The sequence below is a fragment of the Trachurus japonicus genome, chromosome 17 (assembly GCF_045865225.1).
Source record: "Trachurus japonicus isolate A0001 chromosome 17, Traja_1.0".
Classification (NCBI taxonomy): Eukaryota; Metazoa; Chordata; class Actinopteri; order Carangiformes; family Carangidae; genus Trachurus; species Trachurus japonicus.
The window spans coordinates 32,989,211-33,233,168 of NC_140923.1; the positions used below are offsets into that span (position 1 = coordinate 32,989,211).

General features: G+C 42.0%; 8 protein-coding genes across 13 annotated transcripts; 4 read left to right on the forward strand and 4 right to left on the reverse strand.

The window, feature by feature from the left end:
- Positions 1–25,499: 25,499 nt before the first annotated feature.
- On the forward strand, positions 25,500–86,605 carry kmt2cb (lysine (K)-specific methyltransferase 2Cb). Of its 2 annotated transcripts, XM_085803805.1 has the most exons (61): positions 25,500–26,540; positions 31,062–31,250; positions 35,905–35,993; positions 37,416–37,563; positions 38,329–38,535; positions 39,990–40,099; positions 40,267–40,376; positions 40,981–41,143; positions 41,292–41,463; positions 42,952–43,066; positions 46,105–46,280; positions 46,461–46,813; positions 50,165–50,242; positions 50,443–51,167; positions 52,689–52,811; positions 54,953–55,069; positions 55,387–55,491; positions 56,975–57,079; positions 57,200–57,381; positions 58,327–58,491; positions 58,612–58,718; positions 58,851–58,922; positions 59,052–59,264; positions 60,069–60,188; positions 60,436–60,561; positions 60,707–60,837; positions 61,945–62,149; positions 64,231–64,323; positions 64,591–64,638; positions 65,598–65,738; positions 65,861–65,893; positions 66,250–66,396; positions 66,496–66,637; positions 66,748–66,983; positions 67,178–67,251; positions 68,493–68,690; positions 68,920–70,896; positions 71,560–71,873; positions 72,008–73,593; positions 73,684–73,795; positions 73,977–74,046; positions 74,144–74,204; positions 74,335–74,567; positions 75,573–77,207; positions 77,468–77,659; positions 78,436–78,600; positions 78,710–78,839; positions 79,854–80,001; positions 80,153–80,337; positions 80,488–80,624; positions 80,812–81,094; positions 81,682–81,821; positions 82,322–82,435; positions 82,547–83,663; positions 83,768–83,904; positions 84,017–84,159; positions 84,310–84,484; positions 84,589–84,705; positions 84,800–84,873; positions 85,793–85,901; positions 85,997–86,605. In XM_085803805.1, exons 2-61 carry the CDS (start codon positions 31,063–31,065, stop codon positions 86,087–86,089), a joined length of 14,964 nt encoding a protein of 4,987 aa, XP_085659931.1. In that variant the 5' UTR covers positions 25,500–26,540; position 31,062; the 3' UTR covers positions 86,090–86,605. The 2 variants fall into 2 exon arrangements, with proteins under 2 accessions (XP_085659931.1, XP_085659932.1); XM_085803806.1 differs by lacking the exon at positions 52,689–52,811 and having other exon boundaries at positions 25,502–26,540.
- A 2,671-nt stretch (positions 86,606–89,276) lies between these two features.
- On the forward strand, positions 89,277–112,988 carry LOC146971152 (5'-AMP-activated protein kinase subunit gamma-1-like). Of its 4 annotated transcripts, none has more exons than XR_015037987.1 (16): positions 89,277–89,532; positions 91,086–91,151; positions 92,928–93,189; positions 101,154–101,380; positions 103,479–103,530; positions 104,660–104,766; positions 105,605–105,686; positions 107,491–107,549; positions 107,662–107,707; positions 107,831–107,885; positions 107,987–108,113; positions 108,367–108,532; positions 108,625–108,662; positions 108,763–108,909; positions 109,008–109,200; positions 111,438–112,988. XR_015037987.1 is itself a non-coding variant. In XM_085803809.1 (16 exons), the coding sequence occupies exons 1-16, from the start codon at positions 89,449–89,451 to the stop codon at positions 111,467–111,469; spliced, it is 1,644 nt and encodes a 547-aa protein (XP_085659935.1). In that variant the 5' UTR covers positions 89,277–89,448; the 3' UTR covers positions 111,470–112,988. The 4 variants fall into 4 exon arrangements, 2 of the variants coding, with proteins under 2 accessions (XP_085659935.1, XP_085659936.1); XM_085803809.1 differs by having other exon boundaries at positions 109,008–109,101; XR_015037988.1 differs by lacking the exons at positions 89,277–89,532; positions 91,086–91,151; positions 92,928–93,189 and adding an exon at positions 95,829–96,466.
- Positions 112,989–115,862: 2,874 nt separating this feature from the next.
- Positions 115,863–141,354, reverse strand: bcl2b (BCL2 apoptosis regulator b). The gene is made up of 2 exons (XM_085803813.1): positions 140,254–141,354; positions 115,863–118,129 (listed from the first exon to the last, which is right to left on the reverse strand). Exons 1-2 carry the CDS (start codon positions 140,806–140,808, stop codon positions 117,992–117,994), a joined length of 693 nt encoding a protein of 230 aa, XP_085659939.1. The 5' UTR covers positions 140,809–141,354; the 3' UTR covers positions 115,863–117,991.
- Positions 141,355–142,207: 853 nt separating this feature from the next.
- On the reverse strand, positions 142,208–148,829 carry kdsr (3-ketodihydrosphingosine reductase). Its single transcript, XM_085803811.1, has 10 exons — positions 148,374–148,829; positions 147,577–147,666; positions 147,210–147,266; positions 147,053–147,118; positions 146,866–146,961; positions 145,746–145,937; positions 145,447–145,530; positions 145,269–145,352; positions 145,042–145,143; positions 142,208–144,943 (listed from the first exon to the last, which is right to left on the reverse strand). The coding sequence occupies exons 1-10, from the start codon at positions 148,560–148,562 to the stop codon at positions 144,824–144,826; spliced, it is 1,080 nt and encodes a 359-aa protein (XP_085659937.1). The 5' UTR covers positions 148,563–148,829; the 3' UTR covers positions 142,208–144,823.
- Positions 148,830–149,155: 326 nt separating this feature from the next.
- On the reverse strand, positions 149,156–157,223 carry vps4b (vacuolar protein sorting 4 homolog B). Of its 2 annotated transcripts, XM_085803814.1 has the most exons (13): positions 157,115–157,223; positions 156,100–156,211; positions 155,790–155,890; positions 154,274–154,385; positions 153,886–154,036; positions 153,661–153,719; positions 153,422–153,541; positions 153,156–153,312; positions 152,923–153,071; positions 151,340–151,421; positions 151,033–151,252; positions 150,792–150,932; positions 149,156–150,703 (listed from the first exon to the last, which is right to left on the reverse strand). In XM_085803814.1, the coding sequence occupies exons 1-13, from the start codon at positions 157,133–157,135 to the stop codon at positions 150,602–150,604; spliced, it is 1,527 nt and encodes a 508-aa protein (XP_085659940.1). In that variant the 5' UTR covers positions 157,136–157,223; the 3' UTR covers positions 149,156–150,601. The 2 variants fall into 2 exon arrangements, with proteins under 2 accessions (XP_085659940.1, XP_085659941.1); XM_085803815.1 differs by lacking the exons at positions 155,790–155,890; positions 156,100–156,211; positions 157,115–157,223 and adding an exon at positions 155,244–155,457.
- Positions 157,224–158,290: 1,067 nt separating this feature from the next.
- LOC146971156 (laminin subunit alpha-3-like) lies at positions 158,291–211,068 on the forward strand. The gene is made up of 77 exons (XM_085803816.1): positions 158,291–158,857; positions 159,343–159,489; positions 168,780–168,897; positions 172,126–172,244; positions 172,339–172,509; positions 173,237–173,343; positions 174,244–174,359; positions 175,163–175,281; positions 175,771–175,861; positions 176,812–176,943; positions 178,945–178,995; positions 179,101–179,148; positions 180,323–180,457; positions 180,695–180,829; positions 181,235–181,369; positions 181,620–181,672; positions 182,205–182,304; positions 183,104–183,156; positions 183,310–183,415; positions 183,950–184,049; positions 184,154–184,310; positions 184,855–184,993; positions 185,187–185,329; positions 185,430–185,533; positions 185,818–185,977; positions 186,348–186,511; positions 186,627–186,735; positions 186,831–186,928; positions 188,056–188,254; positions 188,417–188,543; positions 188,787–188,935; positions 189,438–189,553; positions 189,807–190,018; positions 190,207–190,411; positions 191,712–191,856; positions 191,975–192,115; positions 192,482–192,643; positions 193,517–193,618; positions 193,711–193,794; positions 194,526–194,756; positions 197,444–197,557; positions 198,243–198,361; positions 198,468–198,548; positions 198,675–198,775; positions 198,886–198,939; positions 199,057–199,208; positions 199,727–199,837; positions 199,944–200,055; positions 200,175–200,342; positions 200,455–200,651; positions 200,856–200,972; positions 201,241–201,395; positions 201,626–201,767; positions 201,891–201,990; positions 202,072–202,188; positions 202,309–202,479; positions 202,575–202,726; positions 202,841–203,035; positions 203,126–203,271; positions 203,433–203,595; positions 203,703–203,830; positions 204,198–204,345; positions 204,450–204,545; positions 204,650–204,810; positions 204,900–205,017; positions 205,127–205,264; positions 205,370–205,500; positions 205,655–205,789; positions 205,949–206,069; positions 208,515–208,648; positions 208,824–209,004; positions 209,148–209,306; positions 209,404–209,569; positions 210,043–210,197; positions 210,429–210,522; positions 210,634–210,753; positions 210,897–211,068. Exons 1-77 carry the CDS (start codon positions 158,594–158,596, stop codon positions 211,040–211,042), a joined length of 10,245 nt encoding a protein of 3,414 aa, XP_085659942.1. The 5' UTR covers positions 158,291–158,593; the 3' UTR covers positions 211,043–211,068.
- Positions 211,069–213,543: 2,475 nt separating this feature from the next.
- Positions 213,544–223,514, forward strand: LOC146971157 (tetratricopeptide repeat protein 39C-like). The gene is made up of 14 exons (XM_085805228.1): positions 213,544–214,067; positions 215,204–215,252; positions 216,009–216,137; positions 217,594–217,708; positions 217,831–218,227; positions 218,774–218,942; positions 219,533–219,626; positions 219,709–219,816; positions 219,912–220,021; positions 220,100–220,223; positions 220,338–220,435; positions 220,571–220,675; positions 220,787–220,825; positions 222,131–223,514. The coding sequence occupies exons 1-14, from the start codon at positions 213,922–213,924 to the stop codon at positions 222,218–222,220; spliced, it is 1,773 nt and encodes a 590-aa protein (XP_085661354.1). The 5' UTR covers positions 213,544–213,921; the 3' UTR covers positions 222,221–223,514.
- Positions 223,515–223,831: 317 nt separating this feature from the next.
- LOC146971158 (oxysterol-binding protein-related protein 1-like) lies at positions 223,832–243,475 on the reverse strand. Its single transcript, XM_085805237.1, has 27 exons — positions 243,285–243,475; positions 243,080–243,165; positions 242,915–242,989; positions 242,662–242,773; positions 242,490–242,575; positions 241,902–242,046; positions 241,670–241,737; positions 240,836–240,880; positions 240,425–240,498; positions 240,111–240,174; positions 239,837–239,938; positions 239,609–239,728; positions 239,402–239,480; positions 238,405–238,511; positions 232,467–232,638; positions 230,617–230,809; positions 228,710–228,785; positions 227,846–227,980; positions 227,493–227,590; positions 227,202–227,384; positions 227,006–227,113; positions 226,617–226,706; positions 226,237–226,363; positions 226,025–226,141; positions 225,772–225,895; positions 225,591–225,681; positions 223,832–225,146 (listed from the first exon to the last, which is right to left on the reverse strand). Exons 1-27 carry the CDS (start codon positions 243,406–243,408, stop codon positions 225,044–225,046), a joined length of 2,904 nt encoding a protein of 967 aa, XP_085661363.1. The 5' UTR covers positions 243,409–243,475; the 3' UTR covers positions 223,832–225,043.
- Between the last annotated feature and the right edge of the window lie 483 nt (positions 243,476–243,958).

Consider the following 243,958-nt stretch of genomic DNA (forward strand, 5'->3'; position numbering starts at 1 on the left):
AAACCCTCAGATGTCTTTAGTGAAAGGTTGTGATAGGTAACAACATAAAGGACCGGTGGGGTTATAAGCATGAAACACAGTGACTGACGACCTGCAGCAGGTTTATTCCTGGCTGTGGCTATAATACTGATGATTGCTGCAATTACTCAACACATCCATTAAAGAACAAAACCAAAGGGAGTTGGAAAAAAATGTGGCACAAGAAGAAAAGAACAAGAAGAAAACTACGACTATGTATGTCTCTGTAAGTTAGTGCTCCCTCGTTCTCAGGGCAGGATCATAACAAGCACATCAGACGTAATGAGTTTTAGTGAAGACATGTCTGCATTTCCTCCAAATTTGTTCTGCCCTCAGAGAAGGGGGAGGGAGCTCGGATATCCACAGCCAGACTTAATGATTTCTTTTCTATGCAAATTGACCACAGATTATGGCAGAATTTAATAGGCTGTGCCTGGGAGTCCATAAAGAGTCAAAAAATTTGGTCACAGAAACTTAAGACTTCATGACTTTAGGGTGCAAGCTTTTATAACACTCAGCCGTACTGTATATGGTGTCAGCGGAAATGTGTCGCATACAGCGGTGGGGCTTCTCTTCCGAGTGGTGAAAATTTGTTTGAAAGAAACTGACTGGAGGCTTGTAAAGCCTGTAAAGCAATAAGGAAAAAAAGAAATCTGTCAAGATGCCGACAAATTGGAAAAGCTTGGGCATGGGAATTTGATTTTGAGTGAATGTGTGACTTTGTGCTTCCAGCAGAGGGCAAACTAACTCCAGCACGGCCTGACCTGAACACACCATACACCAGCCAATCTAAAAGTCCATAGGCAAACCAGCAGCACTTACAGACGAGTCCATGCCCACAAAAATCAGCCTGCAGACGGACTGACACACTATAATAACACAATGTAAAGCAAAATTTTCTTTACATTACAATCACATTAAATAAATACACTGATTTAGTATACTGTATGTGGACTGATATATGACGTGTTAGGGAAAGGTGTGTAAAGCTATAACAAAAAACTGCATCCTGAAACAAATTAAGCCTTATTTGTGGCACGTTAAGTCTGACTCATCTTTTAGAAATGTCTAAAAATAGCCTGCAATAGAAAACATTATGGGGGAGATGATATGCCCCCTAGAGGCAGACAGATTTGTCACAAATTTTAATATTTCACAGCTCCTCCTCAAAAGTCACACATAGGGAAAACCTGATTCACGCCTCAACATATTTTTGTCCCTTATTGACAACCACAATCGATAAACAGCCCCCTGTGTAATTCAAGTTAACTTTGGATCGTTTCTATGCATGAGTGCTGTTGGGAAATGGCATTATGGGAGTGCTATTGCTGGGGTATTACTGAGCAGACAAAAGATTCCCCCCCTCCGCCCCCCTAGTGTGTTGGTTGGTGTGATGTTTTCTTTGTGAGAACATAAAAAAAAGGAGCAATCTCTTCTGCTAAACAAAGTAGGCAGCACGATCTGGCAGATGTACACAGCAACCCAGAGCTGTGAGGGAATAGGAAATGATACGCAGACTCTAATCAGGACAACCTAATTTTGTTTGCACATGGAGAAACTGTGAACAGTCGCTCCATTTAGGCCACAAACTTTACAAACAAGTCTCTCATTGAATGATATCTAATATTGAAAACCAAATGGGAAATTACCAGTGAGGTCAGAGCAATATAAACCCCCAGTGTCTGTGCCTTGATTACAGCAGAGGGCTTTCTGTGTGTGTGTGTGTGTGTGTGTGTGTGTGTGTGTGTGTGTGTGTGTGTGTGTTTTTAACAGTAGTGACACGTATAGTTTCCAGAAAACTCGTTGTAGAAATTATCCTACCATGGAAATAAATGTGTGTCAAGTGTGACACTGAAATAACTCCAACATTTGCGCAGTTGAGTGAGACTTGATCACTTTGAAACATGGAAACTCTGACTCTGCTCTGAAAAGTTAATATCTAGATCAAGACAAGAGAGTAGGGTGAACTTCAACATCTCACACCGAGACTCTGATCATGGTGCCAACAGAGTCCGTGCGCCTTCAGAACTAGTCCTCCAACAACACTGTGCCGTTTTGCCCATTTTACGCCTGATGGCAAAGAAAAGAAGCGCACGTGAACAAGAAGTGCAAAGAGGAGGTTTAAAATATAGGTTATGTGAATTACCTTCTCTCCCTTGGCTGATCCCCTACGGTAGTTTCCGGCACCTGCTGATGAGTTCATGGTCCCATATAGCAATAGTCTGCAATACAAGAATATTCACCTGAAGACGCCCGAACAAACAACTTTGATCTCTCTCTCTCTCTCTCTCTCTCTCTCACGCATACACACACGTAAGCACACGCGCGCGCACACACAGCAGTCAGTAATCACCAGAATATCTGCATCTTACATTTCTCGCAACCTGCAAGTTGAAACGCGTCATGTGGCGACAGTCGCTGACTGAAAATTGCATGCAGTCGAGCTCCAGCTATTCCATCCAGATTAAACACCACCCACCTGTAGTAGGGCTATTTAAAAAAAAAAAGAAAAAGAAAAAAGGAAAAAAAAAAAAGAGTTGTCCGCTGGGTAATCAGAGCTGCTTTACAGGCGCAGCCCCACTGTACAGCGGCTACAAGGTGCAGCCGTCTGCCTGCAGCATGCAGCGAACACTGGGGCAGATGAGCAGAAAGTTTCCGCGCGATGACACTCGAGTCACTGCGATTTCAATTCGGCAACTGAAGTTTCCTTTGTAGTTTTCGTGCAGATGTGTTGCTCGAAATGAGCTGATCCACGGCCAGTTTTTTCCTTCTTCTTCCGTGCTCCAGATGCATTTACAGAGAAAAAAAAAGGGGGAGAAGATGAGAGGAGAGGCAGCCGCTTTATCGGCAAATTGCACATGCGTTTCTGTTCCAAAGAATGAAGGGATCCGCTGCGAACCTCAAAGTATCCACGTTTAAGTGTGGAGCGTGAATCCACTTAGCTGAATATAAGTCTTCGCCACCTTGCGTGAGACGTTCATGCTCCATCCAGGACTGTCAGAACATCTTCTCTGGGGCAAATGGTTTAATCAGTCCAGACAAGCATCTACAGCTGCTGCTTATCTGGAGAGGTCCTGACTCTGCTCTCACATCTAGTTTATGAATTGTTGGTCTCTCTGATCCGGTTATGAAGCTGAATAAACCCTGCTCATCTTCTGCACAGCCCTCCACAGGGGATTAGAAGCTTTTAGCAGTAGGTGGTGGTCAGAGGTGAAGATAGCATGGCACCCTTCTTTAGCCCCCTCAGCAGTTCTTTTTTTCTTTCTTTCTGCAAAGGCCTGGTGAGGAAAGGGGATGCGAAGGGGTTCATTATAGAGAGTAAAGTGTGAATTTAGAGAAACCACAGGGAGCTAAGCGACAGAGCACTCTGCAAATACTAATGATCTAGGGCTGGGGAATTTCCTCCAACTTCTGCTGCAGCTAATTAGCAAGAACAAAGGACAGAGTTTTCTTTTGTTAACAGGAAATATAAGATTGATATTTAGTTAAGGTGCCGGTGCAAATCCAGTAAAGGATGGTCCTGAATTTCCGTCTTCCTCCTCCCTCCACACAGGCCTGCCATCACATATATCCGAGCTGAAATCACACAGTGGCTCATGACTGATTAAAGCGAGTGGGCAGTAAAGACAACCTTCTGCTCTCTGTGGGGCTTTGAAGAAATGTGGGGAGAACAATAAAGTCTGTGCAGCAACCCTCAACTTTCTTTCTCTTTCTGTTTTTCTTTGCCGCATTGCACTGGTGTTGGACCATAAATAATTGAACAGTGAAATGTCGTATATAATACCCAAAGACACTGTGTGCAGTAGGTATGGCAATTCCCAACTGGGCTGCGTTGGCGAAATAGCATCAAAGCAACACAAAACGAACTCATGTGTCCTCATGTGGCCTAATGGAGAAACAAGAAACACACAATAAATGGTCTTGTTTGGATGGTCATAATTTAGAGGTAAAGTCCCAGTTGCAAATAGATGTAAAATTTAAAGCAGAAGTAAGCAGAATATTTGTGTTAAAGCAGATATCAGTGGAATGTTTTTGTTAATATAAGTCCTAAATAGTCCTATTTTCCGTCAGCAATCACTTACATGAAGTATTTCAGCCTAAACACGAGTCTCTCCGTCACTCTGCTCTGCTGTAACCCGAGGAGAAAATTTTCCTTGTGGGATACAAGTGTTATCCAATGAGGGGAGAGAACGGCATGAAGGGCTGTGTGTGCAGCCAAGGGATGCGCGTGAATGTGGTGACGTAGCACGAGGACCAATTGATGCCTGACAAGGGCGGGGGCTGCTAACTCATGGTGTGTTCAAGGAAACTCTTACTTTGTGTTTTTCCTTCCTGTGAAGTCATACCAGTGCGATCTGGTACGAGTTCACGGGTCGGAAGTTACGAGTGGCCGTTATAGGGAACTTTCACAGACAACAGGACGGTAAAAACACGAGCTACGGGTTACCTGGAACGCTACCAAGTCGTAGTTGTGACTTGAAGCTGTAACTTACGGTTTCAAAAGCCTGCCTTGAACACAGCATTAGCCGAAACGGCCGTGCCGCTGATATCTGCTTTAATTTAAGTCTTAAATAGTTCTATCTTCCGACAGCAATCACTAATATAGAGTGTTTGGTCTGAAACACGGGTCTGTCAGTCACTCTGCTCTGCTGCAAGCCGAGGAGAAAACTTTCCTTGTATCCTACAACCTTTACCCAATGAGGAGAGAGAACGGCATAAAGGGGCGGTCCTCTCTGTGTGTGCAGCCAAGGGATGCGCGTGAATGTGGTGACGTAGGGACGAGGGCGGGGACTGCTAACTCCATCGGCTGACAAGAAGTTAGCCAAAACAACCGGATCGCTTACTTCTGCTTTAATTTCATGTGAAATTAACTCAACATTTAAAGCGTTTTTCTATCCAAATATTGACATCATGCAACCACAGAACAGACAATGCCACATGAGACAGAAGAAAGTATGAAGAAGAAGTGTGTGTGTGACAGAGGGCTGAACAGCATGGCGGCATCCTCCATCGCAAAGCCATCATTTACAGATCACCACCATGGACAGCAGCCAGGCAGCTCTGTGGTGGTGTTAATGGAAGAACAGGCAAGGGGCTCTAAAGCCACAGGAGACCAATTACAGTTGTTATACTGTTGTGGAAATGTTCGAGTGAAGAGGATGTTTTCGACCAGGTAGTGAATTACAAGATGAACCCAGATAAACTGGAAATCGGCCAAATGAAATAGAATGGGGGGGAGTGGAGGGGCTGAATGAGGGAAATCTGCATGAGAAACACACCTCACAAATGCTCCTCTCTTTTTGGTTTCATCTGTGTTTACGGATGAGCTTTGTCGTTTTTATCACCAACAGACTGCCACCCAGCAGTATGAATGAAGCTCAGAGTATGTTCAACAGAGCTTTACCATGGTGATCTCGACCTGGGGTAAGTACTTTGGATGCTCATAAAAGGACTTTAGTAATCTACTGTAATATCTAAAAGGTTGGAGTAAAATGTGGTAGTTTATTACTCTCTTTCTACGAGATGAATTTGCTAAATTTGTAAATAACCCTCCATTCATAGATTCATTGTTCATTTCCATGCTTCCCCTGCAAAATGAACCAAATTATAGGTCAGCACTGTGGTGATAATGATTGAAATAATCACCACATCCACTTAGAAGACTTCATTAAAAAAATGGCTGTGGTCTCTGTTCCCTGCTCCAGCATGCTGTAAGATTATCTGTATTGAATTACATCTTTACATCAAGAAATAAGCTGACTATTACAAAGTATCAGTGTTCCCAAGATCCTGTTATCACTAAGACATTTCCTGTCAGAGTGCTGTGGATCCTGGGCTGCATTTTCAGATCTTGTTTCAGTCCCTCTGGTCTACGAGCACTTGATGAAGCTAAATATGCTTTGGACAAAAAAAAGACTTCTAGCGCAGCAAGATATAGGTCATCCGGAGGAATGAATTAAAAACAAACAAGATGAGCTCAGCTCAAAAAAGTTAATAAGATGAAAATCTTTGACATATAAACAATATTCTGGGATTTCATCTGGAAGACATATCCAAAGTTTATAACGTTTTTAATACTGGCAAGACAAGAAACCAAAATGTATGCTAGAGAGTTTATTTTAAAAATGGGCTTCACGGATTTGCATATGACTTATTTATTCCATCATCAGCTCTGAAACAGCAGTCTAGACACACAGTGAATCATAGACTTCTCGCTGGATATCCATTTTTCTCCCAGTTGGCCTTGCCCTGTCCTCATTAGAATATCAACAAGTTGGCCACATGAGCTGTGGGGCGATACATAAATCTCTGTTCTGAGCGCCACCGATTTAATGGACCTGAGGATCTCAGGGGTTAGAAGTGCAGGTTTTGGAGATCACTGGCGGCGTGTGGAAAACCAGGCCCTATAGTGATAATGACCTGAATGACCAGGGGAAGCAGCGCTATCAGCTTAAAAAGCTCCTCCACTTAATGATGTGTGGGCTGCTGAAGGGCTTACATGAGGCTGGATTGACAGGAGGCTGAACACAGGCACCAGTACATACAACCCTGCCCCTGACATTCATTTGCACTCCGCCACTCTGCCTGAAATTACTTAATACATTTGCCTGCAGGAACATGGGTCATATGACGACTCTAAAAATCCATTTGTAGCGCCTGACTTGGTGAAGAGCACTTACAGGGTGAGCCACTTTCCAAAAATCTTACTCATAACAGTGTGGCAGAACACCTAAAAAGACAAAAAAGGTCCATAATACTGTAAAAGTTCAAATGTTCTCTACAGTACTAGTAGAAAAGGCGTCTCTCACAGAAAGACTAATACCAAAAACACCCCATAAACACTCTCAGCAGAAGCCCATTTGTTCCTTCTGAAGACATTAATCTATTTTAAAAAAGAGGGTATATTTCTCCGCATAATTTCCTAAAACAGCTGGACACTCTAGTCATTAATGCTTTTCATGGCTTCTAGATTAAAATAGAGCTCAATATCACAAAGGAATTACATAGATTAAGTTTATCTTAGTTTAGCATAAAGTCTGGAAATGGCCTGGCTTTGTAGAACAGTATAAAACTCTAAAAGCTTGTTAATTCATATTCTACATCTTGTTTATTCAATTTTCACATCGACATTGAAAAACAGCAACTTGTGATTTTACAGCTGCGTGCTGCACTATTTTCTTGAAGGTATCAAACCTAAGTCACATTAAACTCTGCAGTACATTTTCACACTTGAACGTCTTTCAAGTCAAATTCTACTGACAGAGACAAAGGGGCATTTTGTAGCTGATTAACTCACATTTAAAAAACACACTAATTTAGGGTAAATGACAAATGACAAACCAACTCTTAACCTACACTAATTCTCAGCCTTGCAACTTTTGGCTTGTCTGTGCTTGTGGCCTGTGACTTCTGCCTGGGGTTCTTTAACTCCCGTGTTGGAGATCTATACTGGTGTTTGGCTGGTACGGGCAGAACTCGTGGGGCATAAGGTAGTAAGATGTAAAATTTTCCATAAATTGTGGTTTAGCATAAGAATGCTAAAAAGGGTGGAATGTAATGAAAAAATTTGATGTCAACCCATATTATGCTTTACAAGTGTTGAATAATCATGGTTTTATTTGTTAGGATCCCCATTAGCTGCGCTCTAGAACGCCGCTAGTCTTCCTGGGGTCCACAGTTAAAACCAGTACATTTAAACATAAATCTGCAATCACAACATAAAGACAAGTCAACAAAATCTTACATTAAATCTGTACCATCAGATTATCATCCACATCAAAGAACCTGTGTAAGACAACTCCAATGTACAGCAGTTATAAAATAAAATAAAATAAAATAAAAAGAATAAAATAAGAGGGTAAAACAAATGAAGATGACAACAAGAGACCCTATTACGCTACATAAAACCCTTTATGTGTATATGTGTGTGCATGTGTATGTGTGCGTATGTTATTTTACAGATATGAAATTCCAAGATATTTTTTTATTTGCTTTTTGAATGTTAGTTTGTGTGTGAGTTTAGTTATTGGCAGTGGTAAGGAGTTCCATGATTTCATTGATCTGTATTCTATTGTGTGCTTCAGAAAGTTGGTGTTTGGTTTAGGAAGCGTGAACCGGCCTTGTGTTGCCTGTCTGGTGGCATATGTATATGAATCATGATTGTGTTTTAACTGATTGTATTGATATAAAGGTGTTTTAAACTGTAATGTTTTCCATATTGAGAGAAGTAATGCAGCATTGACTCTGTCCTCTACTATTGTAGACAGGAATGCATGTTGTTGATACTGTTACTGTATGGGCATTGCAGAGCAAGGCGCGCTGCCTTGTTCTGCAGCAGCTGTAACTTATTCAAATCTTTTTTGTGTAGCTTTTGCCCATACTATCTGACAATAGTCCAGATATGAGAGTACAATGGTTGTAATTGAACTTCTTTTCACCTTGTGATATGTGGTACTTGGTTAATCCCTTTGATGACAGCAGTGTGAGATACACCAGAGAGTGCACTCAGGACAGGTTAGAGGTTAGACAGAGTGTCCTGTGGAAATTTACAAGGGGTTGTTGTGTCCTGGTGGTGAGACTGGGCAGAACCACCGGAGGTGCCATATTTTATCTATTGGTATGTGTTTAAGAACTATAAAGACAGTGAACCTGAGAATATCTTCAGTTCACTCACCTACTGACCGTGTGCTGTTCAGTTGTATGTGTGACTCCATCATGAATGCTGATTAAACCTCAAGAAAAGACAGCTGACGTGTGAAAAGTTTCTTTTAATTCTTTGTTGAACGAAAAGAACTCATTATTGCCACCACACCCTCAAACAGTCCTTTGGAGGACTCACGCACATAAACCCAGGCACAGCATTATAAAGACCCACAGCCTGCATCAGGTTTCAGGGCCAGGTCTCCGAATTCCAGCCACTTTATCTCAGGCTGTGGTCAAGAGTGACATGTAGCCTTCCTGGCGTATTTCCTTTCAGTCGTGCAGTACCACACAGCTCCCGTTTACCACTCTGCTGACATCCACATAGTAATTACAACTGACCCCAAAAGGGCAACATCCTTAGTATTTACACAGAAAGAAAGCATACAGACTGCATTACAGGCTGTACAGGAGCTGCTCCATATATCCTGCCTGTATATTAAATTCAAAATGTGCATCTTCATCTTTCTCTGGCGCCTGGTGTATAGTGAGACTTCTTCTCCTAAGCTGTTTGTTTCAGAGTAGATGAGAAGATTAGCCAATGGGAGGTACAAAGTGTGACTTTCTGTATTAAAATAAACACCCGGCGCCTATGCCACAAACACTCGACAGTGGGAAAAACTAGAGCTCATGTGGAAGCGTCTAAGTGCCACCGGGGGATATTTGCGATGCTCAATTGCATGCAGTGTGGCCATTTGTTCTGAGACACAGTCAAATTTGTTTATGGGATTTTGTCAGAGCTTTCATGGTTGTGCTGTATGGTAAACATTCATCAAATAATGTTTTAATGTGACATTCCTACATCAGTGTGAGGTATTCTCGACCCAGAGTTGGTGTTGGGGTTGTATTAGAGGGATAAATCACGCCATTAGTGGCTATGCTGTTTCACAACGCCACAAGGAATATGTTGGCCCAGATTAATCTTCAGAATGAGCCAACAATTCAATAATCTCCACGGCCTATGTACAAACTGTCATATTTTATTATAGAATTTGTCAACATGCGGATGAGAGGAGACAGATAGTACACAATATGAGCCTGCAAGAGATTTGATTTGGACACATTTGTGTGGGATCACAGCATTGTGTTCTGTACCGAAGAGCTAAGCAAACAACATTACGTGCCTGTGCGCGCACACACACACACACACACACACACACACACACACACACACACACACACACACACACACTGAGTAAGTGGCTGTCATGTAAGGTACATGCAGCATGGATAAATCTCTCCATTTTCTCATCCGAGCTCCATTCCCAGTCATCTGCCATTGCTACCATGCCTTTAAAATGCTCTCAATTACAGGCGTCAAGAGGTCAAGATGGCCGGTACACTCCAATCAGGTTCTCAATCAAAGAGAGCATCACTCTAAACTACTGCTCCATCACATTATTCCACAGACACCCACTTTCATGCATCACCTTGGCAGAACATTAAGCTTTTTGTGCGCTTTATAAGGAGGAATTATAGAAAAAGGCAAATGTAAGCCAAATATCTCACATCGACAGAAATATGCGGCACACACAAAGGTCATATACCGGCTCGCAAACAATTACTCATCATCAAAACCTTTTGTCTCTGTGTGCTTTGTTGTTTTGACAAAAAAGAGGGGGGCCATTCATCACTATGAATGGAGGGAGACACAGAATTTTTACCGTATTGTACTTCAGCATATTCAGCCACAGTCACTGCTGCCGGATCCTTGGCGTGACGACGACGGTGGTGATTTGTGGTTTATGATTTATGATTCTTTGGACTCAGAAAACAAGACCGCTGCATGTGTAAATATTTCATTCTTAAAAAGTTGGTAACTTGTATTCACTAAGTTAAGTTGAACAGATTGCAGGCACCACCCCAGGTCTACAGGTAGTTGGGTGCATTACTCCTGTTATAATACCATCATCATAATCAACTGCAAAGGTTGAACGATAAATCTGATGAGTTTTGAAATAATTAACAGGAACAAAAATTTTGAAAAATGTCTTTGCTTTGTTTTTATCTTCTTTCTTTCTTTTTCTTTTAGTCATAACTGTGTAATCTACATTCTAAGGACCTTGACATGAAAGAGCCCCCAGCCATGGGAGATTCTTATGGGCAAAAGCTAATATCTGGACATCATTAGCACAATGATAATGTTGGAGACTGTCCTTTCCAACCCCACATGTCGTCTGGGCAACTTATTACAACCCATATTAAAGTTTTATTGTTGGGTGACCTCTTATGACAGGAGCAGGGAGGAAGTTAGTCAAAGCTGTATGAAAAAGATCGAGTGAAACTAGTATAGCACTTTCTGCATTTGTGAGTCAATGAGGGTCCTTGGATTCTAGTATTCTGATGTTACGTGAATGTCTAGTTTAGCATGTCTTAGTTTAGCGTATCAGCAAACTTAACATTTACTAATTATCACTAAACACAAGTTAACAGCAGAAGCTCACAGGATTGTTATCGCTTTTGCAAGTATTGGTCAAAGTGAGTAATTAGCCTACATTTTGCCCTAAGAGGAACATGGACACCTGGACCAAATTTCATGGCGGTTCATTCAATAGTTGTCAAGACATTTTATCTACAATCATAAATGAAAACATTAGGGTTCATTGTTTGGAGACATCTCAACATTTCACGCCAGCCAGTCTATCAAATATTTCACAGAATAAGTGTAAACTTTGGAGGCATTAAAAGAAAGCTCAAGGATGACCATGATGTGCTTGCTTAACTTCACTGTATAGGGAGGAATGTCTGTACTAACCTTCATGGAAATTCCAGTCCGAAGCAAAAGACTGACCAGCTGATCAGCCAACAGACAGCATTATCAATCTGACTGAACCAGCAGCAAGAGGTCGAATGCTGATGTAGTTTTACTTTTGGCAGTCATGGGAGAAAAAAAGGTTTGAAACCATTGTTCTTCTGTGCAAAAACAAAATAATGGTTGGTTGGAGACAGTTTGGTTTGAATCAGTTGGGGTTTTGCATATACCTCAGCTGCAGACGGTGTGTTTCTTACACTGTTCATGCACTATTTTTGGCCTGATAACCACAATGTTTGTCTGAGGATTAGAGAAGACCATTACTGTTTTATGTCTGAGATTATATTTAACATTTCAAAGAGCCCGTGATCTGCCAAACTGCAGGGCCTTTTTTTTTGGCTGGCTCCAGACATCATGCAGAACCTTAGCAGGAGAATCTGAAAGTGTCTCTCCCTTTCTCTGTCTATCTCTTTCTGTCAGTGTGCTGCTGCTGCTGCACACAAAGGTCTCAAACTGTCTTTATCACCACCTTCTTTATTACATCTAACTCTAGCTATGTCAGTAAAGCAAAATGTGAATACCTGAAACTGAAAACAATCATTACACTTTGTACTTGCCATTTAAGATAACTTCAAAACAACTGAAAAAACCTTTTGTCGGGTTTGTGACGTCTGCAGTCTCATCGCCTGCCTCATCAAACTTTGAAGTGATCCCTTGGTAGCCGGCAAAGAGAATTCTGGCAATTCCCTAATGGACTTGGACACCATGACTTATTCAACAGTCTCACATTCAGCCCAGCACCTGAATTTGGGATAGTTTTCACCCATTTCATGTTGGTTCACTCCTGCATCTTTCCCTGGTCTAACAAAAAAAACCCTCCAGCTATTCTAAAATACATGAAAACATGTAGGTTTGTATGAACTTCTGACAGTTTTCTGGAGGGGTTGTGCAAACAACCCAAGTGACCTCATTTAGACAGCTTGTATACAATCCTAATTAGTCTCTTTGATAATTCCATTAACCTTCACAGACATACTTAGATATTAATTTTAAAACAAACACGGTCGGACACTGATTTATGATTTATATCTGGGAGCCAGCAGGAGCAATAAAGCAGTGTCTATCCCCTTTCATAAGGATTTTTGCAGTTGGGCTGCAAACCTTCCTTGCTCTTTTTCCCTACCACAGTTGGCTAGAAATAGAGTTAACTTGAATTGAATGGTGTTTGATTTTCTTACAGACAGATTATAGTAACAGCCAGGATGTTTTCAACCCTTGACTAACCAAAATATTACCTGCAAACTTCATATCTTGAATCCATGAGTAGGCTACGTGCTTCATTATTGACAGACGGACTCCTCACTCTCTTTCCAAGCTGGGATATCTAGGGCAGATGCAACTACTGGTTCAAGAAACTGGCCTATTTTGAAAGGTGGCTTTGTTCCCCTTGGAAATAATCCAATTGGACCCTTAGATCAGACAGTAAAGGGGAGGCAAATTAACAAGATGGAGATTGATGAAAACGTAATCTAACACTCATGACCCCAATGGTCGTACAACTGTCATCTTGTCATTGAAAGGTTAGATTAATTAGAGCGCTCTGACCCACAGCCAAACAGGAATAGGGATGTCAGTTACTAGCTGGCTCGACTGAGCGCTGATATCAAAACCTAATGAAATGCCCTCCAAATGTATGCCTTTTCTCGGTTTGCTGCCACAAACAGAAACATTTGATCAGGCACAAGCTGCACCAATAACTTGCAGAGAGGACAGGGAACCATGCTAAGGTTATGAGTGTCTCTGGTTGCTCTTGTTGTTGAAGGTGTGCCGGTTACACACAGATCCATTCACTGAACTTGTATTGAAGCCCCGACATGCGGAAGCTCCCAGCACTGCTCTTCCTGTGTCCGTGCAAATCTCGCGAGATTTTTCGGAACAATTTCTCATGTCGGGGCTTCAATACCAGAGGGACACTACAGACGAGCAGTATGGAGGTATTTGGATGGTTTTTGGTGTGTCTTTTTGGACGAAGAAAATTGAGCCCCGTTCGCAACCGTCATATGGACATGCAGTGCTGCACCGAGCCCCGCTGTAACTCAGAGAAGGCACGGAGGACTCTGAAACTTCTCCCAGCCCTTAGTCGACATGAGGGTGAGCAGATAATGAATGAAATTTGAATTTTGGCTGAACCATCCCTTAAGTACCAAACGTAAAGTACAAGTGAAGCAAATGGTGATGCGTTGCTTTTGCAGATAGTCTGTCTTTATAAAGAATGCTACTGGACAAATGGGTGCCGGGGGAAAAGTTTAAGCTTATATTTCATCCTGAGAGGAGCGTGAATGAAAAATCTGCAATCTGCAAAGTCAGTAGGATTCCTCTGGGCACCATGAATTGCAACTCCTTCAGTAGTCCTTGACATATTTCAATCTAAGTTGAAGTGGTGATCAACCAATGATGTTTGCATGCACATGTCCATAAATGCATTTCGGCCTCCCTGCAGCCTGTTAACATACAGGAGTCACATCATAGGTTTTGGTTTTATCTCTGCAATGTGAACCATTTTATAGCCCTATATTCTCTAATGAAGCTGAATGCTGTTAATGCATTTAGTTGGTGTCTGAAGTTTTATTACTTGGAACATTCAGAGTTTATTACAACCCATAATTCAAGAAAGCACTTCATCAACTAACTGAAGGAAACCAAAGCTGTGTGGACAATGCAGATTATTCAAATGCAAAAAGGCCATCATCTAATACTGTGGCTAGCTACTACTCTCAATGGAGATTTGGTGAACCACTGAAACACACAGCGTTTAATTGGCTCTGCTGAGGTCTGTGTTAGCCCTGTGGTAGACTGGCAACCTGCCCAGGATGAACCCCATCTCTCACCCAGTGTGTGCTGGGAAACGCTCCATAAACAGATGGCTGGACGAATGCTGAGATCTTCTCTTCTACGCTTCTTGTCCTCTCCACAAAATTTCAACTTTCGCTACACAACACAATAAAATGTATTGGACATAAGTCAGAGTAACCTATCAGTTATATCTGAACGACACAGAGATAATCAGTTCAGGGTACAGGAGAACAGCAAAGTGACAGTGTAAATTAAACCTCTCGGTTATCTCTGTCCTTTCCTGTTTTAACAGCTATTAATCTTTTCTCTGTGATTTCTGATGCCGTTCCCAGTCTAGACCAGTAATGAGGAGAAATACGAATGTCTGTGAATCACTTCCAAAACCATACCCACTCTTCATCATAGCTCATTGCTATGTAAACAAACATGACAGCTTGATAATACAAAGTGTAACCTGCTGTATTTCCTGTCAAGTATTCAGTATCACACTTGCAACAAACTGTCATAGATTTCTCCCTTCAGGACAAGCCTATTACCAGGATTCATATTTCTGGGGTGAGAGCAGGAAATAAAAATGAATGTAACAGAAGCAAATTGAGGGATGGTCTGACATTTTTTGGCACAGTTGATATTGGCGTAAATGTGATCAGTGCTGTAATGTTATAGCATTGTTCCAAACGGTCTGACAAGCATCTGTGCAGTGAATATTCAATGAATTTGGACTCCCATCATAGGGAAAAAAGAAAAGATACTGTAAACACAGATACATCCAATTTCCCTTTGATGTCTTTGGTTATTTATGAAAACACGTCAGGTGGCTGTCATGGCAGGCTACAAGGAGTGAAATGATCTAAAATTTCAACAGGCTGGGATGTTGTTTAGAACTTCAACTACATTTTTTAAAAGAAAGTCTGAAGCGCCGCGCCGCACAGACGTCCATCCTTGATCTTGTGAACACTAGTATGTGTGGGAAAGTCACATGCAGACATAGACCAACCCTTACGTCTAATAAGTATATAAAAATTGTAATAAAAATGTTGAATTCCAAAAATTGAAGAAATTCATCATCCAGGATCTTCAACGATGAAACATTCGGTCCGTAAACCTGCCATCACTATGTCAAATAAGGAGTCTAATAAAACAGACAGGGTGCGAATTCATTTTACCAGAGTAGGAATAATTTTGTAATCTCTTCCTTTCCTGCCCATTAAGAAAATATGCACAGGAGAAATTACTACTAAGAGCGAGGTTACAGTTCAAGTCATGTTTGATCATTATAATGAACAAATATGTTCTTATTGATCTTGACTCACCTCCTGATCTATAGTCCATTATTCACTTTCTTGCCACGCGTGAGATGAGAGGATTAATTTCACTCTCATGTTTTTGCATAACTAATATGGAGGCAATTAGCCTAGCTTAGCATAAAGACTGGAGGCAGGAGGAAACCCTGTTCTGTGCAGCACCTGTACAGCTCTTTCACTCCATTAATGCTGAAAATCAACACAAACTAAAACTGATTCTGCTTTCATATGCTGAAGCATGAACGTGCTCAGGATCTAACAGACCAACAAGGGTGAATAATGGGATACTATCTGATCTGGTGCCCCAGACAACAACCCCCTACCCTCACCCTCACCCCCCTCTACACTCCGCTGATGAGTGACTGAGAGCTCTGTACTGTCAACAGGCCTTGGATGTCAGAGCAAAGCTCACTTCAATATTCTCTGTCACATTCACTCGGCTTGAGGACAGAGCATCAGTTCTGGTGTCTCACGGCCCACTACCCTTTCTCTCGGGTTTATATGGGAGCTTGAGCCCTATGAATTCATCTCTGCTGGCTCGAGAAATTCCATAAGGCATTATCTGACTCAGACAACTGATTTATGCGGCACGGCGGCTGCTTTATGGAGCCATATGACCTAATGGAATTTTCTGAGATACAGTATATGAGATAACGGTAGGACACAGGAGTTTCACAGGAACATTTCTATTGCAGTTTTTCATGAACGAGCAAATCACTACAGAAAAGGTGACAATCTTGAAAGCTCGCCTGGGATGGTGAGAACATTGTTTTCCTCCATTCTTTAAAAACAGCTTCCAATAACACATAATTAGGTGAAATAATCTCTGGCCCAAGGCAATACAATCTTAAAATGGCCTATTGCTTTCCTTTCCTCTCAGTAAAAACAGAGAGGCATCCTACCTCAGCTCATTCTAACACCACCAGGACTACTGTATCATCCTGTACAGTGCCTTCTGTGTCTCTGAGGAGTTCAAGTGCAGCAGAGAATCCAGGATATTAGAGAACTCTTTGAGTGGGTATACTGGTATGAAGTGTAAGACAGCAGAGAGGGATTTAACCTTGGCTCTAATAAGGCCTCCTGGGTGTGCCTGCAAGGGAGCCCACTGCCTACCAACTCTCTGGTTCTTTTCCAAAAGAGAAAGTGGACAGCGGCTGAGTCTCTCCTCAGCGGAACAGAGGGACACTTCAAGTAAGAGAGAGAGAGAAGATGAAAAGATGGAGATGATGTGACAGGGTGGGATGGTGAAGAACCTTTGTTTGACAGACAAGAAAGTCATGTTTTATATGCTGGCAAGATATTTTCACTCTGTCACATCAATGAATCATGTCAGAAGTGGATCAAAGGCTATTGGAGTTTGTGCTATTTGTGTATCCTTACTGTTAAATAATCCATCCAAATAGACTTCAGTTCAATTTTGCTGACTTTTTTTCCCACGTATAACTTTTTCATCTTAGTTATGCACCTTTTAAACTGTCCTCACCCCACATGCAGGGCATCCAAATAAAACTTTTTCTGACTTTTTTGTTTGTAAATACATCAAAGTATAAAGCTCCCAGGAACTCAGTGTGCAAAAAATATGATACAGGTGTGAGTAAAATATTTAAAATGATATTTTGGCTTGTAAAAAAATGAATTGACTATTTATACACACAAGCAAGAAGTACAGAATAAATGAAACCATTTTATTTCAACTCATTTTTGTCTAATGCCTTAAGATAACTGTCTACAGATGAGTGACATACTATGTGAAAGACCCACATCAGCGATCAATATAATTATGATACATGGAGAGTTATGTTACTGTACACAACACATGCAGACATTTTTGATCTATGTTGATGAGACATAAACAACTCATATGACAGCAACTAAAGCAGTGTATTGACCTGTCTGCTGATGCTTCTGTTCCACTTTTTCCATGCACATGTGCCCCGGTGTTTTAGCGATTCACAAGTCCAGTCAGATTATTAATGCCTCCATGTAAGTGGTTGATGGGCGGGCCACATTGAACTCGCTGCTTTGCATCTGCTCTGGGTCATATCACTGCATAAACATAAGTGGCTGGCTGCAGACAGCCGACAGCACGCACGGTCATGTTTTTTGCACAAAGCAGTGAAGCTGAGTCGGTTCCTGCATGGCTCTTTGATGATGCAACTGCCGAGTGCGGATGAAGGTTAGACGGAGAGATGATGAGAATTACAAGATTTCTTTTTTCGATATGCATACATATCATAATATTATCTTGGTATATGAGTTGTGATAGTTGGTAAAGAGAGTCCACACATTTTGCTTTTTCCTCTACTTGTCCTCATGAGAAAGATCTAGGGTAAGTGTACCTATTAAGCCCACCAAATCTGCTTTTCAGCCATTTTTAATATATACCACCCCAATTTAAGTGAAAACATTTTAGTTCAAATGATAGTCTATTGTCTAATTTGAAGTGTCAATCGTTCATTTATAGCAATTTTTATTGTTTTTATTGTTTAATTTGTCAAAATATACCAAAAATCTGGCATGGGCTTAATGGGTACTTAATGTACCCTTTAAGCCCATGGGTGTTCCAAATAAGCCCACTTCATGATTTGTTGATAAATACATATATATATTTAAAAATCTTAAAAATCCAAACTTATTCTATTAAAATATGTAATCTCTTAGCTCTCAATAGCTATTTTCATTTTGTCTCCACTCCTCTCCTCGGCCCTGTAAACGGCATTTGAAATAGGCATGATCGGCCTATTTGCTGTGTTGTCAACACAGAAAAAGCTAAACTTACAACATGTCTTCTTTGGAATGTAGCCAAAAAACTATTCATGAACAAAATAAAAATTTGAATGGAAATTACTCTTCGGTACTTAAGCTTTCAATATCTGTTGTCATTTTGTCTGTATCTCTATCCTACATTATACAATTGGCAATTACATTTGGCCAAATTTTCTGGTCCAGCCAGCTGGTTGAAAGTGTTTTAATCTAGATTTCTGAAGACCCAATGACTGAGAGAAAGACAGTTTCCTGGTTCAATACTATTTTATGGATAATAAATTAATCAATTTCAGTATTTACAACTAAACAAATAACTTTTTAAACATAAAAACACAGCTTAAATAGAAACAATGAATAAAATGAATGAATTGGCCGATGCAATATCACTAATATTTAAATTTGGGTATTTAATTATCTGAATTATGAAGCTGATTGATTAGGTGAGGTCAAACTTAGGCAGGAAAGTGGTTCAAAGGTCAAAAGGAAGAAACTCTCCATTGAAACACAGCCAGTGGGCTTAATGGGAGCAGGTGGGCTTAAAGGGAACATCAGTGAATTACTGGTTAAAAATCAGAATATTTTTATTCTACACACATGGCATTTAAAAACAACTACATGACATGAATCTATATAAGCTGCACTAACATAACATGAAAAGTATTAATTGATCATGTATTTAAGTAATTAGCTATACTCATTTACATCTGCCCTAAATGGTGTGATTTTTTTGCTACTGTCCCCTTTAAGCCCACTTGGTAAAAATGTTAATTAAAAAATAAATAAAGATAAATATTCATATGTATTATCAATTTAACAATAAAATAGGATATTCTGCATACAAAAATGTAAACTATCCATGTTTATCATGCTTTATGTCATGGCAATGAACAATGCTATGCAGTGGCTGTGTGCAGTGGCATGTGGGCTGTTTGCTAGCATGCTAAAATGCATATTTTGAATTCAAAAGAAAAACTATTTCTAATTCTAGAAAAATTCTAACACATGTTTTATTTAAAGCACTAATCTCTTAAATTTTGGTAACAAATGAGTTCTTAGCTAAAGTCGGAGTAGAAATATGGAATAAATATTGTTTTTTCAGGGCATCAAAATCACTGAAGTTTTTTTGCAACTTCTTCGGGAGCAGCAGGCACATGTCACACATATGCTTCGATAACTCAAGATTGACAAATCTGATTTGCTTAGAATAAAAAGTATAATTTATGTAACAAGCTGCTTCATTGGAAGAACCATGAACCAGCAAAAATGGTGATGTAGTTTTTTTTTTATTTGACTCAGAAGTCACAAGTGGGCTTATATGGTACGTGGGCTTAATAGGTACACTTACCCTATGTAGTCTACTGTCCCCCATGAGAGCTTCAAGTTGACTAACTTTTCTGAAATTTGTAACTTTAAAGGTTTCCCTTCAACAATGCACTTGGTCCCCTTGTGCTACTGAAGAATGTCTGGTAAACTGTGGCCTCAGTCCCAGAAGAAGTAAAGAAACTCCGTCTTATCTGTAAGAACCTGTTAATTTGGTTTTGACTGGCTCCTTGAATATGAACTTCTTGGTTTCAGATATCACAGCATGCAGACTGATTTTATGACACCCACCCTCCCCTTTAGCCCCTTCTCTCTTTCTCTATCCTCTCTCTCACTGTTAGCTCTTTGGATATATTCCCCTATGATTATAAATAGATTCTAATTAGCTCCTCCAGCCATGGGCAATAGAATTGCTCATCAAGTAGGGACTGCACTCAGAAGCCTTTATACATTAAAGCTTGTGCAAAAGTCAGAAGAATAGCAAATCCCCCCCCTGCCTGAATTTAATTTTTTCCTGCAAAGTAGGGATTCATTTTCCTATATTTTATCAGTTCACAAATAATTCTGCAGTGCAATCAATTTCCCTTGTGGTTCAAAATGACTGGAAGGTCAACTTAACCATGTGACTAAGTCTCACAAAATCAGACGACCTTATTGTGCTACAAAGTAATGCATTCGTTACAGTTTTAAAAATAAAAGCAGTAAATTAAAATTAGCTGTGTAATACACCCTTACCCCACTGAAATGAGCAACAGTACATGACCATAACCCATCGAAGTTTCTCTTCAGTGACTGGCTGATGATTAACACGTTGCTTCTTGGTTCTGTCACATATCTTACCCGTGTCTGTACAGTAATGATTTCTGGTCTTAACATCTAAGCACATTTGATTTGTGTTGTAACTTCACTGAGACCTAAAACTTTCAATCCCACTTTACTCAAAGCTTGTCAAGACCAAAGACTTGTGATTTCTGAGATACAGCCAGAAGAAGAGACACTTCCTTCTTTCACTTTCTCTCTCATATCCACTCTCCCAATTTTGCCTGTTTAATGTAGCCCAATTAAACAAAGTCCCTCGGAAAGTTTTGTTCTTAAAAGTTTGCATTTTTGTTCTTTAATTAGACCGTGATGAAAACCCCTCTCTATTTAAAGGTAAGTAACAGCCATTTCACACTGACTTCAAACTCCCAGTTGACAGAAGAAATTATGATGCAGATTTGTTTCTGAAATATTTAAACATTTTATCTCTTTGAAATTAAAGATTAAAACAGATTCCCTATCCTGGAGCCTTTTGAAGTTTGTGTACTCTCTGTGGTTTTCGGGCACTCACACTGAGCCTAATTTTTACAACATACTACAGTTCTGAAGTGTGTTCTGCATGTTATTATAGGAAATAATTATCTGGATGCGCAGGGAATTCATATGAGCTGGATTCTACAATACCTGTTCTCTTCTGCAGACAAAGAGCCCAGCCAGCATCTGGTTTCATGTTTCTTGTCTCTTCTATTATGTTAATATGATCCATCTGCTCACCTGGTAGCTGTCTGTCCTGTTATTCTGCAACTGCCTCTGCAGCTGCCTTCTGCCCTACCTCCAGCAGCATCAGTGCTTTGTCTCTACGAGCCTCCTATGAGAAATATGCTGCAAACTGAAAAGTACGGTAGATGTTAACCTGAAACTCTGATGTTATCAGCTGTCTCATTCTTGCTGCAGGAGCAAGATAATGATGTATGATATTTCACCAGAATTTTTTTTTAAATCCATCTATCTAGTTCGTATCACTTCACTTGCAATGTATTCAGTAATGGTGCATCTTTTATACATGTTGCCTATGTTGCATTGTAGAATGCTTTGCAAATGTCACGGTTTGCATATAATGAATCAGGAAAATGTATGTATCACATCAACTCAGAATCACCGTAAGGAAAACAACCACCAAGCATAAACAGAAGGCAATTATTGAGAATGAGCGGCATAGCAGATCCCTTGCATTTCAAGGCTTCACACCCACATGATGACTTGCATGGCTAGTAAAGTGTAGGTCATTAGCCTGGAATACGCCTATTTTATCTCCCAGTCACATAGTGCCTCGGTATTCTCTTGAAAATTTGTCTTTAACGCTGATAGCCGAAGGGCATCAATTAAGCTCAACAACCAAAGAAGAGATCCTGCAGCATTTATCCATTCAGCATGTAATTATGTTTTATTTTTGCTGAAATGACTTACTGTATTACAGCACATTTGTCTTCTAATAATTGCATAAACCTACATTAAAGATCCATATATGTTTAGGTAGGCAAAATACGGTGCGGAGAGTCTTGTACAGAATTGTCCACCTAAGCAAAATGTATTTTTACCTTGTACTAAACAACTGAAAATCATCCCAGAAATCCTTGCAGAACATTGAAGAATATGATTAGTTTGGGTGAGATACCTCAGACACATAGCTTAATTCTGTCATCAGGCTGCTCATCTCATTTATATACATTTATAAAAAATAAAAAAAATTTAAACTCATATTTTACAGTAAAGAAATGTTTTTGACTTACTGGTAAGTGAGGGAAATAAAACCACCAGTCCGGTTTGAATATTGTTAAGCACCTGAAGTTTTACATAAAAAATAGTAAAAAGAGGGAAAGGAAGAAAAAGACAGATTGCATTTTTTATGCTGACCTGTACTTGGCAGTTTTATCATTCCCAGTGTTGTAAAACAGACTCATGCTGCCCTCTGTCTGTAATTTACCAAAATGCATCTCTACCCTAAACACATGAACATTTTTGATATTGTTTTGAGAGAAACATGTGCTCTAGCATCATATTAAATGCTGATAAATCCTACCTGTTTGTCCGACTACAACACACATCTGAAATAAATCTCTATCAATTGGTAAATTAAGTTCTAGTCAACACATAAAATAATTTATTGCGTGAGTAGTAAGTGTCAATCACCTCTGATAGTGACTACAAACTATAGTCTTGAGTCTAGGTCAGTAGGTCCAACCCAGCTCAGATTAGGCTGACGGGAGTAACACTGATACACCACTGAGCAGCAGCTTGGTGTGTTTCGAGGTAATTAGGTCAATGGTGGTTAGTGGTGTAAACACACACCAGACCAAAGGTCATAATTTGTGACTCCTTTCCGTGCTGTTCTCCTCACACTTCGCAGGCATTAGCCATTACTGGGGAATGAATGATTTATAACACATATAAGCAGCTTGAATTATTAGAGCAAGGACAATTGTCTTATCAATTTGACTGCAATTATTGACATAAATTAATCTAGTCTGAAGAGCTGTTGTAGTCAATATCTCCATGTTTTGATGAGGAATTAGATGATGAACAACAACCAAATCAAACTCGATCCACTCCATTAGGACTTGTGTGTGATTAATACATTCATTTTAAAGCAAAATAATAATATAATAATCCACTACTTAACTGAAATTTCCAAATGACCTATGCATGTACCAATGTACCAACTCTCGTCTGGACTAAAATATATTCCAATTACAGTATGAAGCTCATTTGTGCTTAGTGTTAAAAAATTGTTCTTAATGGTTATGTTTTACCGAAAAAAAATAATGTCTTACTTGCAAAGCTTGTTTTCTCTCTCGATTCAAATTTCAGTGACTGCATAAAGCTCCTACATGATGTATGTGATTATGCTGTATTCAGCACTTGTATAGCCTACTTTTCTATAAACTGTCACCTCTATCCCTTTGAATTGGGTTTGTGTTGCGCTTGCCCTTTATTCTCTGTATTAATAGCTTATTTGACTTTTACTATGGCATACTAGGTTTGGATCCCTCTTGTATGCATGTCATCTACAGGCTACATTATGTCTAATTACAGAGGAAAAAAATAACATAAAACGTCTTTGAATCCTCAAGCACAGATCTAGCCACACATGATGGTGTTACTGGGCACCCACCACCTGACATCTGTAGACGATGGTCAGTGCCACTAGATGTCACACTGAACCACCAGCATCTCTGACTAAAACAATTGCCTCTCAGCCTCCATTAGGCCTCAACACCCCCTCGTCCTCCACCCTCCCCCTCTCGCAGGCCCTTCGCGTTTGCCAGCCAGCAATGTGTTAGAGACAACCAGTGGGAAGCGCCACTAAAGCACACAACAAGAAGCATGAACTGAAAACAGTGGCCATGTACATGTAGCTTCAGTTATTAGCCTTTGCTAGCATTGCACAAAAAGGCACTGCAACATTTATGCATCCCATTCATAATGTAAGCAGCCAACTAGCTTAGCTTAGCATTGTCCTGTAGCCTAACTAATGACAATAGACATGCAGCATCATGCAGCACAAGATAGGCTACTCACATTTAGGAGGAGAAAGGCCAGGGTCGAGTCAGGTTGGACCCTTTAGCAACTGGTAGGCTCGTCTATCCCCGTGGACCCAAACCGGTGCTGACTCCATGGCCAAACTGGGAGGAAGGGTCAGCTGGTTGACACTGATGAGGGTTTAGAAACTTTGAGGTTATTTTGACCTATGGTTTTGACAGACCATATTCGGACCAAGAGCTCAGTGGCCCACTCTTACATCTTTCTTTGTCTGGGGCCTTATTGCTTAAAATTGTGTTTTCTTGTTCAGGAGCGGAAATTGAGTGCAGGTGAAATTCACCTGGATGCTGCGGTGCGTCATCGTCACGCATGTGGGCGTGGCCTGTGTGTTTGTAAAGATGGGGGAGGCCAAACTGGGACTCATGTGCACACACTAGCCTATAACAAAAAGAAAGGGTAGGGAAACGAGGAGGTGTTTTCTTTGCCCCATGGTGCCATTACTCAACAATATTTCACACAGAAAATTGTTGTTCCTTTGAAGAATCTCTTCTTTTTGTTAATGGGATGAAATTATTTTTCGAAACCTCTCTCCTATGAGCGCTCATACGTAATCTGATTACTGTTAAATTCATAACATAATATAACATTTATATTTTTATACCTTTCAAAACACAGATTATCTTTAGTTTTTCCCATTTAAATATGTCACTCATTCGTATAGTGCTATTTGATTTGTTTGTGTTGCCCCCCCCCCCAAAAAAAAAAAAAAAAAAAAAATGTAAACACTGTGCGTCTTGCCTTGTATGTGCCAGCAGGGGGAGCTCATAGTCTGTAGGAAAGGGGTGCCAAGGTTTACCAGGTTTACCATTTAAAGGAATAGGGCTGTGTTTATTTCCAGTTAATTTCGTGGGGGCTTTACTCGAAGATAATTATTATGTAGTGACGAAAAGAGCTCCGAAGGCATAGCACTGGTACATACGAAATATCTACTGTCTCCATAAGATATTATGTACAGCCGCTGGAAGCCGACCCCTGTGGGCTTTTCCGAAATTTAACCCCTGCGTGAACAGTATGTCGGCCTGTTTGCAGGCTACCTCTACCATATATACTTCATGCAATGTCTGCATCAGTGCACAGACGAGTGTGTACGACAGAGAAACAAAGCAGGGAGGGAAACGTTGTGTTGGGGTTAGTATCTGGAGGGTGCATTTGGTCGTGGTCTATCTGAGTGGATGGTATCAGGACGAGCCCTGAACAACCACAGGATTAATATTAAAGTTAATCATTATTTTCCGTTTCCTCTTGCTGTGGAGAAGGCTGATGACAGCTGGAGTCACTACTGCTGCTACTGCCGGCGAAAGATTTGCATGAGCTGAAGCACCAACGCTGGACAAATCCTGCTCCACAAAAACCCTCCGCTCCAGGCTCCATCTTTTCGAGCCCTCCCAAGCCATTATTTTATTTACTAAATGCCCATATCCCTCCGCAGGGTCAGAGAGTATTTTGAAGAAATTGTCAAATGGTTTGCGTGGTTTTATTTTCACCGTGCTGTCATATTGGTGTTATTAAGCGCGTGTTGGACTCACGAAACATCCCTTTCTCGACGAGTCACGCCGATTTGGTAAGATTTGCGAGCCGTAGTTGTGGCAGTGGGAGGTGGGTCTAGTTTTTTGAAGAGCCCTACCAGGGGCTGTGCTCCGGTGCCACTTATCATTAGATATGGCCACCGTTACAGAGTACACCGAAGCGTCATCTTCAACTTAATTTTTCTGATATTTCGTAGCAAAAATACACAGTTTTGGCCAGTGCGGCGGGTGGGATGTCGTTTTTGGCAAGCTAATGTTTGTTTCTACATGTCTAGGGAGGCGGTTGTTGCTGCGTGGCAGGCTTAACTGTGAGAATCTCCTAACTGGCCGCTTGGTCCCGCAGCCTGTCGCAGCTGAAGAAGAAAATAGAGCCAGTTGCCAACCAAGCGGTCGGCGAGCAACATTTACTGTGCGCGTCGCTGCACCTTCACCGAGGAGGATTCACGTTTAAAGTTTCATTTTACGGAGTGTTGACTTTTGCAACCGCTTGGATTTTTTTTCTCTTTTGTTGCTTTGATTTGTTAATACGTTAATGGTAAGATTGTTGGCCGTAGACTTGGGTGGCTAACACCAACTAGCTCTATATAACCCTAACTCGTGCGACGACAGCTGTCATTGGAGAAAGGAAAGTGATCCCCCCTCCTCTCCTCTCTATCCTCCACACACACAAATGCGTTTGCCAGTGAAGCCGTTTTCTGTTGGATTTACATCATCTGCCTTTCCATCAAATGGGCAAAGTTGGGAATAACATTGCAACCTTGGAGTATAATGATATGCGTTATGCATTTCTGAGAGCTGCGGTGTTGCTTCATTGGAGAGAGGCTAGCTAGCTCAGTTAGCCTGCTAGCCAGCTAGCTGGGTGATAAAAGTGCGACGTTTCATCTCCCCCCACCAGTATTTTGGACATGAAGAGGATAATTCGCTATTCATAGGGGCTGGAAGGTAAGCAGTTAAATTGTTTTTACGTGTGAGCTATTTTTCGTTAGGCATTCACCTTTTGAAGCAAAGCTGAGCCAACAGTATCCACCTCCAGTCTGATGTTGGGGGTTTGTCGCCGCCTTGGCTTTCATGACTCAGACTATCACACGGAACGGGAGCGTTGAATAGACCGGTCCATGGGTGCTATACCATCAGAAATAGGAGGATAAAATCACGTTTTAATGGCTTAACATGACGTACAGCCTCAATGGACGCATACGTCTCTTATTACAATGTAACAAAAAGCAAAAAAATCCCAAAGCTTACGTCATTGTATAGCGTATCATTATCACTTTTTGTGTAGCATTGTAGTTCCCCAGAACAGTTCCGTTCCGTTGAATAGACCGAGCCTTTGTGTGTATGTGTGTGTGTGTTTATGTGTGTGTATGTGTGTGTGTATTGGGCACAAATGCTCCCCACCATTGCCTTAGCTACTCCACTTGGAAGTTGTTGGCTAACACACTGTGTGGTTAAGTTTGCCATCATCCACATCATTGCACGTTAGCTGCTGGACAATTAAAACGCTGAAAACATTAATAATGTTTGGTGTTTTGGTGTAGGCGTTACGAGCCCAGTGCGATGAGTTGGCCAACTAACTGCAGCCATGGGTGAAAAAAAAAAAAACCTGTTTGCTATGTGAACCTCCTTTCTAAGTTTACTGTGGGAAATGTGTCTGAAATCCGAAATCAGTCCAACCATTGTCAAGATACCTACCGAAGATGGATCAGTTTCTTTGTGCATTTTCTGTCACATCTTAGACGATGTCAACGTTACTTTTGTGTGTGGTCGACAGAAAGAAAAGGCGACAGAGTTCAACACAACAGGCTAGCTATCGTTAGCTGTGTGCAACTGCTTTGTGCCCAGGCTTGAGTTAACAAAAGCTAACGTTAGCATGTCTACAATTGTGCCCATGGTGGTCGTGACTGCTCACTAGTCATCACCAGATCCTAACCACGGATGCTCCAGCAATATTCCTTGTCCTCATCACTTTCTAATGAAGCGTACCTGCTTGTAAGCTTGGTTATAAAATGATCCTTATCCAACTAAAATTTCTACCCCCTTGTGTTTTAGGGGGACAGTCTTAAGACCCTGTTTCTGATAAAAGGATGTAAGCTCAGATGAATGATTTTTTTCCATAATTGTACTGACAGTCAGTAACTGTTGTAATGACTAATATTTCTTGTGGAGTTTGGTGGTGTTGGACCGCCATCTGTGCACAGAGCCTGGAGGCTGGTGTAGACCAGTATAAGCATTAAGAGAAGGAGAGAAGCACCACACTTTGCCAGCAAAAGATGGTGTGAGCTCTGCAATGTCGAATTGAACACATCGAGACCCCTTCTGGCTCACTGATACAAAATGTCTGATTAATTGTGGAAATAACCTAATAACTTAAGCACAGAAAAGTTGATTTTGTCATGATTCATTTTAATTATTCGTCATAATGTATTCTGTTGTAATTACATCTTGGTAGAGGGGGAAAAAAGCTTGCAAAAGGCTTTCATAGATTTTTGAATTAACTCGTATAGGGAAACTATCACAAATTCACTGGAAGGAACTTGTCTGCTTCTGAAAAGACGGATGTTTTGCCAAAATGAGGACTTTGCAGCCTTTACAGTGATGTGAACCTTAGTATCGATATTCAAGTGAAAAATGCACATTTTGAAAGATGTCCATCATTATGTAAGATTAATTAGAATATTTATCACAACCCAGCTAGGCTTAATTTTGATATTTCCACATCTTTCATACTGCATCACTGTCTGGTAACAGAAATTGGTGAAGTACAAAGTCTCTCATGGTACGATACAGTCATGCATTAGATGTCATATAAAAACAGGAACCATTTTTCAATTGCAAGATTTACTATATGTTGAGGTTCATGTTTGCAGGATTTTTTTCAAGACTGCAAAGCAAAGCCGCTGGAACAGCCTTGGCTTATTAAGCAGTCATAAATAATGTGTTGGCAAACAGTTACCTGCTCATATTGTCACCAGACACAAACCAACATGAGCATCCCATTGGATAGTAGTGATACTGTTTGTGGAATGTGAATTTAGTCTTCCCAATTGCCTTTTACCATATGCACCGGCTGCAAAGAGTCTTTAGCTAGCTGGTTGCTCAAATTTCTTCATAGGCAATTGTTAATGTTGTTCTCGTCCAAGTTGGGTATGTAGTTAAAAGCAGCAGCTGCAGACAGTCATCACTGTCTATGCCAAATGGGTTCTGATGTGAAATTAGCTCTTCGACAGAGCAAGCAGACTATGGAATCATGGAATTTATGCACGTAAGTCATAAAATAGAAATTTGAAGCCTGAATACTCTTAAGTTGTTTGCAATTTTAAAGCAAATATGGAGCCAGTATGTTCTATCAGATGTACATGAGATAGTTGTAACTGAAAAACAGATGAAACCGATCAACTTGATGTTGGTTCTTTTTCACAAACCGCTGTGCTTGTTTACTGTTCATAATCAGTTACAATTTGATATTTGCAGGCATGCCAACCAATAATTAGTGAAAATCTTAATTTACATCATGCAACAGTTTAGCTCTGTGTTGAATAAAATACTTGATACGCTGCATCGCTTGCCTGCAGCATGCACAAAGTTGTAACCGCACTGCCTTATTGGGAGAGGGTTGATGTTCACAAGACACATTTCAAAGCAGCTATTAAGCACATAAAGAGAAAATCTCTTTCACAAATGGGTTTTAAAAATGGTACATACAGAGGACACAAGGTAGCCAGCGGAAGATGTACCCTCCACCTAATGACAGAATGTCTTTTATAAGAGTCGCTCCAGTTGAGTTCCAGAGACTCACAGAGTCTAAGCCAAGATGCACTGGAGCTGCTATGGCAGCATTTGGTGGCCCAACACCCTGTTAAGGCAGTTAATGTTGGTTTTTCCTTTTAATTTGGCATCTACTGTTGGATTTTACTTGCAGTGGTGAGCTTTCCACAGTGCAGTCAAATTGCATAAGATACTGTTTGAAAACCAAGTGAAATGACCAGTGTTCAACTTGGCTGGTTTCCTCATTAGCTATAGAAGCAGTGTTTTTTGGATTAAATTTTAATAAAGGAACACAGAAACACACATTTTGGTTAATCGCAACACGTGTCTAATGCATGGAGCACCACAGTTGGATGCTAGGTGTCATTTGCAAGCTCGGGTAATCATATTTACCAAACAAGATGGTCAGAAAAATACAAGCTTTCCCTTCGTTTTATATTTTTTCCAATAACAACTTGGAAGAAATGTCCCAAATTTGTTCCATGGCAATTGAGAGGTCCAGAGTGGTAGGATTGTGCCTCAGGTGGAAAGTGTATGTCACCCCATGAAAAACTGTATGTGCGTACAATGCAAATACAGTTTTCTTATTTGTGTGAATTTGACTGTTGAAGGTTGATGCAAACAACCAATGGACATGTTCACTTGGTGTGAGTCATAATTTTAGTAAGTCTGTCCCACTGATTTTGCAACAATTATCCATAATGGCCTAACTCAGACAAAGATGTTATGTAAATGGTATAGATTTTTTATTTTTTATTTTTTTGCAGGTACCAGATTTGTTATCATATTGCTATTTCACACCATCATGGTTTGCACAACTTAAAGTGATTATGAATCAGTTTACCTTTGTTTTTCCAGTGCACTCTCGGTCCACCTTTTAAATTTCACTTCACATTGTAAAATGCAGCCTAGTGGTAGCATTCACCATATGTACCATTGAGTGGTTTGTAGTGGGTTTTCTTTTAGTGGGTGGGTTGCAGCAAAATAGAAAACCTGGGGCGGCTGGATATGGAGTGACTGCAGAATGCTTTGAGAAAGAGGTGGAAATTGCTCCACTCTGCTCACATCGGGTGAGCACTAAGCTGAACATTTCTCTGCCCAGAGTTGACCATTTTTTCAGCTCTAAGTGCACAGGGTTATTCTGCACGAAATGCAGAAATCTCAGTTTGGATGAAAGGTAAAGACACTGTGGGCACATGAACAGCATCCAAGATGCTTAAAACCCAGTGATATGATCAGAACTAGTTGTCTTTCACTGCCAAGATGGATACCCAGAGAGTTTTAATCTGGTGACCTAGGATCAAGCAGAACTGAGAGGGATACAGTTTTGGGAGTATTTAGCAGAAATGATTCCTAGTTAAGTCGACATCATCACATATAAGCTATTGAACATGCAACAGTTAAACTCAGGTTCATTTATACTGACCAGCTTTTGACTAGTTGAATATGCTTACTGTATGTCAACAATTGGAGAAGTCAGTGAACTACGCTGCAAGCCTGCAACCAATGCTTGTTCTTTCATCATGAAGATTTTTTTTCTCTCTGTTCCTTAAAAGCTTGTCAAGAATATGACATCAGCTGGGATGGAAATTGGCACCTGTCTTTCCACTTCCTGTTAGAAAAGCTGCGTCGATTTTCAAAACCTACATTACCTGCCATTCAATCACATTTCATGATCTTTCTCACCTTTTTTTTCAGAATGTCATCAGAGGATAAGACTGTGGAGCCCTCTGACCAGGGACCCTCGCCGCCCTCCAGCAGTGTAGGGGCCACGTCCACAGGAAGTCCTGCCCACGCAGACAAGCGACCACGTGGCAGGCCGCGCAAGGATGCTGCTGCCATCCTACCCCAGGCACCACCCTCATCCATGCCTAAGAACAGAAAGAAGTAGGTTTTTACCTCAACATTTTTGATTGTTGTGTGAATGTTTTATTGTCCTGCACCTTTATGGTGCCCAGACCATTTGTGCATGTAAGACCAACAAACACTAACAAATTTATCATGCAGCAGTGTATTTGACCCATTGCGATGGTCGTTTCATGTATACAGTCATGAAAACGCTCCTTTGATAGATGATTAAAACTAAGTTAAAGTGCACCATTTTTGAGAGTAAAACAAGACTGAACTGGGCACATAACCCAGAAACAAATAAGAGACAGCTGTCTGTTTAAATTATGCATCAAAACATTTAAAACAAGAAAGTTCTGGGCACAAATCGACCTCTGCCCAGGAGTTATCATATATTAAGTTAACCTTAGCATATCTGAACAAATGCAGACATAATGGACAAGAAACATGCTCCAGAATATCTATGGCATCTTATCACGTTGTTTGTTATGAGTCATTTTTCCTGCCCTGAATTACCACAGCTGAGTTAGAACTAGTGTCCATATTACACTAGTTCTCACAAATGCAGCATATTCAGTGTTTTCTTGGTTGAATGCAGAATATTTGATGGTGTTGCCATTGCAGAAAATGCAGGATGTTCAAAACTGGTCCTGCTCTGGCCACTGAGCTGGCAGCAGTTTTATTTTGGCAGGGTCTATGGGTGAAATTCATTATGATGTAGGGTTTTTGGGGGGTCCACTGCAGCTCTAAATAATTTCCGACAGAAATTTCTTATGAGGCATTTGTGCAAGATACCTGGGTTCTTTGTGACTCCCATAGCAACATATAATACAGCTTAGAGCTGCTCTGGTATAAAATGCCCGCAAGGTTCTTAACTCTCTCCTTAGCCTGTCCTCTCAATCAATCTTAATACCCAGCCTCCCAATGGATTGTTTAATCTGCAAGCATCCAGATGATGCGTTAATGCCACAGTGGAAGGATGACCTGGGACAGACTTGAATTGCATCATGTTGAGGAACAGGTCAAGAACAAACCAGAAATGTGTTCCTCTTGTAGTTACTTGTGTTGCAATGGTCAGTGGCGTTGTGGTCAGAATCAAGACTATAGTTGCTTGTGTAAAAATCGGTTTGAGATAAGACTGCAGATAACAGCTAAAATGTTTGAAACTGTGAGAATTTGAACCGCAGCACCTCCAGAACAATCCTCCACCTCCACCAACTATCAACAATTACCAGAGTTGTACCAGGGGCTTTAGCCATCACCATACGCCTTTATTTCTAATAGAGATGCTCACAAGAATAAAAGACTAATGCAAGGCCCTTTTTAAAAACTAGATGAGAGACCAAACTACACTGCTATGTGACGCACTATGCTCAATCACAACACTCTATCCGTCTTGTGTTCAGACCAACTGGCTGCTTCTTCTAATAAGTATAAGCAATATGTATAAATAAATATTAAAATTTACCAGTGTTAAGTGTAAAAGCCAGTTTGCCTGTGACAAAGGAGGATGTGTCATAAATCGCTCTGCTAGACCTGGTTGTTGGAATTTACTCGATTTGCCCACGCTCCATCTGCTAGTCAGTCCATTTCAGAAAGGCACTGGTCCGTGTCAGGTTTTCCAGGCTGCAGTCTGCTAGCTGGGACTACTTACCATGGCATTATTTTCACCTTTTCTCTTCCCCCCCTCTCTCCCTGTGGTGGGACTATGGAGAGGGGTGGGAGGGGAGGGGGGTTGTGCAGGGTATGGGGTTGAATGTTAGTCTTGATCGTTAGTCAGAGAAATAACTGGCAGTCTCAGTGCTGAAATTTGATGCTTTTAGCTTTGTTACATGTAATTACAGTTCAACGTTGTAAAGAGGTCACTACCAACTACTTTGTCTGCATACACTAGGTTGTGGTCATAGATGAAAGTGTCACACACGGCCACTTCAGTGTCATTAGTTATAGACCGTAGAAGTGTTTGGTGTGAGCATGTCAAAGAAAGCATGTGTTAGAGAAGGTGTGGAAAGTATATGGCTGAAAGATGTAAATGGGTTTTTCTTCTGCTGTGACGCTAAACACGTTGCTGCATACGTAGCTGTCTTACCTGCTTTCGTGTGCTTATCAGGTGCAGTATAGTTTTGAACATGTATATATTTGCAGTTTGATTATATAATTTCACTGTGTTGTGTACAAGCTTCTTGTCTCATTGTTTACAAAGATTGATCACAGAACTATGTATTGTATATGTTGTTGTTGATTTGCAGTGATTTGTTAGTGCAGATGCCGTTGTTTTTTGCTGTTGTTTTTCACTGTTGTTTATCCATGTCCAATTTTATCATATCACATTCAGACATCAATTATGATTATTAATCATGGAAAAAATCCAGTTCCTTTCCTTATGATAACTGTGTAAATTTTGATCAGGTCACGTGCAAAGCTGTGATCCAAAGTACAGCGAGACAGTCCACATTTGACTCGACAACACAAAAAGAGCTCTTTGTTAAGATCCAGTCACTTGTTTCCACCTTATCAAGATTTTTATGTTTGAGTCATGCTTACAGGTAATTATGTTTTTAGCCAAGGTTTGTTAGTGATCTCCTCCATCATTCTTGAGTTTTTGGGTAGCTCCTTATCTTGACATGGAAGTCATTAAGAGGGAGGGGTTGATTTGGCATCCAGCCATTTGTGATTTTTCTCTCCAGTGGCATTGAAAATTACCCCCACCCCCAACCCCACCCCCAACATCATTACTTGACGTTGCTATTTAATTTGTATCCATGACAATTATCCCCTCCACATGGCGCTTCCAAGATTTGGTTAACATAGCTCCCATTGGAGGATGCTGACACTGACGGATCTCTCCGTACTGTATGTGCTGGTGTGTGTGCATCTGTACGAGTTGGCACACAGGCACATGGTTGGAAATGTTAATGTGGTTGTCTGATTTGCTGACGGGGCACATTCACTAAGATATAGAAGGGGCTGCACTTTCTTTATAATGGTAAAACTTTTGTCGTGCTTTAAGACAGTGATGACATCTTCTGAAGAGATGTCCAGGCAGGGCAAGTGGAAACAAAGGCCACAATTACATGCAATTTTGTCCTCCAGAGGGCAGATCTTGAGAAGGGGCAGTAATGAAACATGAGAAGGGATATACTGAAAATGTTGTTGGATTAATCCTTGCTTGTTAATGACAGTGCAGTTTTGTTTTGTTTTTATTTTCGTTTTTTTTTTTCAAGCCCCAGCTTTTTATGTTAAACAAAAGAAACTTAAGTTCTCAGTAGAAAATAAAATGGCCAAATGAAAAGGTCTCTAATCGGCAACACTTTCAGTTTTATCAGGAACAATTTAATAAAGAATAAACATTAGATAACAAACACATGAGTTGCATTGGGTAAAGCTTTTTTGACAGTGCCTTCACTTTGTTTAATGGTATTATAGATGTAAAGCTGTATTGTTAAGTGCATCATTGTGATAAATCATTAGTCTGTAGAGACAAAGTTGCAGCACAGTGATAAATTATCTAGTCGTCTAATCTCAGCATGGCCCTTCTGAAAATGACTGAAATGACCAAATGATATTCCATTTGCTAATGATGAATTTACTTTGCACATGTCAGTGGAAAATTAGCTGGAGCACTGACCTTTTCACAAAGCTGCTGTTCTGAAAACATAACCAGCACCTTATTACTGATGTATGTTCAAACCCAGCTATGAGTTTGTCTGTTTTTTTCATTACAAATGACGATTAGATGTTGTAGCTGTTGTAGTGTGTGCGTGCGTGCGTGCGTGCGTGCGCGTGCACGTGCGTGTGTGCGTGTGTGTGTGTGTTAGTTGTGTGTGTGTTAGTTGATTTTGTTTATTTTAATTGGATGATATATTCATATATCCTGAACTGGGAATTAAATACAGTATGTTTAATCATGGTAGTTATTCCCTTCCATTATCATTAGAACAGGTGGTACCTATCCATTCACTTCCCATAAACAAGAATAATCAAATGTGCCAGTGTAATGGGAGAGTTAGTTTTGAGGAATTTGTTTCCAGGCTCATAAATGATGATTCCCTTTTTTTAATTGTAGTTTGGAATGATGACTCATTCATTCATTCGTTTTAAGATATACCTTCATGATTACACAAATAATCCTGTGGATATGATTGACAACTCCAAACATGACTCATGCACATTCATGATCAGATATTTGTTTGTGTTCTTCTAAATTACAGAGCTATTATCACATAATAAGTGATGTCTGTGTTCTGATTTGAAATTCAATAAGAGCATGTTCAGTTAGACTCTAATGAGTTGTCATTCCTCAAGGGAAATGATAAAGGTACTTGTTCCATGTTGCACTTAGGATGAACACAAGCATCTTATTATTTTTTTTCACTCCTCACTGCAGTACATTTTGAGTACTGACTGATTGAGTCTTTCGAGCAGATTGTCCAAACTGGCCATCTTCCATCTATAACTCCCCATATTACCAGTCTGTATTATACCACCCCCCCAACCCCCAATCTATTGCCCTTCTGCCTTACCCAGCGGCTTGAGTGCCTCCATTAAAAATCAGTGACAGCTGTGACTATATTTAACTAATTCATGACTGCATCACCACCCCCTCTCATGAGATGAGCCCAGACACTTTTCCTTGTGTTGTGTTCTTTTTCACTTCCACTGTTTATGTATTTGTTTTTCTTCCTTGCCCTAGGGGTCGCACCAGAGGGAGAGTTGTTGTGGATGAGGAGGACAGCATGGATGGGACTGAGATAACAGAGTCCATAGGCCCTCAGGACACAGGTGAGACTTCCCTGTTTTTTTGATCCATTATGTACATGTTGGGTCTGCCGGGAGTAATATAAGACTTGAACTTAGCGCATCTAGGCGGCCTCAAGCAGGGAGTGCTTCAGAGGATATTTCAGTAAAGGTAAAGGAGTCTCCCTCTCCTGGAAAAGAATAGATGAGAGCTTTTTTTTCTTGGCACCTCATGCTTCTACTTCAGGGCTATAATTGAAAGGGTTTAGCTTGAGCTGTGAAGCTGCAGTGGGTTTGTATTTTTTTTTTTTTCACTCCTTACTGCTTCCATCTCTCCTCCTGCTCCGAGATTGGCATTGAGGTGCAGTGGGAAAGAGCCCAAGGCTAATGCCCTCTAAAAGCTTTTTAAAATCCCATCAGTCTCTCCAGACCCATTTATGTGCTTTTTTTATGTGTGTACATCACATCATGTGACCATGCCTCCCATTCTCATACATCTCAGCGCTGCCCTGTTGCTGTGGTGGAGATATTGGGGAATCAAATTCTGCCGGTGGCTAGCTTTTCTTTTATTAGTTGTAGTTTAGCTTACACCAATAACTGGTAACTGGCTATCAGTTTTAAAATGTAAATTTTCTCTAATGAAAATGACATGCTCATTAGAACGATGTTATTGCTAAATATGATATTAGGTTAAGAAAACAAAGGGATATTACATTCCCCCCTCATATCCCCAGACTGTGAGAAGTCTTTCACAGGTAGATTTGGTTATTAGGAGGTAATGAGCTTGAATTTGTCCTTGTGTAATTCCACTGGATGACACTGAATCATTACGGTATTAGCCTAATTACATCGCAATGTAATGTTAATAAAAATGTTGCATGGCTGAAAGTCTCAGTGAGAGGCACTTGTGGGAGTTGTTTAGCGTGATTAGTATGGTGAACTTGGCCTTTTTTTTTTGTAATTTAGATCAAAAGCACTCGTGATAACAACAAAATTGAGTTGAGTTTTAATTCAGGCAAAATATTCCTCATTAATATTAAACCCCACTTCTTGAGACATTTTGGCAGCAGTGATTCTTGTTTTTTTTCCCTGCCTCTGTTGTTATTACTATTCTGTACCAGAGCTTGATGTTCCCAGTGGGTTTACTGTAATCAGTGCTTGAGCATATGGTCCCCATATTTTACCATCCTTCTCACTAATAAAGGCAGTGTTTTTGACCTGGAGGAAACTGACTAGAATGCAGTCAACCTGCCCTATGACAGCTTGTATCAGCCAGAAGCTGCATGCTGATTTTACAGTAATAATTGGCAATGAATTGAAGAGCAACTAACAGCACAGAGGCAAAGCGTGGAATGGGTTGCAGACAGTACTCACAAGTCTGCTGGGAGAATGTAATGGTTCATAAATTGTTGTTTGTTTACTGGCTAACTAATCATTTCATGTTTTTTTTGTTGTTGTTGTCACCAGAGACACAAATCCAGCCAGTGGAAACTGTGGAAGTGGTGACCAGTGAGGTGCCAGAGGAGGACAAGCCCTCTTCCCCTCTGGCCCAGAGCCCTCCAGCCGAGAGTTCAGCAGGACCATCTGTCTCAGCAAGTAGAGAAGTCAATAGCAGGTTAGAAACACTAAAACTTCCTCTGACCACAGTTACAAATGAGAAATTAAGATTTTTTTTCACTTTTTAATTAGCGTTAATGTGAACGGCTACACGCTCAGGCACTTGTATGCAATTGTGCGTGTGTGTCCAGCGATGTGGCATGCTGTTCACCTTGCTGTGTGCACATGCAACGGATGGATTGAAATGGAGTCATCAGCTGGTTAAGGCAGCACTCTCTTCCCAGGTGCCACTCTGGTAAAGGTTATAATCAATCTTCAGGCCTGTCTCTAATATTGATGTTTGTGATGGAGGGCAGACCAGCAGCTTCCCGGGGGATCTTATTAACAAGGCCATCTCATCACTTACAAATGTGATAAATATTTACAGAGCGTTTTTTTTTTCTTCTTTTTTCTTAACTTTCCATCTTTTGGCTTCTATTCTTTTTCTATTTACCACTCTTCTCCAAAAGCCTTTCTCACAAGGAATGTGCAATATCTCCAAAAACCAGTTATATGTGTATGGTGATGGTTTTTGTTTCCAACTCAGGTCCTTCATAAAAAACAAAACAACGAAACATGCTGAATTAACTGCTTTTGTGTGTTAAAATGAAGCACCTACCTAACAAAATCATCAGCGCTGTGTGTTTGTGTCTGTTGTGCCCAGACGGTTGTAATGCCATTTAAAAAGGAGGCCTTAATTCATGGTGACATGCATGGCCTTGTATTAAGTCACAGTAGGTATATATAATTAAACACCCCCTACCACCAATTTTCTTTGTTTCAGTGAGCGACTCTGTGCCTTCTGTTACTGCGGTGGCCGTAGCCTGCTGGGTCAGGGGGATCTGCAAGTATTCCGCACCACGCCTCAGTTCGAAGCCCTATTCAGCCACATGGGTGGAGGAGGCTCGGCAAGCGATAGCAGTGATGGTGATAAAACCACTCAGCCAAAAATGACTGGAGAGACCACCTCAGGACCGAGGGAAAAGACAAAGTAAGTAGGCTTGGCTGACTGTGTTGTCACAAATGGTTTGGCTGTCAGCGCTGATCAGGACAGCAAAGTTGTCTCTGGTGTCTCCCTGTAGGAAGCTAATGAGCTGCATGAAATCAGAATTTGTTGATGCCATCCCTACACCGATTGTTTGGTTGTCCCAAGCCCCTGTACAAGCTGAACACTGGTCAGGAAATAACAGGTGCTCCAGTGAAGTCCTAATTGTGGTTTTAAAAAAACACAACAATAACAATAATTATAATAATAATAATAACCTCCCTAAAAATGAGAATAAACTTGTTAATAAATGCGCACAATTTTTACATACAAGTTCACCCCTACACACAAAGAAACATGCACACACAAACACATGCAGACTGCACAGTGATAGGGCATCCCTGCTTGTGTTGTCATCCTACATTTGAGGACTAAATTATCACTTTGCATTAGGGGACATACTATCTGTCAGTGCCCTGAAGCTCAGGGATGCCACATCAGGTGATAGAAATCTCTCCTGTGTGTTGGTGGGTGTGTGCGTGTGTGTGTGTGTGTTGCCCTTGCATGCATGCACACTGTGCCAACAAAGGACCCTCCTTGGACACTTTTTGGCCAGCTGCCTAATTTGTTTTGGTCCTTTTGTAACCAATTGGGTGTCTCTCCGGGTTTCCAGTGACGTAATCAGCAGTGTGAGCAGTACAGGTCTGGCAGCGGGCCAAGCCAACCAGTAGCTGTTGTGTTGTTGCTGTGTGATTGGTCATTGGGGCCAGCCCTCGGTTGAACCGCGCAGTGGCGGAGTTGGGAGCCCAGGGCAGGGGGAGAAATTGTATATTGATTTGTCAGAGAGGCTGAGATGGTGAACAAAGGGGAAAACTGTGGAAATATAGGAGGTGGGAAAAGATCGTTTCAAAATTGGTGATGAAACTTTGGCTGGAAACAATAAGCTGTCAGGGCTGTTTGTCATGTTTGTGCCATCATGCTTCCAGAAGCTAGTCTCTTGATTTTGGCCGTTGGTTTGTTTACTGGAACTTAGGTCCTTTTTAAATGCTAATGCTCCCTCTCCACATTTTCCGCATGCTATGTGGCTCACTAGTTCAAGCCAGGGACTCAGAGAAACACATCCTTTTCAACAGACTTTATGAGACAGAACAGCCAGCCTCTTGTGCACACGCCAAACAAGATGGCCCTCTTCCTCCTCCTCCTCTCCCTCCTCCCCCACAGCTTTTTATTTGCTCTCTAACATTTTTCCCCCAGCTCATTCTCTCTGTCTTCATCTCTCTGCTTTTGTAAAAACTGCACATCGTCCTCTACCCTTTATGTCTCTGGTTTTGATTCATTTTTAAGTTGATTCATGTTGTCCCTGTCTCACATAGCAAATCTGTTAGCTGTCTTCGCCTTTAAAAAAAAAAAAACAACCTGTGCTGCCGTGCTTTCTTTGCTAACCTTCTCCTTTGTTACAGTGCGTCTGAAAGCTGCGAGGAAGAACCAGACCCAGCCAGTCGATTTTGGGATGAGCTTTCTCATGTCGGCCTTCCACAAGATCTTAAAGTCCAGTCTGTCTTTGAGTCAGGTAAGACCAACAGACTAAACCTTTTACTTTCTTTTAACAAAATGTAAATTAAATTAAATTGATGATTGCGTTGTCTGTAAAGCTAATTATGTTGATGTGAGTTTATTCATGTAATCTGGCTTGGACTCAATGTCATCATCATATCTTACATGTTTTGAAAATTTCAGGGCAATGCTGGGCACATCAGAGTTGTGCCTTGTGGTCCGATGGTGTTTGTGAGGGCGAGGGACAATCTCTGCTTAATGTGGACAGAGCCATTGACTCAGGGAGCACAAAGGTGAGTCAGGGAAGAACATCCATGGACTAATAGGTGTTAACACCATCTTAATGTGTTGGGGCAGAAGGGAGGGTCTGCCTCAGTGAGGCACAGCAAAGCTGATGGATCAGACTGGCTGGTAAAGGTCGGCCCGGCAGCGTGGATCTCTCAGTTGTGAAATGGAAAAGGTCACGCCACTCAACAGGGCTGAGCTCTCATGGCAGCTTAGCTCCCAGCGTTAGTGGTGGCACAGCTCACAGCGCTCCGATTGCGTTTGCAGCCCATTGGTTGCGAAGCCCATCAGCGAGTCTTCTACTTCATCTCCAGAGTGGCTATTAGCGCACACTCTGAGAGAGCTGAGAGAAACAGGAGCTGTATGAGGATCTGTCAGCAGTCTGATCGTCAGGGGACCAAAACAAGGGTTTAAGCGGTGGTCTTGATCCTGAGCTGAGAAACCAGATGACTATTTTTTCCAAAGAGACATTAAAGCATAAAGGAATTACCATAAGAAAAGTCAGTCATAAAAAAATGTGGGCATGAATTTGTTGTTCCCTTGGGTTTTGATTCATTGTTGTGGAGGACAAGGAAATTTTAGACTTGTGTTTTGTGATGTCTTTTTCTGCAGCACTGTGCATACTGTAAGCGCCTTGGAGCATCCATTAAGTGCTGTGCTGAAGGATGTGCTCAACTTTACCATTACCCCTGTGCGGGGGCAGCTGGGACCTTTCAGGATATCAGGAGTCTGTCGCTCCTCTGCCCAGAACACGCTGAATTGGCCATTCACAAATGTAAGTTGGGTACAGATGTGATTGGGGAATTGGGTGAACTTAACTGTATTTAAAAGCTATAATAAAATAATGATCTTTAATTTTATCAACTGCAGTGACATCAATAAGTTTTTCCCTTATTTCCCCCACTCTATCCATTTTCACATAGTTGTAGATGATGTAAACTGCGCACTATGCGATAGCCCAGGGGACCTACAGGACCAGCTCTTCTGCACCAGTTGTGGTCAGCATTACCATGGGATGTGCCTGGACATGGCCGTGACCCCTCTAAGGAAGGCAGGTTGGCAGTGCCCTGAGTGCAAAATCTGCCAGACATGCAAGTGAGTCATTATTCTGCCCCCTAAATAATCTCATACTGAATGTTTTCTCCTTTCTGTCTTTCGCTGGTCTTCTTGCTTGATTCCCTCGATAACTTCCAGGCACGATGTTCACTGCTAGGTTGTTTACTTCTGAGGTTTGTGAGCAGCTAACTGTATCCAGAAGCTCAGTCGTATAACCTCTGACCTTATATAAACAGCATAAGATATCTGTTAGCAACCAGGCCAGTTTGCTTAAGGGGAACATTGTCCATAGAGCTTTCAGTTTCACATTTACATAGAAACCCCAGTTGCCTACTGCATGATTATTAGGTAGCATGGTATTTTTATCTTTTGTTAAGATGATTGGATTCACAAAATGTTGTTGCAAACTGTCATGGATGGATGTGGATAGAGACAGATTTCAATGCATCTGGTTCCTTTGGATTGTTTAGCTCTGACAATACATATTCTTTTATCGTTGCTTGAGCTCAACATGGCTTTTGTTGTGGTTACGTGACGTCACGGTTGAATCTTACCTGTATTTGTAGAAGTGAAAATAATAGAAATCACATCCGGTGTTGGCCAGTAAAAAAAAAAAAAAGGTTATTTATATATTTACAGCCAAGCTTTTTTTCCTAACCAGTTCCTCAGCCTTACTCATTCCCAACCCTACAATTAACAACTAGCACCCCCGCACAACATGACGCACAGCTTCATGCCCCGAGCTACTGTATATCAGCTAAGCTATTATTTTAGTATGGTAACATTTCTGCGGCAGCAAGCATGGCTGTGTGTTAAAACCATTGCAGTTACCATTTTATACAGAACAGTCAGAAGGCTATTGATTCTGCTAACAAGCTAGGTTCACTGCCCTTACTGACTATTATAATATTACGCTGCTGGACCTTTACCTTAGCCACGCGAACCAGTAATGCAGATGACGTTGTAGTGTTTGAAATGCATAAATCTGTATTTGTTAATTGTAGATTGAGGCTTCTTAATGCTCTCTAGAGATAGTCAGTCCAGTGTGGAACGTATCAGGACAACTTGTTGCATGTCCTCGCCTACTCATTCCTGCAGGCCTCGTCCTGCATATGTGTTCAAGACCACTGGGTATTCAGTCAGTAAGTGACAGACAGTGTGCTCAGGAAGTCTTCCTGCTAGTTTGGCAAAGGTATAAGTTTTATTGGAATGATTATTTTCTGGGTTGTTTGGAGGCACAATATTGAAGTGTTGGCAAGAAGTATACTACAAGTAAAACAAAACAATGCTTCCTCAGTTTTTCTGAAAATGGAATATGACGGAGAGCACATACTTACGATTCATGAGTTCATCAATTGATGTTTGCTATAAAACTGTGACCCATTATCTACAGAAACAACAAATCTGTTCAAAGGACAGAAAGGACTGAATACACCTAATGGTCATCAGCCTTGGCTGGAAAATGCTGTGTATCAAAGTCCCTCTCTGTCTCTTTTCATACAACCTCTTCTCTCACTCTCACTACAGGAACCCAGGAGAGGACACTAAAATGCTGGTGTGTGACATGTGTGACAAAGGCTACCATACCTTCTGTCTGCAACCTGCTATGGACGCCCTTCCCACCAATGGATGGAGATGTAAGGTAGGAAAAAACCCATGACACAGAATGGCTTATTAAAGACAAAAAAGGCTTGTTCTGGCTTCGGGACAAAGATGGTTCATTTCCCAGAGCGTGCTTCATGATGCCCAGATTCTAACTTGTCAGGTGCGATTTCCACGGCAAAGTGCAACACACAATCCCCTCTGTGCATGGACAATAATCACTGGAGAAATCTTCCAGATATGAATCTGGACTCTTACTGAATAAAATGTCTACCACCCATATGAATATGCATTTTGGTGGTTTCTATGCACGCTTCCTGTGGTTAAGAAATGACTCACACTGGCTGATCTTTAAAGGCTTCATTTCAGTCTCAGCGCCGTAAGATAATGTAGAGTGTGTGTGTGTGTGTACATGTGTGTGCATGTTAATCACACGCATCTCTCAGAACAGCCCCGCCCTTTATCTTCCCGCAGCGTAAATGGCGTGCTTGTCACTCAGGCAGCTGGTTATCCCGCCGCCCAATTTTCTGCAGCAGTCAGAGGAAGCCAGTGTAATAGACGCAGCAGGTGACGAATGGTCTTCACATTTCGCTTCTCTCTCTCTGACTCAGCACAGGAGGAACACAACCCACACATATCCTTGGCACTTGCCTCTCCTGAGCACCCGCCCCCAACCTCTGTCCCCACTCGGGCTGTGGTTTTTGTTCAGATCAATGAAAACCTGAGTCATAGTTCCAGTTTCAATGCTCTGTCAAGGTCCTCTTCATGTTGTCTGCCATGTATGAGCTCCAGAATGGCAGGCTGTGCTTGAGGGGGGAAAGAGCTTATTCGAGTGGCTAGCTAGTTTACGACACTGCAGAGTCACTGTGTTGCTGACAGAGAATAAGAGCTGGTGCATTTTTCATTTGCAAGCTTTACATTGACAATCCCTTGTAGAAATTTAGGAGAACAACTGGAAACAACCGTCACTCTGATGAATTTTATTATTCTTTCACTATTCTATTCACGTTATTTTATAACATGCTCACTGAAGACAAAGTCACCGTAGGCAACCTTGCATAAGTTCCTTATTAATATGTTTATCTTTTTATATGTATACATTTTTTGAATGAAAAGGTAGAGTGTCTGTACAATTGTAGCACAAGGATTTCGGACAGCTTCTTTTCATTCCCATTTTTGACAGAGGTCCAAGAGCTGTGTTAAGTGAACAGCCGACATGCTGCTGGGATAGAAACCAAATGACCACTTTTTTCTTTAAACCAAAAGCAGCTCTCTGATATTTTATCCAAGAAATGTTGGTACTTATTTGCTTGTGTCACTCAGTGGGTTTGTCAAATGATTTTTGAAAAACAGTTTTTGCCAAACAGTTTAGCTTAGAACTGAGAAAGAACAATAGATGTAATTGTTCAATTTCTTTTAAAAATGACGAAGCAGAAAACCAAAAATGTCACATTTGTGCTCTTACATTGCATATATACATAGCTTCCTTAAATTTCACTGTTATGCCACAGCATCACACAACTTTGTAGTAGAAACCTAATTCATTTGATGTCAGTGTCGTAATTATGAGTCCTAATAATTTGTTTCATTACTTTAGTTTCAATACTTTATTGCCATGTCAACATTGTTGATTGGAATTTGTTTCAGTGGGCTTCACACACTGACATAAAAACATTCACTCAATACAATACATGATAAAACAAATATATGAAGAAGATCAAGATCAAGAAGAAGATGATACCAAGGCACATGTGTGTAGGGGTTGGCGGCAACATCAATTAACTGTGCAACTGCATGATTTGTGCTGTTGTGTGTGAATCTAATGGCGCTTTTCCACTACACTTTCACGGCACGGCTCGGTAAAGGTGCTTTTCCACTACAGCTGAGTTCTTCTAGAACCTCCTCAGCGGGAGCGGGGTCGGCACGGGGGTGATCGCGGAGGCGATCGTGGGGCCGCATTGACCGTCTCTCTTTTTCCGATCCGCTCGTCAGCTCCAAACTCACTCGTCTGCACCTCGTTAACAGACCACAGTGTGCTTTTACACACAGCAACATTTAACTCGGGTGAAGGAATAACAACAGTCTCTATACAGATGAGCGGCCGCTGTTGCCGCTCTGTTTTTGAAATTTCCGGGTTTCTCATGTCGGACGTCGCGCTCGCGCCAACGCTCTGCCCAACGCTCTGCCCAACGCTCTGCCCAATCAGTGGAAGGCAGTCGGCTGACGTCACGTTATAGTATCGCTTCGGCTCGCTTGGAACCAGGGCCACGGAGGTACTAAAAATGGTACCTGGTACCAGGTACAAGGGCTAGTGGAAAAGCAAAAAAAGTGGGCTGCGCCGCGCCGTGCCGTGCCAGTGGAAAAGCGCCATAATGGCATGTGGCTGTGACAGGCATCCACTCGGAACCAGTTACTCTAAATGAGCTTTCTGAATAGGACATAGTCTTGTAAATCAGTTTCATGAAGCTGTAAAAATACTGATATTATTTTTTTGCCTGTGCGCTGGTGACAGTTGTGGCCAGGGGCATCATGTTTTCAGGGTGTTTGTATGACAGTATCTCAGAAGGTAACGTCTTCTAATTTGGCTCCAACCTTCAGTTGAATTCAATATTGGCCTGATGAGTATTTGGTGGTCAGTGTTCAAGGACCCTGACCTTAGAAGACATTTTTGCTCGTAACAGAATTTTTACTCTAATTTTGATAAATTTTGCATCACTCATATAAGATAAAATGATGACACGTTGACTTAAAAATACAAAAAAAAAAAACAGTTGGAGGGGTCAAGGGGAGATATGACAGCATGTCCTGCAGCTTGATTGATGGGTGGAAGCATGAAACCAAGGGCCAGTACTTCTAGTCAGGTCATATTCCCCCAGTTCTGCCTCATAACTTTCGCTGGAAACAGTTCTGGTCTTAAATGTACATGCATGCTGTGGGCCTGGACAGGTTTCATACTTATTTCCCATTCTGTGACTCAAGTGCCAAATCTGCATTGCAGGAACACTGCTTTTCATACTGCATTTTGTCTAAACGACTTTGAACGGCACAGTACTAAGAAGGTCTTACTTTTCTCCACAGAACTGCAGAGTTTGCATCCAGTGTGGAACACGAACCAGCGGGATATGGCACCACACCAGCCTGCTGTGCGAGAACTGCGTCCAAAACCAGGACCCTGCTCTGTGCTGTCCTACGTGTACTTGCATCCTGGACCCTGAGCATCACAAAGACTTACTATTCTGCCACACTTGTAAAAGGTAATGAACATTTGTTCGTAATGCTAATATCTTATAATTAATGCAATGTTCTAGCATTTGGTGTTTCCTAGTAACAGGATTAAACACGAGGAAAATTGTGGTAATAAATATGTCACATTTTAGCATTGCACAGAGGTTTTGTGTCGAACAATCCCCTAAATTCCTTTGCACTCCTTTCAGATGGCTACACCTTGAGTGTGAGCGTCAGAACTCAGGCCAAGCAGAAATCCACCCCAGAGAGGACTATGTCTGTTCCAACTGCAGGTCTCCTGCTGCAGAGCAGACGCTACAGGCAGAGGATATGGATACTGGCCCAGAGCTCAGCCCTCAGCCTGCCTCCATGCACACAGACTCTGAGACTAGCCTACAGCTGGCTCAAAAGCACACGGACCTAGAACCTGGCACTCAGCTGCCTCCTGAAATGCACAATGACCCCAAACCGGAATTACTTGCTGTTCCATTGCACTCGGATGCAGAGCCTGTTCAGGCTACTGTCCAGGAGGAGAAGCTGCCCATGTCAGCCCAGAAGCCTGGTAGGTCTTTGTTCCAAAGAGGTTAGATTATACAGCTCTGATCCATTTCTTGTCTCTCTTTTTTTTTATCTTGAAGTTTTATTTTCCTTTATTCCCAAGTGTCCCTCCTGGGAATCTAAGCTGCTTTATCACGATATTAATCACGTCGTGTTATTGCAAGGACAAGCCAAGGGATGTAACTCTTTTGATGTATATGAAATCATCCACAGAAGCAGCAGCTTATATGATTGAAAATTAAAGACAATCTTTTTGTAGTTGAGGGTCCATTGACTTAGCCTCTAGCCATGCAGGAGCAGTTGAAAGTTTTGGCTATGCAACACCAAACTGGGCCATAGTGTCAGCACTGATGAAGTTTTCAAAGTCGCAGTTGCTGCAGATGAAATAAGAGTTTTTTTGGACTGGGGCCAGAGAGAATCACTCTGTCTTTTGAGCATTTTCTGAGGACTCCCCAATAAGCAGATGGTGTCTAACTAGCAGCAGATTAAAGCAACTCCATTGTCTTTGTAATTCTGTGTTTTGAAAATTGAAAGTTCTTTGTTACTTCTATCTTTCTCTACGGAGGTACAGGTAGTAATTGCTGGCCGTCAATGTGAATGAGAAACTCAAACACCTTTTTTTTTTTTTTTTTAATTAAGTTCAAAATTGAATTGAAACTACACAGTGCTGCTTCAGGCAGAGATGGACGCACAACTTGTTGACCCAAGCTAATTTTTGTTTATGACAATCCTCTTGTGTATTACTGTGTGTGAGCCAGCACCAGGTGTGGCAATAAATCAAGACACAGCGGTGTTTGCTTGTTATACAGCAGCTTCAGCAAGATTCAGAGTATGACTTATGTCCGTTGGATTCAGGGATTTGAGGTTTGGGCTGAAGACAAGAAGTGTGTTGTTTAAAGTAACCGTAATTATGGTTCTTTAACCCGCCTTCAGTGAAATTTCTAGAAATAGCCATCTCGTTTTCAAGTCGGAACCCTTTGTGAGTTGACTTGAGCTTAAATGCTGAGTATCTTGTCTCATGAGCATCTCTGGATAAGAGGATATTTAGAAAGCAGCAAATCCATCACCATAGTTTGTTTCTGCCGGTCACAGCTCCACACTGTGATTTGTTATGGTGTCAGTTGTAGCAGCAGTCTCAGTTACATGATGCCGTTAATGTTTGTCTGTAGTTCAGGGCTGCACCTCCACTCTGGTTCATGTGAGGTCTGAGATATGACTGGGGATGCCAGTGGTAGCTAAGCTGCCCACTCTTGTCTAGACAGCAGACTCCAGTGGCAGGAGAAAATGGGCTGGAGCAGCATGATGGTGATGATATCAGATCCCCCGTCTGCAAACCTGCCTTAGAGCTACACTGCACTGGCTCGTTCTTGGCTGCTCACACAGCTTGCTCTGCTTACCATACACATGTGCTCACATTTTACTAGCTTTCTCCTGTGGCCATGAACTGACTGCTTCATCATTGGGTGTAGCTGGCACGGCAGTCACTCCCCCACTGTGGTTTTTAAATATGTGTAGAGCATGCACGGTAGCTGTATATTGATCTTTTGGATGTTCATGCAGAACAAGATCCAGTCGAGCTGTACCTGTTTTTCAACATACATGTCTCTGCACTTGGCAGTAGGTATCGTTTAGGAGTGTGGGTTGTAGACTCTGGATTTCCTTGTGTTTTTGTTGATGTTTTTTTGCAGTGTATTTGATAATATTGCTCCAGATAAGAGAGGGGATTTTTTTGATAATATACATGAGATTATGTATATATTTTTGGTTTTGTTATGCGAGATCATGACTTTGCTGCCAACCCTCCCGCACATGTAATGTAATTAAAGCCATTAACCAGAGCTGTTATTACCTGCCAGGATATCTCCACCACTCAGGGTTTAACAGCAGGCTTACCGTGACTCAACTGACAGATCCTTTCAATGAGAGCAAGTTAGACCTGACTTAAGGACTCTGCTGCATTAATCAAAGCCAAGTATTTATCTACACCATCACAGGATTCACAGTAGGAGATATAGGAAGCAGGGTGTTAATATGAATGAGAATGTGTGTTCAGCTTGGTCAATAGTTGAAGGCTGGAGATGGTTGGAAGCCCATCTCCTAATTGACTTTCTGGCATCGGCACCGGATGAGCACCTGCAAGCTGCACAGTCATGAGCCCAGAGCACACAGACCCTGGGATGTTGGTTGTCATGGTTACTCCCTTCCCTGGCAGAGATGCTTAGCAGGTGCATGTGTGTGTCAGGATCAGTGTGACATGGGAACTTGTGGATTGAAATGGTGGGTGCCTCGTTAAGACTAGGCTATCTGTACTGTCAGAGGCTGTCTGGCAGAATATTGGCTCTATGTGTGGATGCCTGATAGCCAGGAATGACTAGTTCTATTCATGCCAGACTAGTCAAACGCATTGATGTCTTTGATACAAAACCAAATGGAGAGAGAGAGGATGGGAGACACTACGAAACCAAAGAAAGTGAGAGAGGGAGAGGGTTAGGAGAACCTAAATTAATACTGAATGTAGCATGATATGAGCTTGTCTATCATCTCTGCATGTATTGTGACCGATTGTAACTCAGAAGCCACTCCCCCTCCAGTGACAAAACTCCCATTTAAAGGCTTGCGCAACAGTTTATGGAGTCTGAACAGCACAATTAATGTTGCCTCCTTTACATATTGTGTATTTTTTCTGCTTGCACTTTATATAGAACCACATAAAATAAAAGTGTTGGCTGAAGACATAATTACCAATGGATAGTAAATGGGTTTTATGTGTAAAATCGGAGGTCATAAAGTAAATGGCTCATTCATTTTACACAGACTAACATTATTATTGTAGTACAGTTTTTTTTCTATCTATCTAAAATTATCAGCTACCTTTATAATCGGTTATTCATTTAGCAATTTCTTTCCTGTAGCATCACTGTAAACCAAATATTTAGAAATAGTATTGCGAAACAAGACATTTGCCCGTGTTACCTTCAGCTCTGCACAGTAATAATGGCTATTTACATTGTTTTTTAATATATAAAACTTTCTAATCAGGAAAAATCATCAGCTGAATAGTTTATAACAAAAAATGTTGTGAGTTGCAGCTATGAATAGCTGGTTTAGCACTAATGTGAGCAGATATTACCCTTATTCTTTCTCTCCATCGGGGTGACCAATGGGCATCCAGGCCTGACATTTCTGTACGGTCTGCTTCTTTATTTCTTTAGTGCCTTACAACTTAATCTTAATGTGCTCACAGTCTATCCAGACTCTCTTGTTTCTTTCCTTTTTCCATCACATTCAAGCATCCATTTTTTTTTCTTTTCAAATAACTCATTTTTAAAGGAATCTCCTTTCTTTCTTCTTTTAGATGTCTCAGTGGAAGCGGACGTTGAAAGGCAGGTTACCGAACCTTCTGTCAACAAACTCCTCACTGAATTCAACCCAGGTTCGTACTCTCTTTATTTTTACTTTATCTGTATTGTTGAATGATGTTGTGATGAATGTGGATTTGCATTGATGAGTGGTGTACGTCTGCATAGATGTAATTTATTTGAACAGCATAAAACAGTTTCTTCATGCTGTTAAAACACTGGATAAATATCGTTAATATTTGCCCTCCTGACCTCTGTGTGTTCCCTCCTACAGAAACAAAGCCAGCAGCAAGAACCCAGCTCACATCTACAGAGGGTCCTGCGTCGCCAACGACTCCCAGCCAGGAGTTGGAGTCTGTTTCAGCTCAGCTCTCTACAGAGGCTCTACAGACACAGGACACCACGTTACAAATCAAACCAGCAAAGACAGAGGCCTGCTCTGAACAGGGCATGGCCAACCCCAGCACAAAGGATTTTAAGGCCATCATCTCAGCCACCAAAGAACCAAGTACTGCATCAGTACCTTTCACGGACCAACCTATGGAAGTCTCACTACCCCAGCCTTCGAGTGTGGACGTAGCCAGAGCTTCCTTTCTGGAAACTGCTCCAAAAGAACTTATCAAGCGGGAGGGTATTTTTCACAGGAATCTGGCAGAGACTGTTAAACCCTCAGCTTCTACTACACCAGAGGAGATGGACACTACACCGGAGAGCAAGCCCAGTCTGTCCTTTCCCGGCTTGTCTTTAGAGGAGAAACCCCTCAAGACGTCTGTGGAAAAACTGGCAGAAATGGTTTCCTCTTCTTCCCACTCCTCTCCTCTACTCCCACGAGAGATGTCTCAGAGAGAGCCACCACAGAACCAGATCCTACCTTCACTGGGTGACCACAGCAGTGTGATGCCCACCACCACCCTCATACCACTCACCCCAAAGATTGGAATGGGAAAGCCAGCTATCACCAAGAGGAAGTTTTCTCCTGGGAGACCACGAGTGAAACAGGTAGGAGCCCAGATGTTACGTCATAAAGGATCACTGATGCATTTCTGTGTCAGTATCTTGGTGGTTTTTCACTGTCCCTGCTCAGATAATACATTCCTGAAGTGTAACCTGGTAAAAAGGTCATGGATCATACCTCCATGCGCTCCGACCAACGACGTATGTGTTTTATGGAATCTGCTGTATGATGGTTGATTTGTGTTTTGTTTCCCTCTTCTTCTTTTTTTTTTGGTGGTTGGAGCTTCTCAAATAGTTTAGGATATGACAATCATGTATTTCTCAGTCAAGTTATACCTTGTAGTACTTCTACAAGTGTAACAGGAGGACAGTACGGCAACAGACTCTCGCTCTCAGCTCCCCGTGCCCACTTCACATGTTTGTGCACCACATGACAAGTTAGTCACAGTGTTCAGACGGAGCTCAGTTGAACTATTAATTATTTCCAGTAGGAATTGTTTGTTTTTTGTTAGATTTTTTTTTTTTTTTCAAATGGCTGACACACATTTTACTTACAGTCGACAGTCCTCACCATATTCCACCTACCAGCCCTGTTGTCGCCAGTCCCCGTTCATCTCATCATCTCATGTCCATTCTACAAACGTGCCACTTAATTGTCCCACAAAGCATAAATGAGCGTTCATCAAGTCACAAATTACAGTGACCAAAACCATTACCATGTCTCAGTCAACTCCATATTTCACCATCCAACTGCAGCTGGTCACTTGTGGCTGTGAAAAAAACAATTCCTAATGTCAGTGTGGGTCAGTGTCACTACAAGAAATGAATTATAACAGACTATAGCTGACACTGAGTGTAGACTCTCCCAGACAAGTAATAATGGGAATTGAATCACACCCATGGCTATAATATATTAGACTAATTTACTTTGCGCGATGTATTTTCTTTCCCCACATACAGTATATCCCATCTCTTAAGTAAACATATGGCTCAAACTAATTTATTACACAAGGCCTGGGGAAATCCGCTCCAGAAATTCAAATGTTGCTCCTCTTTAGTCCGGCATGCTTTTGTCTAATGGGTTCATGTGCTGCTGCGCTGACGCAATTCCCCTTGTTTTGTCAACATGCCAAACATACACCGTTGTCATGGCGAGAGGTTACAGGGCCTCCTTTCCTGCTGTATGGTGCCATGATGCCCTGGCAGATCCTGCTGTGTGTAATGCAACTAACCCAATTGTGCACTCTAGGTTTGCCTTTACAAAGAGTCTCTCTCTAACACATATGCATGAAAGACCCCCAAGGATTGGCTCTAACACAGATTCTCAACCTAATAACTTTAACTATTCACAGTTAGACACATCTAATGCTCTCCCATACTGTAGCTCTGCATAGATGGGTGTGTATTGAATATTTCCCAAATGGCTACATAGAAGCTCACTACATCTCTCTAACATCTTTCTTTGTATGTTTTGTTTCTTCGCTGGCTTTGTTTTTAAGTTGCTGCATTTTGTCGCCCTCCTCCCTCCCTCTCTCTCACTCTCTCACCCGCCTCCCCTTACCTTAGGGTGCATGGAGCCCCCATAGCAGTGTGAGCTCCCCCTTGTCCTGGTCGCCAGACCAGCCAGAGGGGTGGGACGTCCCAAAGACCAGGCAGTCCTCTGGCAGCCCCGGCTGGAGCATCAGAGTGGTAAATACTGTGGCTCACCAGAGACGGCAGGGCAGCAGCTGCCCTCTGTTAGCCCTCTGTTTACCCCCAGTGACGCACACTCCCCGAGTGTTCCTGAATGTCACTTTATTTTGTAGCCTACACTAACAATTACCACCACCTTACAGTGAGAGGAGGAGATTCAAAACCAGCGTCTGAGCTGTTGGCTTCATGAAGTTGAACTGGAAGATGTGGCTGCTATGATGATGATAATGAGTTTTTTTCTGCCTTTGCAGTTGAATTGAGAAATTCAGGTTATGGAGGAAGAATAAGAATAGGATGCTATTATTATTGTCTACACAAATACTTGGGTAATAATTTGTCACTAGTGAATAAACGTGGCCCATTTTCTTTGTCAACAATGCACTGTTGTGCTCTGTCTTATTCAAACATCTTCAATTGTTTTTTTTTATAATATTGTTTCCTTCTTTGATTTCGGCTAAGCAAAAAGTCTGTGGCAGTTGGTTACCATGGTGACAGTCGTTACTCTTAACAAAGCCTGGTGAGGGTTAATTTGTATGCTGTGTCAGGGGTCCAGGCCAGGTTAAACGCCATCAAACAGTGTGTCCGTCAGGAGGCACAGCGGACGGGAGGGGCCACGGTTTGGGATCAGTGCCAAATCTGGGGGTAAATGGGAAGGGATTTTGGGGCAGGTGCTGGAAGGTTCAGTTGGACTTAGGGCCTGTCCCATTTCTCCACACTTGGCTCAGTGCATTTGGTTACACACACACTTTGGTGACGCTTTGCTGGTGGAACGTACATTTGCATATAGTGTGCAAGCATGTATTAAGTGGCCGAGCGCGCAGGGATGTATAGAAGCAATCGGGACATGCTTGACGAGTGAAGCCTGTCATCTGACTGCCGACACACACACAGCACAGCAACAGTTTTAATAAACAGTGCTGCTCGATCACAGTCTCATCTACTCCACAAAAGTGTCTCTATGCGCAAGATTCAAATCATAAATGTGTAAGCCCAACTCCGTAAGTAAAAAAGGAAAGAAATAATTAAAAAAAGAACACATAGGATTAAACAGAGCGTGATGAAAAATATTCACAGAAGTTATAAGCAACAGAAAAAATTCATAATTACGTGATAACAGGTCAAAAATGATCAGATGTAGAAGTAAACAAAGCCTAAATGAAATAGAAGAATATGAGATACAAGAATATAAAATATATGAGATTGAAAAGTCATAATTATGACATAGAAAGTCAAATTAATTTTATTGAAATGTATTCAATGGCAGCCGCATTTCCCAAACGTGGCTTGTGGCTCCGGGTGACGCATTGGCGCAGCTGGTGCATTGGTTGATTTATACTTGGCCAAATACTTATTACAGGCACCATTCAAGGACCGCTACGATGCGGTCTTAACGTAAGTGTTGGTAAAGTGCAAAACAAGCGCGCTGCACCTTTGCACATTTTCACTAAGCCCATGAACACGCACACCAAGTGCCCAAGCGTGCAAGTGTGATCGAGTGTGCTTATTGGGACAGGCCCTTAGTCACGTTTAGGCAGAGGCCTCCTGTCAGAAATGTGCCAAAGGCACAGGGGAGCTCAGTTTGCGAGAACAGCAGCTCAGCTTTTCCTCAACTATATCATTTGCTGGCTGCCTGGCAGAAATTGTAGTGTATCTCAAATAACAGTTATTTCCACAAACTATCAAAATGTCAAGAATCAGGTTGATTGGTTATTTTTTTTCTTGTTCAGCATTTGCATGATGCACAAATGTGGAAGAGCTCAAAAAAGTTGAGATTTTATTTTTACCCCCTCTTTTAAACTTTTTTTTTTTCTTTTTTCGAAGCCATCTCGGAGATAAAATAAACACTTGAATGTATTAGGTAAATCACTTGTCAGGCAGGCTGTACGTGAGGTAGCATCTTGAATCCAGGCCAGAGCATAACATTACATGCCTATAAGTAAACTGGGAGCGGTGAAGGGTTCCTCCCAGCAAACCCTTTAAATCTCGTCAGGCTGAACAAACATGCTGGCATGAAAAGTGAAACAAACTGCAAATGCAAAGCTTGCATCTATCCACTTTTGTTTATAAGATGAGGCCTGGTCACTGTTTGGTTAAATTCTTTTATTTACTTATTTATTTTCTTTGTCTTGCCTCCACAGGGTCGAGGTTCAGGCTTCCCTGGGAGGAGGAGGCCCAGAGGGGCTGGTCTGTCAGGTAGAGCCGGACGCGGCAGGGCCAGAGGCAAGAACGGAGCGAGTCCCAGCATCAACCCTGGAGTATGTGCTATCAGTTGGAAGACTCCTTGACATAATTTGCAAATATTTCTCCATATGCAAATCAGTGTTTGTTTTCCCTCCAGCTGAAGACACGGATGATTTACTATTAGCAGCATTAATGTTGATGCTAGAGAAAACTGCTAGTTTCATACTTCTCTGAAGATTGACTCAGCAGTTGTGAATAGTAGATGGCTAATGTGTCTATTGTGTGTATTCTGATTGATAATATTGACTTTTATCAACTTGGAGATAACATGATACTGCCATTTTACCTGTTTAATGTTTGTTTAATTGTGTCATTCTTTCTTGATGTGCAGATCACCACAATAGAGACGCCATACGTAGTCAAGGAAGAGGAGGAGAATGCCATGCATAACACAGTGGTCATATTCTCCAGCAATGACAGTTTCACACTAAAACAGGTGTGGTGTTTTGTTTTGTTTTTTGTCCTACTTGTTGAGAGTGTGCTAATGTATTCACTTTTGAACACTGATCCACACATTTGTCCGTTCATTTAGGCTACGTTTACACGGAAACAATCTGAACAGAAAACGCAAAAGTAGCGTTGCGTTCTCACTTTTTATTCCGTGTTTAGACAAGCGTTTTTGGGATGGAAATCCGCGTGCATACGGTGACGCAAAAGTCTGTGGAATTCAATGTTGTATGCACGCCAGGTGCCTAGGTGGCAGCATGCCGCACAACACACAACACCACCAAATCTGTACGCCAGTGTACAACCCAGAATTTTTTCCTCTTTTTCTTCTTGATTTCCAGCAGGCTGTACGCCAGCCATCGTAATGCTGCCCTCCGTGCCCTCCACAGGTCATAGCAATCGGAGCAGACGTTTTGTGTTTTCACCCTTTACTGAGCGTTTTTAAGATTTCTACTCTGGGGGGCGGTTTCACTTTTTTGTGTTTTCAAGCCCCGAAAACGCCGTCGCCGTCTAAACGAAAGGCACATTCGATGAAATATTTTGCCGTTTTCATCCGCAAGCGTTGTCGTGTAAACAGGGTCTAAGATTGCCTGAAATAAAATCTGTGCTTAAAGGTCTCTCCCTCTCTGGAGATCATTAATTCCTGTGGAGATCCTGCCAACTGCCTGCAGGAAGTGCAGTAGATTATATAACACAGAATCATATTGAAATTTCAATTTTTGTATTTTCTGCTATTCAAGTAAAGCTTCTGTACTGAATTTAATTTAATAAAAAGTAAGCTGGTGACCACTGTCAAATATTCACCCATGGTCTAGAAATGTCAAATTGCGAAGTTAGCGATAAGGCATAGTAATTGGAAGATTGAAATCTGTTACAGAATAGCTGTTCATTTAAAGTGACTAAACAATTAAGCAATACAGCTGAGTGGCTGTTAATTAAGGCATCGAGCCCTGAATGGCTCAAGTGAAACCAGTCAGGGAGCAAAAGACTCTATCTGGCTCTTAGATGTGATTATGAGTGTGACGGAGAGGCTGAAAAGGGCTCCCTCAATTATCCTGGTTTAAAGGCCAATGTTTCCAAAAGCATCCTGCATTCCTTTACCCTTGCATGTCAAGATGCTTTTATGCACATTAATATTTGAGGATATCGGACAACTGCACTGTCCGTATCTATCAAGCAGGTTTGGGGTAAAGAAAGCATTTTCTTTTCCTTTCTTTCCTTTCAGGATAGCAACAACATAGACGGTGACCTTTTACTTCTTCACCCAGTGGCAATAAATAGATATTCAGAACATATTGATACCCCTGTGATGAAGTAGTGAGATAAATATTGAGCAGTTGTCAGATTTGTTCATGTAGACAAGCTGAAACTGACAGTAGCTGACTATTGTCTTTGTTGTTGTGCCCAGAAAAATAAAATGATTTCAACTTGGTGAGATGAGATAACTCATGATGTGTGTTTCCTCCTTGAAGGACATGTGTGTGGTGTGTGGGAGTTTTGGCCTTGGAGCAGAGGGCCGTCTTCTGGCTTGTGCTCAGTGCGGCCAGTGCTACCATCCATTCTGTGTTGGCATTAAGGTATATTAACCGCTGAGTTTGTACACCACACATACTGTATACTAAAGAACCTACCGTAATAAAAATGCAATCTTTTCACACACAAACCTACATGTACACGTCTTCTTGTTACTTTGACAGATCACGAAGGTGGTGCTGAGTAAAGGCTGGCGTTGTCTGGAGTGTACAGTGTGTGAGGCCTGTGGCCAGGCCACAGATCCCGGCCGCTTGCTGCTGTGTGACGACTGCGACATCAGCTATCACACCTACTGCCTGGACCCCCCATTGCAGAACGTACCCAAGGACAGCTGGAAGTGCAAATGGTCAGTAACTTGTTAATTATCTTGCCCAAAAAATTGCCTCAGACAGACAATTATTTCATGAGAATTGAAATAGTTTGAAGTTTACAAAAAGAATGAAGCATTAAAATAATGAGTACCGTGTTGTTATAGTGACCAGCAGTTTACCACATTCCTTCTCCTCAGATCATTAAATATCTTGCTTTGTAATTATCCTTTCCCATCTCAATATGAAAATCTGAATCTATTTTCAACTTTGCAAAGCCATGTAAAGTTAAAGCAGAAGTAAGTGGTCCGGTCGTTTTCGCTAATGCTGCGTTCCAGGCAGGCTTTTGAAATCGTAAATTACAGCTTCAAGTCACAACTTACGACTTTGTAGCGTTCCAGGCAACCCACTCGTGTTTTTCCGACCTGTTTTACCGGTGAAAGTCACTATAACGGCCACTCGTAACTTCCGACCGGTGAACTCGTACCAGATCGAACTGGTACAACTTCACGGTCGGAAAAATACGAGTTTCCTTGAACGCACCATAACAGTCCTCGTCCCTACGTCGCCACATTCACGGCGTCCCTTGGCTGCACACACAGCCCTGCATGCCGTTCTCTCTCCTCATTGGATAAAAACTGTAGGATACGATAGATGTTTTCTCCTCGGCTCAGAGCAGAGCAGAGTGACTGACAGACCCGTGTTTCAGACCAAACACTCTATGTAAGTGATTGCTGTCGGAAGATATAACTATTTAAGACTTATATTAACACAAATATATCACTTACTTCTGCTTTAATACCCTTTATATGGTCTGATAACTCGACATAAACTCTTTTAAAAATCACAAACGAACAGGACATGGGGTCATCTCTGCAGCATGTTGCGAGCGTAGGCCGAGTTGTTTGCAGCTCAGTTCATCTGAGTTGTCCTCTTTGAAGTAACCTATGTGGAATGACCTCCGTCCTCTGCGTCTCCTGCAGGTGCGTGTCCTGTACCCAGTGTGGCGCCACCACACCAGGCCTAAGGTGTGATTGGCAGAATAATTACACCCAGTGTGCCCCCTGTGCCAGCCTTCCAACATGCCCCATCTGCCTAGTGGACTACAGTGAAGGAACCATCGTTGTGCAGTGCCGCCAATGTGACAGGTGAGCAGTGATTTGATTTGATTTTTTTTATACAATATCTTGCTTTAAAAGAACCCAGTGCTGCAATTATTTTACGTAATTTTTTCTTACCTAACTTTTTTTTTCTTTCTCGGTACATAGATGGTTTCATGCGTCTTGTCAGGGTCTCCATTCAGAGGAAGATGTAGAGAAAGCTGCAGAAAGCAGCTTCGACTGCACAATGTGTCGAGCTTTCAAGACCACTAAAGGTGTGTTTTTGTGTGTGTGTGTGTGTGTGTGTGTGTATTGGCTGTAAAGTGAATGGGCTCAACCATGACATTTGTTCCTTGTCTTTCTCCTGTTTATTTTTAATCGCTTTTATGTGTCCTGTGCTGCTGCAGTTGTGACCAAGGCCAGAGACGCTATTGAACCTCTGGTTATGCCGCAGAGTGTCACAAAGGCTAAAGAAATGGGTAAGTTCATAGCTTAAGAAATTGTAGATTATAAGTAACAGAAGTAACTTTTTTTTTTCTCTCTACAAGATGGCATTTTGACATTAGTTTACGCCGTACCCGCTCATTCTCATTTCCGGTCTTTTTCAGATCTGTCGAGGACCTACACCCAGGATGGTGTGTGTTTGACGGAGTCGGGGCTGTGCCAGCTCCAGAGCTTGTCTGCTACTGCGTCACGGCGCAGGAAACCCAAGCCAAAGCTGAAACTAAAAATCATTAACCAGAACAGTGTGGCAGTGCTTCAAGCTCCTGTAGACCCCCTCTCAGAACTCTCTCGTGATGAAGACATGGAGGACAACAGAGGTACTTGTCTTCCCCACACAATCTTCTTCTTTCAACTCAAGAGTGTTTATCAGAGACCTTCAACAGAGCAGTGACTTAAAGGCTTCCTCCCATTCTTCCAGCTGGGTTGAATGTGTTTAGCTTTTTCAACACTATCAGCTGCACTGTTAAAATTACTGAATGCTAACACAGGTTGACGTTTAGCTGTGCATTAGAAGAATGTCGTCTACATCATACATTATTTTTAAAGCTGTATGTACTCTCAGTTTATTAGGTACACCTAACTAAAAATAACACCATCTAAAACAGAAGCCCTGGCATAGATTCTGCTTCTGTACTACTGCGACTGTACAGTATTATACAGAAAGGTGTTTCCGTTACTTAGTCTATCCCCCATAGATAACGGGGTTGACAAATAATGCATCTTGTGATGGAATGAATAGATTAAACTAAATTGTTGAATTTTATGTTAAATGCCGATAACAGTTGTGGTAAGACGCAGGTGATTTGCTTGGAATACTGATATTTCATAACAATAGAACTTGCTTACCCTCCCTCTGTCCTTATCAAATGTCTTTCTGCATGTCAACGTTGAAAAAATAATGTAACTTGCCGCTGAAAAAAAAGGAAGGACTACGCAAAAATCCCCCTGGTAATGAAGCTCCTTTGTAATAGAACTGGTGAACTTAATTTCAATCAGGCTAATGTCCTGCCACTGAGTGGAGTTCAGATAGAGCTGACCCTGGTGCTGTGTTGAGAGGCCTGGCCGGGGTGTTCTCTGCTGCAGGGCTGTCACTCATCATCAATGCTCTCTCCCTCTCACAGAGGCGGAGCTCATAGATTGTGAGGCAAAGTCTGACTCGAGCCTGGAGCGAGAGCCAGCAGAAGACGACTCCAAGGGGGCCGACGGCGGCAAGAAGAGGAAGAGGAAACCGTACCGGCCGGGTAGGGCACCTGATTGAAGGAGACAGCTTCTCTGAAGCGTAAAATGGTGCAGTACATGCCCGACGATGTTGCTCTAGCAAAGCTCTGCCATCTTGCTTTGGGAGGGCTCTGTCTAGTGTTTCTGAGCATTCATGCTGAATGCAATGGATGATTAAGAGAGCCAGTCAAAGCTCAGTATCTTGCATATCATATCGCCTTTGTTATATCAAAATGGTATTTTTATTGATATTAAATTTCCTCCTAAAAGGCATTGGTGGTTTCATGGTCCGCCAGAGGAGCCGTCCAGGCCAAGGTCCAGGCAAAGCCAAACGAGCCCTCTGCAGAAAGGATTCCTCTGGCTCTGTGTCAGAGATTCCTATTGGAAAAGATGAAGGTCTGTACAACAATAATGTATTTACATTGTAGTGGACTGTCCCTGATCTGTTATTTAATGTTTTAATTTCACAGTAAGATCTCAATGATACAACCCATTCAGAGGAGCTATTTCTGATGTTTGTTTGTTTTTTTCTTTCCTGTAGGATGGACAGAGACGCTGCCTGATACTCCTGTGGACGAGACGCCTCCAGGACCAGAGGTCCCAGAAAAGATAAAGAAACGCTACAGAAAGAAGAAAACAAAACTGGAGGAGGCATTTCCTACCTATCTCCAGGTCTGTCTCCTCTAATGGTAGACTGGATGTTTGACATGACCAGTGAACGAATAATCTGAATAAACACAATGGAGATATGACAGAACATCTGGTTTAATGTGTTTAAAAAAAACAACTGATTTTTATTTTAAAATCTTTGCTTCACTTTCTACTTGAACACTGACCAGTAGATTTAATAGCAGTCAACACAGCTGACTTTGCTAACATACATGCCACGCTTTTCTAATGGTAGATTATCTGAAGGTGGGTTCATTACTTATTGAATGTGTTAAAACTAATTATTTCATTAGCAAAACTATTTTATTTTATCGTTATGCAAGCCCAGCATTCACATACACAGACTGTCTGGTCTTGTCACGCCATATCTTCATAAAATGCGTTTTATCTCACCCTTGGGAAGGTTGGGAATCCAAAGTACATTGCCTGGAAACCACTTACAGAACTTTGATGCATGGTGCCCCTTCTGTGAGCTTTTTTGAAAGAGAAAGAGCCTAAAGGAAGCCACAGCAGAGGATACTCCTCTCTGATCATGCTCTTTAAATGGCTCCTGTCTGGGTTGTGAATTGACATATGAAAACTTAACTGGAGATGACTCCAAGGCTCCTTGTCTCTAGCCACTATCTCAGTGTCACCTTGCGTTGGCCAAAACATAGATATGTGATGTGCATTAAGCCACCGGCAGCTGTCAGTGCTGCTCTTAATCCCACCACAGTGGCAGAGAGAGGGGGGTGTTCAGTCTAAACCTAAAGGTCCGACACAGTGAAGCACATTTCATTAATTATTGAGGTAGCAACATGTTGGGCTTTTAATGTCTCGGTGCAGCAGGGAGCTGCAGTTACATGTCATTGAGGATAGTAGCGTAGTCTTGTGGGTATAAGTGGTTGGGGGGGGAGGCGGGTGCTGACAAAAGTGAGATCGGCACCAACATGATTCTCGGTTTCAGAGCTTTCCTGTTTTCACTCTGGCCAGTCCTCATGGGCCGTCATTGTGCACAGAGTAATTTCAATGTGACATGGTGTTTCCCATGACTGATGTCAAGAAAGGTAAAGCTGGAAGGAAAAATGTCAGCACAGAGAAGTGACCAGTGCTTTGTGTTGTCATGTTCAGGAGGCGTTCTTTGGAAAGGACCTGCTGGACAAGAGTAAGCAGAGCAGGCAGCAGGGTGTTGTTGAATCAGGCTTACTGGAAGAAGGGCAGAGCCAAGTGGAGAGGAAGCATCCCACCACCAGATTCCTGGACCCTTCATCGGACCCTCTGCTCAGTGCCTCGGCAACCTCTCTCTCAACAGGGACCCACAGACCCACAGCAGCACGTACGTATACCCACTACTTTAGTACTGAAGTACGAGGCGTGACTTACTGACAGCAGCTTACATTAGAGCAGAGCTGGATACAGTCTGACATAATAGGAATTATTTTGTGTTTCTCTTTATTTTGGTGCCTAACAATGTCTTTTATCCCATGCGTTTTTCCTCCCCGTCTTTGCCCATTGAGAGTATTAATCCTTTTCATACAGGAGTTAAAGGGTACGACCCAGGTCCACTGAACACACATTCACAGTGGATTTCACCCATTCATACAAGACAAAGTCAGAGTGTCACAAGTTAAACCAAAGACTCAGGCAGAATTTTATTCCATAAGTAGCAAAAAAAAGTGAAGTTTCAATTTCCTTTGCTAGCTCGCTCTGTCTCCCCTGCCCACTCACTCTGTCTCTTGCTCTCGCTAGCTTTCTCTCAGTTTTACATGAAATCTCACATACTTCTTATGCTGATCTGAATGACTGGTTAACATATGTTTCACATGGCGTGTCATGGCTGAATCAAAATGTTTGCTGTGTATGAGGATCCAATGCCCTCCAACAACGAATGGTGGTTTATTATGTTGCTGAGCGTAATCGCTGTCCGATTACGGTAAATCAGGTTTTCGCTGTTTGATCAGCAGGTGATCAAGACAAGATTCCACATCATCATATCCACCACCTGTATTTATTCAAGCAGATTTCCACACAGCCAAATGGCGTGCAGCCACTGTCATCACAGTGTTTAGGCACAACGTTCACTAACTATCTATGAACAGTAAAAATGTGTCACTGAAACCAGGTCTTTAAAACTAGAAAATTATTATAAATGGACTGGATTCTTTCTTTAAGATTTCTTGTTATAACAACTGGCTAAACTGCAGTAAAGGCAGTGGAAATGTCTTGTTTTTGAATTGCATCCTGTTGCCTGGTATTGCATCACATAGTCTGGTACATATCAAATCAGTGTCAGTCGAAGAGGGATGGGGTCCGATAGCTGATTCTGTTTTTGGTCTTCTTCCCAGCTGCTGACATACCCAAATTGTTCAACTAAAAAGCCCAACAAACCTCTTATTCTTTTACCTTGTAGTTTTATCAGAAAATAATAAATTATATAGAAAAAAAAGTCAGGTGTCATGTCAGGTGTGTCAAAAGGGCAGCAAAACATAAAAAGAAAGCAAAGACCAATATATGAAACAGTCAAGTAGGTGTTGGTCAGGTGGTCCTGTAGAAAATACTTTCAATTCTTTCATGGACAGGCATTTATTTGTGCTCAGTACAAAGTTAGTAAAACAAGTTTCATTAAAGAAGACTGGCATTGTGAAACCTATAACCTATATTTAAGCCCTGTCCATAGTATGGTTAAAAAACATCATGAAGGTCACTTCATATTTATAGAAGAGGCCAGACATTTATTTGACATAGATCCTTGTTTCCATTCAAAGCAGAATATTTTAATTGAGGACCTACCGAAAGGGAGTACAAGTACATCACCAATGACAAGTGGATAGCATTTTAAATAATCAAAGTCCTTAGAAAACCATTGGGTTTGCAGTTCACAAATAAAGCATTGTATACTTGACAACGGTGACCCTTGGACAAATTTTTCGAAAATATTAGAAGATTTTGTAGGCATTTTAGAGAGAAAATGGTACACTCTTGAGGGAAAAGATTGTGCAGCATAAAACTGATTATGTTAGATGTATTAATAAGAGACTGAATATGCAAAGTACATTTGCTTTCAATCCTTTCTTTTCAAAATATTCACTTATGCAAAGCTTGAGGTCAAAGGACGACAGTATTAAAAGAAACCATGATGTTTAAGATGGAGAGCAGTGTTGTCCCTCATCCTCCATGTCTTTGCTTTAATCAGTTGATAATACACTTTGAAGATCAGCTTGATGAAATACATTTCAGGTCATTCAGGGGCCACTCTGTATCACTGTTCTTTGCATATTGTGTGGTTTCCTCTCTTGTTTAAAACCATCATCCAAGGAAATGGACCCAAATCACAATAAGTTCAACATCACCATCAGTTATGATTTATGACAGTTTGGTTTTTCTTTTTTTTGTTTCTTCCTTTTTTCCCATCTACAGAGACGTCCGAGGAACCATTAGTTGATCTATCTGATGTTCTGAACACTGATGCAGACATCTTGGGAATGCTCGGAAAGCCAAGCAATGACTCTGGTGCGTCATATATCTCACGGGCAGTCACAGCGCTAAGAATTTGCTAATGGTCACCTTATCAATGGGTTACAAAACCTTTCCTCCCCATTTAGAAATTTCCTCAGACAGCAAGTTTATTTTGCATTCACCACCTATTGATTTTTTTTTCAATGTCACATTCTTATCTTTGATTTTATCTTTTGTTTGTTTGCATTGTCTGAAGCGTGTTGTGCTTGTTCTGTCTTCACTATTTTTTCACTCATTTTATCTGGTTTTGGGTTCTTGTAGGTCTTGATTTTTGCCCCTTCCAGGTTGACAGCTCACCTCCTCCTTTTGGTAAGGGTGCTATGGCCTGCTAATCCCTTGCTTTAGTTCATTCTTCCTCTCTTACAGTGTGTGTCTCTATTTAAGTGTGCATGTATATAAGCTGCTTCATACTTAGCTTTTCTCAACCATTTCAGATTGTTTTAACACTCATAAACTGCTTTTGTACTTCCCTAACCCAGTGCACAATATTCACTCAGACGACTATGGTGTGTCAGTCCCTGATTATGAGCCTCCTAAACCCTTTCACAGTTGACTTTTTCTTCAAATGCCTACAAGAATAGATTCATTGCTACTTAATCAGTGATGTTTACAAGATAGAAAAGAAACAAACTGACAAGGACATTGTGGTATTCAAGAAATGAGCAGCTTAGAATGAAGCAATTTAGTGGAGAACAAGGGGCCTTGGTGAATGTCCTTCCACTTCCTGAAGACGTTGAAGGTCTTGTGTTCTCAGACCTGTGGCTGAATGATAAAAACATGTCTCTTTTTTCTTTTCTCTTTTTGAAAAAAAAAACCCCCTCATTTTTTCAGCTTTAATGCTCCATTGGATATAATATATGAGATAATTTGGTTAATACAGGTATTGGTTACAACCATCTTTAAGAGATTGAACTGACTTAAGGACCAGTGTAAAGAACAGATCAGAGTAATATTTTCCCGCACAAACATTTAAGTATTTGTGTATCTTTACTGAGAATTAGTATGACCTGTCTATCTCTTCACAATTCTGAAAACACTGCCTTTAAACAACACCGGCACCCCAAGGAGCTGTAATCATATACTGTTCAGTTTTGATTGCGTTCCACAGGCTGTTAAGACAATAAACATGCTCTCACGTGAAGTCTATATTTATGATCACGTTCTTGGTCGGGTATTTTGTTGGTTGTTTTGTGTGTGTGTCGGTTTGTCTGTGTCTGTGTGTGTGCATGTTGTGATTTGTTTTTCTATGTCTGTGTGTGTTTCCACAGCTGGTCTGGACATTGGGCCCCTGGCAGACAGTTCCCCAGTGGCGTCCCAGTCTCAGGCTGGCCGTAGGACGCCGCGAACCCTCCCAGAGGAACCTCTGGACGGGATTCTCAGCCCAGAGCTGGACAAGATGGTCACCGATGGTCAGTATAGAAGACCACACATCCATCCGTGCATCCATAGTTGTTGAACGCTGCTGTTTTAAAACTGAATTTCAGATTAATAATGTTTTTGTTTTGTTTTTCTGATTCTTTCCTTGTTTCAGAATCAATCCTGAGCAAACTTTACAAAATTCCAGGTTTGTAATTTTATCCTTTTCGTAAACTTAACGTTGCTCCTGTACTTCATACACTAATGAATCACCTGGACTATGGTTCAGTATTTTAGCTCTTTGGTTTTCAGGCTAGTGAGATGGTGCAGGTGTCAGTAAATCCCAGATGCCAGTAAATGATCAAACTAAATTATCCAAATAAGCTCTCCTAGTAAAGGCAAAAACGTGTTACCGTTTTAGACGGTAGTTTTCAGCATCAACATATCTGTAGCACAGGGGAGGAATACATTCTGACATTTGGGAGTGGTATAGAAATTTTCTCTCCCGTCTTGATGAATGTTAACACACACAACACAACATTGTGCTGTCACGTTCTGTTACAGAGCTGGAGGGTAAGGATGTCGAAGATCTCTTCACAGCCGTCCTTAGCCCTAGCACGAGCCAACCACCTCCACCACAGGTGCCTCACCCCCAGGGTCCAGGGCCCCTCCCTGCCACACCTGGCACTAGCATGCCTCACCCCAACCCAGGTACATCACAATTACAATCACCATGTCACAGTCAGACATAATGAGCTTCACTCTAAAAGTCAACGGATCCAATTCATCTCTTTCAAATCATGTGCGTAGGGAATCCCATGTTTCCAAGGATGCCAATGATCAATGGTATGATGGGACCAAACCAACGCTTCCCTGCAAATCCAGGAGCAGGACCCTGTCTCCCAGACAACTTCGCCCCCCTTAATCGTATGCCTTTTACTGACAATCCAAGGTAAAGCTTCCTTCCTTCAAACTGTCACAAGTTTGATTTATTTGTTTCTGTTTTTTCCCCTTAACAAAACCATAGAGACCTCATCACCCTCTTTTCCTTTGTTATTACAGGGACAGAAAGTTTAATCAGATGCCTAGAGAGGCAGTTGGTCCATGGCCCTCCCCAGCACATGGCCCTGGTCCTACACCCCCCGGATCTCTGCCTGAAGGGGAGACTGAAGCCATGTCCAATGCCCAACGAAGTACACTAAAGTGGGAGAAGGAGGAGACACTCGGAGAGTTAGCCACTGTTGCCCCTGTCCTCTATACCAATGTAAATTTCCCCAACCTTAAAGAGGAATACCCAGGTTGGTGCATGGCTCTACCTTTTTATTATATGTGATTTTCTTCTGTTTGTGGTGTGTTATTTTTGCTATTTCTGTTATCTGTCCGTATTGTCTGGGTGTAGCCATCCCTGTCTCAGTCACAGAGATCAAAAAAATACCTTGTATGCTCTGTGAGACTGTTGGCATGACAACCTCTCCTCTTATTCTTTCAACAGACTGGTCCACAAGAGTAAAGCAAATTGCAAAACTTTGGAGGAAAGCTAGTTCACAAGACAGGGCCCCATATGTGGTAAGATCAACCAAACTGCTAATTTTCTTCAACTGTCTTAAAGCCTGGGCTGTCACTACTGTTTGCATTGACATATTAGTATTCAGAAGGCAGGTTCCTGTATCGCATCTGGCCTCTTGCCTCTTGCCAATGCAATTTGAAATCCGGCCATTCACAGATGAACTAATTAACATAGGAAGCTCTGCTCAGTGTTAGAACTCACTATGGTCGCAGTAATTAAGTTCACTGGAAGTAATTTTATCTGGCAGAGGCTAATTTCAAAGACCTAGTCTTGATTAAAAAATGCACCCTGTGTTAGAGATTTTTAAGGGGATTTTGCCATTGGTTTACATGACGGCTCTTCTCTTTCATAGCTTTTTCTTTTGATATCCAACATAATAAAACGCCCCTGTCATTATCAAGCAACAGTTGAGATCCCTGACACACAGGATGACCTCCATCCTCCGTTTTACATAGAGCACAGACGAAGATCCTGGCTGTGCAAAAAGATCCAGTATGTCAAAGGAAAAATATTTAATTATTTAAGTCAAAATACTAAATGGCATGGGCAAAAATGACGGTGCAGGCAAACCCTTGAGCATGCTCAGTGATGTAGGACCCTACAGTATAAAATCAAACAAAAAAAATGTCATATTGAATATCGATGGAGTTCATGCCAGTGTTACAGTTCAGCAAACCACCCTGTCTCCAGAAAGAGGGGTTGTTTTGGATGGAGATGTTGTACTCACTGGAAAAAGGGGATGAATATGATCAGCGAAAGTAGTTTTTTTTTTTATCACTTTGATGCTTAAGCTGATCTTGTTTACCAGTGTAGCAATGTTGACAAATAGTCAGCATATTGCTGACTTTCCTATACCCTGCTTTGGGTTTTATCCGTTTGGGATGTTGGTGCTGATGCTAGTTGATGCTCAATCCATGCATGTGGGAGGTTGTAAATTTGAATGTCATTGCTCTTACCCATCATGCTATTGTGAGCATGAAATCTGTTCTTGGATAGCTGGACTTGGCGAGGGGAACTTGAAGTCATCATTTGATATAACCTTGCCCTCATGTGTCATACTGAGATATTGAAGCAAATGCTGTGAAAGAGAACTAAATAGGAATAGAAATTACCTCAGTATCACACTTGTTAGATAATGAGAGTTGCACAAGTAACCTCTTTTTTTCTGCAGTCTTGTGTTTATAAAGTGTTTGTGTCTGACATGTTTTTGTTTTGCTATTGTGATTGATTTGCTGTTTAGCAAAAGGCAAGAGATAACCGAGCAGCCCTGCGCATCAACAAAGTCCAGATGTCGAATGAACCGGTGAAGAGGCATCATCCACAGCAACAGCCCCCTGAGGTGTTTGATCCCAACATACCACTAGACACAGAACTGCTGTTTAAAGACCCTTTGAAACCAAAAGAGTCAGAGCATGAACAAGAGTGGAAGTTTAGACAGGTAAGAGTGTATGCAATGAAGTCAGCGAATGCAGCGGCAGGTCCACTTTATATTAAGACAGCTAAGAAGTGGTGCTTTAGTAAAGCTCCCTAAACAACTTCACTATCCTCCACATTAACCCTGATGACATTGGTGGTTAGTAGGTCCAGTTCATTTTTGGCATGAGACTGATATTTGCAGCATCCCTTTTTGAGATCTAATTCCGCGTTTCACTGTGCCCTTCCAACAGCAAATGAGGCAGAAAAGCAAGCAGCAAGCCAAAATTGAAGCCACTCAGAAACTGGAGCAAGTTAAGAATGAGCAACTCCAGCAACAACAGCAACAACAGCAGCAACAGTCAGAGGGAGACGGCAACACAAGTGGGAACCAGAGTCCGGCCTCTCAGCCCAGCAACGGCAGCATGTCCCCCATGCAGCAGCTGAACTCTAAAGATGCCTTTGCCAGGCCACAGCTACCAGGGACTCCTACTTCAGGTCCTCCCGAGGACGTGTTCCTGCGCCCGCCTCCTCCCCCTCCGTCCGGACCTTCCTCGCAGCCTCAGTCCCCGCAGGTTTTCTCACCAGGTTCCTCTGGTTCCAGACCCTCTTCTCCCTGGGATCCATACGCCAAGATGGTCGGGACCCCAAGACCGCCAACTCTCGGGCCAAATACGTGTCGCAGAATGGTGGAATCTGGAAAATCCCCCACGTCCTTGATGGAGCAGCAGGACAGAGGGCGGCCCTCTCCTGCTCATGAATCTTTTGGATCTCCAACGTCCATGAGCAGTGATCCCTATGCCAAACCTCCCGACACCCCAAGGCCGGCCGGGGAAATGGACCCTTTTTTGAAGCCCATGGGTCCACCGAGGGCTAGCCAGGCTGCTCAGGGAAGACCACCAATGGGTTCTCCAGGCAGAGATCCGTACTCGAGGCCCATGATAAGAACGGAGGCCTATCAGCGCATGGCCCAGAACAGGATGATTTTGTCTGACCCGTACTCACGGCCTCTGTTAACACCAATCCCCGGAAGTAATGAATCTGGTTCTGTCCCTCTGTTCAAAACACCCATGCCCCCTCCTCAGGCTCAGGATCCATTCAGCCGACCAGGTCCACATCCCGCTGACCGGTTCTCTCAGAATCCGCAGAACGACCCCTACGCTCAGCCTCCACATACACCGAGACCGTCTGGGAACGACAACTTCACCAGTCCTCCTAGGATGGGCCAACATCACGCTCAGGGTCACTCATTTGCTCAGCCAGGACCAATGACTCAAATGTCTAGAAATCCTTACGCTCACGCACCTTCCACTCCGAGGCCCGACCACTTTACGTACGACCCCTTCGCCCAGCCCTCCGGTCCTAACAAGCCAGCGCCCGACCCTTTCTCTCAGCCCGCAGTGAACCAGCGATCCATCAATGACCCCGGTGCTCAGGCTCGACAATTTTTCGAGCCATACGCTCGACCTCCTGGGACCCCGCGTCCGCACGACAACTACGGTCAGCCAGCAAACACCCCCAGCCCATCTTCAGACCCTTACTCACAGGCTCCAGCTACTCCACGCCCCGGTGGAATGAACCAGTTCACTCATCAGCCGCACCCGGGACAGAGGATGTCGCCTTCCCACTCAGTGGATCCTTATGCTCAGCCACCAGGTACGCCACGGCCCTCGGTGGGAGAGAGATTTTCCAAGTCACCGGGCAGCCAGAGGGGGCCGATAGAGCCGTTTACGAGTACACCTGGGACATCGAGGCCAGGAAGTAGCGACATGTTTTCTCAACCCGGGGCCCCCAGACCAATGCTTAATGACCCTTACGCCCAGCCTCCAGGGACCCCGCGGCCTGGTCCTGATGGGCTCAGCAGACAAGGGCCGAGGCCAGGACCAATGGGGAGCCAGGACCCTTTCACCTCACCCCAAGGCAGGCTTCAGGAGCCCTTTCCTCATCCAGGCTCACAAACACCAAAACACCCAAATGTGTCAGAGGATGGATTTACTCAGTCACCCTCCAGAAGACCCAGTCTGACACCGGGCCATGACCCATTTGAGCAAGCCCCCATGACCCCTCGTCCACAGTCGACAGAGAAAATGGAAATGAAGGAGCAGTCAGCTGTGGGTAACAATGGATCTGTCCCTCAAGACCCAGGCCAGCTCTCAAACAACCCACAAATGCCTGGTGTATCTGAAGCTCAGGGTATTGCGCTCGCTGAAAGTGAGGAAAGACTCAGACAGGTACCTGATATGTCTTGTTTATCTTTTATTCCATACATCATCATTCTTGAATATTGAAATGTTACTTTTGGTTCATTTAATTACATTCTTAATCTTTTTATTAATAGTATTCATATTTTAATTTAAATTTGAATTTGAAGGAAACAAAATAAAATAGGTTTGGTCTATTCATTGATGGATATCAGTAATGTCAGTGAGTAAAAGGTATAAGACAGGAGTTATGGCTACAGTACAAAAATGTGTCCTAAGTTATTATATAAAAAAAAGATTTTATTAATAGAGATTTAATAGGTGTAAGATTGCTAAAAATATAAGGTCAATAAAAATGTACCCTTTTAGTGCAGCAAATGTAAATATAGGGGAAATGGGGAATAAAGGGAAACGCATCATTAACATGACTTTATCTTTAGTCATTCTGAGTTTTCAGAACATAAATATAGGAAGTGAAAATATAGAATAAAGAAATGAAAACTTGCGTGCATTTGCAGGATAGAAAGTAGGCATAAGCAGGTGATACTGTATAAAAAAGGGGCATTTGTTTTGCATTGCTACATACTGTGTAGGACGAGCAGATAATCTCTGTGGACAGCTAACACAGACAGACATGGTTTATTGACCTTGTGTTTTAAAAAAGGCTTAAATTTCTTTATGCTTGTTTTTTAGCGACAACGAATTAGGGAACTAATCATAAAGCAGCAGCAGCAGAGGAGTGCAATCCGGCAGGAGAGGGGCTCTCAGGAGCATGCAGGTAACATTGCCCCAGGAACACCACGACCCTGGCCCCAGGAGGGCCCCGGGCAACAGGGGGAAATGTTCAACCGGCCTCCTCCACCTTACCCTGGACAAGGACCTATGAGAGGGCCAATGAGGTTTCCTGGACCTTTTCCAGGGGATCAGCGTGTCTCTTTCCCTAATGAGGGACAAATCCACCGGGGCCCACATCCTGGAGATCCTAATCTGAGACACCAGGGACCAAGGTTTGTATTACAATGTATTGTTTTTATTTCTGTTTGTGTTTTTAAATGCTATAATTGATAACTCCGCTTTGCACAAATCTAGAAACTGCTTTTTCCGCTTTTTTATATTTGTTTTTTTTTAAATCCTATTTCAGGTTTGCATTTCCACCCGGGGTTCTAGGACCACATGGACCGCAAGAGTTTTTTCCCCGTGGGCAACACCCAATGCAGGACATACCCCCTCAAATGAGACGCTCCATGTCTGCAGAAATGGCAAAGAATATGGGAGGCAACCCCATGGGGCTGCCCCAACATTTCCCACCACGTGGAATGCCAGTGCAACAGCACAACATAATGGGCCAGCCTTTCATTGAGCTGCGGCACAGAGTGGCAGATAACAGGCCACGTATGCCATTTCCACCGGGTGCCATGCAAGGAGGCAACATTGATCCCAACTTGCAGGTCCAAAGACCAGCAGGCCTTCCACCCGATTCCAGGTTCCTCTTAAATCAGGCACCTAGGATGATGGACCCTATGACCAGCCAGACGGGCCATGTGCAGCTATCTGCCAGCATGGACAATCTTCATCAGCAAACCCAAATGTCAGGAAACAACACACTCAAACAGTCTCCTTTGATGAGATCCATGAGTCAGCCTGCCTCAAATGAGACCCAGAACATGGCAGCATCAATGATCCTGACTGCACCCCCTGCTGGGCAGACTGACTCTGTCTCAGTGGCCAGCACCGAAGCTGTGGAGGAGAAACTGGATGCAGAAGAATCAGCAGTCAAAGATCTTGAGGACGTGGAGGTGAAAGACCTGGTGGATGCTGACTTGGAAAACCTTAACTTGGATCCTGAAGATGGAAAAGACCTAGACCTGGAGACAAATGACCTGCACCTTGATGACTTCCTAACATCTGGCAAATTTGATATTATTGCTTACACCGACCCCGACCTAGATGACATCAAGAAAGACATGTTTAATGAGGAGTTGGATCTCAGCGATCCCATGGACGATAACCCTGACACCACGGACATCAACAAAAACTCGGGCACTGAGAGCGAGGCATCGTCCAGTTCAGCGTCTGCACTGGCAAAGTCAGAGGCCTCAGGTGAGCAGTCTTCAGCTGAGGTCAAACTGGAAGCCCCTGGGAATCAGGACTCTGCCTCTTTAGCACCTGGGCAAGAAATTAAAACAGAGGTTAAAGACTGTCAGAAACCCCCTGAGGTGTCAGACCAGCAAGCTGCTGGAAACACCTTAACCTCAAACCAGCAGGGAGTTCTGTCAGACTCCACCCCGGTCCTTTCTAGTTTACTCATTAAGCAGCAGCCTGAAGAGCAGTCATTAAATCCAATAGTTGAATCTGTCAGTCAAGGAGGTAACCTCATGGCCCAACAGAACCAAGTCACCGACGCTCAGCATACCTCCGGACTTACAATGAGTCAAACAATATCTGACGCCACCACTGCAGGAGAAGCCTCTATGGCAGGCTTCGGAGCCGACCACCAGGTGGGGCTAGCCGCTGGAGTGGACACAAGCGGTCTGACTCCAGCCCAGCAGGCAGCATTGAACCAAGCACTGAGTCAGCACAACCAACAAAATCGTCCTCTTCTACTGGAGGAGCAGCCACTCCTGTTGCAGGACCTCCTCGACCAGGAGAGGCAGGAGCAGCAACAGCAGAGGCAAATGCAAGCCATGATACGACAACGTTCCAGCGACTCCTTTTTCCCGAACATTGGTAAATTATTTGGGCCAGAACTTAATGTTCATGTTTGAGTTTATCGATCAGGTTGCTTATTTCTGACTGTGCATTGTTTGTTATTTGCAGATTTTGATTCCATCACTGACCCCATCATGAAAGCCAAAATGGTTGCCCTGAAAGGCATCAACAAGGTTATGGTTCAGAACAACATGGGAATGGCCCCCATGGTCATGAACAGGTAAAAGGTTAACTTTAGAGTTTGTTCAGTTTAAAATGCGTTACTGCTCCAGGGAGTAGAGGGTTTTTAAAACATTTACAACAACCCAGCCACACTGATGTTGTTAAAAAGTGTGAAGAATTTGTGCTGTTATTGGTAAAATTTTTAAATGGTGTTTGGCTGTGGTATTACTGTATTACAGATTTCCTCCTGGTCCTCCTGTGGCACCATTACCTGAAAGTACACCGCTTCCTCCACAAGTCGTTGGACAGGTACTGAAGCTGCTGCTTTTCTTAGATGATACATAAATCTCTGCAATGTAAAATAATATGGAATGAATAACAACTTACTTGTCAACCTTGTTTTCAGGATGGTAAACTGACACAAGTAGCAAGACCAAATCCCCCAAACTTTGGACCAGGATTTGTCAGTAAGTTCCGGAAAAAATGTATATGCATTTTCAACTTTTTAGTTTGAAGGTTTGTCAGGAGTAGAAAAGTTAAAGTGTTTGTTTTTATGCTCTCAAGATTGCTAACAAAAGAGCCTTTTTCTTCTTTCAGACAATGCTCAGAGGGCTCAGTACGAGGAATGGCTCCAGGAGACTCAGCAACTACTTCAAATGCAGCAGAAGTTTCTGGAAGAGAAGATCGGCGCTCACAGGAAGTCTAAGAAAGCCCTGTCTGCCAAGCAGAGAACAGCTAAGAAGGCAGGGAGAGAGTTCCCTGAGGAGGACGCTGAGCAGCTCAAACATGTCACAGAGCAGCAGGGAGTGGTGCAGAAACAACTGGAGCAGGTAAATGCCGGGCCTGTCAAGCTCCACTGCTGAATTCTATCTCAGTCCTGCTCGACACAATGGCCATCCCTAAGCGTGGTCTTTTTTTTAAGTGTCTCTATGAGCAGAGTGTTAAGTAGGCATCAATAACAGCCTGTGGGTCGAAAAACAACTTTCTACCAGCATTATTTTCACCTTACATGGGAGAAAACAGCAGGCAGAATGGAACCTGGGCAGTGAGGGATGCTAAAATAGGATGAATCAGGAAAAACATAGGAAAATACTCATGTTTATTTTAAATAAAACAATACTGTTTTCTGTTATTAAACAATTTGATCAGTGTTGTTAAGTTTTTAATCTCAGACAGAGTCGCATGAGACGATATGATTTCCAGGTTGCATAGCAACACCACTGACAAAAGTGCAAGGTTAAATCAGGACAGGATTAACACAAAATTTATGAGAAACAAATACTCTCATTTATCAGCTTCATTATCTTCAGTTCTTTATTGCACTTTTAGGTGTCTTTGACTGGATCTTACTGTGATAGCAAACCTAAATATTGATTAAAAAAATAGAAAATAATAATCTAGCTAAATATGCATAACGTATAATAAAATGTATGAATAGGAAGTTATACATAAAGCTATTTCCTACTCAGGAAGACTGGAACAATTGTATAATAATTGTACGTGTATATATTAACAAATCAAATCAAGAGTCATACGTACACAGTCTGTCAGCCAGCCATAGTCTGCACTGCACCTGTCAACCACTTTTGACTGCCTAAAAGATCAGCACTGAAAAAAGGCTTTTGGCTGCACTTTCCAAACCTTGTTCTAAAGTTAATTTTTTCCAGCTGCTATTTGAACACAGAATCATTCACCTCCTCCCTTGGGAAACCTGTCTTCATAAGTTTGTCTTGTAAACGTGATAAAACGTCTTGCAAGCTGTACTTGCTTTCATTGTGCTTTTCATAGAGATCCTCAACCATATTTTTTGTGAATGTCTGATGTTTTTGCTCTAGATCCGCAAGCAGCAGAAGGAGCACGCTGAACTGATAGAGGAATACCGAGTGAAACACCAGCAAAACAATATGACGCCCATAATGCCTGGGATGCACCCAATGCCAGGCCCTGCCGGCATGGTCCCCGCTGGACCGCCCATGGTTCAGCCTCCTATGAATCCCATGATGCAGATGCCACTTCATCCCGGCCAGACGAACGCACCCCCTCGTATGCCCAACCCACCGCCTGGCTGGCACCCAGGTGCTCCCATGCCCATGGGTGGACCAGGAATGCCTCCAATAATGCCCCCCCAGGTACCGGTGAATCCAGGCCAACCCCATCCAATGCCAATGGGTAATATACCTCAGCACCCACAAATGCCTGTGGACCCACAAGCGCCGCCGGCTCCACCAGGTGGTGTGAAACCCATGCAGGGAGGTGGTGTGAAGTTCGACGACAACAACCCATTCAGTGAGGGCTTCCAGGAGCGGGAGAGGAGGGAGCGGCTTCGGGAGCAACAGGAGAGGCAGCGGGTGCAGCTCATGCAGGAGGTCGAGCGACAGAGAGCCCTGAAACACCGTATGGAAATGGAGCAGCAAGGGATGATGGGGCCGGACGGGAACATGGCGCCACTCGCTCAAATGCCTTTTTTCAATGCAGAGCTGCCACAAGACTTCATGCAGCCTCAGCGGCCCCCGCTACAACAACAACCTCTCGGTCCAGTGTTTCCTCAGCAACAAGGCATGCAGCCTGGGATGGGCTCACCACCTGGGACATTTATGCAGGGTGAAAGGAGAACTTTAATGGGCAATGGGATGATGCCTCCGGACATGGGGCCTGGGTTAGGGCCTGATAACCTCGCCCTACAAGGACCTAATTTCCCTCAGGGTCAGCCAAGGCCTCGTCAGTTCAGTGGCCCGGCAATGATTCTTCAGATGACCGGTGAGGGGCCACCGTTTGACTCGGCCACACCTTTACCATCTAACTTTCCAGGCTCAGGTCAGTCTCTTATACAACTCTACTCCAACATCATCCCAGACGAGAAGGGGAAAAAGAAGAGGACCCGCAAAAAGAAGAAAGACGATGACGCAGATTCAGTTAAGACGCCTTCAACTCCACACTCTGACCTTACAGCCCCTCTGACACCATGCGTCTCAGACACATCCTCAACACCCACCAGAAACACTCATCTCTTTGGAGACCAGGACTTGTCCAGGTCCCCGTTACTGGGGTCTTCCACTCCCAGTCACTCGGAGCTGGAGAGGCAGCTCTCTGGAGGACAGTCTGGACAACCTGGTATGTCGTCAGACACGGCGAGGACATCGGCTCAGGAGCACGACAGGATCCTCAACAACATAAAGCTGGAGCAGACCGATGCCAGCGAGTGTCATGGGCCAAGAGAGGGGCCCATCGGCTCAGAAATGAGCTCTGTGAAGGAGGAGAGCGGTAAAGGGAGCACATCTCCCTTCCCTGCAGGGCAAAGTCCAAACAAGGGCGAGGCTGGCAATGAGCTACTGAAGCACCTTCTGAAGAACAAGAACACACCGCCCCCTGGTTTGCCCCAGCAGAGGTCAGAGGAGAGTCTGCGCTCGGAGGAGGAGGACCCTGCAGACTGCAAAAGCCTGCTGAGGCAAAGCTCCATGGACAGCAACGGGGTCAGTCTTTCTTTTAGTCATCCAGTTAGAGAGCGCTGAGGAGATAATCAACATAGTGAGTCATAGCCAGGCTAAGTGATTCAGATGGGAGGCACATTATAGTTAAAATTGGTGTGAGTCATAGCCGTCAGTTTATGAATGAGTCATAGTTCTGTGTTTGAAAACATCGAACTCAAAAAAGCCACAATGCCTCTCAAGTAATTTGAAGTTTGTTCATACCTTTTTAATGCAACAACACTTTATTTCCCCCCAATTTCCAGGCATATTCAGATGGCATACCCGACTTCCCTGGACCTCTGCTGCCTGAGCAGGAGAAGAAGAAAGGGAGGAACAAGAGAGCCCCCAAAGGAGGAGAGAAACCTGCGTCTCGCTACAAGAAGAGGAAGAAGGAGGGAGACGAGAGGCAGCTGATGCATTCTGGTGCTGACACTGTAATGACCCAAATCAAACAAGTAAGATTGATTTTTACCACCTCATCATCTGCTTCTCTTACAATGTTTTCTTCCAAAATTTTACAGTATTAATTACAGCCAGAACAGACAATCATTTTTGAACAAGCGCACAGGCACTAATTTCACATATCATGAGCACATTAGTGTAATTAGGTTGGATGACAGTTGCACACCACGGTATTAGAAGCTGTTATTATTCGGGAGAGCAGAGGGGGGATGCGTGGTTATATTGCAAGTCCCTCATTGATTGAGGTTTATTGACTTAAACTTTATGAAGCTAATTCAGTCGTTAGAAATGCAGCATGATATCATCTCATCACATTTAATACACCAAATGAGTTCTGGAAGTTTCTCAGAAGTTTAACGGGGATTGGCTGAAAGGGTTAAAATTACAGCCTCTTTAACAACTGAACAGTTAACGTTCTGATGATGCAAACATTCACCTGCCTACCTGAAGTAGATAAATGGACCAGAGATCACACTCTCTCTCAGGCAGCACTGGCTTATTTTGTTTCCTTTTCTGTGCATTTTACAGGACATAAAATTACTAAGTAATGATTAAACAACCTTCACACTTTACTGTACTTCACTGATAAAAAGTTTATGTGATCTTAAAGTGACCATAAAAATAATAAAAACATACTCATTTCATTAATTAATAGACAAGAAAATAGAGAAGAAGAGAGAGGGAGAAGTTATGACTCTATCCAAGATTGTGCACTTGTAGACTTGTTCTTAACCCTGCCCATGTTGTTTTTTTCCCTCTCCTGTCACAGCAGCTCTCCCTGCTGCCCCTCATGGAGCCCCTGATTGGGGTCAACTTTGCCCATTTCGCTCCGTATGGCAGCGGCCAGCTCAATGGAGAAAACCTCTTATCTGGTACTTTTGGCAGCGCCTCTCTTGATGGAGTCTCTGACTACTATTCCCAGCTGGCCTACAAGGTGCTTATTCACTTCTCTTACTATGTTTAAACTAGGTAAACCGAGGGATGTGTGTAAAGAGTGTGTGCAGCATGATGTGCTGACGTTGTATTGATCTTGATTCCTACAGCAGAGTAACCTGAGTAATCCACCAACACCGCCAGCATCACTCCCTCCCACCCCACCACCTGTGAACCGTCAGAAAATGATCAACGGATTTGCCACGACAGAAGAGCTCGCCAGCAAAGCTGCTGCCATGGGTAAGAATATGAGTTTGTACCTTAATAGCCGTGTTTCCACTGCAGGAGTTCCTGGTAAAGGGAGGGGGTAGGAACTTCTACAGGAACCGTCCTCTCACTCGGCCCTCTCAGTGGCCGTGTTTCCACTGCAGAGTCGGACCCCGCGGCGACGTCATGAGTTTCGATCGCCACTTAATCGTTGTGCGACAGTTTCGACCGTGACGTCACCCAGGCAGGTCCCAAGCACATGCACAAAAATCATAACAACAACAACGAAGAAGGATGGAAGGAGCTGAGGCGGTAGCCGCGTTTCTGGTGTGTGTGTTTGTGCACATGGCGGTTGATTGTAATCCTGCTTGAGTTTTTTTTTTTTTTCTTTTCACGGCGTTAACTGTTAACTGTTTTGCGGCGTGATGGATCCCCAGTGTGTCGAGGTGCGCTGATATTTTCATTTCGCCGCGATGACTCAAACCCCCTCTGAATCTCCTCGGTGCTGTAGACTGCAATCAATGTCTGCACCTCATCGTCGGTCCATTTGTGTGCATCTTCCTGCTGTTTTCTTGTTGTTTACAGCGGTGTCTGCTAGGCTAATGCTCCCCTTCTGCTCCCCCTTTTAAAAATGCCGGTTGTTTTGGTGCTTTCTGGTAGCGTCAGAGCCTGCTCTAGCTTTAGCCAATCAGCGCCGGGTTAACCTCGAGCCCCACCCAGGAGCTTTTCAGGGTCGAATGGAGTACCTACCCTGGAGTAGGTACTCCGTTGGCCCCCGTAAAAGTTCCTGTATATGGCCCTGTGGGGGAGGTTCCTGCAGTGGAAACACGCACCAACGGGGCTGGCCCCGTAAAATTACCCCAAAGTTCCTGCAATGGAAACGCGCCTAATGTCACAATTCTCAAAAATTGTAAAGAATAAATTAATTCCAACAAAACTTTTTCCCACAATCACATATTACACAATTATGATTGTTTTTGATTGTTACAGATGAGCATTATGTGTGTACAGTGTACTAGTCTGACATTTTGCTCCTGTTTCATATAGTGTCCAAAGGCCTGGTCCCGAAGCCGCTACATGTCCCATTTAGGACTGAAGAAGATCTGCTGGCCAGGGCCATTGCACAGGGTCCCAAAACTGTGGATGTTCCAGCCTCGCTCCCCACTCCTCCGCACAACAACCAGGAGGAGCTCAGGTAACAGATGCATCACAATAATGAAAGCACCATCATCAACACTTGTGATATTTGTCCATTTTGATTAATCCTGTATGATCCTGTAATGTGATGATCAATTTTGGCAGCATGGTTTTGACAGAGGTTTCTCTTCATCATTCGTCTATAACAGTAACCGAGGACAGGAGCCGTGCAAAGACAGGGACACCCCTGACAGTTTTGTTCCATCCTCCTCTCCTGAGAGTGTGGTTGGCATGGAGATCAGTCGCTACCCAGACCTTTCTCTGGTGAAGGAAGAGCCACCATCCCCCTGCCTGTCTCCGGTACTCCCCATGCTTCCTGCACCTGATGGAAAAGGTAACTATAAACGACTACACAATCATCGCAATCAAATGAATCATAATTAATGGGATGTGTTTGTGTGTGCAGTTGAAAGCCAACTACAGAATACCTCAAGTGTGTGGCAAATTTTATGGATTTCCTCCTTTTTTTTTTTCAATCCTCTAGGGTCAGAGATCAAACTGCAAGATATCAAGACGGAGCCGTCTGCAATGTTCTTCGGCCCACCCTTTGGCCATGTGTCTAATGACTCCAAACAAAGGCTTGTGTCTGTGGCCATCACTCTAAGACCAGCCGCAGCTGAGGTAAAAATAAAAATAAGATTTACTTTAACAGGAATTCAGCATAGATTTAGCCCTAGTTTTGTTTCTATTGATATCAACATGTAAGTAAGACTAAGCAACTATTGTTTTGCAGCTATTCATACCTTCAGTAAAATACAAGCACCTCAAAAATTCACAGTGATGTAAACGTTTGTGTTTTTTTCCTCAGAACATCACAGGTGTAGTGGCAGCCATTTCAGACCTACTACGTGTGAAGATCCCTAGTAGCTATGAGGTCAGCAGCACCCCAGACAGGGGGTCCCTATCCATGTTCGCTGGTCCAAGGGTGGGCCCCCATGGCATGGACCCTCGGCCTCCCATGCTCTTTCACGGACAAGGAGACCACGGGGGACATCACGGACGGCCCGATCAGATGATAAGACCCGTTGGAATACAAGGGATGATGCAGCATCAGCAGGCGCATCATTTCCGCTTCCATCCCAACAGCCCAGGTGAGGGAATAAACCTAAATTAAACTAGGGCATCTCTGATTCCCCTAAGCGCTGCAACGCAGCCTTTAATTGAAATGTCATGTCTGATTTAAGCCTAACGTAATGACTTCCTGTGGAAAAAGCACGAAGCAGCAACACAATCTTGATATGTAATTGTTTTCCCTTAAACATCCACAGCAGTGATTATCTTTCTTAACAGTATTTACTGATGCCTGTTTTTTTGCAAATCATTATGTGACTGTGGCTGAGGGCAGCGCATTGATTTAAGTGGTTGGTTCTCTCAGCTAATGAAATAGAGTAAACAATTGTTTTCAGTAGCACTGTAGCATGCAAACTTCTGCTTATTGCTGTGACAACACTAGTAACAGGCCTAATAAGTGTTGTCATCCTAGAACCATGTAGATAATAAATTGACACTGAAGCAGGTACCACAATGATCTAGTTTCCTTTTGTTTACTGCAAGAGGGTGTTTTAACCACTGTTCTGATATTTATTGTTTGCCTACATGAAGTAAAGCCAAGTGATATAACACAGGATGTATTTTGGAACTATGAAAAAAAATTAAATCATGCTTTCTTCTGTATTAGGTGCAGCTGTAGGTCAAGGGCCTGACCATAAGACCCCTGCCAGCCCTGGATGTAAACCACAGTGGTGCTGCCACTGTAAGGTGGTGGTTCTGGGAAATGGAGTTCAGAAATCTGTCAAAGATCTGCCTGCCCACATGAAGGTATTGAATCACGCTGCATTAAGCCGAGTTGTATATTAAGTAGGCAGACCACCCTTCAAGTGTGATTCTGACACCATATGAACCTAATGAAGAGTCAAAAGTAATATTATACCATAAACAAAAGGCTCTACAACCAATAGGTCTAATAAAGTCCAGGATGCTCTAAATATATGGGACTAGATGTGCCCACATTCAGCCTGAAGGGCTGCACACATCCATATATATTCATACACACACAGTATCACAGTAATGCTCTGATTATGTAAATCCAGCCTGCTGGAGTTAAATCCATTTTGGATCAATTAGTGGGTTAAATAGCATACCCCATGACGTCAGTCTTGAGAGTATTTTGGTTATTTAAATATTGAATGTTTTTGATGTTTATTTCATTACTTCTTTTAACGTCAGTTGAGCTTAAGCAGTTCACATTGGTCAGGCTTTGATTTAACACCTCATTGCTTATGCAGCCTTTTAAAACTTGGGCTAATTTCTCTCACCAGGAATCTGAAGGCCGTTTGAAATCTGAAGAGGACCTTGTGTTCTGCAGTCACAGCTGCTTCCTTCTCTACTGTTCCTCACCACCGCTGCAGTCTAGATCAGCCACAGAAACTAAGGTTTGTCTCAGTGCAGCACATGCAGAAACACCTCATTGAGTCTAAACAACATGCAGTTGTTTTGATGGTCGTGTTTTGCTCATTGTCATTGTGCTTTTATCATATTTTCAGGAATCAGTGTCCCTCCTTCCAGCCTCAGAGCAAACCGAGATCCTTTCTAAAACTCAGCACCAATACAGTAACAACATGTCGTCGCTGGATGTTCACTGCCTGGCCCAGCTTCAGCCCAAGCAGTCTCCCCCCTCCACCCCGCCTATCCCCTTCCCCACAGCAGGTGAAACACCAAAGATGGAGACAAAGTCCGATGCCATCAAAGTGACAGTGAAGCTGAAGGCCCGGCCGAGGGCCCACGACGGCTGGCACCAGGGGAAAAGACAGAAAGGACTCCGCTGGAGGAAGTGGACTGTCCAGGTCGTGGTGCCAAGAGGGAACTCCCAACTCCCAGACGAGGATAAGATCGACGAGCTTCTGAAGAAACTCGGGGCCTCCCTGCGTCCTCCTGTCTTACTGCGGGACCAGAGGCGCTGCTGTTTCTGCCACCAGTTCGGGGACGGGATCACCGATGGCCCTGCCAGGTTGCTTAATCTCGACCTCGATGTGTGGGTTCACCTAAACTGCGCCCTGTGGTCGACTGAGGTGTACGAGACCCAGGCCGGCGCCCTGATCAACGTGGAGCTGGCGCTGCGTCGCGGTCAGACGGTGCGCTGCGCCTACTGCCAGCAGACCGGAGCCACCAGTGGCTGCCACCGCCTCCGCTGCACCAACGTCTACCACTTCACCTGCGCTCTGCAAGCTCAGTGCACCTTCTTCAAGGACAAGACCATGCTATGTCACGCCCACAGGCCAAGGGGAACAGCGGGACAAGCGCTGGAGCACGAGCTACGTTGCTTCGCTGTCTTCCGACGCGTCTACATCCAGAGGGATGAAATGCGTCAGATAGCAACTGCGGTGCAGCAGCCTGAGCTGGGATACACCTTTCGCGTCGGCAGCCTGGTGCTACACGCCCTGGGCCAACTAACCCCGTTTCAAATGTCAGCTTTCCATTCTGCAACCGCCATCTACCCAGTCGGCTATGAGGCTTGCCGGATTTACTGGAGCATGCGCCATGGCAATCGCCGTTGCCGCTACGTCTGCTCTGTTGAAGACAGAGAGGGCCTGCCAGAGTTTAGCATCAGAGTCATCGAACAGGGCTACCAGGACCTGCTCCTGACCGACAACTCAGCCAAAGGTTTGTGACCACGTATTCCTGACAGACATGTGTTTGTTGCGTGTTCCAGCCATTTACAGAGTGGAGGTTTTACCTGTCGGGTGTGCTTGTCTCGCTGTAAACAGGAGTGTGGGATAAGGTTCTGGGTCCTGTTGCTGAGAAAAGAACTGACTCGGGCACGCTGAAGCTGTTCCCTGTCTACCTGAAAGGAGAGGACCTGTTTGGGCTCACAGTCCCTGCTGTCACCAAAATCACTGAATCGGTACGTAGCTGATTTTTAATTTTTTTTACCACTGGTAATGAGTGTATCATTTAAACCTATAGCGTTGTGTTGAGGCTGTAGCTTATACCTCCTCTGTACTCGTTTACTTCAGCTCCCTGGGGTGGAGGCTTGTGACAGGTACTCATTCCGTTATGGACGCAATCCACTTGTGGAGTTGCCTCTCATCTTCAATCCAGCTGGCAGTGCCCGCGCCCAACCAAGGACAAACTCCCCCTACATTTCACTGGTGATAAGGTACCGTTGGATGAAGCTGACATTAATCTGTGGTTTTACACATTCTTCCAAGCATTTTCTAAATTTACACTTTTCCCAAAAATATTATTGAATTACTGTTTTTTGTTTATATTGTTTTTCTCACAATCCCCCCTCCCTTTCAAATTAAAGGCCACATCCACAGGCTGTATCCAGCAGCAATGCAAGGTCTAACCAGAATGTGGCCCAGGGTGAAGGTGGTGCCCCCCACAGCAAGCCTCCAGTAGTGCACCCCAGGTCCTCTCAGTACCGCTGGATGAAGAGTGAGTGGAGAGCCAATGTCTACCTTGCCCGCTCCCGCATCCATGTGAGTAAATATGTATGCAATTTTAATTTTCAGTTAAAATCAAATATTTCTCCTGGATTTTTTTGTGGACAAAATGAATAGCTACATATGTCATGTATTTGCAGGGCTTGGGGTTGTTTGCTGCCAGAGACATTGAAAAACAAACCATGGTGATCGAGTACAATGGAACCATCCTACGAAATGAGGTTGCCGTCAGCAAGGAGAAGCTCTACAGATCTCAGGTACACATTTGTGTCGAGTACTTTTTGAGCTGAAATTACTTCTGACTGAAGTTGTTTTTTTTATCATCAAGTAAATTCTCCCTCTCTCCTACAGAACCGAGCAGTGTTCATGTTCCGCATCGACAGCGAACATGTTGTTGATGCCTCCCGCACTGGAGGGCTCGCAAGGTACAGTGAGATTTCATGGGCACTGTCCGGCTGTGGGACTTTTAGCCTATTTTATATTACACATAATCAGCATATTGGTTGTAGTTTGTACGTTCACACAATTTCTATTAACCTCACTTTCTTCCTGGGTGTTGTGTGTACATAGTTTGCCACTGTTGAGCCCCTGGATTACTGTCTTTGCCTGCTCACATGAAAGTAACATTAAACTGATACAGGCCTGAGTTTCTTTTAGAAATGGACACTGGACCTAATAGTTCAAACTGTGACAGTTTAGTAATGGATGTGTGCATGAGCCTCTTTCATGCTCCCGGACTTCCAGCTGTGGCAACATGCTGTGATTGTGCATTAAAAGAATTGGATTAAGTATTTGAAGATGACACACCATTCATCCTACTATGCCTAATATTGCCCAAATTAGAAGCATTGTGCAAGTCATTTTAAGAAATTGGCCTATGCCATACACACATTTGTATTAAGGTGATTGATTATATTTAAGCAGTTGTTACTGGAATTTAAACAAAAAATACAATTTACCCTTCTTTTTCTGGAATTCAGAACTATTAAACAAAACAATCTTGCCATTTGCAATAAATTTGATTATAGAATAGAAGATATGGTAAATGGACTTGCATTTTAAAAGCAGTCTTACTTAGCACTCAGAGCACTGCACAATACTTCCGCATCCACAAATCACATCCTCACACACACTCACACACTGCTGGAACAGCCATCAAGGACAGTGTTTGGGTTCAGGATCTTCTCCGAGGACACAATGACACGTGGCAGGAGGAGCTGGGCATCAGACAACCGTCCCTCTAATCGCTGGACGAGCCACCTGAGCCACCGCTGTTTACTTTATAGTAATGTGTTGGATTTTGTGTGATATGAAATGAATCTCTTTTTTATATCTCTTATCCAGATATATCAACCACTCTTGTGTCCCAAACTGTGTTGCTGAGGTGGTGACATTTGAAAGGGGTTATAAAATCATCATCAGCTGCGTTCGCAGAGTTGAAAAAGGAGAGGAGGTGAGTGTCCTTTTCTTTAATATGACTTGGTATTGGTGTTAAATGTGCGCCTGTGATGCCAAAGACTTGATGTTTGTGTCCCTTTCTGTCTCCAGCTGAGTTTCGACTACCAGTTCGACACTATGGCAGGTCAGCACAAGATCGCCTGCCACTGTGCAGCTCCTGAATGCAGGAAGTGGATTAACTAAGAGCAAACGACAAACCTAAATGCATTCCTTGCTATAGTGTGTGGATGCTGTGATCTCTGCACAGAGGAAAAAAATGCTTCACACTAAAGTCATTTCATGAATAAGCAGAAGGCCTGAACCCTTGGAGGAGATGAATGAATTTTACATGTTCGTTCATTAAGATTATGGGAAAATCACGGGTGGAGGAAGGGAAAATGTAACACAGTAGCAGGATGTGACTTGTGCCATATGTGGGGGGCTGTGTTGTGTGAGATGCCCCTCTCTGTCTGTATGTATCTGTGTGTTTGTTTGGTGTACATGGGGTGAGGAATCCACCAGCGAATGAGAAAGCACTGTGCAGGGTGCGGCCTTATTGCTTACTAAGGGCAGGCCCTTTTGTTTCATACTGTTAATGTATACCGTATGACTAAATGTAGACATCACTGAATGAGGAATGTACAGCAATGAATACTGCGAAGGGAATATTAACTTGCACTAAAAAAAAAAAGAAAAACTAAAAAAAAAACAAAAATAAAACACACACACACACACACAAACACAAACTTTTAAAATACTTGATTCCATGAGTCAGTTTTATCATAGGTCTCCGTCATGTGATTTGTGTGGAATTCGAGAGGTTTTGTATTTATTAGAGTGAATGAATTTTATTCTCAAAATGATGAGACTGAGTTGAAGAAGGCTAGATTGCTATTGTTTTTGAAGATTGAAGAAGACATGCTGTTACTTTTGTATAAATGTACATAAAGAAAACTATAGGAATAACCGACCAAATACTACCTTAACCTTCTTGATGTTTGGGTGTTTTTGAATTGTTTCTGTTCTGTTTGTCATTGAAATTTATTTAAGATGGACGTTATTTCAGTTTGAGAGTATATATTATGATTATTCTGTACAGAATTTGTAATATAACCACAATAATTCACAAAGTATTTTTGTTGTATTAAAAGTAAGGTATTGTAGCGTATTGTTTTGTGACTTACACATACTTTGACCACTCAAAAAAGAAATATTTTTGTTGACTAACGTAACGAGTTATCAGTTACAGAAACAAAGAAAAAAAGAGACTCTTCAGATAGTAAGAGATCATTGTGATCTGTTTGCTGTTAATCAGGTTTCATTTTAAAGAACTGTGAATTAGGTTTTGAAACCCAAAAAACAACTTTTTAACTTTTTAACACAAATAGGAACACCAACATGTATTTATCTGTTTCTGTTTTTACTTTACTTTTAAAACAAGGTGCAAACGTCTAATCATGATGTGAATTGGACGAACCAGTGTGTGACAGAAAGAATGGGGAACTCTTGTTCAGAACCATGGGGTGTTTACCTTTTTGGACAGAAATGGCATTCTCCTTAATCAGAAATATTTCTTATACTGACACTTCACAAGTCACATGCTTAGAAACGGAAGAGTTTTTGCGTGCACAATTTCAAGTTGACTGTAAAATTTTGGAGACAGTCTTAGAACTTGTAATGTATATGGCATGTATTTTTTTAACTTTCCGAAGACTCAATTGTATATATTTTCTCAATGAATGGTTGTAACAAAATTGTTTCTTGATATTTTTCTTCTCTTGTATGATATTACATCATCCTGCCAGTGTGTTTGTGCTACATTTTCTTGGTCGTGTAAAGTAGTCAGATTTTTTTTTCTTTTTTTTCCCCCTTTTTTTTTTTTGAAAATGCCTTTTGAAGTGTACAGAGTATGGAGTTTGTGGAATTGAATTTAGAAACATTTACAAAAATAAACTATTTTACATGTTTGCCTGTCGTGTGTATGTTCATGACTTCGATTTTCATATATTAAGTATTTACCTACAGTATATTACCACTAGTCAGTCAGGGGCCTGGTCATGGCATGCTGCACGCAAAGGTAAGTTTGAGGCTCTTGACGAACTTCTCTCATGTTAAGCACTGAGAGCCCAAAGCTGTTGACGAGTCCTTGAAGATGAGCCGTGTAGAATATGGAGCCATAATGAGTGGCCACTCTCTTATTTCAGCCTAATTATCTAAAGTAGTCCCATTTTCATTCTTTGTTTCATTGTCATACACACTGTCCCCTGCTGACCCCGCCCCCACACACACACACACTTCAACTAAGCATGCATTTATTCATTTCTTTAAAACATCTGATGTAAACATGTTTATTCATAAAGTTCTTCAAAAAGAATAAACTAAGATTCTTGTTTGGGTCATTGTGTAAAATGGACAAGGCAACATCTGGGTGATTTTACTCCACTATGGTTCCAGCTATCATGGAGCCAGTTGTGACCTCAGTTTTAACTCATAAAGTCATGTTTACAAAAACCTAAACTGCTTCCAAATATTGTGATCTTTCTTAAAATCTTGAGACAACAGAAAGTTATTCATATTAAAACAGGAAAATTGACAATGTTGCAGTGGCTCCCCTTGGATTTTACAACTGATTTTTAGAAGATATTGCAAAAACTTAAATTTAGATTAAAAAGAACTAAAAAAGGCCAAGTCTGGAGACTGTCTTCATTACTGAACTCCTATACAGCCACTCATTTTAAGAATAACTGTGGCATCACAATTGACTTTGTAATTATTATGTTGCCTAATGTTTCTTTTATTTCCTGGACTTTGCTTTGTAACCTATGTGTTTTGTTGTATAGTTTGCCAGCTGCTATATTGACAGTACGTTGCCTAACGTTACATAATCCAGTTAAAATCTGAGTGGTACTGACATCTGTTGGTGAAGCGTATGCGTGCGCACCTACCTGGTGGTGCTATGACAGAATTAGCTCCCCCTTCAAAAACTTGTTTTCCTGGATGTGTGGCTGTGGCCCCAGTTAAGCCTCTTCTTTCTTTCTTTCTTTCTTTCTTTTTTTTGCCACCGTACACGGAAATGATGATAGGAGGGAAAGGAAGTGCGCTTCAGAAATGTCAAATAACCTAAACATGGTCAAGTTTACCCCCCATTTCCTTATAATAGCTTGTTATCATAAAATATATCACCTGAACTCGACAGACTGACGCCGTTTCGGTGGGTCGGTCGGGTGGGGGGAGGGGATACACATTTCTCGGGGGCTGCGGACTGTGACACAACACCTGTAAACAGTGCGTAAAGGATGAGCGCGCCCAAGCTGCCTCCTCTTTATCACCACCAGGGCCAAGCCTACTTCCTGGTAGATGGGGCTGTGGGGCAGCTCCTCCGTGTTGTGGTAGTAGGCAGAGGGGGCAGTTCAGCTCAAGGCAAGGTGGAGGCGACGGTCGGCCGTGTGAAGTGAAGTCACGGTGCAGCAGCTAGTTAGTTAGTCAGTCAGTCACTAGTCAGTTAGTTTAGTTAATTAGTTCGTCAGCTCCCTCCGTTTAGCGCCTGTGAACGGGGGAAGAAAATGGGAAGCACGGTGATGGAGTCCAGCAAGCAAAGCTCAAAGAAAATGCCAAAGAAGAGGAGAAGTCTGCGGATAAACATGCCAGTGAGTCGGTGAAGTATCAACTAATTTGGCTTCTTACCGTGACGGTTTCAAATAGAAGAAATTGAATTGTTGTTGTTGATGTTGTTGAACTTTTCGTGGTCACGTTGTTGCTGCTTGTGCTCGCACGCGACGTATTTATTGTATTTGAGCGTGCATGATGTACAGCTGTCTCAGCGTGCATGCATCACGTCTTTTCTTTTTCTTCTTTTTTATTTATTTATTTAGACTATTAGTCCGCCACACTATTATGTAATGTATTGGAGCGCTGTCAGTGTTGGACATCCGTTTGTGGACATTTGTCTTCCGTAAACACTGTCAGTGTGCCTACCCTGTAACGTGATGTCATGGAGCCAACTCCCCTGCAACGTCTGCAACTAAATAATACATAATAATAATAATCTCAATTAAAATGTCGGAGAATTGTGAAAAGATGCGCAGGTTATGTCCTCAGATGTCTCACTATGTCCCATCAGCAGTCAAAAACTCAAAATGACACTCAGCTTTGTGAAAATTATGGGCTACAGAAAAATATCTAATTTGAGACGGGAACTGATTGAAGAAAAAAGGTTGAAAGTGATACTAAGCCTATGTATGAATATTGTGGGGGACATCGAGTGGCACTATAGCAAATAAAACATTTCATGTCACCATTCATTCCCTGTACTAAGGGTCTCTGTTCTCTCCCTAACCCAATTTCAGTGGTCAGGCCTGATTTACAATTGCCTCTGTTCATCACTCTGAACAATTTGTGTCTGAGGGTTTGTGTGTTTACTTTACTCCTCAAGTTTCCAAAGAGTTGTTGTGTACACTTTGAACCAGCTGTTTTTAAGTCAAAATATCTCAAGGATACTGTGATCATGGCAGCTACTGTGTTTTGTCTTCCATCACTGATAGCCTTGAAGCTGTAGCTCACAAACATACATTTTTTGGATTGTATTCATCAGATCCACAAATGCCATAAATATTTTCATTTAATGCAAATATGTTTCCATCAAGTATAGCCTACTTTGCGTTGACGGAAATGCAGGTGCCATTTGCAGGTGTGTTCATGAAAGGACTTCCTTCATCAGAACTAAGCTAGAGGTGAATACAACAATACTTTCACTGCCAATTCCCAAGTGCTGGATGTTGCATAAGAGTCGCTGGAAACAGGTTTGCATGGTCACCTAATTTCAGTGTCATTAAACTGCCGCGTCATGCAAAAGAAGCCTCATCTGTTTAAACTGGGACGTAAACTCCACACCTAGGGAAACAACAAGCTACTTGTTGCAGTCCCTTAATACGTTCCTGATGTGGCCAAACATGTTTGACTTCTTTCATCATGAGCATGCTAAAAGCCTAAAAGTGGTGGTGGGTTGGTGTGAAGTATTTTCCCTTTCCCTCAAAATGATGACCCAGAGCATCCTTGTCATTTTTGTTCAAACCTGGCTAAAGCAGCGTCTGTTGGCTAAGAAGACATTCACGTTGCCTGTGACGACATGCCATCTTGTTTTTCAGCTCTGTTTCCTTGAAGCTTGAGTTATCCTTGACACCCAGATTTCTCTTTTGTGCAGGACTTTGGTGCGTTTACTTCCCCTCAAGTTGAGACGAGCGGCTCAACCAAAAGTGGAGCTCAGACGGTACGGAGACGATTTTCATTTAAATATTTTTTTATGTCATCATTTTTCATTTACTCGCCAATTGTTTGTTTTCTCATGCTTGCTTTCTCCCCGGACATGATTTTTCTTGTCTGTTTGGCTCTGTTTGTTTGGCTTTGAACACATTTAGACGCGGATCTGGGAGAGCAAAACATTACACAAGGCCATCTATCCCATTCTGCCAACCCTCGCTGGCTTACAGTAACATTACGCCCACTGTGTCCAGGCGTAGCAAGATCACATACAGGAATACAGGAAATTGATTTTTCTAAAAGAAAGCAGCCTCTTCCTACTGTCTGCTCTAATTGATTTGAATAGGAATAATCCTCAACCGTCAAATGTTCGCTAGGGTACATATTTCAATTTTAACCTCAGCAGCATTTGTGCAATGCTGATTGAAAGTCTGAATTGTCTTGTGTTTTGAAAGAGCTGATCTATATCCAGACACAGGGCTGATAGCCGTCTCACTTGCCCTAACAAGCTCTTGCACAATGACAGAGGGAGAGTTGTTGGCAAACAGGAGAAGATGGGTGTGTGCTCTTACTGCCTGAGATTTGTCACAGGATTGGTTAAACAAAAATGTGCGTATGGACTGGAGCCAACCTTTAGCAAATACCACCCTACTCCCTTGTTATGCAGACAAAACAATCCTCCCCTTTTTTAATTTGAATTGTTAAGATTTCAGAAGTTTATATTCCTTCCTATAGAGTAGCTGTAGTCATTTCTGCACTTCTTATAATCAAGCAGCTCATCTGTTTTTTTTCCAGATTATGCAGGCTACTACTTGCAGTGTTACCAAAACACTACTGTTACATTTCACTGTTTTCAGTAAATATGACCCCTGAGCTGCAGCTCGCTGCATATTATAATGCTTTGCTGTATCAGAGCCCACAAATAGTTAAAATATTTTTTATTGGCACATTCAGAGCAGGCAGCAGTCAGTGGTGGGAGGAGGCTTTCCAGCTAGATTGGCTGGCGTCTCATGTTTTGGTTTGGTATCTGCACAGCGAAGAAGAGATGGATTTCTCAGCCTGTTTACACGATACCGACCTTGCATAGACAGACTTGTGAACACAGGAAGGCATCATGACAAAAATGACCATAGCTTAACAAAGAGAACTCCGGATTAACTGATAGTAAACCTTGTTGTACTATGAATGCTGTTAATGGCTGTTTATCATGGTGCTCTCTGAACGCACCACACAGCAAGACATGATATTTGTTAGAAGGAAGCACTGGATCTGTGTTTATAAGATAATTTCAGATGGTAAGAATTGCAACTGAGTGTTGCAAACATGTCAATACAATATTATGTTTAGGATTGGGTTTGGCTGGACTAGAAAACAAGAGAGAAATGTTGCATCAAGAAAGTTCAATAATCAATATTATTAGTTTTTCAGTAACTCTTATCTCCTCTCCTTGTTTAACAACTAGACCGTGAAATAGCCTGTGCCTTGCACTTTGCACATACAGCACTTTAGAGATACCATTAAGGGTTTCATTGTGGCTAACTATGCAAAACAAAGGGGAAAAAAGAGAAGTGACCAGAAAAGCATTGCCCCTACAAAAAGTGCAATTATTTCACAATAAATCTCTCTCCTCTACATTGCTTCATTCAGTGTGGCTGTGTGTTTTGGATCTTGTCCTGTGCAAAGCTTTTCAGAAACCTCTTGCTTTCTCATTTTATATTGTAGGAACAAACTGTGCATAAACCCAAGTGCAGGAAAATAAAACTGCCTCCTCCTAATTGTCTCTCAGGGAGAGCGTCTCATCCGTTCAGCCAGCCCCACCACAGGACTGTCTACGAGGAGCCCTGCCAGTGCCCAGCTTCCCCCGTGTCCCCAGTCAGCTCCAGTACAAGTGAAGCCAAGCTCAGGTTCACCGAAAACTATCTTCCCCTATCCCTCCTACCAGAACTCCCCACCCAAGTCCCCCCGCCGCCTGAGCTTCAGTGGTATCTTCCGCACGTCATCCAACTCTACACCAGCAGGCATGAAAATCTTCTCCAGAACCAAGAGAGGTGAGTCACAAAACTAACATCTCACTGACTGGCCATTCAGGATGAGCACTCAAAGCTTGTTGATGGAAACTGAAAGAGTGGCTGCTCGAACTCCAGCTGGTGAATTGACTACAAGTGTTTTATAACTTCCAGTAGGGAAGTTGAAGAAAAAGAGTCTGTCATGTGGTGAAAGGAGATCAATACTCATGTTATTTTGTGCTAAATGCAGACCTATGAGGAAGACAGTTGTAGAGGAAGTAAGGCACAATAGATGAAACTATGGTGTTATCTCAAAGGTGACCTGGTTTTATATATACAAAGCAAAACCACATACAGGAACCTTTAATGTGATTTGAGTTAATGAGTTCAGACATTCTGCAGCGTGACATAAAAATACAGCATGCAACATTTAATATTACTGTTTTATTTTGCTAATTAGGAAGTAGAGGCCTGGGTTTCTTCGTGGTTAAATAAAACCCCAACTTCTTTGTTTTGTCCAATGCAGTCACAAGCCTTGCCAGGCACATGTCTCTTCATTATCAGTCATCTTCTTAATATTGTCAACAACTTTCTCCAGGAAATGGTTGGCTTTGTCTATTGTATGAATAACATAGGCTTTTTTTTAGCTTTTAATTCCTTGCAATACAATCCTAGCAGTGCATTGCAGAGCCATTTTGTTAGATTAAGTTACAGGTTTTCTATTCTTCAAATGGGTACATCGCAGTATCACCATTAAAATTTAATAATGACATAATGGCACTACTGGTATGTGCAAAGAGGTGGAAACGGCACAAAGTAGGCAAAACAAGGCCTTGCATTATGAGGAACAGACCTCTCAGTGCAAATAGTCCAGCTCTCGTGTCTCCATGTATTTGGGTGGCTGACACTGCCAAACAAAAACCAGCCTGTTTCACATGGTAACAACCCCTGCTGGAACCAGAATCAAACGGCGCAAAGATGAGTCATGTGTTTTTTGGCTCGTGCATATACCCATTCTTCTCCGTTTCCTCACAGAGAGTCAGTTTGGCAGCAGTCGGTGGAAGAGCTCTGTTAGGGCCAGACCTCAAGAGTCAGCATGCTCCGTTTACTCTGGAGATTGTTATTGATGGTAACCAAAGTAAAACACAGCAAAGCACACCAAGCTCCTGTGGCCTTTTCATGTCAGCTGCTCAGGATTACCAGTGTCTGCTGTGGTTTGAGACGTTACATCCTGTCCAGCGGTTCCCTGACTAATGATGTGGATTTAGGTGAATGGTGGCCAATGATTATACTAACAAAGTATGCTTATAAAATGAATATCGTAGCAGATGAGTGGGCACACCAGCCTTTCTATTTTTATTAGGATGTTTTTGTAGACACCTAACTTTCACCACAAGGGTGTGCTGAAAGCATAGTCTTCCTTTATTTGGCTTTCAGACTATAGTTGATGGTTTTATAACATCTACATTATTACTTCATCTATTTATTTGGGAATTCATGTATTTCTGAGCATTTGATGTAGTAGTGTTCACATATTTTCACTAGATAATTGATTTTGCATTTATATCCATATTTCCAATAGATATGAGCAGAATGTCCTCTCATTTCCAGCTGTTCTAAATACGTGTTTTCCCATCGCCTGGACATTGTCAGTCTCTCACTGCTGAACTGTAGTGCTTTCATACCCTTATCTGGAAGTGACCAGCCTCTCAGGAGCTCCTCTCACAACCATGCAAGTTTTTTTTTTCACTCTCTCATTCTCCCCGTTGCTACCGTGTGCTGTATGTTGTCAGTAAATAGAGGAACTGAGCAGTTTTGACTTTCCAGATTCACAAAACGGGGGCCTTACAAGGACAGGGTGATTTATTTTAAGTGGGGAAGCGAAGCTAGGAAAGATCTTAACAAAATACACCTCTGAGACATGGATGTGTTTTTGGAACCAAAACATTATTTATAATCCTCCTGGATCTGAAACTTAGCAACCTACAATACAAATGGAGGTGAATACATGTTTACAAGGGTATAAAAAGTTATTACAGTCGGTATCACAAGACGTCTGAGGTGGGTGATCATCATTGATATGGCAACCCCTGCCTCATATTGGTCATTGACCCACTGAGCAGAGTGGAGCACTTGCATAACATGTTAATTGAGATCTGTCCTGGACATGCTGTAGCTAATGTGAGCAGAAAATACAGGGTGTGCCATCTGTTGAGGGTACGGCAGGCTAGTGGTATTGAATGGAAGCTTTCTGATCAGCTGACAGAACATGGGATGTCCCCCTGCTGTCATCTGACAGGGGGCTGGTCTGTGCAGTCTTAAAGGTCAGGCCCCCAAAATTTTTACAGACAACTGAACGTGCAAATGAGAGATCTGCAGGACGCCCAACTGAAAGCCACAGCCTCTCCGTCTTTATTTGTAGAGTCTGTAATGACTCAACTGCAAGTTTGGAAGAATTTCAAAATAGAGCAGGCTTTTATCTCAGGAAATTGTGTGTAGACGGAGTGAGACAGATGTGCCTGTGCTGAATTTACTCTGCGAGAAAAGGGAGGGCAGTGCAAGAGGGGTGGGTGGAGCCATGTGCTGCCTGAGCCAATCGCTGGTGTAACCTTCACAGACTGGCCTCCTTTTACAGGCTGCTGACACGGGTGCTATATTAAAGAGACGCCACCCACAGCTGCACCTGACAATTTAAAGCACTGGCACTGCTGAGAGAGGGGGGGGAGAGGCACTCCGCTACGTGCCAGTTGTTATTTGCATCACTTGCGAATGGGACATTTCTTTGCTGAAGCTGTGTGGAATTTACAGCTTTTACACTCTCCAAGCCTTTTTCATCAAGAATACCCACTCGCACAGATTGCCTACGCCAATAGCGCTGCCGGTGTAAAAGCTTCCCGCAGCTTCCTGGTCCTGTGCTTTGTGGCCCTGTGGGATTTTTAGCCTTATTGGTGACTTGCTGCGGTTGTCATATTCTCTTCTGCTGGAAAGAAAAAGTGGAATGTGCAACTTTCTGGAATAGCCAAATCGATTTATCCCCTGCGGACTGTCATCCTCTGAGGAGAAAGAGGAGCATTTCTGTTCCAAGCTGTTTCAAAGACCTTAACTTCTGCACAGCTTTCCTCACTTAAATGGAGTGACGCTCACTTTGAGCCACTTCTGCGCCCCTTTCGTGATGCAGATGGTCATGGTCAGATTTACTTTTGAGCTCACAACCCACTGTATTCGATGAAGAGGTTTGGCAGCCTAAGAAGGAGCAAGAAACGGAAGGAACAAGATGGGTTAGGAGGGAGGAATCAGTCTGAGGCGTCATGTCTTTCAGGTAATGTGCTTGTGCTAAAGTAGACTTTTATCTTGAAATGTAGCTGCTACTAACTTCCTCCAGTTGTTTAGTTATCTTATTCTAAGGACATATATAGGATTCAGAACAATAAATAATCAATTGTATTAACGCTGCATAATTAATCTTATGATATTACAATAGGAGAGCATCTATGTTTTTAAATGATTTGGTACTGGTATTAGCTATGTCCTGAATACTGCTGTAGCCATTGATGCTCTATATACAGTAGTTTAGGTTATGTGGCCACTCTCCAGTTTCACATACGCATTCAAAGCATCCGCACAAAGTGACAGGACATAAGCTTAAGTGGTAAAACTGTATGTGAGAGGCAAGAGGTCAGCCATCACTCATTGCTTGGCCAAATTCACATACATAGACACATTTGAATCACCGCACATACAGCAATGTGCATTGTGCATTGCACTTAATTAACATGTCTGCAGTGATTTAAATGTTCTACTGCTATGTGTAAGTATAAGCTGAAATCTCGTTACTTAATTCAGTGTCTGAATGAAATGACACAGCAATAAATGTATTTTTATTTTGTAGTAATCCTGCCATTATGGTAGAGTAATTTATAGCCATGCTACTTGATATAGTGAGTTCTGCGTCATTATTCTGTCCCATATTCGTAGTCTCTTCAGAATAGCTGCTCCATTTTGAAAACTTTATTAAAAGAGACAGAAGCGTCTCAGATTAACTAGTCACACTCATAATGTGCTAAACAGGATTTTTCCAGCTTGTCCTTGTGTTTTTGAACAGGGGTGTCATCGCCTAATATTCTTTCAGGTTTTCACTACAGGCAGTGGGGCCATGACAGAAAGGATAGATGCCAAATAAAAAGCCCAGTCCACCATGCAGACTTAATGCAGTTATGCTTGATGAGTGGAGTGGTGGGGCGCACACTGTGTGGTGTTCAAGTGGCACTTTATCACAGACTTCACAGCTCCTGATTTAGAGCCAGCCTGACCTCAGTGCAGTAGATGAGAGAGGCAGAGTCCTGTCGTAATGATGTACGTCTGTGTGTTGTGTGAGATATAGACTTCATCATAAAAACGCAGTATAGGATGTGGTGACACCGCAGCCTAAACCCTCAGTCCTTTGATCCAGAGCACTGCACTCTGGAGGCTGCAGCTATGTTGCCCTGTGTTCACTGCACCCTTTAAGAGGCTGACGTTCATATGTGAAATTTCAGAAGTGGCTGGTTAAGAGAATACCTGTGCGCCTCCAAGAAACACTGTATGTCAGGTTGAATTATGAGTGCTCATATAAATGTTTTTGCCATGATGCAGTCAGCAAACTTTTGTGGCTTTGTACGTACCTATGCTTTGTACCCTACTGTATGTAGAGTCCTTTTTATACTAGGAGCCTGTATGATACCCAGCACAGTGTTGCTAATTAGGGTTACTCGCTATTTGTCATATTACCTATTGCTTCACAATCTAAACACCAGTTCTAACCAGTGCACTTTCCAGCCATTCACAGTTGTGAATCATCGTGTTAAATGGCTGGCCAGGGATGGCTGCAGCAGTATGTCCACTGGGCCTGCATTGGCCTCACTACTGCTCTGACATCAACCAATGGGGCTCATGTTGCTCCCAGTCGGGGGAGCCCCACGTGACTGAAAACACCCTGTTTTTCTCCTGACGCCTCAAGGGGCATCCAGACTGAGAGGATCTGGTCTAAAGGTGTTGGCAGCACAGGACTACATTAAATTACATTACATTAAAATAAACAGCAGAGATTAGCCTAGTTACACATCTCTGAATCACTGCACAGTGCACATACCTATCTGTAAATCTGCAGGCTCTTATTTTTGAGTAATTGTTTGATCTACATAGAGTCAGAATATTCTATTTTATTCTCACATACAGAATGGAAAAAACTGAATTTCCTAAATCCTAAAATGACATATTTACATTGCTTGTTTTGTCTAACACTCCAAAACCCTGAAATATTCAGACCACCACCCCAGATGAAAAGAAAACAGTTTTTACAATTGAGACACTAGGATGAGGGAATGTATTTATCATTTATCAGTTATTAAAATTGTTGCAGATACATTTTCTGTAGGTTAACTAATTGATTACTTTCTCTAAATCTGTGCTGCTTTTGTCTTCCTGTGTAGACAAAGCTATGTCTATCTCAGAACATCTTAGCAGTATCCAGTAGGCTATATTCCTATAGATATCTTCAGTCTAAAATATAATATAGGGCACTGTGTGAGGTGTTTTTTTTAATGCACGTAAAATTAGATGGACAGGACCCTGGACTCTATTTCCTGTTTCCTGGGTGGCTGGTCCTTAATAACCAGTCTTAGGAGAGGGCTTCCAGCCCCGCTGTTATCTCCTCCTGTGGAATGTGCCACAACAGCGTGGCTAAAATAAGAAGGCTACACAGCGGAAGCAGGGCACACCAAAGAGGGTCGGTGCCCGCCAACTAAATGTCAGGAGATAGTGTGGAGTGCACTTCAGCAGACCAAGAAAAAATGGTTGCCTAGGCCTTATTTATAAAAACCTCCTCTCTGATTTGATCTCTGTTTTAAGCTCATGTTTAGATAGCAGATATATTCAAGTGAAAATTGTTTACCATATTAACTGATATTGGACCTGACCGCTCTCTGGGTATAGTATAGACGTTTCTCAATCATTTGTTTATGTTACTCAGTGATCTCACATCGTTGCATACGAGTCAAGTATGATGATTTAGTGAAACATGCAGGAGCTTGAGCCAGATTCTCACTTAGCCTTACTGTCACGCCAATGTTGGCTACATGGACATGGTGAGTCTCATGGTGGAGGCCCTGTAACGTGAACCACTTGGTCCACATCCTCCATGTCCCTCATTGTCTGGCTTCAGAAATATGTCAGTAGGGTGGAGCCGGGGCAGCGCGGTGGTGTCGCATGTCACCACCGTGCATAAGATTGTGACGCCTGAGTATGTGCAGGGGCTGTCATGTGACTGACACCTTCACCCTGACACTGTCACAGGAGGAGCTGCGTCACAGACAGCTGACTGTTACTCTAGAGTTGGGCTTAATGCAGCTGCTTATGTTGTAATCGGCCTAGTTATTATGAAGGGACTCGTGAGACAGGAAGAGAGGACCACATGATTCATCGTGTTTTGTGTACTCAGAAGTTATCCGTTATTGATCGACTGATTGTTTTTTATTTTTTATTTTTTTATTTATTCTTTAATTTAGAATTACTTAAGATGAAATGAGCTTTGGAGTACCATCAAGGGATCTTTAATTAACACAGTCAGAAGGATGCAGATGTGCAGAACATCTGTCACTTTACTGCATCGTTATCAAGGAATATGCCACAGGAATAATTATAGCCTAGAGTTAGCTGTTAAATATAATCAGTTAGTTAATTAATACATTTTTAAATATGATTAAACTTTTGATAAATGTGTTCAGTATTTTTGTCGAGTTGTGATTTGTTTGAGGGGTTTTTAATTATTTATTTATATTTATTTATTTCCAACATTGAAGCAGCCAATTTGTCACACTAAAGATTTAATGAGGTGCAACCCACAGGGAGACGTAACGGGAGCTCTTACAGGTCAGCTTTTGCCTTCTGATCACACACGTGCAGGATTAAACCCACCTCTTCCCTGAATGTCGCCCGCAGCAACATGTAACACATCACAACCGGAGGTTTAATTTTAACTATGGATATGACACACACAAAAAAGTAGACTGTAACGATTGGAGGAAGACACACCTGAAATGAGATTAACAAGACTGACAGGGCGCTGCACACCCACACAGGTGTTTTCACTTGTGGCTAATTAGAGGTTGAAGCTGGGTGGAGCTAAACTCTAATTACATCCCCACACATCGCCTACTGATGAGGTCTTAATAAGCAAAGTAAGTGAAAACACCTGTGTGTGGGTGATCCATGGCTGCATAGGGCTTTTATAATTAGAACTAATGTTTTACAATTAATTTGCTTGTTACTTAAATCTGTTTTTCATTAAGGTGTGACAGTTTTTCAAAAATGCATCTATCAACACTTTTTACCCCCCCCCCCCCAAAAAAAAAGAATCTGTAATTATTGTGACAACAGTTTAAGAGATTTTAAGTGGAAGTTGTGTTGTTTTAACCATACTCTGGATTGAAAGAAAATAACAGAGACTCCTTTATTTGTGTATCCCCACAGTAAATACAGAACCTACAATGTGTAGTGGCCGAAATAAATTCAATGTAAGGGTTGTATCCTTTACTGCCCAAAATGTTTTTTTTTAATGCTTAAAAATTGTGGTTTAATTGTCATACATCTCCTCAAGCATGCATTTATACGTTTTATTGCTAATATGATCATTTGTTTGGTGTAACTCTGTTTCCCAGCTCTTTACCTCTGCATCCTTGTCTGTCAGCGACTGAGCAGAGGATTAATCTCTGGTATCTTTGTTGTTTCTCTGTACTGTTCGGCCTTGATGGATCAGATATGCATTCCTTCTCTGTTAGAGCATGTGACAGCATCGATGGTATCTGCTGCCGTCACGACTGTAGCACCTCAGTGTTAACAACTAAGCCTATCATCAATGTCAATCGGCACTGCATCTCGCGGTCACTGCCAACACAGTATGGATTGACATCGAGAGAAACAAGAGATAAGTTCAGGTATCTACATTGAACCTATTTTTAATCTATTCACAGCCTCTGGACTCTCCACCCCACCCACCACCCCGACCCAGGTGTCCAGCCAACCTGTGTTCACCCAGGAGGCCCAGCTGAGCAAGCCCAGCCCTGAGCGCTTGGAGCCGAGCTCCAGATCCCGCTCCCTCACCACACCCCCAGACACAGGACAGCGTCTCAGCCTCCCCTCTGCTAAACCCCCGATCCCTTCCTCGAGCCCTGTGCCGCCTTACTCTACCTCACATCAAGTGAGTCTCACTGCAAAAAAAAATGCAACTCATTTTAAAGAGCCATTTAAATTGGAATGCCTTGTATTTTAAGAATTCATGTTATTTGTTTTATTGCCTCAGGATAGTTCAGCCTCTGCTTGAGAGCCCAGAAATAATAAATAAATTAAATATTTATTGCTTTTACTCCAAAATATGTCTGAATTTGGAGATGAAATGCTGTATCGCAATATAATGATTCGTATTTTCTGAAAAGCTGCGATAAAACTGCTTGGGTCATGGGTTGTTGAAGCTGATAACTATTTTCGTTTGTGGCTACATAAAAGTGGCCTTACATGCCTTCTGTCTGAGTCATGTGCTGCTTTACTCAGAGTCATAAGGGTTTAGTTGGACAGTGGTGAACAGAAAGCATGAAAGATGCAAATCTCTTTAGTTAGAGCGCTGATCCTTCGTCGTGCAGTTGTGTCAACAAACCTTTGCTTGCAGTATTTGCTCTGAGCATCAGTGGCAGAACAGAAGGTGTAAATATTGTTTCGGCATTGAGGCAATGTCTCAAGCCGTGTGAGGTGTCAGCTCTTTTTTGCTGTGACAGTCGATTGTGCAGCCACTTAGCTGAGAGCAAATTAAGACTTTTTTTTTTTATTACAGGACTTTTTATCAGGATTCGGGCAGCATGAGTCAGGATGGGAAACCAGATTTCCAGCTGCTAGTGACGAACTACTGCATGGCTGTGCGCAAATGTAATGAATAATTATCTGAGGGTCTGTCTCAACCTGTCTGCTGTGAGTCACTGTGGCTTCTAGCCAGAGTGGTTAAATCAATATTTCATCAGCAGCATTGTATACTGTTTATATTAACACCCACTCAGTGCCTGTCTGCCTCTCTGAGCCCCCTCATCTTGCATAAATAGAAGGTCGCAAATAATTTTCTAATTTGACTTTTTGCCACATTCATTTTTAAAACCAGTAAATAGACTTGTGTCCATCTCCCCTGGAGTTTGCTGTTAATCCAGCTCCTGCTGCATGCCTGCTGTGATGCCGCAGCGCAAGATTTATGAAAGCGCAAGAGTCGTTTTTGGCGAAAGAAGTGCTGTGTCACCATTGCAGGACGACACCATAGGGACTGTTGAACATCATAGAGCTGGTATGCAGGCTTGCTCATACTGCGGCGCTGACTGGTTGTGAATACACTGAATAAATTAGCGACTCAGGGAAATCATGTATCCACAAGCACACTTTTAATATGCAAATTTCTCAGCATGACACAGCATTTGTCAAACTGGTAAACTGGGCTGCACTGTATGCCAGATGCAAAAAACACAGTTGATTTTCTCATCGTGCTGCTGCTGCAGCCGAGGACCAGAGCTGTAGAGTTGTACTGTACATCTGTAGATCTCAGCCATGTTGCTCGATTTGTCAGTCGAGAAGATGAAGCGTGATGATGTGACAAGGCATCCCCAGCTTCTTGCTGCTTAGCAACGCCAGGGATTTCCTAATATGGCGAAGCACCCAGGTTGCTTTGCATGGAGGGGTGTGTCCACAGCGCGCGGAGCTTCCTGCTTATTACCTTCGCGCTTCATGTCAGAGACATCTCTCCTGCGGTGAGTGAGGTTTGGTAGATTAATACTTGAATAATGAAATCATCTGGGTTATTTAGAGGGACTTTACTCTCACACGCTTTTCGGTGAAGTGGTTGTTCGAGCGGCGTGTGCGCATTGGTTCCCCTACTGCAGCAAATGGATCAGGACTATTCCACTCGGAGTTTTCAGGGGTGTGTGTGTAGTCTAATAATAATGTGCCACTGAAGTTTCAGCTTCACAGCACAAGGGTTTTGTCACGTTACCTGTGTATATTTAGCGGAGCTGGAGGAGCTTTATGTAACCGGTAAACCGCTGGTGGTGCACGACCTGTTGTTTTTATTTTTTTCCTCCCTGATGTTTGCGCACCACGGTAGGACTCGGTGTAGGCAGTCCGCCGGGGCCGCTGGTGGAAAGTCGCTTCAGTCTGCTGCTCTCTCACAATTTACAGCAAAGTTAAGTCGTGTGTTGTTGTTGCTCCTCGGATCTGCCGCGCACCTCACCGCAAACTTGTGCTTTCTCCTCCTCCCCCCCCTCTCCCAGGTCTACGGTTTATTCGAAGGCATGCTGGAGAAACTTGAACTAGATGATGATGGTAAGTTGTACCGATGCGGTATCTGCTGTGCTGACCCACTGCTCTGTTTTTTTACTGCCTCCAGCGCAATCCTTCCTGTCTTAATGTATCGTAATGGTGATCAGGGTATGAGTATTTTAGTTATGCTGCCAGTTGAAGAGGATATTTCACCACAGATGTGAGTTAAATCCGTCTGTGTGTGGACTGAGCGTCTGCAGAGCTCCATCGATTCATCCACTGTGATCATCTGTGTCATAGATGTGAGGGATTCCCTCTACAACATGCTGACTTCACCGGTTTGTTTATGACAACCAGTCTTCAAATGGGAATTTTAAAGCTGTGGTCTGTATGCTTGATGCAGTGCTATAAAGAGAGACGGGATATTCAACAGGCCTTTGCTTTACAGTTGATCATGGTGCAGTCTGTGTTTTAGCAAATGACTTCAGTCAGTGGATCATGTTGTCTGTAAAATGTAAAACACATTAGGTCCTCTGAATTCCAGTGTTGTTATTTAACTAGACTGAATTAAGAATAAAATTATTTAATCTGGTTAGGACAAATGTTCCAGCATATGACCTCCCAGATCAACACAAATGTGAAATCAAATGTCAAATGTGAAAAAAATAAAACACAGTTAAAGGCTGTATGCTCAAAAATCCAACTGTCTGTAAATAGATAAGGAAATTAATACATGATTTTCCTTATAATAGATAAAGCAATTATATCTGACCGACGGATCTAAAGCTTCTTTTTAGCGTTGATATTGATATGAAAAGCGGAGAGCAGTGAGTCTTCACATTCATTTCGCTGGAACAAACAATTATTTTCAGTCAAACTAATCCGCTCAGTGACAGTGTTACTCCACCACATGTGGGAAAAAATTACCGTAATCTTCAAAGTGCATCATCTATGACAGATCTAAGCTCTCGCAGTACTTTGCTTTAAGCACCAACAAGTACAGAAACAGTGGAAAAACATGGGTAGCAGAGTGTAATTATCAGTGAGATGGAGCAGTAAAGTGGCAGTAAGTGGTCCAAAGCATAATGGTTGTTTAGGCTTTAAGAGTGTTTTGTTTCCGGGCGCTCATTATATATTCCCTGTGAGACCTATCCCTCCTCTAAAAGTATTTTCCTCCCTTCTTTTCTTGCAGCTGCTGAACCTGAGAGTGATATTTACATGCGCTTTATGAAATCCCACAAGTGCTACGATATCGTCCCAACAAGCTCCAAGCTGGTCGTGTTTGACACAGCACTCCAAGTTTGTACTGATTATCTCTATGTCTCTCTACTTGCACTTCCCCTTTTTGTGATGACACTTGAAGTGCATGACAAACAGTTAATTTAGTTTTCCAAAGTCATATGTGATGACGTCAAGACTATTTGCCTGCAGAAGAACCATTTATATAATAATTGTATCATTTTGTTTATAGAGCATCATTCAAAACATAATTACATGTTGATTAACAGGAAAACCAAAGAATAAAAGTAACAGATTAAAAAAACATTGAAATAATTACAGAGAATATGATATGTGGTTTTGAGGTTGCCTGTCCTGAAAACCAAAAGAACCCAAGTTAATGTGTGATAAAATGAGCGGGGTTTGCCTCAGAGCAGTTTTTATGAATTGGTTGATGAGATTGTCATAAAGTAGTTAAACAGTAAACCTGTGGAGGTCCCACGTCTTTGATGTGTAGATCTTCAACCACTAAATCCACAGAGGCCAAGGGTTAAGAGCCCTTATCTAAAAGAGGGGGAAATATTAAAACCAACACAAAACCATCAAGAGTCCAGGCAGGCAGCACTTCAAAAGAGACGTTGGTCTACTCGTGTGAATGTGGCGGGAACAGAAAAAGTCTTCAGATGGTGATCAGTTCAGTTGGATATTAATTTGTTTGCATTCCATGAAATGTCAAGAAAATGGTAAAGAATTCCCATAATAAGGTCAGAGAGCTGAAATACCTAGATCAGATTCAGAAAACAGAATGAATCAATTAAAATATTTCAGTGTTACAGCAATAGAAAGGATAGTCATATGTTAAGTATTATGCATGATATTATCATGATCACATTTTCTACCTTTAAATGTCTCTTGACAGGTTAAGAAAGCGTTCTTCGCCTTGGTCGCAAATGGAGTCCGAGCTGCCCCACTGTGGGACACAGAGAAGCAAAGCTTTGTGGGTAAGAGCATAAAAATCTGTCAGGAAATACACTTTATGACCTTTTGTGTGTCTTTTCCTTTCACATATTTAAATAATTGTGTTTACAGCGTCTACAGTAGGAAATATAGTCTACTGACAGTGAACACATTAAAAGGAAATGCATTGTGCAATTCAGCTGTGATCATCCAGTCATGCTCTACGGCAGGTATAAACATGCTGAGCAGGCCTAAGTTTATGATTTTGTGTCCAATGCCATGAGTAAAAGATTTAATTGACTTTAAAGGAGAGTTAGTTTCCTTGTTTGAACTTGGACTACAGGGCTGCAGTCAGAAAGATGTTTAACTAGCTGGTGTTTCAATAGGAGCCGTTAACTCTGTGTTTAGATCAATGGGAACAGCATCAGTGAATATAGGGTCAGAAATTGTGGTCAGCTGCATAATTTGAGAAGCGTGGATAGCGTGAACAGAGGAGCAACTTTCCATAAGGTGACAGAGAACGTCAGCGCGTGGTCAGCAAGAACAGTTCATCCACAGTGACACAGAGAGGGATACATTTTCACACTGGTGCAAAAAACCAAAACCACAGGTCTAAGGAGATGTAGAGAAAAGTGATAGTCGATGAAAAATGCTTCACGTGGGAGAGTGCACATGCACACATGCAGTGTGGGGATCATTTGTTTTAGGTGTACAGATAGTTTGGATCCACTTGTCCTGAAACAAGGACGGGTCATTGCACGTCATCCACACACAGTTGTATCCTGTGATGAAACTTGTGTATCCTGATGAGAGTGGTCTCTCCCAATATTTCGGAGACCCAGTCTAGTCGGGTCTGAATGGTTTGATGCGTGTGAAAATGTTGTCATATGCTGTAGCTCCTGCAGTCACTAGATCTCAACCCAGTTGGACATGTATGTGAAATTTTGGATCCAAATGTTACATAGATCTATCTTGACTTGTAGAGTCACTGCCAAAGAGTGTTGAAGTTGTTGTGGCAAGTGGTGGTACCACAACTCACTGAGACATTTTACATTGTTGTCTTTTTGTCAGTCATCTGTAGTTTTTAGGTAATATTTGTGTTTGTGTGTTTTCCAGCAATGGTTAAATCACAGTAAGATTTATCATTGTAAACAAGAAAAAGGCTGCCACACATCTACACACGGCAGATTTATTAGCCGTACTTTCAGTCAAAAAACTTCTCCAGATAAGACACAATTGACTTTTATAAAGGCAAAACTGCCATGCTAATTTTAGTTCCATAATTTCCCTTAGCTGAGATGGAAAATGTGCTTGCTGTGCTGGTGCACCGTTGCCAACTGAACACAGAGGCTGTGTATTAATGCCGCTGGTCATGGCCAGTGGAGCGTGATGCTGTATTGAGCAGAAGTCATTAGAGCTGCCATAAACCATTAAGCACAGCAATGACTCCTCTGTATTGACCTGTGCTCAGACAGGTTGAAGACTTAGCAGGACGAGAAACAGGAAAAAAACATCAAAAAAACAATCTCTACAGAATTTGCCCAAAAATAAACCTTCTGCTACGAAGGATCTGCCAAAATCCAAACCCAGCGGTGAATTAGCTTTGTTGTGCAGCACAGAGTTTATTGCAAGTCAGCCTGTGATGAATAATGAATGTCCAGTCAGCGTGAGGATAAAGCAGGGGGCGGCCGTGGGGGGGGCGGAGGGGGGGGCGTCGTCAGTGATGTGTTGTTTGAACCACACCCTTGTAAAGCGCTGTCTCTTCTACCCAGTTGCACAGCGCCTGCAGGCGTGGCGCTGTATGTCGTTTACAGATTCACTGCGATTCACTGCCCGTTTCCATTGCAGGAATGCTGACAATCACAGATTTCATCATCATACTACACAGATACTATAAGTCACCAATGGTAGGTCCACTTGTCAGTTGTTGTTGCATGATATATGCTTTTTGCACATTGAGGATTTCCTCCTTTTTCCGTTTTTCTTTTAAACCAAATTATTTTTGTTGTTGTATTTCAGGTGCAAATTTACGAATTAGAGGAACATAAGCTTGAGACATGGAGAGGTAGGTGTCATGTTTATGTTCTCGTGTTCCTGTAGGATGCATGAAGTGAGATTTTATAGCTTTTATTTTATGAGCACAGTTGTAAAATACCATGAAATAATATTTTCTTTCTTTGCTACACAGAGGTTTACCTTCAAGCAACATTCAAACCTCTAGTCAACATATCACCTGATGCAAGGTATGTGTGTAGTTAAATATGTGAAGGTACTGTATATATTTGTTAACAGATGTTACTGAGCACCCTGCAACTTGTGTTTTGTGTTTGTTTTTGGTCTGCAGCCTATTTGATGCAGTGTACACCCTCATCAAAAACAAAATTCACCGCCTGCCTGTCATCGACCCAGTCACGGGGAACGCACTTTATATTCTCACACACAAGAGGATCCTCAAGTTCCTCCAGCTCTTTGTGAGTCCAACATGACGTCTGTCTGTGAGCTAGTGTGAAGTCTGCACGGTTAAAACGCTGTGACTGATAGTGATTCTGTTGGAGACTTTCTCATCTCTCCTCCTGCTGCCGTTATCTGCTGCCCCCTAGTGGTCAATATGGAAAATAATAAAATATGACTCAATCTCAGTGAATTAGGATGGTGATCTCACTCGCTGTGTGTCGCTGTCTCGTTGTGTGTGTGTGTGTGTGTGTGTGCATTTGTGTTTTGCAGATGTGTGAAATGCCAAAGCCGGCTTTCATGAAGCAGACCCTCGGGGAGCTGGGCATTGGTACGTACCATGACATTGCTTTCATCCACCCCGACACGCCCATCATCAAAGCACTCAACATCTTTGTGGAGAGACGAGTGTCTGCTCTGCCTGTGGTGGATGACTCGGGTAAGATCACGCTCATTACAGACACCACACATTTTATTGATATTACAAAATTAACTTTGTTACTAACTGGCATTGTCTTTGCTCCATTACAGCCAAAGTTGTGGATATTTACTCCAAGTTTGATGTTATTGTAAGTTGTCATTTTTAACAAGATGCCAAATTTCAGAGGCTAAGCTGCTCTGTGGTTTGTTTACTTTATTTATAGCACATTTTCATGTTTGTGTCTGTAGAACTTGGCTGCTGAGAAGGCGTACAACAACCTGGACATTACGGTGACGCAGGCTCTGAAACATCGCTCTCAGTACTTCGAAGGAGTCGTGAAGTGCCATAAAATGGAAACGATGGAGACCATTGTGGACAGAATAGTCAAAGCTGAGGTGAGGCTGACTCTGACAGCGTATATGTTAAAGAAAAATAGTCTCACCAGTGTTTCTAAGTTGATCTGTGAACGTGTTTTTTTTTGTTTTCTTTCCAGGTGCACCGGTTGGTGGTGGTGGATGAACGCTCCAGCATCGAGGGCATCGTCTCCCTGTCGGACATCCTCCAGACCCTGGTACTCAGCCCTTCAGGTATAGATGCTCAACACTGGTAGCCTCAACTCCCCTTCTATCCTGGACCCTGAACTCCCCACCCCCCGCCCCCCCACCTGCCCTCTAACTCTGCCCCAGGTAGGAAAAGCATCAGTGTTACTCGTGGCTGGCTGTAAGGAGGCATGGTGTCGCCCGTGCAGAGCCCTGTGTTTCCTGCTGGATGCCGCTGTGTGCAGCAGTGCTGTGTGGATATTATAGAAAATGGCAAATCATGGTAGATCTTTTTTCAGTATATAGTGGTTTCATGGGATGGATCAAGTTCGGTATCATTCTGCAGTTATTCGGAGGGAGGGAAATGGTGTGCCATCACATGTGGTGCAAATTTTGAGATGTCTAGTGGAGGCTCGAGGCTGAAGGCTACATTGGCTGTCACCATCACAACACACAAAGCACCAGCCTTCAGTTGTCCAGTGTTGCTGTGAGTAATGTAGGTGTTTTGACAAAAGAAGAATGTGTCGTGTATAAAAAGAAAATGTTGCTATGTCTGGCTCTGCTGCCTTGGTTTTGATCTCGGCTTTTTTTTCTGAACTGTCCATCACTGGTCTGACAATGTTAGAAGAAGTTGCACCATTTTTGCCAATCAGTGGAGAGGCTTTTACACAGGGAGCTGTTTGAGCAGATCACTACAAAATATGGAGAACTTACACATTTTGCACATGTTTAGGTTTTAACCAAATATTTCAGTCATAAAGGAAAGAAGATGATATACAAATACTAAAAGAACAGACCAAACTTGTAATAGCTTAACAAGCAGGACTGTGACTTGTAATGTCCAGCTCGTTGTTAGAGGACAAAAGCACAAACTGAGGTGAAACTTGGTCTCAGATACAGTTTAAGCTGCTACAGTTTGTTTGGGTTTTTCCCCCTTGGCCCCAAAAACCAGTCAGCCTTGTAGTATGACAACTCACCCACTCTCTGTCTGTTACACAAGATGAAATCATTGTTACGTACTTCATCAAACCTTTGGTTCACTTCATTGTGCTTTTTGAGCCAAACCCCCCCAAAACAGTCACATTTTACCTCATGGATTGGATCACAATTACTAGATGTGAATATCAGCTATATTACAGCTCGGGTGCATATTTCCATCCAAACCTGACAACACAGTTAATGCAATATGAACACTGAGATTGTGTCACCCTGTCACACCATTGTTACAGCTCACAGTTTTCCTCGACATATGTACAGGCTCCTTATATGACCGTCATAAGTCAGGTGTATATTGTTTTAACACATATTCACTATGTAGTCTCATCATCAGTTCTTCAGACGCACAATTGGCCTCTTAACTAACACTACCACTAACACCACCTATTGTTATTGTTAGCTATTGCTAACCATAAACAAGCCAAGCCAGTAGATGCATTATATTTGATTATTTTCACACTTATATTTCCTTAAAGCACCATGTTATGTCTGGTCCATTCTGATTAATAGTTCAAGTCAAATGTTCGCTGCCTGTTGTTCGGCCAATGTGACGCAGGCCTCAATATCATTTCTAAATTTTGGGGTCAGGCATTTATTTACCCTCTTCACTAAACTTGTCCTATGCAGTGGCTTTGCATAATATTTCTGCTCTGTTTCGCCAGTAGCAAGTTTCTCTTTGATGTGAATGTTTTGTGTTGATACGCTTGAAAGCAAATAACTGACGCTTGCATAATTCTAGTGATTTTCTAGCATTGGAGTTTGCCATGAGTTCAGATTAATCCATCAGGGCTGTAAAGAAAACATGACATGCAGGCGAGCGCCAACTCTCCATGTTCTGTTTTTCGCCACAGGATTCACTGAAATGTTTTTGTATCATCATTTATATTTTTGTATCAACACAGCTTCCAGTTGTCTGCTGCTAATCAGTCTGCTGCAGCTTCTCACAGGGTCTAAACACTGTCCGATGGAGCAGTGGTCAAAGGCTTCAAAAAGAATGATAAATCTTGACTAATCGTAGCGTCCTGCTTTCAAAAACATCTACAAAGCTGGCAAATTATGCCTACTCCTTCTTTCATTGATTTTATTTTTACTAGTTATAACCTCACATAAATTAAGCCATTAAAAGATGCTAGAAAGACTGGGTTCTAAAAAAAAATGTCTAAATAAGCTCATTGTGGTTTTGAATGCTAAATGGTGTTTTTTTTTAGTGAGATCCTACAGCAGAGTGGGAAGTTTGCCAAGCCTCTGGTGAGACTGTGTTGTGCATAATTAATAATGATGAAACCATTTAAACAAAGTTTGGGTTAAATAAAACCGATCCTGCCTATATTACAACATGTTAATTTCTGTCTGACGTGTCCTGACTGGTGATGTTTCCTCCTCACCAGATGCCTCTAAGGAGGAGAACCTGACTGGGTGAAAGGGAGGGAGCATCGGCAGAAGTGGAGACGTGATGGGAGTGAATAAGTTTGGAGGTTGCGGTGGGGAATGTGAGGCTGAGCAGAGCCAGTCTGAAGGTCCCAGAGACGCCTGCAACTGATGCACTATAGAGGCTTGGAAACCAAAGAGCTAGACAGCTGAGTGAAGTGGAGTCCCTGCACTGAGGATTGGTTTTCTGATTATTATTATTTTTGTTTGTTTGTTTGAACACTGATCAGATGCACACACATACATACTGTGTATATCTATCTATCTATATCTATATCTATATCGATATAGATATAAATATACACAATACACACACACATACCAGAGATGCATTATGGTTAACTACCAGGGGGTAATGTGAGACATCGAGACAGGTTCTCAAAAAATTTGGGCTTCAGTGTTTTGGGTTGAAACGTTCAGATCAAGCTGCTGTCATCAGCTGATCTGTCACCTTTAGTAGTTGATGCTGAATGTCGTCACCTGTAGGAAAGGTATTCGCTGTAGAAAGGTGAACATTCACAGATGCAACTTTTAATAGTTTGGTAGCAAAACTGTGCTTCACCCACAATGTGGCCAATGTCTAACACTTTGCCGGTGCCAATAGGGAGCGCTCAACGCCCAGTCATGATTTGTGCCTTTTTGTTTGCTCTGTCCACACCAGTTGGTATTTTGTATTCATTTTGAATTTTTGTTTGCGAGATCGATCAGTGCAAATCTTTTTGTCATTTTAAAGAAACTGTTACAGGAAGATGTGTAATATTAAAAGTAGTGGTTGAGCAGAATGCACCTTCTACTTGTTCAAAAAAGAGATTCTCCTGTGTTTGGTCTCAGTTCCTGTGACTTAAATTCAAACCATGTCAGAAATGTTCAGATTTTTCATTCAGTCGATTTCACTCGGAAAATAATCCTAAATAGAAAAATCAGTGAAGTCATTTTGACGCAACATGCAGTGGTCAGAGGCAAATATAACAATGTGTATTAATAAGGATTCTCTCAGCCAAGAACCATGAGTGAGGACGTCTCATTCATTTTACATCAGTAGTGATTAAGAGTCATTGTCGTGACTTAAAGATGCAAGATGGAGAATGTCTTTTTAGATGTTTAAAAAAAACATTCTTTTTTTTTTGTTTTACATTTATTTTCCAGAGTTTTGTTGCTTCAGATGATACAGACACAATGATGCAAACCAACTCGGTTATCTCAGCTGTAGCTCGACAGGACTCATCTCCATCTTCGACTGTAAATAGGATCGTTTTTTCGGGAAACGTGTCACAGAAAGCTTTATTTTTATGAATGTGTCAAACATGTTTAAAGAGACTGCAGTTTTATTGTTATTTTTGTAAATATCTTGTGGCAATATGTCCAGTTCAAAGAAACTTTGTAACAGATCAACATGTACTGTAAATGTGCAAGCATGAGAAACTACACTTCAGCAGTATGAATGTTCTTTGTTTTACTTTTTCTATTTTTCTGGCTGCAGAAAAATAAATGGACACTGAATGTACTTTAAAGCTGTGTTTATACTGGTTCTTCACTGTGCACTGTCATGTAATATGTGGGATAAATGTTTATAGTATATTCACTTTGATGTGAATGTTCATTTATTACCTCATTGTCATACCCTCAGTAACACCACATGGTGTTGAAACAACTGATTCAGGTCACCTCACACCAAATTGTAACCATGTACCAATATAGCCATAAAGGTTATTTTTTCTTAATGTAAAATTAATTGTGTTTTACAAAGTCATTCACTTATTACATCTAAGACCCTTGTTGCCCTTTGTTCTCACTCCTTAGCCAAGTTTGGCAAAGTGAAGCAATGTCTCAATTAGCTGAGCTACAGAAAAATGATTTGTTTGTAACAAAGTCAACAAAACCCTGTTTGATCATCAGTTGCACCCATGTGTTATGACTTTGAGATGTTTGGGTTTAGAAATGTGCTTGTCTAAACAAAGAATGAATGAAAGTAATCATCAGACAAATCAGTAATACTGATTGCCTTAAATATTTAGAATGATATGTAGTGCTAGAATAAGTCTTAAATAAGTTAAACACTGTGTAACCGAGTAATTGTGACCCAGTCTATTTCAACACATACAAATGTTCAGTTACAGTGTTACAATAGTTTTATTTTAATTGTTGTTACCGTATGTTGCTATATATCAGGGAAATCCAGTAGTATCAGTTTTCCTTAAAGCTTTTTAAATCAGCCACTTTAGGTTTGATGCTGATCACTTGATCACAGACCGGGTTTGTCAGTAGTTGCACCTCAAACTCTCTCTGCCTGCTCTTCACCACGTTTTTTATTTTATTTTATTTTATTATTTTTTTGGACTGAGGGTTTGACCAACCACAGATGGCTGAGCAGCCCTCAACCAAAGCTGTGAGCTGTTGAGCTTTCAGCCCTGGAGCCTTTTTCTCCTCACAGCATCCTGCCCTGAGGAAATCTTAGAGAGGGGGGAGGCAGCCATGTGCTCGAGTGGCAGCCATCCGCTGATCGTTCATCCACCACACACATACACACACGTTCCTGTAGCTGAAGAAGACTCTGGTTGCCTGGTGTCTCAGTTGCTGGATTATTTGGGAGGGAGTGTATGTGTGTGTGTGTCTAGTAACCACAAGGTGACACTGTAGTACACAGTTCAGGCAATTTGAGGTTTCAACCAAAATCAGTTTCTGCAGCTGTAATAAGTAAAAAGCTCCTCCTCATTCAATATTTACATTCTAATAACAGATGAATGATTTCCAAGTAATTTTTTTTTTAAAACTACTTTCAAGGAAATTGCCTGATTTCAGCAGGAAGTTTTTAAATCCAGAGGTTTTCTCTAAATGAGGCAGAGGCAGATACACCATGCCTGGATCTGATGGATTTCTAAATGAGGGCTAAAACTGGACCAGATTTACTCCAGACAATCTGCTATGATCTCCCAATCTCCCCTGTGATGCCCTGCACTGGGAAAGCCTCTCCTACACCTTGTAGCCCTAAAGCAGAAAAGGCAGGAGGGCGTCTCTAACCTCCCCTCCTCTTCTCACTGCCCATCTTTCTCCCTTTCTTCACACACACGCATACACACACACACACACACACTGGACTCTCTTTTGAAAGTCTAGGGCTTGATTTAAAATTCCTCTTCAGACCGTGTCATGCATTTTATATGCATGGCGAGTGGGGGAGAGAGAGAGGAGGGATTGCGTGGGGCTCCAGCCCAAATGAACTTCCCTCCGCTATTGGTCTCCTCAGGGATATATCCACACACACACACACACATACACACACATATACACACACCACCACTTCTCTTTCACTCCTCTCCCCTCATTTTCTCGCACCCACTCAACTCTTTCAACATTAGTTTTACTACATCATGCTTTTCACAAATTCCACTGAGCGGGGAGAGCGCCGTAGCCTTTGAAGACAAGTGTGATCAGAACAGAGGCAGGGGGTGTATATTAAAAAAAAAAAAAAAAAAAAAAACCTGGCCGCGGGGCATTTGGGGTTTTGCACTCGTGTTTAGCAGCGTGTGGAGCAGAAGAGGGAGGCTGACAAGTGCAGTGTTTGGGGACAGCTTTGATGTCTGATGGGGCGCGGCTGCTGCTTCTGCACAGTCCTTCGCAAGGAGACTGTCACGTTGACACAGGCAGGGCTTACATTTACAGTTCATAGCTGTGGATAGATAAGAGACAATCAAAAGAGCTCTGTTGATGCACTGCTCACCACCTAGGCATCTCTTATTCTCTTTCTGTCCTGCTGACACGCACAGAGATGAAACTGAGAATTGATTAAGGAAAGCAGACGCAACGTGAACTTCAGCTGCAGCTGCTTGAGAAATCTGGTTTATTAGGAACAATATGATCCCACTAGCTTATTGTGGATATTGCAGTAAACAACAGAAACACAATTCACTTTTTTTCTTTTTTCTTTTTTTTGAAGTGCTACAGGGTTTTTTTTTTGTTGCGATTATAGACATAAAACAGTACAGCAACCATAGTGCCTACATTCATATAATGCACAGAGAATATAAAAATTACAGTATATTGCTGTTAAACTGTTCCTATTCCTGCTCATGAATCTCCCTCCGTTCCTCCCTCACATACACATCACACCATGAGCTGTTGTAATGACAATGGTGTGCTTTGTTTCTTTTCTTTTCTTTTTCTTTTTTTTCTTTTTTTTTTTTTTTAGTGAAGACTGAGACAAGATTCAGGTCTGGCAGGTCAACATTTCTTACAGAGAAGCACTGAGTTCATTGGAGCACAAAGTTGACAAGTTAAGATGATATAGTACAGTAACACTAGACAAAACCCTCCACAGGGAGAGATCACAAGACCTCACTGAACAGACTCAGTGAAGTGAAGCAACGTGTATTCTCATTAAGCTACTGTTGTGTTTTCTTTTTTTTTCTTTTCTTTTTCTTTTTTTTTTAAATTAAAGATTAATTCACGTTAACTTTGGTTTCCAGCTCTCTACAACTATACTGTTAATTTGTGGCAGTTTAAGCTGTAAGAAAAAGTTAAAAATCAACAGCATAGCAGCCTTAAGCCGATATTAATACAATACAGAAATTCACTTTTTAAAGATTTTTGTTGTTATAATAGCAGCCAGGAAATAATATAGTTACAGTGTGATTCCATAGAACAGAAAAAAAAAGTGGAGACAACTGAATTTTCATCAAAGTACTGTTAAAAAATCTGATCTGGTACCTCTTAATAAATACAAAATGGAACTTCTTTGTTATTTGTTATCTTCTAACCTGTTCATAAATATGGTTACACGTAATATCTATTGTGTGAAGACAGTATCTTTCATCCATGCAACAAAGAAGGTGAAGATTTTTTTCATAACAGAGGGGAAAAAATCACTGTTCCATAACCAACTTGCAAAATACAGTATACAAAAAAAAAGAAAAAGTGGAGCCTGTGTGATCCTTTTCCAAAAATCAGACTGTAACACAAGACGGACATCAATAAAAAATTTTAAAAAAGAGGTTGAAAGGAACAGATCAATGACTGGATGCATTTGCAGACTGGAGAGAGGGGACATCTCAGGTTCCAGCACATGGGACACACTGGCTCTAGTGCTACAGTGAAGCCCTGCTGCAGTGGTTTTCCACTCGTCCGTCGTCTGTGGGCTGAACCCAGGCTTTCCTGGTCTATGTCCACATGAGTCTTTGTCCGAGTGGATTCTGGCCTTATGGTGGCCTCAGCAGCTGGGGGGACACATGTTGACGGGTCAACTGAGTGAGTGAAGAGTAGGAAAACTGCAACAGAGGTAGAGGATAAAAAAAAGAACTGATAGCTTGTTAAGGGTCGCTCTAGGTTTAGGTCTTGAGGGGGAATAATTTAGCAGAGGTGCGGCCTCCTTTACATCACTTCACTTGAACACAGTCTTAAAATCTTGTCCGTTTATGTTTGCATAAGATGCAAAACATAATCTTTATGTACTTCTCTTTACTCCACTCTTTCATTTCTTTCTATATCCATCAGTTTTTTTTGCAACAACATGCTTCTCCTGTGTGTGTTTTTTTTCTCCTTAAAAAAAAAAAAACCTTCTTTCTCTGCTGGGGTTTGGCATGTTGCAAAAAATTAAAATCAACATTAAAAAGAAAAGAAAAATGCAATCAAAGAGCTTTCAGAAACTGCTCAGTCTTCCACTGGTCGGTCCTCTGTCGAAGTCCAGGGAAAGTATAATGGTGCAGTGTGTTCAGAGTTCACTGCTGTGTGTGGAGTGAAAGCAGCATACACACACACACACACACACACACACACACACTCTCTCTCACACACACGCATGCATGCACACACACCGTGCTGGTTGGAGCAGGCTGTTTCCATTATACATTCTGAGCAGCTGTTCTGTGGAGGAAGTCCTTTGAAGGACGGCTGCAGGGGGGGTAACCGGAGTCCACACAGTTCAAACGGGGTTCTTCACCCTAACAAGCAGGGGCGTGGCTGCGGCCGCTTCCTCGTCATCCATCGTCATCATCATCACCATCATCACCGTGATCATCATCGTCCTCGCATCCCCATCTTCAAGGCCTTCAACTAGAGGTCTCGCATGAACTCTGACACATGCAACGTCTACGCTAACACTCAACTTTCATGCTATAACTAGTACAGAAGCAGGCAGAATAAAATGAAAAAAAGAAAAGAAAGAAAAGGTAGATGCATACCACTGATCCTTCCTCTCTCCTCAGATGTAGTCAGCTTAGAGTGATTACATCTAAGCTGCCTCTTTTCAAGACGTCCTTTGCTCTGTACGGGCTGCGCATCTGGTTCTTTCAGTTGTTTTGATTTGTGTCTGTTTTGACACGAAGGGGCGAAGAAGAGGGGAGATTTCTGAGAGAGGGCTTTGAAGAGAGCCAGAAGTCGGAAAAAGTCTGAAGGTTGTCTCTGCGGGGTCAGGAGCGTCTTTAAAAAGGCAACAACAAAAAAAAAAAGAGGCAGGAGGCACGAGGAAAAGGAGGAGGATGTTGAAGGGATAAAGTCGAGCTGATAGAACTCAGGGCTTGGTTCACTTCTGTGTAAGGTACGCTCCGATGGTGAGGCTCGCCGCCCCGAGTGCAGCCAGGCCAAAGACCGTCTTGATGGAGGGCCAGGAGCAATTGAAGACCGACTCCCTCTGTCTGTCATACAGCTCCACAAAGGCATCCTGGGAAACAGACAAGAAGAGAAAGTCAGACAGTTAATTGGGCTCAGGAAGATGCATGTTTACCTGCATTTGTATTTTGCATCGGTTGGTTATCTGATGGGTGTAGAAAAACATCACAGATCAGGCAGAGATGTCTATTACTGCTGCTAAAAACGTTCAAATGTAGCTATAAATAAAACATTCAATTTAAGCAATATATATTAGATAGATAGATTATTCTAAGATGGACTTTTCTAAAACACCTGGTCACTGTAGTTTTTAGCAAACATTGCCCAAACAACAATAAACAGTGGACTACTTCCAGCTGCAGTTTATTATACATTTGGCTCTGTGCTTAGTATTTACAGCTATTGGTATGAAAGACTGAAAATAAACTGCACAGACACATTATGTCTATGTCTATGTCTATGTGTAATAGTCATGGGACACAATGGAGAAATAACATTCACCTTTGCTGTATAAAAAATACCTGTTCATTATCAATTTATTAGGTATTGATTTTGGAGTGTCATGAAATCATTGAATATCAGTAGTATCATCCTTCAAACTATACTGTACCTTCATTTGTAGCCATTCAATATAGTTTTGGTTTTATTTACCTACATTTAAAAATGTCAATTCAAATGAGTAGCTCGTAATGAAGAATTACGGCCAAAGAGGAATATTGATTCTCATCCCTTTTTTACTGGTTTGGCAGTAGGATAGATACAGTACCAACGGATATCAGAATCCATTTATTTAATCTAATTAGAGTGAAGTGACCCTTTAAGACGTAAATATCTTCAGTTGCCACCAAACATGGCTGGAAATAGTGTTATTACACCCATGCTGAAAGCAGATCCATTACTGTTCATCAGCTCTCACACCCCCCTACGCACAACCTCAGACGGCCTTCAAACACACAACACACCCAGAAACACACACTAAGCAAACATGGGGATCACCAAAAGAGCCCATTCGCTACTGCACAACAACATTTTTTTTTTCTCTTTTTGCATGTGGTCGAACGCCGTAGCACTGAAGCATAAATACATTAATGTTACTCAGAGGGGGCTCTGCTTTCTGCTGCTAGCAGGAGTTTTAAATGAGGCCTGTTACAAATTGAGAATGTGTGAGTGTACGCAAAGTCCTGTGTGTGTGTGTGTGTGTGTGTGTGTGTGTGTGTGTGTGTGTGTGTGTGTGTGTGTGTCTTAGGCGAGGAAATACAGACATCTGCTCATAAGCAGTGACAACAGGAGCAGCTGGACAGGAAGTCATGGTGCTAAGCCCCCCCCCCAACACACACACACACACACACACACACACACACACACACACACACACACACACACACACATTATCTTGCACCAAACTACTACAGTGTATTTTAAAGGGAATAGCTACTGTCTGATTGAATATCAGCTTGTGAAGCTAACCACATTAGTAGCAGTGTGTTGAAGCTGGACATATGAGCTCCTTTGATCCTTTGTGTTTTTACTTGTAACTTGACCGATCTGCGTGAACAATGGTGAATTGTTAAGTTTAATTCACTACAACATTACTGTGTCAGTTCCCATGAGAATCTGTTATCATACTATTTTAATCCGTCTTCATTTAACTCAATTTACCTTCAGTAATTATGTTTTGTGTAGCTCCAACTGGAATACGCACATTTCACTCGACCTTGATCCAGTCAAAGTAAAACTGGGTCATTATATCCTTTTTCACAAGTGTCATATTTTAATATACAGTTTCCTTTTATCAAACAAAAGCCCACACAGGACTTTAAAAAAAATGAGATATCAAAAGTATTTCCTGTTTCCTTCTCCTCCCTTCCTGTCCTGTGGCATTCCTGAGGCCGGAGGCCAGTCTGTGACACAGAGGAGGAAGGATCAGCAGTTTCTTCCCAGTTTAGATTCTCTGGTGTCAAAACACGCTGCACTCTTAAATCAGCTGGCAATGGCTTTAACCACATGGCATTTCCTTTGTTGCAGCTGAGCGATTTTAATTATCCAGGGCTAAAACCAGTTTGAGTCTATACCGCCGTGCTAGCAGCAATGTGAGAGCGCACAGGAGTCAAATGTGAACGTCAGCACGCGCTAGCTGTGACAATGCTAATGTGCTGATGCAAGACAGGTAAAACTGTTTACCATTTTTGCCATCCTAGTTTGGCATGTTAGCATGCTTACATTTATAAATTAGCACTAAATGCAAATTATAGTCGAGGTTGATGATGATAGGAGTATCAGTAGTTATGTATGGCTTCATATTGCTATTGGACAATGATTATGGTGTTGTTGGTTGTATCATGTTAGCCTGCTTACACTTGTAAATTAGCACTAAATAGGATAAAGATACATTATTTAGGCAGGAATGTGTTCATATTGTTAGAGTATTGGACAGTGTTTATGGTGTTGGATGGTGTTGTCATCCTTTTTTAGCATAGCAACTGTTACAAATTAGCACTAAATATAGGTTACATTATAGTAAACATAGTTGAGGTTGATGATAATAGGACTTGCAATAATTTTGTATAATTAAAGTATAAGGTGTCAGATGGTTACCTTCTTGGTTTTTATCATGTTAGCATGCTGACATTTTCAAATAGGCAATAGATGTAAAGTATAGTTGAGGTTGAAGATGGCAGGAATAACAGCAGATTAAGTATTGGCCAACAATTATGGTGTTGGATATGAATTTGAGTAACAAATGTCCCAACTATCCATTTTATAGATATTCCACTCAAAACCATGTGAACCTCATGAAGAAAATCAGTAAGATTTATTGAACCATGACTTTATTAACAAAAGTCCATCCAACAAATTGTGAGATATTTCAGTCTGGGCTAAAGAAGTTGACTGACCAACACTGCTATATTGAAGTCTGTACAAGCCCTGTCTTTCACTGATGACAGTGCCCCCTCCCCACCTCCTCTCCAGCATTCAGGTACCTATTAGAGAACAGCCTCTTCAGGCAGATCTCCAGCTGAGGTGAACGTGTTGTTTGGCAAAAACACTGCCCTCATCCCCTTTTTTTTCCACCTACTTCTGGAAAATAACAGTTTGCTGAGGCAACAACACAAACCAGCCACTGGGTCCAGCATCAAGTGCATGTGACTATGCGAGTGACCACTGGCCCGGCTCGACAAAATGGCAAACTCATGATGCATGTCCTCGATATGTCCCAGACAGTCAGCATAGATTATCATCTATTTAAGTCTGAAACAAAAGCAGACCAATTACAGTAAGAGGTTCGTAAGAGCGGTGATGGATGTTTGAAAGAATCCCAGAAGGACACGGACGGTAATAACTCCACAGTGACTCAGGGGAGAGCTGGGAAGCGGAGATAGAGGGAGGGAGGGAGGGAGGGAGGGAGGAGGAGGGGTGTCAGGTGGATATCATGAGACTGAGGCATGCTCCATTTCAGCTCCTGAAACTTTTTTCACTCACACGTTAGCAAGCAGAGCTGCCACAATCATGTGAGCAGTGTGAAAAACAAACCTTGGCACTTTCTATTTTTTCCACTCCTTCCTGTCTCTCCTGTCTCCCTCTTTCTCTCTCTGTATTGACTGTCATTATGAAAATCTGAGCCTTTGAAGAAAATAATAATGAGCAGTTGGCAGAGGAGGACACATAGGGATGACCGAGACAGTAAAGGACAAAACATCTGCATTCATCACATCAACAAAAGACTCTATAATCCTCAAAAACTCATCTTTGCCCTGCAGCAAACCATCTGCCGTCAGCAGCAGGTGTGCATCTGGGAAATAAAGTCCGGGCTGCAGTTCTCTACAGTATTCCTTTTTTTTTTTTTTGGATCAATGGCTTTTAAAAGGTCACAGCCGGCCTACAGAAGCAATGAATCCAATGGGAAAATGCCTAGCCTGGTTTACACACTAGCCTCTGTTTCTACTGCACACAATGAATCCCTGGGAGAGGCGCATACAGCGTAAAGGAGCGAGGAGTTGAGAGGTTCCCGTACTCAGCCATGGGGTGGCAACTGGCTCCCTGAGTGTCATGGTTACCCAGACTGGAAGCTTCACACATGATTTGCTTTTCCCACCAGCAGGACAGAGCCTGTCCTCGACCTCTAAGATTTGTTTTTCACATCATTTACACCTCTGGGTTTTGCTCGGTGCCTTTCTCGTGGACACAAAGACATTTTGCACTGTTGTCGTCCTCGGATGGACTAACACTATCTTAAAGGCAACAGGAAATACCAAACATTTACCAATTCCTTCGGGGCATCCCCCCTCGCTACTTGGAAACATCCTTTGGCTTGTGTGGAAGATAATGAGTCATCTTGTGCACTTGGCTAGCTCCGTTCAAACCCCAAGTAGCGCTCTGCCAAAACAGAAAAATGATTAGGCAGTCATCTCTGGTTTGGGACGTTTCTGTGGGTAATTGCGGGCAGACTGAGGCCGAGAGAAAGGGATGTGGGTTAAAGTTCAACTTGTAATTAAAGTGCCTGTTGTGGCTTCGCTGCTATATTCACCTCTGAACTGGGCCTCTCCCCACGCTCTGTTAAATTCCTAAGCATTCACATAGTAGCATACTTATAATATTGCATACGCTGCTGCTCTTTGATTTTCTAATGAGCCTCTTGCAGACTTCTCCGCAGCTAATTAGAGTCAAACAAAAAACTCCTATTTCAGGAGCCACGGGGAAGCAATGGGAGATTTTAAAAAATGCAAGAAGGGCAATAATGTCCTTGTAATTGATATGTTTTGATCAAAATATACACTTATATCGCTCTTTCATGTGTGCATATTATTATTTTATGTGTAAATGCTAACGCAAAAATGTAGTACAACTGCAGCTCTCTCCAGACACAATAGGTGACAGGACAGCGAGCTCTTGTCTGGCAGCAAGGTCACGTTGGATCAAGTCTCTGAGGTGTCATCCATCGACCGCCCCGGAGGAAAAAAAAAAAGAGATGACGGAGGGGTTTGTTTCAATACTCATTACCCAGTGAATCCCCCTGTGTCAGCACCAGCAAACAGCTTGGAGCTGAGGACACTGAGCCCTTCACTACTCTGTGACAATACTGCAATACTTGGAAACAACGGCATCACAGCCAAGTGATGACAGCTGGGGGAGGGGACGCTGTGAAAATCTGGATAACACTCTCAATCAATACACAAACTTTAATGGATGGGACTAGCAAAGCAATAATATTAGATTAAATGTCTGAGTGACATCCTTGATCTTCAACATAGATTTAGAGCTCAATTTTAATTGATTAGTTGATCAACGAAAATCATTCACCAACGATTTTGTGTTGGTTCAACATTCCAAACCAATACCACTACACATTTAACCAGCACCTCCGAAGCTAACTCTTGGTCTCAACATATTTCATGTTGTTATAAATTTCCTGTATGTTTGTATGTGAAACTAGACTCCAGGGTGTTACTGTTCCTGGCTGAGAAGTGGAGCAGCACATAATGGAACAAATAACAAAGAACGGCCATTTTTCCTCTTTACTAATTATATTTAATTCATGCAATAAATGAACATGATTCAACATAATGATTAGAAAGCAAACAATAAAACTATATTTCTTGAAACACCAAAATAATCCAAAAAATGTCCACCAAACCAAACTGGTATAGACCAAACAATTCACATGTTAATTGAGATAGGCAGATAAATCTATATGAAAATAATTATTAAATGCAGCTCTAATTGACTGGATGATAATTAATTTCATGATGCATCTTTAAATTAGCACACACACATTAAAACACACCTGAAAATCTCATGAGAGACGTGAACAATTACAATTAAAACCATGTCTGTCTGACAGACATTTTCATCTGATGCAATGGCATCGGTTTATTCTGGATATTATTTCAGTATGAAATAGTCGGGGAACGACGTACAAAAGGTGTTTTAACCTCTGTAGCCTGACAGTCTACACTCTTTTAACATGTCGGGCCTTTTAAATATTCCCCATAAGGGAAGTAAGAGTGTTTTAAATGGCCAGACAATATGGTAACGACAGAGTAATATCAGTCGTCTGATAAAAAGAGATCAAAAGCAGAGTGCTGACATGAAACAAAGGAAAAACGAACCCTTTTTAAAAAAAAACTAGAATTTCATTGTAGACTCAGGTTTCACACTACAACAGTCATTACACTGGACTTGAGTGTAAAGCCAGAAACAGTTTTGACGTTGGATGCTACCCTAAAGGCTCATAAATATTCAAATGTGCGTCAGCAGCAGCAGCATTTGTGTGTTTACAAAACAGCACGCTCTCCCATGAGAGTGAGCCTGCTCCACTGGAACATGAAATGTGATCGCCAGTAAATCACCCACACTCCTCATGACAGTCTGCAATTTTTTTTTTTATTGTCTCCATTATTCATTGTCTGAACCGCCAGATAAATGAGGACTGTAACTTTACACATGAGACTTTGGTTTCTTAGGAGATGAATTACGCTTCAGTAAACTTGGTTTTTATCCCACCAAGGAGGCGGCAGGAGGGGGAGGAGAACCACTGGAGTTAAACTATCCAATTTGTGCAGAGGTATCTTGTCTTCTTTGGGTGGGACAGATAGATTTTCAACGCACAAACATGCCTGCTCTACTCACCTAACCTTGACTGAGCAGTTATACGATATTTATTCTTGCTGAGCCCACTGATTTTTATTGAACAGCTTTGATCCCACATGAAATGAAGGACTGTGCGACCTTGCAAGGCTTAGAGAAGCGAGGGTGAGTGCATGGATGTGGAGTGTGTTTGCTCTCCTGTCACCTTCTCTCCCCCCTCTGCACTCCTGGTTTATTGGCACCTCTGCACTGCACACCTTCCTGAAGCTCAGACTGTATCATTTACAATCAGTCACTTCTGCATGCAGAGCGAAGCAACATCAAAGCAGAGGGGAAAGCCACAGAGAGATGATCCTTTTCTCTCACAATAAATCAAACAACCTCTGCAGCTCACACAATATGTTTCTTTTCTTCTTTAAAACAATCCAGCCCTGTGATTTTGACCTTGAAATGTATTTCAACGTTAACAATTGATCCAAAACCCTTTGCAATTGCCAAAACTTGCCACAATGGCTTCCTCAAATAGATACAATGCAGCTAAAAGGGGATGTCTGCCTCATCAGAGGATGTCTGCCCTGAGCTCATCCGGCCCCCAGCAGAGGAGGAAGTAACAGAGTCGATCCGGACAAAAGTGGCACGACTGCTCTGCTGCTATAAATACCAAAAGGCTTCGTCTCTGCTCCTGGTTCAGGGCTGCCCGATCTAATAAAACACATCTCATCTCTGCATGGCCAGATTTTAAAAGGCCACTGATGACGCGAACGGGCAAGAGAGGAGAATGGTGAAGGGGCCGCTGAGTCATCATCCCACGTGTGGAGGCTGGTGGTGTGTTTGGAGTGCATTAGACCTGGCATGAGTGGCTTTCAAGAAAAGACAGGATGTCTGCCACTTTGGTGTCTAATAACTCGGTGTTCTCTCCAAGGAAGCCACGTGCGCTACATCTGCTGCTCCGCTGACGTGTTCTGTGGCTTGAAAAATCCTTGTGAGCAGTGTGTGAACGCCAGGAAGCTGCGGTTCTTTTGCTGAGATAATTGCGTGTAACTCTCAATCCTGGGTGGTTTTGTTCAAATTTTGCACACAGGAATGCGAGGGTACAAAGAGCAACTTGGTAGGGGAAAATAGTATCTGTGGCATTTAAAACATGCAGCAGCACTCTGCATATTTTAAAAGAAAGGCCACATTTCCTCTCTACAGTTCTGGTTAATGATTAGACACCTTTGGTGAAACTTTCACATTTCAAACAGGTTTATCAGCTTTAAATCGGCTTTCGATTGATGCATAGAGGAACTGAAGCACCATTTATTTTTGGTGAGAGCGCATGAGAGCTGTTGCTGCTGAACTGCTCTGCTGGATTGGTTCAGATAAAAACCTCTGATAGAGACCGTGGGAACCAGTAGATTCCCAAGCGGCCTGTTGCTTCTCTTGTGACAAGCGCAGGCCCTTGGGAGTCGTTCATTTCCTGCGACAGGGGCGGCACGCTGCCTCAAGCCTTAACAGTCACATCCACTGACCCCTTAAGAACTTGAGACCACACAACTACCATCTCAGCTGCAGTGGAGCTGATAATAGACTGACTGGTCTGAGCCAAAAATGACTACTGTAAATGGAGTAATGACTGGGATGTGTGGGAACACCATCTGCAGCATAGTCGATGTGAAGCACATGTGGTGGCTGATTGTTCTGAACTCACACCAGAAAATGAAGTCATTTGCTTTGGGATTCTCTTGAAATGATGCATTCAGCTTTTTGTGGTTTTGTGTGCATCTTTTTTTCCTTTCAAGCAACACAGATTACGCAATCCTGATGTTCAAAAAGGGGGCTTTTCATCAGATCAGTGATTAGCCAAGTCTTTGTAAAAGACCTCAACTGTTCAGTTAGTGTTAAGTCACTTCCTGTGCCAGATGCTGTGGGGATGACATCACCGTCTAGTTTGAGACTATGGCCTCTCTGTGGTAGAGCCAAGTATGGTTAAATCACAGGCTCTCTGTGGGTAACTAGGGAAAGACTAGAAGCAAGCCAAACATGTAGTCATACTAATACCGTGGAGAAAGGGAGGGAGGGCAGCAAGGGAGAGCTACAGTTGGTTAGACACTGTAACTAAGAGATTTGTATTTGTTTTGAACCATTAACTGACTCCTAAATCTTAGCCCCAAGTCTACGAAAAAGTAAACTTTAACAAAGGAGCAAGTTTTGTGTTCACAAAAGGCAGCAATGTTGTGATCTTGCCTTTGATGAAAACCCAAAGTCACCCCCTGTAATTTAGAAAGCACTGCCAAACAAGTGGAGTATAATATCATCTAATAGAGAATTAAACATGCCAGTGGAGGAGAAAGTATTAAGACATCAAAGCTATAGACGCCCAGTGCCTCTCGTAGTCTCCTCTTTCACACAGGAGACGTCTTGTAAAGGCGGCTGATAAATGAAAGCTTGTCAGTTTTGGCAACAACACGATACCGGAGCGGTTTACATGGGGCCAGGTTTCAGGTTAAGCTGTGTTCTCCGTGTACCCATGTAAATGAGATAGGCCACAGTCTGCGACAGGACATGCTGCGAGCGGAGCCGAACAGATCGAGGATCTCAGATGTCCGATAATGTCAGAGAAAACAATCATCTGTTTGAGGTGCAGCTCCCTGGTGCACACCTTTGAAGTGGGGAGAAGTGGAGCCGGAGCAAACTGGAAATTTTCCACAGTCACAGTGAAGGCATCTGCTGCCAGTGGAGGAAAGTAACTATGTACATTTACTCAAGTACCAAACAGTTATTCTTCAAGTCTACTACATTTCAGAGGGAAAATACTGTAGGGTATTTTTTATGTATTTATTACTACCACATTTATCTGACAGCTACTTTTCAGCTTAAGCTTAACCTTAAATCATATCCAAATAACTGATATGTGCTCCAATTCAGGGGTCAAAGGACGCAATCTAAATAGGCGACGCATCCATGACTGTAGCTGTGGCTACTGTTACCATTGCCTTGCAAAGCATGGTGCATGTCGCCTAGCAACCTTGACAACACATAGCCAATTTCTTTTCATGAAAACACAAAAAGGTTTTAAAGGCCCCTTGGTGTTATTAGTTATAGGCTACCGTTAGTTGAAACACAACACAGAGCCACGAGTGCAAGTGGCTCTCTGTCCATGTTGTTTAGGCTACTTTCATTACCAGTGCACAATGAACCTTGGGGCAGGTTGGGCCATGGAGGATCCACTTCGAAGGTCACGAAAAGATGGCTACATTTTAAGGAGCCATTGAAATGAGACAACATAGTCTTCAAATGCAGCCTCAGAGGGATGTGGCCTATGATTGTGACATCTCATCCATGTTGGAGCCCCTTGTCGTCTATTGCACAACATTGTCTCCCTTGGGTTTCTCAGATGCTTTCATTAAAAAAAAACATTTCAGGTACGAAAAAAAAAGTTTGGCAAAACTATGTGTTTTTGTCTTTCTTCTCCCATTAATCATTTCATGACCTCAAATTCATCTTGTGTCACTTTAAAGGGGCCATAAAAAATATATTTCTAGTTTTGCTGTTGCTCTAGCTAATGTTAGCATAAAAGCCTGTAATGCCAAAAGCTAACCATCTGCTAACCTCAGTAGAAGAAAACAGTAAAAGAAACAAAACAAGAGGATTGATTTTCCACTGCTTGACGAGTAGAGGAATAAAGTTTGATTCTGGTCTTGTAACATTTTTCACAACTGGAGAGTAAACAGCAGCAAACGCTAACGCTGCTATGGTAGCATTGCAAAAACCTCTTTTAAAGTTTTGAATGCAGAACTTTTTTTACTTGTTTAAAGTGATGCACTGGTAGCCTACTGTTACTTTGGAAAATGGTATAAAAAGTTGTTTGCTACTGTCATACTTGCATCAGGGGATTGGAAAACAGAAGGTAGCCTATCATGTGGTAGGACAAAGCAAAACTCAATGTGGGAAGGAAGGAAGCTTCACCATAGACTGAGGGCTGAAATTGTGAAATGCGTGACAAAACTTCTCTATCCTGCTTGGAGCATGAGGTCATTTAGAAACGCGCGGGGGGGAGGGGTGGGGGTTATTCTTACACAACTCAACTTCCGACTGAAAAGTCTGAGCAGATACCCACAGCCTAGATGTTCTTGTATTCTCTCTGATTTTCAGCTCTAATAAAGATACTCTCAGAATGAACCCCCACTCCCATTCCTCCTCCTCCTCCTCCTCCTCCTCCTCCTTGTTCAGGCTACTAGGGAAAAGTTCAATTACCTCTCTCAGGCAACCAGCTGATTTTCATCCAGGCCTGGGGGAAAGGAATGAGAGGAATGCATTGATGTGTGGAAACAAACAACGGCACTGTGTGTGCCCAAGAGGCCTGATATGAGAAGGAATGAACCTTGAGATAGCCAAGTCAACAGCAAGGAATAAGCTGCAACACACAATTGTATTACGTAATGAAATAACTTCAGATAAACCCTTTTTTGAAATAGATGAATGTAATTAAAGCCTAACGGAGCAGCAAAGAGCTGGGGTGGGCTTTACTTATCCCATGTCCTTTATCTTGCCTTTGGACGGGGTTCAATGTGACTCTGAGGGACCTTGGAGACAACTATTTTGAGCTATTTTAAAAAAAAAAGGCCGATTGTTTGAACTATCTGTGGCAGGTTGGCTCACTCAGAGCTGTGTGACCTTCCCTGTCTGTCTGTACACATGGAGTAAAGGGAAACAAGCACAGCCTAGCTACATGATGAATGATAATAAGTTGCCTATTGTGACACTGAAGGTCTGGTGTGAAAATGTGCGGAAAGCTAATAAGGCTCATGTCAGTTTAATAATAGAAGGTTTTTTTGGGGGCATTTTCTCTGTGGGATAATCCATGGAAAATGTCATTAGTTGTACCCAGTGACTGCCTGTTGTGAGCTGAGCAGACGTGATGTTGGTGCACGCTGAAGGTGACTTTTCAGCACACCGGAAAAAATGTATACTTCTGAATCTGTGTCGCAAATGCTCTTTGTTTTCGTATTTTTATGTTGTGCCATTTCATGTCTGTGCAGATGTTTCACGAGTGCATTCCTCTGCTCTCTCGTCAGCAGATGGATCAGCTGAGAATCAGATGATTGTTGAGTCAGATGACTTCAACAGTCCACTTTAACCAAGTTTGCTCTATAAATTTCTGTGCAGTGAGCTAATCTATCCCCATTCTACTAAACAGCAAGAACTCCAATTAAATCAAACCCATTTGCTCTACTGGCTCCATTTTCGCTTTGGTCTTTCAACCCTGGTGGTCTGATCCTACTTTGCCAACCGTCCATACTATTTTTTTCCTCACAAGCAATTACTTTGTCAGTCTCCACCTGGTTGCAGCACATGTGGCAGCAACAGGGACTGGACCGTCTGTTTATAGCTTTATAAACCTCCTCTCCCTGCTTACCCGTCCACCTCTCCTCCTACGCTACAACCCTTTTAGTCTCACCTCCTGATCAAAGACACCTTGTGAAGTCCAGCCATTTCATCCAGGAATATTCTTTAACCCCTGGAGAACAGGGCCGTGGGCTCCCATTAATTCAAATCTGGAAATCCTGAAGGTCAAGGAGTCTGAGTGCCTGTCCTGATAGACTGGGTGGTATCAGAAAATGAACTCACCCAGCTGGCAGATAATTTGGCACAGTGACAATCGAAGGTCGTTTTCACAATGGTATGCTGCTGAAATTCTGTTGATTAAATGGAGAAAAAAAATACATACTGTAGCCTACTTATTGGCCTCTGTCTTCATTTTTTTTTTACAGCTTCTGCACCACCACAAGAAGCCGTAAAATGTGAAAGATAAATGAAGCACTTTATAGGTCAATTTGCAGAGTTGATTAAACTACTGGTGGTTAGATTTGCCGACACGAGCCTTGTCTAGACGTGTCACAGAGTTAACGCTTATAAAGCATGACGGCGCCTGACATAACTGAATCCAGGCATCATAAAAAATTTTCCCCGACATAAGTCACAAGATGATGCATCCTTAGAACATACACAGACACAAATCACAACGTTGTCAAAAGAAAAAAAATATGCTAAACAAAATATAGAAGAAGAAAAGGAATCACTTTCAGTTCTCCTGTTTTCAATTCTCCCCGTTTTCTTTGAAGTATCTGTTATTATTTGAGTTGTAATGACAGCCCAGCAACCAATTAAAGGCAGCTCCTTCAGAGTTGGCTCTAGAGTGAAATTGATGCAATATTACACTGCGACAATCCTGGGTGTACCCCTGCTGGCAGAGTATTCCTGTTAGGCAGTGGTGGTCCTCTGAGAACAGCAGGGGTTATCAGTGACAGTGACAATATGGCCTCATTGCAGCATGCTGACAGAGTGTGGTTGTAGGTTTGTTGGAGGGTGGTGGTGGTAACAGTACACAGCAGCAGCAGCAGCACTTGTTCCCCTGGCAAAGCTTTTATCTTCCAAACGTTTGGGGCGTATTACTTTTTCTGCACTTCAAACCCAATCAGTCGCCATCAAAGGTGACTGCCAGCAGGGTGGTGCTGTGTGAGCTTTGCCAGGGGTGAGAGCTTCCGGTTGTACATACACACACACACACACACACACACACACACACACATGAGCTGAAAGCCGTCAGCATAAAAGTGCTAAAACATCTCGCCAAGGTCTTTCCACAGAGACGGTTTTCAAGTCAATCCCAATAAATCACCTGCATACACAATCTGACACGAACAGTCACTGGTTCACTGCGTTAATTGAGTCTTTGCTCAGAGATACCAACACAAACCCGTCGGAAATGCTCAATCAATACAACATAGTCAAAGTGATATCTGAGCGATGCCTGACCTCACTCAGCGTCGACTGAAACAGATCAGATTTCCTGAAAGCTATTTGCTGGGCTGCCAAAAATCACATTGGGGAGGGGGTGCAGAGAACTATTTACTTCAGACCTCCATGGACGAGGCAGAGAAATCTATTTACCATTATCTGGCTGTTGTCATTTTTTGGGAGGACATGTACTCAGCATTTTAGAGAGGAGCCAATAATGGCATGCTGTTTGTTAATGGCCAGTGCCGTGGCTAGTTGCATTGGGAAATCCCACCGGACATGGTGGTGGTGTGGTGTGTGTGTGTGTGTGTGTGTGTGTGTGTGTGTGTGTGTGTACAAAGCTGAATGGCACCACTAACAGGAAGCTAGGCACCCCGGGGCCATCTGCTCCCTGCCATGGCTCACATGTCACCCTGTGACAACACAGCATTATTGATTCACAGTACCACATCCACTTCTGTGTGTGCACACTGATGTGCCACAGTATGTGTGTGTATGCATATGAGAGAGTGTGTACACAGCCATTTTGTGGACAGCAAATAATTGATTTGCACCAGCACATCCGCTTTAGTGTTTGCATGCCTCTCTGTGTGTATATATAAACTTTACACACCTTAAAGGGTCAGTTCATCCAAATCACAAAAAGATATTTTCCACATGTGTCGTTGGTGCCTTGCCATGCACATCATTTCATTTTTGGAATGTATTTGAACTTCCGCTGTTACAAATCTTTTCATAGCAGCTGATTGGATAGCTGTGTAAAATTAGAGGTGTCGCCTGTAGTGACGGAAATAAAGAATTAACACCTGACTGCTGCAGTTTCTCTCAGCTATACAGAGTATTTTAGCATCTTAACATAATTATTTTGGTTTCATAACCTGAAACTTAACAATTTTGCATCTTTCCTTGGTTTCATTTTGTCATTTTTATCATGTTTAGCTGCGTCAGGCAGCTATATTCAATATTACAAAGGAGATTTAAAGCAGAAGTAAGCGGAATGTTTGTGTTAAATAGTCTTAAATAGTTATATCTTCCGACAGCAATCACTTACGTACATAAGAGTGTTTGGTCCGAAACACGGGTCTGTCACTCACTCTGCTCTGCTGTAAGCCGAGGAGAAAACTTCTTGTATACTTCCTTGTATCCTACAACCTTTATCCAATGAGGAGAGAGAACGGCATGAAGGGCTGTGTGTGCAGCCAAGGGATGCGCGTGAATGTGGTGACGTAGGGACGAGGACCAATTAGATCCATGACGAGGGCGGGGGCTGCTAACTCCATCGGCTGACAAAAAGTTAGCCAAAACAACCGGATCGCTTACTTCTGCTTTAATCAATAGAGACCAAAGTAGAGTTAATAAGAAACTAATAGATGACTGAATGTGTAAACAACCAATAGGCAGTTGGCAAGAATAGCATCAGTTTCTTCTCCTGAATCTTGTTCCACAACTGTGAAAAATGTATGTTTGTCATCAGCATAAAAAATAAGTCTTTGAAAAACTCAACCACAATGGTTCTTCCCAGAAACAATATCGTGGCTACTAATTTCACAAACCGCTGTGTTTGGTTTTCGTCATTTGGGTCATCTGACCTTTAACAACTGTTTAGGTGGTGCTCACCATGCAACCCACTCACTCTGTGCGAACAAGAAAACCATTTTAGCAACAGAAGCAGCCACATTTTAAACAGCTGTAGACATTGTTGCTCTGGGAATTAATTGAGAATATCATATGAAATCTCTTTAAAAACCCTTCTGGGGCTCTGTCCCAAAAATATCTACAGAAACTAGACAATTGCAGGAACCGTTTAACCTTGAACTATATTGATATACTGTGCCGCTTGCAAGGGTGTGCCCAGTGGCAAAGTCAACTGGTGTCTCAGTAGGCTCCTCATTATCCAGCTCCCACCATGACAGGAAAGGTGGAAAAGTTTTTTTTTCTTTCTTATCTGCCGTCTCAAACGGTTCATTAGAACATGCTTTCCATGCAGATTGGCGGTGGGTTTGTGTGAGCGTCGCGATGAGTGCAGAAGCAAACTGGGCAGGGATTTATGTGTAACATGACAATTAAAGGACCACACGGGAGCAGTGGTGGCAACACTTCTATATTTAGAGGCCTCTCACATGTCCCTGCATTTTTCAGCGATCTGGAGCGTTATCTGATGCTGAAAGCCCGGTCTCAGGGTATTAGCGAGCTGTTTGTGAGGGGACCGGGCACGTGTATGTTTGTAAATGAGTTCTATCTATGGTGATGGGGTGAGAGCCAGACAGAGTGGGACTGAGGGTGAGAAAGAAAAGAAAGGGAAAAGAAGAGGTTAGGCTGTAGACTGGATCTCAGATAGCCTTTGGGGGACATCCATTTAGTGTCCAAGTTTATCTGCACCATATATTATTCATCAGTGTGTGTTCTGGCCGGGGTAGTGGTGCTTTTAAACAGCTCAGGCATGTGAAGCTCGTGAAACAGGAAAACAGCAGGTTGAGGTGACTGCTGATTTGAGCAAAAATAATAAAAAGGAACCACAATCATATGGCTGAAATCACAAATACCAATCTGTTGGCTCACGTGGCTCCAGTGGTGTTCATGAAGAGACAAAATAAACAACAAAAACCACACATACATAGACACACACATCAGCGCCTACAGTGGTTCCTGAATGAAGCCTACTCAGCTGACACGATTGTCCAACAAAAGAACAAAAATCGCACACACCCTTCACCGGCCCACTCAGGAAAGGAACACCCAGGTCGTCTCCGTTATTTATTTACAGTCGCTGTTCCCCAGCAGACATTCCTCCCACTCTCCCGAGGAGGCCCAGAAATAAGCACACAGGACAGGGTGGAGGGTCTCTGGGGAGGAGCGAGGTCGTGGAAAGAGGCAGCGCAATCACAAAACACCAGACTTGCGTTCCCGAAACCGAAACAAAACAGTGTTTTCGGTGCTGCTTCTGAGTTCTTCAAGTGCTCCCCACACACAGCAAAGGTGCACATTTCTGGCACATTCACGAAATGCTCGGCACGCGTGGAATGGTAAACATGACATAGAAGCAAGGAGTGTCATGTCAAGCTGAGAAGATCTCAAAGTGCATGCCTGACCTTATGTTCAAGTCAACAGACTGGGGAGGAAAAAAAATCCTTTTATTTTGGTGAATTTAGTTTTGTAGTGTTTCTATAATTAAGACTGACAGCCCGTCTGCAGGTTGACGATCAACTCGATCTCATTGTCAGAAAACAAAAGAATTGCGGTTCAAATTTTTGAATAAAGAGCTAAATTATTCATGGCACAGTTTCCAGCTGCCACAAAAGCTTACGTCTGTTATTCTATGTGGTAAAAGATGCTAAGGTGATGACATAAAACCATCCATGCTCTTTCTATCATAGGAATTACTCCTTTTTTTGTATGAAATTAGCCATAGTGAATTTGCAGGAAGGGTTGCCATGTCAATGACATAAATATAAAAATGATATGACTTTTTCTAAAGTAGCCTAAACGGTGAGATAAATGTCAGATGATGTCATTATTGATACCAAACCAGTAAGTTTCAGTTAGGAAGTGATTCAGATATCAGTACTGGAAATGATTGAGTAGTCTCTTTATTGTCAATCAAACTGCACCATCTTCAATATGAACGGTTAAACGTGCTTTTTAAAAAAAAAATTTTTTTAAGTATTCCACGCTCTGGACTGAATGTGTGAAAACAAAAGTCTTTGTGCTTTTGAGCATCTCAGAGAACCAGGAAGCAGAGAGACTGGGGAGCTCTCCTGGGCTCCTCCTGACAGAAAGTATTCATGTCCAATTGATTCAGAGAGTTACAGCCCAAAGCTCCCTTCTGTCTGTAGGAAACGTTCCTGAGATTACAGTTGCTGGGCTGATGGGTGTAAACACAGTGGCAGATGGTGAGTGACCGAGGCCTGCGCAGCAAAAAGGAGGTTCGATGCAGGGGAAAATCTTGGCTGCTCCTCGCCACACTAAGCTCCTTTGTGGTGTAGATTCTCCATTACAGAGCCCCAAGTCCACATCAAGAGGTAACGTTGTTGTCATAATCTCCAAACTCAGTCTCCGTTAGTTAGAGACTTTTCTGCTCTTTCAGCATTGAAATTATGTCGTTATATTCCTGTTTTGAAAACGATGGGTGGGAGGGAAAAACCCAAAATGCTATTTGCATGAGTAATCATTTACTCCTCTGTCTTGATTGCTGCATGGGAATGAGAAATCAGAGTTTGTCCCACACTCTAATTTTGAGGCCAGACTGATAAACAATCACAAATTCATCAATGGAGAGAGGAAACAACTGCCTGTGACAGCAAGCAGTGTGAAAAGAGAAGGTTTGCAGCTCGATCAATCATGACTTATGGAGCTCATTACGCTGAAAAGCATGTCTCCTCAGATGTAGCATCCCCTTCACTGTCGATACAGACTTCCTTTTAGTTAAAAGCCTTCGGAAGCTCACACTCAAACACTTCCTAAATGGTGCCGTGCCTAGTATTGACTTGTGTTTAACAGAAAGAATTTACATCAAGGAGACACAAATTGGCTATAAGTGAGATCTCATCTGGATTTTTTTTTTGTTGCCCTCCTGCAAGAGGCTGCATGTGCTTCCTTTGTGATTCAGTTTGTTTGCTTTTTTCCCCCCCTCCCTCCTCTGCTCCGCCAACATGTCACCTATATGGAGATTAATGACTTCCTCGCTCTTCCAGATCCACTCAGCCTCAGCAAGGGAGTAGTGGGGTGCAGCCAGATGCCCGCAATACCATAGCAACATGCAGGTCCCACCCGTCGCTGAGCAGATTGTGCTCAGGGAATCCCCCACAGGTTGGACCCAAACCTAAGCCAACTTAAGTTGTCCACTCCCCTCTCTCTCTCTGTCCCTCACACACACACACACACAGAAATAGGCCACCTGGATAGCAGCATTCCTCAGACACACGATCTTGTTTACAGGTGATTTCACATCTTACTCTTATCTACTCCACGAAAACAAGACTCAACAACAGGGCAAGAGTCTACAGAACTAAATGCTAATGCCAGTGTGATTACAAGCTCAGAATAACAATGCTAACATGCTGGTGCATTAAGTTTGCCTAACACAGCTAAGGTGGACGGAAGGATTGTTGAGTTTATATTTTTCTATAAAATGAAGTTGGTCCTGATGAAAAGCCAGGGTTCACAAAAGATACAGTGCATCCTGGGGGCAAAGTTAATGTGTGTGCCAAATATGATGGGAAACATCCAGTAGTTGTTGAGATGGTTCACTCAAAATCAAGATTGGAGGAATTGTCATTGGATCACCAAAGTCAGTATGTGATTCATCCTGTGGGGACAACCAATGCCTGTTTAAACTTTCACATCCACTAGTTGCTAAGATGCTTCGGTCTGGACCAAAGTGGTGGACCAACCGGCGGACAGACATTGCCAATCTCTAGAATGTGGCTAAAAATAACTGGGACGCCAAAGAAGAAATTTGTCAAAACATCACATCTGAAGCTGCTCTCGGTTAACCTTTCACAGTTGTGAAACTGTTGTTTTTCTCTGCAACACATTTTGGCATTTCGCTGCAAGCCGCCCCCTCAGCCAGCCAAATGTCTGAGGTCAAGCATATAATTTCAGAAGTCGGACGCCGCCTGCCACTTTGTACAATCATTTGGCATTTACTGCGAGCGCCAGTGAATAAACACAGGTGTACTGTGTGTGGGTGACGCTGTAGCCTAAATGCAACTGTCCCCTGATTAGAGCAATTTCTGTCACCACAAAGGCAGAATTTATACAGGTGGAGAAAACCTGAGTGTTAGAGACAATGAAGGGACAGTGTTTCACGTCCTGGAGCGTGGGAAGTAATCAGTGCAGAATGGGCGCAATTTCACCCTCAGCTGGGTTTCTGCACATACAGTAAGTGCTTTGTTATTTCTAATTGCTAGATAGTTTGGTTTAAGTAAGACTACACTTGACTCACCGGTGAGGGCTAGACTCAACAATGATTAGTGACCACTCCTATTTTGGGGCTCAAATCACCTAAAAAACAACAGGAAACAGAGGGTGGCTGATAGAAAGCTGTTTCCACTGCACTCTCACATGTCAAAATGTCAGTAATAGGTTGATTAGGCCTCCACCTTTGTTTTAAGAGTGGTGGAAAACACAAGAGTCACCTCTGAGCACACAATAACACAATGGACAGAGAGAGTGACCTGAACGCAGCCTGTCCAAATGCACATATAACCACGTTTGTTCCGTGTTGACGTCGTTAGGAAGCTGGTGTAAACTCGAGTAAGAAAAATAATGTCTCTCATTTCAGTCTATGCCCTCATAGAGCCAGAGGCTCATCAGAGAGGTGCGGTGACTGAGACTGTTTTATTCTGATTCAAGTTCTTGCAGCCACCTGGCAGGTGGTGGATGAAACAAAGGAAATAATTGTGATCCATATGCACTTTGAATGTGTGACCTCAAAATGCATGGAGTCCACAATGAGAGGCTTGGGTAGAGAAATGTGGCACATTTGCTTCATTGCAATCCACTGAAAGCTTTCACAACAAAACACATTGGTTGCCACATTATTTCAACAGTACGCAACCAGTCCGACCATCGGTCTGTAAAGGGCTGTGGAGGACACTGTGGTCCTGTCCTCAGTGACTTTAGAAACTGTGGGTATTCATGTAGATGTACACTTAAAAGGCAGGATGAACATTTAAAGTGCTGGTTAAAATATTTCAATAATCAGATATTATCCATCCAAAGCAGACAAAAAAAGGAATGGATGAATAAAGAGGCACTGAGATGTTAGTACCTCTAATACCATGGTCATAGCCCTGAGAGCACTTAGAACATCTGACAACAACATGTGGATTATATGAATTCAGAAAGCAGTAAGAGGTCCGATCACAGTCAAGCAACTTTTAGTTGCCATCCAAAGCTGAAAACATCCCAAACTCTCCAGTGCAAAACAAACTCTATAGGTCCGAGGGCTGCTGGGAATAACAAGAGAAAACACACTCTTTGGCACAAGCTGAATGACTTTCATTATATTTCAAAATCTAACCATCTAGTCAGTAAAAAAAAAAAAAAGGAGAAGCTGAATTTCACAAACCCAGTCTAGAGCACAGACAACGCTCTGTGCCTGCAGTGTCGGTTATTGAAAGGTCAGGAAATAACTGAAACACACACACCTGAGGAAATTCCCCAACTGACAGGCATTCAAATTAATATATAAATCAACACCTGTGCCTGTTTGAATCCAACGGGCTGAAGCCTGAAAACATTCAGAGTAATTACAGTATTATGTTTTAAGAGGTTTTTGAGCCTAAATTAAGCCAACATCATGAGAAGGTGGTATTGATTGAATAATGAAATGTTAAAAGCAGAGATTCACCAAACTGACCCTGACTGGAGACATACGCTCTCAAATAATCCTAAATAATCCTTTGGATTAAAAGACTATGCTTTTACTTTCCAGTGGATGCAGAGCAGCAGAGATACAGTCATCTCCACCCAGCTGGAAAACACAGACTATGATGACCTACATTATTATACAGTGGGCACAGGCTCCAGAGACCTCGAGCAGGCATCTCGACAGGCTGGCCTGAGCCAGCTTCAAGGCACAGGTCTGGAAAAAAAAACAGACAAAAGAGTTCCAACCTAGATGCACAGAGGGCTGCATGTAAAAAAAAAAAACAGTGGCTGAAGATTAACACTCTGTGTTCCTGGAGGGCCCTCCCTCTGTTGCTGCCTTTGATATGTGGCACAACCTGCCACCTCCAGGGGCAAGGCACACACTCAAGGGGAATGTTAAACGGTCCTTCCCTTTGAGATGAAATGTTCAATATGAATCATTGATGACGCCCCCCCCCTCCAAATATGATACCTTCCAGCTAAGATCACCATGCAGCACAAATGTTATGCTCTCATTAAGAGCACCTCTGCTGATTAAAGGCTAATTCGTGGCAGATTGGTTTAATGGCTTTCGAGGAGGCTGCTGTATGCTCCTCGCTGGAAACAACAGTTTGCAGGAGCATTGTTGTTAAAAAATAATAAAAAAAATCTCTCTGAAAGTGTGCAGAGTTTGGTCTATACCCTCATTAGGCTACCTGAAGGTTACGTATAGTTTGCAGAAAACTGCCCTGATGGCTGAACCATGCTCAGCCATGCCCAGAGGCCTGAACACATTAAGTCAATAGTTTTCTGTTTGCTGACATGTGTCTGGCCTCCTCCCTTCTGCTGGAGCCATGACCTAATGCATCACATCACAGCTGCACTGGAGCACTTTTGGTGCATCAATCTTCAGGAGCAGGTAAATGGTAAAACCCTTCATACCGTGCTCTCTGGTGTGACGCACGGTCACCGCTCACACAGGCTTTTTGTGGTCTTTAATTTTCTCCCGGATGACACTAATCTACTCTGTGTGCTCCGTGACAGCTGCGTGGCCGCCACTGGCCATCCACTTGACTGGGCGGGCTTTATGTCGCAGCGTCGGGAGGTGTGACAGAGCACGCTCTCTGATTGGTCAGTGGAGTTTAACAGCCAGCGTGAACGTCCAATCGGGAGCAGCTCTGGAAGTGAGGCCGTCCGCCTCGAACATCCGCGCTGCCGTGACATTAGAGATGGATTTTTTCCCCCCTGTTTTACTAAGGATCACCTACAGATGTGCTTTCGACAGTGTTGATCCTTACCTCACGTTTAAACCCCCATTTAAAACAGCTGTAGCCTAAACATCTGGTTCACCGATTCATAAAAAAAAAAAAAAAAAAAAAAAAACCTTAGCAACTGAGGACTTTTGCGCCACCGTGGCACCGAACTGCAAATGGCTCAGAAACACGGAATCAGACCTACCCATCCCCCGTTATCCTTTATCCAGCTGTTTAGAGGTCCATTTAAATACTCCGTCATCCACTCCGCGATGTTCTCCACCTGCGATGACATCTCGTCCTTGGCCGCGCACTCGACGCACACGGTGCCCCCGAACTCGAAGAAAGCGATAATCCGGCCCCAGTTCACTCCGTCCCGGAACAGTTCGTCTATCACCTCGGCGAATCTCCTCTGCGCCGTGGTGGAGGTGAGATACAGCTGCCGCGACATCTCCGTGAAGTCCGGCTGGTACAACCTCTCCAGTTCGTCCCCAGCCTCGCGCAGGACCCGGTGGATGGCGGCGTGCGGCTCGGACAGCGAGAGCCGCCTGCAGAGGTCGGCCGGGCTGTCGCTGTCAGGCCCGCTGCTGCTGGCTTCACGGCACCGGCGGACCAAAGTCGGCAGAGGGGCAACTATAGAGCCATTATTAGCAGCATCTTCATCATCCCGGACACCGTCAAATTCCCACACGTACCCCCGTTTGGAGAGTTTGTGGCAGAGATACTTTTCCACAATATTGCGATTACTGTCGCTCGCCATCCCGGCTTAATTTCCTACAGACAGCGTGTGTCCTAAATAAAATGCATTATGCGACGAATGGTGTGTGCACTGTATGTACACTGCTCTGCACAGGCTTGTTCGAAAACTCGGTTATAAATCAGATGTAGCCCGAGCGGTGCAACGAGTAGCCTAATCCCAGTGAAATGGGCAGATAACGCTTCGAGAGTTGGGACAAATCCCTCGATTAAAACTACACAGAAAACGTCTCAAAAGTAAAAATAAAATACAGAGTCCATGAAAGCAGCAGCAGCAGTCTTCATTTCCCGAAATCCTTGACACAGGCGACCTTCTCTTTGCATAGAAATCCAATATGCGGAAGAGGTTTGGAGTAGTGTTGATCTATTCCTGTGCATAGACGTGAATGTGTTGCAAATGTAAAAAAAAAGAAAAGAAAGAAAAAAAGAAAAAAACATGAATGAAGGCCGGAGTTGTACGCGCCTTAAGGGGCTTTAAACGCCGCCAACTATTTTAGCAGCGTTTTACGCACATCCATGCGCAGGACTGTGAGCCAGACAAGGTCGGACTGAGTCCTCCTCAGCGATTGCTCCACTTATCCTCGGCAGCACCCTGCCCACCGCCAGTGGGCCGCGCTCTGCTAGTGAGGTATTCCTGACGTCAGCCATGTAATTCCTGTGCGTGGAGACTCCAAGTGCATGAGGAGCTGCACTAAAAAAAACAAAACAAACAACAACAACAACAACAAAAAAACACACTTAATGTCTCATATTCTCGCGATTGCACGTTATGACAGAAAATCCAGGATTCACCCTGAAAAACAGAAGCAGAGATGGTCTTCATTTAACTGCCTACCTTGACACGTGCACGAAAAGCTCTGGAGAAGGTTTTGGTTAATTCATGAGCAGCACAGTACCATCCTATTCTGATGAAGAGCAGCTTTGATGTGATCCAGCCCCCCCCCTACCCCCTACCCCCCCCACTCATCTGGTGTGGACGGAGATCCAGTGTTGCAGTACAAAATTCATGTACCTGTGTACAATCTCCCTGAGTTCTTTGATGCCCTCTCTAGTCTCCTTTAGCATCTTTCACCCCATGTGGATTCTTCTTATTCTCAGACGGGGCAAATAAAGCTTCTAAAATCCTGTCTTCTGTGAATCTGAGAGCTGCTGCTCTGGAAAGTCCTCTCATGGAAGATTAAAATCTCATCTCATCAAACAGAATACTTAAATTCCCACAACTCTCCACGAACCTTACATCAAACTTCTCGTAGATCCAACTCTCTCCAACTGAACTTGCACTACATTTTTCAGCAAAGGGCTCCCTGAACTAGAATATAACCAGACAGGTCCGCAGCTGTTCAAAGTTACATATTTTAGGCCACATACATCTATCTACATCTACAACTAAGGATGAGTTACACTTTGTTTTTCCTCACAGGTATTTATTTAGTTTATCATGTAAGAAAATAAGACAAAGAAACGTTTACTTCTCACATTTTCTTCAATGGCACACAAGGTGAAGGTGTTAAGTTTTTTGGCAGAAAACAAAGTCAAAAGCAAGAATGAGAGTGCATTATGACTTCCATGTTCAATCCTTGGAAACTCAATAATTATCTGATGATGACACCATTAATTAGGGGGAATGATTGACTGTTACAAAACTTATATCTTGACTGAATGTTTAAACATATTGTAAGCATAGGCTTCATTTGCATAGCTTAAAAAGGTGTTAAAACTGCTTTTATACGGGCTACATGTTCTATCAACTATGTTTTGCTACCTCAAGGGGAAAAAAAGAGAATTTCTGAAAGCAATAAATGTACAATTATGAAAAGCTCTTGAGTGCAGGACAGTATGCCTTTAACCAATGTCAAATGAGAACATCATCAAACATGAGTCATCCATTCCCACTTTCATATCTTGGATTCCAGTAAGGCTTCTTTATGTCATACAAAGACTGGAAACTGACAAAATACACACACACAAAAAACAGTTGGCATTTTACACTTAAAAGTCATATTAAATGAACTGGTAAACCACATGTGGGTCACGCCACATTGTTCTGTGGACAGGTCCATTCTTATAGCATTAGCTTTATCAGTAGTCACGTCTTAAGGCTTAGAATGGGTCCCCACACCGCGTCGCATCTTTTACAAACTAATTCTAAGATCAACAGAGCAGCAACATTGAAATTCATCTCAAATAAATGCATTGCATCTACAGAAATTGTCTTAACACATTTTGGCATTCAAATATTGGTGTATTTAAAAAATAATATTCCTATGTTCTGATTTGTACGCTTTGTATTAAAGTACATTCTCCCTGTTTGTGATGGACCAAAAGGAAGACTTGCAAGAGTCAACACTGTACTTCTCCCTCAATATGCAAAACAATAAGAAGGTCATATGGTAAATACAGGACTTTTCCCAGGCTTGACAGAAATCAGGAGGGAATCGATAGTGTTATTAAGAGAGTTACAAAGTCCCAACTGTGCACGACAGAGTCAAAGCAGGTCAAAATCAGAGGGACAAGGACCACACTTCCACACTAGTCCCTCTACTGTTTAGGCCTTTATGTAAAACAAATCTCCAGCGCCCTCACTAGACGTGCAGGGACATGACTCGGACCAGCGAGTCTTGCCCTGCCCTGACTTTTACACCACCCTCATAGATTATGGATCCCACTTGGATCTTGAACTGGGGTGGTTGAATATGTGCACAGACACACAAAACTGCATGTAAAAATGATACGCTTCCTTTCACACATTTAAGGAAAGAAAAAAAAAAGAAAGAAAATGTATTGAAATTCAAATTAAATCCACAGGTGAAAAGTGAAATCACCTGAGCTGGTGTGTTTTTGTTTAGTTTTTTCTCCATCTTTTAACTTCATGGCTTCAACCCATATTACCTGCTTTCCTTTCTCAATAATATAAACTGGGATGATGAGAAAATAATTTGGTCTGTTTATTCCCGAGACAATAAAATCGAATGGCTTTTCTCTCCCCGGGGGTTGGCTCAGTCACAGCAAACGCGAACGCACGCACACGCATTCATGCAAAACAATTCACCCAAAGGGTCTTTGCCCCAACACCATGTCCAAAATTTTTGAATATTATTTTCTGGATATTATGTTTTTGCATTAGTAAAATTTAAAAAACATCACACGCTCACGCTCTCTCTCTCACTCTTTCTTTCTTTCTTTCGCTCGCTCGCTCTCTGATGTCACTGAAGAGTGCTGTTGTATCACATCCTGGTTTGGTTCACACACAGAGCACAAAAACAAAACATCCCACAGCAACAATAAAACGCTGAGGGTCAAAACTGGTTTCAAACACAGAGGTTATTCAGTCAAAAAGGAAGGTGCTTTGCTTGCAAAGACTTGTGGTACGAAAATAGGTAGAGGAAGAAGGGACTTGTTTAGTGAAAACAGTACAATTCTTACAAGGTGGACCTAGTGTTGTGATACATGCAACAATATGGCAAAAGGTGAAAGTTACCATTCTGGTTTTCACTATAGCCCCTGGTGGGAAGGAATCGGAAGCCATATTTGGCACAACTGGTCGGACAGGCTATCTGTTGCTTTTTCCCCTCTGAGGGGAAAAAAAAAACCCCAACAACACTGTGCGAGTAGAGGCCTGATATCTAACGTAAGTGGTTCACAAAGCCTACCTACTTTAAAACCAGGCTGTGGGATGTTTAGTCTGCCCTCATTCCCCTAAAGTAAGGCTGCTCCCACAAAAAGAAGCAGGTGGACACATTAAACCGAAAAGTCACTGGAATGCTCTGAAAGGAGAGTAATGGCTGTGAAGTTAATGGGGGAGTTGCGTCACAAGACAAGCAAAGAGTAAACATCTGCCATTTTCTTTCATCCCATCTGTGGAGTTGATATCAGAAATGCACTCAAAGCTTGGCCTTTTCCCCCCACCTACGGTTGTGCACTTATACAGCTTGAAGGGGAGGGGATGGGATAAGGGGTAAGTGGAAGAAGATAAGGAGAAGGAGGAGGGGCACTGGGCTGTGAAGAAGGCAAGGCTGCTGTCACTCTCTCTTGTCAGCTGCTTTCAACTGCTCCCTCTGAATCATGCAGCGGCGCACAATGCTGTCAAAACTCCCCAGGTAGAAGAGGGCGATGGTCCGAAATAACCCCATGGTAACGATCTGTGCAGAAGATAAGCAGCGGTTAGAATTTGTTATTATAAATGGCCAAGGGGAGCATTACTTAGGCCAGTGTCCCACTCTCGTGCATGTGTCTGTACCTGCTGCAGACCCTCTGTGATGGAGGTGACGGGTGACATTCCACAGGTGAGGGCTGATAACATGTACCCATCGGGTCCCACCGAGCTGTTGAAGTTCCCCTGCTGTGAAGGCAAAGGAGAACAGGTAGGCACATTTAACACAGGCTATTCAGATGTCTTCACAAACATTTACTTCATTTTTAAAAGCTAAACAAGAAGCCTAGTGGTGGGTGAACTGAATTTCTTACCACTGCATCTCGCACAACGATTTTAGCCACTTGGTCTGGTTGACAAACTCCAGATGTTTCGGAGATTAATTTGGTCTCTAGAGGCTACAAGAGAAAAGAACAGGAGAGGAAAATGTGTTACTAAGGTGGGGGAATCAAAGTGAAATCCTGTTACTGTTAGTTGTGTTCAAGAATTTACCTTTGTTTTGTTTTCCTCAGCCAGTCCTGGAGTGTCAGTGTCAGGGGGGTAAGCCAGAGTCACATAGATATTGTATGGCTTTATCTGGGGGACAAAAAAAACAGCAACAACATGGATTTGAGGCAATCAAAGTAAGTATGAATGCAGCCTATTGGTATATTGGGAATCCTTATTACAATATTCATACCACCAACATTCACACCCACATGCTTCGGGAGCAAAGTGGTGCAGAAATGAACAAGATAGAGTATGTGTTAGATAAATTTAAGCATATACAATTGCAAGGAGGTAAAACTCACCTCCATCTGCAGCGACTCGGCTAAGCCACGCAGGGCGAACTTGGATGGAGAGTAGGCAGTGTATCCGAACAGGCCGATCTGGCCTGCTTGGGAGGACACAAACATGATGCGGCCCATTCTTCGCTCCTTCATGGTGGTTATGACGGCTCTTGTGGGGTAAACGCTGCCCAGATAGTTCACTTCCATCAGTTTCTGTTGGACATTCATCGAAGGTTATGACAACAATGTCAGACAGCAGTCACACCTTTCCTGATTAGCATTTAATTCATAAAACACAGAAGTGTTGTTGATTTGGTATTAGTGCAAATTTATCATGTTGGTCAAAAATATTTTTTATGTGTTTTGTAAATCAATTGATCTAAAGTCCACATGGATTTTCAATTTTAATTCTAATATGTCCATAACATTTCTGGAGATCATTCCCCCTATTACTTTGACTTCTTGAAATCACTTTCCAGGACATTTTCAACTGCTACAGTATGACAGACATGTTATTACACCATACGCTAAAACATCCCCCTCCCTTTCATCTTTCGGAGAAGTGTTCTTTTCGACAGTTGTACCTTATTTTGTACATGATTGTTTCTATGTATATTCCTCTCTCACCCCCAGAAGTCTGATTTAAAGATGTGCAGTCTATGGCTCTAACTTATCTATGAAATAATCTCTTACATGCTTAGAAATTATTATATTATCATAGAAAAACGTAAACATGTTGTTTTTGTTTTTAAACCACGCCCACAACAGCTCTCTGCTGCTCCTTTATCTTTCACTCAGCAGAGAAAACCCTCACTCTCCTGGTCCAATACTGGAAACACTCATCAACTCAAAGTCGCCAGTTTTCTTGCTAGGCACTTCTTTGGAAAATAAATCCTTAGTGGGGTCGGAAAAAGTCAAACGGAGCTCTGGTAGCTGATGTCACGATGTGATAAATAATTTTCCATGACGACTCGAGCTTTTCCAGGACATTTGACTTTTTTTTTCAGGTCACGTGGGAACCCTGCAAGTAATCTATTCTATTTAATCTTTTTTTTTTTTTATTAGTACTGATCAGAGTAGATTATTGAATTCCTAGTATATAGATAATACTTGGGTCCTGGTAAGGCTCGTAGGTGCTTACTTTAAAACGATCCACCTCCACTTCCTCGAACTTTCCAGAAATGGACATTCCAGCACAGTTTACGAGCATATCAACAGGCCCCAGCTTCTCTTGAGCCTACACAACAGGAAAAAGCCACTTCAACACTTCTGCACTGAATTATTAAAAGGAGCCTGAGATGTTCCATTACACTGGAGAGTAACATTACCTGTTTTATCACACTTTCCACCTGACTGTAATCACTGGCTACATCCACTGATATGCAGAGCACCACCTGTATAAAGAAATTGTACATGATCTTTGTAAACTAATGTAAAATGTCAAAAGAGGTTATTCTTTGTAGAAAAGAACAACTAAATTCATACCTGTTTGTCATTGATGGCAAATTTCTCCACCTCTTTCTTTGCCTGAAGCAGTTTAGCCTAAAGGGAAAAACATGCATATGATCTGTTCAAACCTGTGTAAATTCTTTTAAAAGTCAGTCTCACCCTTATTAAAAATCAAATTAAATCTTCAGGACATAGACGCTCACACACAGGTGGACTGTTTGACACAAAGGCACATTTTGCATGTGATTAGAGCATATCTTTAACTGACATGGAGCAAATTCACCTTTAGAATTGTTTTTTTTTTATGTGTTTGACATCAAACGAGTCTGATATAACAACAAACAGGTTGTGAAAGGGCTGGGCTGGACTGAGAAACAGTTGACTGAATGGGGTTTGTACTGACCTCATCTCGTGCCACCAAGGTGATGAATGCTCCTTGCCTGTAGCACTCAATTGCAATGCATTTTCCAATCCCACTTGAGCCTCCTGTCACCTGGAATTTCAAAGAGCAAAACGATCATTCATCAAAGGTCAAATATAGGGTAGCTCACCTGTAGCTCATGGGTGGCGAAGGTAAACCGAAGATGCAATGTTCATAAAGTTGAAAATGTGCAAGTTTGTTCTGTCAATGAGTTATCACACTTGCTTGATTAAGGAAGAATAGTTGCACTGACAGTCAGCCTGCTCAGTTTTTTTTTTTGCACAAGCTGTCACAGACAGTTGCTGGTTCAACTGGCTGTTTTTAAAAACTTGAGTTGCTGTAGTAGCTGGTACCATAATATACTGTCATGTTATAACGTTACTCAGTGACATAATCTTTACGTTGATTATTAACTTAGCTTAGTTAGAGCCTCTGTACTACTATTTAAAACAAAACTGAACAGTATAACTATCACTATGGTAGAATGACTGCATTAAATGGCAAAAAGCGTCACGTGACTTTAGGTGCACATAATAAATTGGTTTATTGAGTAATGTTAACCGTAACGTTGCTCGACCCGTGTGGGCGTGTCTCTCCTTATAACTGTCAGTCAGCTATACACTGAAAATTAATGTAATTCTCCGTCAAAATCGTTAGTAATTATTGATAATGGCATTAGTGCTGCAGGCATACAGAAACTATACTCTGCTAGAATATAAGTTAAAGCGAGCAGAGGAGCTGCAGAAATGAGTGAACGTAGCATATAGCTCTCCACTTACCACGACGTGGGCCCCGTTCAGTTTCAGAGGTTTCGGGCTAATAAGGGGCGATATCATGTACAACAGTAGCACAAAGGCAACAATGAAGGCAGCGACGACAAGGAGCATGATGAATGGCAGGAGGAGCCACCAGGAATTGATGAAAATCCAATCCGCGATCGTTGAGCTCAACCCTTCTTCAGAGGACATGGGTGAAATCTGGCAATCGTTAGCTTGTTTGCTAACTAGCAGGCCAGCTTCTCGGGTCCGATAACGGAGCTACGGGGGCAGGCGGCGGCGGCCCTGGAAAAGGGGGGAGGGGGTGGGGGGTTGGCGTAACTAGGAGCTCAGAGGAGTTGCTGCTGGAGGTTTTGGCGGCGAGTCAAAGGTGTGTAAAGGTCAGGTTAGAGTACCGCGGTGGACCTTCGCTCCCCGTGACAAAACGCAGTCGGCATAAACCAAAACAAATCGAACTGTGCACTGTTAACGGACGCTCGGCCGAGGTCGCAGTTGGTACTTGTAGTTCTCAGGCGGGAATGCTCCCTGGAAACACAGCGCTGCTCGAACGCGCACTGACAACAACTCCCACAATGCAACGTTCCGCTTCCTCATTCGTCGTATCCGCTTCAGCTAGCCGCGCACCCATCTACGCAGCCAGCATAATACATCCATGGCCAGCACCCACCCAACCAGCCGCCAGGTATGTCAACTGGTAAAAAGTAGCCTATCAGTTTTAATGTTTACACAAATTGATGTAATGTGATTTAATGGACCTACAAATCAATCTTTGTCAATAACAAAACTTATTTTCTTGACAAAGCTATTACCTTTATTTACACAATGGAAACGAAAAAAATAGGAAATCGTATGCATGGTTGACCTCTTTTCAAAGAAAAGGCTGAAGAGTTGGCTATATGTATAGACATTTACAGTGAAATAAGATATGTTTCCCAACAAAACTCAAAGGAGACAGCACACCTTAGTAGCAGAAGAGTACAGCTGTATACAATCTCTAAGAAAGCTTACATGAAATGTGCAAGTGTTATACATTTCTTAGTTGTAGTGACAAAGCACTCAATATATGAGCAGACCAACATTAAAAAAAAAAAAAGAAGATAATTTTGCGGCTTTTCTGGAAGGCACATGGTGCACACTGCCTCTTATGGCTACATATACTCCATGCTTGGAGATGCATTCCTGTGTTATCAAGTGTAAAAGATTATCTCTCCACCTGAGCCACTGGTGTCCAACTCAAACACCTCAGTCTTAATTAGCAATGTGACTTTATCTTAATATAAGGCTTCGTTGAAGTTTGCATTAAGGGTAATTAGCAAAGCCAGAGGACACTAATGAAAAAATGTACATTTAGTTGTGAAAAACCCCATGAGCCGAGTGGAAAAGCAATTCAAAGCTACTGAGTCCTTTGAAAAACAAAATGGTAAAATAATGCTGGTACGGCACCACTGGTGAGTCACCCCAACAGCCAAGAGCTGAATTCCAATGACAACCAAGTAACTGAGAAATACAACTGTCATTTGTTTGGAAACGTAATAAACAATCCACAGGGGTCAATGCAGCTCTCATCCTGAGTGTCTCTGTCTCAAACTCTGTCCACCACCTTGAGACAAGAATGGAAATATTTCACCAAAACAAAATTCTGTGAACTCCTGCCATCTGCATCACTTTCCCAGCCCAAGATGTATATATTCCACAAAGTACATGATACACTATAAAATGCTTGTTTTTTTTCTTAATACAAAATAGAGAATATGTAAGGGATATTTACTAGTCTAGTGAGATGCACTGACTAGAAAATAAGGACAGTGTGGTCCCGACCTAAAATAAATAACACTGACCTCATTTGCACTAATTGTTGTGTAGGTCTTCTACTTGTTTCCCTCAGATGCTTGGGTATTCTGCTCATCAATACCTTTAGTTTTTAGTGCATAAGTCAAACAATCCTCTAAGTTTCCTATGTAGCATTGATTCTTTTATCAGTTGATGGAATTTTTTTTTAATCTTCTTTGGACAATGGTGAATATCAAATAAAACTAGGTCTTCCACCTTTGTGTGTGGTAAGGTTATCAGATTGGCAGAACAGAACAGTAATCTCTCCCACTTACAATAACCATTTACCTAGTGGTGAATGGCTAAGATGAGATAGAGAAAGACAGAGAAAAAGGGACAAGGACAATAAAAAGAGACAATCAGCTCCTTTGCTTTGGTTTGACTTGGCTCATTCATGCTGCCTAGCCTTCCTGGCCAAAGTCCTCTGTGAATTTTTTCAGTTTGTCCAGGTCTTGGTCATTGACTGTTGGCTTTGTGTTGGACTGAGACCTCAGCATGTCAGACTGAAAAGAGGACAAAAAAACACATTAGAGTGTGGGCTTTGATATACATTTATATTAAAATATATTGCTAGTTCTTATATATCCTTACCATGCATACTACAGGCTCCAATAACTTCTCCCCAGGGACCTCCATCCATGTCATTTCAGTTGCGTTGGGATCGCCAGGAGAGCAAGGAGTCAAGAGGTCATCTATAATCATGTTGGGGTCTGTTCTGGATGGACCCCGTACCTTATTTAAATCAGACAGACAGAAACAAAAGTAACAGTTAGCTATAAGTCATTATTGTTTAGGAGCATTAAAATTGTATATGAAATTGTAATAGTCATACCCGTTTGAAGTGGGTTGCTGACTGGACCTTTCGAACCGGCTGCATTAGAGCATCTCTGACAATGATACTTATATCTGCTCCTGAGTAGCCGTCTGTCTTTTTGCCCAGAGTGACGAAGTCGGATTCAGTGAGGCTGTTTGGGGTTGATCCCAGGTGAAGCTTGAACATGAAGGAACGGGCATGCTCTTCAGGCAGCGGGATGTAGATCCTTTTCTCAAATCTGAGAGAATATTATGGGTGATCAGTCAGCACAGGGGAATGACAACATGATTACAAACAGGTTTTTTTTCTGAGTAATAACATTAACCTTCTTCTGATGGCTGAGTCTAGTGTCCATGGGATGTTTGTTGCTCCAAGTACCAGTATTCCTTCATTGTCATTCCCCACACCTGCAAAACATCAAACCCACTGTAAGATACAACTGAAATAAGGGCTGCATTACAAAAACAAAAAACACGATTTTGTGATTATATGGGCTGTGAGTGTGATACATGATTTCAGTTGAAATGGTCATTTTTGCTTTTGATTATTTTCACTTGCGTTTTGTTGGGTCTTGTACTAAACAGACATGCCCCTTTGCATGTAGAGAATAAGTTTTGTTGGCCAGGGCGGCAATTATGGTGCTAACAATTCACAATAATGTTGTGACACATTTTACTTTTATCAAATAAAGAACATTTCAGCACCTGCGGTTTGGATATTGCACTTGTCCATATTGTGATTTCAATTACATTACAACTGTTTATTAAAAAGTGTACACATGCAAGAAGTCCTGGAGAGTTGCTGAATACAGCTTACATAACAACTGATCATATTAAAGAAAATTTGCTTTAGATTTATAACAATAAAAGATTAAAGGTGTTCAGAAAAGAACATTGAATTTGAGTCCACTATGGGTCTTAACATTAGTGTAATAACTCATCTATCAGACGATGGAGCCCAAACTTTGTGCAAAATTCTATTTTCGAGTAAATCCGGGATGAAAGTGGGGTAGTTTTTTTTCGCATTGCAGGCACATGAATTATGCGTCACGCTGCTAGCGATTCATCAGCCACTGATATTGGATCTGTCATCTGTCAATCAAACGTCTGAGAGACACACACACCGAGCTCGAAACATTCAATATCCCGCCCGCTCGATAACGACCAATCAAATGTGTAATTTTAGCTCAGCTATTAATAGCTATACCAAACCTTTGGCAACATTCTTACCAGTGATGTCATAGCAGGTGTTTTTTCTCACCTGCGCTGTGATATGTGTTTGGGGCAGTGACTAGAATCAGCATGTTGTAAAGTTTGATTGTGTTTGGAGTGCTGCAATAGCAGTTTCCGGCCTCATGTGACTCAGTGCTCATTTAAAATGTTCACACTTCAGTTGGTTCGAAGTGAACAGAAAAAAGGTGCAGAGAGAGAGACTGAGAGAAAGACCACACTGCCCTTCTCTGGAACAACTCCTATACAGCAGTCCAGAGGACATTAATCTGGATGGATGGGACTTTATCTGCCTATAACGCGAAAGTTTTAACGTTGCCCAAAAGCATTTGCTCATCATCAAATTATTGCAGCTGCAGTTTCTATGTTTAAACCTTAGTAAAATCCAAGCTTTCCAAAATAATACTGCCGGTGAAAATGTGGGGACTGAAACTGAACGGGTCGCTTCACTTAGTGCCTAAACAATCATCTTTTAATTGGACTGACATTTTAGATCCTACAGGTTGTTTTCTAATTCCAGAGTATTTCTGAAAAAAAACATTCACTGACACGAAAAAAAAAAAAATCTGTATCTCAGATTTGTAAACAATTTAACATAAGAAGTGGGGAGTGCTCAGCAGCCATATCTTAGAAACGATCAAACACTCAATATATATATTTTTTAGCTCATCAGACTCACCCTGCATCTGGACCAGGAACTCTGTCTTGATACGACGAGCAGCCTCACTCTCGTTCTCACTTCTTGAGCCACACAGGGAGTCAATCTCATCGATGAAGATGATGGAAGGCTTGTGCTCCCTTGCAAGGCTGAAAAGATTCTTCACCAACCTGTGAAGCAGTAAGAAAGTTTTCAGGACATGAAGTAGGAGAATGCTGTTGGATACGACATATTTCTATGCTTATATGACTCACTTTTCACTCTCTCCCAGCCATTTGGAGACGAGGTCAGACGAGGAGATGGAGAAGAACGTCGAGTTGTTTGCCTCTGTAGCAACAGCTTTAGCCAGATAGGACTTTCCTGTACCTGGAGGACCAAAGAGCAAGATTCCCCTCCATGGAGTTCTCTTTCCTGTAATCCAAGCACAGAGGTAATTTAATTAATATTACCGGTAGTTATTATTGTTTGCCTCCATCATTTAATAGAGAGGTCATTATTTAAACAATAGAAACTTTAATACCTGTGAAAAGGTGGGGAAACTTAATTGGAAGAATAACAGCTTCTTTCAGAGCCTCCTTGGCTCCCTCTAAACCAGCAACATCATTCCATTTGATATTTGGTTTCTCCATAACGATTGCACCTGGAAAAAGAAACATACTACATTAATGCCTTGACAATGACATGACTTAATTTAACAAACTCACAATAAGCACAAAGTATGCAGAGAGCCAAATAGTTTCTAAAAATGATATTGCAAACCTGAGAGTTGATTTTGGAACTTCTTTTTCTCTGGATCATCACCTTCATCGCTTTCATTCCTATACACACAAACATTACATTAAAAATATATTCTGCTGACTACATTTCAAGTAAAAATAGATTATATTATCATATTTAAATATATTGAGGGAAACTGATTGTTCCTGCAGATGTGAAGGACGGCATGTAAGCAGACATAACCCACTGCCCCACCCATCAACACACCCTTTGTCATCAGACTGCGATTCTTTGACAGGCTTAGAAGGAGGAGCTTTCTCTTTCTTCTTTAGGTACTCCTTCAACTTCTCTGCTCTGTCCAAATATTCAGCACATTTCGCCCGGATGCTCTGTTTTGCTTTATCACCTTGGGCTTCATCTGTCAGAAATAAGTACGTAAATTAGAGGTTAGACAAATTTCAGGCTGGAGGATTAGACATTTCCCACCTGCATTTCTTGGCATTGTTAGTACACTCATAAACCAATAGTTTAAAAAGGATAATATTTCTGGGTTAATTAAGGAAGAGAATGAAGCCATTTTTAAACATATCAACCACAGTCTACAGTGTCATCTGTCAGCTTATACTCAATACCAAAGACTTGTTTCATGTCGTACATTTCACAACATGAAGGAAGTACTGAACAGCAGCCTGGTAAAGCCGTAGAGCCTCCTCATAGTTCTGAGCTTTATCCTCCTGAGCCGCCTTGCTGGCAAGATCAATGGCTTTCTAAAAAGAAAATTAAAAAAAGAAAAAAAGACACAGAGCAACATTAGTTACATTGACCCCTGTAGGTACTGACATGCACAGATAAGGCCAATAACAATCTGGCAATGAAACAACAAAGATGACAGAAAGTTATGAAATCAACTAAACAATACAAACAACAACTGAATAAGTGACATTTAAATTCATGTCAGCCGTACGTTTACCGTAATATATAAATAGCGTGTGTTCAATGCTACACCTGTCATGCGTGATGACACTGCACACACCGAGCTAGGACTTCGTCAGGACTTTACATAGACAGCAGTTTGTTTCACTTCCTTTTAGTTGCCGTACCTGCTAAAAATAACCGCAATGCAACGTGCATCGGTAACACATACCCAAGTATATAATGTTAATAATTTTCGCTTTCTGTTGGATGTGGGAGTCGTTTAGAGGCCAAATAAAACCAGCTAGTTAGCAACGCTAATCTCATTAGCGGTGTTAATGTTGGTCAATAAATCCGCTAACGCCAGTGTTGTTTGGGGAAATTAACCATCCGCGTGTACTTTAACAACGAAAACACTATATTTAATACCACATACAACTCGCAGTGTCAGCTGTTAATGGTGTTTTTGCTGTTGACAAGTAACATACCGTATGCACGCCTTGCTAGCTAAGCATGCTAATTAGCAGCTAATGTTAAAAACGTTACGGTGAAATCCTCGGGGGCATTTACACTAAACACCACCCAACAAAACCAGGCCACGCACTTCGGTTGACAACAACTACGACGTTTTTTTCAGTCCGTTTTTACGTAATGACAACTTTTTGAGCTTGTTTACGCGTCCTATTCGGCCCCGAGGTTCGTCTTCAACTTACCTGTAAATTATTGTTGGTAGCCATAAGGCCCGATCACTTAAGTCCAATAATCGAAACGGATGACACACCACCGTGACTAAACGACTTTTAAACAACACTCTTCAAGCTGTAGCCTTACAAATTGGCTGTTGACTCGGTAAACGATGTTTTTATGAGGTTTGTTTTCGTTCCCCAGAGCGCTCCCGAGTAAGATCGAGGAGGAAACTTCCGCATTGAAAAGTCGATACTCGCGTGCACGGAATGTGATGACGTCAAGACGTAGCGTCTGAGTTACTTGCGCCAACTGCGTTTCCAAACTCCTGTCAGTAGGGTGACCCTCCAGTTGTAATACGTGTTACCCTACTCTTTCAAAAATGAAACACAGACAGACTGAGTGAACTAGTGATTTCTATGTTGAAGCATTAATAATTTTTTCAGACACAAGTGACATATTTTCTCTTAAGCAGCAGTAGCCCAATAAAGATGCTCAAGCACACCCATGTTCATTCTACCATTATGGAGAACCATGTCCAGACTTGTAAGATGAAATATTTTTTTTGTAAGAACCTCTTTATTCACTAGGTACTGCTGTAGTTCTTCCACTCTGTCCAGGTACTGTTTACACCTGTCTCTGATCTTCTGGTTGCCATCTTTACCCTGGGGTTCACCTGATGGGAAAGAGAACATTAATTTAATTGCGTTGTTGGATAACAGCACAATTTAAATTTTGTACATAGTGGACTAATTTCACTTCTGCATGCTAATTTGCCCATCAGGCAATGATAGTGACAAGCGGTTGCTAGAGGGTGCTGCAGTTATTGTGTGATGCTGAGTGACTTAGGTCAGGTGCATTTTGTTCCCCACAATAATGACGTACGTTTTAAAATGTGCAGAAAGTACTTGACAGCATGTTGGTAGGAGCTGATGGCTTCTTCGTAGTTTCCAGCCTGGTCCTCCTCTGAGGCTTTCTGTGCTACAGCAATAGCTTTCTGAAAAAGCAGAAAATCTATTAATATTTCAGATTCAGATGTTCCTTGTGTATGAATCTCAAGATGAGTGAGTTCACATCATCTGAATATCCCACAAACTGCAAAAATGATAAACAAAGGTATATTTTGTAATGAAAACTGCCTGTACTTACTTTTTATAGTAAATTATTAATAAATTAAGTGATTGTCCATTCAAATCTGTCAATAAAAACCTTTGATATGACCAAATGATTAATATCGAAAATATTGCAGATTATTTGCTTATGAAAATAAAAAGACTAACGTTAGCATCTGCAGATTGAAGCTTATAACTCAAGTAGTAAATTATTTATTGATTTTAGAAGAGGCTCATCTGCAGCACCTGAGGAGGGAACCCCTATACCTCAACCACATACAACTGTCAGATATGGATACCTGCCATTTCGAGCATTGAAAGAGAATTGCAATGCATATGAGAAATTCCCTATATGTTACAAAGACATTTTAAAAAGATCAGACTTCATAGGAGACTTTATAAATGGTAACAATCTTCCTGTTCAAACTATGAATGAATCATTTCACAGAACAACGCTGGATCTGATGTGGATCTCTATATTTGGACTTAGGTTAGCATTCAATAAGTTGACATAAAACATCCCATAATGAAAATAACTTCCTATTCTGTTACTGTTAAATATAACAATTGTATATAACAATTGTAATGGTTTACATAAGCACGCGGAAGGCTACCATTATAAACATCGACACCGGACCATATTTAAGCATCCGCCAAAATGAAACTCGTCGGATTGGATACAAATACAGTCGGTGAGGTTGTTCTGTAGAGGGTAATAACACTTGTTCCACTCCACGCCATAAACAAACCAAACCGTATCCAGCTCTAAGTAAAGTTATCCCCCCTACCTGTAGGGTTGTCGGCTCCATGCAGAGTCCTGGAAGAAAAATAAAAACACAACAGATTCAACCTGTGATCCACGGCTGTCCGGTTTCGTTTATCCACTCCAGTAGTCACCGCACAACTTGTTCCTGTTTGCTTATCAGTGCCACAGCAATGACACATGCGTTAAAGAAAGCGGCCTGCCCAGTCTGAGGAATGGTAGCGATGCTGGGACGCGGAAACCCTCCTGCCACTGAGTCATGATGTTGAGGCTCAGGCTGGTTGTTGTTGTTGAGCGAGTTTCTAAGACGACACAACTTTCCAAGACTGGGGCCCTCCTTGATTACATCATTGACCCAAATAGCCTATATAAAGTTATTTCACTTTTACTGTGAGAATCATGAGACAGCAGCCTAAATAATGCAACACAGAATAAGACAGGACATAGTCGTGTTACTTTTCACTGTATACGGAAGTTCTTGTTACTAAAAGCTGAGCGACATTTGAAACCGGCCCTCAATTGCGTGCGTCGTGCACCAAACTAAAACCCACCTCTCCAATGACTGGTGTGATGACTGTCTGTTCCACTAGAGGTCGCCACAAGATCATTGTCAAAGGATAAAAGACATTTTGTAGCCTACACTGGTGGGATCTATCTATCTATCTATCTATCTATCTATCTATCTATCTATCTATCTATCTATCTATCTATCTATCTATCTATCTATCTATCTATCTATCTATCTATCTATCTATCTATATAACGCCTTCTTAACCTTCTTATTAATCATAGCCTAAATGTTGTTTTATTCAATTTCTAACATATCTTTTTATGACCTGTTTTGGTTTTTATTGTGCATTTATTTCAAACTATACCTCATAAACTGCAAAATAATTTTCATAGTGACTAACGTATTCATATTTGTCCCTTGTAGAGTGATTGATTGTGGGATATAAAAACAAAGTCTGCAAAAAAAAAAAAAAAAAGGTAACCCTAACCCTATATATATATATTATTTTTTATTTTTTTAATTAATTAATTAATTTTTTTACAGTAGGCTATATTTTCAATGGGGAGACTATATAGTTTTTTTTTTATTATTATTATAAGAATTTAAAAAAAAAAGAGAGGGTGAGAGGGACACGTGCTGCTGCTTGAAACGCAGCAGAAACAGTGATAGAGACCTTTGGCCCCGCTCAGTGGATTAAAAATTGAACACAGACTATAGACAGGCTGACACCTGAGAGCTCTAGTGCCACGCACGGTTTGGTGAGGAAGACGGAAAGCTGGCGTTGTTGAGTGTGAAAACATGCAGCGCGGAGAGAGCACACCTTCAGCAGTGGAAGTTCAACCTATAGCTGTGCGTGAAGACTGAGTCCTGCCGAGAGAGCCCCGCGCGTAACCCCGCGCAGCCCATTAGGCGCATTTCATGGAGATCTATAGATGACAAGACCTGCACGCTGCGGGTTGCTCTCAGCATCTACGAGGATCTCTAACGCGGAACATGGCGAGGGGGATGAGGGGAGCTCATCTCCTCGCTGGATTTTTGACTTTGTTAATAACACTTTTCAGGAACGTAAATGGACAAGGAGCGTTTGATGACTTAACAGGATTTAGTTTGAGTCCTCCGTATTTCAACCTCGCCGAGGGCTCCAGTATCTCTGCCACAGCAACCTGCGGTCAGGATGAAGTTGGGACACCGAGAAGTGATTTATACTGTAAGCTCGTCGGAGGACCCAACATCGGACATCCGACTCAAAGTATACAGGTAAGAACTGAAAGTTGGAGCTTGATGTGATCCCAGCGCTTCTGTGCATGGGACATGCACAGAAGTAGAACCACAGCATTATAAAAGGGAAATTACAGTGTAATCTGTACACTTAGACAACAGGAAGTTGGATAGGTCTACACATATTGTCAGATATTAAGGTATAATTGAGGTTAATTAGTAACACGATCACCTCTAAATGTGTTGTGCCTCTGTAAAAACAAAATGAGTCATTGAGTCCCAAGCTTTCCAAAGGAAATGCCCTTTCAACACTGGTCTCAGAAGTTCCTCTGATGTGGGCTATGCAGTTTGACAATGAAATGCCCAGGCTTTCCTTCTTTTCCACCCTTGCAGTGTTTTTCATATTTTGCAGTATATTAATGTTTTGTAAGCACCTCTCTCCATAATTAAACCTGCATCTAGTTTGCTGCACTTTATTTGGAGGTGTGTTTTTCTTAATGCCGACTACTTGACACCATTTGCAGTTCTGTGATTACTGCAATGCTGTTGATCCCAACAAAGCCCACCCTGTGACCAGCGCCATCGACGGGACCGAGCGGTGGTGGCAGAGCCCTCCTCTCTCCAGGGGGCTGGGGTACAACGAGGTGAATGTCACCCTGGACCTTGGGCAGGTGAGATTATCATACCTTCCTCTGCTATGAACAGCTGTTTACCTGCTGCTACCTGCACTGTGTATAATGATTGCTCTGTGGTGACAGTTAAATGCAGCACCTGGATGTTCCAGAGGCGAGGGAAGGAAAGTGCTTTCTGTCTTGGTTCTTGTTCTGCAGCAATTAGATGAGTTGTGTCAATTATGTGGCCTAGTGGGAGCACCAATTTTTTTAATGCATTTTGGCAAATTGTTCTTCTCCGGTGCTGTGTTTTTGCTGCTCTTTATTTCTTTTGGGTCATCCTCTGATTGACTCATGGTGTTACATTCACAAACATCCCAAAGGTGTTACATGATTATGTTTTCAGATTGAGCTTCATCACCTCGGCCAGCAGTGATCATGTGAATAATGTCCTGCAGTTGGTTGCTTGCCAGGAATCGGATTCACGCCCCTTTGGCTGGCGAATATGCTTCCATCATGACCCGTGTCTCTGGCAGGAGTTTGGCTCACGGCCCATAAAACTGTACCTCACGCTCAATTATCCACTGTGAGGAAAGAGAGGAATTCTTGTCTCAGGATTAGGGATCAGAGGGATGTAAAATCAGATTCGAGGAGTGCAGGTGGTGGCCTGGACCTCTTGTGTGAGCTCTTGTGCCTTTGACTAGTTTTGGAGTAGACTTCAAAACAAGAGCAACAAAAAGAGCCCCCTCTCCACATGTGTTGCATCTCTGGTTCCCGGTGGGCACGGAGTCAGACAATGGGTGTTGGCTCTTCTTTCTCTGTTTTTAGACAGACTGAGCTGAGCAAAGATCCTACATGGCTAAATATAGTCCACACTTACAAGAGGATGGACGCATGCGGGGTATTTAGGGATGTCTGACTTTAATACGTGGTAATGCTCAGTTTATTTGGGAGCAGGGAAAACAGCATTATTGTATTATGGTGTGCTAAAAAGAGCGTGGCTTGATCTGCGGCTGTGACTACCAACCACACAACCCCTAACCCCCCTCCTACCTAAAACACATACACACACCTGTCACACACATTTTTCTTTTGATGGCATCTGATGCGACCACCAAGACTGTAAACAATGCTCACCTGCCACAATGGTATTTTAAGCCACAAGGATGTATTAGCACTGAAATTAACCTATTCTGAAGAAGAGAGATGGGTCTACATTGGGAACACACAACAACCTGGCTTTGTGGGGGACAGATGCGATCTGTTAATGAGAACTTCTATGAGCAGCTTTTTTTCTTGTGGTGTATTAAACAAGCACACTCAGCATTCTCAATAGATTTTGCAATGTCCCCCGCTCAGGCCAATACAATATAACTGAAAAAATTAATAATTTCAGTTTGAAAGGTGGTTTTCCTGTTTCCTGTGTAAAAGTTAGTGCTGTATTTTCCTACATGATTGCTTTATTGCCCTCCTCCACCCTACAAATGCAACCTCATGCATTGTCCACAGCAGGTCTTGAGCTGTCAGGTTTGTTTGACTGTCGCAGGTGAAGCTCTGATAGCTTTGTAGGTTTTTCTTTTGTTTTTCAAATCTAGAGGAAAATGTATGTGTTCAATGAAATATGTGGGTTAGACTTTGTTGAATGGGTTCTGTGGTTTCTTTCAAGACCAACGCAGGTGGCTGTTCCCCTGTTGTCTATATAGCTCTTAGATATATTAGATAATGGCACAGTTGATGTTTATGTTAAAGTGTTGAAGTTCAAAGAGTGGAGCTTTATTGACGGAGCTGGCTCAGAGTTTTCTGTAAGGAGGATTGTTTGAAGCAGTGCCTGCCTCAGTTTAAGATAAACTAATCTGGCTAAACCGGAACTAAACGTTTTGTCTAAAAGCTGCAGGTCCACCACTTTGGTCCAGACTGAACCAACTCAAAAACCGATGGATTGCTATGAAATTATGCACAGACATGGTCCCTAAATCATACTGACTTTGTCTCAGCCCCTACCCTTAACATGAAGTTGACATTTTTGAGTTTAGATCAATATCTTGACAGTTATTGGGGTGATGCGTCATAAATGTCCCGCTCATGATGAATTGTAAAAACTTGCTGACTTGCTGACTTTAAATTATAACCACCATCAGGTCAAAAGTTTAAAGTTTGTCAAATACTTTTATTCGTGACTGAAAATAATTAATTTCACACCCGCCACTGTTTTGTGTTGTTACAGGCATTCACATACTATCACTAAACTAAGATGGTAACAGGACACTTGCCAAACATCAGTATGTCTGAATTGTCACTATGAGTCTGCTAGCATGCTGATTGAAGCATTTTATTCAAAGCGCTGCTGTGGCTAAGTACAGCCTCATCAAGCCCCTAGCACGGTTGTAGACTCTGGGTATTGTTTTCATTCAAGCAGCCTATCTTCAAATCTCAGAGCCACTTTCATCAACCAGCCGAGTTCTTCTTGGGACATGATTACTACTTTCTATTTTGCTTCCAACTCAACCATCTCTTACGGATAACTCCTCTGTCTCACGCAAGCCAATAAGAGCAGGCCTGCTACTCCCTGTTTATGTGACTTCTTGGCTTTTGACCTGTGAACCTTGATAATGGATTCTTCAGCTGGCTCATGTATGACAGATAAGGCGTGTCAACTTTTGCCCAAATAAATTTGATTGAAGTGGATATTTATGGCAGCCCAGATCACATCTCCTTTGATTTCACATCTTCTGCATTGCATATAGGCTATTTCTCATATTCACAAGTCAAGATCCAATAAAACACTTGTCCTTGGCCTTGCCAGTATAAACTTATACCACATACTCTACGTCTCCACTAAAATACTAGATAGTTTTCCAGGAACCTTGGCCCTGGTTAAACTATTTACAGGACACAGTAGGCAAGCCATTGTTCTGGTAAACATTTACACCACATATCAGACTGCCAGTCAGTTCTTTTTTCTGGGGAATGTATTTTAGGAGCCCTGACCACATGTGCTTATCTGCCTGAGTGAGCTCAGAGTAGAGCATGTGAGGCGAACATGCCAGGGCTTACTGTTGTCTGTCTCCCATCTGATGAGTCTGAGCTGCTTCTGATTGGTGGGTGTCAGGCAATGAGTGAACATTGGACATTATTAGTTTAAATCAAGTTCGTAGTAGTTGCTGGACTGATGTTCAGTGGATCAGTGGCATTTTTTCTGCGAAGGTTAAGGCTGTGGATTATTACTGTGGGTGACAGGTGTTTGTTGTGTTCATGATGGAGCTTTGTGTGGTGGTTTTGTGGCTTTAAATGGACTTTGATTGCAGAACATCTTGTTGTTTATCTTTGATTTATGGGCTTATTTGCTCAGCAGGCTATGATGTTTATCAAACACCATGAATAATATGATTAAGCGCAAGATTGTGCACTTTGAATACGAATGTTAAAAAAGATCTGGTTCAAGTTAGTGCAATGGCTTTGGACCTGCTCTGAGTTTTGCAATCGTTGATAGACAAAGCTTCGAAGAACTCAATTTTATAGACATTCCCCTGGAGCCTAATCCCCCCTCTTAGGGGTCCACCTCCCACCGAAGTTGGTTTGAATGTTTTATTTGCAGCCGTTGGCCCCTTTTGTGATAGAATTCTTCTAGGCACTATTGTATGACATCCTTTCTGTGCTCTCACACTCTCACAAAGGTCTAGTTCTTTTTGAGCCTTGCTGAAAGTGACCTGGTCCTCCCTTTTCATTGGTTAAATGGACAGAAATGGAGAGGTGGTGTAATTTGGTGGTGAGAAAATACCCAAACAGAAAACACAAACACACATGTCTTGGCTGAAAACATTCCACTTTCCTCGCTCTGACATAAGACTTCTTACTGAATAGACATTCAGAAGAAGTTTAAATGCATGAATGGATGCTGCACAGATTCAGTGTACATGGCATATTGTATATTGCTAATTGAGGTATCATGATCTAAATATGTATGTAAAACCCCTATCTAGTTATGCATAAATATGCTTTCTGTTAAAGATTTGCTCATACAATGCAGATGGCACTGTCCGGCCCTTGAGACAAAATTGGCTGTCAAACATGTCCCTATTGCTGTGGTGACGATGGAGGTGATGTAAGTGCCTGCCTTTAGCTGGGCTGCCTGAGGCGCCAGGCCAACCCTGCAGATATTTACTACTCTGCTAACAGCCACCTCATGCTAGTTAGCAGTAGCTCTGTGGCTTGGCAGGTGCATCATGTCGTCCTAAATCTGGAGCTCCAATGTGGAAAAGCTTGTGGGGGTTAACGTGGGATCTATTCACCTTTTCAAGGCCATTGTCATAAATTCATACGTGGAGATGCTAATTAGTTGTCACATGTTTACTGACGCAGGCATTGATGCAATGGGATGTGTTAGAGAGCAGGAGTTTTCCTTTACACGTGTGATGGGACTGCAAGTTCATCCATCAGCCCTCTTTCCACTGAGGTTAAGTAGATATGGGAACAAATGGAATAAGTCAATATTGCAATATTACAATTATATTATGATAAATGATGTACATTTTTGCACCAAATACTTGCAAATCTTGCTGTCAATTGCAATGAAGATCAATCATGTATTTCAGGGACAGGATTGCAATGATCCTAACCTCAGGAAATTAAAATAGAAAGATACTGAATTTCTCACTAATTTAAAATCCAAAGCTTTGTTAAGATCATAATAAGTTTAAATCCACTGATTTGAAAATGTTTAGCTTTAATTGATCAAGTTTAACGTCCAGCTTCTTTGTACTGGTTTGAGTTTGATATTTCATGGATGCAAACATACTGTATTCAATGCAATTCAATATACGCAAAATTCCCAAGCAACTGCACCTCAGGCTTTTACAATGAGAACATTGCATTGAGAACAAGTAGTAACTTGCATATACCCTGTGTTTTCTGGTACAACTACAATTCCCCTGTGACTTTTAGCCAACTGTCCGTTGTTACCATATAACTAATTCTGTCATGGAGACAGAGGAAAATACACCAGACTACCCCTCTCCCCTTCCACCACCCACCTGTTGCACACAGACAAGCAGTTGTACATTGCATTGTTACAAACTGGAGGGCAACTGTTCCACCCCACTGGGCTGCAGCGTGCTTTGTCTGGCAGGCCTGATCTACTCCAACAGAAGGTGATGCCTCCTTTCCTTTGAATGGTGTTTTTCAGATCTCAGATCAGACTCTTAAGATCTCAGATGGCCTCTATCTGTCAGGACTCTGATCTCTCTGTAGATGTAGCCCTCTTGGCTCTGCAGTGCCCTTTAGTTGGAATTTGGGATAAGGATATTCTGTGATTTGTTTGTTGGCTGCACTTTCTGAAAATGAAAGTGATACAATAATATGACAAAATATGATTAAGTATTTGATTAGTTAGGCACTTATTACACATAACACCTCCACATGGCACCATGCAGTACCTGCTATTAATTCTATACAATGAGAATTAGAATGTCAAAAGTGTGGATTAAGACACAAAGGAACAGTAATTGTTGCAGACATCATGATTTATGATCGAGAAGGCTGTGAGGAATTCCTAACCAGTTCACTTTACAGTACACTTCATTTAATCAACACAAAGAGATTATAATTGAAGAGATCCACGTGGCAGGCACGGCAATGAGAGCATGGCAAAGGCTCACGCAATCAGCCCTTTTTTCAGATCTTTGATATTTCTGTGAGTGTGAAACACTGCTTTACAGCTCTTACCTATTACCTGAAGTGCAGGCATGTGTGAAGTTAGAGAGTAGGGCTGTGCATAGAGGAGCAGTGCTGCTGTAGTTGACACTATGGGTGCTAATTTATTATACTTGAGCTGCCACAGACAAACTAGGAATTAACTTTCAGAGGTCAATAATCACTAGATTCACTACTGGGCATGAAATGTCAGCAGATTTAGGAATGACGTGACTATGTTTGTCAAAATAAATGTATGTTACTACAAGTGTATTGAGAAAGGGGTAAAAATGTTAATATGTTGCTGTTAAAATGGTGTTTGGTCATGAGGGACAGAGCTGGCTCTGTTGGCTTGTTGTGTTAATTGGAAGGTTAGAGAAGACCTGGATACTTTATGCCTTGTATATGTGACACCATTGTAGGGGGCCAAGGTCAGGAATTTGAGAAGGAGGTAGAAGGCAGAGAGGGTAAGTGTCAAACAGTTCATACCTGTCACAGCTCAACCCCTGACCTTTCTGACACCCACCCACAGCCTGCTACACTAAACCTTCTGGCATGACACCCTTGTCTAAACCTTGAAGCTGCAGATGCAGGGAGGGGCAGATGGCTCTGCTCAGGTGTTATTCCAAATGTTTTCGCCACAAGCTTGTCAATCTGTTTCATGTCTTTCTACACCACTGGGATCCTCCACTGGTGTGCTTAGCATGCCATCACGATATTTCATGCTCCCTCCAAACAATATGTAGGTGCTGGACATATTTCAAGAGTGTGTGTTTAGACTGGCAGGACACAGTTAGAGAGACAGGCCTGAAATTAAGCAAAGCCATGCCATGACAGGCCTTTTCTTCCAAGATCATGCTGACTGGGTTTATTTCCGGAGGATTCACTTAGAGGCTGGCATCAAGACAGTATTAGATACCACAGTGAATGACATAACCACATTCAGCCAAGATGAGAGATTTTGACTGAAGTTGGCGAGCAATATTTTCCCTTTGATTTTTTCCGCAGGGGTACAGTTGTGTGGGCATGCACAAGCTTGGGACCCATATTTACATCATCAGCATCATGGTTACATGCACATGGTGCAACAATATCTTAAAACTACTTGACAATTATTGATTATTATTTTATAGGCAATTATTATAGGTAAGGTTCTTTTCACCTTTTGTGATCATTTTCCAGAGGCTTTTGGTCTCTTAAGGCTCTGGAGGCCCAGATTGTTGTAACATAATAAGCCTCAATATGGAACTTCCACAAACTTTATTGAACATAAATAGAAAGTGCAAGCTGTGGTTGTTACATTTTGTTTTGAGTGGACATAAGGAAAAAATTGGATTGTCTCTTTCAGTCCTTTTATGATGATGAGATTTTAATGGAGACTTTATTTAATGTCAGAAGGTTCCTTACACTGACGTACAATAAAAATACAGAGATCAGTGAACAATACAATGATTGGTTCTTCACCAGCAGGTCTGCACTGAATATCTGTATGCTTTTGTTGGTGACTGAAATGTCCATTAAAGTTATCATCAGATGATTTTGCCAGATTGATTATTGTAATAATGTCATTGTTATGTCATTATACAGCATCACTTCACTCCGTGCTCACATAACAATAGTTAAGCTAATGTAAATGTGTCAGTCACCCTAACTTACTAAATTCAATGTCTGACTGTTATGTTTAGAGACAAAGCAGAAACCGTGTAGGACATTGTTATTCTTGGGAAACTGTAGAATCCGTCTTGTCGTTACCATCTTTATCTGTATCCATGACAAGTGGCGGAGCAGATTTTCACTGCTGTGTGTTGTTGTCAGTGACAGGTCCCTGAAAGTGGTGGCACGCTCTGCTTCGAGGGCATTATGAGGGAAGGGGAATGTGGCGCTATGTTTGGAATCTGAGATGGGTCGGCATGCCAGCCAGCACGTCTCTAGCCACCCCTACCCTTTCTACCCTCCCCCCCCCCTGCTCGCTTTCCCTGGCCCTCTCTGAACGTCATTACAACCCATGTGAACCAAACTTCCTCCAGGTCCTCAGCAGAGCCAGCATATTGATAGTAAGCAGCTCTGCAGTGAGATCCTGGCGTCTGTTTTTAGCAGGACAACGGCCCACGTCTTGTTTGTGTGTGCCATTAATCTTTTTTTGTTCTTTGAGCATCCTGTTCCGTTTGGGTGGATTTCTTCTCTGATTAATTTCAAGACACACCCCATTCAGGGATGAGGTCAGGAGGAGGCGTTCTGAGCTATTCTATTTACCCGCAAACTGACTGTGTTTCTCAATGGCAACAGTGATTAAAGGACAGTCAGACTATTCCTGATTTGCAACTTAATGATTTTGCTGTTGGTTATAAGAGCATGTTGACAATATTCAGAGAGCAAGGCCACACAGTTCCCCAGCTGACCTCCGATCTCTCTCACAATTCGTCAACCCAGTAACTACTTGAACTTGAGGAGGGGGGGGGGCACAATCCATCAAGATAATTGTGATCCTTTTTGACACAGTCCACAGTAAAGCCTTTGCCGTCTGCTGCTTTGCTTTGATATGGTAGCACAGCTCCCTGCCTCTGTAAAGAGAGACTGGAAGCTGAATGTTTCAAATGCCCGTGGAGGTTTTCATCAAGCTGCTGAGGGATACTGGACGAGTGTGGGCCTGCCTTCACTCCATCCTTCTCAAAGAGAAGAGAGACTACAGAAATGTCATTGAAATAGCACACAGTCATTAACGTACAGTTTCCATGCAACACTTGAATCCAGAGGACAGATATCACAAGTCTAGCAAATATGCCCACAGCAACATGTATTTGAAACACGTCAGTTGTTGCTTTTGGATCCATACCAACACTGACATTGCACAAAGATTAAACTGTTTCAGCCCCATAAAAACAAGGCAGGGCGTGGTGGTCAGGTGTAGACAAGGTCTTTTGTTGACACTGTAGGTGTCACGTGTAGGTGGGTGTCACAGGGTTTAAATTCCTAGCCACGCCAAGTCTTTGCCAAACCACGACAAAGACTTCTTTGACTATCACAAATTACCTTTCTATTGTTCAACTTTCAATCAAGCTGAAGTCACCCGCTTTTCGGGCTTGATGAGGATGTTGATGAACTGCAAAGAGAAAGTGGACTGTTCTGAGCATCACGACCCTGACAGAAAGCTCAGTGTTGGCAGAAGCAATCATTGCATCATTTTCTGCCCTTGTATGGCCTGTATATTCTGATGGAAGGTGGTGATAGAGAGTTCAGAGAACAGACGTGAATCATGTGGGCTTAGCTAGTGTCTTTTCACTAACCTGGCTGCACCTGCACCGCTTTTATTGCTGTCAAATGTTGGTCAATTGTTTGTGCTTGGCTGTACGGCCACACAGATGCTGCTGAAGTTAAGCTGCAAGAACAGTCAAGCAAAAACAGGAAGCCTTCATCTTGATTCAGTCTAGTCCCCCATTTAAGCCATCAGTTCTGTGACGAGCATTTGCAGAAATGCATCCATGCTGATTTTGTGCCCTGGCTCTCACCAGAAAGGAAATAAGAGTATTGTCAGACTTCCCGGCCAAGATTGGGGCCTTACTTGAGAGAGCAAGTAGAGCACAGGAAACTACTACATTTTGCCAAAATCCGTTCAAAGCTCTGACTGCCTGTTGTTTAACCCGCTCTTTGTGTTGCTTTTTTAGCTCTTCCATGTGGCATACATCCTCATCAAGTTTGCCAATTCACCTCGTCCTGACCTGTGGGTGCTAGAACGCTCTGTGGACAACGGGAGAACCTTCACCCCTTGGCAGTATTTTGCACGTAAGTGGTATTTTTGTTTAGAAATACTTCAGTTTTAAGTGTATTCGAAAAACATACAACACTTGATGTGCGCGTCCTTATTTCTTGTGCTATGAACCACATTTCATTTAATGATTGAGCAAATCACCCTCAGGGAATGTCTTTCAAATAATGGGCAAGTACCTAACACATATGACCTCTCAGTCCCCCATGTTAGATATTTGAAAGCAAAGCTTATTAATCAGGGATGTGCATTTGTATTTTAGAATAAATACAAATATGTTAAGTTTTCTTTTAATTAAATATTTGCTGTTCTCTGTAGCTGACTGTCAAACACAATAGTGATTTGGGTAATCCACAGGTGCCAGAAGCTTTCTCTTGAAATGAAACAGTGGTGTTCCTATAACGACCAGAACGAGGATACAAAGAGATTTCCAGGAAACACTTTCCGTCCCCCCCAAAAAATCACAAAAACACAGGATAAACAAAACAGCTTATGTTGAAACCACCACATCCCATAGGCTTCATTGCATTTTATGGCAGACATTCTACCTACAGTACCTGCACAGGTGTATCTAATAACATTAACGACGGATCATATCCCTCCATGTGTCCCACTAAACTATGCCAGCGATTCAGAATGTGCAGCATCAGAGTGGAACTGGCACAGCTAAATGGAATGCAGCCATTATTATTGTTATTAATTACACCTGTGTGTTTCCTGCTATGACAAGTCGAAATGTCTGCTGTGAAAAAGGCCCATCGGGAAGATGGATTATAATTAGTTTCCTGCTGCACTAATCAACCTGCCTGCATGTTTTTGTCTGACATTTTCTGCTATAAACACCACTCTTGTTTGGACCGGTAGTCCTCATGAAGACTAATGAGGCAATCGTCATTTCCGAGGTCCTGGTTAAGGTTAGGCCTAGGCTGTCCACAGTGAAGTCAGTGCAATGTGCTGCACAAAGAACTGAATGACTTCAGTTACGACTTCAGTTTGGGCAGATGTTGTGTCAAGTTTTAACATGCAGCCATTATGAAACTTGGCCCATAATATTATACGACATCCAAATTACCTGAACTAAATACCTGAGTGCATCCTCTGAATTAGTTTGCTCACCATCCTGGAGCCAGACCTGGGAGGGGAGCTTGCTGACAGGTCCATATGTACAGTGGGTACATTTTTCACTCTTTGTTTCATTGCAGCCATTTGCAAAAATCAAAAAAGTTCATTTTATTTCTCATTAATGTACACTCAGCACCCCATCTTGACAGAAAAAAACAGAAATGTAGACATTTTTGCAAATTTATTAAAAAAGAAAAACTGAAATATCACATGGTCATAAGTATTCAGACCCTTTGCTGTGACACTCATATTTAACTCACATGCTGTCCATTTCTTCTGATCCTCCTTGAGATGGTTCTACTCCTTCATTGGAGTCCAGCTGTGTTTAATTAAACTAATTGGACTTGATTAGGAAAGGCACACACCTGTCTATATAAGACCTTACAGCTTACAGTGCATGTCAGAGCAAATGAGAATCATGAGGTCGAAGGAACTGCCCAAGGAGCTCAGAGACAGAATTGTGGAAAGGCACAGATCTGGCCAAGGTTACAAAATAATTTGTGCAGCACTCAAGGTTCCTAAGAGCACAGTGGCCTCCATAATCCTTAAATGGAAGAAGTTTGGGACGACCAGAACTCTTCCTAGACCTGGCCGTCCAGCCAAACTGAGTCAAACTGAATCATGGGAGAAGAGCCTTGGTGAGAGAGGTAAAGAAGAACCCAAAGATCACTGTGGCTGAGCTCCAGAGATGCAGTGGGGAGATGAGAGAAAGTTCCAGAAAGTCAACTATCACTGCAGCCCTCCACCAGTCGGGGCTTTATGGCAGAGTGGCCCGACGGAAGCCTCTCCTCAGTGCAAGACATATGAAAGCCCGCATAGAGTTTGCCAATCCCAACAGTGAAACATGGTGGTGGCAGCATCATGCTATGGGGGTGTTTTTCAGCTGCAGGGACAGGACGACTGGTTGCAATTGAAGGAAAGATGAATGCGGCCAAGTACAGAGATATCCTGGAAGAAAACCTCTTCCAGAGTGCTCAGGACCTCAGACTGGGCCGAAGGTTCACCTTCCAACAATACAATGACCCTAAGTACACAGCTAAAATAACAAAGGAGTGGCTTCGGAACAACTCTGTGACCATTCTTGAATGGCCCAGCCAGAGCCCTGACCTAAACCCAATTGAGCATCTCTGGAGAGACCTGAAAATGGCTGTCCACCAACATTCACCATCCAACCTGATGGAACTGGAGAGGATCTGCAAGGAAGAATGGCAGAGGATCCCCAAATCCAGGTGTGAAAAACTTGTTGCATCATTCCCAAGAAGACTCATGGCTGTACTAGCTCAAAAGGGTGCTTCTACTCAATACTGAGCAAAGGGTCTGAATACTTATGACCATGTGATATTTCAGTTTTTCTTTTTTAATAAATTTGCAAAAATTTCTACATTTCTGTTTTTTTCTGTCAAGATGGGGTGCATGGGAGTGTACATTAATGAGAAAAAAAATGAACTTTTTTGATTTTAGCAAATGGCTGCAATGAAACAGAGTGAAAAATTTAAAGGGGTCTGAATACTTTCCGTACCCACTGTATATATACTATATATATGTATATGTATATGTGTATATATATGTGTATATATATATATATATATATATATATATATATATATATATATATATATATATATATATATATATATATATATATATATATATATATATATGTGTATATATATATATATATATATATATATATATATATATATATACATATATATACATAGCTGTGACAAATCATTAAAATTTCCTTTTGAAGGATTAGTTTCCTAATTCACAAATAACTAAATAATGGGCCTCCAATAATTCTCACCCCTGGTCCACTAAATAGAAATGCATTAAGAGCCTTCTTAAAATGCAAACAATAAACATTATTCTCCCATTTAAATTAACATTTATCAGATTTTAATGTTCATGAATTCAAGACTCTTTGGCAGATACATGTTAACGATCAGATGTCAGAGCACTAACTTGAGTTGTCAGTGCTTAACTATGCATCAGTGTAAAAGTAATATTGATAAAGCATAGAGAGTAACTTAATAGAAGTTATCAATTTGATATTGTCAATACTTTAATAAGAATGGAATTGTGATGAAAGATATGCATGTATTTATTTATTTTTTTGGCAGACTCGAAGCGTGAGTGTATTGAAAGGTTTGGAAAGCAGCCCAATGCTCGTATATTGAACGATGATGACCAGGTGTGCACCACAGAGTACTCACGGATTGTGCCTCTGGAGAATGGAGAGGTAAAATATCACATCAAATTATTTTAGAAACTATTTTTTGTTTTATGGGTTGAAAAAAAGAAACTCCAAGTGAAATGAATGCTGTTTTATCCAGATTGTGGTGTCTCTGATCAATGGTCGACCGGGATCCAGAAACTTCACGTACTCACCAGTGCTGCGAGATTTCACAAAGGCCACCAACATCCGCCTACACTTCCTCCGCACCAACACCCTGCTGGGACACCTCATCTCTAAGGCCCAGAGAGACCCCACTGTCACACGCAGGGTGAGACACTTAATGTACAAACTCACAAAAAGGTGCCATGCTGGCAGACTCTTGTTTCCCATTTGGGCAAGCCAAAGTTACAGCTCCCTGCCACCCTTTCAGCTTCCTTTTTGCTGACACAAACATTGGCCTACTCTTCTGCTCACACATTCAGCCTTGTCGAGGCCTAGTGCCAGATCTGTCTGTCCAGTCATCATGGTAATTCCTTTGACAGACATTGCCAAGACTGGTTTGGACAGCTCCCATAGGATGCAGGTGCAGAATATGGCATTTCTCCTTGAAGCAGGAAAATATGTTAATAAAAACCATGAGTGTCAGAGTGATGAAGCTACAGCCTATGTTTATGTTCGAGTAGCAGCTTAATATATCCTGTATCATAGCTATAGTCAAACTGCTTTCTCTTGCAGACTTAATTCCACAAATATGTCCCTAAGGTTCATGTCAGAAGCAGCATTTTAAAACAAGCTGAAAATAAATCACTGATGATGTGATTTCAGCTGCTGATTCTTATCTTATCTTTTTTTTTTATATAATGCACTGATTCACCTCACAGAGTTAACCTGAGCTCACAGGTTATGGCTTAGGGTTGTGCTTGCCAAAGTGCATGAGTCACTTATGCTGCCAAGCACTTTAGTTCTGGTTTGGGTGATGTTGCTGAGTTGCTGGTAACACTGTTGTTACTTTAAAATGGTGTGGTGCTGATAACATTTTCTTTATTTGTTGACAGTATTACTACAGTATCAAAGACATCAGCATTGGTGGACGCTGTGTTTGTCATGGGCATGCACAGGCATGTGGTGGGAGGGGTAACGCAGACGTAGACAATCCAAGGAGGTAAGAAATACTTTTCATCTTTCATAGCTAAATTATTGGCACATGACACTCTTCATATTAGACTTTGTTTGCACTAAAATGCAAACAAAGCAAATGTAATTGTACTCATTAATTTTCCTGAGCTGATTTTCTCATGAGCATTTAAAAACTTAGCTTTAAAGTATGACTTCATTCAGTAAATCAATTTTCTATTGTCTATTCATTAACAGAGCTGGCGTCTTCCTGCACAGCTGGCTCCACTGTGTGTAGCAGTGTAGTGAGATGAGACAAAGACCACACAGATGTTACTAAGTCTAGTGATTTGAGTGATAGAAAATTGTTTCTGAGGAATCAACAGTTACCTCATATGTTTGTGCATTGACATCACCATTGCAAAAAGGCAGCAGTTTTGTTTGCTTACTGAGTGCGTCATTGTCAATCGTTGGTAAAACACAAGATAAAGATAAAGTGATTCAGTAACCAACAGGATTCATGACTCAAAGCTGCTCTGAACCAATATTTTTAAGGTGTTACAACCACGACACCGCAGTTCCACTCAACTTAACAGGGCCATTCAATGCCTTTCAGCATTGTTTTGGTTTTATAGCCCTTAGCTTTGCTGTAGTATTCAGATTCTATCTCACTGCTCTAATTAGCGTAGTTTCTAGACACAGCGAAAAGTTGATTTCAGCAAAAAAGCTCTGAAGTTGAGTTGAGGTTCAGTTGACTTTAATGTAATGCTAATGTTAGACTGTCTGCTGCATGTGAACTGAGGCAGCTGTTTTCTAATATGTTCATCATTATGACTATTTAAGGTGATATCATGATTAAAGTGGTTCAAAAACAATTCTTGGACTCTGTGCTTCTAATAATGAAAATCTGAGCTTTGCTAAATCTACCTGTCTTATCTCCCGCCTTTAGACTCCAGTGTGAGTGTCAACACAACACCTGTGGTGAGTCATGTGACCTCTGCTGCCCAGGCTTTAACCAGAAACCATGGCGCGCTGCAACTGCCAGTAGCCCGAATGAGTGTCAGCGTAAGTAGACTTATATATTTCATAACATAATATGTTTCTATTGATTTGTCAACAAAAACCGCACTCTGATACTTCCCAATGCCGCTGGATCTTTGAATTACGACCCCTCCTCCCAGACTGGACTGATGTGTCCTCTTGCCTCTGATATTTAAGCCCTGTTGTGGATGCCCTGATATGGTATTGTAGAGAGCTCAGTGTTGAGTTGAGAGGACATTCCTCATATGGTATGTGTAATGAACAGCACAGCGTACAACTAGGAACTAGGATAACTGCTTTTTGTCTGCATAGCCAGCTAGTCAGCCGGCTAGCCAAGCCCGCAACAGTCTACCAAATAGTCCCCCATGCCAGCTTATCGGCGAGCCATCCAGTCAGCCAGCACACCCTGTCTCAGCTGGAATCTAATTGCTTTGGACTGCTGACAGATTTTGGCTTCAAGAAGTACATATGACCTTGTTGCAGCAGCCACAAAAAGCAGAGAGAAAGATGAAGAAGACTTGTAATCCAAGGAGTGCATACCGCAGTGGAAATAACCCCTTGCCCTTCATAAACATTAATGAGACACAGGGGTGGCATACAGGAAGAGGATGTGCCTTCTTGTTTAGTTTTGGTTTTATAGTTTCTCTTACTACTTTACAACCAGACTTATAACTCCTTTTTTGGAGGATGAGAAACTTAAGGTGCTTAAAATAAAGACAGGGAAGTCCGGGGTAATTTGCAGAGACATATCGAATGATCATATGTGTGTCTGTGTGTGTGTGTTTGTGTGTGTATTTGCACGTGCATCTCGGGGGTTTCCTCCTCAGCCTGCCAGTGTTTCTCCCATGCTTCTGACTGTTATTACGACCCAGAGGTGGAAAAGAGGGGAGCAAGTTTAGACACCTTCGGCAGGTACGACGGAGGAGGAGTGTGCATCAACTGCCAGGTATGAAATGCACATCAAGTCTAAACTGATTCTTGTGTGTGTTGTGTGTGTCTGTGTGTGTGTGTGTGTGTGTGTATGTGTCTGTGCGTGTCATTGTTGGGGTGGAGTGGGCACAAAAAATGAGGATAAAAGCCATGTTGCCTGTGTATGTCTTGATACAGTTCTCTATGGAGCATTGCATACTGCACCATTTGCTCTGCAACTTATGCAAATGGGTCTGTGAAGCCAAAACAAACCTTTCTTTTTCAATTACCCTCTACCAGAAATAAATGTTGCATCATGTTGTTTTTGGTCAAGTATTTTCTGGAATGTGATACAGACGAAAGAGAGCATGTCCAAGTGCTGTGGACCGTCAAATACACGCAATATGAAAATAAATAGTGAGAGTGAGAAGAATGTTCTTCTGACGTTGAACTTGTGTTTTCTGTTGGGCACCTATGTTTCTCAGTTTAATATAAGGGATGGCTACATCCTTGTGTTCGTCTCTAGCACAACACTGCTGGAGTGAACTGTGAGCGATGCATTGAAGGCTTCTACAGACCCCATGGGGTTCCTCCCGAGTCTCCCAGTGGATGCATACGTGAGTCACTTTCTCAATCACTATCTGACTCTTGACACTGAAAACAGTTCTATATATTTTTTAATCTTGAGATAAGTTGGTTAGAGCTTGGTGAAGATATGAGTGTTGCTGAACTATTACAGAAATATGATATGGCTGGATGTATTTAAGCTCATTTGTGTCTCATATCTAAGGACGGCAACTGCCTAATGTCTATTTTATCTTTGTTTATTTACTACTTATGTATTTAGAGCATAGGTATGGATGTATATTCAGGCAACATGCAGAGTTTCCTCTTTTTCCTCTGCTGTTTTAATAAATACAATCAATACAAGAGCAAATTCTACTTGTCTCCAAAACCTGTCATCGGGCAGATTTCCAGGAGACAACAACAGGTAGTTCTGAGACTAAAATATTGCTTCACCATGTAGGTATTTGACTGACAGTATGTATGACTAACAAGTGGAGCCAAAACAGTGTTCAGTTCAAAGAGAGGCATCAGAGTCTTGTTTGAGACAGACACAAATGGCACCATTGCACAACCACTGGCACCACAGCTTGTATTATTGCTAAACTGGGCTCTGCTGGTGTTTACATTACTTTAATGGCCCATTGCTGCTCCTCGCCATATAAATAGCTGCCAGTCGTGTTTGGACATTAGAAAGTAGCGGAATTGAAAAGGTTGCCCTGAGCGCTTTGAAAAGTAAACCTTAGAGTCTGCAAACTCATTTAACTGAGCTTAGCAGCCGAAAGTGTTCATTTTGGCAGAAACAGAGCCAGTAAGAGTTCAGTAATTCTTTGTTTCTAAAAGCTTTCCTTTCAAGATAATGGATGGTTAAGCTTTGTGTACTTGTTTATGAGATTCTATCTTTAATATTATTTACAGTAAACGTATGTCTGTCATATTTGTATGTATATATTGTTTGTTTTTTGTTTTTTACCCCCCATGAAAACGTGTAATTCCCCACCAGCCTGCAGGTGTGATGAAAGGACTACGGCTGGCTGTGAAATGGGATCTGGAAGGTGTATCTGTAAGCCACGTTTAGCTGGAGAAAACTGTGATCGCTGTGCGGATGGATACTATTACTTCCCTCAGTGTATTAGTAAGTTTAATTTTGGTTAAATCCTTCAAAATTCTGAATATAAATTTTTCTTAAAAGGTTGTAAATAAGTAGATGGGCATTTGGGAAACATAGGAGTGAATATGCTAAAGATGTAACTCTGTTGTACAAAACCTGAGACATAATTTATCTGCGATATAGGCATTGTCAAATAGGAAGGTGTCATTAGTCCTACCCTTGCACTGTGGAAACCTGGATGAAAGAGAAAACATAATTTGCTGTTGTTTGTGCCTGCGAGCTCAGAGGGTGGAGCTATATTAGGTCAGGAGAAACGAACCTGCTGTTTGAAGGGTGGAATCAGTTTCATATTCATTTTTTAAGCCTTTCATGCTTTCAGTCTGTCAGTTTCCCCTTGAGGGGACTTTTCCTTGGACAAAGGCTACTTGAAACAGGTATGCCTTTAATGCTAAAGGCTACCTGCAGAAGGTTGCATGCACATGCTACAGTATTGACAGACGTTACTGCACATTCCTTATGCCATACCTCTATCCAAACAAACAGATAGAGATATTAGAGACACAAAGACAACATCCTCATATCCCATTCTGACTTGACTGAGGAGGCTGCAAGGGCAGGGTCCATCTTTCATCATTTAGAGAGATTTTTTCTTTCAGTGTTTTTTCTGGCTATGACTAACATAAGCCTTTAAGGGTCTTTGTGTGAACTTGCTATCATGCCCTACTTCTGTGCTCCTGAACCCTGGGTGAACATTGAACTGACATTCATTGTTTCTTTTACTGTAAAACTGATTGACTTGTGCTATAATCTAAAACTTTGTAGTTGTATAAAGCCATTATACAGCAGATCTCTACTCTGCCCCAGGTGTACTGATTCTCATGTCGTATAAAATTAAGATTAGCTGTGCACTGATCCAGACCTGGCATTTTATTATCAAAAGATTTACTACTAGAACTTATTAAAACTGGGTCTTTCTGACAAACGGATCTAAACATGTCGACACAGTCAGTAATAGGCGGTCAGGGTTTCAGGAGATGCCTCTCTGCTGTTTGTTGTCACGGTATGAACTTTATACAACTACTTTTGTGTTGAGTATTTAAAGTGAGGCTTCATTACTTTTGCTATAAACAGCCACTGTTACTGAACCACAATTTCTAAATCAGTGATATTACACAATTATAGAGATAGCTAACATGAACACTTGCTTGTTCCAGCTACTGATTGTAGTACTACTGTAGCTGCAGGCTACCTATAAAAACCTGTGGCTGTACAAACCCCAAAGCAGTTTGAGGCAAACATTGTTCGAGGAATAAAGAAATTAACTTTCTTGCCAAAAGTTGGATGAAAGCATTAATGCTAGACCTACCTCTGAATTAGCTTATCTTAGCATAACAGCTGGAAGCAGGATGAGACAGCAAGCTTCCATGGACTGCAGCCACCAAAATCTACCTCCTGGCACCTCTGTGGCTAATTAATATAACTATACATTATTTGTTTAATCTGTGCAAAAATTGAAGTGTAAAAAAAAAGTGCCAGACTTTTTTCTTGGCTGGAAGTAGTAATTTCCTGGAGTCTCTTCTTGTTTCCTGGCTGCTGCCTACGGCCAAGAAATAGTCTGGCACATAACTCGCATATAACATCACACATTCAATTTTATATGAAGAAACCATAGCCTAATTCTTACAAACTGTAGATTTACACTTGATTTTTGCTTCAGAAAAAAAGATGTGACAATTTGTGGTGGTAATTTAGTGAGCTCTAGATGTGTTGGTAAGTGACTTTTGTTACATATTCAGGTGAAGTTTCATTCTCCCTCCAGTCCTTACGATGACTCAGTGAACTGGTGGCTCAGATTTTAAACTATAACTTTCTAGTGTTTGACTCAAATTGTGTTGGAGCCTATTCTGTGTTTTGTGTTATTACTGTATATTCTACTTTTGATATAAATGAAGACCTTTGGTTTTACTTTATCTCAATTTCTCATCAGTTTTTCTCATCAAGTTTTTACCTCTCCTTGTCAATCAGCATATCCCATCCACCCAGCAACCACCAAGTCCCCTGCAGGTCCTATTGTGGGTAAGTTTAGTGAAAAATATTTTCTTGAGTCTCATACCACACTTGAGCTTGACAGACACAACCATTTAAACTGTGTTTTTCCCTCTTTTCTTCTTCTCTGTATAGACCCCACCACCTGCCCCCGAGGCTATTTCGGCTCACCCACCTGTCAACGTGAGTGTGATTAGACCGATATGTTGTGCTTCTGCACTTGTGTTTACATGGATACCCCTGTGTTAACTATTTTTATTGCTTCTTGTCATTTGTATTTGCTCTATCAAAAAAATGGTTGACCCTCTATCTTCTTGAGATTTTCTTTTTGTCAGTGCACTGCACTCACAGATTTTGTTGTCAGCCATGTCACTTAAAGGCAGCCCAGGTTGTTAGACAGGACTTTAGAGGACCATTTAAGGGACTTCTGAGTCTGTCTGGGTTTTCTGTAAAGAGTTAAATGTTATGAACATGTGGCGGTGGCTAGTTCAGGAAGTGCTTCATATATATAGCCTACAGTAGGTTATGTACAGTAATGAATGAGTTTATAGGCTTAATTTATTATTTTTATAGGCTTAATGAAAAAAAAAAGGATATTGTGGGCGGATTTATAAAATGGTAAAAATACTGATATAATATATTGTCACAGCAAATCTTTCAGTTGTAGTTATTGAGCATGACAGCCTGATCGTCTTAAATTCTGTTGTCTATCAGTGGGGATTTAAGTTCAAGTGGCCTCTTTTCTCTCATGATAGCATTAGTCAGTTGGGACTGTTCAATGAGAGCTAACCAGTCTATTATTAGTTATGCTTTCCTGACTAAATTCCCTTTTCTGGCTTCCTCCAAGCTGGGAAACTCATTATTAGCAATATGGCATTTCTATTTTAAAGACCCTTAGCTCTTTGCTTCTGTGTTTTATCATGTATCAGAGAGTCTAGATAAACAATGTAAGCTTTCTATCTAAAGCAATCTAAACTTGACTGTTCTTCTTTCATCCCGCGGGCTGACTGAGAAGGAATTTCATTAGCAGCCTTTGAAAAGCTGATTGGAAGCTGCTTAGGGCAAAGAAAACTGGCAGCCTTCCTGGTGGCTGTCCTGTATTAGTGCCAAATCTATTCACATACCAATACCAGGCGAGGCTTGGCAAGATGTGGCACAGTGTGTGGCTTTACCACACTGTGTGCCACAAGTAGTTCAACTGTTGCAGCTATTTGTGATTCCCTGTTGTTCAGTTTGACCAAACAAAGTGCCCGAGCCTCAGACCTCAACAGCATTTCTGAATTTGTGTTAAGTAGGAGAAATGAAAAGATTTTCCTTTAATTGTTGAAATAAACATTTCTAATGTGTTTGTGCACAGAGTGTATATGTGACTACAGAGGGACAACATATGGGGTATGCGATACCTCAGGGCGCTGCCTGTGCCGTCAGGGTGTGGAGGGGGAAAGATGTGACCGCTGCCAACCTGGATACCACTCTTTTCCAAACTGCCAGGGTGAGACCACTGAGCTTTAACCCCCCCACACACACTGTCCAAGGACGTTTATGGCTATGCTCGTATTTGGGGCTCGTTGCAGAAAGTTACACAGTTGAGTTGCACTAGTTTGTGGAGTGAGTACACCGCAATCAGGGCAATCTAAGGGCCTATGATCTGTGATATAGGTTGGTATATAGATATTTAACAATTCAAAATGACAAAGCATCAGTTAACATGCTTGCTCTGTTTGTCTAGCATGTCTCTGTGATGGGGCTGGTGCGTCTGACGGTTTCTGCAGTCCCAGTGGTGCGTGCATTTGTCTGCCCAACTATGGGGGCCAGGAGTGTGATGAATGTGCCCCAGGCTTCTATGGATACCCAGACTGCGCTGGTAAGTGAGGTCTCATCCCTCTACCTCGCCAGCGTAATTAGATAGATCAACCAACTGCGTTTATGTGACGTGACCTCTGCTGACCTGAGTGCTGATGGAAAAATGTTGACGCTGGTTTCACTGGACTCACTGTGGCCTCTTCTCATGACTCCGTGGAGCAAACATCCTCATTCTCCCACAGTAAAACTCTGCGTTGTCATCCAAACTGATTCAGCTAATGTAGCCTGCACGACACGACGTTTCACAGAGAGCTGAGGCAGAAGATATATATGGACCTCTTCCCTCTGTGGGAATATATTCCCAGGAATATACAAAAAGATAAATGGGAAGCGCAGAGGGAGGAAACAGTATTCATTTTAAACCTCTTGTCATGCATTTAAGTTCTGACTTGTTTCCTGTCACCAGCCTGCCAATGCTCACCCGAGGGCTCGCACGGCAACACCTGCAACCCGCTGTCGGGTCAGTGCCTGTGTCTGCCAGGGGTGGTGGGTCAGCAGTGTGACCACTGTGCCTCTGGACTCAGGTTCCCCCACTGCTCAGGTATTGACGTTGGACCATCATGCTCCTATATGCAGTCATCTTTGGACGGAGGCTTAAACAGCCCCTATTAGTTAAAGAAATATTATTTAATGTAACAGTGCTGTTTGAAAGGGTCATGTAGAGGCCTGTTAGTTTTTAAAGTTGTTTCATGATTTGTAAAATGTTTTTGCCATACTTTCTAGAGCATGACAGAAACTAACCAAGTAACTTACACATTTTTTTTGTTTTGTTTTTTACTTCATCCTTCCAGCCTCCATTAGTCAATGTAATGTAGCAGGAACTGAAGTCACCGATCCACAAACGGTATGACCCTCTATACACTTTACAGTAATTCCCACTTCAGTCACAGCCCAACCTTGAAGTTTTTTCTTCGCCATGGGAAGAGAAGTGCTTTTAGTCTAAATGTAGCACTTGTCGTGTGGGTGTGGGTTTATGTAGACTAACAGCCCAATAACTGATAACACAGCTGTGCAGCCAAAACTTCAATCACCAGATTTGTAAAAGGAAGTGTTTTTCCCCTGAAATGTAAATGTAATTAAAAAAAAGGGAAGAGAGACTTCCTTCCATTTTGAAGGGGAAGAAAAAACAACAACATGAAGTGATTTTCAGCTATTTCAGTGTTTCTGGAAGGTCAGTTTCTTCCTTTTTATTTTGGAATTCAAAAGAAAGAAAGAATAGTGGCCAATTTCCAGTCATTCAGAAAACTCGCACTGTTGTACAATATGCAGGCACTCAGGGCTGATTTCAATCTGTCTGATAGTAAACAAACACAACTTTGCTTTCAACAGTAGCCACCAGTCTCAACAATCTTCAGTTTCCTTATCTGTTGTTTCAGGGCTCGTGCCGCTGTCTGCCAAATGTAGAGGGAGCCCAGTGCAACAGGTGTAAACCTCTGTACTGGAATCTGGCTGCAACCAACCTTCATGGGTGTATAGGTAAGTGCCTTCATTTTGTAAAAGGTGAAGGAGAAAGAGGTGTAGGAGTAGGAGTACTGATGACTGTCCCCATTTTGTCCCACATTATTAAAATCACCTGTAGCAATCTGACAAGGTACTGATATGGGTCTTGGCCCCTCTAACCCAGAGGATATGTCAACATACCCCTGTCAACAAGACCGGATCTGCCTTCTAGTCCTACATGGGAGAGCTGAGTAATAACACATTAAATACAGGCAAATTCCTGTTAACGGCTTTCACCATGGAGCTGCAAGTGAACCTGAGATTCAGACTGTGACAGAGCAGTAATGATTATCTCATGGCACATTAAAGACATACAATACTTTCTGGACCTTGTCTTTTTCAACAGCAGCAACTCTTAAAACAAACCACTAGTAATGCGTGCTATTATTCAGCCAGTGAGGGACACAGTTTCAGGCTTTGTCTAGATACCTGTCTAATGTTACAGTTATGCTCTCGAGCAAGAATGTTATCACTGCCATGCTGCCTGAAGACACAAGGAGAGGGAGGAAAAAAAGAGCTTTTAATATCCCAAGAATGTTTCTGGTTGAGTGTGGCTGGATGTTACGGGGGAAGTTTTTTGGCTGGGATGAAAGCAAGCTGTGGCAGTAAAGCTCCTCTGCACCATTGATGTGCAGTCAGATGATTGGAGGGTTTTGTGCTGCTGCGTTTCACCCGTGAAAGTGACAAAATCCTGTAATCAGAGTCTATTCACCGTAGATCCCCCTTTACTTCTTTGCAACCTTTCCCCTGACAACATGTTTCTCTCTCGCACCAGAGTGCCGGTGCGATCTGAAAGGGACGCTGAGTGGTGTCGGAGAGTGTGAACAGGTGAAAATTTCGAAATGACTTCCGATGACTTTCTGTACATATGTGCATGAATCAAAATGTTACATCAAAGTAGACAATCACAGAGTTTTGACTGCTTTGCTCAGGCACATTTTAGTGATACTGTATTTTCTCCTGGTTTATCTGTTTTATTAGAAAAGTGGAAAGTGTCACTGTAAACCCAATGCATGTGGCCATTCCTGTGACACCTGTAAGGACGGATACTTCATGCTGCAGAGGAAGAATTATTTCGGTTGTCAGGGTAAGATATCCTACTTAACCACGTAATATATAAACATACAAGTCTTTATCCTCCAGAGGATTTATCCTCCAGAGGATAAAGACTCCAAGGACCAGAATCCAAAAGGATTTTAATCAGGTTACTTTAAAAAGCAGCTTAACACCAGCTGAAAACCTTGTATTTTCTGAGCTACAATTAGTTTTTACTTCACTGAACTGATGTAGAAGTTTGTCTTACTACACCATGATGTTACTTTTGGGCGTGGTAATAGGTGGAACACAGCATGCTTCTGACCCAGACACCCAAACACACAAATTCATTCAATTCATTCAAGCCATGAAGCTGAGTACTGTCATAGGCCCAACACACTTTGAATAAAATACATTGCTGGTATTAAGTTGCAGGACAACATTGTTTCAAATCCCAGCTGTCCCTCTATAACATAACATCTCCATGGTTTTGCTAAATTCGGATCTGTACAAGGAAACGTGATAATTGTCGAAGTCTCATCCATAAACTTTTTATGGTAAATAATAATTTTTCTCTGCCTCATAGGTTGTCAGTGTGACGTAGGTGGCGCCATCGGTATGGCGTGCAATGAGATGTCTGGACGGTGTCAGTGTCGGAAGAATATAGTTGGCCGTGAATGCACTGAGTAAGATGAGACTTCAAATCACGCTGAAACTTTACATGCAAATCGATGTGGTTATTGTTTTCACTGAGCGTGGGTTTAATTAAAATTTTCCTGTACCCCGTCAGGCCAGCACCAAACTACTTCTTTCCTTCTTTGCACCAACTGAAGTTTGAGATTGAGGATGGCACCACACCAAACGCCCGGCCTGTGCGCTTCGGTTATAACCCTCAAGAGTTTCCAGATTTCAGCTGGAGAGGTTATGCTGTAATGTCCCCGGCACAGGTTGGTGTGGTCTGCTATGTTGATGTGATCTATCCGCTACTTCAATAACCTTATAGCTTCCCTTTTTCAACGATTTTCTCTTCTAGTCTTTTCTGACACCGCGTGATTCTTTTACTTTTACTTTTACTGATGTTCCTCTAAAACACACGAGCATCTCTTAAATCAGGGCTGATATGGGAATGTGGACTAACACTATCTCTCTTCAGCCGGAGGTGATCCTAACGCTTACCCTTGGCTTTCCTGGCCCTTTCCATATTGTGTTGCGCTATACCACCACCCCGAAAAAGGGGAGAAAACGAATCAGGGCAAGGATCATGGTGGTGGATGAAGCTGGCTTTCAGTCTTGCTGTAATTGTAAGTGAAGGGTCTGTCTTCCTCTTCCTCTCTTCACCTTGCTTGCCATCTGTTGATTAACCCGCTCTGTTTTTTTTAACATCTCTACCCGCCAGACATGATTCTTAACCCCTCTGTTAGTGTTATACCCCCATCGTCTACTCAAACCTGTGCCATCGCAGTCAGCCGTGTGTCATTCTCATCCCTGCAGAGTGAAGTCAGAGTAACAGTGCATGTTGACCCAAAAGAAGGGACGCAGCACTTATTCCGTGTGGTTCTGCGGTTCATTAACCCCGGCAGCACCAGTGTGACCGGTAGCATCACGGCTACCAATAGCAGAGGCACTGCAGGTAAGGCTGCCTCTGACCCTGAATCAGCTTTTACATTTCAAACTTTCATCAAACTGTCAAATCTAACCCATCATGTTAGAAATAGAATCATTTCCCTCATGGCGTGTCTCATGCTGATGGTATCCCTCCCAGTGCAGGTATTCTCTGTTGGTCTGTAAATGTCACACATGACATTTGTGCTTGTTTTCGCCAGGGTCAGATCAGAGTAAGGAAGTCATATTCCCTGAGAGCCGCTCCCCGTCCTTCCTCACTGTCCCAGGGGAGGGCTTTGCTGAACCCTTCGCTTTGACTCCTGGGAAATGGATTATTCATATAAAGGCAGAGGGGGTACTGCTGGTGAGTCATTGAAGAAGACAATGACAGAGTTCCTAATTTTTCACCAGAGAAAAATATCACATGTACAACAGTTTGAATTCTTGTCCCTTACAATTCCCAGGACTATTTAGTACTGTTGCCCAGGGATTACTATGAGGCTCCTCTGCTGCAGGAAAAGGTCACCCAGCCCTGCACGTACCGACCCGCCACAAACAGGAACACAAAGTAACTCATGAAAGATTTTGTTCAGCATTTTTTGAAGTCCGTCTCTATTTCATACATAGACCTAATATACAGTAGGTTTTGTTTTCACAGCTATAACAAACAACGAGCTACATGAGCTGATAGTTTCCACAGGGAAAGCCATCAAATAAATATTCCCTGATGAGCAATACTTCACTTCATTTGGCATTGGCATTATTTTTTCCACATCAGCCGAAACAGATTGATGGTGGTATAATCTCTTATTGTCCTCACTGATTCCAGCTATGCCTGTGTCTCTGTCTCAGCTGTCTGTTGTATAAGCATGTAGCCATGGACGGCTTCAGCTCTGCGCTGGGCTCACAGGGAAGACTCTCCAGCCGCAGCGGGCGCAGGAGGAGGAGGCAGGCTCGAGTGCGGCGTCTCACGCCAGATCACCCTGAGATGGTTGCTCTCAATGGCAGACAGGTGGGAAGCTGTGATCCAAACATCTGCACCGTAGAGATGAACTGATTTATTGGATTCAGAGTTTGGTTTCAGTGTTACAGTATCAACATTACCGTCTCAGATTAAAAAGGTTGTACACAAAGCTATAAAAAAAACATTGGGCAGGTTCCTATCAGCTGTTTTAAAGTGGGAAATAAAAGCAGGTGGTTTCTTTTTCCCATCAGGACTCTTGGACTGTGGTACAGTTAGCCAAGGCTAAATCTGTGTCATCTGTTAAGTTAGCTCTTGACCCTTTGTTTGACCTTTTGTAATTTGGCTGAATTTGTTTTTACATTCATTCTCATTTTCTTAAAACTTACTGCAATTTTATATTATGTCACGTCTCCATCAGTCTCAGCTTCATCTCAGTCTTCGTGTGCCTCACTCTGGCCCATATGTGCTTGTTCTGGAGTACGCCAGCGAGGTGGACACTGTGCAGAATGCCAACATACTCATCAGCGGCCAGCAAGATGGTCAGATCCCGGCCAGGGCTAATATTTACAGTTGCTCCTACAGGTAAGTCCTGAATTTATTGTCCTTATTGTTTTTGCCTCTGTATTTTTTTTTTTTTTAAATGAAGGGAATCGTTGTAGAATATGTAGTTGTAGTTGTTGTCTTGTGACCCCTGCAGCTTCTTGTGCCGGAGTGTGGCGGTGGACAGCAGTAATCAGGTGGCGGTGTTGCAGCTCACTCATAAGACAGAACTTCTCCTGCACACTTCCACAGCCTCATTCCTGCTGGTGAGAGAAATGTTTCATAAAAAGCTCAATTATGTCTCATAAATTAGTACCAGCATTCAATTAAAGTTAAAAAATGATCTTGTTTCTGTTGGTAGTACAAAGTGTACGCAGTGCCAGCAGAAGAGTTCTCCACTGAGTATGTGGACCCCAAGGTGGTCTGTGTCTCCACTCATGGCCGCTTCACCCAAGACAGGTAAGTCAACATTTCAAAATAATAATAAACCCCACTGCCTTTTTTTCAATTGAAGTTACTAATCAGGACTAGTTATCTGTATTGTGTTGGTGTTTGGGAGAGTGGAGAGTCACATCTGTTTTCCAGGTGTGACTGCATGCATTCCTGTAGCTGGGCAAGGTCATTTACCTGAGGCTAAACTTAGGGTCAAGCTCTCCCTTTCTCTCTTTTGCACAGTAAATTTACTCTCACTCTGACCCTAATGACCAGGTTAGCTGTTACAGTCACACATGTGTTTACAGCTGTCAGCGTGCAGCCCTGTCATTTCACATGTAATTGACTCAGAACAGAGAAGGAACAAGCCTAATGGAGGCAGAATATAACTTACTATAACTTAACTATAACTTATTTTTTTCATTAGTATTATATGAATAGCAGAAGGGGGTAGGACCAGAAAAGTTTTTAACTTCTTCTTACCCCTGTTGAACATGACAGACATCTTCTTTAGAGATGATGATTATTAATATACATTTATTCATTGTTTTTATTTCTGTCATTTTGTTTGTTTTGTTTTTACTCTTGACATGTTCAATAAAGAAATGAAATGAAATGAAATGAGAATAGTCAACAAAGAATAAGATGGGATTGACTAGAATACATGTTAAAATTCATGTTTCATGTTTTAAAAGTACAAAGTAAAAATAGGAGTCAGTTATTTCATGTGAAAAAAAGAACGTCTCTGTGTACCGAGTTTGTTTCTAAATCTGGAAACAATTGTGCAAATTTTACCAAGAGGGAACATTCAGAGAGACTTTCCAGGAATTTTAACCAGATATGAAGGTGAAATGGAGTGCAGTGTTACTAAGATAGCTCTGAGTCTGGAAAACTAAATCTTTCTTTAGAGGTATGATAGGTAAATGTTTGGAACCAGGATTTATGCATATTGGTGAGAGAAGAGTATGATAGTTCGACACATGTCAACACTGAAAAGAGGATAATAGGAGAGTTATTTTGTTCCACAGGTCATAACCTTTGACTGGCCACAGAGCCCTCTCCTAACAAGTCACATTTTTATGCTGCACAGGGGTTTTTAACCACCGTCAACAACCTTTAAGTAACAACAGCTTGTCTCTGTTCAATGTTTCCAGCCGGCACTGTGTTCTGAGGCGGTTTGACAAGCCAACCTCAGCCTTTATTTTGTATGCAAAGCGTGATGGACAACTATCATCCACCCCAGCTGTTGCTCCCCTGCAAAGAGAAAATGAGGATTTGAGATGGAGACGACAGACCGGGTTGTTTCCCATCCATGAATCACAGAGGGATGGGGTTCTGCTAAAATTCCCTCAGGTACCAGAGTTAAAAAAAAAAAAACCCACAACAACAAAGGAGAGCTTTTCTGGATTTACCACGGGGGGAATTTGAGACATTCAATGAACACCCTCTGCACCAACATAAATTTTCATTCTCACCTTGACAGTTTCCACAGTTTCTTTTCAATCTTTCTTACAGACAGAGATCAGTTTCACTCCCAGGGTGCCCCTCCCAGGCAGGTATGTTGTTGTAGTCCATTATCACCAGCCTGAACATACCTCCTTCCCTGTGGAGGTCCGAGTGGACGCAGGGCGTGACTGGAGAGGTGAGTGCGTTTGAGCAAGCGTGGCTGACTAATGTCTGATCAAATAGAATTAAGGAGTTTATTAACTCACTCAGAGGGTGATACCTGCCTAAGAGCAGCTTAAGTCACTGAGCTCACACGATGATCAAAGGATTTAGACACACTTCCCTATATGGCTTTAATAGAGCAGCAGATTATTGTGCAGCATGCTAAATGTCTCATCTCCTTTTTATACTCTCTTTTAACTTAGTTCCTCTCTTGCAGGTTCAATAAATGCATCCTTCTGCCCTGCAGTCTCAGGCTGCAGGGAGGTTGTCATCGCTGATGGGCGCATTGCCCTTGACTTGGACCAGAATACTTGGCAGCAGCCCAGCATCTCTATTACTGTACCACCAAGGAACACCCTTATTCTGGTCAGTGGTGCATGACATAAGTTAAACATTGAGTCCACATTATGTTAACTCATTTATTTTTTAAGAATTCAGCAAGGCTTGTTTCTGTGTAAAGTTTGAAGAGTCTGAGTCCAGGTTTTATTTCGGAGTTGTTCAAGTTGAGGACCTGGCGTGGTGAGGTCCTCTCTCCTCAGTGTTATACCATACCCCCCCAACAACAACAATGAAGAGACTGTATTCTACCTGGCAGCCCATGCACTCAGTTTTATAAAAACTGAGCTTCCAACCTCTGTGAGGCTGGAGCTGGTTGCGCTTTGTTGCATGTTGTTCGCTTGCTTGTCCAGATAAAATCAGACAAAAATTGTTGCTAAAACACTGAAAATCCCCAGTTAATCTGTTTATCTCCCTCTTCATCGTACTGATAAATAAACTTAAAGCACAAAACAAACCAAAGAGTGGAAGTGTTCAATGAGATTGTATCTGTGGGTGTGTGTTTTTAAACCCTCTCTCATGGTTTGTGTAGGATTACATCTTGTTGGTTCCTGACAGCAGTTACACCCCTGATCTCCTGAAAGAGAAGCTGCTGGATAACTCTGCAGATTTCATACAACAATGCAGAGGAGAGGGGTTCTATATTAAGTAGGTATCCACCAATGCATTTGAATGGTGCTTTAGAGTTTAGATTTGTTTCCTTTCTCTCTTAATGTATGATATTGCTTCTATGTTTTTTCAGAGCAATGATCCGTTTGTCCAGCTTTAGCAGTGCAGCAGTTTTACAATAATATTCACTACAGTGGAAGTTTATGTAAATTGTGCCCTCTAGCTGTAATAGTTGGGTATAAATCGCTTAAATGCATTTGAATGAAGTCATTTTATTTTTCTGCGTCCTCAGCCCAAGAACTTCTTCCCAGTTCTGCAGAGACACTGCCCGCTCTCTCGTAGCAGCCTATAACGACGGAGCTCTGGCTTGCAACTGCGATAAGTCCGGCTCCACGGGGTCCACATGTGATCCAGTGGGAGGACAGTGTCCCTGCAGGCAGCACGTCATCGGTCGACAGTGCACGAAATGTGCCACTGGATATTATGGCTTCCCTTACTGCAGACGTGAGTCAACATTTACCTTTAACTTGTGTTGGCAGGTGAGGATACAGTACAGAATAAGAAGATGCCAAAAATATGCATGGATGTTACAAGCTCTAGTTCTTTACACAGCTTTTCATTTTAAATGACCACCTCCTCCCTGTAGCTTTCAAATGTATTGCATCTAATAAAACCCCTTATCTCTACTGCAGCATGCGAATGCGGTCGCCGACTGTGTGACGAGGTGACGGGACGCTGTATCTGCCCTCCTCAGACAGTCAAACCGGCCTGTGATGTGTGTCAGAATGAGACTTTCAACTACCACCCCTTGCTGGGTTGTGAGGGCTGTGAGTGCTCTCTGGATGGCATCAAAGCCAACGCAGGACCAGAGTGTGAACTCATCACTGGGCAGTGCAAGTGAGTAGGAATATGCAAGATAGTGGGCACTCATCAAAAGTATATTTTAGCATTTATTAGCATGCTGGGTAAATTAAACATTATGTAGTTTTGTTTACTGTGGATTGTATCCACACAGGGTCCACGTGTCATCGAGTTGGAGGATAGAATATGTTCAATTTTGATCTTTTAAAATATGTATTTTTCTCTTATTGCTTAAAGAGAGGGCTTCTTTTTTTAAACCTTTTTTTTCATTTCACAAGATGATCATTAACAGACTCAACTGAAACCTTAAAGGGACATTGTGTAACTTCTCCTGTTATCTATTCACGAAAATCGATTATTTCGTTCAAAAGTAATCAGTAATCCTCCCCCATCAACAAACTGAAGTGTTCCGGTAAGCTCTGAATTAGCCGTTCATATCATTCATATATACATCGAGCGGGTAAGCTCGGTGCTGGCTGCCATGTCGTGTCGCCATGTTTTTACGTTCAGTGGCAGCGTGACAGTAGGAAACCACGGAAACTCACTGGAGACACCGGAGCTGTCGGCTCAGGTCGAGGTGGCGTCTGTGAAAAGTCACCGCGGTAACGCAGTGAGGAGGAATGGAGCGTTACACTGATGCTGCATTCACGTGCAGTCGGGCAGACGGCCGTCGGTAACAAATCTGTCGTCCATCTGCCGTCTGCCCAATTTCACGTGAATGCAGCATGAAACATACGATTGAGTTGCTTGCGATATACAACCGCAACGCTAGATGGGAGTAATTCTTCTTACACAATGTACCTTTAAAGGTTTTCTGTTTTTTCACTTTTATTCTAGATTTGTCAGATAAACAGTGGAAATGTTACATGAAGATAAACATTGCTCAAATTCTTTTAATAATATTATTTTTTCCTGTTCCTGTTGAACAGCTGCACCAATAATGGTTTTCTTCCTTGCCAGTACACTTTCTCTTTCATGCACTAAATTTATGAGTGATGAAAAAGGCAGGAATGTGAGGCCTGCAGCTTCTATCAGTGAAAGTGTAAGGTGACACCAAACCACTTAGAAGTGATTAATGAGGGGATTAGCTCAGAGTCCAGTCATGCTGATGTGCAGATTGTCTTTTCTGTCATGTAGGTTTTCAGTCTCAAAGTCAGCTCCACCACCCTGTTGATGTGTTTTCTCCTATAAAAGATAATGGAATATGCGAACAAACTTAGCAGTGCATTCAATGTGTGTTTACTGCAATGTTCTATTCACAAAAAGTGACTTTATAAATGCACCAGAGTGAAGCCAGAATTTGACTTAATATTAATGTGACTGTTTTTCTACATAGCTGCAAGCCGAGGATTGGGGGCAGACAGTGTGATCGTTGTGCATCAGGTTTCTATCGCTTCCCTGACTGTGTACCTTGTAAATGTAATGACGGTGGTGTCACATCTAACATGTGCCACCCAGAAACAGGGAGGTGTCTCTGCAAGGTGAGTTCCTGCTATTAAACCTCTGACTTTTAAAACTCTTTCTTACTCATTTTCATTGGCTCATTTGTCTTTTCCTGCTCTGACCTCCTCCTCTCTGTTATTGCTAACACATTTGTAGAGAAATGTAGCTGGTATCAGGTGTGATACCTGTCGGGATGGTTCCTTCTATTTTGACTCCTCCAACCCTCACGGCTGTACCAGCTGCTTCTGCTTCGGAGCCACTGACCACTGTCAGAGCTCCAGCAAACGCAGGGGGAAGGTGTGTGCTTGTGTTTCGTGTCCTTGCATGTCTATGAATGCCTGTGGAAATGTAATGCCTATGAAACCCTCTGGGTGAGAGCTGCTACATGTGTTAAATTAATACTGCACGTACAGGTGTGGTTCAGCATGTTGGTACTATGGGCATCTGGGAACAGTTTATTATTCAGATTTATTTTCTGCATTTTAGTTATATTTGAAATGTTATTCCATGAATAGACATATTTACAAACATGAGGACAATATCAAGTCAAATCTCTTTGCTGTGTTTTCCACAAGAGTGAGGTGTGACACTACTCTAGTATTAGCACAGTATAACTCACTTTTTGGATGGAGTTTTCTCTTTAATTCGCCTTCCTATTATTAGTTTGTTGAGATGCGGGGCTGGAGTTTGGAGAGACCTGACCAGGTGGAGGTCCCCTCTGTGCTGAACCCAACCAGTAACACAGTGGTGGCAGACATCCAGGAGCTTCCTCCTGCTGTTCAGTCTCTACACTGGGTGGCACCACAGTCCTACCTGGGAGACAGGGTGAGTCAGTGGACAGAGACAATACAGTGTTTACCTAGGTTTAAGATATAGTGCTGTATTTCAACAGTAATAGGTTTAAAGTTATTTTCTTTGTTCGAAATCAATACTGAAAAAAAACTCTGTCTTATTTTCAAAGGTTTGTCTGTCCGTCCCTTTTACTTACATAATTCATGTGATCTGAGGATGCAGCAATGTAACTTACTTGAAACTGAAAATATCAATGTTAACTTTTAGCTACTGTATGGTTCACTTTACCTACATAACTTACCAGTGTTATGTGTATTGGGCATTTGAAGTGTGTTTTGAAATACACGGTTGCCCATGAAGTTAGAATAATTTTGTTTTCAGACCTTCGGGATTAATAAAGTTAATTGAATTGAATTGAATTGAATTGAATTGAATTGAATTGAATTGAATTGAACATTCTTCTTTTTATTCCTATTATAAAGGTTAATTGTGGTTTAATTGTCACAGTGATATGTTTGGAAGAGATTGATCAATACAGTTTTGAGAAGATATACACTTTATTTATCAAGAACAAATCACATTGTCACAATCATTTCATGAGAAGAGGTTAAAAAAATATTTCATTTCAACTTTATGGGCAACCATGTATTTGAGTTCAGATAATATTATGAAATGATATTATGTTTTATTTTTCCTCCAACTTTTTGTATTTTGTAATGTTCCTGTATTCTTTGGAAATATGCTGATATATTGACTGACGGTGACCTCATCAGTTGCTTCCTAGTTGAGAAATAAGACGCAGGTTGCATAAACACAGAATTTTCAAATTATCTCTTATATTTCAGCTCAGACAGTTTCCACAGTTGCAGACAAACTGAAAGATTAACTTTTTTCCTTTTGTTTTAGGTTACATCTTATGGTGGTTTCCTCACCTACCAGTCCAAGTCCTTTGGGATTCCCAGTGAGGGGATGACTCTGATGGACAGAAAACCGGATGTTGTGCTGACTGTGCGTAACGTCACAAATTTCTTCATTCTTAGATGTCTCTTTTGTCAGTGACAGAAACACAGCTAATTTATCCATGTTGTATTTCCCTTTAGGGTCAGGGTATGACCCTGATCCACATGGCTCCACAAGTCCAACAGCCAGACAGGCTGTACCAGGGCAGAGTCCACCTCGTGGAGGTAAAGAACGCACCAGTTCCTCACTCCTAGTTTAAGATCCAAATCTTGTGATATAATATTAATTTAAGCACATGTGATATGCCAGCATTGGAAGGACTGAACTAGATAGGTATAATTTAAAGCAGAAGTAAGTGGTCCGGTCGTTTTCGCTAATGCTGCGTTCCAGGCAGGCTTTTGAAATCGTAAATTACAGCTTCAAGTCACAACTTACGACTTTGTAGCGTTCCAGGCAACCCACTCGTGTTTTTCCGACCTGTTTTACCGGTGAAAGTCACTATAACGGCCACTCGTAACTTCTGACCGGTGAACTCGTAAAATACGAGTTTCCTTGAACGCACCATCCTGCGTCACATTCACGGCGTCCCTTGGCTGCACACACAGCCCTGCATGCCGTTCTCTCTCCTCATTGGATAAAAACTGTAGGATACGATAAATGTTTTCTCCTCGGCTCAGAGCAGAGCAGAGGGACTGACAGACCCGTGTTTCAGACCAAACACTCTATGTAAGTGATTGCTGTTGGAAGATATAACTATTTAAGACTTATATTAACACAAATATATCACTTACTTCTGCTTTAATAAATATAAAGTGTTGGACAAATACACTGTACAGTATACAGTAAGGCATCTTTCTGTTTTAGGTCCTCTTAATACAAGATGAAAAATGTTTTTTTGAATGGACTCCCTTTTTTCTCAGCATTAGTGCCCCAATAACAAATCTGTTGCCTGCAGGGAAACTGGCGCCACGCTATTACCAACAGGCCTGTGTCCAGAGAGGAACTCATGATGGTCCTGGCTGGTCTGGAGGGCCTGAGGATCCAGGCCTTGTATTATACACAGAGCCAGAGGCTCAGCCTGGGGGAGGTGGGCTTGGAGGAGGCGACTAATACAGGGACGGGAGGTCCCGCAAACACGGTGGAGCGTTGTTCCTGCCCTCCTCAGTACACTGGAGATTCCTGTGAGGTGAGAAATTTCAGAGACCTGTGATATTGCTTGCCTAGAATAAAATTCAGTTTAACACAAGTTCAGAGTGTTTAAAAAGTGGGTGGAAGCTTTGGAGACAAAAACTCATAGGATTTAATCACCACTGAACCCACTGAACCTTTATCCACTTTATCCAAAAACTTTTACTTGGAGAACACATGGAAAAAAACTACAAAGAGAACCCGTCTTAGATACAGTGGAAATGACAAGCAAGGGTGGAGCAAGGCGTTGACGAATAAGCCAGGCCTCATTCTCAGATTTTTAGGGTGTTCTGACACGCCTGAGCCAAGTACCACACCCTTTACCTAAGGGTGAAAAAAGTCATCAGCTGAGGAGCTGCGGGTGGACTGTACTGGAAAAAACCGGCCGGATTGTGTAGCCCCGGGCTGGGATATGTTGCACAATCACGCAGACATAATATTAGTGATTCTACAGCTATAATCACTGGCATGGCTACAGCTCCCAGAAATGTAGTATAAACAAGCATGATGTAGTTGCTAAGGAAAGGCTTTACTTGAATTCTTTTTATCCTGGGAATGGCGCTGATTCGACTTACAGTGTTTGTGCTTCTCAAATCGGATCTGTATGCACATGATTGAAGCAGTTATACCCACAAAACCAAAATGAAAATAAGAATGACGCAACCGTTAATCAAAAAAAAAGGTTTTCATAAACCACATTAGTAGAGCGGAACAGTTTTTAATAAGTGAGGATGTGCTGTTGCCAAAGATGCGGTAACCGAGTGATTGGGAGTGTTTGATGGAAGCTGATTATGTGTGCCCCGAGGTGGTATGACAGGGCGCCTCACCTTCACAGGTAGGTGGGGCGTGGCAGTTAGCAACACAATGTTACTCATAAACCTGAGTGTGCACTTGAACTGTCTGTCTGTGTGTGTGTGTGTGTGTGTGTGTGTGTGTGTGTGTGTGTGTGTGTCTGTAGGTACAGTTGCCACACCTATCTGTGTCTGTTGTGTGTTTGAGGAGCGTGATTCAGGTGTGAGTTTGTTGTCTGCGGATGTCTGACTTTCCTCTCAGTCACATATGCTTTCATAAAAACCGTTACACATGCACACGCATCAGAATATGAATATACAGTTGATTTTTTTTTTTTTCGTGCTTTTTGAGTGGAGGGTTTATCACCACACCCTGGCCGATTTAAGTAAACACAGTTTTTCCTCTATTGAGAAATGCTAATAGTAGATTTCCTGCATGTTGTCTGGACACCCACATGTTTCTTGATGTATCTCAAACAATTCTGTCTTTGTTGTGTGTGTGTGTGTGTGTGTGTGTGTGTGTGTGTGTGTGTGTGTGTGTGTATGGGAGAAAAAGGAGAGAGAGAGAGAGAGAGAGAGAGAGACAGAGCTTGTAAACACTTGCATGTGCGTGCTTGTACACCTGCATACACTCATAGTGATCTACAAGTCTGAGTCAGGTAAAAAACGGGGCGTGTCCTCTGTGTGTGCGTGTGTGTGACTGCGAGGATGTGTGCTTAAGAGGCTGAGGCAGGGGAGAGCAGATCATTATTTCACACAGACTAAATGCAAGGAATGTCAGATACGCATATGGATAGACGGCGATGTACTACGGTTCTGCTAAGGACCCTGATATGTTGGACTTTGATTGGACTTTGCTGCGCTGGCCCCAGGCCCTTCAGGAGAGGGGAACGAACCCGTTACCCCAGACATCATGACAGATGGTCTCAGAGGATACAGTACCCTTCGCTTCACGACCGGGGAACTCAGCAGATAGCGTTTCCATCAGTAAATGACGAAGGCACCCAAGTGGTCCGCTACCCCTCGGACGGAGGACAGAGGGTTCAGTATCCCTCAGTTAATGATGAGGCCGGTTCTCAGATTCAGGTAAAAACCCGTGAAGATGTGATGGAACTTGTTGAAGGGATCTTGTTTCGCTCTACGTACGCTGTGCGTTACAGTTGTCACTGCCTCAGGTGTGGATGGTTGGTGACTTGAGGAATGTTATCTCTGAAGGCAAAGGTCATGCTTTGACTCCTCAGTGTTAATTGTTAATGACAGCCGTTTTAGGTCAGGTTCATTACCACGTGACACCAAGCAGAGCTGCTGTATGGGTGGTAGTTTTTAATTGTTTATTGTAAATAGTGGCTAAATCGCTGGAAACACTGGTATGTTTAGATGATACGAATTTACGACTTTGGTCCCTGTTGAACGAAAGAGTTAATTAGATGTATGTTATTTTTTTCAAGGTTAGGTAATGTTGTAATAATGTCTACCCTCAGAAGATAGAAACTTAGCAGTTTTATGAGCTTCATTTATACACAGTACATAATTTTATGTGCATAGACAAGATGGATTTTTGTATTACTATAAACAGCACTAATTCCTTTAAGCGTTTAATTCATTGGATTTCACAGCAACAGATCTAATCTTTAAAATGTTTCTCAACTGAATTCAGTGCTGTGTATCCTTATATATAATGTTATACATATTATATTACATTAATATAACATGAGAGCATATTTAATTTAATTCTCTTTAATCTAAATTCAGAATTTTTCCACCCTCTGTATCATAATTGTTATTACAAAATTGCTTTTAAATTCAGTTCTACTTACACAGTCATGATGGGGTCCATGTTTTGTACTGTGTACAGGCAGCATCTTGAGTAATCATGTCTGTGTGTCTTTTTCAGAAATGTGCTCCTGGTTACTACAGAGATGGCAGCGGGCCTTACGTGGGCCGCTGTGTGCCCTGCAAGTGCAACGGTCTGGCCGACGAGTGTGAAGACGGGACAGGAAGGTGTCTGGTAAGTTTCCCTTATCGATGATTTCATGACCGCAGGTGTGGTTGGACGCTCACTCATACACAGTAAAATCAAGTGTGATTACATGAGCCCTGCTGACTCCATAGTGAGCCACTGTTTGGTCAGAGTCTAGACTTCTCACCCGCAGGGTACATCTGTGGGCGACGTTTCATCACCCAGCCCTGCCTCTTTGCCCATCATGCGTTTTTTTTTTTTTTCTACCACCACATCAAGTACAAGTTCCTGTTAGAGGGCCCCTCTCTTTCATTATTATCTTTGTGGGGAAGATGAGCCTTTACCAGTTTCAAAATCTTGGCCATCTCTCTTGTGTTCTTATGTAAGACACTCAAGACTGGGCCTGTGCTGTGTGTGCAATGTGTACTTGGATCCACACCCTTACAGCTCCAAGTCAAATGGACACAAACACTCTGTGCACTGCATCAGACACACTCTTTGTGACTGATTGGCAATGAATCATATTTTCTCTCTGCCCCTAGATGTTTGCATTCCTTTATCAGTGTAATAAAAGGCCCATGTCTGGTTGATTTGGTACAGCATGTGTTTGTAAAAGACTGGTGGCAGCGCAGCCATAACACTTAGTCTTGTTTTTTTAATACAGTGTCTGGTATTTTTGCTTCATCACAGTTTGCAAGCGGTTTAATGAATACATCACTTTTTTTTTTTCCAGAACTGTCAGTACAACACAGCTGGGGACCAATGTGAACGCTGCAAAGAAGGTTACTATGGAAACGCGGCTCAGAGGACTTGCAGATTGTGCCCGTGCCCATTCAGCGTGCCCTCAAACAGGTGGGTGAAAAAAAAAAAACAGAACACCCCTGAACAGCTGTGCTATGTAATTAAGTAGAAATGTATAATTCAGGAATTAAATCATAATCTCGCTATCACTCCACAGTTTTGCGGTGGGATGCAAAGAGGTGTTTGGAGACTTCCAATGTATCTGCAGACCAGGCTACACTGGTGAGAAATGTGAGAGGTGAGTGTCAGGATGGGCCAGTCGGTCTATTAGCAGCAAGAAATGATGTTGAAATTCTGAGCAGATACTGTAGATTCATTTAAATGTAGTCTCTTATTCTGTCTCTCTTTTCCCTCTTTGCCATAGATGTGCTCCTGGTTACTATGGTGACCCAGTGACTCCAGGTGGAAGTTGTAAGCCCTGTAAATGCAATGGCAACGGTAACAACTGCGATCCCCGCACCGGAGGTTAGTTTGTGGACTGACATTTTCAAAAACAATACGTTCATTCACAATATGTTTGTGCCACATGTTAGTCAGTTTCATTCATTTAAATGTATTTTTCATGTTTTTCATAGTTTGCAAGAACACACTGGAGCCTGGAGACACAAACACAGATGGGAGCTGTCAAGGTAAATACATGAGCATGATGATGAAAAAGAAGTGACATCTAACTCTTGGACATTGCAGAGTTTGTGTTTTGTTGCCGAGGGGTCATTTGTGAGTCAAATCCTCCTTATGTGTTGCAGAGTGTGACAGTTGCGCCCAGACGTTACTAAGTGATCTGGAGAAGTTGGATGATGAGCTGGGAAAGATCAAGGCTCAGCTGGACAACGCCAGTGCCAGTGCCTCCTCTCAGGACAGGCTGAAGAAGCTGGAGAAGGCCGTGTCAGACACCAAGGTAACATGCCAGTTTTCTGCAACAATTTCCTCAGACCACAGACGTGGCTGAAGAATAAATGAAGATGTTTATAAAAGGTCACAGATACAAATTCAAACGATGTCAGGTCCGAGTGCCAAATGTACGACTATAAGCACAACAAGATCTGGCCACTCACACATGCACACAAACAGCGCGGCGCAGGATGGGTGTGCTTGTTCAAACATTCGAGATCCCTGCTGATAAGCAATCTCAGTGAATTTTGTCCCACATCCTGTGTGTCAACACGAGTTAGAGACTACACCACTGGATGCCAGTGTTTGTCGGGGCAACTTGTCGTTTCTCATTCCCACATAATCCGAGTGTTAGATCCACCTTATTCAAGAGCACATTCGTTGCTCGTTTATGACGTGCAGGTAAATAATTCCCTCAGCACTGTTTGAAAACAGCCCCGTCAGCCTTAAGCTTTACCGCAACAACACACAACATCTGAATTTGCCTCTATGCAGCTCACTTTCCTGCTCCTTTGCTTCTTGCAGACTCTTGTCAACAAATTCAGCTCTGCAGTCAACATCCAAAGGTCCAGAGTCGACCAGCTGGAAGACGACATGAGCACTCTCACAGACGACATCAGCTCCCTCAAGGACAAGGTAGAGTGCTGGAGCCAGCGTCCGGCTTTTCAGTAATATATCAGCATGGAACAATAAGTGGGAAAATGTGTGTAAATGTGCATTGTCTCTGTGTGTTTTTATGTAGGCAGATAAAAGTGCTACCGATGCTGACAAAGCAGTGGCAGATGTAGAGAAAACCCACAAGAGGGCAAAGGATCTGGACTCAGAGATCCGAAACATGCTCAAGAAAATCCAAGGTGACGAGAAAAATGTCTTTATCTACACTTGGGGTCGTTTGTGCGCGTCCCATAACATTTAATGCCACTATCAGAACCTAAACATTTGTTTGACTGAGTGTTTTTTTTTGTGTTTGAAGCTCTGCTCGACCAGCTGAATGAGGCAGGCACCAGCGGTGATGTGGTGCCCAATGAAAGCCTGGCTAAAATGCTGGAAGATGCCCGGCGCATGGTGAACGAGATGGATAGGAGGGACTTCACCCCTCAGAAGACAGCTGCCGAGAAAGAGAGGGACGAGGCCCAGAAATGTACGAGACTCAGCCTCTATGTAGTAATTTCAGCACATTCTTCTAAAACATACTATGTAGATGTATCTGTGCCGGCTGTCCAGTAAGACGTCTTTTCTATTCTCTTCTCCAGTGCTTGACTACATCAAAGCAAATGTAAGTAAACAGTGTGTCCAGAACGAGGAGGCAGCAGACAAGATTCGAGGTCTTCTGAAGACTTACGAAGACAAGCTGGAGGACCTGAACGCGGCTCTGAAGGAGGCGTCAGACTTGGTGAAAAAAGCCAACGCTGAGAACGGGCTCAACGCTCAGGCACTGGATGACCTACAGGTAACTTCACAAGTCATTCATCAGTCACGAGGAGTGTGTGTGAACTTGTTAGTTAATAGTTAGCAAATTTGCTGAAGAAAGGATACAATGAAGATATGCTTTATTCATTTGCTATCAACTTTATTGTAAATTATTATCTCAGTGTTACTGTTAGTGCCAGTCATCACACAGTTGCAATGATATTCATTCATGTGCTTCCCACAGAAACGTATTGAGAACCTCAAAAAGGAGCGAGAGATTGTTGAGGACCAGATGGCCCTGGCAAAGAAAGAGCTGCAGAAAACTGACGACCTGGTGAAAAAGCTCACCAACAGTAAAACGGTACATTTGATCTTATACCTTCATGTACTTAAAGTTTACTATACTACTTGTTCATCTTTTACCTTACAGGCCATATTGTTTTGACACTCTGTAGCTATGTCATAGTTAACGGACCGATCTCTGATTCCACATCAGGGGGCCGCCAGGTCCTAACTTGCCATCCACTCAGATAACTATCAGTGTTTTGTTCCCCGTGCTCTGATGTGAAGTAAATGGCTTTTTCTGCTGTTCTAAAACTTGCACCCATTCCTGTGCCTTTCTGCTTTAGGAGTATGAACAGCTGGCAGCACAGCTGGATGGTGCCAAGACTGATTTGACCAAGAAGGTGAATGAGATTACCAAAGCAGCAGCCAAGGAGGGCATCGTGGAGGCTGCAGAGGATCATGCGAAAAATCTTCAGAAGCTGGCCAAGGAACTTGAAGAGTAGGTTTATTGTGCAAAGAGGACTGACACTTTATCTCAGTCAGTATAACCTGATGTTTAATAAGTGGATTTCAGCGACACAGTGTTGTTTATGCTGAGATTTCCCTCCTGTTTCACTGCTATTTAAGCAGAGTCTGCCAGTTGTTACTACTTGAGATTTGTATCTTTCTTTTTGCTTTCATTCTTGTGTCTCTTGTGGTTGATTTTCCCTCTTGTGTTATCTTGTGCAGTGCCGTGAAAAATGCGAGCGGACGTACTGAGGTGCGCAACGCCAAAGATGCTATCGATGCCTACAAGAACATCACAGATGCCATTAATGCTGCTGAGGCGGCAGCGAACGAGGCCAAAGACGCAGCAGACAACGCCTTGAATGTAAGCGACACATCATATTTTCACTTTCCACACTTCCTTTTGGCACAGCATGAAATACATTAATAATATTAATACTTCACACTTGATAGTATTTAAAAACAAGGATGTCTTATCTTCCATCAGAATGTAAACAACCAGAAACTCACAGAAAGAGCAAAGGACCTGAAAGAGACTGGCGATGACCTGCTGGCGAATGCACGCGACGCAGATAAAGACCTAAAGAGTAAACAGCTCTCTTTTTAACCAGTCTTTTTTTTTAGTGACCCCAAAAACCCAGGCACTAATCTTTGTATTTCTTAATTAGACGCCACCGGTGAACTCAATGACCTGAAGAAGCGCATCGATGATGCTAAGAAGAAGAAGAAAGCTCTTGAGAAAGACCTACTTGACGCTGAGAACGACCTAAATGACATTGGCAGAGGTAAAGCAAGTCGAGGCATGACAGGATGAACGTGACAGCTAAAGTGAATGTGTTTAAGTCTGATGCCAGAATTAATATTTCCTCTGTGTTTTTGCTTAATCACTCATTTCCCCCATGCAGATGACATTGCTAATATGATTGATGAAGCCAAAAGAAAGGCGGCTTTAGCCAATGACACAGCCAGCAACACTATGAACAAACTAGAAGACATCAGAAAAGAAGTTGACAAGATCAAAGTCTCTCCTGTGGACCCTAACCTGAGCAATGTATTGGACAATGTGGACAAGTCAGGTGAGAAGTTGAAACAATGTCATAGGCACATACTGTATGTCCATATGTACATATATATATATAAGTTAAGACTGACTGTTATCCTCTCCCTGCAGTGAAGGACTTACTGAACACCATCCCATCTCTCAATGACAAGATCTCAGAGGTGGAGAACCTTTCATCCCAGTTCTCACCCATTAGCAACATCACTGACAACATCAAGAAGATCAAAGATCTCATTGAACAAGCCCGAGATGCAGCTAACAGGGTGAGGTCCCGCACTGTGAATACATCCAAACATACCCATGTTATGTATGCACCTCTAAGCCCAATCTGAACAAACTTTAACCTAAAATCTCTTTTTTTCGTATGTTCTCTCCAGATCTCGATCCCGATGAAGTTCACAGGCGAGGGCCACGTGGAGCTGCGTCCACCAAGGGACCTGGAGGATCTGAAGGCCTACACATCTCTGTCTCTGTCGCTGCAGAGACCTCAGGGCAGGGGAGATGGAAGAAGACGACGCAGACAGGCCTCAGACAAAGGCGACATGTTTGTCATGTACCTCGGCAATAGAGATGTAAGTGACTCCAAATGCACACCAGTACTTACAGGCATACAGATTTACTTTGTAATTATAGACAAGATGTTAACAAACTGTGTCTTGCAGTCCAAAAACTACATAGGTATGTATTTGAAGAACAATAAGCTGCACGGTGTGTACAAGCTCAACGGGAAGGAGATCACGATCGAGTCAGGCTTCATCACCAAGTCTGCAGCTGAACCGGCCAAGTTTGACAAAGTGGACCTTAACAGGTAAACTGACAGCTAATTAGTCATCCATCTGTTTTCAGTGTCAATGCACATTTATGTTTCATTTCCACTCTTTTCCACTGCAACTTGCTACATCACCGTCTCCACTTTAAAGATGTGATGCCTGTATAAATTTGGGTATATTTTTCTGTCTTATAATTTAGAATTTACCAAGATGCAGAGATGATCCTCACCAAAGATATCACCAATCCCACTCCTCTTGATCCCATTAAGAACAGCAAGAAAGGAGAGGAAAACAAGAACCTCCTGGACCTCAGCCCCAATGATATTGTTTTCTATGTCGGAGGCTACCCGTCCAACTTCACTGTAAGCAGCAAAAGAAAAATAATTGCTGTTATTGCTTTAATGTTTCTATTTGTATTATTTTATTAGCATGTTTTATTAATAACTTTCCCTGTTGTGCTTCTCCACAGCCACCAGCTTCTCTGAAGTACCCCAACTACAAGGGTTGCATTGAGTTCTCCTCCTTTAATGACAGAGTCGTCAGTCTCTATAATTTCCAAAATAAAGAGAATATTAATGTGGAGTTGCCATGCAAGAGGTACGTCCCGATATGATTAACACTGAGAGAAACTAGATGCACTTTAAAACAATGAAAATGCTTGATGGCTTCTCTTTAATGATGCACTATGCTGTGTCATTACAAAATACAGCTGATAAATCAGGTAATCTGCATATTGCCTGCCTTGGATTAGGTTGGTAACATATCAGTTCCTTTTCTGCTTTTCGTCTAGTAGTTGCTGCAATAGTCCAGCACTGTGATCAGGAAAAGGAATTGTTTTGTATAGAAAAGGGAATTGATGAAATAGGCCTTCAAGACAAACAGGATTTTAACATTTTCTTATGAATAATGTTCTCAGTTTCAGAAAGTTGAGATATTTTAAAACCTAATTTCCCCCTCTGTCCAGGTACGTACCACCAATGGACTCTGACTACTTTGAAGGCACTGGATATGGCAGATTGGTGGTTGGCAAAATATCCTCCTCAGTGCTCCTCATCAAGATGTCCATCTATGCTCGGTCAGAAAACGGTCTACTCTTATTCATGCCAAATAAGGTAAATTATTGTTCATGTTATTACTGTATTGGTAGAATATATAGAAACAGAATTATAGCTGCTTTTTCCACAATGGTGATTATTCTGTTTCCTCCTCAACATAGGACAATTACTTCATGGTGACAATAGAGAAGGGTGTCATCGTCATACGTAGTAATTCCGGCAGTGGACCAGCAACAGCAAATTTGAAAACATTCCCGGTAAGAAGTGTTATTTTGTGTTGTTTTTTTCAAAATCTCGCACACAGATAAGACAAGAATTGTTGTTTTTAACCACATCTCACTTCTCTCTCTTTTTTCCACAGAAATCTGATGGGGACTGGGCAGATATCGTCATCGCTACCACACGCCAAGGAAAACTTTCAGTACGCGTAGACGGTAAAGAAACCAAAATCCAAGCTGAGTACAACCTTGACGACTTTGAAGAATTGTACGTTGGTGGTGCGCCACTGAACATGAGGGAAAGGTACGTGGTTTTTCCATTTAGCTTGTTATCATGTATCGTGAGTTATAGCAAGTAATTTAATTTACTAAATTTCCTGTTTCTCCTCACAGATATAACATCACAATGCAACCATTCAAAGGATGCTTGAAGAATCTGAAGTTGCATAATACCTTTAAACCCATTGATGAGCAAGTGGGCATCAGCAAAGGTTGTCCCAAGGATAACCTGGTAGGACATGAACTTTTGCGAAACCAGTTTGCACATTCGTATCTCTGCCCAGACCACAGTGAGGTTGTGTGTCTAATGAGTTAATGCATTGTCCATATTCTCTCTCTAGGTTACTCGTAAAGCCGAGTTCAGCTTGGGGAGCGCCTTGTCATCTGATTTCAGCTTAAACCTGGCCAACGACATTACCGTCTCTCTCGGATTCAAGAGCACAGAGAATCAGGGTCTCATTCTTCAGGACAAGGACAAGGTCAGTCTTTACATTCAGTATCTTTTGTAATTACATCCTTTAAGATCTGAATTTAGTGACTCAGATTTGTAAAAATCTTGCACTTCTTTTATTGTTTTTCTCCAGGCTAATGGCATCAGTCTTGCATTGGAAAATGGCCACTTGATTTTCACCTTCGACAACAAGATGTGGAAATCTAACAAACAATACAATGATGGCAAGTGGCATTACTTGACTGCAACCAGAAGAGCTGGAAGGTATGAAGAAGGCAGTGATTATATTTTATTATGTTATATTTCAAAAACATTCGTGTGGCATCTATGCGAGATGTTTCAAACAACAACAAAGTAAATCACTACAACACAAATAAAATTGTTAACAATAAATACTATGATGATTTTCCTACAACAGCATTAATCTGCTCATCGATGATGAAGATAATGGTCAAGAGCAGAGTGGCAGCATTTCCATACCTAACACACCTGAATTGTTAACACTGGGAAAAGACCAGTTCAAAGGCTGCATTTCCAACCTCTACACCAGACGGTAATGTTTCCTCACTCTGCATCACTCTAAAATACTCTAGTTCAAAATGTACTGTATGTAGTGCACAGTTCTTATCTGTATGTGCACGGTTCATGATTACTGCTTGACGTACTACTGTATGTTTGTATGTTGCCTGAATGTTTTTGTTTGTATTTGCAGACCAGACCATCTGTTCAAGGCTGAGGACTTGAGCGTCTTCACAGGCACCGGAGACGTCCTGCTTGACGTGTGCACTTCTGACAGTCCTGCGCAACTGATGCTGGATCGCTATTCTAAGAAGGTGAGGGTTTGTCTTACATGCTCACACACACTGTAATCCATTTAGTTTATCTGTTTATTCAAGAGATCATATTCAAAACATTAAAATGTGATCAGAGAATTTACCTGGATCTTTTTTTTTTCTTAATCAAGAGCTGTTATTGTTAAATTACTGGGGCAATTCATTGTATTTCAGTGCATAACTGTTAAAACTAACATGTTTAGTGTGAACATGGTGACTTGATGATTGATTCCACTCGCTAGCAGTAAGTCATGCCGCAGCTCATTCTTGCACAGTGTTTTGTTAACATTGTTTACATTATATTTTGCTGCCTCATTTTCCAGAGATGAAGAAGAAGGAGCCCTAAGACCTGCTGATGCTGACAAGAATCTAATATTGACATGAAAAAACTTGTTCACGCCACAACGTTCTGCTGCTTTTGCACCAGCTCATTCATATGCAGTGTACTTTAATAAAGACTAGCATGAATGTTCCAGTAATCGTAAGAATTATAAAAATGTGTTGTATCCTTGTCTATTCTATTTAAGTATTTTAATAATAACTCAAAACAAAACCTTGTGAATAACAAGCTTGAAATCATTTCACGTCTCTTCTCTTTCTTCCATGTAACTGAGTCATGAGCCATTTTCTAACAGTCATTCACAAGCACGCTCCCTCTAACTCACCACTTTCACACTTCATGCACATGATCAGTAATACATGTCTGATGACAGTAAAGGTGACTTCACTATCTAGATAAAGTTACTCATCAGGATGCTGAGCACATAATCTATCACTATGGAGACAGCTAACACGTTATAAATACAGTGGAGTCTCAAGTGTTTTTGGACTCTAAACCTCTGTAGCTTGAATTCAAAATTAATTAAAACAAAATCAATTATTGTTGTGGGTCAGAAAAGCCCTATGAGACAGTGTAAAGTTGTTTCAATTTCAACATTTTGAAAATCTGAATGGGATCCTAATATTAAGGTTGAAAAGCACCAATCTATGTAATAATATAACATTAAAGTAAATAATTTCCAAAGATTACAGAGTATGGTAATATTTCATTATTTCAGCCTCACAGTGAAATGTTGTAGGCCTAATAGGAGTTGGATGTATCAATGTAATACAACTTTTCAATACAAGTTACACAAATATAAAACTTACATCAAACATCACTCTCATTGAATGTTTGCAGTGGCATGATTACCACACAATTCTTTCTTATCACTGAATCTTGCATGCCCATCATCTCTTACTAAACCCTATTGTTTGATTAGAGGATGCCTCATCACAGCCACAGTCTGTTCTCCACCGTCCTCTGACTCACAATAAATCAGCTGAATAATGAATGTTGTACTGCTGCATGAGTTCACAGTGCAATACCCAGGTCACACAACACATTGGACTTAAAACACTGAATACAGAAGAAGCTGCTTTGAAATTCTCTCATGATTTACAGGCTTCACATGCTGGAGTTTGTGTTGATGCACATATCACATCGTGATATGAGCCTATGATCTAAGCTGACCCTCAACCAGTACCCATGTTTTCCACCATAACAAGACCTCATGGGTCGTTTCAGTAGTGTCTTTGAACTTGTTAACACTTCATCTCTGAGTAACCTTGAGCCCATGTCAGTTTGAAACCACAAATCATGTGAACAGCTTCTTTCTAGTATGTTGGAATGAGAAAACATAAACTCCCAACTGTGTTGAAATCGAACACTCCTGAGTAAACAGAGTGTGTGAGGTTTTTGCAAAACCCAAGAAACACAATGTGATAGAAGTCTTAACAATATATAGAGAGAAGTCTTAACCATATATACATTTAGCTGTAATTACAAGATCCATACTGAGCAGCCAGTCACCTCTCTACTAGGTCTGATCACACCTGCTATTAACATCAGTGAATGATTTATAGGCCTCACCCTATAAATCCTAACTACCTGATTATATTTGACTTCATACTAAAACTATCACATTCTCCTATGGAGACATCTAGTGTCTGCAAAGAAGCAGCAGCCAAGTAACTGGTTATTTGATTGACAGAAAATTGATCTGCAATAACACAGATAATCCTTTAAATCAGCTATTAAACACAAATTGTATGAAATTCACTTATTCTAAAAATACACATGGGAATGATTGCTTGTTCTCTTTGTTTTTGGCTGTTGGCTGATCATGTCAGCTTGTGCTTTGCGAAAATGTAATGACGTTTACCTAATATTCTTACAATTAATATACTAAACTAATTAATTTATGTAGAAAATAATCAGTTTTATCACATAGGTTTTTATGTTTCATAATTGTTAGTGTTGTCACTCTTATCACTCCCACTTTTAGTCACTGATCGAGTGGAGGCCATCAAAGAGATGTGATCCAGCTAAGCAAAGATTTCACTGCAGACGTTTTCTCCACCGTCTTCTGAATGTTTCTTGTGTTTATGTGTGTGCTGTTTCAGGATGTGGCGATACAGACCAAAGATGAGACTGCATCAATGTGTGCACAGCCAGCCCTGGTTCAACAGGGTTATCGCATGGGGGGCCCTGTTAGCAGCCTGACCTACAGCCTTCCACTACAAGTCCTGCAGCCCAGGTCAGAAACCAGTCTCACCTCACTGCACTGATTTCAAAGTACACACACACACACACACACACACACACACACACACACACACACACACACACACACACACACACACACACACACACACACACAGGGGCCAACACATACAAACACTGAAGATGCTGCTTTTTTGTGTCTTCTGCAGACCCCACTTCTCTCTGGATGTCAAGACTCGATCTCCTGAAGGCCTGCTGTTCTTTGTTGCTACCAAAGGAGGGCGCTCTCACCTTGCTTTGTACATGTCCAAGGGCAGGATCAGGCTGTCTGTAGGCAAACAGAAGGAGATCTTCAACCGAGAGAAGTACAATGATGGAAAGTGGCACTCGGTCAGTGGACTTCCCTTTTAATTACATCTTATTTAAGCAGGAAGTCTAAGTTCAGTCTCTTCAGTAACTACAAGAATGAAGTCATTGAATCAACATCAGAGAATGAGACTATATAACCACTTCATTATGTTTTCTGTCTGTAGGTCATATTCAGTTTGGAGAAGAAGAAATTCAGGTTGGTTGTTGATGGGATCAGAGCCCAGGACGGTCAGCTGACGAACCCTGAGCTCACATCCATGCAGGAGTTCATGTCACCTGTGTACCTGGGCAGCTCCCCAGAGACTCTTCACAAACAGTTAAAGGTGAAAAGAATCCCACCAAAACTGGTCAATACACACATATCCAAACACAAATTCATTTTTTGTAATCCCTGTCTTTTCTTTTCTTTTTCTTTTTTAGTCAAAGGCCCTCCCAAAGCAAAGTGTGTCTGGCTGTATCCGCAATTTTAAAATGAAAGGAGAACTGATGTCAAATCCAACCACAAACCATGGTGCCGGCCCGTGCTTCGAGGGACAGACACAAAAGGGGGCTTATTTCTCAGGGAACGGAGCTCATGTTATTATCAGTGAGTCCTCACTCAAACAACAGCCTGACTCAGCTGCAGACAGAGTCATTTCTACTGACTATTGTGATTTTCATCCACCAATCAGTAGGAACTGCAGCTCCTCACAAAATGATAATAAATAATAATTACTGTATAATAAGCCTAATAATGATAATGATATGCATATCTGAAAATATGAAAGGATATGTAAATGAACACTGGTGTGGTTTCCACGTCCCTTTTAATTTACTAAAAAGGGTCAGAGTTAGGGAAGCATCCTGAAAAGAACTATAGGTATGTTACTTTTATTTCAGTGTATGAAATGAAGATAGATGACAAGCACATTTTAAGATCTCAAATTGCAGTAATCTGCAATTTGCAATTTGCAATTTGCATCACCGAAGTTTGTTCTTTCAAGCACACTTCACAGGAACTTCTGTCACATGAGTACCAAGAATGACAAGCATAATGTTTTCTGTTTTTTTGTATTTCAGATGACTCCTTTGTCGTGGGCTCCAGCTTTGAGCTGCTATTAAACATTCGTCCGCGGAGTCTGACTGGACTCCTGCTACATGTTGGTGATTCCAGCAGGATACAATATGGACCCACAGCGGGCCACTATCTCAGCATCTACATGCTCAGAGGAGAGGTGAGATTCACCCAGACTACATCTGTGTTGTAGGATTTTCCCAGCTCTGAATTCCTAACCCAAGTTTTTGAAAACTGGTACTTTATCAGAAACCAAATCTGCTGACCGTTGTTTCACATCTACAAAAGGAACAGAAACTGTTGCACCATGCCAACACGTGTATTTTACTTTGAGTGTACTTCTTCTCCATGTGACTAAAAGCTCCATGTTTGGACATGCTCTTGTTCACAGGTAGTGGCACAGGTTAACAATGGAAAAGGGGAATTCATGGTGTCGGTGAAGCCAAAATCTTCTTTATGCGATGGAATGTTTCACAAGATTTCAGGTGAAACACCCAAAGTCACTTCATAAAAACTAAAACTCCTTTTTACGGCCTGTTGGCATGCTGCCGCTGCTGCTGATATGCATGAAGTCACTGTCTCTGTGTTCCTTCTAGTAATCAAGAGGAAAAATGTTGTGCAACTGAATGTGGACACAGTGGACAGTTACAAGATTGGACCACCATCTTCCACCACCACTTTGACCAAAGACCCCCTGTATGTGGGTGGCATTCCTGGTGAGCGTTCATCAATCTTGAATTAAAAAATCTATTCCCATTATTATAATTTTTTTGTACGATATACAGTAGTTACACCACAGAAAACATTTTGCACAAGTTTGACTATGACTTACCAGTTGTCTCTGTTTACCTTTTCACAGAAGAGATGTTAATGCATCAGGCACTTCCTGTCACGTCATCATTTGTGGGATGCATCCAGGACATGAGGATCAACGATGAGCCGGTCTCTTTCGAGAGGCTCTCTTCTGTGTTTGGTCCAGTCAACCTCAAAGAGTGCCCAGATTGAACATGAACGTCTCACTGCATCATCATCATCATAAAACAAGCCTTGGGACCACATCTACAGCCAGTCAGTCATGTGCAATCTGTTGCCAAGACAGAGAATGTGTTTGTATGTAAGATTGTATATAATATGTGGTGAGTGTTTCATTGTGTGAGTGTGTGAATGTGAGTGTGTAAAATAGAGTTATGAGCATCAGCTTACAGTTTCATGATAATTGTTGTTCTGTTAAACACTTGTATTTATTTTGTGATGAAAAAAATCTTGTAACATGGCACCAATACATGAATGCATATTCTAATAGTTGTTTTAAAGACTGATGTGTTGGTCCATCGATTCTCTGTCAACAATCAAATGCTACTGAATATGCTTGTGATTGGTCGGGGCTGCACTTTAAGAAAACAATGATGCTTTTTAGGGATGGTGCTTTGATGGAGTTCAACATTAGTAGTCTATGTTTTGTTTTTTTTTGTTGTTGAAAAGTTTAAGAATAATTATGTTTACACCCAGGGTGCTTACTTCAGTGATATTTCAGGGGTTGTCAAGCTATTTCTTGTTCACATTCACATCCATGCCTCATAGAAATCTGAATTTTAACTAGTTTAATAGAAATGGTGTCTTCACACCTGCCATGAGCTCATATGGTTTTTCCCATATTGTACTCTTGTTGTTCTGAATTTATTTTCGATTTTGCATTCCTTTTGCATGCAAGAGTATGGACTGTGTGGCTGTTAATGTCAGTTATGCCAGAAAACAGCATTACTGAATTTTATGGATTATGTCTCTAAGTTTAAAATCCAATATTCTGAAGTTTTTACTTGGTCAGTAATGTTTTGGGACCATTTAGCTCATATTAATATAAAGCTTAAAGTAATATAACAATAAATAAAAAATGTATCTGACATAGGCTACCTATGTTCACCAGCAACTGTTTACTTAGGCCTACCTGCTTTGTGCATTTACATACCAAATTTTGTGATACAAAAAATGTGCATGCTAGTTCTATGTATTTGTACATGCATTGTTGTGATTTGTAAACCATTTCATAATTGCACAATCAGTTTCTTTGTAAATTAAGTAGGCCAACAAATATCTTTTGATGTGTGATCATGCATTTCATATAATTTCATGTACTGACACATGATTTTTGAGAAATCTGGGATTAATTGTTGAATTGTACTCAGCAACATGTGTATACTTTTGATTGTGTGATTAGAAAAATATAATTTGCAGTTTTTTTTTTAATGTCATGTTGGTTTTAGGAAATTGGTATTATTGGTATTTAATTGGTGAAATACATTCAGAATGTCAGTTTATCCCCATCTATATTATGGTTATTTATAAAAAGGCTTAAATTACCATTATTTTAGTTCAAGTGTTCAGTAACTCACCAAGTGTTCACACACTTTTAATCGCCCTGTGGGAATCATAATATTCTTGTAATTTGATAAGAGAAACCGGTTTAAACTTGTTTGGTCTGAAACTTGTTCCGCGTCGATCATTGGGTGAAAGACTCTCAAGCTATAAACATCACGCCCACCCTGGTGCTACCTTCACGACCTCTACGTGAAAATGGGAAAGTTGTGTATTGGTTAATATTCTTTAAAGACAATACACAAATACAACCAATTTTGACATCTGCTCAAAAGTTTAGTCTTTTTTTAATGTTGCCTAGTTGACCCCCTATGTTTGGAAACAGTTACCGAAATAAACTGGGCAACACGGGAACTATCAGCCAAGACAAAGCACACAGATAAAGGAACAACAAACTGTTGGAATTATCAACAGATTAAAAAGGCAGTTAAACAAACGTGATGAAGATATGTTCTGGTATTTTATAAACTGAACAATCAAGCAATTGATACAGAAATGTAGCCTAGCCTACTGTCAGCTGTTTTGATCATGAATAGCCTATAACCTGAATAACCAGATCTCCTGTCATGGAATAAGACAACCATCCCTCACATTATGAGTGTTAATCACTTGACACAAACAACAATAGAAAAGAAAAAATAAATCACTACATTATGACTGAGCTCAAACATGAACTAAAACCATCTAAACTTCAAGATTGAAGGCTTATGGACACAGGTCCCCTCTACAAGATTAGAGAGGGAGTACTATCACAGCTGAGCATCACTGGTGTAGCCTACTTTTTTTTTTTGGACAAATTTACCACTAATCAAAGTATACTTGTAGGTTGAAATTATGGTGGACTTTGAAGATAGCCTACCTGCAGTATAAAAAATCAGGCAAGGCCAGGCAGTTTGTCTCAAAGGGCTTTTTACACAGCATCAAGACATCCTCTGCCCTTAGACCCTCACATCAACTGAGGAAAAACTCCCAAGAAAAGTCTTTCAACAGGGAAAACAATTGGAGAAACCTCAGGGTGAGCAACAGAGTAGGGACCCCCCTCATATAAAAACGTCAGTCAAAACCATACTGACAACTCCACCACTAAGATTGATGTATTCAGTGTAAATTCCGATTGCACTTGAAGGCACCACATTTCCTGTATGAGCCTATTTTACGTACAGTGTGGCTCTGAACACCCAAACGCAGCAGTGAGGCGGCGGAATGAGGAGCAGCGACTCATCCACCGGGACAACCGACGGCTCACCGACGCTCGCTCCCGCTGTCAGCCCTCAGTTACTCTGAACCTGTCTGTCCCGGTGCCGCCGCTCTCCTCCTGCAGGAAATATGCATTCACCTGCGTTTACTCCAAACTGCGCCACCGGCTGAGACTCTTTCTCTCTCTCTCTCTCTCTCTCTCTGTGAAGTAAACTAGCCAGACACCACCGCGCTCAGCGTCCCCTCCCTCCCCCCGCCCCTCAACCCCTCCACCGGCCGCCTTCAGTTCCTCATCTCCGGTATCGGATATCTCAATGGCGGAGCCGGCGAAACCAGCCGCGGGAAGCGTGGAGGAGGAGAAGCCGGAGCGTGTTAACGACGCGGAGCTGGCTCTGAGAGGAATCAACATGCTCCTCAACAATGGCTTCAAGGAGAGCGACGAGCTGTTCAGGACACACAGGTCTGTGTTTGTGTCTGGAAACATCTCAGTGATGGGTGCTGCTGTGATGGGGGCTAGTGGGAACTGATAGGACAGGTGTATCTTATTATTATGTTGACACAATGTATCAACCAAATAAGGACATGTATTCTACTCTACTGTCGTTTTTCAGCTTTGCTATGATGACAATTTAAGAAAAATAACACCACAACATCTTTGTCACGTTCATTTGCTGTAGCACCATAGTGGTCACAAGCAGGATTAATCCTGGTTAAATACCCCGAGCAAACATCCACACCCATAATGTGACATGTGATGCTCACACTGTTTCCTTATTGTAACAGCTCCCTATGTTTGTAGGCAGGCTACTGCTGCTGATGCACTTGTTGAGGCCATCTTCACTGACTGTCAGTGAACACATGGTTTTCTTCAAAGGGCTGGGCTTTCCTGTCATGCCAGTTCATTTAGCATTTAAGTTCCTTTGAACAGGTTCGTGTCTGTCACCTCCACACTCCAGGACAATCACACGGAAGTGAGGTGGTTGTTGGAAGGCTTCTCTTACTGTAGCTTGTTGTGGAAACAAAGCTGCATTTACGGGAAGGAGTAAACCTTTAAATGCTCCTCCTGGGGGACAGGAACCCCCCCCTCCCACACACACACGCACACACACACACACTTTTATGTGACTTTTGAGGCCTGCTCAACTCCGGTCCTGGCCTACACACTCCTGACCAGCGGCCATGACACAAAGTACACAAATAGGAGTTTGTGTACTTTCTGTGCTGCTGTGTTGTTGTTTTTATAAGAGTTGATTAGGAAGGGTTAATTTGTTTTCAACCAGTAGGTTGAAGGGCAGCCCCTATGTGTCCTGACCCCCCAGTGAAGACGTTAAATGTCACCTCTCCCACTAATTGGGTTAAGCTGCTGGTGCCATCCTGTTATGTTTGCATCAGCAAGAAAAGATGGAGGGAACTGAAAGACACATACTCACTCAGAAACTGAGAACGGACATCATGTGACTTTCTAACCAGTGTCTCACAGGCAAAATGAATCTGCCATGTTTCATTAAAAGAGTGTAGAATAGATCTCCTACAACTTCTACACCTCTTACCTGTTCTCTCATTAATGTCACAATTTTTTTTCTCCATCTTTTCCAGGAACCACAGTCCTTTGATGAGTTTCGGGGCCAGTTTTGTCAGTTTTCTGGTAAGTTGGCTGGCAGCTGCATGTTTCGTCCAAATGCTGAATAAAATGATTGATGAATTCCTCTTTTTAAAAAACAGTTCTGTTTCATAATGAGGTTCGAAGGAATTTCCCTTGTGTGTTCAGTGAGCATGAAGCCAAGCCTCTTATTTTTCACTGGCACCAAAACTGAAGTGTGACTGACCTTAATGAATTACAGTTAGCATGGAAATTGTGTTTTCATAATGAAATTTTCACCCATATTTGTTTGAATTATGACACAACATTCATTTGGCAGACACCATTTGTCCAAAGCAACTTAGAATAACTAAGTGCTTTCGAACTTAACAGAAACAAGCCAGATGTCATTGAATTTAGTCGCTCACTTGTCACACTGTCACAAGGTTTGTCAACAGCTGAAGTACACTCTTTTTCTTTAAAGTTACAAAAGTGAAAGTAAAAATAGCAACCCCAATAACAAGCTAGCCATTTCTCCTTGGTTTGACTTTTACAGTGTTTATTTTATATTCCATTAATTATTGATTGGAAGCTCTTTTTTTAAGTTTATGGTTGTGTGTAGGTGGTTGTGTTCTACAAGCTGATCTCAGATGTGTAAAAGGAAAAATACAGGATTCTCTAAATAATAGTAAATTGTTTGCATGAAAAATTAAACCCAGAATGAATCTTTGCTTCACTTCTAAGACGTGTGCACCTCCAGCCTTGGCCAACAGTCAAGTATAATGTTAAACAGTGCGGTCTACTGTATCTGGCTGTTTTCAGAATGCCATGATGACGTTTGAAGAGGAGAAAATGCAGATGGCCTTTGAGGACCTCAAGGCTACAGAGAAAATGTGTGAGAGTGAAAACACTGGTGTCATTGAAACCATTAAAAGCAAGATCAAGAGGAGCGTGAGTAACCACTTCATCACTGAATTTAATGGAATATACATGATGTACAGAGGCTTCAGAAAGTTTTCAGACCCCTTCACTTTTTGAAGAGTTCATTCTGTTGCAAAATGGATAACATTGCATTTTTGTGCTTTAGTCTAGATTCAATAACATAAATATCAAGAATCCAAAACTGAAATTTCTCATTTACAATATTATTCATTCACTGTAGATCGTTCACTGTAGCAAATTGTGGTCAGATCCACATGCATCCTATTTATTTTAATTATTCATGATACAACTTGATTGAATTGGCTTATTTTAGAAACACACATGGAGCCGTGGAGTCCAAGGCACCTACTGTAAACCTCTGTGATAAGACAGTGGTGAAACATAGATCCAGGAAAGGCTATAAAACCATTTCCAAGGCCACAGTAATTGTGAAAATGAAAAAGTTTGGAACCACCTGGACCTTTCCTGCTGTTGGCTGGCTGCCCAAACTTGAATTACCAGGAGACAAAAATGCCAAAGTGCATTTTAAGGACTCTGTGTGGACAGATCTTCAAACTCTAGGTGAACTGCTCATCACCTGACTAATACTGTTGCTACGGTGAAGCACGGTGGTGGCAGCATCATGCTATCCACCTTTTTCCGAACGTCAAAAACGTAGCCTGTTTTGCCGGTTTTGCTCTTCCGGTGGAATTTTATGTTTACGTTTCCATGGTTTCAGTAGTCGCGGTAAATGCATGGATTTTTTTTTTTTTTTTTTCAATGAAAATCTGTAAAACACATGGATCATCACACCAGCTTTTAACAGTGGATATCACACAAATTGACATCCGTGTTAAAAGCCAGCGTTAATAGATCCATGCGTTTACCGCAACTATGACAACGACTGAAAACCATGGAAACGTAACCGTACAATTCCACCAAAACGGCAAAACCGGCTTCCGGGTTTGCCCATAGATGACGTTCGGAAACTTGTGGATAGTGGCAGCAACAAGGAGACTGGTCAAGTGTGGGAAGGAAAAATGCAGGAAATTTAATATACAGTAGTTGTACACAGGTGCAGGTTCACATTTCAGCAAGTCGATGACCAGAAGGAAACAGCCAAGAAGTCACTGACAACAACTGTGGAGCGAAGTTGACAGCTCACGGATGCTTCCCATCCAGTTTATAAAACAGATTTACTCAAGGAGATTTGAAACTGTAATTCCTACCAAATGGGCTTCTGCAAATGAGACATCGCAGATAGATTTGCAAAAATTTCTAAAAACATGTTTTCACTTCATTATTATGAATAAAATGTGATACACACTTAATGGGGATTAATGTGGAAATTGGTCATTTTATCCATCTGAAATTTGATCAACGACACTCAAAACTGTCTGAATACTCTCTGGAGTTACTGTATAAAGAACTAATATGTGCTTGGAAAAACAGCATTTTAACCATTTTTGTGTGTGTGTGTGGGCAGGGGGACTCTCAGCGATCTGGGGTGGCGGCTCTGGATCGACTCCAGAGGCAGATCATCATTGCAGACTGCCAGGTTTACCTTGCAGTGCTGTCTTTCATCAAACAGGAGCTGTCAGGTGAGGAAAGTTTAAGAAGTTCTTGACGAACAGTAAAAACAATCAGGACAATCTGTGTGAAATTAAAGAAATTAATATTCTTAAGTATCAGTGGGTGCTTTTTCACTTAAATCCTCTGACAGCTTACATCAAAGGAGGCTGGATCCTCCGAAAAGCCTGGAAGATGTACAACAAATGTTACAGCGACATCACACACCTGCAGGAGGGCAGCAGAAGACGGGCCTCCGAGCAACAAGGGATACCGTCTCCATCTCCGTCGTCCTCCTCCGACCGCAGCCGCTCCTCTTCGCCCGGGCCAAGCCCTTCCCACAGGCGCGACGGTATCAGCCCCGAGGCTCTGGATCGGCTAAAAGGTTCCGTGAGCTTCGGCTACGGCCTCTTCCACCTCTGCATCTCCATGGTGCCGCCCCACCTACTGAAGATTGTCAACCTGCTGGGTTTCCCGGGCGACCGTCTCCAGGGCCTGTCGGCGCTCACATACGCCAGTGAAAGTAAGGACATGAAGGCTCCCTTAGCTACGTGAGTACGTGAGTAAGTACGTTTGTTTATCCGTATTTCAGTTGTAGACGATATGACAACATTAATGGAGACGTAATGGATTCTAACTTTCCTGGATATTCACCAATAACTCGCTGTAAAACGTTTAAACGATGATGAAGCATTTTTCAGCCTTGTGTAATTGACAAACACAAAATCAATACAATACAGGACTTTAATAATAGACTGACTCCAGCCACTGCAGCATGAGTTAATCCAATCATGTCTGAATGAATCATTTTGAAATCCTGCTTATTTCAATAATACAATACCCTCATCATCAGTGGGAGTCGGGTCTTGTCTACCCAGTCAATAAGTGTCAGTTATTAGTACTGAGAACGCCTCGTTAATTAATATATTTTTTTCATAAATCTCTCAGTATTTATTACAGACAATTAATTCAAAGGCAATATTGTTCTGTTTGGCACAAGATGGTGTCATATCAGGAAGATGACACTACAGCACAGTGCAGTACAGTACAGTATACTGTATTCCCTCTCAGTACAGGATCTGTGCTTCCCTTTACAGTTTGGCCCTCTTGTGGTACCACACAGTAGTGCAGCCCTTCTTTGCTCTGGATGGCACCGACACACAGGCAGGTCTAACAGAGGCCAAGTCTATTCTCCAGCAAAGGGAGGCCACCTATCCCAACTCCTCGCTCTTCATGTTCTTCAAAGGCAGAGTCCAGCGGCTTGAGGTAAATGCCTACAGTACCAGTCAAAAACACACCTTCACATTCAATGGTTTTTCTTTATTTTTTATTACACTCGACATTGTAGATTCATACTGAAGACATTGAAACTATGAAGGAACACATATGGTCTTATGTAGTAAACAAAAAAGTGTTAATTAAAACAAAAGTGTTTTCTGTCATCTGACCTAAACCCAACTGAGATTGTTGGGAAGAGTTGGACCGCAGAGTGAAGGCAAAACAGCCAACAAGTGCTTAGCACCTCTGGAAACTCCTTCAAGACTGTTGGAGTGTGCAAAAAGCTGTCATCAAATCAAAAGGTTGCTACTTAGAAAAATCTAAAATCTAAAACATATCCTGCTTTGTTTTACACTTTTTTGTTCACTACCTAATTCCATGTGTTCCTTCATACCGTAGTTTTGATGTCTACAGTATATAGAAAGTAATACAAATAAAGAAAAACCATTGAATGAGAAGGTGTGTCCAAACTTTTGTCTGGTAGCGCATGTTGTTGTGTTTGTTTTTGTCTGGTGCCATGTAAACTCAGTGTTGTCTCACTGTAACTATAACTCACAACACAACGTTCCCCTCTCTAGTGCCAGATCACCAGTGCCTTGACGTCCTTCAGCGATGCCTTAGAACTGGCTTCCGAACAGAGGGAGATTCAGCACGTGTGTTTATATGAAATAGGTACCCCCCCCCCCATCAGATTTCAAACCACATTCTTCAGGGCTGATCTGAGTGATAATATCTGACTGTTGATCATTTTTAGGTTGGTGCAGCATGATCGAACTGAACTACAGGGAAGCCTACAGGGCCTTTGAGCGACTGAAGGTGGAGTCTCGCTGGTCCCAGTGCTACTACGCCTATCTAACTGGAGGTACTAACGGAGCAGTTGACTTAGATTTTAAGGGCATTTCTGTTGGACTTTGTATTTGCCACCGATTCATATAATGTGCTGTCCTGGTGTTGTAGTTTGCCAAGGAGCCACAGGTGATCTGGAGGGAGCCATCACCGTTTTCAAGGATGTTCAGAAACTTTTCAAACGCAAGAATAATCAGATAGAGCTGTTCTCCATGAAGAGAGTGAGTATGCATCCAGCTGGTTGTGTTGTGCGAATTACAGAGAGAATCAGTGAAGTGTTTACTCGTGTATTTAATCAGGCTGAGAAGCTGAGGAGCCCCAGTCTATCCAAAGAGCTCTGCATCCTGTCTGTGATTGAGATACTGTACCTGTGGAAAGCTCTGCCCAACTGCTCCACTGCCAAGCTGCAGACGATGGCACAAGGTACCAGACCGTGAACGGTTGCACTTGTATCACAGATAGTGACATAAAGCTTTTAGTGTGACGCTGTTTCCCTGTTTGTTGTTGTGTCACTGAGTGCATTTTTCTTGTTTTTAGTTTTACAGGGCATTGATGATGCCTCGAGTGCAGGCCTGAAAAACCTGCTTCTTGGTGCCATAAACAAATGTCTCCAAAAGACCAAAGATGCTACTCAGGTACTCTCATGTCTACTAAATGACATAATTCACTGTACTCATCTATGACACTTGTCATCTTAACATGCACACACAACTACTACAACAGATTTTGTCTGGTGTGCTGTGACTGAATTTCCCTTTTTTTATCTTCAGTTTTTCCATCTGGCTATGAGGGACGAGGTTGGTCCTCTGACCAACTCTTATGTTCAGCCCTACTCCTGCTACGAGCTGGGCTGTGTGCTGCTGAATACCCCGGAGGTAAGTCTTCTGTGTGTGAAAGACACAGAGAGAGACTGTGTGTCTGGTTTATCTGAGATGGCGGCAAAGTCACGTAGTCTAATAAATATTTAATTCTGTCTCTTTTTCCAGTCTGCTTGTACGGGTCGCATGCTATTGCTTCAGGCCAAGGTACGGTAGATGTCTTCATTATGCTTTATACGTCTTCTCATTCTCAACTGTTCGTCAACTAACTGCAGCAGTATTTGGTTCATTCATGATAACTAACTGATCTCATGTTATAAAGCAACAGATCTTCACCAGGCTTTTAAGTCTTCAAAGGTTTTGATAATGGACCTGTCAGGTTCTTTAGGATGTGCATTTTTCTGTCTCACCACTTAAGAGACAGATGTCAGACTCAGAGTGGTGAGACAAAGTGTCTTCATCTGTCCAGTTAAAGACTGGTGGTTCCCCTTAAAGTCAGTCAACAATACACAGTGTAATGTGAACAGTCAGCTGGACATTTAAACTGGAGTTGTAAGGGGGTTGATGGTGCCACACCTGCAGGGCAAATCTTTAGGAGCCAACTATTTGGCTCATGGATGTAGACTGAGATTGAATAACTGTCTCTGGCAGAGAGGCTTATTTTCTGATCCCACCATGTTGTCAGACCTGAGGTTTTGACCTTGGAAATGCGCAGCAGTCCTGAAAGCGATCGGCTCGAGGACAATTGCGCTTCACTTTCTCCCACAGAGAAAGTGGCCAATATCGTGGCTAATTCCTTGGTGCTCTCACTACATCTTGATGAAGCAGCCTCTTGTCCCATGTTCTGGGCTCTTGGTAAGAGGGAGACCTCATAATGGCCTGTCGGTTGATTTTTCCCTGTTAAAAGGGTTTTCCATGGAGTTTTTCCTCAGTCGATGTGAGGGTCTAAGGACAGAGGATGTTGTTACGATGCCATGTAAAGCCCTTTGAGACAAACTGTTTGTGAAAACGGGCTATACAAATAAAATTGCCTTGCCTTGCCTTGGTTGGTTTAGGTGAAGTGTATCTGATCGCAGCTGAAAGTTACAGTATGACTCTGTAAAGTGGGTCATATTCTATCCCGTCTGTGGTCCAACCCAGAATATCAGAAAGGTGCATGAACACCTTTTAGCATTAAAGAAATATTTGGAACTATATTTCTTTAATGGGAGGCTTCACAGGCCTCCTGTCAACACACTGCCAGTCACTGGACAACTCAGTTCAGATGAGTGAGGCTGCCTCACTGCGTTGGAGACGTCTGGTGCAGCAGCATTGACTTTGTTAGTCAATACTGAGCTGATGTTGACAGGACATAGATCTCACTCTCTGCAGAAGCTGCAGTGTCAGACAGCAGCACAGGTGGAGTCGAGAATTGGGCAGTCTGAGAGTGTCTGAGTTACAGGGCTGAGCACAAACAAATTAAAATGTTATTTTATTCACAATTTGACTGTTTTTTTTCCATGGCCCATACAGGAGGAATACGCTGGCTATGACTTTGAGAACAGGCTCCATGTTCGTATCCACTCAGCCTTGGCCTCTCTGAGTGCTGCAGCCCAGCCCTGACCAAGCTTGACCAGCGCCACGGAGACAACTGGAAGAAGCCGTCTTTGAAAAAGCTAATACCATCTTTGGGCACTTATGTACCACTGTTTTATTTGTCTTAAATAATTTATTTTTATTTTCATATTATGAGCCAATATATCATTTTAAAATGTGTGCAATATGGAAGAACAGTTACAGGAGGAGTTTTACTGATCTGACACTACACCGCACAATACATTTAACAAATTAGTATTTTTTTGTTTACACTGATTTCAAAACTAGATGCCAGTTAAAGCAGGTGAAAATGTATTAGTTTTGAAAGGCATCAGACATATTGCTTCCACTCAGAGTCATATTTTCCTCTGATCCAGGGAAAAGTCAGGTCATTAAAGGCACATAAAGTATTAGCTCAAGAAGCAATTAAAAGGAATGAGAACTCAGCCTATGGCTTTTAGAAGCTGATATTCTTACATCAGTGTTGGTTTTTGGACTTTGACATTCGTTCTGTAAAGGCTTTGCAACTCCATAGGCATGACTAGTATACAGCGAGCTTTCTCTTTTAGCATCAGCCTTTTTTTAAACAGAATTATTCTTATCAATGTAAATATGTCTTGCACACAATATCAATGTGCCAACATGGTGTTGTGTCACTTTTCAGTGGCCTAGATACACAGTGGTAACATTTGCCATAAACTGGCTCTACTTTCTATTTCTATTTGTTTGTTTTGAGATAATAAAATGGATATTGTAAAATGGGATGTTGTTCTATCCAGTAAGTTTGATAAAGGCGTCATGTTTAAGTGGGACACCAAGAAGAACAGAATTTATACACCGTTGTATTCAGCAGAAATTATACTTTATATCGTGAAACGATTTACACAAGCTGTTTACATGTTTAATAATTTCTAACAAATCCAGAGGAGCTACTCACAACACAAGCATCAGGGAATAGTTATTGCACTTTTAAGTTTAGAACAATCCAGCTACAGCTACGTATGTAGCACTGATTACATCAGATGTTTGCTACAGTACTGGAGTATTTTTTTCCCCAAACATCTCTGACAATCTCAAAAGTCTAACCTTTATTGCTGTTCTTGAAAAATGTGTTACTACTGATTTTCTTTTAAACTATTCTCCAGTTACTGTCTGTTTATTAAAGTTTTGGCTGGTGTGTTGCTTTTATACCTTGGGTGTAGTCTTATCATGGTAGTTGCAAAGACTGAAGCAATAATGGAGATGACCTGCATTGCACAGATATGAAATGGATTGCCTCACGTTCTGTTACATCATGCCATTAAATTGATTCACTTGTGTATTTGCATAATACTGTGCTAGTTTCCATGTTCGTAACCCTTGTTTTGAGTTTCATGGCCTTCATTTTACATCTCATGCTGAATAACTTAGCTCTCTCAACACATGCTGAACTATCTTGTGTATATCGATCCAAGATTTTTAACCAGGACTTTGCCTGATCTGTAGATGACGAAATGAAAACCTTATAGTGAGGGAAAATACAAATTTTATTAGACAGAGCAGTGAAGACCAAAGTCTTCACTTTGCCGTGTACCACTCAAGATGTCTTCCGAATACTCAGGTTTTCTTCAAATCTAAGCAAACATCACAAACTTGTGGATTTTTAATTCATATTAAGCTTTTTATTTAGCAACAATAGAAATTATTTTCATTGATACCCAAAAGAGTGGTAAAAGAAAAAAACAACTACAACATCTAGCAGCTATCCACAAAATAAGAGAATGAATATTTCAGTGCTTGATTGTGAAGGAGGTAAGGCTTGCATAGTTATAGTGATGCACATGCATTTATAGTTATAGTTAGATTTCAATTAAATCAATGTACATAGCACTAGAAATATAGATAATTATACTTAACTATGGCAAGACCTTTACACGCACACACACACACACAAACCTATAAGTGCAGAACCAGTGTCCCTGCTTCAGTACAGTTAGAAAAAAGTGCTACTGTGTCCACAGAATCAGGTAGACTTATGTGCATTGCCGTTAGTCTATACACATCTATACAGTACATAGTTAAGGGCTACAGTATATTTTAAACATTTATTTCATAGGAAAAGTCTTAACTGCTGTAGTAGTGACCATCATTCCAGTAAGATAAGGTAACATTTTACTCACAATCACGTCTAGATATGGATTTACAATCGATTCTAAGGGACACTGCAAATTGAGGCAAATTCCAAACATCCAGTTAAACACGAATTATCTGCACCACTTATTGCACCAGGGAGTGAGAATTAAAGCGATTGCACTAGAGTGGTCTGTTACTTTGCACCGCATAATAGTATGCATGCACAAGTAGAATCAGCGTCAGGGTTAAAACATCTAATCAATGCTCTCCATTGTAGCTGTCTGTAGTAATGGGTGTCCACAATGAAGCCGATGAGTAAAATGTTGTTATAAATAGAAGGAACTGTGGACAGACTACAAACAAGCCTGAGGTTGCTGTTCAAACACTCCATCTAACACAATATATTTCTAAAATACATTCTAGTTTTTCCATTACATGCCTAAACCATAAGTGGTCGACAAACCATGATAAAAGGAACAAAAGACAGTTTTTGTGCTTTATTGTTCACACAGATCTATTGATGAATATATACTCTTGCTTCATTCTGTGTTTTACTGCCTTTAAAAAACGACATGTCATTAAGCATCATTTCTTAAATTGAACCCTATCCCTACCTGCTGGACAATACAACATTTAATTAGACTGATGCTTATGCAAAGGAGGCCCAGCACAAACAAGTACAGTCCATAGGAGGGAGAAGTAGATATCCATGTGTATGGTATCTGTGTGAGTTTCTTCTTAGTAGATGTCTGGCAGATGATTGTAGTTCCTGTCCCAATAGCCTTTCAAGTAGATCCAGTCCTGAGCTTTGTTGTGAGGGTTGGGTCCTTGTTGAAACCACCTGCAGAGATTTAATAATGACAGGAAAAAATTACACTTGCTGATGTCTTGCTGAGGAATTGAAAATATAAAAAAAGATGGATCACACACAAAAACCACAACACTAGTTCAATGTGTACAACTGGAAAAAGTTGCCAGTCCCCCTCAAGTCCCCCTGGGTCGAACCAAATATCCAAGTGTCAGCTTCAGTTAGAAACGACACAGTTGCAGTTGTGTGTTTTGTCCTGAGGGGGGTGGTGTAGTGCAGCACTTCACACCAAAGCAAACAACAGTGCAAAAGCAAAGCTCTGAGCCAAACCTTGGACCAAGTGCTGCATTCCTTCTCAGTTATAATAAAGGGGAAGGCACAGTGGATAGTACAAAACAACAGGGAGACATTAAGTGAGAACAGACCCACAATCAGTGATTTAACAGCAACATTAAACCATATTTCTCAGTGACTTACCTCGTTTTCCAATCGTCTGTTGATTTGGAGCGGTTTTTCCGGGCCATCCTCTGTTTTTCCTCGAGTCTCTTCTTCTCTGCACTTGCCAAATCTGTGAGACACAGATGCAGAGATCTGAAAGTGGGGCTCAGGTGGTGTGGCGAAACATGCACTCAGATCGAGGTAGTAAAAAAAAATGTACCTATATCTCCATTCTCCATGGCGCGAATGTCAGGTCTGAGGCGACTGTCTGTGTAAGGCATGACACCCTCCATGCTCTTCTCCAGCTCATTTAGCTGCATTGCGAATGTGGAGAATGCATAGAACTGCCAGAGACAAAACAAAATGACCGCATTTTCAACTGCAACAGAACGACCGAGGAAGAGAAACTTTTTTTTTCTGTTTTAAATTTAGAAACTCTTCTCCTTTCTCCTCCACCTGCCGTCTTCTCCTACCTTGGCTGAGTTGTCTGGTCGAGGTGTGATCTTCCAGACAAGCTCGCTGCCTGGGATGACCTGCACCGTTTCAGCATTAGGTGGGGGCATCTCCTCTGGCTCCTCATCCACATTGCTCTGGGGTCACAGACACACACACACACACACACTTCAAGTTCAAGTTCAACCAAATGGAGGTGAAATATAGGTGGCTTAGAATTTTTTTTTTCTACCTGTTTACTGCCCCTCCTTTCATCTGAGCTCTTCTTGTCAGACTTTTTGTGGGCATCAAAGGAGGCAGGGTCTACTGTGTACAGGCATTCAGTCCATTTGCCATATATTGCACAGAGCTTCTTTTTGCTGTAAACATACAAAGAACAAACATGAGTAACACAAAGCTTCAGACAGCTGATATTTGATACATCATCTCTGAGCATTATTGTTCTGACAATACTGATGACTACAACTGCTCTGAAATAAACTGTCATGTTACATTACATGTGACAAAGTGATTAAAAATGTAGTAATTTATGTCCGATCTGCTTGTTGCTTTAAGCGGCAATATTGGATGTCTGATAAATAATAAAATCGTTGGTTATTCAACAGACGATACCTTTTATCTAGGATGTATCCCTCCACTTTATGGAGCTCTTTTCCAAAGAGGCCACAGGGTTTGAACGTCATGCTGCATCTCTCTCCAGTCCTGCCACAGAATGACAGAGTGCTTACTTATTCTCTTTCACCATTCTCCTTCTGCGAGCTGAGGCTCTCAAACATTAATTATCCTGCTCACGCTTTTCTATTCTAATGGCAACTGTCCCAGTTCTGCTCCCATGATCAATAAGCTGAATCTGAAAGTAGATCAACACTCCACTGCACAGTGCAGAAAAGAGATATTCATGTAATTCCTCTAAGCATGCAAATGTAGTAGGCAGGCTAGTTTGTAGATAAACATATACAGACGAGGCACAAAGAGAAGAGTTTTGTTTTTGTTTTTTTTACTTGTGATTGATCACTTCCACGTTGCCGTACTGCTCAATCCAAAGCTGACCGACAATGATATTGTGGACACAGCAAGTGGGGTTTGTCCAGGTGTAGGCTTCATTATATCTGCAGTGACAAAGAAGACAAACACTATGTAAGATGATGCTAATTCAAAATGAATCAAATCAGATGCAGCCTCAGGCCATGCACTTACTTGGGGAGCTCCAGTGTGATTATTCCCTTTGGCTCTGCTTCTATGCTCTTTCCCCAAAACTTGAGTTTGGGGTAGATGGATCCATGGAAGACAAAATCCTCCTTGAGGCCTTCAGCGTGAAAGGCACTGACTGGAGGGTGATGGCTTACTTGCTCTGACACCCACCTAAAGCCCAAATCGTCTCTAATAGAGAACAAAGACATGGCTGCTACTGCAGGGGCAGTTCACTCAAAATCTTCATCTGATGCAAAATACTGTATTTAGTGAATTTAGGATGATCAAGTCTCTTACCTGATGAGTTCAAAGGTCTCCCCCAGTAGTGGGTTAAAAGGCTTCCCAGTCCTCTCCCACTGTGATGCTACAGCTGATACAGCAAATGCTGCAACACACTGCAGAGCATTGAATTGTGATGAATTATAGGCAACTAATTAAATGTTTAACAACAGAGAGAATAAAAGTAGTAACAACTGAGTCCCACAACAGCATAAAAAAGACACTGATGAGACAAAGTTATATAACAGCACAAAGGTTTATGAGTTATGATTTGACTTGATTCAAATATATAATAACATATTACCATGGAGATTTACTATTAGTTTTTTATGTGATTTAATGAGGAAAGTGAACAGTGAGCCTGGTGATACCTTCATCCTCTCGACAGAGTCTGTTGTGGCATTGGCCTGGTGGATGAGGTAGGTGTGCTCCATGTATTCTGCTAGCCGCTGGAGAAAGCTCAGAGGCTCATTAAATATCACAGGCATGGCAATCTTTGACAGCTCCTGAAAGAGGAGTTGGACGAGACAAAAGAACAATGCTGAGGGCACAGGCTGGTGCATGAGCGGCGAATGCAACTGAATACAGAGGAGCTGCAATCAGTGCTCTCTTTCCAAAGCCACCATGTAAATCAGTTTCATGAAATGTGCATAAACACGTGAATATAATGAGAGAGTCTTTCTAAGGAGTGCCTTGGATCATGTCTAAAACATTTCACTGTGATATCGAAGGTTCACTGTTAAGATCTCAGAAGAGGTTGGTTTCATTTTGCCTAACAGAGTAGTTTACAAAAGAGACAAAGAGAGAGAAGACAGGAGATATTACCTTAATTCAACAATCAATACGACTGCACTCTTACACAGGCTTAAGTATACTGGAGTATCCCATGTGTGGCTGTATATCTAGTTGTTGGCCCACTGCATGGCATATGCAAGACTCATTATCCATGATTAATTAAGGAGTACAACATTAATAGACATGATTAAATGTAATGAAATCCAGGCAGGGTCTGGAGTGACTAGGATCCCTTAGGACACTTTTTAAAGTCTGATTTTCTTAACAGTGAAAAGGTAATGAGGAAGCAAACAACTGATTTATCACAGTGACCTAACTTTTCCCCCCATGTTTAGTACTTATTCAGTAATACATTTCATTAACGTAAATTTCATTTAAGTGCAAATTACATTTAACATATTAAAAGGTAAATCTATTTGTGGAGGTCTGTCTGTCCTCACCATGCCGATGCATTTTTTCAGGATACTCCAGACGCTGACGTCATTCCTGGAGAACATGGGAGCCGGTAGACAGTCTCTGTGGACAGTGGGACGAAAAACAGGTTGAAACACTGTCAACTGTGAGAGAGAATTACCTTAGAAAGTTGTTATTGTAGGTTTTGTGTCACGTGCAGGAAACATCAATGCCACAGGGAATGTGACCTGGATTTGTCTAGACTCTAAAATGATTTACTTTCATTTGCCAAGTTTTGGGTCAGCCACACTAAAAAACTATTACACTATTACTTTGTCTGTTATCTGTCGAGATCAGATACTGTTTGAAACCTGCAGAGGAGATAACATAGCTTGACCCACCATTTGGAAACAAAGTCATCTGACACCTGTAAGCTAATGAGCAGTCAGCTGCTCTGGTCAAACCTCATTCAATATCCATGAATGGATGTACAACTTGCATGTGTGTGTTGGCGTTTAAGAGTGGTTGAAAGGTGCACTCCTTAAATTGTTCTTTTTGTGTATTAAATTTTGTTTAGAAAATGTTTTTATATAATTAAGTTTGCATACCATTCACTGTAGATTAACCTTGTCACACACAGCCACTTTCCCCCTGCCTCTAAATCTTGAACTTGGTCACAACAGAGACTTAATTTAGTCAAGCAGCAATGTTTATCTTCCAGTCTTGCTGACAGCTGTAGTGTGGACTGATTTACAAGGTTTACTGGCTGGAGGCAGATGGTGTCCTTGTTTGGAAACGAGTGCTGGAGCAACCACACAAATAAAACCCTAAATTAGCTAAATAAACAGAGATGGAGAGAGTCTGTGTTTGCTCCACACTATGCTCCGTGCTAGCTTCTGCTCAAAAATGCATTTAAGCATGGACGATTTCTCTAATTAGATGGAAAAACAAAAATAATGTTTTATTTTCTAAAGTAAACTGTATTCACAGCTGTACTTGTGCATTAGAGCTGTATTTTTGACCTATTTACTATGTTGAAATGCTCTACTCTTCAGGAATACAGATAAAATGTTTTCTCTTATGCATAAATTGTGAGATGTTGTGACTGTCAATTCTTTCTATGCACTTCCCACAGGCAACACTATCTACAGTTGAGTAAAGCAGTCTATGAATTATTATCTCAGTATAATATGCATGAAAATAAAACATTTACAACATTGCATTTCTGTTGTCTTAAGTGAAAAACAGAATTCCTTGGACTTTTTTTTTTAGAATTAGTGGTAGAGCACTATCATCGAAAGGAAAAAGACGTATCTTTGTTTATTTGGAATTAGTCCTGTCATTCAGACACCTCGTAAATCTTTAATAACTACACACACACACATACACGGGCACGGGCACGGGCACGTGCCTACACATATACACACAGAGCCAACCAGTCAGCCAGCCAGGCCCCTTTCCTCCAACTCCTACTTTGAGCCAGCTCAAGCTAAATTATTCATGGATCACTTGTTGGATTAAAGAAGAGGCCGAGGCAGAGCCAGCATGCATGGAAATGAAAGAGACTGTCAAATTCTTCACAAAACAAAACACCAAACACTGTGCTAACCTGACTGTTAACTAAGAGAGTTGGATCTGTCTGGGAAAAAGAAAAAAAAACACAGCAGAGGCTATTCTCTGTGGATTGGGTGCTCAAACAAAAACACTTGACTAGAAAAACAGACCAAGAGTGGGAAAGTGGTGTCCCATTAGACCAGCTCTGTCATATACTAACCTATCAGCTTGAGGTCTGCAAACCAACAGTCCTTCTGTTAATTTAACATTTTAACATTTCACATTAGCTCTACAGCGAGATGGAGAGCGCTCAGCATGGATGTCTTTGCATTTCCACCACTCTCACTGCATCATTTAGGCCAGTAAACAAGTATGACATCATAACTGGAGCATGTCCCACCTGTGCTTCTTGACTCCATTGTACTGGGCTGGTTGGTTGCCATGGTTACCCTCCCCTGACATTCCGGAAGGCCCCCTGTGTGCACTGGAATGGCGGAGGCTGCTGCGAAGGGGGGTGTCTCTCCCCTCGTCCTCTTCACAGGAGTGACTGGCGACGGACAGGAAGCCGCTCACAGAGAAGTCCGACTCCGACTCTGTGGGATGATGACAGGGGGCAGATGCCGGGTCATGCCAAACGCTGTCTTTCTCTCTCTCTCACACACACACACACACACAAACACACATACACGCACGCGCACAGGTTCGAGTGGCCGGCTCAGAAAGCTGCAGACTGCAAACTGTCTGCAAATAAGCACCTGTGCTCAAGTTCCTCTCCAGCCTCCCCCCCTCCCTGCTGCCAGCCAAACCCCACCTGGGGATTGTGTTCCAATGAGAGGCCACACTGAGGCTTCATTTCCTCCGACATTGTTTGCTCTGCACTTTGCTGGACGCAGCTCCTCCCCTAGTCAGCACTGTCAGTGACATTACAGGTACTGTCACATACACAAAGGGAGGGGGAGAGTAGTCTGATATTTGCACACTGTGATGGAGGACTGTAGATGCTCATCTGAGTTACAAGTGCTTATTTTCAGTGTGTGTAGCTGTTTATGTGCTGGCAGGAATTGCAGTTGCATGGGTGAACCGTGTTGTACAGTAGCAGATACAACACTGCTGCGCAAACATACTCTGTTAAAACAAAACAAAACATGGTTGGGTTTACACACTCAGCCTGAGAAAATCTCTTACATATACTGAGCACACAACATAACTCAGAGCTACCTATGAATAATGCAATGATTCTATAGCAAAGATTGCTCCATAGTGCACAAATAGAGTAGAGGGAAGGTCTGCTGTATAAAATCACCATGACAAGGCTTTTGAGTAGACAGAGAAGCTCGGACACAGACATGTTGGTTATGCAATTACAAGTCTAATTCTTCTCCATTAACTAATGATTTGAATTGTACTTAAAAAAAAAGAAAGAAAGCCTCAGCATAATCACTCTTCATTACCCTTGAGTATAACACAAGGAGACATTGGCAATGTTGTCTGGGCAATTTCAGAGACAGTCACAGTGCCAATTGTCTGTCACTGGGTACAACCACACAGACACAAGCGCATGCAGTGTACGCTGTGTGTTACTGTGCGTACAGGGAGACCTGAAAACTGAAACAATTTGGAGCAGGATGTGCTGTTGGTGGAGTTTTCTCGGACACAAGTGAGTAAATATGCATCACGAGTTTTCTTGTAAACACATACCTATGTTTACATTTAGTGTGACTCACTAAAAGCAATATTTCATCGCCGATGCCTGATAAATGTGTTGAATGCGCGCTTCATAAATGATTTGCGCAGGTGATGTTTTTAAATGGCATTTTCTTTTGTTCGTTGTTTATGTACGTGTTTGTAAGCTTGTACTCCTCTTCCCCCCAGCCTTTGTTGTTGCACATAATTACCACCAACTGTCAATCAGCAGAAGAGTGTACAACCAACAGCAGGAATGTGTATCATGCCGCCTGTGTGCTTGTGGGCGATGCAAACAAAATGGGACCATAGCCTGCTCAACAGGGTAACCTGTGAGAAATGCACACAACTCACTGCACTAGCATGCATTCAACTAAAATATATTAAGTCAAATGAGAAAATTATCAGAGAACACAATCCTTGAGACTGCAGCTTTCTCACCTGACCAAGACACTTCATTAAAAACTGCACTATACAGTATATTGGTCTTGTGTGACCTCAGTGAGATACTCTTTACTCTATTACCGTACATCACTAACTGACCACTTAACAGTAAGGGCTGCTGACCTGATTCAGCGTCATAGAAGTCATCCTTGGTGACAGTGCTGAGGGTTGATGACGACCTCCTGCTCTTGCTCAGCGACTGCTTGAGTTCGTCGTGCTCAGTTGCCACCGTCTGCAGAGCCTCTGTCAGAGCTTTATTCTTCTCTGCCTCCTCTTCTAACTTCAGGCTCCACACCTGCAAGCACAGACAGTGCAGTCTAAGAAGGGAATATGATTAGCTATTTTTAGCCAACATTTCTGATGCATGAGTACAGCACGAAACTAACAAATATTGACTGATGGATTGAAATGAGTGGTTCTGATAGCGGGGCATTGTTGTAACCCTGCCCACAGATCTGGTTTCCTCCAGTCGGAACCAAATACCCCAGTCTCTGAGAGCTCTGTAGCCCAGGACTGAGTGTCCCGTCAGAGCAACCTGAGCCAGGCCAGTGTGGGACAAACTAGATCAATGTTTCCTATTGTCTAACACTGCTGTCGTACATCTTTTTCTAACTGAATAAAAGACATATAATTTAAATAAATACATAAGACAAATCTACAGCTGCTATTATAGATGATAAAAGGATGGCTTAAACAATTAAAAGAGATTACAAAGTCAATTTACACATCAATTATCTATAACAGAAAATAGAAAAAACACACACAGAAAACAAAGTTCACTGATCATTAAAAAAAGAACTCCCACGGTCACCTTGGGCACAGATTGAAATCTGAGAGAAATAGGAGCTTGTGAATTACACCGTAACTCTGAGGCTGCAAAGCAAGGCAAGGCCAGTATCTTCTATTAAAGATGAAAAGTTCTGCCTCATCTCTTCCACTGCCTGAGAGGTTATTGTTGTGGGCACAGTCATGCACAAAGAGGCATTTTTCAACTAGTCTGCTGATGTGCTCAAGGTGGGTTTTTTTTGTAATTCACTGACTGTAACCAAGTCTATCTATGGCTCACCATTCCCCTCTCAGATATTGTGCCTAGAACCATTGTTTATGTGACCAATAAGGTAAACAAAAAAATAACATGGTTCTGAAATTCAAAGATGTGCTTCCCATTAACATAAAAACAGTGGCTGTCTGTCTTGTGATTAATTCATTTGACGATATGTTGTGTAATTAAAAGATAATATATAAGACCGTGTATATAGAACAGCCCCATTGCATTTAGTAGCTTCAACTTCAAAAATCCTGCAGGTGCCTGTGTGGTGGAGATGGATGAGGCAGTGGAAACAGAGACACACATTTACTTACTTGCAGATTAGTTTTTTCTCTGATCAGCAAACTTCAAGGCTGCTAATACATCCATTTGTAATGAATATTGATCTGATTCCAATTGGAGCACACCTAACACCAGCTAAGGGCTTACTGTAGGTACATTTTGGAAATACATAATGTAGACACAATTTCTTTTGTGCTCCATAATTGACTCAGCGAAGAGGATGTGAGGATGCCTTACATACAACAATGTGCGACGAGCCATGCAACTCCTATGATCAGAATGTCACACCACATTAAGTTTCTTAACTGACTGTTCGTCTCCACTGATGTGTTTGTGACCTTACCACATATTACCCCATTTGCACATCTGATGTATTAGCCATGATGACTTTGTATAGCACATCCTTGTAAACACAGACTTCACTGACACTTCTCCTGTAACTGACACAAGAAGCTTCTTGCTCACGAGGTTCAACAGTCGTCTGGCACCTACAAGGATAAACCTAACACTTTCACTCTTGCTATCATCACACTTGCTATATTGCTTGTGCTTCAGCTTGTGTTCTGGCTGAAAATAGGAAAACAGTGTTTGTGGATATCCAACACTTTGAAAATCAACATCATTCTGTTTGTGTGCTCCAGTTTCCCCACACGTGACTCCTAATAGGCCTAAAAGTGAACTACAGCAGAGGCACAGTGTGACGCTTGCTAATAAAACCATTATACACATCAAATGTGTGTCCATAAATAGATCGCCCTTGAAAAACATCAGCCAATCCAACCCTCTTTCACTATATGGTATGAAATAAATGAACTCACAGTGTAGAAGCATAATGTTAACACTCCATGTCCCAGGCCCTTGGCTTAAGAGCCCATCCAGGAACACAACACTTTGTTGTGTAACTATCCCAGCCAGCTCTCTCGCTCTCACTGCATCCTCTCGCCTGAGCACAAACAGTGCTATTTTAAGCCCTGCTGAGGCTCTGTGCTGGAGCTGGAGCTGGAGCTGGAGCCTGGGAGGGATGCTTCTCCTTGGCCAACACCCCAAAGGGTAGAGCATTTACTTTGTTCTAAAATTTGCTTCCTCTGCCGAAGGGGAAGCAAATCTCTGAGGGAAATTTTTATTACAGCTCTATATGGTACCGTTATACCCTATTGTCCCCAACTAATTGTAACTGTATATCAAACAACACATGACTCAATGTCGGCTGGGAGCTAAGCAACTAAAAAAACTTTATTGGAGTGTGACAGAGGAACTGCCGAGAGACATGACAAATAATTACACAGAAATAAGGTTGTGCTTCTATATACAGGCACAACTTGCATCCCCCCAAAAATGAATGTATGCTTCCTCATCTTATGCACATCTCATGACCTGAAAAAGGGGCCGGTGCAGGAACCTACAGGAACGTTTAGCAGTGCTCACTGAAGCCTGTCTCTCCTGGGTATGATATGACACTTGGAAGGTCAGTAACACATGCAGCTACGGTTGAAATAAAGGTCCAACTGTACTTTGTCTTTCCCCCAATTCCCAAGGCTGTAAAGACAATCTGCTTTCCTACACTATGCCGATCCGAATTTATGAGTAACTACTCCACAATCTCTTGCCTTCAGAGCAAAACAAAGTGACAGATCCGCTTGGTGTGTCAACACTAAGTGGTTTCATGCTAAAAGCCTCCATTCGTTTTCTTGACAGATGTGGAAGCCTACTGCCTGAATGCCAGAAAGGTTGGGCTTATAAATCTGTGTTGTCTGAATTACTGTAACAATCTCTGAGATGGTTTCTGCTCAGAATTGCCCATTTGCAGCTGAACCTTCATTATGATGCTCTGCGAAGAAAGTTAGCATCCTCCCTAAATATTATCCAGTCGCCAGCCCGTCATGTGTCCCTCCGAATAAATGTGGTTGCTCTGACTGGCATCCTTTAGCTGTGCAGCAGCTGCTGAAATGGGTCAGACTGCATCTACTCTGCTGAAGGGCAATACTGTGCAAAACCCTTTGAGATATAATTCATGCTCCTCTGTTACACATCTGCCTGGAAATCAAAGCACAGCTTCCACAGCACGTGACTCCTGTGTGCTATGTACTGTAGAAAAACAAATGTGTTAGTGGGACCAACGGCGGCATCTGTGGCAGGACAATGGGAATGTGGGATTAAAGTTAATACTGCCTAATACAGCCAATCTCAGCAGTGTAGAAAATATAATCCATTTAGTGCACGTAGTAGCAGAAGCTTAACAGAAGACTGGTGGCTGTAACATGCTTGTTAAGACATTTTCTTTGGTTGTTAGAAGTGAATTAAGTGTCCTTTGTTACAACATTTCCAATGCTTCCTGGGTGATTAGACCGTGATGAATGTCCTCAGCTTCCCTGTGATAACAACAGTGGGGTTTTCCATGTGACAGGACAGCAGCTGTTGCCAGTTCATACAAAGATAATGTGATTTGGCAATGCACACGTCACGTTGTAAACATGCCTCTTTTGGCCATTGTTGAACAATCTAGCTTACTTTTAATGCACCTTATTATACAAACACCATGATACAAAGTCCTTAGTTATGTCTCCATATTAAGCTAATTTTCTACTTCCTAGTTGATTTTAAATTAAGAGATGTGTAGTACATGCTACACTCAGGAATGATGCAATACAGTCTCTTAATTGGCAGTGGAACAGAGTTTGACACAGGCGTATAAAATCTTTGAATTCTTAATTGAGGTGCTGCATTAGGCTACTGTCTGTCAGACACACAATCATATCTTAAAGAAACCTTATGTATCACCATAACAAATAAGTCCTCTAAGCAATTTCATCTCCATACCATCAGTTTGACTCAGAATTCATGATCTCATTAAAAAGATGCAATGAACAGAGCGTTCAGCACCACTTCAAACAAGTTACATTCACAGGCGAAAATTCTGATAATTAAATCCACAGTAATGACCTGCGCATACTGATAAACCGCTCTCGTTTGTGCCAAAGCTTCAAACCAACTCTCGAATCAACGGGTACACTAAAAACATCAGAACTGATGCCAAACTTCAAACACCTTACGCCAAGTCATCTGGGACCAGCCCACAAACAATGCCAGTTATTCAGATGACAATTTTTAAAAAAAGAGAAAAAAATGATGAGAGGAAAGCAGAAAAAACTATTTGGTTTGTACCTGTGCAGAAAGTGGCGTTGCTGTCTCTTCTCTCTCCTGCGCTCGGATGCTCTGGCATGTGGAAGTGTGCCTGCGAGCGTGTATTTTCACTGTTGGAGGGTGAAAGCATGTATCGCCAGCTGAGCCTGTGAATATGCACACACTTGGGTTCCCTCACTCAATGCACAGCCTTTCCCTGGAGCGGGAGTGTGTGGATCCAAATCCAAGTGTGTGTGTGTGTGTTTGTGTGTGTGTGTGTGTGTGTGTGTGAGTGTGTTTGTGTGCGCGAGTGTCTACACTGATCTGCAAGCTGAATGCAGACCTAAGCATAAAAGCGGATCTTGCCTGTGTCCTTCCTACAGACATGCCAGTGATTACCAGACTGTTCTACTGCTCCCCCTCCCCAAGGGCATGGCATAACCACGAGGACAGGTGGACAGGGACGCCAACACGCACTCACATGAAAACTTCAAACATGATTGGTATGGAGGAGATAACGTAAAAGGGAGGAGCTATGTAATCATTCAATACTATTTCAACCAATAGGAGTGCAGCACGTGGGTTAGGGTAGGGGAATCAATGAGATGAGGATTCATAGAGGCTCTATGAGCAGCTATATAACTAGATTAAATTAGATATCAACTTTCTGTGAAATCTGTTTTACTGTATATCTCGAGGTGAACACCACTTCACTTTCACAGGAAAGATTACAATATATATTCAGTCAATCGATTGACAATTTCTAATCGTGATTAATCGCATTATTTCCGTTGTTAACTCGCAATTAATCGCAATCACATTTTTTTCTGTTCCACATTAAGAGGGATATTTTTCAAATACTTCATACTCTTAACATGAGAGTGGACAGATATGTTTGCTTTATGCAAATGTATTATTATTATTTCAGCAATCTGAAACAAGGACAAATCTTGTCCAGAATATTCTCCAGAATAACCTCTGAGGTGGGTTGGTTACAGTTGTCCATACCGGTGCGGACCAAGAGTGAAACCAGATTTTTCAGCTTGTATGGTTCGCATTCACACATGTTTGTTTTCACTCTGGTCTAAACGCTGCACCATGGGCGGAGCATCATGTTTCGTGACGACTGACCAGAAAAAGATGTGTGGTACATCATACACAGGGCAGGTCCACGAAGTTGGAATGAAGAGAGGCCCGGCCATGTTCACATAACAAATGGACCCACCAGAGTTCAACTGTAGCTGCACCTGAGTGTGACGGTTAACTGGGCTGAACTAAACACTGCCTGTTTGTCAGTTGGTCTTGTTAAGAGAACCATCTAGTAGGACTTTAAAGCTGGAATTGCTGTTCATAATATTTATAATTTTTTGAGGTTTGTTTTTACTTGCCATCCACACCTTACTGCTGCGTGGCCGCGGCCTCAATTAATGTATTGTTGTACATGCTTTAATCGCGCGTCAAAATGATTTGTGGTGTTTCAAGTAATTTGCCTTGTTATTATAGTGTTAACTTTGGCAGCCCAACAATATACACATGGTTTTGACAGCAGTTAGGTCAGAGGAACGGTATGACATTATAATTTGACTGTATTGTGTTTGTTTGTGTGCCTACCTCTTCTTGTTTTGACAGCAGTTCAAGGCACAGATGGAGGGCAGCACAAGTTTCAGAGGAAAGCTCACTGGTCTCTTTGGCTTTAAGTAGAAGAGGAGCAGCCAATTCTTAAACAGAAAAAGACACAATATTATTGCTGCTTAAAATGTATAGAATTATTTTGTAATGGAAAATTATGTGTGATTATTTCCATTATTAACTCTAAGTTTTCTCGCATGCCCGAATGTTGGCGACCTTGGACGTGAAAACTCGTAAAAATCTGTGACCAGTGTAGCGTGCCGTACACATGCTCGGATATGAATAGGGAATCCCACAATATCAGATCCCAGATCTGAGATGAGATTGAGATACAACAACAGCACCTCCCCCAGCAACCGGTGGGCAACGAGATTGGATGAAAGGGTCAGGTTACATCTGACCCATTTGTATAACGTTAGCTGCCCCCAGTGCATTTAACCATACAAAATCATTTGGGAGACATGTCACACTGCCAGGATTGCCACCTAACACAAAGTGTGTTTTTCTCTGAAACTTGAGTGGGAGCTCTATTTTTGGAGAAACTGGGCTCTCTTCTTCTCCTTCGTGCTCACGAGCGAAACGGTGAAGTTTTTTTGAGGAGCCTGTTGGAAATTCACTCTTAAACCACGCAAAAACCGTTTGTTTCTGGGCCTTGTACAGTGTACAGAGTTAGCTTCAATGTTGAAAAAAGGTAACAAATAGCTAAAAACATGCGTGATGAGCAATTAATTGAAGTCGCGAAAGAGTTAACAATAATTAATTTAAAATAAATAATTTTAATTATTTTATTTATTTATGTTAATTGTTTATTCTATGATATAAAATATAAAAATAAAGGGGAATTTGCTGACTTTTTGTCCAGAACCCATAATGACCTAATTTCTTGATTTATCCCACCAACTGACTAAACCCCAGACATAATACAGGTAGATCACCACCTTCACTGCATTGGTAAGTGTCAAAAGTCTTGGACACTTACCAGAGTTCTGCTCGTTCTTCACCATTGACAGAAATATTGAAACTTCACTCTCCAGTTTCTGTTGGCACGTACTGGCAGCCTGCATGAAAGAGGCACTTAAACAATGGAAGCTTCACAGCTCAACAAACATGCATTTTAAAAAGTAACATTGTTGAAACAAAGGCTCTAAATTGCACTGTTGCACTTACAAAAAACATGAACACCTACCTGAACTGCTTGTGTCAGGTTGGCCACACCACCATCACCGTCATCATCACTAAAAATCTCTTCTTGGGTGCAGTGGCGGGTGCTATAGGATGAATGGGCCGCAAATGCATCCAACCATTTCTAAGGAGAGAAATACTGGTAAATTTGTCTACTGGTGCACGTGACAAGTAGCTGAATCGGTCAGATTATTTCGGGAGGTGAGGGTAGGCAAGGTGAATCTCATCTCACTTTTCTTGTTGCGATTGAATCTGTTTTTGAGGGGACCTTAAAATACAGCACACTGTCATCAAAGCACCTGAGCATGAAGAAGCAATGATCCCATGGTTTGACCTGGAATGACAAACATAGAATCACTTATGGCCATGCACTGATGCAGTGGATGTCAAACATCATCATGTCATGAGCTTAATGTGATCATAAATGAAACATCTAAGGCCAGAGCATCTATGTGTAGTCATGAAGGTTAATCAAACACAATGAGCCTATCACCTCTTCTACCTACCATGCAGTAGGCCCGTGTTAGAGACTTAGAGCCCAGTTTTCTGACACCAGCCCGTGCATCAGCCCTAGAAATAGAAAAAAAATAGAAAGTACACAAACACTGGACAATGTACCAAATAAATCACAGCAGTAATCTACATGAAATACAGATACAGTCGCTATTTAAAAGGTCAGCTTTGCTTGATGAACCATTTCATCTCCAGCAAGAATTGTTTTGAAGGAATGAGATTTCCTTTTATTTAGACTTTGACACATTCTCTGTACAAACTATAATGCTTTAACTTCAGATGACTGTGTACTGATGAAGTTGCTCACTGTCTGTGGTACCAGGAGAGAGTTCCATCCTCAATAACCACCCAGTGGGAACGCCATCCGAGAAACCGTGAACTCTGTCAGGGACACATGACATCAATAGCAGATGTACGAAACTGTGTGGTAATAGTGAATAATGTCAATGTATAAAATACCTTGTGCAGAAAGGTGGAGATCATTATTAATTTTGTACCATTCCAAATAAACCAATAAACTCAGGAAAACAGGCACACAAAACTTTTGTGAGGGACACTTACTGTATACAACAGTAATAATATTAATAATGATGTGTGTTGACTAACAGGACAAAAGTAAAAGTATACAAAATCAAATCTGGGTCAGTCTGAACAAAACATTGCCTCATGCTTCTTCTTTTTAAAGAATAGTCAAGAATACACTTCAACATCTGGGTACCTTCCAAAGAGGGCCTTCAATCTTCTGCACCCCACTGTTCACATCCTTTGTAGGCAGAAGAAAAATGTCAGACAGAGCCTGATTGACAGTTTTGAAGATGTTTCTGAGTCCCTCTGTATTACACTAAACCCTCCATAGCTTCAGGGGTAAATAATTTTTTCCAATTTACTTAAGAGCATACTGTCTTGTCTTCTTTATTCCCCACCGTGACTATGCAATTCTCTGTATTGACACTGTGCCAGGCTTATCAGACATCCAGGCAAGAGCAAGGACTGCTGACTTGCAAGGTTTTTCCAACACAGTTGCCAGACCTCAAGTGAACATGTACAGAGCGGCTGTGTGTGAAAAGAAAAAATACAGAAAGATGGCTGTGCATCTACTGTATACTTGGGGCCAAGTGCAGATAGCAAAGACCGTTTTTCCTACAAGGGAAAATTAAGACATCAATTCTGCTATTAAGGTGCTGAGCACACAAAGCAGTTTCAGTACAAAAAAATGAGTTATTAGTTCATGGAGTGCCCAAGATTGGAGCTGTTAATCCTCAAGGAAACATGAACAAGGTCAGCCAATTTCACAAAATTATTTGGTGGATTTTATTTTTCCAGGCTTAATTCTAGCCAGGTGCTGGAGGAAAGGCCGGAGGATCAGTAATCAAAGGAATAAATCCATCATTGTTTATGGACCATGAATCAAATACCAGATATAACACTGTCTGAAGTCCAGAGTCAAAAGTAAATATACTGAGTTTTGGCATTACATGTCAAAGGAATGTGCAGCAGTGACCTGATAATTCAAAGGGAATAGAAGGTTTTAAACACACTCATCTGCCCTCACCTTGTCCTGATAGGCCGCTAAAATGTGTCTGAGTTCATCACTACGGACCAGGTCCAGCGCTGTCTGGTCTGCAAAAGAATCAGCCATACAAACAAACCATTATATGCATTTAAATCTGCAGAATTTATCATGTTATGAATCCAAGGATTACTGTTACAAACATTACAGAACTAATGAAATATCACTCACAATAATTAAAAAATAATGTTGAAAACATTGATAACTGATGTACCATTGTTGTTCTTGATACTCGGGCTGGCGCCAGACTTGAGCAGCTTTATAATGCACTGCTTCTGCCCTCTGTAGGCTGCACAGTGTAAGGGTGTGTTACCCACTGAATCCCTGCAGTGAATATTTGGAGCCTCCTTTCCACTGAGCTGAAGAAGATAGAGGACAGTTGAACCACAGGGAAGCAGCTTCACATTGTGCAGTAAACACACCCATAATCAATCCACCTTAAATCAGGAAAACACTATAGACAATTAAGGCCAATTATAGCTCTGATCTGGTTAGTAAAAAGATACTGCAGGTCATCAAGGACAGTTGGCACACATTGTTACAGTATGTGTGTGTGTCTTGAAGAGGCTACTGACCGAGTCTCAGACCTTTTAGACCTTTGACTATATCAAATATGACTTTAACAACTGAAAAATAGATAAACCATATTTCTATAAGTGGTGCTGGTTAATATTTTCAGCGCGGAGAGATTAAAAGTCTGTTGTTCCATTTGGGGTTTATTATGTGGATTGTAACATTTTAATTGTTATCAAACCAATATACAGACACCCTGCCAAGGTTCAACAAAGGTTCAGATGCTAACCAGTTTAGACAGAGTGGAGATGTCCCCCTCTCTGGCTGCCTCCAGAAGCTTTTCCTCTTGCCGCCTTGTCTCCCTCCTCTCTGCAGCTGCACAAACAAACACTATTTGAGAACAACGGCAGCTGATCCACAGTGATGAGAAGCCATCAGCAAATATTCCCATCATTTCATACCCTCCAGCATTGTAATGATTTCATCATCCTCTGTGACATCTTTAGGGATTTGAGCTGTTCCATTGATTATGTTGGCACAGGCATCATACCGCAGCAGCAACAGAACAATCTCCTTCAGGATCCACAGTAAAAAAAAACAACAACAAAAAAAACTAACCATTATGTATCATTAAGCTAAAGCTTCAATTGGAGAAAATTAGATGGAATCTGTGACAGTGATACCACAACATTAATGTGCCTGGTGTATTTTCACCTTCCTTCCTGTGTGAGCTGCTTTGTGTAGAGGTGTGTCTCCCATGTTATTCTGCACATTCACATCAGCACCTGCCTGGACATGAGATCCATACAATAGATGTTCACTGGCAGCAAATACAGCATAGTGAATATAATATTGTAATACATACAGTAGAGCTCTCACCTTCAATAGTTCCTCCACAACATCTCTGTGTCCAAAGTAACAGGCCAGGTGGAGGGGTGTCCACCCTGAGCTGGGTTTGGACTTGGCTACAGAAAGTGACACAAAGAGGAAATAAATGAACATGTCTCCTGTGTAACCCATAGACTGCAGGCTATATAAAAGAGGTACCTGGGGATGGTGATGTTATTTTATTTTCACTACGTACATCTGCAGTTGATGTGGACAGAGATGCTCCGGTCAATCCTCGACTGAAGGAGCCTCTGAATGTCAGAGCAGCTGCCATCTTTAGCATAGAGGAGAAGCTGGCCCTCAACTGTGTCTGCCTCCATTTATCAGCACAAAGGTAACAGACGTTAAATACCTGCACGGGTCGGCTTCACAGGAAAGAAATACAACCTGAGAGGAACAGGAACAACCAGAAACAACAAAAAACGTAAAGACATGGTGAGTCAAAGTGTTCATTGTGCCTGTTTACTTTTCTCCTGACTTGAAAATGACGGGTTAACAACTTACACACATGGAGTGAGGTCATTTTACCAAGACATTTAACTCGTTAACATGTTAGCTATAGTGAGGCAGCAACTGCAGACTTACACGTAGGGGTTTTCAACTCTTAATGCGACAAATATAGAGTTTGGTTTAGTTCAGCCAGAGAGTGTGTGTGTGTGTGTTGGAGCCTCAAGACTTCACTGCCGAAATTTGATCATTTCAATCAGCTGACAGCCGTTGGGCAGCACGTCACGTGACGAAGCAGCTGCTGCACGAGCCCAGAGCGATTGCACGAGCCTACAAAGACAGGGTGTGGATACAAGGCAAGTGGTCTCAGAGTTTTTGACCGTGTGTGTGTGTGTGTGTGTGTGTGTGTGTGTGTGTGTGTGT

Bases quoted from the DNA above. Each gene is read 5' to 3' on its own strand.
- kmt2cb (XM_085803805.1), top strand. From the start codon at position 31,063: ATGTCATCAGAGGATAAGACTGTGGAGCCCTCTGACCAGGGACCCTCG. The intron at 58,719-58,850 runs GTGTGTTTTTGT...GTGCTGCTGCAG, and splicing joins AGCTTTCAAGACCACTAAAG to TTGTGACCAAGGCCAGAGAC. The intron at 84,706-84,799 runs GTACACATTTGT...TCTCTCCTACAG, and splicing joins AGAAGCTCTACAGATCTCAG to AACCGAGCAGTGTTCATGTT.
- LOC146971152 (XM_085803809.1), top strand. From the start codon at position 89,449: ATGGGAAGCACGGTGATGGAGTCCAGCAAGCAAAGCTCAAAGAAAATG. The intron at 107,550-107,661 runs GTAGGTCCACTT...GTTGTATTTCAG, and splicing joins GATACTATAAGTCACCAATG to GTGCAAATTTACGAATTAGA. The intron at 108,114-108,366 runs GTGAGTCCAACA...TGTGTTTTGCAG, and splicing joins TCAAGTTCCTCCAGCTCTTT to ATGTGTGAAATGCCAAAGCC.
- bcl2b (XM_085803813.1), bottom strand. From the start codon at position 140,808: ATGGCGAGCGACAGTAATCGCAATATTGTGGAAAAGTATCTCTGCCAC. The intron at 118,130-140,253 runs GTAGGTCTGATT...TCTGTTTCCCAG, and splicing joins TAAAGGATAACGGGGGATGG to GATGCCTTTGTGGAGCTGTA.
- kdsr (XM_085803811.1), bottom strand. From the start codon at position 148,562: ATGTCCTCTGAAGAAGGGTTGAGCTCAACGATCGCGGATTGGATTTTC. The intron at 145,938-146,865 runs GTAAGCACCTAC...AATGTCCAACAG, and splicing joins TGGAGGTGGATCGTTTTAAA to AAACTGATGGAAGTGAACTA. The intron at 145,353-145,446 runs GTAAATTCTTGA...TTTCTCTTGTAG, and splicing joins CTGAGGAAAACAAAACAAAG to CCTCTAGAGACCAAATTAAT.
- vps4b (XM_085803814.1), bottom strand. From the start codon at position 157,135: ATGGAGCCGACAACCCTACAG. The intron at 155,891-156,099 runs GTACGTCATTAT...CTTTCCCATCAG, and splicing joins CTTTCTGCACATTTTAAAAC to GTGAACCCCAGGGTAAAGAT. The intron at 151,422-152,922 runs GTGAGTCTGATG...GATGTTTTGCAG, and splicing joins GTTCCTGGTCCAGATGCAGG to GTGTGGGGAATGACAATGAA.
- LOC146971156 (XM_085803816.1), top strand. From the start codon at position 158,594: ATGGCGAGGGGGATGAGGGGAGCTCATCTCCTCGCTGGATTTTTGACT. The intron at 178,996-179,100 runs GTAAGTTTAGTG...TTCTCTGTATAG, and splicing joins CCCTGCAGGTCCTATTGTGG to ACCCCACCACCTGCCCCCGA. The intron at 179,149-180,322 runs GTGAGTGTGATT...GTTTGTGCACAG, and splicing joins CGGCTCACCCACCTGTCAAC to AGTGTATATGTGACTACAGA.
- LOC146971157 (XM_085805228.1), top strand. From the start codon at position 213,922: ATGGCGGAGCCGGCGAAACCAGCCGCGGGAAGCGTGGAGGAGGAGAAG. The intron at 219,627-219,708 runs GTACCCCCCCCC...GATCATTTTTAG, and splicing joins CGTGTGTTTATATGAAATAG to GTTGGTGCAGCATGATCGAA. The intron at 220,022-220,099 runs GTGAGTATGCAT...GTATTTAATCAG, and splicing joins AGCTGTTCTCCATGAAGAGA to GCTGAGAAGCTGAGGAGCCC.
- LOC146971158 (XM_085805237.1), bottom strand. From the start codon at position 243,408: ATGGAGGCAGACACAGTTGAGGGCCAGCTTCTCCTCTATGCTAAAGAT. The intron at 227,114-227,201 runs GTAAGTGCATGG...TTGTCACTGCAG, and splicing joins ATCACACTGGAGCTCCCCAA to ATATAATGAAGCCTACACCT. The intron at 225,896-226,024 runs GTAGGAGAAGAC...TGTCTCTGGCAG, and splicing joins GACCAGACAACTCAGCCAAG to TTCTATGCATTCTCCACATT.